Source organism: Nipponia nippon, unplaced genomic scaffold (genome assembly GCF_047370975.1).
Source record: "Nipponia nippon isolate SJK-2023a ecotype South Korea unplaced genomic scaffold, ASM4737097v1 scaffold_3, whole genome shotgun sequence".
NCBI lineage: Eukaryota > Metazoa > Chordata > Aves > Pelecaniformes > Threskiornithidae > Nipponia > Nipponia nippon.
In genome coordinates, this window is record NW_028262347.1 from 58,792,711 (window position 1) to 59,077,838 (window position 285,128).

Below are 285,128 nucleotides of genomic sequence, written 5' to 3' on the forward strand. Positions count from 1 at the left end.
GTCTGTAACTAACAACTGTGCAAACAAACTCTCTTCTTCACTTTTACTTCCAGTCTCTCGAGTCACTGGAAAGTGAGGTTAGTGGAGGAGGTGATGGATGTCTAGAAGTCTGTTTTATCAATGGATTGTCAAAATTGCCTTTCACTCATCTTCCAGCTTGTCCCCAGAATATCTACTTTTTGCTACATTTCTGCTAGAAATTGAATAAGGAACTTGTGGCTGTCTTCATCTTCTGGTCCGTGGCCCCTCAAACTGCCCCAGGTGCTCAGGTATGCTGGTGCTACAGCCATGGCATAAAAAGCTAGAGCATGACTCCAGCACCCGATAATCATAACCTTGTCCCTTTCGTCCTGCGTTGGCAGAGTTTTAAACCTCGGTGAGAAAGTCTGAGTTAAGAGTTGCAGTGGGGGCTGGGTCAGACCCTGGGTGGAAGTGATGGGGAAGGAGCTGCTGGCGTTCGCCATGAGGGGTACGGTGCAGCCGGCAAGTGCTGCTGCCAAGGCCAGTGCTGGCAAACAAGGGAGCAGGGAGGGTGCAGCTTACGGTAAACACAGGGGAGCAGGCCTGTCTACCGCTCCCAAAGGGAGGGGTTTCTGTCTAAGCAAACGTTGAGAGGGGAAAATGTCTTCTCATTAAGAAACTTAAATGTAAGTAAAGGGTGGGGGGAAGGTGGGGAGACGTGCAGAAGGAGGAGGCATGAAGATTCACCATGTGCTTCTGCACGTGTGGGTGCAGTCACGTTAAGGGGTCGGCGTGAGCATGAACAACTTTTGATGTTACGTTACACCAGCTGCAGGTTTTACAAGCGCAAATAGGGATTGATGTGTAAAGGGACGGAAGCGTGCGCCTGGCGCGTGGAATGCGGGCGCTGCTGTGCTGGTGTCTCGTGTATACGTTGTTAAAATCAGGACAGGAGTTACTCTCGCCTGGGAGTTTACAGGTTCAGATACTTTGGTCTTTTTCCAAGGTGTTCTGCGGAAGCATGTAGGATACCTTTGTGAACAGCCTGCCCTTTAAATTACATTGAAATTGCTTTCCCATCATCGGATCATCTTGAACTAATGGCAGCTGGCCAGGCACTGCCGCGATACAGAGCAGAACTGCCCTAACACCTGCGTGCTGACGGCATGCTGACCCTTTTAAGCTCAGGCTGCTTTTTGCGCCCTTTGCGTTGGTGCCTGTGAGCCGGTGTACTGCTTGGATGCTGCTCTGTCCTGTGTGAGATGGAAAGAGATTTGTGTCTTCTTTTTTTTCCGCTGGCATGGTACTTTCCTTCAACGTTTTACCTTTTTGTGCATCCCCATGAAAGAGCAGAAATTAGCCTCCCACAACATTTTCCACTTTGCAGAGTGCACCCTTGAGCTAGCAAGTTCTCGTGGCTCCAGATTAGTTGCTCTGTGGATCTCCAGAGCTGCTAACTGCCCCGCACGGGTTTTCCTGAGGTTTTGGGGGTGGTCTGTGTATGTGAGTGGTTACAAATGCTGTAATAAGCAAGAGTGGAAAAAGAGATCGAACTGAGACCTGATCTGCAGGCCCTGAGAAAGAGTTGTTCCTGGGAGTCGGTGGTGGAGCTCTGTTTGTTGCCTGCGTGATCCAACCTCGGGGCTGATCCCAGCAGGCGCTGGACGGGTCTGAGTGAGAGGGGGCCACGCGGACATAGTTTCAGAAGATGCAAGGGATGCTGGTAAAGTTGATTTCAAACGTTCCGGTCCCTGTTGTGCTGGCACAAAGGATCTGTAAACCAGATCATTAAATATAATAAACCTGGCTAAAAAAAAAAAAAAATAAATTGTAGCAATACAGGCTACAGCGGGGCCTTTGCAGGCTGTTGTTAAGTGGGACTGAGAGGCAGAGCACAGCTTCAGGGAGATGGAGGTAAATCACTGAACCTGCAGCCTGCATGGAGAGCACTCGGAGAGCAACTGAGCGCTCGGCTTGTTCCTGCTGCAGCTGCCCCCAGGGCAGAGCGAAGACAGCGGCCATTAGAGCCAGTTCCAGCTGGGTTCCCAGGCTGCAGCAGCAGTGACCTGCCAGGTTGAGGATTGAGCCCTCTTCCATTTCCTCCCCAAACTGCCTCCAGTACTGCTTTAATGTAAATGGAGAACTACTTTGTCAAAGTCCAGGGTGCAGATTAAATGGCTGCGGGGCTGGGATGCCTTAGTGACAGGCATGGTGGAAAACTGCAGCCTTCCCTGCCTGGAGGGGGATGGCAGCGAGGGAGGCCTCAGAACAGCGGTTTGAGTGATATGAAACTAAAATGCAGGCTGCTGCGGCCCAACTAGAGCTCAGGGAGCAACAGGCGCCAGGGGCATTTAAAGCATTAATTGTTGGCTTGTGCTATCCAGGAGCATCTATCCGTGCGGATGCACAGCCTGGCTCGTGGCCCTTGGAGAGGGGGGGAAGCCCTGGAGCTGGTGTGGGTCCCCCATCCTGGCTGGGCACGGGGCCGGGCTCCCTGTCCTGGAAGCCCAGCCCAGTCTTGAGAGCTGCTCAGCCTCTTCTGGAGGTGCCTTGTCCCAACCCTGCTGGCAAGATCCCAGCTGTGTTGCCTTCCCTGAAGAGCCCAGATCCAAACTTTGCCAGGGGCACGTCCTTTTAAACTTTGTCTCCAAGCATAGGTGGAGACAATATTCCCAGTTCCAGGGCAGATAGCTAATACTACTAGATAACTGTTTGCTCTCTCCCTGGACCTATTTCTTTCTTTCTTCTGATGCCAGCAGTGGGAGCAAAAGCAGAAGGAAAAGGAGGAAAAAAAAAACACTAAAAAACAAAAAAACCCTCCAGTCCTAAATTTGTGACTCTCCTGTCCTTGCTACCATTTTGAGCCAGCGTGGCTGAGCAAAACAAACAGCGGAGCAGCAGCGCAGCCAGAGGAAAACAAAAAAGGTGAAACGTCTCGAGCGACGATGGTCTGGCATGTGAGAGGAGAGGTGCTGGAGTCCCTTCTCAAGTCAGCTCCCTGCGGTGGGGCAGCCTCCCTCACCGAGGCTGGGGAGGGCTGGCCTACGGTGCCTTCAATTCACGTAAAACGTGTAGAGAAGGACATTTAAAAGTCGATTAGGTAAAAGTACGGTCACTCTTTGGACTGGGCGATGACTTGGTTGTGCATGAGGAGCATTTAAGGCAGGCTGCCTTCTCCGCTCACCTCCGGCAGCTGTGGGACGCGGTGCTGCCGGGGTGCACGCGTGCCCCGTGGGAGAGGTCTGCCCCGGGGGTTTCGCTATTGCTCGGCTCCCCAGCCCCATGGAAGAACAAGGGAGGAAACAGAGAACTGATGACGATGGAGTGGCTGGCCCTCGCAATGCCGTGTTATTCATAATGTGGTTGTGTGCTGCTAATTAATCTGGAATTATACTGTGAATGGCTTCATTTACTACAGTCTTAATTGACTTTTGATGGAAATTGTGTGGAACCTCATGGAAGAGGGAGTTAGGGTAGGGCATATCACTCAGGATAAATGCGATGCTTCCTTAGGCTCCTTTTTAGGAGAGGAGCCACCACTCAAATCCCTGACCTCGTGGAAGGCCAGGCTGAAGTGGGGCTCTGTGGCCCGAAAAAGTCTCACTGGGGACAAAGTACTAGTGGAGGGGACTGGTGGTGGGCAGCTGAGAGATTTGCCTAGAAGCAGCAAGATGCTGAACCGTACAGCCAAGAGCTGCGCTGACCAGCCGGGCCCATCAGGCAGCCTGCAGCAGCTTTGTGGGTGAAGTGATGACTTGATGGAGAGGAAAAAAAATACCAGCCCTTGGAGCTGTGATCAAAGAAATTTGCTTCCTGCTCTTCACTCCCGCTGTATCCAGGGAAACATCTCCCTGTGTTGCCTTATAAAGAAACAGCATCGCACCAGAGCCGAGCTCACCTTTCACTTTTCCTCCTCCAAACTCCTGGCACTGAGTGCTCCTGGAGCAGCAGCAAGGGAAGCATCCTTCCTCCTGGCCTGGGCACGAGGGCACAGAGACAGCCCAGGCTCTTCCCTCCCAGACCCCTTTTCCCAATTCTGGGCTGTCCCTGGGGCTTGAGAGGACCCTGGCAAAATCTCCCAGCCCTGCAGGCTGCTGGATAGATGCAGCTTCCCCAGGCTGCCCCGTGGCAAGCAGGCGTGTATCGAAAGCTGCTTGTTTCATTTCCTTCTCAACACTTCCCCACTGGGGGCTGAGAGGGGCATGGGGGCTGCGTGCACTGTGCCTGTGCTGCCAAATTCTTCCTGGGTTGGAGCCAGCTCTTTCAGACCCCGTTTCTGCCTCCCAAAGCCTCCCCTGCAGCCGGTGCAGGTGCAAGGAGCTCACCTCTGGGGGAGAGACCGGCTCCCGTCTCACGCAAGTGCTAATGTTGTCGCTAGAAACTGCAGCAGGCTTTGAAGCAGAGGTATTGGCACAGCCAAAAAAAGTTTTAACGAGGTAACACACAGCCCAATTTGCTGTGCAGGCTTTTGATCCTTTCTGCTGTCAATGTAATTGCGTGCCATGCAGCTCGCAGCTCGCCGGCTCATCGTTTTTGGAAGCATGAGGCACCCAGCTGTCTCGCCCTGATGTGTCCTTGTGAGTAAGGCACGGATAAAGCTCTTGATCAACTTTTGCTTGAAGCCCAGCTCACCGTTTTCCTCTCACTTGGGAAGTTTCTTGGAGGTGACTTCAAGGACGTGGCTTATGCTCCAGCGAGGATCTGCAGTTAAGAAACTGTGGTGGGACCCCACACGAGGAAAGGTGCCGTGTTTGTGCTGTCCATGTTTACTGAGGCCCTTGCTGTGAAGGCGAAGGGAGTTTATCTGCACCACAACCCCTCTCCTTTGCTAAGGGAAGTGCTCACCTCTCTGCTGCAGCCGGGGAGTTTGGTCCAAAGGAGAGCGAGCCAGTGCCGCCGGCAAGCCTCTTCTGTTGGAGGGTAACGTACAGCATCGCTACAGCCTAGGAGGAAATCTACACCAAAAGCAAAACCTCACCTACCCCAGAGGTCGTTTGCCTGCACTGCTTCCCCAGGCAGAAGGTGAGAAAACCAGAGCTGTTTGAATAGAAAAGCTGGTGGAGCAGCTGGGGACAAGTGCCTGAATTTGCAGGGCTGGCTGGCGCAGGGCACGCGTCCCCGCTGCCACCATCGGAAGCCTCAGGACACAGACGGGACTGGCGCAGGCGCTCCAGTGGCCGAGGACGCGGCACCACGTGCAGCGTGGCCTGCAGGGCTGGTGCTTCCCTCACAGGGCGTAGCACAGCCCCAGCGTAACTTTGGGGGACACTGAGGACAAGCAAAGCCTGGCACCGTGTCCCTGTGAAGAGACCTGACTCATTTGCTTTGGGCAGCAGATGAATGAGGATTAGGGAGAAAATCATGGAGAGAGACAGGATTGCAGCTTCTCTGTGGCTCCTCTCTCATAACCCACGAGCGGAGAGGCGTGTGATGGAGAGAGGAGGTGGGTACCCGCTGCACGGACATGGGGCACAGCACAGGCGGAGCTGCATCCAGGATTATCGTGCAGGATTGTCTGGAAATAGCCTCCCTCCAAAGCCAGATTTCAAGGTCTTGGTCCCCTGGGTGGACAGAGCAGCTGTTCCCTGCTCTGCTCTCCGGGCTCTGGCAGAGCAGTCCCCCAAAATCTTCCCTCAGCATCCCCCTAGCACCTCTATGAGCTGTGCTACGGGACGCCTGCTCTCCGTAGGGCTGCACTGCCTATGGCTCGCCCAGCAGGAGAGGCTGCCTCATGACACCGCCATGGACTATTAAAAGCTGCAAGATGATTAAAATAAACTGTCACGGGACATTCATACCAAACAAAAAGCATGAGCTGGACTCCTTCATCTCCTAGGAAAGATCATCTATATTTGTAGGCAAGGGAGAGGCCCTGAAGTCGGGAGGTGGTCGGGAGGCTCCCCAGACCCACTTCTCCATCGGCAAGCAGTGTGTGGGCAGCAGCACTCCTGCGGGCAGCTGACTCCTGCTTCCCCCGTCGAACAAAGCCTTTCCTGACGGCTGGGGTGAAGGAAGGAAACACCCCGCAGCAGGCACCGCGGCGGGAAGAGCCAGGGCTGTAAAGGCTGGTGCTTTCCTCCCACCTGTGGCAGAGCTGTGGCTGCGCTGTGGCAGGTGAGAGGTGCCCGAGGAGGAGCCCGGGGGCACCTCTCTGCCGCAGTCCGGTTTGCTGGGGCGCAGGGCTGAGCCCTGCGCTGGTGTCTCCGGGGTAGGTGCATTTCAGAGGCGGGAAACCCTCCTGCCCGGCTCTTGCAGGGTCAGGCACGTACGCCGCAAAGGGTGCGACATGACTTTGGCCGTGCTTCCCAGTATTCCCTGCAGCAGGCAAAGCATGGGGCTGAGGTCTGCCGTATGGCCGGGTGCCTGGCCGGGTCCCTTCCAGCACCAGCAGCCTCACAGGCTCTGCTTGTGCCCGGCTCGTGCAAGCTGAGCTTTGAACAGCCCCGTCCCACCAAGGCAGGGGGCACGCCCTGTGAATCCTAGCGGGCTGGTAGGACTTTCACCCACCCCGGGGCCAAGCAGAAGAGCCCACAGCTCGCTTCTGCGCTCGATTTCCTCCAGCACAGGTTAGAGACTCTCTGACGTCCCTCCAGCTGGTCCCAGCAACCCTCCTGCCTGCCCAACGGGGCCCCTGCCTCTATGCGGGCGGGTAACTCCCCTACCGTTACTAAAAACGAGGCACTTTTAGGTGCTTGTTTAGGTTGGGGGTGAAGGCTTGATTGCAACCACCCAAGTACTTTCACTGGGGATGATCACAGCCACCCCGTTCCCAGGTCTACCAGCCCTGCGTTGCTCCTCGCATGGCTGAAACTGGGGACCCATCTGCGCGCGGAGCAGGGCGAACCCGCCATGTTTAAGTTGCCAGGTGAGAGAGAACCAAGCAGCAGCAATGGGTTGCACAGACAGCAAAATTTTTGTTTCGACATAATTTGCTCCCTTTACCTCCTTAGGTTTTGGGTGCTGCCTTTTCTTCTCCCTGATTGCAACCTGCACAGCCCTTCTTGCTAACCCGGGTAGCTGCTGTGCCAGGGTACTAACTGCTCTCATGTGGTTTGGATGCTACTGCTTTCTGGTTTTTCTGAGCAGTGAATAGATAAAATATTTACTGTCTTTTCGCTTCTCTTTTTCTTTTTTCTTTTTTGTTTCCTTTTTTTCTCCTCTCCTCTCCTTTCTGAACTGCTCAGCAAATACTTTGATGCCAGAGCCAGCCATAGCACAACATTTCACAGAAAATAAGAAGTGCTCATGGCAATTCCTGCTCTGCAATTTGAACTTCTGTCCTCTTTAAAAAAAAAAAAAAAAGATACAAACATTGATGGGAGAAAGACCAGTAGTGGAAATATAAAGCCTGCCTTTAGCGAATGCTCACACCCGTGTCTGCAGCTGGGCATAGGCTTATGCAGAAGCCGTGAGGTAAAATTTGGGGATGTGTGGATCTAGTAGGGTCCTACTGCTAAATTACAGCCTAAGAGGATGACGTGGAAATTGTGGATGGAGAATACCGGCTGTGACTGATGGACTGTGGCGCGTTTGAAAATTAAGTATCTCGGAAAACTAATGAAGAATGGTTTCAGCTGAAGAAATTTCTCACGGGTCGAAAACTGGAGGAAGGGGATGAATTATCAACGATACAGCAGGTGAAAAGGGGTTGCCTTATTTATTTCCAAAGCACAGTGAGACGTGATGTGTACTTACCTGTGTTGATTATGAGCCCCGCTGAGCTTGATTATAATCTGCTCTCCCGGGCGGGCGTGCTGCGCTCGGCGGCACGGAGGAAGTGCAAAAGGAATTTGTCTGCGCCAGGATGAAATGCGATTACCGCTGCACGCTGCAGCAGGGGCTTGTTTCTGAGGGTCGGGGATCCCGCACCTCTCAGCCAGCCTGTGAGTGCTGAAGCACACGGGGAAAGGTTGTTGCAGCTGGTAAATTTTTTTTTGGCCTGTTTCTGACTGGTTTGGTGCCGTGACACCTAAGCTGGCATTTCCTCACAGCACAGAGGTGATAGCGTGAGGTGATCTTCAAAACCAAGCAACAGCTTGATAATAGCTTCATATTAAAGGGGGAGCTTTGCTGTAAACTAATTCTAAAGCAGCCGCCCTGCAGAAGTAGAGGACCTGAAAACTGCTTTAACAGTAATTTTAGTGGAGCTCGAGCAATTTATGAAAGGGATTACCTGCCGTGATGTCTGTGCTAGCAGGGCTCTGGGCTCAGCGCCACAGGATGGCCACGGGCAGCACGAGCAGGGATTTTGGGTACGCTGCAGAGACCTCGGTGGGTGCTGGGGAAGAAGAGGGCTGAGGGGAGGAAGGGCAGCAACTCCTCGGCTTGTAGGCTCATGCTCACGGTAGCTCTGGAGCCTTCAACGAGGTTTTGGCAGCGGAGGGGTGAGTTCGTGCCTGTTCGTGATCTGAACCCCTGGCTCTCATTTCTCCTCGTCTCCCTTCCCCTACTAATGGCTCCCCAGGGAAAGTTCCTGCTGCAGAAAAGGGGAGGAAAAGAAAAATCACAAAAGCAGAGGGCTGAGGGATGCACGGGGGGGAAGCAGCCTCCAAGGGGCCTGCCCGCTGGAGCAGACGCAGGGATGTTGGTGAGGGAGCTGCAGTGGGGGTGGACACCCCGCCCCCGCCACGCATCCAGGCTTGGGTGTCCATCGGTCCAGGCCAGCGGGGAGCTGCACAGGAGGGTGCAAGTCGAGAACGTGCCCCCAAATCCCCAGCGACCTTCTAACAGCAGGAGCCCAGGGGCTCGCTTGGGACCCAGTGCCCAGCACTGTGCATGGTGGTGGGGGGCCAGAGCATCCCCCTCCAGGCAGGATGGGCAGCCGGAGGAGACGGAGACCCTGGGAGGGATCCACCGGTGAGGGGCGAGCAGCTTGTGTGCACGCAGCAGCCCCTTGCAAGGAGTAGAAAAGAGCAGTGCTGAGGCTTTCTTAACGCTTTATGTGTATGCGTGTGCATGTGGGTGTTCGTGTGTGCGTACATGTACATATAAGCTTCCATATGGGTGTATACAGACGCATGTATGTAAGTTTGCATTAAGCAGAGTGTGGATGTTATCCAGGGTGAAGTCCGTTACATGGATATTGTAATTAACCTCTAAATACATACTGCAAACTGAGGAAACTCAGTGCTGAGGTCAAATACAAAATGTATTTGGTAAGTCTATTAGGGTAAGAGATGTACAGCTGAGGCACCCAAACAGGCTGATGGCTGGAGAACGGGAATCAAGGGGAGAAAAAGATAGTGTGTCTTTAAAAATCAGTGTAAGCGAGTCCAGGAGCTAAAACTGAAGTGACTCCACCAGAATGACATGGTTATAGCCTGGTACCGCAATGACATTTGTTTAGGTGCCCTACCTGTGCATTCCCACTGCTGAAGAATACGCTCAGATTGCCTCCAGCTTTCCCCTTTACCCTAAATTGCCTGAATTTATAGCACATACTTGGGAGACTGTGGCAATTTCCCCATTCCATATTTAACCCATGTTACCCAAACCACCTTAACTCCACCTGAGTGCAACTTGTGTGAAGATAAGTGGTATTACTGAAGTCTGAGGCGAGCCTCGCGAGGGAGTGGGGCCAGCACGGCAGTGGGAATCCTGAGTCACACAGCTGATTTCTGGGTCAGCCAGACCCTACAGCACAGGGCTGGCGTCCCCGGCCAGCTCCAGTGTCACCCAGGCAGGGATTCCACCACGGTTTTATCATCAGCTTCGTGGGGCTGTGGATATCCCCTTCTGAATTTTGCATGGGCTGGTAACGTTTTATTTTGGTTTGAATTTGTAGCCCTGCTCGCCTTCCAAATGGCTGTTGAGCGGGCAGGAATAGGAGAAGGGGCTGGAAAACATGACTAAATATGGCTGTGTTTCTGATTGCTACAGACTGTGGGATTAGCGGCCCCTTCTTGCCAGCAGCCACAGCTGAAGTTCCCAAGGTTTGAGGAGCACCAAGAAGAGCTGCAGTCCAGCTCTCCCCCCCCCCCCTTTTTTTTTTTGTCTTTTTTGTTTTCCACAGAGAAATCTGCAACCTATTGTCTGGGCTAGCAAACTTGGCACCCTCCAGCCGCCTATAAAATTGCATTAGGCGTTTTTATTTCCTGTAGTGGATTATGTGTTGTCTGGATTTTAGACGATTCCAGGAGAGAGGGTTAGCCTGTTTTTTCAGTGGGGGCTATAAATTGCATTTGAAATAATTTCATTTTCTTGGAGATAAGAGAGCACTGGCAACTGGCAGGGCAGACGGACATGTTCCGAGACAGATGTAGGCAGCTTCCCCTGCCTGCAACTTGCACAGCTGCTCTGGCCGTGCACGCAAGGCACAGCCCGGATTCAGCCCAGCACCAGAGCACTCGCCTTGTCCAGAAGCGTGTCAATAACCTCATTGATTGCAATGATATTTCTCATGCTTAAAGTTAAGCAAGTGCTTAAATGTCACGCTGAATCACAAGAAAAGGATTTCTTCGCGCTCTCGCAGAGTCGGTTCTCTTGACCTAGCTGGCTCTGTGTTTGTGCACGCATCGGGTTTTTATGCGAACTCTTAGTATTTATGCAGATGTAGCACGTACGGGAGATTTTCTTTACAAACCGGGGTTCGCCTAACTTTGAAAATATCCTCTTGGCTCATATGTACAGTATTTATTGTGCTTTATCGCCGTTTTCTAATATGGATCTGAAGCCAAAGAGGCAGTAACTATTTCTAGAGTGGAGAAATCACATAAAAAAAAAAAAAAGAAGTATGTTTTCAAATCTTATTTGAAATGTGTGCTGTATCAGCAACAAAGAGCATCGTGAAAGGGTAAAATCAGATTGCAAGTGCTTATTGGTACAATGTTATCATAAATTCACATAGCGCTTTTCTGTGCAAAGGAAAACTAGTAATCTTTTGCAGCAAACATACAATCTAAGGGCACGACTTTGTGATCATATTTGTGTGAGTAAGTAAGATGTGTCTCATAGTCCCTCTGATACAAACGCTGGACTACTGAATAGCCAGCAGGTGGAGTCATCTATAATGTATGTGTTGTGATCTGGAAAGTTGAATAAGTACGGCTGGACACGTGGAAATTTCAGTTGAAAGTTGAGACCAAGGAAAATATGAGGAATGGAACTGGAAAACTCTGCGAGGACGGAGCACACGAAGAGCTAAAACTTTAGCAGCAGAAGAGGAGGGGCCTGCAAAATGTTTGGAATAGCGAAAAGCTGGAGCAATCCTGGAAACACTCCTGTGGCTTGGATCCCGAGGCGTAATTCATGCTGTTGTAATTTGCACAGATGGCGGCCGTCTCAAGGGAAGGCTCAAACAGCTGGAAAACATCAGGGTGTGGGCCTGCTTCAGCCGCACACCCTTTCTTTATCCCTGCACCAGTCGCAGAAGTGAAAGGTAATACAGGGATCGCTGTAGAAGACATCTGCGAGCTATTCTCTGCCCTGGGAGATGGCTCCTCTTGCAACTTGAGTCCTGTTAAGGACCAACTTAGTTTGGCATTTTGTGTATAACAATGCACTTTCAGATGCTTTTCAATAAACCGATTAGGGAGAAAGAATCAGCCTTGACTCCAGAGATCAGCCATGTAGTAAATTGAGTTGTAGCTAAGGGGCCCTAATAAAAAGGGTGCTTCACCGAAAACGAACAGGAGTTACGTGATAATACCCGTTCTGTTCTCGTGATGTGCCCAGCCACCACAGCGGGTGTTTTGCTTTGTCCTTCGCTCCGTCTGCCTGTTACACCGGGAATGAATGCTGCCTCCGGCAGGGCATTTGCCCTTCTCAAGCTGCGCAGCCTCCAGCCTATTTGGAAACGAGCAGTTGCAAATAATGATTTGTACCGTCTGTTTGTCCGTGTGCCCATGTAGGCTGAATAATAATGTCATGGCCACTCGGCTGCTATAAACTCGCGTCTGGGAGAGGAGAGGTTGGCACAGCCCTGAGGTACTTCAGAGACACGGCCAGGGATGCATTTATGCAGGGGCTGCGGCGTCAGTGAGGCTACTGGAGAACTGCATCAACAGCCGTCACTGCTGGCCCGTTGACGTAGACTCCAGCCTCCAACAACCTCTGGTTCACTCCTGACAGGCAGCTGAGGGGAATAAATGCCAGGTATTTCCCTGCTTCTTGATCCCTGGCACCCAGAGGGTGGAGGAGAGCCAATGATTTTTTTTTTTTTTTTCTTGTCCACGTCCCCATGCGCTCCCTGTGGTACCTCTGTGGCTCACGCTATTTATCTTTAGATGGTCAGCCACGCTGTCTCAACAGGAAAGCAAAAGACCTTTCGTTTCCCAGACAGGGTCTTCACATAGTTTCCTATTATTACACATTTTGGGGATACGGTGGGTGGCCCCTTCATATTAGAAGTGCTGAAGGACCTACTTTATTCCAACCCTTCCGGGCATAAGCAGTGCAGGCAGATGGCATTTTTATGCTAACCGCATATATGCAGATAACTGCATCTGCACTGCAGGCGTTGTACTGCTTTAGCAGCATCGGTATACCTGAAACGGCGCAACTTTTGTGCACGACGATACCCTACAGAACCACAGACCAAGCAGCAATTAGCAACGATAAATGCGCTGCAGCTGCGTTTAGAAGCCAGCAGGAAAAGGAGTCAGGAAAGTTTTGCTCTGAGCTCTCCGGTTGATTCCCAGCTGTTGACATTGCTGCTTTGCCGGAGCGCCGAGATGCTTGGTGGCGTTTGCTGAAGCCAGGTGTCCTCATCGCAAGAGGTGGCACTGGGAAAAGATCGGGTGCATTGTGGGTGTTGACCCACTGACTGACAGCTGCCAGCACCCTTGCGTCAGAATGACATATCAATACTGGCCTCCTGCCACTGCCTGGGGACTGGCATCCTTCCGGCAGACAGTTTAAGTCAGGTGACAAGGTCTTTGGATTTTGTTGACTTAGGTTACGTATTTTTGGCTGTGTGCTAATCGGTGACAAGGAAAGGCAGCTTCAATAAAGTTTTGTAGCAAAGAGCTGGCCTGAGATAAGCAAGGAGAAACATTTACCCACACTCGTTGCTATGGAAAGCGCCATCACCGCTTCCTGCGAAACCAGGACCAAAGTGCAGGCTGAAACTTTACCTAGGCGGCACTTTATTACCTGCGGGAGTACTGCTGTCAGGAGGAAGAGCGTTTGGCTCCAGAAGCTTGGCTGGCAGGATAGAAACAGCAGGAACGAGCAGGGTTGGGCAGGTCACTAAACTTCCTCCGACCCGCTTAGCAGAGAGACCAAATCCACCGGGAAGGAAAGGGGCAAAGGCGTGGGAGGCTGTGAGGGCAAGAGGGAGCTGCTCAGCAGGATGAGACATCACGTGTAGATGATGGAAGCAGCAAGAAACCATTCTCAGTTGTGGCGAGGAGAGATTTGCTTTGAACTGTCTCCTAATGATTTCTATGCCTTTGGGTCAAAGACTAACAGCCAAGTTTGTGCCTCACTTCATGCCTGTGCTGTAGAACCTGCCTGAGTCATTGCCTGTGTGCTGGGACCCAGCTCTTTGTACTTCCATAGATGTTTCACACCCGGCGCCCTGGTGCCACCTGATCTCCAGCCCAGTGGGAGCACCAGCACATGTTCCTTCAAGGAATTCCTTCAGAGGGTGTCTTTCTAGGGGGGAACCCCCCTCAACTTCACTCTAAAATGATATGAATCTGTTCAGAAAGATACATGCTTCACACCAGCTTCTGAGAGCTCTCTGGAAGGACAACATTGCTTGTAGTTGCCTCTTGCTGAACTGTCGAAGACAAAGCACTGGTGAGCGCTCTGCAAACTTGTCCATAAAACCACGGCACGTAGGAGCCTTTGGTGAGAGTGCTGTACAGCAGTGGAAGGGTTAACAGAGGAGTCAGCTGTCTGTTTAGTATGTCTCAGATGTCACATAGAAATACCTAAAAGGCAGCTGGGTTGTGTGAAAGGAAATCAACGGATTAAGGTTGTAGTCCCAGCTCAAAAGCTTTTTTGTGACTTCAGGAATGCCTCATATCCCATCTGTTAAATGGAGATAATACCTGTCCCACAAGCATACTGCGAAGATTAATTCATTAATCTTTTTTAAGAGGAAACGGAAAGAGCTAGAGAAATAATAATATGAAATATCATGGCAGTAATGACAGAAAGCAAACGATAGCACAGAGCATGGCAGCAGCAACGGCATGTCAGTTTGGTAGGGAGGGCGCCGTACCCTGCCGCAGCTCTTTTCACCCGCAGCATAGATGAAGGTGCTCTGTGCTCTGTGGTGGTCCTGGCTGCTCCGCTGGCAGGCTGCAGACCATGGCCAGCTGAAAACACCTCACCAAGGGACCTGCCTACGGCACTGCCAGCTTTCCTGGGCGCCGCTCTGCGGCGCAGACCATGTGAATGCAGGAGGCGCGGGGGAACTGGCAGCAGCTTTGGCACCTGCACGGCAGGAGGTGGTGCAAATGGGGCTAGGGGAAGACGAAGAGAAAAATGGAGGCTGGGCACTGTAGAGCAACTCCTTCTTTCGATATTCCCTCCAAGGGAGTATCAGACAGACGCCTACACCATAGTGCGAGGAACGCTCCCGAGTGCACACACAGATTTGTCTCCAAACTGTTTACTCCTAACTTGTCTTCAGGTTGAAGCCTTCCGCAGCACCTCACGGGCAATATCTTAACCTGTACCCTTCATCTAGAACCCCTCCTTAAAATTAGGAGGAAGACAAATACAGAAATGCTGCTTTTCTCTGAATGAGTAGCATCCCAGTCACGAGAATCTCACCTTCTTTTCAAGCCAGGAGCGGACTGAACACGTTCCTTCAATGTTGTTTGACAGCGTGGCTCATTTTATCAAACCCAGTCAAGATGAGTAAGAAAGACGCGTGTTTACCCCTGGTGGGCGAGCAGACAAAAGCTGCGTGTAATTGTCCTCTGGGTGCCTGCCACTCCATGGGGATTTGTAATCATTTTGAAAAAAGAGATTTTTCCCTGTCACTGGAGGAGAGAAGCTGGCACCTCAGCACAAAAACATACCACTTAAAATAGCTTTTGATGTGGCCTTGAAAACTATTTTTGGATCAGGAAAAATGTGGTGTAAGGGAAGACTGGAGTCATGTATTGTAACTGTCACTCAAAACCAAAGGCTCTGTCATTTCATAAAGATCAGCAGATGTGTAAAGACACGCCAAGATAACCTAACTGGTCCACAGGCTTCGTTACACATGCTGATACTCCAGAAGTCAAGAAGGGCTTCCCACAATGTGCATTGACTCGCAGTGACCACCTCCCTTCCCGGTTTTCTCCTCTTCCTCCAAAGCATTGGCAGGCAGAGGAAGAGCACCATTCCCATCCCATCATAAAGCCAACCGCAGATCTGTATCATGATCTGCAGATGAGTTCTCTATCAAGTTGCCACGGCTTCCAGGCTACTTTCAGGACACTACAGCCTGCCTGTGCGTTCCTCATTCTAGAGGAGACATTGTCCTTGGTGCTGCCAGGCAGCAGCTGCGTAAGAAAATCAACTTCACATTTCTGTTGAGGATCCCACATTTGTTTCTCAAGATCAAAAATGTGGCGACATACAAAAAGGCTGATGAACAGGCTTCAGGTTTTTGAAGACTGGTGTCTCCATCTGGCTGGAAGTTATCTGCAGCAGAACGAATGAGGAGTTATGTATAAAAATGCAGGAGAAACCCACGGAGGCTACTAGGAGCGGGAAAGCAGATCGGCCCCTTTAGCAAGAAACTAGATGCAGACCGGGGCTGTGAGAGGAGCCCTGGGGTGAGCTGCCCGGGACAGCATGGAGGAAGCCTCGAAATGGCCAGAAGAGACCCGTGCCGCGAGTGACGGGAGGATGCGCCGAGCGGGGGTACCGAGCATCAGGTACCGAGTCGGGGAGCGCACCCCCAGGAGCTGGATGTTCCTGCAGCAGGGGATCAAAGCCAGGAGCCCTCACCCCGGGCTCGCCTCAGCTCGGTACCGCTCCCTGCAGCCAGGGCCGCGGCACCTCGCCGCGACAGGCCGCCCGCGCGAGCGGGGACAGGCCCGCGGCCGTGCCCGGGGCGGGGGCGGGCGGGACCGGGCTCTGCCCGAGCGGCGGGCGCTCCGCAGCCCTGCGCCCAGCCCGGCGGCCCCGGCCCCGCCGCGGCGGGAGGTCCCGCGCCCACCGCGGTCCGCGAAAGAGATGCACCGGCCCAAACCACGGAGCCTTTGGCCCAGCCCCGTCGCAAAAAGCCGCCGCCAGGAGCAGGCAGGGACTAGGCCGCCTTCCCGCCTTCCCCCTGCGGCCACCTCCCCCCGCCGCCGCTCGCAGAGCCGCGCACTCGGCTCAGCCCAGGCCGCGGGGGACGAGGCGGCCCCGGCGCGGGGCCGGGCGGACGCCACCCGAGGCGGGCCCCGGCTGCGGCGGCAGGGCCGAGCCGGCGGGCGGCCATTTCCCGCCGCCCCGTGCGGCTCAGCGGTGGCGGCGGCAGCGGCGGCGGCGGGCGGCCTCTGGCCCGCGGCGGCACCGCCCCGCCCCGCCCCACCCCTCGCCCCTCCCCCCCCCCCCCCGCCGCCGCCGAAGGTTGCCGAGCGGGGGTCGCGAGGCTCCGGCGGCCCGGGTGGCGCTTCCGGAGATTGCCGAGAGGCTTCGGCCCCTCCTCAGCCGCCGCCGAGCCCGCGGCCGAGGCGCCCCGGCGGGTCGGAGCCCGCTGCGCCGCTGCTCTGGTCGCGGCGCGGGGCTCGCCCTCCTCCTCCTCCTCCTCCTCCTCCTCCTCCTCCTCCGGCAGCGCCGGGCGTCGCGGTGACAGAGCGGGGCGATCGCGGCGGGGGGCGGCCGGGGCTCCGGCGGCGCGGATGGCGGAGGGCGGCCAGCCCCCGCAGCAGCAGCAGCAGCCACAGCCGCAGCTCCTGGCCGCCGGCGGTGGCGGGGGGGCCGCCGCCCGCGGCGTGAAGCGGGAGCCGGAGCTGGAGCAGCCCATGCCCGGTGGGGACGGCGCCGAGGGCGGCCACAGCAAGCGGCTGCGGACGGAGGCGGAGGCCGACGGCGGCGGCATGCAGGTAGCGGGCAGGGCCGGGCCGGGCGGGCCCTCGCCGGCTCTCCCGCACCGGGGCTCGGCGGGAGGGGGGCGGCCGGGCCGCGTTTTATTTCGGCTTGCGGGATTCAGCGCGCTGCTTGCGGGCGCGGGGCCCTTTCCCCCGCCGGCGCGGCCGGGAGCAGCGGGGGGGAGCGGGTCTCCTGCCCGGGGCTCCCCGGCCCGCGGCGGGCGGCTGCCGGGGCGCAGCCCAGCACGTGGGGCGGCGGCGGCGGCCCTCGGGGAGCCGCCGCTGGGTGCGGGGCCCCGGGCAGCGCCGTCCGCCGCCCGCCGGGGCCGCCTGGGAGGCCGCGGGTGGCGGGGCTGGGCGCGGGGCGCTGGCAGCGCTTTGGGGGCCGGCGGCGGCTCCCCCGCGCCGCCTGGGGCCTCGTAACCCAGCGGGGCCACCCCCGGTGCTGCCTGGGAAGGGGGAAAGGGGCCGTGGGGCGGGCGTCTTCCAGCTCGGCAGAGGGGCTGCCAGCAGGATCTTGCCTTCGTGCCGTCTTCTGCCAGCGCCTTTCGATCGTCCTCAAAACACTGCTCTTCCAGGTGCGTTCGCTTTTGTGTCCGTGGGGCGATGCTGCCAAGGTGTTTCTGCTTTCCTTTGTCTGGGTGTTGTACAGGGCTGTTTTATTATGGCAGTTGCACTGGCCTTTTTTGCTTCCGTTTCTCGCGATGAGCATATCGGAGCTCTTCAGAAGCAGCGCGATTTATTCATCTGATCGTGTTTCTGTTCTTACCTTTGCTTGGGTTGGTGAGCGCTGTTGATAGTTTCCAAGGGGAGCATCCTGTCCTCTCCAGCGCGCTTCTCGTCTGGATGCCAAATGATGGCCAACAATCTTCCCTTTTCATTTCCCAGGCTGTCCCCAGTTTGCGTGCTCAAGATTTATTTTTTTTTTAAATAGCTTGCATCAGGAGGGTTTTGTTTGTGGTTCTGTTTGATGTTCGGCCTTTTGTGGTGGTCTCTCCACCTCACAACGTCACTTTTCTCCCAGTGTGATGGTGTGGGCTGAACATAGGCTGGAGCTTCACACCCGAGTGCTGCTGCTCGTGCTCCCGCAAGGGCTAGCGAAAACCGCGCCGTGCTCTTTTATTCCTTGAAGTAGTATCTTCTCCCACGCGTAGGTGTCAAGTATGACTCAGACAGTGTGTATAATGGCAAGGAGAAAGACGCTCAGCATTGAAGGAGTGCTCGTGCGTTGTGTCTTGCTAGGAATCATGAATGAGTGTGTGAACGTGGTGACATGAAGTTCTTCCAGCTCCTCGGAGTCGAACTGAGGCACAGGTCCTGCGTAGGTACGGGAGATGCACCAGTTTACCTGCAGTTAGTGGTTAAACTCGTTGGTGTTGATGTCAACCAGTGGTAAATCAACTGCAAGGGACTTGAACTGGTTTAACAAAAGAGTCTTAAAGTTTTATTGTTTTTATTGCAAACAGGTACGATTTCTGTATACATAAAAGGCTCTCTATATTTACATCTCTATATTTACACCGAGGAAAGCATTTTGTTATATGTTCATTGAATAGTACAAGATATTAAGATTGCACCATTCAACCATGGGGCTACGACAGCGCGCACGCACAGCAGCGTGTAGTACTGGTGGTAACGGTAGTAGGGATTAATTGTGGATCTTAGCGGAAAGTTGGGTTTTGTTTCCATATCAAACGCTGGCAAACAGCGGAGAAATTAGGTGGAGAAGTGCAACTAGCAGAGTCCAATTTTAAAGTGTGTTTATAGTCAGTACAACTGTTCTTCAGACTGGGACCCCTGTATTGCAGTTACTTGGTATTCTTAGCATAATTTTAATCTTTCCATATGTATATATATGATAAAGATTTTTCAATCTTTCCAGTATAAAAGATGAAAATAAACATATATATGTATGTGTATATATATGTGCACACAGATACCATTATGTCCAGAAGTTTCCCTTGACTTTTTTTACTGTTAAAGAGTGTGGTTTGTTTATTTGGAGAATCTTCTCATGGTTGTAAGCAAGAAATATCAAATTTGAAGCTAAACTTACAAACAATATCAGAGCTAGCAAAAATGTGCTCTTTAATGTTTAGGAAATCCGATATATTTCTACCTAAAAGTCAAAACACAAGACTGCCTTTCATGAGGATTTCTGTTCAGATAGTGTATTCTTTTGAAGTACCTTATTTTAGAATAACGGGTTCTTTTTATTGAATTCTAATGTTTAAGTGTACGTAATGCTTACAAGAGGAATAAAGAGCCTATTCTTTGATTTTTTTTTTTAATTTTTTTTTCTTTTTTTTCCCCCCCTCTCATATGTGCTAGAGGCTTTCTGGAAGCTGGAAATAACACCAGCAACTGTTGTACCTTGTTTTTCCTGTAAATCCTGTCAATTTTCTGCTTCCTGTTCCAGAGCCACAGGCTTTTGCTGTGTAAACTTGGTGACCTCATGTCTCTGGGCTGATAGCGAGGAATCCCAGGGTGCCACACTTGCCACGGTTTCTTCTTTGCATAACCCCTACCTACTGATGGTTCAGGATATGAACACGGCTTGTAATGCTGAAATAAATCATTTAGCTATTAGAAATTACTAATGCAACTGTAAAACTAATAGCTTTTTTTGGGGGTCTGTTAACATGAAATATAAAAACTAGCCTGTAGGAAGATAAGATAGTAGCTAGTTATTAAGAACTTGGGGCAAAGTGTGCCTTAAAGCTTAAAGCAGCCCTTAAATTTACTGGGCTTCTTGTTTTCTGCTGTCTCAGGCCAGCATGCTCAGACAGCTTATGCAGTTAGGGTTTCATTATCTAATCCATCTCCGATCAAGCCGGATAAATGGTGTTTGGCCAGTGCTGATCTTGTTAGGAGACTGGTATAAAGCTGCTTGAGTTGGGATTGGGACAAATCGGATCATGGCTGCTATCTGCTTCTGGGATATATTTCAGTTAATCATGGCATGGGAGGAAAAAGTCCAGCACAAACTGCTGCTTTTAGCTCTCTCTGGTCCATAAGTGGCAAAAATCAAACGCCACCAGCCAGGAATGTCTCCTGGAAGTATTTGGATATGTTTGTAAGCTTTGGAAGTGAAGAGCCCTGAAGGTACTGCTGCTTTTTAACTGTATAAATACTAGTTAGGAACTAGCTTGCTGTCTGTTTGCTGGCTTGGATGAGTTGAATCATTTGGATCCACTTGCTGAGCCGGGTAAAAATAGTCCCTAACAGAGGGGAGGGGAAAAAAAAAAAAAAAAAAAAGGAAAGTTATATTGGCTTAAGTCACTTGTGAAACTGCACTGAAATGCAGTTGTTGATGCAGCTGTATTTGCTGCTTGTCAGAAGAGGTTGACTGCTGCACAGATGGAAGAGAAAGTACCCTTGCAATAATCTCTCTCCTCCTCCGTTCCTCGCATGACGAAAGACGAGAAATGTTGTGACTAGCTGGGAAGTGTCCCTTCTTTCTCTTCGGAGCTGCAGACAAGGGTGTAATGCCAGGGTGCTGTGTTGTCTTTCCCGTCGAGGTGCTAGAGGTGTACCAGCCAGCTTACGCTGCTGAAGAAAGTTATTAAAATACCTTCTGGTTGCTTTGCATGGGGCTAAATGAGTTAATCAACTCCTCATTTGGTCCCCAAGATGAATTTTGGTTTAGCTTTTTTTATGGGGTCTAGGCTGGTTAGTGAATTAAAATTATACCTAGGGGTAATATGTGGTTGGAATTAGATGCAAGGTGTGAACAGAGCTGATCCTTGTTCCACTTTGACAAATGCCTTGTGTGCTCAGCATCCCTGTGTCTTTGGGGGAATTACTCTTCTGCAGCCATGAGCACGGCCCGCTACTCAGGGAAGACAGTTAATGCAGCTGTGGTCTATGCTTTGTCCGGTCCACCTAAGCTTCTGGTGGCAGCGGTGAGTGGTGACTTTGTGTTGTCATTCAGGCATGTTTGCATAGAGTTCATAAAGATGATTAGTGGTGTTGAGATCAGTCCCCTGTGACTAAATAATGACGTAATAGGTGATACGTCTTCGCTCCGCAAGAAAGTCTGCGGTTTCTCTTCCTGCCGCGAGCCAGAAGATGGTCTGTAATACCCTCTACCAGCTTGACTCCTTCCAGCACGAAGACTGGAAACCTTGAACAGCAGCGTGCTGCAGAAAGGAGAGCGCGGGGATGTTGCTGGTGATTCATGACAACTAGTGTCCGTGTTCAAACTATGGCCCGTTCGTGGTGCTCCAGAGGAGGGCAAGAAATCATTCTGCTGATAATTCCCAAAGACAGGTTTGGGTTTTACAAGTAAGAGGGCTGACTGGGACTGCGACTGAGCAGGGGCCAGTGAATAACAGCTTTTGTGCTGTGGGAGACCCTGTGGAAATCTGTATTTTTAAATCTTACAGAAGAGAACATCTAGTTCCAGTAAATCGTGGAAAAGCTGTGTAATCAGGTTAGCTTTTTTCCTCCCTCTTATTATTCATGGCATGGCTGTCTTCATAAAGAGATGCAGAGCAATACAGGGGATACAAGATATTCTAGAGAAGAAGTGAAGTTCCAATTTTTAGAAGCTGACCCCTGCCTTGGATCCCAGATGAGGTTTTCTGGGATGCTGTTTGGACAGACTATTGCTGATGTGATGAGACATAATGAATCACCTTTAAGTTTGTTGTTATTTCTCTGTTTGCTTTTGTCCTTTGGTTTTTTAAAATATTTGAGTGTTATGAGTTAGACCTGACACAGTCTGGGAAGACTTAGAAAATCTCCAGTTCAAAGAAAACGTTTGGCAAACAGACTGAAAGTTGGGATTTTAGAGATGTTGAGAGCACTTTAATGTTGGCTCTTTTCTTGCCATATTCAGGAAAATGGAAAGCCCAAGTGAAGTATTCTGGATGCTTTAGTACCCCTCCAGGCTCTGTCGGTATTTCTCTTTGGATTTCAGAGGTTTGTGTTTAAAGGTGATGGCTGAGGTTCTGAGGCTGGAAGCCGAACAGAGGTCTGGCTCTGCTGGAGATGGTTTCCTTCTGTGTATGTGTACTAGCTGTAGACATACGCTTTTTATTTTTCCTTTTCAGAATTCCCATTTAGAAACACGAGCGTGCTGGCATTTTGCAGAAAGCCTGGGTTCTCCCTTGCGTTTTGAAAAGGTTGCCCACCTAGCTGAGTTTGGAGCAGCGTGCCTCTCTCCCAGGCACGTCCTGTGAAATACCCTCTGTCGGCTTTTCCTCCCAATGACCTAGCAAGCAGGGCTCCCACCTTGCCCTTCTGCATCGGGGGTCCATGCCTCTGTTTTCAAAACTGTCTCAAAGAAGTGCTGATCACTGAAGCAGCAGCAGCTGTGTTGCTGTGCTGGCTTTGTGCTTTATTGTGGCTGCACCGAGGGCTTTCAGCGACTCTGCTACAGCGGGGCTGGTGGCAGCAGGAATACCAGAATGCAGGAGATGTAAAGGAGGCAGCAGTAAAATAAAAAAAATAAAAAAAAAAAACCAAAACAAACCAACTGCTTCATTTGCACTAGTGGTAGGGAAGCCAAACTGAAGTCGAGGTGGATCTGAACGGGATTCTGTGTGTGGTCCTCAGCCCCCTGGAGACTGCTGCTGAAGGACGTACCCCTGTTAGCTTGGAAAAATAAAGCCTATTGCTAGCAGCCTTTGGTTTGCTGCACAGGAGCCTCTGCCCCTTTGGAAAATGTTAGGGGTCGCATGGATTGAAGATGTTTTAAAACTATCACTACGCTGCTGTCTTTTCTCGTGGTGTGGGGCAAACCTTAGTTTTCATACGAAGCGTAAGAGGAGGGCAGGTGTTTTGGTTGGCTGGAAACCTCTATTTAATTTGCACATTTCTGATACTGCTTGACCTTCTGTGTGTGTGTGCTTTTGAAATGTGGTGGCTGAGGGATCAGAGGAACATCCAGAAGCGAAGTGAGAGAAGCAATTAGAGGTAACAAGTTCCAGTTCATTGAAGCATTCTGTTGATCTGCATTTTACAGTGGTATTGAGTGGACACTGGAGTGTAGCTGTCATGAGATAATCCCGATGTTTAGGGATTAGAGCCGCTTGACTGCATTTTGGGCCTTAACTCCCTTTGCTCTCCAGTAAATTTAATTTTGCCATCAATCTTTTCTAAATTGAGGAAAGTGCTAGTTTGAAAGGTGTGTATGTATTTTCCCCAGCACGCTTCCCCTTCCCTCCGCTTCACTTTCCTGAGCGCACCTCTTTTTTTCCAGGTGGAATTAGAGATGTTGTAGGAGCCAAGCCCAACGATGGCAGGGGCTGTACGAAACAGCCCTCACCCAGGCCTGGACCACGCCACCGTCCTGACCCGCGGTGCTCCGTGTCGGGGCTCTGCTGGGCTGTCCTGCTGAGCCGTGCCAGGGCACCTCTCCCGCAGGAAAGCTTTGCTGTCTGCTGGCCTTTGCTGAGAAGGGCCCGTCGTAGGTTGAGGTTTCCAACCTGCGTTCTCGGTTCTGGAGTATTTCCAGGGTGTTTGGGAAGAGACTTGTGAACTGTTCCTGTCTCTCTCTCTCTTTTGGCTTGTCAGGTGTACGTATGGCATCTATCGAAACCGTCCCTAGCAGCTCTCTTGCTGGACTGAAGGAAATGGGACACTAACTCCTTAGCAGTGATATGATATATTTAAGTAGCCGCAAAGTAGCAAAGGTTGTATACAAAAGCCCCCTTGTTTAATGAGGCGGAACAGCTGAACTTGAGCTGGATCCAGCATCTCTTTGGGCAGAGCAGGAAACTTCGGCAATTTCTGCCAGCTCAGTTGGTGCGACATTGGTGTTCAGTCAGCTGTACCATTGCCACCTCCTAACCTTTGGAGCGTGGGCAGAGTGTTCTTGTGATTCATACTGATTAGAAACCAGGTTATGGGATCTTTTACTTGCATCTCTTGGGTAGGACACTGGGATTTGGTCGGGCATGTTTTTGAAGTGGCTCTGCGTTCCCCGGGCTGTTGCTTATGTTTGCCTTCGTCTAGGAGAGTTTATTGTGAGAGAAGATCGGATGCTTGCTTCAAAGACTGTGGGCTAGAAGCAATTGTTGCCTTTTCTGTACGCCTTTCTTGGGTTTTATCTGCTCATAATTGCCTCAGCAATAATGCAACTATTAGCGTAGAGATAGGGAAGAGCCTGCACCATTTAAGGGGGGGGAAAAAAAAAAACCCAACATGTCAGCACTTTTTACCCTCTGGCTGTACGCAGCTAAATTTCCTTTAATAGAGAGGCTGAAGAAGCAACCTTATGTGGCATTTCTGTGTGTTGCAAATATCAAAATATTCTCTCCAGAGGCCTTTGAGGCCCTGGCGTCTGGATCCAGCTCAGGTTTCTTCAAGGGAGTGGAGCATGCTCTTTTAACTGAGGCTTTCTGCACAGCTTTTCCCCTGCGATTTCTGTAGGAGATTCCTGCAGACACTTGGGGTGGTCGTCACCGTTGGGGGTGATGCCCAGGAAGAAAATCCCACCAAGGCGTCACTTAAAAGCCTTGATTTTAGTGCTGCGTGGGCTGAGGAGAGGCTGTAGCTGGAATCCTAGGCCTATAATTTGCTGCTTGCGGTTGCCATTCCCTTACCCGGAGGGGGCTGGGAAAGTTGCCTTTCCTCCAGCCTGCTTGCCCTCGTGGGCGGGCGAGGCGGGGGAAGGCTGGGCTCTGCCCTGCCGCAGGGCTGGGCACCTTCTCCCCTGGGCCCCGGCTCTGCAGGCAGCGTAGCCAGGCGTGGCTCTTGGAGCAGCCGCTGCGAGACGGTGCTTCTGAGCCATCTCTGCCCGGCTTTTTGGTTTTTATTCTGTTCTGTGGCTTTGCTTCCTTTTTGTGGGAAGAAGAAATGAGGGGAAGTGTGCGCATTAAAGGGCTTCTCCGTTACCCTTCGTACTCTGCTGTCCTGGAGAAAAGGTCCATCAGAGGCCTCTTCCCTGTCCTTGTTTCATGTTAAAAGCCCTGTGTAGCCTTGGAGCAAAGCTGGACCAGGATGGAGTATGTTTGGTAGGTGCTTCTCCTTGCCTGTAGGCACTAGCTCTTCTTGAAGCTCAACTTTGGAGAGACCTAGGGTGGTTCCTGGAATTAAAGACCACTCTCTCGAAGTGATGCTGCTTCTGTTTCCACTCGTGGGACCAGCCACACAACCTGGGGAGATCCAAAATGTTTATTCAGGGAAGGAAACGAAACCTAGGCTGTGGTGTTGCCACAGCAGATTGAACCGTGGGGCATACTGAAGGAGGTGGAAGCTGGCAGCGTGGTGTGGGCAGATGTCCTGGGGCTGGTGGGATGTACGAGAGCGGGAAGCAGGAGTTTGCGTGATGTCGGCCTCAGGAATGATCCAGATTATGGAGGAAACTGAGGCAGTAAAGTGTACCTATGACTTCTGGTTTGACAAGATCTGATTGTCCCTTGGGCAGTATGCAGGAGAAGTCAGTTGGCTTCTGACGTTCCTGCCTGTCCTGTTTGTGTTGACCAGGAGTGGAAGTTGAAATGTGTGAAAACGCAGAATGCCTTCAATGCTCCAGTTTTAGGAAAAGGTGTGTTATGCTACGGCGGTGCTGTGGGAGCTGGTGTTTGTCCTGGGTGGTCTGAAGCTGCTGGGTGCCGTCTCCTCAGTGCACAGGGGTGAGGAGACAGAGAACGTGCCAGAGTGAGAACCAGTGCTGCAGCGGGCTGTGACTGGGGGAGGTTTAATCCATGGTACATCCAGCATGGCAGGGGCCGGAGCTCATACCCGGCAAGTACCCAGCAGGAGGATGTGACAAGAAGGCACCGTGTGAGGTCTTAATTATGTGGTTGTACATTTGATGTTTTTAGAGATGACTTCATCTCCGTAAGTGCATCAAATGGATAACGCTCACTGAGGCGCTATTAAATCTAGCGGGAGTTTTGTTATCAGTTAAACTGGGCGTGAGGTCAGGCTTTGGACTGAGAACTATTCAATATTTCATTTCTTCCTTTTCATCTCATGTGTGACCCCAAACTGAATTTACTGCAGGTAGTCTAAACCTTGCACTGCATACAGAACTATTAATTTTTAATGGTCTCTTCTACAGTACTCACCACTGTAGTGTGGGTGCTTCACAGATATTAATGATCTTATTTTTGCAGTTTTCCTGAGAGGCAGAAAAGGTATATTACCTCTTATTATAGAAATGGGGAATTGAGGTACTGGTAATAAGACCAGTTTTGCAAAAATCCCATTGACGCTTGCAACCTGATTTATTTTTTATTGTAGCTGGTGGGGTTTTGGTAATGTTTAAATCCTTGCTCTACAGCTCTCTACAACTTCCACTGTACATATGAATACCTACCACTTCCACAGGCTGATCCGTAAGTGTGTCATGTTGGGCAAATGTAAAGTGATGTTGTCTTCATCTAAAAAAAACAGCAGAAAAGCTTGAATTAAGTAACTTGGTCACCATCGTAGCAAAACTTTACTTGGAAGATGAGGTTTGAAATCTAACTTTTTAAGTAGAAGGGATATTGCTCATCTTCAACTACAAACCCACATACCTTTTGGTTTCTGCAGCTGTTCTTCCTGCTCAGAACGCAGCGCTTCCTAGGCTTGAATGAAGCGTGAGTCAGGAAAAAGTAGCACATAAACCTCATTTGTTGTAACATTGCTGCACATGAGGAAACAGAATGGAAGTTGCATGGGTAGCTGTAACTGATGTTTTTTAATCCACAGCCCTTGACTTTTGCAATTGAAAAGCTATTTTAGGAGAGAATGTAGCTACCTTGCCTTTTGAGTTAAAAGCATGTTTTGGTCTGTTAGCAAGCAGAAAGCTGCTGTGTGGACAGGAAAGGCAGGAACCGGCTCCCGACCCGCTCCCTGTGTTGGCTGCGTGGGGGACCAGCAGCTCTCCCCCTTCCTGGGGACACAGGTCTTAGCGTGGGCACTCGTGGGGTTAGTGGGGAGGAGAGGGAGGCAAGCTAAGATACACTTTGCTGGGGAGGCTTTGTGACACCTTTGGGCTGCAAAACAATCCTTGGGATTCAAGTGTCTTGGCTGAGAAGTACTTGGGTGATCCGGGACTTGGTATCTCCTTCCTTTTGGTTGTTGAATAACGTGTCCCTGATGCATACCATCACTGCCTGCTTTTTATTGCTTCTCCATGGATGTTCGGTTCTGGTCTCTTCTTCTTAGCTGAGCACAGCACTGAGAAAAGAGGGGACCAGAAACATGCTGTATGGCTGGGCCTCTGTCATCTGCAGAGAGCCCTGGAGAACAAGACTAGGATTTTGGACTGGGTGCCCTGTCTTGTTGCCAGGATTGTCAGACTATGACACTGGAAGTAGTATAAAGCTGTAGGGGAGGAAAATAACACTCCATCCCACTGTGTTTTCCCAAGAGGAGATAAAGACCAACCTGTCAATGCCGCCTTTGTGCCTTGGCGTGTGTTCTAGGGACTCTTGTTGCCTTGAAGCGAGGGGAGGAGATGAGGCTGGAGGCCTCTTCAGTGCTCACATGAATCTACTGGAGACCTGGCATCTGCTGGATCTAGCAGCTTTTTCTCAATATGACCTTTATACCTAAGCACTTCTTGGAAACTTATGACTTGCTGGGCTAGTTAGATTTCCCTAAGAGTGGTGGTCTGCATGCCAAGTGCCTCATGTTGTGAGAGCTGGGCTGAGAGGTCACAGTCACAAACAGCGGAGGCAAGGCCATCGTTTGCCAGGGTGGGATGGTGGTAGCAGCATTTGTGCACAATGCTGTCTGTGTGATGGTTGCACGTCAACCATGGGCTGGAGAAAGCTTTAGAGAAGAGGAGAAGGGGAAGAAAAAAGGAAATGGACCAACTGTGGACTTTGATTTTCAAATAAAGAGGGTTGCAGTGGGACTTAACTCTTTTTAGTGTTTCCATCTGTCTGTCCCTTCTTCCAGTGTCCACTTCTGACCTGTGAGTTAGTCTTGTCTAAGAACTGGACTGTTGCGGTGGACTTGGATGCGGTGAATGAGGCTGAGACTGGCATTTGAGTATATGTTGTCTGACCAATTATCTATGTGTCTATATATATGTCTGTGTGTGGCTATGCCAGGAAATTGAAATGATGCTTGTAATTAGGTCTGGTTTTTTTGTGTGTGCCTCTGCTCACTGATTGCATCCTTCCAGAAAAGACTTGCTGCATTTCACCATCTTGCCCGATCTCTTCTGTCTTCTTTCAACAGGAACATCATAGTCAGTGCCAAATACTGCAGATTCAGAAAAATAACTTTTCTCTGTTGATAAATCACAAATTAGCACGACTAAGAATTCTTGATGCTTCATGTTCTGTCCTGAAACCTCTCTATCTATGGGGCTGAGAACATACCTGAGCGGATCTCTTTCAGCCAGACTGTGACCGATGTATAGGTTTTCCTGGGGATGGGTGTTTCCCATGGGAAAGGTGTTGACTAGAATGGATGGAGGTGCTGTCATACTTTCTTTGTGTGTCTCTTCCTCCTATTATTCAATGCTTAAAGGGGTGAGTAAGGATTCCTCCTCGGCTGGTCAATGAGTTGGTGTTTTCATCTTGAGGGGTACCAGGTATTCATGACTGCTTTGCATGCCAGGAGGAGCATGGGTTGGATTCACAGCTTGGACCACGACTGCTTTAAGGACTAGGAATTTTTTGATGAGTGATTACACTTAACTCTGGGCTGTTAGTTGATGGATGTAGATGGAGCATGTCCATGTTGCTTGGGAAGGTTTCCTTAAATAGGCATGACCTTTCCAGTGAAAACAGGAAGATCGTTTTTGCGTTGTGTTGTTTTTTTTTCTTTTCTTTTTTTTTTTTTTTTTTTTGAGCTTGGCACTTGTTTCATTTTCGGAACTGAGGATCACTGCAGGCATTTACCATAGAAGTAGCTTACAGTCTTGGTAGCTTTGTGGGGCAGGGTTTGGCAGCTCTGTTGGAGTTTGATAGGGAGATTGGCTTGCTTTGCAGTGCAGCATTTGATATAGCATTTGTTCATCCTTTCTGTATTTGTTCCATCCTTTTGTACCAGCCACTGTTTTTCACCTTTGATGATCTGGTTCTCCTTCTATATCATGCCAGCATCTGAAAATCTGAGGCGTCTCTATGTATAGGAAAAAGACTAGCCAGTCTGTATATTTTAACATGTAGATGGGGAATGGATGGTGCTTCACTAGGTCTGGTTCATTCTATGATAAAAACGTTCCTGTTTCTGTCAGGTTTTAGTATTTGTTGGTGTGAGGGTTGCAGGCAAACTGGGGAGAGTGGTCCTGTCCCCTCAGAACGAGGAACCCTCTGGCTACAATGTGAACGTGGTGACAGTCTGCCTGAAGTAGTGCCTGTCCCTGACCATCCTTGGGAGGTGTAGCAGGAGATGGGTGGTTTTGACTCCTGTGTGCACTGAAATTTTCCAAGGTGCCTGGTCTCAGCTATTTTGCCACTGTTGCTGACAAGGCATTAGCAAGCTCCTCTACGAACTCTGTAGTCTGTGTTTGCCTCTAAATAAGCATAAAATCTCCATGCCTGGGCTCCCATATCTATTGTAAAGTATTATGTGGGGTTGCTTCTCTTGGACTTGATGCTTGATAAAGAGATGATGCAAATACTCTGGAAAAGGTGTAGTACAGTGGACAAACTGACCAGCCTTGATGGCACAGCAGCATCAAGTGTTTTGTTTGGCTTGTGTGGCTTACTTGATCCTCAGGGTTAGTCTGAAATACAATTTATATGTCCATTCTCCTGAGCAGTTTCTTATTCTAGGTCAGCAATTTCTTGATGCCTGAATTCTTGGGAGTTTTCAGTTAAGGTTCACAGGTTTGTAGATCTGTCTGGTTGGTTCTGGGATTAGCAATTTTTACTTTAGTTTCCAGAATAGGATTTTAAAGACAATCCCTAAATCTCTGGGCCCTTTGGGCAGGAGTAAACATGTGGCATTGTTCCCCTTCCAAGGGTGAATTCCTACAATTGTAAGGCTTTCTCTGCCGCTGACTTCTTGGGCAGGATTTTGATGATGAATACAGTCACACTAAGTAGTGGAGAACTTCTTAATAGGTCATTTCTCAACTTTAATTCCTAGGTGAATATTTTTCTGTCTTGTATGGATTTTCCTGGGGTGTGAAAGCTGTTGGATGGTTAGCTTCACTTTCTGGACAATCTGCTTATCTACTGATGGTTACTGCCTATGCTTGTCATGGAGGCAACTATCTCCATGAAGTTGCTAGTAAAAATTGCAATGAATTTTGTATGGGCTGTGTTCGAACAAATGCACTGTGGAAATATGATTGCAGTGGGAAGGGAGGGCAGAGGATGGTACCACTCATCTCCCGAAGGCGGCTCTGTTCCAGCAGAGCTAGGGAAGGTGGTGCTGCCTTCCCTGGTGACTCGAGGGAGACTTGCACCTCTGGCTACTGTTAAATTAGCCCTGGGTTGGAGTTGCTGGAGGTGCGTCTTGTCAGATGCTAATTCAGCATGTTATAGGTGAAGCTAATTGGCAGGGTAGAAAAAAAACGATGTGCCTGTAGGAGACTTTCTTCTTACCTGGAAGAGCTTAAGCAGGAAAAATGTAAAATGTCTGGTAGGAAAATTTCCTCTTCCTTGCATGGTTAGCAGCGATAACCAAAAGTGAATTATACAATGCTGTGTTCAGAGCCCTCTGATAGTATTGTCCTGGCTTCTGCTTCTGTTTACAGATTTCCCATGTAGCTGAATTAAATTAACAAGACTGGTCAATTCATTGCTGCTGTATTTAACCCCCTGGGCAGCAATGAATCTGGCAAGGATGGAGCATCATTTTCACATGCTGCTTGGAAAGGATATACAGCAAAATGAAGTAGTGTTATTGCTTGGTGGAGAGGTTCGTAGTCACAGCTCAGATGTCAGACGAAGGGAATAGAGAAGGTTCCCAGAAGTCCTTTTCCACCACAACTTCCAGTGTGGCTCAGCCACTCGAGTGAGTTAGGTAGCATGAGCTTTTGTGTCGTGCATGGGCTAGCCAGAGACTAATGTATCCACAGAGTTTGTTCAAGGCAGATAGCATTACAGGAATCAAAACAGATCACTTGGTTCCTGTTCATAGACTTAATCCTTTGTTTTTAGCAGTTAAATATCCCTGTATTCTTTAGCCTAGCCTCCATTATCATGGATTTGAACCCTTCTTAAATCCTAACGCATGTAATTGCATAGCATTCATGTTCGGAAGAAAAGCGTGGTGCAAGGTAATACACAGAGGAATGAAACAACTCCACCAGGTCACCTGTGGAGGAGTAGAAATCTCAGAGCACTGAGTTCAGTGGGCCATCCTTCCTCCTCTAGTTCGAACTGGGTGGGCTCCTCGCTTAATTGCTGCCCACTCCGTCTAAGGATGGTCCTTGGAGGGTGTTGGGAACGCATGGTGAGCTGCACACTGCTACCATCTTGTGCTCCATCAGCTTGCTGTGTTAACAGTAGGTACACTCTGCAGCATTTTAACTACAGCATCTTTCCCTAGCACCAAAATTCACTTAAAATTAAATACGTACATGGATCTGCATCCTGTTGTTAGAGATGTTTCGTATGTTCTTTAGGCTTGTGCAAAATAAGTGGTATGGTGGAAAAGGTTGTACAGATTTCCCTTCTCTTTTTTTTTTTTTTTAATGCCCTCTCCCATGAGTCTGCATAGCTTGTGAGACTGGGATGATACCATGTGCTTAGTCTTGCAGCTGATCTGGAAATCTGGGCTTCCCCATGCCATGCTTGCTTTTCTTGTCTGTTTTCTTCAAGTTTTTTATGTGGAGTTTACAGATATTGGTGCAGTTGCATAGCAGAAAGTGTCCCTTTGTAGCAGTTGATGAGTGGATGAGAAACAGCTGATTAAGCCAAACCTTCAAAAGGCTTTTGAAAAAAGAAATAGTAGTATTAAATTTATGCTTTGCAAATATTGTATCGGTACTACTGGGTTAAGCAGTGTTAGGCCACCTGTTGTGGGTTGGTCTGATTGAGAACACCCCTTGGCTCTGGGCTGCCGAGGGCTTGTGTCTGTGGGGTACCTACAGTAGGCACAGCCACTGTGTAGTGACTCCCTGTGTTGAGATGCATGGTGTGAAACCTTACCTCCAGGCTAAGCTGATCTGATGGTAAACAGCTGCTGAAGGAAGTGATCCTTTCCCTCTGCTCTCCATTTGGCTCCGAGTTTCTTTTTCGTTATCTCATAGAAAATGAGTGATGCCAGAGAGGATTTTATCACTAAATCCAGCTGACTCCACTGTGGTGGATGTCAGTCTGTCTGCTAGGTCGTGTTTAGAAAGGGGATGGCTTGTGAACCCACTGTTTGGGGAAGAGTGCAGGACCATGCCTTTTGGATCCCGCCAGGTGTTTGAGTAGTTTATCCGTAATGCACGACTTTGATTTCGGTGTGCTCCAACTGCATCTTCCACGGTAGTTCAAAGTGATCTGCAGATTAGCCTGAGGTACCACAGGCCTGACCTCTGTGCCATGGTGCTGGGAGCAAGGGACACGGGGCACCAGCAGCTGCCTGGGGCGTCGGGGTGTCCTGGGGGGCTGTGGCGTGCTGGAAGGGTGCAGGTGCCAGGAATGCCACCTGCCTGTGGGTGCCGTTGGGAGGAGGAGAGATGCTTGTAGTAGCTGAGACCATGACAGGTAGCCCCAGATGTTGAGGGGCTAAAGTAAAGCAGTAAGTCAGCAGGATTTTTCTGCGTATGTGCACAGCAACAATGGCAAAACTTTTCTCCTTAATGCTGTTTGGGTTTTTTTTGTTTTGTTTTTTTTTTTTTTTAACCCAGCAACTGCATGTTGACTTTCTGGAGCCTGGGAGACTCAGGGAATGACCTGAGAGGAGAGACTGGTAGTGTTGTAGAAAGAAAAGCTGTTGAAGAAGCTGGGTTGCCTCTGCTGTCCCTTTGAGAGGGAAGGTAGTGTTGAGTGCTTGCTGTGCCCGCCTCTCCGGTGCCGAGAGCAGCAGCATGTAGGTTGACGTGGCATGCTGTACCCACAGCGCAGCTGCACGTTGCTTCTGTCACCTGGGCAGCATCTGTAGCTCTCGCAAGGAGAGCCCTTTGCATGTTTAGTACCACCACGCTTCCGTCGACCTCTCTTATACCCGCGCTGCTTTAGGAGCAAGCGGGTTGTCCTCTCCTCCTGCAGAGGAGGGGGATAAATGTTTGTTCATCTGTGGTTTCTCCAATTAACCACGTTTTCAACTCTGCCTTTGTAGCTGATGGCAGGCTCTCCTTCCCCTCGGCGCGCGTCCGCAATGCATTCATGTGCCGGCACGCGCGCGCTGCCCTTGAAAACAGACCAAACTTACTAAAATCATTGCTAGTTGCCATGGCAGCTGTTGTTGCTGTGGGCTAATAGGGAAGGCAATTACTGCTGCGTGCTGGGGAGCGTATGGGGAGGGTGTGGGCAGGGGGGGACAGGCGACTGCGTGCTGAGGAGCTGTGTGACTGATAGATCCGCTGTCATAGCCAGCAAGCAGCAGAGGAGAGAAAGGCCAGAGATGCCCCGTAATGAGGTTTGGCCAAATATGCCATATTTCCACCTCCTGGGCAGGCTCACTGAGAGATTCCCACCCTTCCTTTGATTGTCAAGGGGAGTCTCGGGGTTGAGATTCACGTTTGCAGCTGGGCGCAGCGCAGTGCTGCTCGGTGACTCTCAGCTGGCCCAGAAACTGAAATGGGGAGCTGGAAAACTTTATACACGTTGAAGAAACTCATCTGGCCCCTTTCCAGCTGTTTCCTATCTGTAAATATTCCTCCTTGACTCTTACTTTGCCATTTCCTGTAAGGTTGAAGGTCATGATATAAAATAAGTCCAATTTTCTTGGAGTGAGGAGGATCAGTTATGAAAACTGAGGTCCGTTATGTTTCAGGATGCTTCACTGGTTCTTTTGTGCTGCTGTGCCAGTAGAAGGCCAAAATGTTTTGGTTATGGACCTGTGTGTAGGCCCCTGTGTATCTGCAGGTGTCGTGTGGTCATATGGCAGATGCTGGGTTTTCACGCTTTTTGTAGTGAATTTAAAGCTAAAGGGAAATTGCATCCTTCATCTTTTTTCACTGAATTTGGGCAGCCTGTGCCCAAGCAGTGCCAGCACTGTTTGTGCCCAATGCAAACATGAGAAGAACGGGGAACATTTTATAGTGAGGAGCTTGTAGGAAATCAATAAATTCCTTAAAGATTTGAGTTGGAGAAGTGGGTGAGAGCTGTAAGTCTGCAGCTTCTGTAAAAACTCAGGGATACCAAAAGCTGCTTTGGCAGTGTTTGACAGAGCCCTGCACCCCCAAATTGCAACCCTCTGTGCCCTCCAATTCGTGCTGCTTTCCTTTTCCCTTGCGCTAGGAAATGGCCTGAGACCTCGCTGCACAGGAGCTCTTCCTGGAGGCCCTCCCTGGCCAGCACCAGGCACGTCACATAAGTTTCTTCTGGCTTCTGGAGTCGATCATGGTGTCAGTGAAGCTAAAGCGATGGTTGCGGTCCCCTTCGATGGGGAGACAGTCCCAGGGGGCGCGGGGGAGGCGGAGGCTTGTGGTCCAGACAAAGGGAGAAGAACGAAACGATCCTCTTGGAGAGGCGAAATCGGGACCTCGTCTGAATTTCTCTCCCCGTTTTGATTGATCTCCCTGCAGCTGTTTCCAACTGCCCTCCAGATCGTGCCCTGTTGGGATAGCAGTGGTGACTCACTCTGCTGGGATGGTTTCCGCAGCATGCGAGAGCCCAGCTTCCCAGGGAGCCGTGGCACCAGGAAGGGGAAGGTTTCTGGTGCGTTTGATCCCTCTGTAAAGATTATGCTGTGTCTGTTTAATTAGAGACTGCTGCTTTCTTTACCGGTGTACTAAATATAAATGGAAGAGCTGGTCTAACATACTCGAGGTTGCAAATGTCAGGAGTCAATAGCTTTATTTTCCTCTCACCAAATCTGATTTGTTTTTAAATACTGCCACTAAATCTAATGATGCAGTAATTCCCGTTTGGTAAAAGGAATGAGAGATCTAGACTGAGAGGGACTTCATACTCTTCTCCTCTCTCTTGTCCCACCTCTGTTTACAAAGGAAGAGCTACTGGTTTGCAGGTGTTTGTAGAGTATGATCTGAAGTGTCAAAAGGCTTGATCTAAATATGCCATGTACTAAGTTTGTATTCAGCTAAAATACAGTTGTTAACGTTTTCTCTCTGCACGGTTTTTGGTGCAGATTTGTACATTCCAAACATTACCTTTGTGACAGTCAGCAAAGTGCCAAAAAAAAAATTAAAAAATAGAAAAAATGCAGTGAAGATAAAGAAGCTGGAGCCCAGGCTCGTGAGGATTTACTTGGGGCTTCGTGTTTGGTTTGGGATTCTTTGTCTGCTGAACTACAGTCTTAAGTCCTTGCGCGCCCCAGGGAGATCTGTAATGGGACAGACATCTGTGCTTAAGATGCCTTGCCCTGTCCGTCTGCCTGTGCAGGAAAAGGAGAAGGTAGCAAATGAGGTGTTTTTTTTAATTTTTTTTTTTTTTTCTCCTTCCCCCCCGGGGCTCCTACTGAGCACAGTGGACCTCATCTGCCTCCATCTGCTTAGCCTTGTACGGTGCCATCGCACATGCAGTTTGCTCGAGCGTGTCCGTGAGCCGTAGCGCGATGCCCGGGAAGTACGGCTCGCTGGGACAGTGCTGGCGTTGCTGTGGTGTGAAGTGCTCAGCCCCGAATCAGTCAATTGGAAAGTCCATGAGAACAGAAACTATGGGGAGAGCTCCTCATGGTGAAGACTGACTAAGCGCTGTTACCAGCCGCCCGGTATGCGGTGAGGCTCTGCGTCTTGCCGTCGGCTGCCGTAACTGCTGTTTGTTCATGCCCTGGCTGATTCGGCGTGTTTTTGTTCCGGCCGGTGGGATAACGTGGGGTACCTGGTCTCGGGGCAAAGCTGGCTGCTGGGCTGGGGGAGGAGGGAGCGCTCTCATTACGTGCTGGAGGCATTTTTGCCGTGTTGCAGCATGTGCTGGGGGAGGCATGCCTTAAAAGTGGGAGCACCAAGAGCATCGAGTTGATCTGCCAGGTTTCTTCTGGCCTCGAGACTCAAGGTCTGGCAGAAGAGTTTCAGCATTAGATGTGTTTTTGTGGAAAGGGAGGGAAAGAAATCCAGAGATACTTTCTGCCCTTCTCGAGGTTTCCCCCTTCCTAGTGGTGGCAAGAAGAAATTGTGTTTCTGGAGCGTGTTGAGTTGTAATCAGTGTCTGTTCTCAGCCTGGGTGGAGGAGACAAGAGACTCTCCCTGGTGTTTCTGTGTGCTCCCGGTCATCAGTAGATGTTACTGACCGGCACAGGGAATTTTTTCCAAAAGCTGTTTCCTCTGCTGCATGATGCAATGTTGAGTCAGTAACCCTGTCACTTTGAAGGTTAACATTTTTCATATCCCCAACACTTTTTTATTGTCTTCCCTTATCCCTCTTTTCCCCCCCACCCCAGCTTTTCCTATTTTTGATAGACTAACCTAACGCTAGCCTTTCCTAGGGCAGAGCGCTGGCTGCGAGAGGAGATTAGCCTTCGTCCTCTTCTACTTTAAGCTTTGGGAGCTGGGCTGATGGAGAGCACATGACCCTCCCGGTGGCTTTCCCTTCCCGGCGGGACACAGGGAGCTGTGTGCGAGGGGAACAAGCGGTGCTGTGTAGCGCGTCGGCGCTCCGCTCCCGCTGGTGGCGAGGGCAGGCAGGGCTTGCCGGCTCCTGCCAGCGTGGCGCGGTTCGGCGAGCCGGTAGCTTTCGTGGGCAGCATGGGGCTCGCCCACCCGCATGGGGCTTGTGCCCCAGCTTCCCGTTTTGACCCCGAACGTAAGCGCGCGGGGTGGCTGAAGGCGATGCAAGCTGGCTTCGTCTTTCCTCAACACTGTGTAAGCGAGCGGGGTGCCTGAATTATTCACTCCTCCTGGGCCTGCTGTTCCTATTGAATTTCCCGTGTCGGGGCACCCTGCCAGCACCGGGTGATGAATTCATTGCTGCGCCTGCCCTGGGGCCTCCCCGCGCCGTGTGTGCGTTTGGGGGAGCGGGGCCGGGGAGGGGGGAGGCCGCGCGGGGCAGGCTCGCCCTGGCATTTTGTAGCCGCGGGTCGGTGGGACTGGGTTGCCCCACGTCTTTCCATCCGTGGCATAGGTGGGCGCTGGCCCTTTCGCTGCTCGAAGGGTTGTTGGCAGGTTTGCGTGTGTTTATATCTGTCTCTGCCTTGCCGCCGTGCTGAAGTCTGCCCAGGCTCCCGGGTACTAATCTTTTTCCTCCATCTCTCTGTATGCGGTATCTGGTATCCTATCATCTGTATTTCGTCTTCGTGGTGTGGATTTCTCTGCAAACCACGTCCTTATTTTTTACACACAATTTTCAGGGGTGGTTGTGCTAAAAAGCAATCACATTTCACATTTTCTGAGCGGGAATGTTTCCTTTATTGTCCTAATGGAAACCATTTCCCATTTGCCTCTGATGCTAGTCTTACTAATCTGAATAATTTTGCTGTTAAATGTTTAAAAGATCTCTACTGTTCACATTATCACAACTCATAAAAGCTACTGAAGGCACGTTTTATACTTTTGGAGAAGATTATCACTTCTCTTTGCAAGAACTTCTGGATGTGTGTTTGGTACCATCTTCGTTGTGTTGATTCCAGCTCTGCTTTATTCCTCTATATTTTCTTTTTTAAGCAATTACAGCAGGTGGCTGGTCCCTGGGGAAGGTGCCTTTGACCAGAGTGCTCTCTGGTCCTAGGTGATGAGGTCGGATGGAGTTTCAGGTCCTCCTCCTGGCTGCACAGAGCAGTGTTTTTTCACCTCTAATTGGATCATGTAAATCAGCCCTTTCTTTGTCTTGTCCTCTTTGTCCAGAATCTCCTTCTGGTGATTTTGATGAATAAATCAGCATTGACATTAGATTGAACTTTTATTTAGTTGTTATTTATGTTGATATTTAAAAACTAGTGTATCTGACAAGCAAAGTAGGGGTAATAATCAGAATTGTGACCAATAATTTCCCTCAAAAACTGATTTCTGTAGTAGAGGTGATATGTAAATGATTGAGTACAAAGTGGCAGGGGCTGGCTTTTTTTTTTTTTTTTTTTTTTTTTTTTTAAATCCTGTGCTGTTGCAGCCCTCTGGGATTTTAGTGTTTGATGAAGTGCTTTGGGGTCCCTAGGGTCTGACAGATGCTGGAGAAAATAGAGCTCCCTTCCAGAGAGAAACCCAGTCCTTTCACACCAGACCAAATGCTGTATACTGGAGGGGTGCACCTTTCTGCCTGCCAGCGGGAAGCTTTTCCTGACGAACGCTAGCCCCTCAGCCAAAGTCTTTCAGAGTTGCTGCTCATCTCCCTGGCCTCAGTTTGCAGTGTGTGGCTGTGATGGGCAACCCGGGGGGAAGGACGTGCTGTCCTCCTTATCCCCCCGTTGACTCTTATGCCTGGAGCAGTGGAGTATGCCGTGACCTCTGAAGCGACGGCTGCGATATCACTAGCTGTGGCTTCTCTGCAGCAAGCAGCAGAGGGGACTTGAAGTGATTTAATGGAGAGAGAAGCAAACCAAACCCCAGGAGAGCCTAGATCATTGCATGTGAACATTGACTGGTTACTGAATCAAAAATGCTAGAAGGAGGGGAACAGAGGGTAAAGTCATCTGTTTTGTCTTTCATACAGGCAGGAATGGAGAGAGGTGTAGTATTCCCTGTCAACAGAGGAGAGGGAAATGTCTGAAACAAGCTTCCTCCTATTGCTTTTAAAGTTGGATGACCAGAAGGGAAACAACAGGTTGCGAAGGTGTGAAGCCTGCGGTGGTGTTTGTGCAGCAACTGGGAGAAGGTCTGGGGCTGCGCTTCCCCTGCACACAGGGCTTGCAAATGTGTTTTTGCTGTGGGCAAAAGCATTCAGCCCCTCCAGAAGTAAATACAAAAGCTGTTGGACTGGGACTCATGAATGGTGAGGCCTACGTGTAGTCAGTTGAGAAGCTAAGCCTTATTGTAGTACATGGCTTCTAGGGTGCAGGAGAGAGCTAGAATTGCCATCGCCAGAGTTTGGTGCTGTATGCTTTTGTATTATCTTTGAGTAGTAGAGATCTTAAGTTTTGGAGCTTTTCATTTATACCCATTTTGACTTTAGTAATGGCAGCAGGAGAAAGGGAAAACTTCTTCTTCTTCCTTCCCTTTTTTTTTTTTTTTCCTCCCCCCAGGAGATTTTTGACTGAGCAGATTTCCAGCTCCTTCCCTCATACTCCTGATCCGATTGAAGAGCAGTGGGGGAGAGGAGCAATCTCATTCAATCTGTGATGTGCATGTGTTCAACCCTTCTGTCCTGAATCTCCGCAGCGCCTTTCTGTGTGGCTGGTAACAGCTTTCCCATGCAGCAGCAGCATCTGTGTGAAATTCCAGCATCTTTAATTTTTTTTTTTTTCTTTTTCTGCTGCTGCTTTAAAGCTGCAAGTAATCCTCCAGGCACCAGTGCTATCTTTCAATAGACTCTGACTGATGCAATGCTGTCTTCACATGGGATGGGATTTGGGAGGTTTGGTGTTTCACTCAGGAGGATTACAAGCTTCGTTTTGACACAAACATACACTGCAGGTGGTAGTGTTGGTGCCTCAGTACTTGATTTTTGGCACTAGGAAGATGCACTGTAAATCCAGCAACTTTTCTAGGCCTTTCTTCCTTTCTGTGACAATTCTAGTGATGCAAAATCCCCGCTGGTGTTTGTCATTGCCTACAAAGTTTAAGGATCTGTTACGCTTCAGTTTTGGTCAGGTTCCTATATAGATATGTGTAATGTGCACAAGAGTATATTTTATATGCACACACATTATCTTCTGCAGTCATGTGACTGATATCATGAGATGATGTTTGTGCTTTCCTACCCTCTTTAGGAAAAGCATTATATGGTCCTTCAAGATTGTTTTGGGAAGATTTCTGTTCACTTTTTTAATGTAAATGAAAGGTTTCGCTACATGTTTTTGTTAGAGGATTTGAAGTGAGCATGTGCCTACTAGTCCGAGAAAGTTACAAAGTTTGCAGTGCTCCTTGGCTTCAAGAGTAGCGTGTTTTGCAGTATGATCTGTGTAAATGTTCACCCTGAGATCTGCTTAGCTGTTTGTATGGAGAACTGCAGTGTTTCAAGACATGAAATCATCAGCTTCAGTTTCTGTGTGATTTGGAGTTTTCTAAAAGCTGACATCTTGTGTTGTCACTGTATCACCATGCTGTAGTCCAACTGAGAGGTAATGAAAGCGTTAATTGCTGAAGCCAGGTCATATTCCAAGCTGAGGTAGAGTCTCTCAGCTCTTGGATGTGTGCGGCTCTTGGACATGTGCAGATCTTGTTATTGGAGGCTGTAGCCTCAGGCAGAGAAGCAGGAACATTTCTAAAATATGGGTAGCTCTGGTGACTGAGGATGCGTACTATTAGGATGCTTAATAGTGAAGTCTTCTGTGTGCCTCATCCTACCATCAACATTGTCCCTAGAATCGGTGTCAGCCAATACTTCTGCAGCTGGTCTCGTCAAATCCTTGGCATCTCTTTGTGACCGTGGTGTATGGGCCTGTAGCGAAGAGTGGTGCTTTTTGTCTGAAAGTCATGGAGGTCACAAATCCAAAGCACTGAAAACAGAAGGGGTCTGTGTGTGTTTTTGCAAATCCAGTGGGGAAAAAAATATTGAGCATCTGTTTTATGGGTCCTCCCCAATTACTGTCTTGAAAACTAATAACCAACTGTGGATAGATTTAATTGATAAAAATGCCTTTTCCCTCCTGGATTCTCACAACTCTGTAAATAACTAACAGAACAAGCATTGATGGATTGGTTTAGGATACCCATGGCTACTATCTATAGAGCATCCCTTTGCACATGAAAACTCACTTAAGCACCTCCACTCTTTGGTAGAGCAGCAGCAGACTGGAGTTGCTCCCTGCTTCTGAGGGATGAAGAAAGGAGAAAAGTATGAGCAAACATCACGCGTATCTGGTTAGGCCATACAGTGTTGGAGACATTTTGGCATGAGAAAGGGAAGCCATGAAATGTGATCAGAAATAAGACTTTCTTCTGCTGCCTCAGATGACTGCTTGATGTTTCTTAGGATCAGTTCTTCAAGGGAGTAAAAGTTCTGAATCTTAAAGCAGTGTTAAAGGCTCTGAAATGCATGGAGGTCAAGGATTGGTAGCTTCTAAGAACGAGGCTTGTCAGCAAAGCTCACGTTGTTGCAGTTTCACCATTGGCTTAAGCTGATCTAAGACTATACTTCCATTGAAAGAGGAGCCCTGCCTTCTCCCTGACTCCAACCACGTGGTCCTACACCCTCCCTTGTACAGGTGTTAGGGATTACGTGGCCTGCAGTGACCACCTTTGTTCATGAAACTAATCCTCCTTTTTGAGGGTTTAGTTTCCAGGAGGATCAGCAAGCTGATCTGACTTGCCGTGTTCTTCTGTGATCCCTACTGTGCATGCAAGAGATGAGATAGGGGTGCACGCTTGGGAGCAGGAGGGGAAAAAACAGGGCGATTCCCTTTGTTGGTAGTGTGATTTTTGAGGTTGGCTTAACCTGACTGTAAAAACCATGCTCTTAGAAGGTGTTTCGTATCACTGTGTAGCTCAAGGGAGTTGAGTTTTAATCTCTCTATACTTGGGCCAAGCAGTTGTTACCAAGTGTGCAGAAGGAAGGAGCAAGTAGAACTGAATTTATAGGGCTGCCACTGTCTAGAGCTTTGAATAAAAATGTTGGCTATATTTACACAGAAACCTTGAGAAATAAAACAAAAAAGGCAGTGGTGCTTTGGCACAGTTTGAAGCTTTGACTGGCCCTCTCGTCTGCTGTTTGCCACGGTGCCTTCGGTCTGCTCCAGTTCAGAAGTTTGCTATGCTGCCAGTTTCTCTGTACCTAATTTAAGCTGTTTGTGTGTTCAGTGGGAGGGTGGCTCCCTTTTTTGTTTCCTTCATCTGAATGTGCCGCATAGGAAGATACACGATGCTGTAATTTCAGGAGCCGAGTGTTTTTAGATCTCTTCTATTCTGTGTTTCATCTGTAGGCTCAGGGAGGGAAATGTAACTTCTTAATGCAAAGAAGTCTCCAGGGATTGCACACAGAAGAGGTTCTTAGACTAAATTGTGAAGGAAACAAGTTTTATGTGAACAATCCCTTCCCACACGCGCACACTTAGAAACCAAGTGGTAATTTCGATCGCATTTAGAAGTTGGTAGAATTGTAATGCTGTCACCTTCCTAAAAACTTCCTGAAAAACGGTGATGAGTCACGGGGGGAGAGATGCAGATGAGTGCCCCACGGAGGGCAAGGCGGTCAGGACTCGTGGATTACACGCTCCATATGGAGCAGGCGGATGGATTGGTCTGGCCGTGGCGTGGGCTCCCTTGTGCCTGGCGGGACCGCGGCGGGGGACGTGGTGAGGCGGGCTGTGGTTATAGCTGCGGGAGGCTGGGACGGGAAGCAGCCAGGGGGCAGAGGGTACAAATCTGCGAGGAACTAGTTTTGGTTAGTTCCACTGGCTTGTTTATTACATTGTCTTGCAGGCTGGGAAGGGAGGGGGCTTTGATGCTTTTGTGTGGTGCTGGCAGGAATGTGCAATCCGGGGGTTTTGAGACCTCCTGGGGAGGTGTGTGGGTCTTCTTCCAGTGGCTTCAGACTATCCGTAAAGAGAATAGGGTGGAACTGAGGCTCTGTAAGGAGGTTGTCTGCTGTTTCTGAGGACTTCCTGGGCTTTAACTAAGCCTAAAGCTGGTAAAATGAGAGAAATGCGCTGCAGGCTTGTGGGATGCTGCAGGCAAGAGCTCTGTCTCCTGCCTGTTCGGCAGACCCAGGTCTTGCAGCCTCCTATGTGCACGGGGTGCAGCAGCCTGGTGTTTTAATGCTGCGGTCACCGCAAAGATCTCTGGCACATCTCTTGGCCTTTCACAGGCCCGATTTGTTCCTATGACCTCTTGCTGTTTAATTGCAATCTTATTTTTCTGGTTGACGGCCGTATTTAAACATGGGATATACAACAGTGTAAGAATACCCAATGCCTGAGACTGCTGGCAGTCTCTCACTTCATTTTTCCATTAATACATAAAGTTCTTGGCCCTTGCGGGTGGAATACAGGCAGCAGCAGCAGCAGCTTTTCCCTTATAAGCAGGGCTCGCACTCCCATCTGGGCCAAACTGAAGAATTCAGACTACTTACAGATACCTTGCTGGCTAATTTTGTTCTCCACAGTAACACGATCTTTCTTAGAAACGCCTTTAGAGTGGCTTGCCTTGCTTCCCTGTGCAACGAAATGGAAACAGTAACTTACTATAAATGCCTCGTTTTGTCCCCATAGCCAGCCTGAGTGGTGTTTTGTTTTGAATCTTCCTCTCTTTGCAGAGCACTCTCATGACTTTTTTGGATGCAGCCTTCCAAATGAAGGGCAGGTCTTTCTTCCTTTCTCTTAAAATTTCGAAACAAAGCACGTACTGAAACTCCTCTCAAAACTATTCCAGAGAGGAGGTGTTCCTCCTTTGGGAGGGCAGGAGATTCTTTGATTAGTGCTCCCTTCCTCCCTGTTTTAACCCCTTTCTAGCTGTGACCGTTGCCTGCATGGGGATGCTTCATTCCTCCAGCGTAAGTTATTTGGCTAGATTGGGGCATCAGCTACAGCCTGCCATAGTGGATAGTTTGTCTAGGGTGGGTATTTCTGGTAGCTTAGGCAAGATTTCTCTCTTTTCATATACTCAGTAGAGATGTGTGACCACGGCTGCCATGCTGGCGTCTCGGGGCAATCATGTTTAGCAATAGTTAGCTTCGCAGGAGCAGTGAGGAGGTTTGTGTAACAGAAGTGGGTTCCAAGGAGTCCTTGGTTAATGGTTGAGAAAACCTGTTATTTTAAGACTTTTTATTTTTATGAATTGCACTCTGGTTATAGAGGGCCTTGGCACGTGGCCACATCCCATCCAGACTGTCTGTGGCTCATAAAGAGATGGCACTCGGTTACAGGGTGGACGTAAGAAGAAAAGCAAAGGTGTGTTTTCTGTAGTGGAATGGCATTGTGTTATAGCAAGAATCGGTCATGTTACTTTTTATATGTAATTGCTTAACTGGGATGTCGAAAGGTTAGCTTTGATTTTGTTTTGATATGTTTCTACATTTTTGTAGGCAAGTGTGTAACACTTGGGTGTCTAATTAGAAGAAAAACCCTGAAAAATACTGATGTGTGGGGGAGAGGTGAATAAAGGTAAAGGCAAGGAGGGAAGGGTAAAAGCCCTGCAGGCTTTACTTCCTTGTGGAGATAGCAACTCTTGCAAGGGGAGTACTTCTCTAATAAACTGTTATGTGGTGATTTATTCTGGTAAAATTCAACAGTCGTGACCTCTCCTTTTCCCCTTTAAAATACAAGTGAACGGCATTTTGGAGACAGACACCCTCTTTGTCTCCAGAACATGTGCTGAGGCACTAACGGGCTGTCCCAGGCCTCATCGGAAGGAGCCCTTTTGGGGGTTGGAAATGTCTGGATCAGTCTCTGTCACCCTTCTGATTCTTGGTACCCCAGAGGCAGCAGGGGAGCATCACCATGATGATGCGCTTTGCATTGTGGTCTTTCCGTCCTCTTAAGAACAGAACTAAATCTCTGGCGTGTGTCTGGAATATTCGTCTCCGCTGGAGTGGATTCTCTTGCATCCGTGTGCTGATTTTTGGAACAGGAATGAGAGCTTCCAAGGGGCCAAAATTCAGAGTGAGCCTCAATGTGCACGTCTCCCATTTGGGGATATTCTAGCTGCAGTTGGACTCGCTGTCCGTGTTTTCCCCATGTTGGTCTTACTAGGTGCGAATAGTGCCCTGGACGCTCTTTCACCAGCCCCGCTTCTGAAGCAGCGTGCTGCCCAGGAGGTGGAGGGTTTGGTCTTTCCCTGTCCCTTGTGATGCCACTTTGGGATGCCCCTCGTGAGCGGAGGGGCTGCTGTGCTGTGCAAGCTGCCCTTGCAGCACTCGGCGGGGTTCGTTCCCTTGTATAGATGCCCTTTCGTTCCCCGCAGTTGCAGGGAGAGGAGCTTTCCAGGAGGGGGATGAAGAGGCCAGGCTTACTGGTCTTAAGAGTGGATTTATTTTTTTTATTTTGGGAGGGAAGGCTTGGGAGTTGTTTCTCTCTAACTGTTTCCAGATGGTGCTGCTGGAACACAAAGATTTCTAGTGTGTTTGGGATGGCGGCGGCCGAGACCCCCAGCCCCCCCGGCGCTTCCTGTGCAGCTCCACAATCCTGCGGGCTTAATCAGAACCAGCCCTGGCTGCTGAGGCGCCCCTGAAGCCTGCCTTTTCTTCACCGTGTGCCCCAAGCCCTGAGTTTCCTCCCTCCTCTGGGCTTTTTAACCCCTTGCCCTTACAGCTCTGGCGCTTCAGCCTGCCCGCTTCGCTTCTCTCCGTTCTCTGGGGCCAGCAGGCTGACTGTCGGCGCTTGCAGTGCCCTGGAGATGAAACTGCATTTGGCCAGACTGCTCAAAGAAATTATGTCTTTGGGGAAAGGGAAGCTGGTTTGTAACGCAAACCTGGGAAAATAATTTCTGTAACTAACTATCTAGGGCGGCTTATGCAATCAGGCCAGCGTGTCCAGGGCACAGAGAATTTCTCTTGCACCTATTTGCCTGCAGCACCTGATATACAGCACGATTTTGTCTGAATCATGTGCTGTTGTGCCTTTATCTCTTTTTCGTGCCAATTTCCCTAAAAGCAAGGCAGGTTTAATTTTATATCACAGCCTCTTCACACCCAACCAACAAATTAGTTTCAGCCTTCTTTTCTGCAGGTAATATAACAACTATAATTTCATTCTGGAAAGTAGGAGTACTCCTCTTTCCTTTTAGCCTTTGAGTAATAGCCTCTATGTATCTGCAAAATCAGCCAAGAAGCTTGTGATCAACTGACTTCCCTTCTGGATTTAACGTTTATAATCTCCCTCGTCCTGTTCTTTCCCATATTGTCCATCCTGTTTTTTGAGAAAGCAGAAGCAATGAAGCTGTCTACTAATGCAAAACTCTGTAGTCCTCTTCACCTTGTGAAAGCTTGTAGCCATCGTGTTTGAGCAAGCTGGATTTTCATGCCGTGAACATGTTGCCCTGTAATGAGTGGCTTAGTATGAATTACGTGTGAAAAGCTTCCTCAGCCCCATGTAACAATTATGGCATCCAGAGGTGCCCCTAGTGCTGGATTTTAAAGTCTCCTTATGAACCCTGTCCTGTTCCTGTTGAGTAAGAGTGGAAGTGAAGATGAGCTGCCATTTTAAAATGCTTCTGCCTACTAAAAGCGGAAGAAAATCAATATTCTGTGCTATTGACTTATGTGCATGCAGAGTGTCCTTGTATTTGCTGGATCATAGACGTCACACTGTGCACAGCATTCCCAGGGGCTTTAACTCGCACTGGATCTATTGTTGCCAACGTAGGTCATGGACCAGCAGAGGCAGGCTGTATTTCCTTTATGCCTGGAGCAGTATGAGGATGCTGCCATATGTAGTCCAAAAAAAGTGTATGTTTTGCACATTTAAATTACACTAAATTAAAGAAATCTCATCGAGAAGCTGAAAACACCCCTTGGCTGATCTGGAAGATGAAAAACCCAGTTGGTGGGAAGCTGCTTCTGACCTCCAGAAAGCTACTTCCATTATTTAAAAAAAAAAAAAAAAAAAATCAGGGAAGAATCTGTGTTGTTATAAAGAATCTCTGTAAAATACTTAAATTTTAGCTCTTCCATTTTCGCTGCAGAAGTGCTTTCTGTGTATGAAAGCCCCCCTTTTCTCTGCAAAATTAGACATGTGTATTGTAACTTCATATGGACTCTGTCAGCTTAAAACCTGGAGCGTGCATTTGTAAACTTGTTGCATACTGAATTTTTCAATAGACCTGACAGTTTAGATACCATGTTTCTATGTGGTTTGGTCAGACGTATATTTGTCTGTGTTCTGTTCTGCAGCTTCTGCTATACCAACCAGTTATTGTTCCTGTAGTGTATATATAGGGTTTCTCAGAACAGAAGTGCCAGAAGGTTGGAGTTAAGAAAATATGTACTTCAAATACAGAAAATTAGACCGAGATGTTTGGATGGCTTCACCGGGTCTCTGTTTGACAGGGACTCAGCCTCCCCCAGAGTCATCCTGTTCTGTCTTGCTGGCCACCTCCTGGGCTTGCCTAGCTAATTGCTCCAAACTATTCAAACTCCGGTCGGGGCAGAAGGCTATTTTTATTAATCTGACATCACCTTCCTTTCTTGTCTTCACTGTGTCACTGGGCTTCCCGCCCGGGGAGCCGCTGGCGGGCCTGCAGGCCCCACGGCAGGTCACGGGCTGCCAGGGCTTGTGGGGTACCGTGCCCCCCCTACAGAGGCGGGTGTCCGGCTTTGGAGAGCCGTGGGCTGGCAAAGCCCTGGGGCCGGTGCGGGCACCCAGGACGGGGAGCCCCATGTGCTGGGGGGCCAGAGCGGGTGAGAGGCTGGAGGCGGGGAGCCCTGGTGGCCACCCCCACCCAGGGGATCTGGAGCCCTGTGAGGCGGTGGGGGCCCGGCGCAGGAGCTCTTCATCCCACGTATCCAACGTTGTGCCGGCTCCTGCTGAAAACATGGTATTTTTAGGAGAAGGGGAAACCTTGGCGGGGGGGGGGCAGGCCGGAGGCTGCGACAACGGGGCCAGAATTCCAGGAAGGAAGAGGGGCCGGATGGGCCTCCATCCCAGCCTCCGCCAGGCCCTGGCCTCCAGGCCGCGGAGCGGGGAGCCTGCGGGCACTTCCCTGCTCCCGCGGGGGCAGCTGCCAGCATTAGGTGCCCCGTGGCCAGGGCATCGTGCTGGTGACGGCACCTCTGGTTTTCCGCCCCTCAAAAAGTGGCCTCAATAATTCGGGCAAGCGTGGGAAGCCGGGGCCCTGCCAGCTGGCGTGCATCTTCCCCACCATCAAGGAAAGGGGCGTGCAACGTACTTGGTGTGGTGCCTTTTATCAAAATCTTGGGCTTTTAGTCCCCAAATACACTTTAAAAAAAAAAAAAAAAAGATGGATAAGGAGTAAAATGTAAGTCCTGTTACTTGCATCCCTGTGAGCACAGGTTGTTGATGTCAGGACACTTAACAAGGAAGCAAATAAATGGAAGTCCTTTGCTAGATGACGTCTGCGCATCTGGAAACGGGCCAAAGCCGAGAAGCAAGTTTAATTGAAAGTGAAGACAGCTGAAGGGAAGCGTCCCACACTGTAGATTCAGTTATTGGAACTGCAGAGTGATCAGTGAGAGCTATATATCAAATTAGAGTAAGTATCGAGGGAGAAGGGTGACATTAAGATCCATTTAAAAACTACTTTAGTTCAGTTTTTCATTAATAATTGGTAGTTCAGCCTTAGATGCTGCTTTTCTCATTAATTTTATCCATAGACGATTTGGGGTGCGGAGATGGCACACACAATCGAGAAGGCAGACTGAACACATCAGATACACTTGGACAAAGAAACATAATTTCTTTTTGTTTATATGCAGTACTTTACACAAGTATGATCTAATGAAGAATTACCTGTTTTCTTGGTAGCTGATAATAAGGTCAAGGCATTTACAGTTTTACCAGTGCTCTGCCACAGTTAAAGTACTAAAATGCCTTTTTCAAGACCCCCCTCCTTCCTCCAAGCATAGGATTTCTGCCTTTCGTGCTATGCAAGAAGTAAAGCAAAAAAGGTGGTGAAACCACTGGGCTGTGGCAAACAGTGCTGGGATTTCTGTCTGGCTTGCGAACTTTACTTTTTGGCAACCATCACTTTCAGATTAATAGCTAAGTTTCCAGTGTTTTCGGCCTTTTTTTTTTTTTTTTTTAAATAAATGTATTCTCTCTGTTCTAGAAAAGTGGTTTCTGTTTGTCTAGCACAAGCCTCTGATAAATGTGTAACTCGTGCTATCTCACCACTTCAAAATCCCATTTTGCTTTCAGGAGGAAGAAGTAATTTCTTGTCACCTTTCTTTCATTGCTCTCTGCAGTCCAAGGGTTTCTGGCTTTCTGGAGCTCGGGCTCTCCCTCGCCACTTCTGTCCAGTCCACCAGGCTGCTGTGCTGCTGGTAACTCTCGGGGGCAGCTGCGGCAGAGGCAGATGAGCTGTTCTTGTGCCGGCTTTGCTGCTGTTGCTCAGAAGCCGGGCAGCAGTGGTGAAACTCGGAAGAATTGCATTAACTTCACTCCCCTTTTCCCAGCATCGTTAGGAAAGCGGGCAGGCTGCAGACCCAGGGAAGAGAGATTGCTTGGTCGTGTTTCTGAGATTGTCTTTGCAACCGAAAGGACTCAGCACTTTAAACTGATGCTTGGATTCAGCAGAAATTGATTCTCTGGCTGGTGAAGTATGGATGGATTCACTAAGCTAACAGTTCCTACCAGCGGAGTTTTAATCTGCAGGCTTCAGGTTTAGATCAGCTGTCAAGAAACGATTGCTAATCAGGCCTCACTGATTGTTGCATCTGGCAAAATGGCGAGTCTGTGATGTAAAATTAATTTGTTCTGGGGTCAAGTTAGGTCAAAGAGAATTATTGCCTCTTTAAGCTAAAATTTAGTTTTATTTTTAAGAAAAGGGTGAGGGGACTTTCAGACCTTCCATTATGTGTTACAGCTGTGACCTTTTCTGCAGAAGACTGACTCTACTCCAGTCCACTGTGGCCTTTCATAAGTTAATAGCACCTGCAGAGCCGATCACTTCTTGCTGGTGTCCGGTGCATGGACAACTCCTCGTGTTAAAATTTATCAAGTTGAGAGGTGTCAAAAACCCAATGACCCCAAAGCCTGGCTGTTCTGCTACTGCGGGAGAATCTTCTTTGCTCTTGAGTTGTCTGCAAATGGCTGTACTGTGTTCACCTTGTGACCCAAGGCGGTACCTGTGACTTGCAGTTTGTGGCAGACCTTACTGTTGTAAATGTTAGTGGAAAAGAACTTGTTTATATGTTTATATATGTTTGTGTTTAATTTCCCAGCAAGGCTGGGAAATTAAAGAAGGGGGAAAATTTGAAGTAAAGAAAGGGGGGTAACGGCTTAGTGGATTTGACTGAGTTGTGACTTTCATCTTGTTGAATCTATTTGGCTGGCACAGAGACTACTACTGGGCTACAACCACAATGTTCACATGTCCTACAGAAGCGTGGAAGCCCATGTGTGAGATTGTCGGTACGGTTTGAATAAAATCACAATATGTGTTGCAGAAAGCTGATGTACTGCATTAGCTGCTAGTTTTTTTCTTTCCGCTCTAAAGCGAATCGCAAGTACCTGAGAAATACCTTTCGGTGGCAAGCAAAGTAATGAAACATCCCAGTGGCAGTTTGATTTGATTTTGCAGGCTAGCGCTGCCTAACTCAATTTCTTTACGAATGTCTGGTTGCATGTTGGTATTGAAAGAGAAATGTAATTGGCAGGAGGGAGCCACGAGAGAGATGAAGTTATCTGGGGGTTCGTTCTCCCACCAGGCTGTTGCCAGAAGGCAGGGTCCCTCCGTGTTTGTGGGCAGGGTATTTATCCATGTTAAACCTTCCCTCTCTCTCTTTCCACTTCCATTTTGTGAGATTAGTTTTGTGCCTGTGCAGGCAGAGGAGATTGAGCTGTATCCCTGGCCCCTGCTGCCTTGGATCGCCTGCTAACTGCTTTTCTGTATGGACGTTGCTGGACTGTCCTGTTCCAGTCGCAGGAGTTTAACGCGTTCACTTCTTGCTCTGTTTAGCTTTCAACAAAAGCAAACTCCATATGGAATAATCATGCAGCAGGCCCCGAATTCACCATTAGTGACCTGTAAAATTGGCAACGCTGGAGATTATTGGCAGGAGATGGTTTCCCTAGGCGCTTCCTGCCTTCTCTTGGAGAGTTAAGTTCAATTAGAGCAATGATACGCACAGCGGGGATTTTGCAAAGAGTTCGGTACTTGGTGGCAGCGTCGCTGTATGAAAGGCAGAGATATCCTTGGCCTTTTTGTGACCTTAATGCTCCAGCTGCTACCCTCTTTCTAACCTCTGCTTTGTCTAAACTCTCGCTTTACCGATGTAACCTTCTTTCACCTTTTACCTTCTGGTGCAACCATATCCCTCAAACATTTCTAGTCTGTGATTTGTGGGGTTTGTCTTCCAAAAAACAAAGTGGAGATTGACGGCTGTGGGATTTTTTCCCCTCCACTTAATTTTTCTTGTTTCTTTCTGACGTCTTACGTACAGTGGACTGCCCGCAGATCTCTGTAATCAGCTTTCTCTTCCTTTTCACATTCTCCTGATTTGCTTCTACTTATGAAACCGTTCTGTTTCTAGAGGTGGTTTCTGGGCATCCAGGTCCTTTGACTTCAGGAAAGCCCACAAAGTTTGTTTTTCTCTCTTTTTCTGCCACAGCCTCGTGGTGACAGTCCCTTTTGTTAGTCCCTGATATGAAGAGCATCATCCTCAGGATAGCAATTTCTTTTTCCTTTCTTCATTATAACTTTCCGCTTGTGTTCAGTGCCTGTATCTTTAGTATCCGCAATGGTAACTTTTCCGTTCGTTCCTTATTCTCTATGTGGAAATATTCCTGTTTTCCAAGGTGTTGAGAGAGACTGGCTCACAAGCGTGTTTGAGGTACTGACCTTGCAGGTGTGCGTACAGGTACTGCTAAAAGCATACCTGGAATGGTCTTTCAAGAGGAGACCGTATCTCCTGATACAAGGTGGACATTTACTGCACTTATCTAAGTTGGTACACTGTAGTGTGTGGGAGAAACAGCAATCAAAGCACTTTCTTATAATATGTACTTACGTTGGAGGAGAAGAGTACTAGCTGTGCGTTTTCGTCGTGATGTTGCTTGGGTCTTAATTTTAAGTTCACAGTTAAAACCCAAAGGGTCGGTGAGACCACGGTACTGTAGCTGTCAGTCTCCACTTGCTTCTTCCAACTTCTGTGTCTTTCCTTCTGTTTCTGTATTATTTGTGGAGTTTTTGTGCTTTACCTGCTTGCTGGCTATTAGTATTTGAGAAGAATGTACTCACAGGGTGGTCAGCCTAATTAATTACTGTTAATCCCTAAAATTGGCTGCCAGAAGTTTTGTTGTCCTTGAAGCTCTCATACTGTGCGTGTTCCCATAGCTTTAGCATGAGAGCCTGAGGAGAGGCTGGATGTTTCCTGGCAAGTTTCCGTGGAGAATCCCCTGGGCAGGTTTGAGGTAAAGAGGAAGAGAGGGAGGACGAATATGAACTTAAAATAGCATTGCTAGTCCCTGTATTGAATTATTAGCACCTTGCTTTTTTAGCAGAAGTTGTGTTAAAGTGTTCTTGTGTAAACTGAAATTGTGCCAGTGGCCACACACCCTGTGTAGGGCAGAAGACCTCTCTCTGGTAGGAGTGGGCCTGTTTAACCCAAATATCCCAGCACAAAACCCACAACATCTCAACAAAAACTCTTCCTGACAGCGATCGTACATCTCAGTCAGCTTCATGCCCAGAATATCTTTGCTTTTGACAATTTGGGATTGTTTTGCTGTGTTTTGGCAGGGTCTTCCCCTTGGGCCTCTCTCTCCCCGCCGTTACCCAAGAGCTGCTGGAGAAAGCGCAGGGCTGGCTTAGGAGTTCCTCCTCGCAAGTCATAACAAGAGATAGGAGCAGACTTAAAAACTGATTGTGGAGGGCGGCTGCCTCCTTTCCTCCTCCTAGCATTCTGCTGGGAGCTGCTTGTAAATGCGCAGGGGTACGAGGGTGGAATTGATAAAGGCTTTGTCTAGTTTAGTTTATCCTCCACCCAGAGAGAAAAATGCAGGCATGGGGTGCATGTGAGTGCCCTCTCCCCATTTCAAATAGGAGGTGTTGGAGGGAGAGTAACAGAAAATGAATTAAGAAACAGAAATAAACATTTAGGAAGTATTGTGAAGTATATTATCTTAATCCCCGCTGCCCTGCTAAAATAGAGACAAGTCTGGGAATTTAATGGAGAAATTCCAGAAGTGTTGGAGGTTCATATATTCCTGCAGAGCAGGGTGATGGGACTGCCAATAACACAAAACATGCAGGCTCAGAATGCCTTCTGGGGTGAAGGAAGAAAGTCTATAGGATTGATTTCCCGTTGGGAGTGTGTGAGGTATTGCTCAAGCTTACAGGGTGTTTGAAGTTACGCTGACTGCTTTTTAAGTTCATGTTAAACTATTAGTATAGTTTTGAAAAGGAGAAAATTGGCACTTTTATGGCTAATGTTTAGGGAAACATTTCTTCAAGACTGGGCAAGGTGGGCAGAAGCTTCTGTAATTTTATGTTCTGTTTTGTTCGGTTTTCATGATGGTAAATAAAGTTTGCATATAAAAATTCTTTGGAAAATTACAAAAATTATACACAACTGAAATTAGAGGGTACGGTAGGATTAGTTTATGCTTATTTTATAGCTTTGATTTCTTTCTGCACAATTTGGCATATGCAGTTGAAAATTAATTTTAGGTGTATTGTCTTACATAGAAAATAGGAAGTTAGCAGAATACTTTAATCTTAGCTCATTCTTACCCCATTTCATGCAGGTTCTTGGTTTTGGCTGAGTTAAGACAGACATATAATTCTTTAGTTTCTACTCCTTGTAACCACTACATTCACTCTTTGTTTTCTTGTCTTGCAGAACGAGCCTCTGACTTCAGGTTATCATGGATACCCAGCAAGAGACAATCAAGTAAGAGTCTGATTGCAGTAAATGTGTGCGCGCACGTCTCTGTACACTTATGGGTGTTTTGTCCGACAGCTTCCTGGCTGTCTTGTTATGGAGTGGAAATTGTTTTGTTCTGTTGTGGAATGCTTGTGGTAAATTGAATGTTTTTTGTGGCCTCCAGCAGTATGTGGCAACGTGCCTGGCAAGGGGTTAAACATGATCCACATTGCCAATGGCTCAGGAAATTCTTTATTCTTAAAAACGTTGTAACTCAAAATCCCTGTCCTAAGCTCCTACTATATCTCCTCAGCGTTAATGAATGTAGCTGTTCAGTGCCAGTGCATGCTTGGCCCTGTTTTATACTTATTGCTGTAATTCTAGCATCTGGGGAGCAAAAAAACACTGAGTTTTTGTGGGAGTCTGCTTTGCTGGTAGAGTAGGGAATGACATGTCCCACTGGGTTGTTTCTAGTATCTGTGAACTTGTCTTACCTTCCTCTCAAATCCTGCAGGACCCCTGCCCCTTGTTCTTATTCAGGATGTTCTTCTACAGCAGTAAAAATTATGCTGTTCAGTGCATTGCATCTGTAAGCATTCTTTTGCCTCTTAGCAGAAGACAGAGAAATCCCAGTTGATGAATTTGCGCAACGGAAGGAGGAGATGCTTTGGAACAAATGAAATTTAATGGGTTGTAAGATACAACCGTCACACATTAAATCTCCCTTCTTGGAATGAAGCTTTTTTTGGTGTTCTGCAGTGCTACTGCAAAGCAGAGTATGAACCAATGTAACAGGAAATTATTATGCACGGAAAATCAATAATGCAGCACATTTCAGTAATTAGCAAATAACAAAACCAAAATCAAATTCTTTAATACTCTCAGGTACTGCTATATAAAGAAAGTGATTTTCATCATATCTTGATGAGGCCTGGGTGTATGCAGCAACAGCTTAACGGGAGATGTGTTTATGAAGGAAGTGCAGCATAGTGCAGCCTCAGCAATTGAAGAGCTCAATTCTTTGGTGCTTGTAATGTGTGTATGAATTGCCATATAGGAGGAAATTATTCAGAATGTCTACTGGGATATATTAAACTGTTAACCAGCACAAATAAATATTACGCGCTGGGATGCTGTGGGAGTTGTGTTCCTACTCTATCCAGCCTAAGTAAGGTATGCTAGATTGAGAGGCAGAACCAGTCCCAGATCCTTAAAGCGCATCGTATCTGCTTTCGGCTTTTCCATTCTGGTGGCACTCTATGCACCCTATTTTACACTGTACCCATTTAAGGGTGTTTTTGGGTCGTCTTGGTGTTGAGTTTTGGTGACTACCAGTATGTCCCGCTTCACAGGTTTCCTCTTTCTCACCCCTTAATAACTCTTCTGATTTGAAAGTCCAGAACTGCTGTTGCTGGCAGGTCACCAGATCAGCGGAGATGGGCACGGGAAGCTGTACAGCAGCCAGGGTGTGAAATGAGAATTACAGCCTGGGCAGCCCTGGAGGGCTCTCTGTGGGTGAGCACAGGAAATAATGTATATTAGCCAGCGTGCATATATATTTCAGATGGCAAGTAGGTTTATGGAAATTTCTTAGTGGACAAACAGCTTCAGTTTAACTCAGGTGTGTTCATTTTAGCAGGTACTTTTAAAAATCTTTTTTGGCTGTGTTGTTTTTTTTTTTTTTTTTTTTCCTGTTCTCGGTAACATCTTGATCTGTGGTAAGTGTTTGTCCTTCTGTTTTGCTTTTTGCCGTGAAGCAGCTTAAAGTCAGGTCTGGTTTTTGCTAATGAGGTTTCAAGGCTTTTAGCTAATCTTATTGGGAGCTTCTAACATGATAGCAGCAGAGAAAGAAGTCCTCTGTTACCACAGACTGAGGCTGGTGTGGGAGAGACAGCAATGGCTGACCCATCACCTGCCTTTCTGCACTGGGGAAGGAGGAAGGAAGTGGTGTGGGAATATGTGTAGCAATCCTGACCCTGTAACAAAGTAATTATGAGATTCAGGAGCAATTGTGTCAGATTTCCTCAGATTAGGAGCTGGATCTGAGCTGGTGAGTGGAAGTCTCTCTATCTTGCTCTTCCCATTGCAGTTCTTTATTGTAAATGCTTGTACCGTGCTTTTTACCACAATGTTTTCCTTAGCAGAAGTAGCAAAGCAGAGCTTTATTTTCAGGGCATCTCAGCGTGTGACCACAGTAGTCCTGCTAGAAATTCTGTGGATATAACTTGCCTTTTCGTTCACCTTACGTAGCATCCTACTCTTTGACTTGTTTGTATGTCCTTTTCGCTCCTTCAAGCTCTAAATGTCATTAATTGCTGGCTGCAAACCTTTCACTGTGCTGTTTTTACACCCTCTAGTGGTTAAATCATACCCAGATGTTCCAGATTACTGTAGATTATTTTCTTCCTGCTGGTCGAAATACGTGATTGGTTTGAGTCCTCGCTTTGGCCATTTGAGAATGCTTAGGTCTACAGTATGAAGTTTATTTTGTATCCTTCCCCAAATATTTAAGCATTCTGTCATCATCATGCATAGGCAGCAACACTGAGGCAAATGAGATGGGTTCACGTCAAGGCTGTGTTCCTCTTAATTCTGGTGTTGTGTGATTGCTTTATGATAACCCAGAGCTTTGGGTTGTTGTGCAGCCCCCCTGTTCCTCACCTGCCCTGCCAGAGAGTTGGCTTACTGGACTTTTTGTGGTGATAGGGCTGGGGGAGCATGTATGCTAAATCATTACGGTGTTAAGTTTGCCTAAAAAGAGAAGGCTTTCTGTTGCTGAAGTGTTGCACTACTGGCGGTACATTACAGCTGTGTAAGCAGCTGCAGAGCTCTCTGGGACTGTTCTCAAACTGAAGGTTTGCCCTGTGGATGTCTAATGCACATATGGGAATGGCAGGGTGTCCCTCCTTTTCCCCAGAGCTATGCTGATGACAAGAACGAAGCCCTCAGTAAAGGGAAGATATGGGAAGCGTTAGTGTAACATTGTTAACCGAGATGAGAACCAAGTCTTTTGGTGAGGAGCTTATTCTCTGGGGACTATTCAGTTCTTTTTTCCTCTGTTGGGCCTGCCAACAAAATAGTGTTTCTTTTTTTGTAACATGAGTGCCTGCCTGAATGCAGTGAACCAAGACTTCCTTGCTTCATTTCCCAAGCTGTGACAAACAGCTCTGCGGTACTACGAGTTGGTCTCAACATCGAAAATGACTGGTACAGCTATACTGATAGAACTTTTACATATAGACAAACTCATCAAGAATAAATACTCTGCTTTCAGAAGGCTATTCCATGCTGGCTGTGCCAGCTTGTTTTATATATAGCCAAGGCCTACGTCATATTGCTCTAGTGCTTTTCATGTTGTAATGTATTAGACACGATATCTGAGATTTGATTGAGTGCTGAATACTGGCACTTCTGAGGCAGAATTTGGCAGCTGCACAGAATAATTTTTGTTCCCCAACAGGAAGCAAAATGAGCAAGAACACCTTGTTTAGCTGCCACTGAAGGGAAGAGAGGAGGAGAGAGTTTATGGAAGCGGGAGGTAATTGAACACACCAGAACTGGGTCAGGATGTTAGAGCTATTACACCTCTTCTGTTATGGAAAGTGATCCTCAGCTATCACAACGGGTTAGGATGTTGGTCTGAAGCCTCTTTTAAAAGCTTGTACTTCCCTGAGTACAACTCTTAAATCAAACTGGGCCGTTGGCTCGGTACTAATGCGGTGGAAACGTTGTTACCTATCACAAGTGACACTGCCTTCAACAGCTTAATTTTGGTGGCTGGTTTTCCATCGGAGCACTCACCAGGCCTGACCTGTTGTTCTGGTGTATGTAGATGAGACCGCAGCCCAAGGTAGCGTGGGTGCCCATGGCAACTGCTAGGAACAGCTTTATCACTATCTCCTCGGTCTGAGCTCAAGCGTAAGGTGAAATGCTGTTAAATCCTCTCCAATTGTCACCCTGTTCCCCTGGGTCTTTACTCAGTTGCTGCTTTGGAGTATCTGTTGGGGCATCGTAGGCAGCAGGCGGCTGCGTGCCTTCCCCTCCCCGGGACTGCAAGCTGGTCTGGGTGAATGATGGTGGTGGCAGTCTGTGAGAACAGGAAGCCTCCCCTGTGCTTTTTCCCCCCCTGTTTGTTTTCTTTGCCCAGTCCCTCCTGATGTGGGGAGCTCGGCAAGGAAGCCCTTCATCCTGAGATGTGAAGGGTGGGCGTGAGCTCCCACGGGGAGGCAGGACAGCAGGTCACCGGGCTTCCTGTTGGAGCTGGCTGAACAGGGGCACCGCTGCTCCCGTTGGTGGTGGCTGCTCCCGTTGGTGGTCCCTCTGCAGCGAGCAGCGGGGATCTCGGCAGAGAGTTCAGAGGAGGAAACCTCTGTCCTCTTGTCTGTGTGGTCTGAGGCTCCTTCACCTATCTTCCTCTTCTCCGTCACGTGGATGAAGCATGAATTTGGGGATATTGCCACAACTTGATGAGCAGCGGTTCAGTATGGATTAGAATATCCACAAAAAATATATTGGTTTAGTATTAACAGACTGAGATCCTCTCATCATAAAACAAACAAAAAATGACCTTCTGGAGGAAAATGGTTTGGCCACTTATTTGCTTTTACCATGAAAGCACCAGCCACAGTCTCTCCAGTGCCCTACTTTGTGGGTCTTGGAACAAAGACTTGCTGTCTCAAGAGTTTAAATCTGTAAGTAGTGTTCCTGAAAAGCATTTTATTTTTTAATTTGTTTTCCTGCTTGTAACTGACCATGAAAATACACCCTCTAGTGTGTATGCTAACTGGCTCGGTAACCAGTGAGATTGTGGCAGTAGAAGCGTTAAGTTATTCAGGAGCTAGAAAGGAGGGTTGTTTGTGGGTTTTTGGTTTGTTTGTTGCTTACGCTTTTGGTTTAAGTAGAGTGTATTTAATACAAATGCTTAACCTGAGGGACAGGGGGAGGTTCTAGAAAGGCCTTAAATAAAGTTTTAACACCTCACTCCTTGAGTGAATAGCCAGGACAAAGATCAGGAAGCACCCGAGGACCTCTGTGTAAAAGGGAGAAGGCTGGGCTTGGTGTTCCTGGTGCTTCTGAGGAGTGCCTCTTTGCTTGAAAGCAAACAAGCCAAAATTTGGGATAGGACCAAGCTAATAAGGGGAAACTGCTCTAAACATCTTCCTTATGTTTAAAATGAGGTGAATTAGGGTTCAGACTGCCAAATCTACTGCTTCCTGGCTTCCACAGCCTCTCTTCAGGCAAGCAGTGAAATATCTCTGCTCTGTAATAGATGGGACCGAAGGGATGTTGTTACTGACCGAACTGCAACATCCCATTGAAAATAACGAGCTTCACTTTAGAGAATGTGGTCTGGCCAAAAATGTCCAACACATTTAGGAGACGGGAAGCATCTGTGAGGCAGCTGGACGCAGAGGGGTTCAAGGGTGCGCAGTGGGATAACTGCTGGGGGGGGGTCACCATTTAGCACCTAAGCTGTAAAGGATGTGGGATGGTTAAGGTGTGCTATGGAAAGGCATTTAACAGTGCAGGAGGGGAGGAGTTCCTGAGCCACTCTTTACTGGAGTGCATCCAACTCTTTATAACTCTCAGCACATTCAGAAAGTAAAACAGTGTTGATAGAGTGGAGAGAGTTAGGTTAAAAGCCATGTAAATCATGATACCTGAGAAGGAAAGAAGAGAGCAGAGTATTTAGCTAAAAACTGAAGGAGGAGTTGGTTACAGACTGAAATTCAAGCACATCCACAATCATGGATGAGTTGAAAGTGGAAAGATGACATCCATGGAGACTAATCTAGTAATACTTCTTCCCCAGATCCAGAACCATCTTGGTAAGATGGTTAGTTGGTCACTTGAAGCGCTAAGAAGTGGTTCCTTATTTTCTCAAGCCCCAACTACATCCCTAAGAAACTGCAGGAAAGATTCAAGAATTGGGATTAGAAAAAATTGTAACACAGACACCACTAAATAACTGAGCTTGTTATAAACCTGCTCTCTGAAATCCCACTCTGAACCAAGTTGCTGTGCTTGTGTTGGCCACGTTCCCCCAAATCTCCCCTTTCCTTTCTGTTTAGCTGATTTCCTACCATCAAAACCCTTAAATAATACAGGAAGCGTGGTGCCTTGCAAACAGATCACTCTGGCTGTATATTTATTTCCCTTTTCCCTCGTGTCTGCTGCCTTTGTAGCCTCTCTGAATACAAGGCAGGGAATCCTTTCCTTACAGAGCCTTGAATACCTTTCATAAACACCTCCGGCGAGCTCCATACCAACGCGCGCCTCGCTGTTACTCAGTAACGAGAGAAAAAATAGCCACGTGGAGAAAAGTGGTATAAGAAGAAGTAGTTAAGGCGTGCATCTAATTCAGATACGTGGGGGGACGTCCTGACAATAATCTCCTTCAGTCCTATAAAGAGCTTCTCAAGGGAAGCCACGATTACCTTGCTGATGAACAGCCTGGCCGAAGCTCTGGGGCTGCAAGGCGTTGGCAGGAAACGGGCTGGATGATGTAATGCAAATTCCTGTCGTATTTGAGTCCTCTGATTTGAGCAATTTCTCATCTCTGCTTGGGGTTAAAGAGAGGAGATGTGAGTCATCCTTCTTGGGAGAGGACCAGGAGACCGCTTTTTCTCCTGCAATGTGCTTTTCGACCGTTGAAGTGTTACCCGATGTCTGCAAGACTCTTGGAGACTCCCAAGGCCCTCAGTTATTTTGGCAAGAGGGACGGCATCTTGTTTAGGTTTCCCCTTCTGAAATGCTAGGAGTGCTAGAGAGTGTGGCATGTCTGTTAGAAGTAGTCTGTAAAATGATCGGTTGGAAGACCAAAACCAAACGGCGTAGAGAAAACAGCCTGTTGATGGATATTATATCCTACTGAGGACGTGAAAGCGGCTATTCTGGGTCAGACAGAAGGTCTCTGCCTTCCAGTGTTCTGGCTTTGACAGTGTCTAATAGCAAGTACTTAAAGCAGAGGGAGCAGCGCCAAGATTCGGTGATACTTCCCCTCCTCCGTACTCTTGAAGCAGTCCCGTGGCTTTGGGATTTCCTGGCCGTGGATTTTTTTTTTTTTTTTTTTTTTTTTTTAAGTCACTTGTGATAGATTTTTCTTTATTGAATTTGTCTAAATGGTTTTTGAGCCTGTCTAAATCTTTGGCATCCGCAACATCCTGTGGCAACCAGTCTCCCGCTCTAGGTATGTTTCACGGGAAAAAAGCTGTTCTGTGCACAGCTAACTTGAAACCGAAGCGGTTTTAAAGCGCCCAGGTGAGGGGGGCTTGGGGGCCTCAGCCTGCACTCTCATTGCACGGGTGAGGGTTTTCTTCTTAACTGGAAGAAGGAACCCAAACTCAAACCAAAGAAACAGAAGAAAATTTAAGGAGCGGGTTTTTTTCCTGAAGGATTGCGGTACCTTTGCGAAAGCTATTTCTAGATACCCGCAAACGCAGGTGCCTGCGGCGGGCGGGCCGGGCTTTCGCAACGCGCCGCCGCAGCAGCGCGGCCGGGGCTCAGCTGTTGGCTTCTGGCCTTCGCGCCCTGCCCTGCCGCAGCCGGGAGGGGCAGGGGGTGCGGGGTAAGCGTGGCTGCTGGCCGAGCCCGGCCGGGGCCGGGGCCGCTCTGGCGGCGGGCTGCCAGGAGAGGGCAGCCGGCGCACGGCCAGCGCTCGCCGCCCCGCCCCGCCGGCGCTGGGGCCCGGCCCGGGGCGCGGTGCGGGGCGGCCGCTTCCCCCCGCCCCGCGGCCTGCCCCTCGGCTCGTCCCCCGGCGTCAGCCTCTGGCCGCCGCCGTAGGGCGGGGAGGGCCAGAGCCCTGCGGAGGGGGGGGGGGGGGGGGGGCGGGGGCTCGGCCTCCTGCGCCCCGCAAGCACTTGGGGGTGACTTCAGTTTCCATCCTCGAGAAGGGACGTTTTGCTCTGAGGGCCGGGGAGAGGAGGTGTCGCTGCCTGGGCCCAGCGCGGGGAGCATCCAGGGAGGGCCGAGAGGGGCCCTGCCGCCCCTCCACGGGGCCTGCTGAGGGACTGGGTTCTTCAAAGAGGCACGGAGGAAAAGGTTTTCATAATCCAAGTCTTTGCTCTGTTCCAAAACGCCTCAGGGGTGAGCAGAGGGGAGATACGGGAGGGGCGTTTGATGGGGGACTGCTGGTAATAGAGAGCTGCTTTTGGAGGGGACCCTGAGCAGCCAGTCTTCAGCGCTTCCCCGGCTTGAGCAGGCTCCTGGCCCGAGCTCGTTTCATCAGAAGGCACGCGTGCTGCGCAGCACTGCTGCTGCTTAGAGGGCAGTGCAAGATGGACGCAGGCTTACGGTGAGGGTTCAGGGGTGTCCTCCTTCAGGCCCGTAGAGGCTGTGCTTGAGCAATCAGTTGTCTCCAGTGTGTATTCTGCACATCATGAAATCTCATAGATTTCAAGTGAATGAAGGAAGTGTGTGTGTGTGTATGTGTGAATAAATATTATTCTTCCATCCTAATTTTTTTTTTTTTTTTTGTTTCCCTAAAGGAGGCTAGGGATCCCAAGAAATACAGCTGGTCCATGTAGTAACAGAACCTGGAAAGATGCTGAAAAAGATCAGATGCTCATGGTCAGGTCCTTTTACTAAAGGAAATTAAGGCAGCAACAGACATACGTTGCTAATTTTTAAGGACCAATCATGTCAGATCAATTTAATTTTCTCCTCTGACACGGCAGCAGGCCTGGCAGATGGAGAAAGCTGCTGGCTTTGGACCTAGTCCCACATGACCTTTATATAAACTAGGCAAATGAAAGGTGAAATTAAGAAGGGGCTGAGCACCTCATTGGAAAACCGTATTTGGAGTAATTATGTCATGCTTTTCTCTGCGCGTGTGATCTGAAGTCTTAACATGGTCTGCCCTGGCTGCTCTGCTCTTCTGTGCTCTTCATCAAACATCAGGGTAACGAAAGAGTGACTGAATATATGTATGTGGAGGGGCTGGCAGCCTTCGGAAGGTAGGATTAGGTGTCAGACAGATCACAGTAAATTGCAGAAATGGCCTGAAATCCCACAATGTGAAATTAAACAAAACCAAGCTGTATTAACAAAAGGAACTGTATAAGCAATGTAAAATGGAGAATAGCTGGCTAAGCAGTAATATCGAAGGAAAGATCTGGGGTAATAGGAGATAACAAACTGAGTATGTGGTGCTGGTTTTTGTGATCTTGAAAACCTGGAATGTATTTCCAAGTGTGTCAAGTAATTGCAGAAGGTAGTTATTCTTCAGAGCTCCGCACAGTGAGCGGAGCACTGTACCTAGTTTTAGGCACTTCAGGAAAGATACAGACAGAATCTTGAAGAAGGCTAGGGAAGAACAAGAAAATGAGTCTCAGAGAGCCTGACATATGAGGAAAATATTGAGCTTGTTCCTTTTTTAAAAAAACAAAGAGTAGGGAAGTATGGAGGGTGGGAATTTATTATTTACTATGTCCATTGAAGGCAGCTTAATTTGCATCAAGGAAGGCTTAAATTGGATACTATGGGGTAAAACAACATTTCTGATTCAATGTAGCGAAGCACTGGAACAGTAATTTAGGGGACCGGAGTTCCTGTTTCTGGGAGTCTGTAATAACAAGTTAGGCAATTCCTGATGGATGTTTGTCTAAACATGCTCTGTGCTGCCTCTGAGCACGGAGGACCTCTTGTCTCCCCTGCCCTGTACTTGTGTTATTCTCTGACAGTCAAAAGCCAGTTGTTACCATCTACATAATTCCACAACTGTATGACTGCTGTTGTCTTGGGCCTTTCTCTCTTTTTTTTTTTTTTTTTTGGTGTGTGCCTAAATTGTAAGATAGGAGGCTCCTCTGCTACTGTATGATCTTAAAAGTGCCAGAGATCCTTTCTTTGTGACAGCTGGCTCATGGCTCTGTTTCTTCCTGAGCTTGCTGGTTACTCAGAGGGTGCGGGGTGTTCAGCATCTCTGAGTCAGTCCTTCCCTTTGTCTCACAGTAATAGCGTGTATCATGTATGAACCTTGGAGTGCTTGATATCTTGATTTCCCTTTAAGCTCTCTGGCCAGAATTCCATTTCAAGCATGCTTAGAGGAGAGATTTTTTTTTTTTTTTTTAAATTAACATAAACAAACACCTCCTTGCTACCCTATCTATCTGCAACTCCCCTTGCATGAAGAAAGGACTGAGAATTCAGCAGGAGCATTTCCTCAGTCTGGGCAGGGAGCGTGCTTCTGCCTGCTTGCTGTTGGGATCTGCTGTGGGAGGGCAGCCTGCGCGCGTTACGCCGAGTACAGTAACTGCTTCACCGCCCCGCTCGTGCTGGCCGCTTCAGCAGGACCCTGAGTAAATGAATGGGATCGCTTTCTGTTCTGCTGACTTCTCCTGCATGGTGAGTGAGCAGCTCTGCATTGGCTGGGGAAGGATGCTGCGTGCAAGCACACTACCTCAGTGAGCTACGCAGAGATTGGGGATATTCCCGAGAATAGCTGGTGGATAGAAGATGGTTTCATTCTTCTCAATATTAAGGGAGAGGTATTTCCAGCAGTAGCATAATGTTGCTCGGAGCAGGCATTTGCCAGATGGTTTCAGCTCCCCCGAGGCTTTGGGATGTGAAAGGGAAAGGGCCAGGAACACACTTTTGATTCATTCCATTAGTAGATTAATTGGCACTGTCCTGGCTTAATAAGTCTCTTAGATTTCCCAGTGGAAATGGCACATGTAATTCTGCCCAGGTCACGCTCTGCACACCTGTGTTGAAGCTTTCACAGCAAGAAGCTATGCTGCTGCAGACAACATCTGCAAAACAAGACTTTGGGGGGGGGGGCAGGCTTTTTTGGTGGGGGGAGAGATGAGAGAAAATCTTTTTAATAAGTACTGTTAAATAATACTGCTAGTGGAGCGAGGTGGCTTGTAAGAACATGCTTAAATTCTTCCGCTATTTTGGTGGGGGGTGTATTTAAAAATCTTACAGTGGTAATTTGATGTTATGAAGCATTTTTTTTCCTCCATTCTGTATTAATTGCTGGCTAGATTGTGTTTTCCAGGAAGTCTGTGATTAGAGGACAAGGATGCTCTTCCTGATAAAGGTCAGAGGCTGCTGTCTCAAGAGGCTGGCGATAAAATGAAGAGAACTGTCTCACCGATTTTAGCTGAAAACCTGAGCAGATGCTGTGCTGCTGTTTACTTGGGGGGCTGTCCCCCATGACCTGTCTCTTCCTGCCCCTCGTTCCTGGGGCCAGCCAATTGTTGGGGAGTGAATTTAGTTGCTGGAGAAGGTTTGTAGCTCTTGGTAGCTTTAGCAGGAATCTGCGTTTTTAACTCTTTTGGTGCCTGTGGATCGCGATGAGCTGCGCTTTGATGTCATGGCAGCGCTGAGCTGTGCTTGCTGCCAGCCTAATAAAGGTTTACTGGTAGGATTGTATCTGATGAGATGTGCTGAAATTCCTGCACAGTTGGATTTTAATGAGGAGAGGCTTCAGGTGCTGCCAGCAAGCACATCCTCCTTGCCTTTTCTGATCAATTGTTCCCCTAATACACCTGGAGAGCATGGGCTACCCTTTCTTACAGGTCAAGGGGACCGCAGTGGCTAACACTGGCAACAGTTTGATCGTCATCTCTATTTCTGGGGCACCTGTCACCCTGGCTCCTTGCCATGGTCTCCCTAAGCTAAAACAGTGCTCCTCAATTCCAAGTGCTTGGAGAACATCTTGTTTTCCAACCATTTATGGCAGCCAGCTCCAATCCTTTGCAGGGTCTGCAGGAAGACTGACAGGGTCCAAAGGAGTAAATGTCATGAGACTCTGGAGCTTTGTGTTGAAAGCTGAGATAGAGATATTTTACATCCCGCGGTATATGTAGCCGGATTTAGGCTCTTTGGTATTTCCAGTAGAATGGCATTTCAGAACTGGGAGCTGAACTCTGACAGCAGCGTTGTCCCCAGTTGCTGCCAGCTTCACCCCGGACAGAGAACTGCTGTATTTCTTGAGCAGCTGCTGCTATGGAGCGGAGCACGGGAAGAGTGGTAGTCTCTGAAATAATTTGAAATATACTGGCGCAATAGACAGATAGAGCCAGCCCTCTGAATTTCACTCAAGAATTAATCTAATCACTGTGTAATATGTTCTTACTGGTCTATCCTACCTAAAGGGCAAACTTAACTACATTAGGCACAATTTGGAGCATTTGATTTCCTTCAGACTTAGCATTAGGATACAGCTGACTATCCATGTACATATTTTGAGTTTTCTGGGCATCTCTAATCCAGTTTGTAGTGACATTAGCATTAGATAACTATAGCAAGGCCTTTATCTGAAAGGAAACATGCATTCTTCAGGTCGCACAAGGATGAAAAAAGATTGTTCTGGTCACTGTTGCTTTCTGGGAATTTCGGAACGGGAAGGAATTTTATATATTGTGGTTGCTGTTTGCTTTGATAACAAAGTGAGTAGCTCCTCTAGCGGGTACAGTAGTTGTCAGACAGTATGGCTACACCTCAAAGCTTAAATTTGGATTAAGATAAGATGAGAATATATTGCATAGGACCTAGGGCACAAAAGCTGCGCGTGTTGACTGGCCATAGTTGCTTCATACCATTCACCTCATCTAAACCGAATGTGAGGGAGCTGCTACTCATTTGTCTGTCTTAGAAAGGGATCATAAGAGTAAGGCAGTTGCAATCAATCTCTAATGGAAGAGTCTAATTTTGCCAGGATTTGATCAGAAAAGGCATCACAATGGAATTTACAGTACTGTAATTTTTTTTTTTTTTTTTTGTCATGGCAGGGTGTGGGGGAAAGAAGGAAAGGTGCAACAGCTTTAATACGAGCTCAGCTGAAGGTGTTTGAGGGTCACAGTGTGTTTGTACCTCACAGACTGCAGTGATGCTGAAGACCAGATCTATAGCTGGTCTTCTGCTATGAGAGCCAAAATCCCCCTGATTCAAGTACGTCAGTTGACACAAGTGCCAAGAAATACATCTGAATTTGTTGGAACATCCCATGTTACAAACTCTGTGTGTTTCCAGTACTCATTGCATGCGAGATCTGCAGAATGGCAAAATGCCCTATTAAAAGATATAGGTAGGTATCTATCCGCGTGCCTTCTTGGAAGTCCCCTATTAAATGTATACACTAAAAAGACTTTGAAGAATGGGCTATCTTTTGCTTAAAAAGCAGGAAACAAGTAGTGCAGTTAGTCTTTACATGCACACCCTTTTCTAAATTGTCTTATGCTCATAATTCCCTGAGGAACTAGTCAGATGGAGGGAGCTGTTTGCTGCAGCCATGAGAATAATCCAGCTGTAGATGGTGGTGGCGCAGGTATGGTTAAGGACTGCTTTGCTCAGAATGAGTTCAGAAGCAGAATTGCTTTTCTGACAACTGACCTTTGCTGATCATTGTGAATTGAAGCTGGGGATATTGTATTTTATAACTACATTTTTCCAGTAGCATTTCTGTCCTCTAGAAATCTTCCTCTATATTTTATATCTATTTATGCCTCTTGTCTTATGCTTTATTAATGCCTTTTACATTTGAACAGACTGCTGTTCCTTTATGTGGTTTGACAACTGCCAATACTCCTGTTGAATTATTTTGCTTTTAGTTCTGTTAATGGCGATTTTGCCGGGATTTTCTTAGTACCATTACGTAATGGAAGTATCTGCAGTCCCCTGACACATGTGTTTGGTCTCTTTCCACCCACCCTTACTTACCACAGGTTGATGCTGTGTTCCACCAAAGTCTTTTAGCAATTTAGTTTTGTTGTTTCTCAGGAGATGTCATTCAGTGTTTATCGGTGTTACCTCTTCATTAGCTGGAGTCATTCCTTCCTTCTTTGCTGATTATATACTTGTGCCATTTCTCATACTGAAGCTGTATTTCAGGCATTCAGCTAACAAAACCATGACAGATTTAAAATATTTTGTCTTCATTAGGTACATAAGGCTTCTAGGTAATGTCATGGATTATTTTGCCTCTCAGAGGGTCAAATGAAAGAATGTTACTTGAATAAAAGAAGAAATAAAGCAGCTGTGACAATAAGGATTAAAAAAATGTGCACAAGGTAGTATCTGTTAAGCTGATTTCTTCCCTCTCGTAGGTGTATTTGCAGTCTCCTTCTGGGGTTTATTAGTCTTTGAGTCTTTCTAAGTTGGAGAGAATGCATTTTATCCTCTTAAAAACGGATGTTAAAACCCGGTCTTCAAACCAAGTGGTACAGGATAGAATTTTATTCCTGTCTCTAGCAGCTTTACTATCCCAGGATTTGTAAACTGCTTTCTATGCTGTAGTAAATTAGATCCCAGCAGTACAGGGCCTATGTAGATAAATATAGTAGCCATTATACCTTGATATAGTTGTATAGCCTGGGAAATTACTACTGTTATTGAAAAGGAATTTGCTCAGGGCAAGAGGGTATCCATTACTTCCTGAATAACTCGCTAACATTGTTAACCTTCCTTTGGACAAGCAAGCCAGAAGGAGTCCCTTTCTGCTGGATGGTATTGTTCTCCGTCTGTATTCCCCTTTATCAGCAGCAGGCCTAAGCCAAAGTTTCAGCACATTAATAAATCCCTGTGTGGTCCAGGGAAGAGAGCTACGCCCTGTCTTCTCCTTTCCCCGCTGTTGCAATACTCTTCTCTTCATATCCTTTCTTCATCTGCTGGTTTGTTGCCATGCTGATGAATCGCTGATGCGGTACAGCCACTTGATGTGGTAAGCATAGAGACAAAAAATGGTGTAATGATGCTGTAGCTCCATTGATGAGGTGTTTGAAGCAGTTTCTCTCTTTCCACCTGAAGTCTCACACCTTGAATAGGATAACGTTTGGGTGCCATCAGTTCATCCTTTGGTACAGCTTCTCTTGTGGACTATAGAGAGATGAGTTGTTGAGGTAGGAGCTGAGTTGCATTTTTTTTATTTATGGCTTCCTTTTCAAAATCCGCAACCAAATAAATATCCTGTTTAGCACTGACAAGTAAGTCTAGGGCATAGAGAATCTTTCTGCCCTTTATCCGTTCAATTAGATATTGTACTCCTGATCTGACACTAAGATAGACTTTTGATGGAGTTTGATGCTCTGTAATACTTTCTGCTACTTCATGGAAAAATTGAAGGGAGATCAAACTTTGTTTTCTGGACATCACTAGTGAAGATATTAAGGCAGCTATTAGTTAACTAAACTTTAAAATAATAAAGATTTAAATACCAGCGTTAGAGCCTATTCTGATCCCCTCTTACAAGTATCTAAATATATTTGCTATATGCCAATTCAGTATGGACTTCAGACTAGATCCAGGTGTGACAGGATGGAGAAGATAACAGCTTGAAAACCAAGCCTGGGGTGGCAACACAGCTGCAGAGATGCTTTTTCTTCTGCAGACCTTAAGGTTGCTAGCTTCTCCTCAGAACGTGTTGGAGGATTGCAAACTTCACTCCTGTTCCTCCATAGAAAGGCTGATGGCTGTAATTCATGGAAGTTCCCACTTGGCTGCCCGAACTCATGTTTGCTATATCCTGGGAGTAGTTGTATCACCATTTAGTTTCTGCAGATGAATGCCCAAACCAGTATACCACAGCTGTGAGAATTCCTTATATCTAAATGTTTTCATGCTCTGAAACGTTTAACTTTGAATTCTCTGGCTTCACAGTTTAGTTTTGTTGATGTGGGTGTTCTTGGTTTTAATTTAAAAGCGTATTTTTGTCTGGGAACACGTTTTCAGCAATGTACCTTTTCTAGTTACTGAGCTTATTGTGGTTCTCTTGAAGGATTGACAGTGCCTTCCAGAATAGGGCTCTTGAGCGTACTTGTGAGGAGAGGAAAATCCCAAACAAAGTCTAAAAAGCTTTTCTTGGTGTACCAATTTCCCTTTTTTTTTTTTTTTTTTTTTGGCTATGTACTTGAACGATAAGCCTATGAATTGAGACCGTCTGAAGTTTATTTAAAGACTTAATTACTATGTGAAGTAAGTAGCAGGACAGTCCCTGAAAATTCTTGGTTTTGTTTGCATGTCAAGGTGTTTTATTGTTTCAGGCTTTCTGCTTTTCGTGGAAGATAAACTAGCCCTTGATAGTTTGCTTTTAAATAAGTCATCTGTTTTCGGAAGCGTCTTGCTGCGTAGCTGAACCATACCTGCAAGAGAGAGAATAGGGAATCCAGTTTTCCCGTAATGAAATGGGTTGCTCTATAACAAAATGGCTTTTTTTTCCTTGTAATATGCCAATGTTTGGCTTATTTGCTTGGCAAAACATCTAAAAGGGATTGTGGTATTTTTTCTGGGTGATTTATTGTATTCATTTCGTATTCTTCTTGCTTCCTTTCACAAACAGAATAATGCAGAAAGAGGCTTCCTGGAGTCCTTTTGGATGTTGAGAGGAAATCTACCTTGTGGTTTAGAAATTCTGATAATCAGAGATAATGCCAGGATCCTGAGTGGAGGGAGTCTTCACAAATGAGCAGTACTCTGCCACCAGGGTAGTCTCCAGCGGCACCCAAAGGAGTAAACCAACCTCAAAGAAGATCCTCTTATCTCCATAGGAACTGCATGTGTGCCCAGGGCTGCCTCTCCCCAGATAGCTCTCAGCCCCATCTCTAATCTTTAAAAAAACCAAAACAACAAACAAAACAAAAACCAACCATCCAACCAAAAACCCAAGACGTGGCATACCCAAACCCCACAACTAGCGGGAGTCTGATTCCCCTGTTCTCTTGCTAGGACATTCTGCCGGAGTCAGATAAGCTGTGGAAAGCAGCCACGGAGCGCTGCAGAGCACATCTGCCTTCCCATCTCCAGCCAGACCTTTTGTAGATGGCCCTTGAAGTGTTTATCGTGGTGGGACAATGATCGAGTCTTCATCCTCAGTCAGAATCCAGCTTCTGCATAAAATGTGAAAGCTCGGTCTGGCTCTTGGCTGTGAGGGCAACTGTTTTCCTTTGGTTTGAAATGAAATTTCCCTCTTCAACCTGCCCCAACCTCAGGTACCTCCCCTCCCACTTTTCAGCCAAGGAAAACTGCACAGTGAAGAGCAGCGCATAGAATCAATAGCACTTAAACCGTAAAAGAATTTCATCTTATTTTAGAGTTCAGGCTGTTTTTAAAAACTATTTTATGGTTTTGTTTTACAGGAGAGGTTGCCAGGAAGCCTTATTAAACATCAGGAGTAGATATTTTTACGATCAGTATTTTTCATTCATGTATCCGAACAGTCTCCCAGATGCCTTCAGGTGCACGATTTAATTTGCGCTCCCCTACTTGAGGCCTTCCACCTGCATCTTTGTTCTGCAAACCTCCCGTTATCAGACCCCACTTCATTTTTCGCTTTGCTCAGCATTGGGATGTTATTTTAGCTCTCATTAGTGGAAGAGTTCCAACCTGGATGCTTTAGGAAAATTCAGATGATGCAAAAATTGGTATTGGTGGCTTCACTGGTAGCACTGCTTTCCTGATGCAGTCTTCTGGTGTTGACAGAGGTATAATCTTTTGGCCAAGCTTAGCTAACAGCAGCAGGGCTTTAATAATATGGGCTCCAACAAACACCTGCATTTGGGGACGTCATTGCATCACAGTTGTACTTTTGGCCTTACAGCAGGTTTAACATTAGTACTGTAGTTAGGGCTTATTAGAGCCGCAAATGCGGGTCATGCAGTTTGATACAGACTGCAGGCCTTTCCGAGTGTCCACACCTGAATATGTTCACAGCTGTAGTTTGGTTAAAACCCACTTGTTATCTGGTTACATCCCGTCTGTTTGTAAGCTCGAGCTAGATAAGAGGACGACAGTGCTGTTTGTTGGGTAGCTGTTGGAACATCTTCCTTAGTTACTGCTGGAATGGAAAGCATTTCGTTATCACAGACTGCAACAGCTGACTTTTCTCCAAATATAGAACAGAAAGACGCACTGAATGCTTTGGCTCTTTCTTCAGCATTGAGGATGTTTCTACCTTTTCCCCATAGTAGCAGGTCAATGCGATTGCTGGGGTTGCTATTCTTAAGAAGCTTCGAAAAACTCATTATCGTCCTCCAGCTCTGGCTATGGATTTTGCCTCCTGTCATTAGGACTCCCTTGTATTTTTTTTTTCTTTCCCCTTCCTAATTTCTATTTCCTTCTCTCAGCTTTTTATTTTTTCACTTCCTAGAATATATACAAGTGTTCAAGTGTGGGGATGTGACAGAGAAGCCCAATAAGCAGTCTGTCTGTCCACAAAAAATATGCCAATGTACCTCTGGTCCTACTCAAGTGCTGAGTATGTACGTGGAAACACTGGTTTGGTCTCTATTCTCCTTCCATATATCCAAACGTGATTGTCACAATCATTTTTACCTAAGTTACTGCTAATTTCTCTTCTTACGATTGATTGCTCTTTTCTGTCAAGATGGAATCTAATATGGAATTGCTCATTTTCAATGTAACACTTCTTGAACTAAGAAATTGTTTTCTGTAATTTAGAGATTTCGAGGGTGTTCTTTGGCATTAGCCCCCCGACGCCTCCTGCAAGTGTCACTTTGTTTGAAATTCCTGGTGATCAGATGGGTTTTTTCCTCCCTTATGAAGAGGTGCTTAGCTAGCCACTCATCCTGCGTGCTATCTAATGTGATTTCAGTAGCGTGTAGCAGACGCACCAGCTCGTACCCTGTCTTGAGCTTTATCTGCTAGAATGTTAATCCACGAGCATTTGAAATCATATGCCTCTGAGACACAATCAGCTAGAAACAGATAACGTCAGTTTGAAACTGTGCCATACCTACTCCCTGTTTGCCCACTCAGATCTTTCCTAAATAGGTTAGAACTTCTTGTAAATTATTTTTTAAGCATTTGGTTTATTTGAAACTTATATACCACCAGTATATTGGGGTTTAGTTTAGGTACATAACTGAGCAGCCACAATTCTTCGTATATGTAATTAAGGCTTTTGACACTGGTACAGAAGCAGGTAGTTTTTTTGTTTTGTTTTACCATTGCCTCTAATTTCCCAAGTACCTTGATATAATATTAAATAGGTGGTTACTTGCTCCCTTTTTTCTCTTTCCCCTTTTGTTACTTGCTAACACCTTCCTTACCTCTCTAACAAGCATTAATATCTTTGCAGACTGCTTTCTTCCCCTTTCACTTTGATTTACGCAACAGCTTCCCATCAGAGAAGAGGGACCAATGTTTCACTAGGCTACAGCTCTCTGAACATTTTTCTCTTAGCCTGGTATATATTAATTTCAAAATCTTTTTCTTTCTGCTTTTAATCCTTTTTGAGACAGGAAAGATCCCTAAGAGATCATGTGTATTTCCACACACTGCAGCCTTCCAAGTTCCCTGACATATATCCTGTAAAGCGCTGTTGTTAGGATTAAGACAAAGCATTTGCAGGGGATTCTAGCCTGTCTTAGTCATGTCTGTCTTTGTTTTTCTGGAATTAGACTCATTAGCATACTGTTGTCCTCTTGCTACTTACAGAATATTTTGTGTTTTCTTAGGGTAAATTTTCCAGAAAAAATAACATCTTCTATTGATATCTTTTACATAGCAGCTAATGTAGTGGAAGAATCTATATAATCTGAATAAAAGCTTAACGAAGGCCTAGCAGCTGATCTTGTTCTTTTTCTCCCCACATAATTATATCAGCCAAGGAAATCTTTTTCTTGCTTATAATCTGAGACTAACATGGTTACCTCGCTGCCACCAGTGCTGTCTGCAGCTGTGGATAGTCTTGGGCGTACACTTCATATTCTTAGTGTTGGTTTGAACCTCTGGGCAGCAGCAGCTCTATTGAATCGGGGCGGCGGTGCCTCTAGAGGCATCCCGCAGCCTGGTTTCCTGACCGGCCTGGTACTCCTCTTGCTGCTTGAGAAGACTGAGCATTGAGAAACTTGCTCTTGCAATTAATCCGAAAGTGCTCCGGGATGAGGGTATTTCATCACCAGAAGTCATCTGCTCTCAGTAATCTTCCCATATACCTTCCATGGAGAGGTGGTAGCCTAGTAGCAACAGTGGCAGATGAATTTCAAGCCAGTATTTGGATCATTCGAGGAGAGTTCATAGGTCTTGTTTTGCTTTGGAGGTTGATGTGACCTGTCCAGCTGTGGAGTTCCTGGGATGAGTTGTTATGAGTCCCAGTTGTTGAAGTTAAAGAACAGCCTTATTCTGAAAGTTTTTCTTTTCTCTCCCATGGAAGAGTAGCCTAAAGGATGTGAGTGCCTGGGGAGGAAGGGAGAGAATTTTTATTTGTTTGTTTGTTTGTTTTATTTGGAGCTTGTTGGTCACTCTTCAACTTAGTTTTAAGCACTCGTCTTCTTCAAATCTTTTATGGAAATCCATATGAAATAGGATTTATTTGGGTTTGCTCACCTAGTCCACATGTCTTCTCACTTTGTTCTCTGCATACAAGGAATCTCAGCTTTCATTAAAATGGTAGTAAGATCATTTTTGGATCAGGATTCTGGATCAGAAGGAAATCTTGAAAATGCCATCAAGCTTATTCGGTGCAGAAGTGTCTGCCTGAATCTGCAGGCTGGCTGAACTAGTAGCTACCACTGGTGCGACCCTGCTGCTGAAATGTTAACTGAAGTGTCTAACCGTGATGCAAATGTCAGCATTGCCACTGTTTCGCTCCTCTCAGAGCATTTGAGAACAGGTTTATGGATCACATGCTTTGCTCTTTGGAGACTGTGGTGCACAGGCTTTAGTGCAGTAAGTGATTTTTAGGAACATTGCTTTTCACCCTCTCAACCTGACCTCTCATGCCAAAAGGTGAGAGCAGATGGGAGTCCCAAGAGATGCTGCAGTTGAACAACCCTGTGACATCTGAGCTTCCCGAATCGGGGCTCCTGCTCCTTACCCTGACCAGCAGGGCTTGGGTTTTCCTGGCTGGAAAGCCAAGCGGCTTCCTGCCTGTCTCTAATGAGCGTGTCCCCGTGGTTGCTATATCCTGGTCATGGTGATAAGCCTTTTCTCTAGTTTTTTTATGCAGGACCAGAACAACAGTCATGCATTTCCTTATTGCCCGTTGGCATCCCATGTGTTTGTGCCTGTACCTGGGACGAGCCTGGCCTGGGGTGCATTTGGGGCTTGCTGAAGGTGAGGGGAGCTTGGGGAGCACGGAGCATGCCTGGGATGTCCGCGCCCGCTGGGACGGGAGGCACATCAGTTTGTTGCCCCACGTAGATAGGGCTTGACTTGTGGGTGGAGCGCGGCAGGCCGCATGGCTGCTTGCTTTGCTCCAAGCCCCCTGGATTGCGTGTAAGTAATCTGTAAGTAAAGGGAGTAGAGGTGATATGTGAAAGAGCACCATTTCTATATCTTTAGCTGAGATAAAAATATTTCTTCAAAACTCATTTCCAAGGAGACCAGTGCCTCAATGAAAACATGATTTTCTTTTTTTCTTCCCCCCCCCCGTTTGAGAAGAGGCCAATTTTAACTTAGCATTTGGAGCCCAGTGAGGGAAGTCGATTCTTCATTTTGAGGTGGGAAGGGAAGGGGGCCGAGAAACCCGTTTTCCTAGTTTGGAAGAGCGGTTTAACTGATTAATGAGATGAGAGGTGACACTTGTGCTGTGGCATCAGGCCTGGGGGATGGGACGAGGATTTGCTGGTGCGGGGAAGGGCTTGCTGGAGCTTGTCGAGGTAGCTGGGGCAAGAGTGTCTGCTCAGTGCGCCTTTGCTGGGGCTGCCGCCCCACCAGCAGAGCTCTGCAAACCTGAAATTGGAGAGCGGGCTGGGAGCGCAGGGCTGCGAGAGGGCGCTTGTCCCAGTCAGACTTGGGGGGAAGCTGCCTCCGGGCAAGTGGGAACCTGATACGCTCGGAGGAACCAGAGCCAGCTGCTGCTTTCCCTTTAGCAATATGCAAGTCTGTAAAATACTCATGCAGAGCCACCTGCGAAAACAGATTAACCCCTTTATCTGTGAGTCGCTTCTCTTCCCCAGCTCGCGCCGACGGTGGTTGTTTCTCCTGCGGGAGCTCCAGGGTGGCTGGCACACCACAGATTTTCTCCGTAGCTTCAGGATTCCTGTAGTTGTGCTCCTCAGTGCCTGTCAGTGGTTAACGATTAAATACAGCTACTGAATTGTGACGGAGTTTTGGGTGTTGACTAATGGGGTGGATGAAGACGTGCAGAACCTGCCTATGGCACCGTGCACGGCTCCTGCATCTGCAGATGATTCCTGGAGAAGCAATTAGCGGGGTGGGGGGGAATGGGTGCTCATCCACAGTGACCTTGGAGGACAACGCTCTGCCTCATTCATGTCTAAAGATCCCTCTTCTAAAGTAAGCACGCTCCGGCGCTGGGAGCCGGACTGCATTTATTACTAACCCCACCCATCCCTGCCTCTTGCAAGAATCTTGTGAGGCCGAGATTGTGTTTTTAGAAGCAGAATGACAGAGAGAAATTCCCTGGAGGCGAATGCAGAGTGTGTGCTGTGCACGCCAGTACAGACACACGGGGCTGGGAACTCCCAGGGAGAGATTAAGTGCGAGAGAAGAGCGCAGAGCAGCCAGAGCTGGAGGAGGGGGGTGGAGGAGGCGAGACGCTTTCTAAGCCTCAAACCGAGCCGTTTGGATTTTTTTTTTCTTTAAAAAACAAAACAAAACAAACCCTCAACCAACCTCGGTCTCGACAATCTTAACTGAAGTGCCTCTTGCGTTGCCGGATCATCTCACTGCTGGGTTTGAAGGACCCAGGCTAATATGATGTACCTCTGGGTGAGTAGAGAAGCGTGTGTGAGGGCTTGCACACTTTGCACATATAAGGAATGGAAAGCTGAAGGACTCTGCACTAATGTGAGTGGCCTTCGCTGTTGGGTTTAGAGCTCTCTGCAGCCTCTACACACAGTGGGCTGTAGTTTGCCCTTGTAAAAAAGAATATTTAGAGCGAGTACTGTTAACTGGGTATCGAGCAGGCTTTTCCTGCGGTTATAAGTTCCTCTGGAGAGAACAGTTTTGGGCAGGTGCCTTGGAGACAAAATTTTTGGTATAATGCTGCTCACTGTCTGCCATCTGTGAGACCTGTATATATATATTTTTTTTTTCGTGCGTAAGACTGTTCCCATGTGCCTCTGCTTTATGGGATTTTGGTGTTACTGAGAGACATCCCAGGCAGTAGAAGAGTGCTGCTGAAAGGGATCTGTAGTCACTGAAGGTTAGGAGAGGAGCAAGAAGCAAAGAGCTAGTTTTGGAGTTTGGGGCTTTGGGGTAGGGGGAGAAGCTGTTTCAATAAAAGTTGGATGCAAGGTTGTTTTTCCAGAAGTGACACTGTTACTTGAGTTTCTGGTGGAGTATGGAAAATAATTTCAGGAAAAACATATGTAAAGTGTTACATAGATCCAGCAAGCAAAGTAAAAGCATATATAAAAGCATATATATTTTCAGCCTTTGAGCAAGGACTGGAATTTCCTCTGGAGCACTCAGCTGTTAGGCTGCTCAGTTAGTCATCTACGTGTAGTTTTGTCTGCTCCTGGGCACCCTTGAGATCAGCAGTTTGCCCTTGGGTTCCTTACCTAGATACGTGAGGTGAAGAGTAATCAGTTCCCAACTTTTTGTTTGTTAGTGGTTTTGTGTGGTGGTTTGGGTTTTTTTTGGTTTTTTTTAAAATCTGTTTGTAACTCTGAAGGTGGGGGTTCTCACTGCTGCTGCTTTTAGAGTCCGGCTCCCCATCACTCCCAGGAACAAACACTGGTTTATTTTAGCAACAAAGCGAGCCTTGGAACCCGGGCAGAAGGACCTGACTTCCCTCCTTTGCACATACACACACTATCTTTGTTGCAAGGTAACTTGATTCTGCGCTGGAGTATGCACACTTGCCTGGTTTCGTCCAGCAGGCCCTGCTGGCAGGCACGTCCACCTCCTCCGCTCTTCGCCCCCGCCGCAGCCTGGCGTGCGGGACCCCAAACTGGGGTGCCGGTTTTTAGCGAGAAAGGCTGGGCAGGCCCCGTGGCTCAGCTGAGATTTGTGCTTCATTTGGTGGGTGGCGTCAGAGGAGAACTAACTCAGCCATGCCTCTGATGATTTTAGATAAGCAGTGAACAATGGAGATGTTCCTTGCCCGGCTGCAACGTGGAGGACACCAGCGAGTGGGGGAGCCGAGGAGAGTTGCCCTGCCATCTCACCCCCTGCCGCTGGCGAGGGGTGCCTGAGCACCATAGTATAGAGCGGAGCTGTGAGCCTGCGCAAAGACCGGCTTCGGCCCAAAATGCGAAGCGCTGTCCTGGATTCTGAAGAGAGGGTTGAGTTTTGGGATGCGTGCCAGCGGACGAAGACCGGTACCCCTCCGTGGGCTGCTGCTTCTGCCTGCGCCCTAAACTTTGGGCGGCACTGTTGCTGCACTTGCGTTGCAGTTAAACTTCAGAGGAGTGGGGAAAATAAGTGTTAAATGCTTGAATAGCTGAAGGGGTTTTAAGGGCATCATCTGGGCATCGTGCCACGATAATTAAAAAAAATTAGTGGATTTGTGCTATCTGGATATGATCTTTCCCTTCTCAGTACAGGTTACCCTGTTACTTTCAGGGAATCTTCCCCTCCTTGGTCCTTTCAGGAACCTTTTCTTCCGTGCCCATTTGTGTTTCTGCTTTAAGCTCTTTTTATCCTGACGGGCTACATAACCTTTAGCGGTGAGAACAAGGAACCCCGAGTGACAGATCTGGTTTGGCGTGGGGTTTGCTGTGCCTCGGCTGTGCCGGTTTCTTTCTTCCCTGCTCACAGGTTCCCCCCAGCCCGTACCCTCCTTGTTCCCCATCCTGTGTTGTTTTCTGTTCTGTGCCTCTTGTCCTTGGAACGTCAGGACTTCAGGAGATGCATGGAGATTTTGTACTGAGTCATTCCTTAATTCAGTGCATGAAGCTACATTAATGCAATGTTAAATTTGAGGTTTTAAATATGCAAGTCCTGAAATCCAGAATTAAGGTTCCCACAGCAACCATAATGTTTCCCCCCCCACCCCAGGGGTGTACGTTACAGAATTATCTTCCTTGAAGAGATTGTGCAATATCGAATGCTGTCACATTTGACAAATAATAAAATAAAAAGGAGAACGCGCCTTCCTCTGCAACTGTAGTACGGTGTGGATACTGAACCCAGAAGTGCAGGCTACCTGCAACATCACAGTCCCTGATTATAATGCTGTCTCTGAAATGAAGTGGCGGTGTAGCCTTGGTTGAGACTGACATTCCTGCTTGCTGAACTGTATTCCCTCAGGTGAAACTCGTTGCAGGATACTCTTAAATGAGGGCCCTGTAGACTGCAGGGGATTGTGGGCTGTGGAGAGCTGGAGAGTGGGAAACTTAAAATATCTGTCGTGGTGACCTAATGCTTGGCATTGTGAGGGAAGTGAAGGCGGCAGACTAGCTGTGCCATTAAATATCAAGAGAGACTATTTATCTTAACACTTTTATTGTGTAGGATGCAGTTGTATAAAATCTTTCTAAAGCAGAGATGGTATGATAGTCTTTCTGATGTTGCAAATCCTTTGAGTGCATACATCTGATCGTCAGTGTTGCAACTCAAGGTGGGTACTTTGCCTTATGTATAGGAGGTACATATAGGAGTTCTGTTTTTGCAGACGAGTATTTTGTTCGTAGGGGACCATCTAAATCTACCTCTGTCTCTTCTCTCACTCATCCCCGTTCGCCTGCAGCTGTCTAGGCTCCTGAATTGCTCAAGAGGGCTCCTAGTCATCAGTTCTCTGGATGGGACATGGGGTAATTTGGGCTATGAAGGTGAGAGGGTCTTTGTTCGGAGGGAGGTGTGTACTGACTGCACAGGGGCAGGTGTTCTGCTGGCAACAGCCGGGAGCAGAGTGGTTTGAGTGTGGGAAAAGTGTTCAACCCTTTTCTGGATAAGAAAGCCCTATTTTTTTCATTTATGAGCAGATGAATCTTTGTGTACTGTGAGTCATAAGATATAATCTAGAGTAATTTCATTCCAAGTATTTTCTAAAGAGCATGATGTGTTCTGAGAGTTGCATGTATGAATGTTGCCTTGTTGGAGGTCTGTTGTTACAAGAAAGGTTGAAAGGAAAGGGCAGCAGCCCTAGCAAGCAATTTATCAACCGTCCTTCTCCTGTGCTCAAAGACAGCTGAAACTATCAAAGGCAGGAGGGACCAAGGTAGGGGAGGTCCATGCTGTTGCTAGGCTTCTGGTAGGAAAGCACTGGATTCATCACTCTGATCTCAGATTATAGTGGGTATAGATAATTTCCTCATTTCTCGCAGCCATGTACAGAGTACATGCTGAGTGTTTGTGAGAGGGCTGGCTGCCTATTGCAACTAGAAATGATTTCTTTCTCTAGAGCCCTGTGAAAGTGAAGATCTTACCTAGACCTACTAATTATCTACCACACAAGCAAGAATAGTGCTAGTAAGCTTGCCAAGCTCATTTTGAAATATTTTTTGTTGTTTTTCTTCCTGACCTGCCGTTCACTTGCTTTTTTGTCATTTTTGAAAGCCTCTCTCTGCATTCAGTGGAATAATTTTTCCCTCTAGGCTCCGAGCTCATCAGCTTTACCACCAAGGGACTGGAAACCCAACTCTGCTGCCAAACTTGGGTCTTAGGAACGTGCTCTTCCTCACACCGTGTCTTTCTATTATTTGGGTTTTTTTTGGTTGGTTTTTTTTTTTTCATGAGAGGTAGCTACCACAAGTGAAAAGTATGGTCATTACAGCGTGGTTTTCAAAGCATGCGTTTGATAGCAGCAAAGCAAGTGGCTGTCCAGGGAAAACGGCCTCCCTCCTCTGTTCTGGTGCCAAGCCTGAGGCAGCTATTGCTGGGGAAGTCTGGCTGTGCCTGTAGGTCTGTGCCTGGAACCTGTTTGGTAGGAATGGCAAATAAACACGTCAGCCATCAACTGAAGCTCTGACAGGACGGAGAGCGCGCAGTTGCTGTGTGCGAAAGGTGCGCACACGCTGTGGTCAGCGCTGAGAGAGGTTAAGATGTGGTAGCCTCTGGGAGACTGCGGCTGTGAGGGTGCAGGAAGGTTTTCCTGAATGCGTGTTAGAGGTCAGGTCTGGGTGAATTTTTGTGAATATTGTAAAAGGCACTTTGTGTTAATATAAACACCGATTTTGAATTCTTGCTCTGGAGCAGGAACGCCCTGGAAAATCATGAAATGGAGCTCATGCAAAGAATCCCGGAGCTAGTAGCCTGTCAGCTGATTGCCTAGCCTGCAAGACCCTGTGGTGCCATACTGTGGCATGCATATGTAGCAGCTTGAATCCAGAAGTAATATAGTTATGTTTGTCCAGCACTGCAACTGAGATAATGAGTTCTGCTGCTCGATAAGGTTTATTAGCTTTGGTGCAGCACCTCGTGAACATGGCTATACTGCTTCCATACCCCAGCTGCTCCGTGCACAGCTGGTTTGGGGATGTCTGCATTGTGTTCCCCTGGGGGTTAGTGTGACAAAGCAACTTGCATCTATGTGCGTCTAGGGTTTTATACAGACTTTGGAGATTTGGGAAATAGAGAAAGAAGATTCTATAATCTAGAAAGAGATTATATAATGTGACCGCCTGTGTTATTAGAGGACTAGAGTTGATAATGCAGGTGATCTTTTCCAGTTCTGTGTTCTTGCAAGCCTGTAATCCTGGAAGGCGTCAAGGTCACTACTGAGACAAGAAAGTCCAGTGCAGTTCAAAAAGAGAAGGCATTTCAAATTGAGAAGCTGGCTTCAGGGAAGGGAGATGCGGGATCAGGATAATCTATTCTGTAGGCTACATTTGATTAATATAAAAACAGGTAAAATCAGTGCCCAGCACATTGCCATCACGTTCAGGAATTTCCTTCCCTGATGAGTCTAAACAAAAGAATTAGAAGGATGTAGGCTGGCTGGGTCGGTATGAATTTCTCCAGCAGCTCTTCTGCCTGTCTGCTCTATTCCCACCTGTCCAAACAGCGATGAGCACAGGGGACTCTGTTTGCTGTAAGCCTGCCCAAGTCTTGGGAGACTGACAGGGACCAGGTCCTGTTTAAGTTAGTTTTTCACCAAACAGCCTGTTTATCTTGGAAGGGAGAGGATAAACCGTAAGAGAATAAGAAGAGAATAAATGTCAGCCTTCCTGGTTTCCAGCTGAAAGCTTGAGGAGAAGTACAGATAATAGCGATTTGAGACTGAACATCTGTGTTTCCTGCACTTCCCATGGTGCTTATTTGCAAATCTTAATTCCAGCAGCGCCAGAACTTTACCCTTGTCCTAATCCCCAAGGGTACGGCTGATGGTATAGGAAAGGTCTTTGAGTAGATTTGAATTTGGATGGCTTTTTTTGCCATAGCACTAAGCAGTCACGAGGGTATCAACCGTGTACGTGTGCATGCTTAACCAAAAGTATGACTGGATGGCTTGTGCGATCAGCTGGAAGAGATCCCTTCGTCCTTCAGTGAGGGCTACTGGGTACAGCAGGAGTTTGAGTCAGGTTGTGGGGTCAGACAAAATGTTTTCTTTAGGGAGTTGTCGGTTTGGAGGAGGATCTGTGATCTGTATCCGCAGTACTGCGGCTCTGGATGGTACTCTGTACCAAGGGTGATATGATGCATCCTGCGGCCGTGCATCAGAGAGGCAGGCTGTGCTGATGGACCAGTGCAGATAGTTTCGCGCTGGAAGTGAAAACGGGCTTGCAGAAAATTAAGAAATCAATCGAGGATGTGCTTTGTGCCCTGCAGTGCTAAATTCTTTTGCTGAAAGTGTTAAAAGATTCCTCAAAGCTGTGAAGAAGCTTAAACAAGTAATTAAGTTTCCCTCGTCTGTCCCTTAAATTTAGGTTTCATTGTTCTCAGAGTCCTACGTCTCATGACTAATATACTGCCTGCACAATGCTCTGGCTGATTTTTTACCAGATGGTTCTTGGGTCTGTAGCTGAATCCAGGGCAAAGGCAGTTAGTCTTTCTCTTGCCTCAAATGAAACATGCTGTCCCCCACACAACGCTCTAATTGAATCTTGGATATTAAGACAACGATGAAGTGAAAATATTTTGACTAGATGACAATTTTTTTTAGATATTCTTAGGGATTATTATTCATCATGCTTTAAGGAGCTGGCATAGGATGATACCGGAACACTCCTCTGTACTTTTTTTATAACTTTTAAGTCATCTAGTGTTGAAACAAAGTTTAAATGCAGAAAAGTGCTGAAATTCAAATATGTATCCGTGGCTAGAAAATAGAAAACGTGCGGTGCGGTCTGCCTGTTGCTATTTTTTAATGTCTCATTTCTGTCGTAACGACCTCCTTTTTCATCCCGCCCTCAGTCACTATGGTTAGTGTCTGCTTGCGTCCATGACTTACCTTTTGGATGGAGAACCCTTCTGAGTAAAGACAAAGCGTCCCTCGGGAAGGTGGCAAAGCCTATTTGGCAGCATGAGTGGGATACGTAGCCCCATCAGGACCATCTCAGTAACGCTGCAGAGCGGCTTTGCTCACAGGCCTGTTGGATCTAGCAGTAGTTTCAGCTATTTCCCCCCCACCCCAATTTATTACACTGAGATTTTGGCTGCTGCTCGAGTGAGGAGGAGCAGTGAATGCTGATTACTTTTTTTGGTCCAACCAGCTGAAAAGTAGAAGCACATAGAGCGTAGGTGAGGCTATTGATCTTTTCAGAAATGGGCGGTATCTGCATTTTAAAATTTTAGTGTTGGGGAAATTTTTCTTCTGCAGCAAAAACTTTGCTGGAGTGTATATAGTGTATGTGTAACTGCTGTTTTTAAACACCTTTAGGACTCAGAAGTGCTGTAGAAATACGAGATGCTTTAATACTTTTTCCTTGCATGGGGAGCATTGCTCTCCAATGCAGCTGTTTAGCTGTTGCGAACAGGTGTGTGATAAACACCCCTTCCCTCTTCCGCCGAGCAGGGTGGTGATGGATGCCCTCTCATTTAAATATGCATGTTTTTCTCTCCTACAAGAATAAAAATTTTAAAAATAGTATACATATCTAGAAAGAACCGAGTGCCTTGTCCTGTTTCCCTCTTTCCCTCCCCCCCCACTACCAACTCAAATTACCAGCAAGCTTTGGAAACTTGGGCAGGGGAATAGAGGTGCAGCTGGCCTGCATGTGTTGCACCAGCTGTAATGCAAATGATACATGCTGAAAGAGGCTTTTCTCACTTTTGTAATTCTTGGATATTGTTGTGCATGGGGACGTGCGACAATTTGTTTTAAATGTGTTTGCTGATATGTTCCGCAGAGTATACTGCGTCCTTTGTTCCTCGCCGGCAAGAGACAATATCAAAATCCAATTGCCTGTCGGCAGCATGTCTGACTGCAGCTGGGACTGTCCTCCTGGCTTTCCCATCCATCAATCCTGAGGTGATCCCATCACACTGGATAACAGTTAATTTAGAGCTGGCCGGAACACGGACTTTGGTAAATCCTCAACTTTCTTGGATGTTTGGACAATTTGTTATAAACCACTTTTTTTTTTTTTTTTTTTTTTTTTGTCCTTTGTTTCTGAAAGCAGTAGTACCTGCTGCTCTTCTGCTGTGAGAGGGCTGAAGGGGGAAGTGCCTGGCCGACCTGCACACCGGTTGTCTCTAGGTACCAGTCAACTTTTCCGACGCTTATCCGAAGCAGTAAAAGCACGGGCGCTGGGCGTTCAGTTGTGTAAAAACAAAAGCTGATGTTGATTTAATCCCATTACGTTGCGTTGATCTCTCAACCACTGGACTCTTAGTAGGATTCCAGCTTTAATCCTGTAAGGATCAATCTGGCCCGTTGCTTTTCTGTCCTGATCCTAAATCCCCCTTTAATCTTGTTAATTATACCAGGCCTTTTTTGGTTTCGTTTTTTTTTCCCTTGTGGACCAGCAAAATCGCATTAAATCTTCACGTTGCCATCTCTGACCTGGCGTTTTTACCCTTTGTTCATCCTGTTGAGGATCAAGGTGCTCCTGAAGGCTGGTTTTACCATTACAGTGGTGCCACATCAGCCTTTGGTGGTCTGGTGCCTGCTGCTTCAGATTCCCGTGGAGTCAGCTAGTCACGCTATTGTGCTGAATCCCGCCTGGTCCTGTTCAGGATTTTTTTTTTTTTAATCTATTTGTTGTTTGATGTTGCGCTGTCTGAAGGGGATGGGAAATCGTGGAACATGAGAGCCACTTTAAGAAATAAATTTGAATAAAAAAGATTTTTGGAGCAGAATTCCAATGACTGGCATTGAAGGTTTTGGGGGAGAAGACAGTTTTAGGGAATATGGAGCGCTCCTAGGGTGCTGAGGCAAAGACTGAAAAGGAAGGGGGGGTCCCAGGAGAAGGCTTGGACAGTCCCGTGGTCCACAGATGTATTCTGAAGGTCACGGAGAAATTCAGCTGCTTGAATCAGCCTGTTTTATGTTTACGTGTGTTCAGTGGCTTAAGGAGAGGAATAATGCGCATTCAGACTTGAGGCTCTTTATCTTCACGTTGCACTGTCTGCAGGCCTCCAAACCCAGTGCTGCCTTTTCTGTGTAATGCACAAGGCCAATTTCTCAGTGTGACAATCTGCTCCTGGCACTTGCAATAATAGAAACTCACTGTGCTTAATGTATTCATCTCTGGTATTTCCTACACTGTAAAGAAGAAAACTAACCCAAAATTGCACCTACATTTGCTGTAACTCGATCAAGAGCTGACAGATCATTTCTGGAACATGTCTGTGCTGGGATCCTGACCACTCTGCCAAATTTTATGCCTTTATCTTGCAGTGCTGCTCCTTCCCTCTTCCCTGTTCATGCTGCTCTGCCTCACCCAGCAGAAGGCTTCTGCTTTTCCAGCCTTTCAGCCAGATCCCAACTTCCTACTGTCTTGCCAGAGCACTGTGGGTCTGATTTCCCTCCTCGCCAGAATGCAGGCTGTAGGGACAGGTCTGCCATAGAAGTAGCCAAGCTGATTCCCTTTTAAACCAGATAGAGGGGAGACTGGGTTTGAATCACAGAGGATGAGCTCTCTTGATGCGTTTATTCTAATTAAAGCAGCCCTGGTGCTCAGTTTTTGGAAAACATTTAGGGCCATGACAAGAGGCGGCAGTTGCTTTTAAGCAAATGTGGGGATTTTCCCAGCAGTTCTAGGGTTAAGGAAATTGCAGAGGGGGGACATGGTGACTGTGTTCCCTATTTTTGTGTGTTGCCAGTAGCGAGAAGGGGGAAACTTTGATTTCTAATCCGCTTTGGAGAAGGCTCCGTATCAGGGCTGCACAGAAACATCCAGTCAAGCAGCTCCTTTATCATAAAGGGGATTTTAATTAAAACTGTTCTCGCATCATGAGCGGAATGAGCGTCAGTGCCAGCCAGCCCTGTACTGGGCATTTATCTCCTTCAAACCACATTACCAGTAATTGCTGCATTAAATCAAAGTCGAGGGAGATTACAGGTCTGAATTGGGCAGGCGGCCGGTGCCAGCGTGGGGAGCTCCGTGCTGCCGAGCCGCTGATATGGGAACCCCCTCCGCCCCCCAACCGGGGGTGAAGAGTCGGAGGGCTGCTGGATCCCAAAAAGCCCTTCTTATTACGGGATGGGAATTTTTGTCATAACCTAGGAGGAGTGGCAGGCTGTATGCTTGGAGCATTGTAAGCTGCTTGTGTTTTTCTATTAACTTCCTTTTAAAACAAACAAACCCAATAACAAAACAAACCCTGTGGCATTGCCATCCCACTCCTGTCTCCTGTTTGGATCCACCACAGACATTCCCTTTCGTTCATCCTCCACTGCTTATTCCAGCCCTGAAACTCGAGAATAAATTGCTGCTTCTCTTGATACGTCCCTTTCTCTCTACCCTCCTCGTCACAGCTCTGCTCTGGAGCTGCTAACTTGGTCCCTCTCTGCCCTGACATGGGAGGGCTTCTCCCCTTCTTCACCTCTCCCCCCACTGAGGAATTGTATCTTGCTTAACCTGTGGTTCCTTTGGCAACTATGGCTCATTAGTTCATTTAATTATTTTTCTAGGTTTTTAAGCATTCTGTTGTCTCTAGCTCTAGAGCAGCTGTTTCCCTTCTTCTTGTCCCTATACTTTGACCTTGGTGGCTCCAAAAACCATCGGATCATCCTAGTGTTGCTCTTGCATCCACTCTCCAGACCTCTGGCGGGGTGAGGCTGAGGAATGGCCGTGCCCATGTGAGGTTTTAGGCATGTGGACTGCCTGAGGTAATTAGATCTCTGTGGGCAATCACTGAACTAGCAAAAGGTGGCAGCTGGATTTCTAGGGGCTGTTATTAGATCTGTCCCATAATTGTAAAGAAGATAAGTCAGGAACAGAAAGTGCAGAAAGCATGGGGTTTTTTTTGATGTGGCCGTCATTTTCTTTGTTTTAATCTTCATGGCGGTTATGTATTTTCCTGTTCTATTGCAGACAATCTGGGGCAGTTGGGTGACAGTGACGGTTTTTCTTCATTTTGCCTAGAGATGCCTTTGGCAATCTGCCATTCTGAAGTTTGCTTCCTGCAGGGTTTGCGCATCTACCACGTTCCTCTGCTGCAGAAAAGGGTCTCATTCCCAGCACCGTACTGAGGACCTGGTAATGTAGTTGAAAGAGGATGCTGCAGCTCGACCTGCCTGCTAAAGCAGTTCAGTTGCAGTCTGTCGAGCCGTATTAGATTTTCAAGATTCATAGAAGTTTCTCAGAAGCTGTCTAATTCAGAGCAGTTGCAGGAGGTGTGCCTGCTGTGCCCCTTCAGAGCTTGAAGTTGCAGCTTTTGCTTCATTACAATGTGAGCTTGAGATGCAGCTTAAGTATTGCCCTACTTTAACTCTGGCCTACGCATGAATCTCTAGTATGAGATAAGTGCTTCTTTTAAATTCATGTTAAGAGACCCATAAAGCCATAGAGGCTGAAGTTTGAGTGCTGCCGATATCCAAGCTGATAATGCAGAGGGGTTGCAGTTAATTTTTGCGTTGGTAGTCCTCTTACCATGAAGTGAGAGTAGCCCCACTGCAGAGCAGCTGGAGAGGTGTGCGTAGAACATGAGCTAACTCTCTGGTGGAGATTTCTTGACAGTGACAGAAAACAGAGATAAAGGTTTTCATGGGAGCCAGGAAACCGTCTTTATGGCTTCCTGGTTTGGGGACAGAGGATGCAGATATTGGCAAATTGGGGTGAATGAACATGTGCGAATTTTTTTGTAGCGGTCACAGAAAGCTGCTGAACAGAACAGGTATCGTGATTGTGCAGATGGTGCAACTGGAGAAAGCCCTCGGTGGTTGTTGTCCAGGGATTTCAGCTGCTGTGGCTTGTTCTGGAACTTGCTGGGAGTTGAAGCTAGCCCGCAGGAAAGGCTTTTGGACTGAGCCGTGTCAGGCTTTACTCTGTCCTCTTGGCTCTCGGGGAGAAGTGTGGGTAACAGTTAGCTGATGTGCCCGTAGCAGACCTCTGCACCCACATCTTGGGATTTTGTGAGAAGAAAAAGATTTCCAGAATTCTGATCACTCCTGCTTCCTCAGGAATAGATAGGTTTCAAAAAAACCCAACCAAACAAAATCTAGGTGTTTGCTGCCTTTTACTATTTTTGTCTTAGTCTGAGGCAGAAAGCAGTGTGAAGACTACTTCTTGCCTAAGAGCTGGCATAGCCTCAACATACCTCTTCTGTTCTCCACCACAGCCTTCTACTTCTCCACTAAAACCACCGGAGGAGGGATGCAGCAATAACTAGCACCTCTGCCCCAACAAGAGTAGTCCCTGGGGTCACTCCCTACATTAAAGCATGACTTGCTGCTGTCACCATTTGTTTAGCGTGTCTGACTTTCCTCTTTCAGGGTAAACTGCGTCGTTCTTGCCAAACCTCAGCTTTACGTGCTATTTCTGGATCCTTTCTGTGCACTCAGCAAATGCACCGAACTCTTAACTACAGCACTTCTGGTATTTTGCTCTTGAATCTGTTTCGAGCTGCCTGAGTTTGGGATTTTTTTTTTTTTATTTTTTTTAATGGGAATGGGGAAAAAGCAGGATTCATCATCTGAAGCTTAGCAGTTGAGCAAGATTTTGAACTGCGGCCTACACAAATTAATGGACAGATGTAATTCTTCTATCATGAAATTGTCTTTGCAGATTTATGCTGAAGGTGTCATTCTGTATACTGCCACGCTGGAACTGTTTCCAAATGATTTCCTGAGATTTATTCAGTGACCTGCTGTTGCAGCAGCTAAAGGTCCTGCCTGCATATTCTCCAATTCCTCAGTTCCTGCCAGTAATGCAGTCTCAGACCCAGCTATCTCACGCACACTGTGCTGCCTGTTTATTTCTCTTTTACTTCCATTCAATTAAGAGTTTAGTTTAATATTTTTGACATGTTTTGTCTCTTGCTTGCACAGTTACAGCGTGTGGGCAGCTGCTCTGCTATTCTGGTTGAACCAAGTTGGGCAGGGAATGCCTTTGCTCCTGCGTCAAAAGAACAAAATGCTGCCTGAAAAAAACCTTTCCCCCAAATTCTGCTTTTGTTTGTGTAGCTGGGAAGCCATGCCGCTGTAAGGTAGGGATACATTTAAGTCGATACTAGTGTAATTTATTGTGTGGACACTCTTTAACTTGGAACAAGTACCTATTTCTATTTTAGTTTGTCATGTGGAAGCAATTTGATAAGCCGGGAGGAGAGATGGGGAGAAAAGTCCATACCAAAACCATCTCCGTTAGGGAGCAAGCACTCAGCTAGATGAGTAAGAGGCTACATACTGCAATGCTGTGCGATAGTTCATCACGTGCTCCCTTCACCCCAGGCAAAGGCGAGGTAAAACGAAAGTGGTTTATCCCACGAGTATTTGCAAAGGACCGGGAACGCGCGTGGCGTCGCCGACGGCCCCGCGGCTGCCAGGCGGCGACTCGCTGGTGGGGCTGAGATAACGGCATAACTATACTTACACTGTGGGGGAAATCGCCTGTGCAGTCCAGCCCTGGTTTGTGATTCATTCAATTAAAAATACTTGGTGAGAGTATCTCTGATACTACCATCTGGTGACTTTTAATAATATTTATTCTTAGGAAGATAGTTCTTTAATTAAGGAATTAACCTTAATTTTTGTAGGCTTAGCATAGATCTGGAGAAATGCTCAGGCTTAAGCTTATGTATTTCGTAGAAGTGTCAAGTCTTTCTTTTTTGGATCTCCCCGTTGTCCCCTTAAGGATCAGCTAATTGAGCTGCTGCTGCTTGTTAAGTGAAAAACCAAGTGGGAGTATGAGAGACAAAACGGGCAACGCTTTTCTCTGACTGAGGTTCTGGAGCTAGCCGATAGATCCAGCAGCCTCTGCAGCCAAGGAAAACTGCCTCCACTCTATTCGTTTTCTTTCCCCTCTCTCCACTGCCCTCAAAGGAATATAGAAAGGCAGCGTGGCTGTCATGTAGTATCTAAACTACCAAGAGGAAACTCCTTCTCTTCTTTGATGTTGAAATTCTGCATCTGGACACCTTTTTGTTTTTCATGTAACAGGCAAAAAGCATTTTGATGGACATGTAACATTACCAAGATCAGTGCATATACAAGTGGTCCCAAAAGAAAGCTGTGCTACGATCACCTTCTTTGCCAAATGGCTTAGCCCAAAAGTACACTTATTTTCTTCCTGAAGCAGTGCCAAGCACTTAGAGTTCTCCTTGAAAGGAGGCCCAGGCCCAACACACAGATTTTTTTTTTTTTTTTTTTTCCTTCTTCTCCTCTGAAAGATATGTGTATACTTTCTTTTACCCCTTTATACTGTGCCTCTGGTAATAACTAAGGCGATGGAGCCTGTCTGGTTTTAGAAGCTCCTTTTGGACTTGTTACATGTTATACTCAGGTGTGCTGGAGTTTTCTCAAGATAGTATAATTAAAACCTCTTTTGTAATGCGTGTAAAGCGATGGGTTGGGGTAGAAATGAAAGTTGAAGTTGTGTCTTCTATGTATGCTGCTGGTATATCCAGACTGCTGCCAGCTTTATTTTGCAACTTAATCACTAATATATTTTTGTGAGTTCTGTTAAAGCTGCCTTCCTGGGAGCCAGCTCGTTAGCTAGTGTCGTGCATAAGACCTCGGTTCTGGGAGCACAGTCATTTGACAGAGGATTTTTCAAACTTCAAATGAGCGTTCATTGCGGCCTTATATTTTTTCCTTTGTAATAATTTCAGAGACAGACTTTGAGCAATCTGAGTTTTGCCTGAATTGACTCTGGGTCCTTGTCTGGCAGCTGAAGTTGTGTGGGCAGGATCTGTACTTCCAACTTCAGGAAGACTCTGCCTACACAGATGTAACTTCAGGATCAAGAGTCTTTAGTCTCCTGCCGTTTCACCAAGAGTCTTTGTCTCTCTTGACAGCCATGACTCTGTAGATCAGGTACTCGGAGAGCTTGGTTTCTGGTTGATGAAGATCCAGGCTTGTGATTTCAAGAGTCCTGTTTCGGTCTGTAGGTTTCTGCAGTTTGCTAATGCTACTGTTCTACTGGATAGCTGTAAGAAAGCTCAACAAAACAAAAAAAAGCCAGTTGTCCAGTAAACAAGGGTCTTGCAATATGCTGCTTTAGCAGACCGATGTGGTATCCTTGCTCTGCCTCCATTTTCCACGTCCTTCCCTAAAGCAGAGTTTGTTGAGACTTTGAAAATAAGTGGTACTTAAGAAATAATTATTTTTAATTCTGACCTGTCCTTTTATGCTGTGTATTTGTAATTGTGTTTTAAAACTGTGCTAGCTTTCCAGTCTAGACAAGCCATTAATATTTAATAGCTTTGCGTAGATGATGCAGTGAAGAGCTGAGGTAACAGGATGCAGGTATCTTACGTCCATAGTTCAGCGTGTGCACGGTGCCTGGCTGTAAAGCCACTTTAGATCAGTTTCGGGACTACAGAGCTTGGTTGGGGAGTGTTTAGAGCAGTACAGGCAGACGCAAACAACTCCATCACTCGTAAGTAAGTTGCCTTGCAAATGGAGAATGTGTCGCAGAAGATTGAAAAGGGAGATCTCCAGTGCTTGGAGGGGAAAGGACATGACCAGGAGCTATTTCAGAGCTTCCATTTTATTAAATATTGTCTTTGGTATTTTTATTTCTTAAATTTTCTTGAAATTGTGAATTTTATCCACGAAAACTGGAATGTGTAATGACTGAGGTTCCATTGTCTACCTTGGCAGAAGCAGTGAGTGTAATGGGGCCGTCTTCTCTGCTACATGTAACCTGGTATTTGCTCCTTTCTCTAGCTTTGGGCTTCTTAGGCCTTTTGCCAGAGGGATTTTAGTTTCCTTGGATTCAAAGTGTATTTTTGGTAATTTCATTTGTGCTAATGTGTTTTAGGAACATTTATCCTAATGAACACGAGGAATCAGTAGCACTAACTAATCAGACCGGGTTCAGGCAAGCAGTGGTTCCTGTGGCTTTACCGGCGAATTCAAATTCTTTCCTGTGATGTCCTTATTAAGCTAATCCAACACGCTCTCGTTTGCTTCTGCTGCCACTCCACATCCCCCAGAACTGCTGGTTCCATTTCTGCTTATTGCATCTCGTTCCTGATCTTCAGCATTTGCATGCTTAACGTGTTTTACTCGCAAAGAACGTGCTGGCTTGGTACTGAGTTATTCGCTCTCCTGCATAGCTGATCCACCACCAGACCTTCTTGCTCTTAAGATGAATGTATGTAAAACTGCCAGGTTTCTGAAATGCAAGGAAAAACAATTTATGCAGTCACCTATTTGTCATCATCTTTGCTTCTGCTTGCCATTTCGGAATATTGAGCTTTCCTGTGCATGCTCTGCCTACATTTATGTCCTCCTCACTTGAATCTCTAATGATTTCAGGGTCAAAATAACAACTAGACCATATGTAATTTTTCTAGTCGTTGGTTATATTAAAACTGGGAAGAAAAAAAATCATTCAGCTTTTTGAAAAAATGTTATACCTATTCAAACCAAACAAGCAATACAGCCTGGGAAATGTAGCCGTATACAGCAATGATGATTTTCCAGTATAACTTCTCACCGGGACTGAGCGAAAGCCACCTTCGTGCTCAGGACATGGGACTTGCTTTGGTGCAAAATGAGAATCTCTTGGAGCTCTAAAGATGTAATCTTGGTACTGCGTGCTGTTTGTCTAACACCGGTACGAGCTGGCTGAGCCGCTTGATCTATTTAGCTGCTATGGAAATCAGCACATATCCAGCCAGAAAATGCATCCTTGCTTGCTGGCATGTTTCCTACATTTACATCAGTCTTTAAAAAGCAGAGACATATTGTGAGCTGCTCATCAGATCCCTGATGACCCAGTTTAGCAGATGTAGTGATTGGCTAATTGTTAAAGATGCCATTTTTGGTGGGTGAGAGGAAGAGCATCAGCCAGGCTTCTAGCGATGAAGAGTTAGAATCAGCGGAGGTAAGAGCTCTTTAGTGGGAGTAACTAGATAAGGCTTGGATTAATTTGTCTGGAGAACAGAGAATTATACTAAAGATTTTATAAATTCAGTTTATAAAATGAAACTGTTGGTGTAATTTCCTTAGTAAAGATCAATGTGGTGTAACGACTGTGCAGCATGGAAATATCTCAGACTCCATGCTGTATTGTTGTGTCCCCACAGTACCACAGTTTTTAGCGATTAAAAAAAAAAAAAGGTACATGGAAAATGTCTGGAACTACCATGGATGAACTTCAAGCGTAGGGAGACTGTGGCTAGCTTATGTTCTTATAGCTGTACTTGTAGTTTTGACTTCGCATGCTTGCTGTAAGCAGTCTGTAGAAAGCAGGCAAAGCAAAGCCCAGGGCTGCGGTCTTGCATTTTCCAAAAATGCTCCTCAGTCTGCAGACATCAAAGAAAGCAGTGCATATGAAGCAAAATACTGGGTTTTGAGAACGTTGGGAAAAACTTGTGTAATCTCCATGCCTTGCTTAGTATACAAAAAGAGGACAATTAGGTAAATGCTGCTACAGTAGCATGTAAAACAGTATCTCTAGGCAAAGCGATGAGTGGGTAGGAGATGGAAAACAATAGAATTCAATGCTGTGAAAAGAATAATAAGATTCAGCAGGAACTAGATGGGTGATACTCTTAGTTGAGGGAGCTGGGAGCTGTGTGATCGGTAAATGCACAAACATATCAGGTTGTTTTTTCAGGCTTCTGGCATTAGAAATAACAAGTAGAGGAACCAGAGCTACTGGTGCAGAACATGAAACTGGATATTATAGGGATAATATCAATCTGCAAGAATAGTAATCATGGCTTTAACATGCATTCAAGATTGTGTGTGGTTCAGATAGGGTAGATGTAAAAAGTGATAGGCTGTATTGTATGCAGTGGACTGTAAAGAAGAAAGAAGACTAATACTGATAACGCAGGATCTGTTTCTGGTCAAAATTGCTGTGGGGAAGAATGGTAAAAGAGGTCCCGGAGGGAGTACTGTGAGTCTGCTGTAATCCCTCATAGGACTGGATCTGGATACAAACTCGAGACTCTTGAAATGATGATATTCCCAGTGCCATTAGAGAGATAAATATTAGTATGAGAAATCTTAATTTCTCAGATATAGGTTGGAGAACAAATGCTGCTAATAATAATAGGATCAAAAGATTTCATCACTGTAGCATCATCACCTGTTGTTGAGACAGTGAGTAAATTATTGGTGCTCTGACTATTACAGGAAAACAAGCTGTTTAGAAGCCTCCATGTCCCCACCTTTGGGTGAGGTGATCATGATACAAGCTTTGATACATGAAGCAAAATATTTAATGAAGTCAGTGAACTGGATTGAAAACTCAGACTGGAATGTAGAGGTGTGCGGTTTGGGTTTTTGTTTGTTTGTTTGTTTTGTTAGAGGTACTTTGGACACAAATTCTTGATGATACAAGTAAAGGGGAAAAAGCTTGTAAGAAGAAATTTCAGCCTAACTAGAGGCATAATCACCTTATAAAGGCTATTAGGTGCAAAAAGTGAATTTACAAGGGATGGAAAAAGGACTTATCAGCAGAGACTGCTGTGCCTTTAAAGTCAGGAACTGTAGGGATAAAGTGAGCACTACCAACCTTGCAAATGTTACTAAGAAAATGGGTGACAATTTCTCAAAATACAATTAGAGAGAAGAAAGGAAGATGTGAGGCCCCACTTAGTGTTGAGGATAGTGTAGTTAGTGAGGTTACTTTTGTTGTGATCACAAAATCGAACAAATCTTTTGTTGTTGTTGGAGGTAGAGTTGATCATGGGAGCAAAGGCAGGATGGGTAATGGGCATGAACCTACTGTAGAAGCCACCACGTTGGACATCTGAAAGATCCTAGTACATGCAGGCTGGGCTGGGGAGCGGGCTTGCCTCGGGAACAGTGATACCTGTTCCTGAAAATGAAAGAACTGGTTCATGTAGTTGCAGATCTGATACAAGTTTTTGATCTACCAAATCAGGAGTGCTATCAGATATTTGGAGAACAGGAAGAGTAATAACCCTATTGATGGTGGGGGATGATCTGAGTAAATACAGACCTGTTGGTCCAGCGTCAGCTGTATGCAAAATCTGAGACAAAAATAGTAATTAAAGGCTTGGACACAAATGAAAAATGAGATAAAAGGCAACACAAATCCATCAGAATAGGATTGTGCCATATCAGCCCATCTGTCTTTAAGACAGTAAATTTTCTTAACTTGATATGCATTTTTCTAACGGGATGGTGTGTCTTACTGTAGATGGGTCCTACAGCATCTGGTGATGTGCTGCAGAGGAAAGTACTAATGAGGCTAGCGAAGATGCAGTTTAGTGCTGGAATTGTGAAACGGATTAGGAGCTAACCATGTTGCTCTGGGTAATGTCTTTAAACAAAAAAAAAAAGATGAGCACAGGCTAGATCAGGTGCAAGAAAGGGCTTCTAGAGATTGGGGAATAGCAAGCCTGTCATGTGAGAAAAGACTGGAACAGCTGCTTGTTTAGATGGGTAGAGAGGGGATACATCAAGGAGGTTAATTGTAAGGGAAGGAGAAAATACGGTTAAGCCAGAGGACGGTACTGGCACGTGAACAAAAAACAAACAGAAATTGCTCAGGAATAACGTTAAGCTGGAGACGAACGCAGATCCCAGCTGCTGGGGAGTGATGTTCTAGAGCAGCCTTCTGGCTGGGGTAGCGTAGCTGCAAAACCCAGTTCTACGATGTAGCTTGATAAATTTTATGAAAAGAGTAGATGATGTTGTATGATAGCAATTGATCTCATTCTGTGTGTCAGGAGGCCTTTTCCAGTATTAATATTTATGTAATTTTAGAATTATTCATATGTGTAAGCATTTGCAGGCACAAGGCTGTGATTTTATAACAGTTACCTAACTTGTGTTACTGGAAATGCATGTGCATAGCAGGTTATATGGTAACGTAGTTGGGACTTTATCTCAAAATAAAATTATGGAGTGCAGCGCCATCTTATATTTGGCTAATACTTGTTGTAAGTCAATGTGCAGTGGTAAACCAGCCATTATGGCCAGCCTTGCAGAAAATTCAGTAGTTTATTACTGGTCAATAAAGTCCTGCTGTATCCACCTTGGCACATACAAGTTTAAAACTAGTTTTTGTCATTTAGTTTTCTGTGGGACACAGGAGGCGTGATGCGTTGTTACCAAAGTGTCACCCAAGTATCTTAATGCTGGTTAAGGCAGAGCACTTAACTCTGCATCAAAAACTTTAAAGCACGGCAGTTCTATCTGGGTCTGTAGTTAAAACAACAGGGGAACTTAGGTGATGCTCCCTGCTCCCCCTCCTTGTTTTGTTTTGCCCGTTTGATGGTTATTTATAGATAGTAAGATATCTGCATTAGGATTTGGAAATGTTTTATTCCCCTGAGGCCTGGTTGGAAATGACAAGAATTGAATTGTGAAATAAATATAAGAGTTTTAACTTAGTTGGGGATTTGGTTTTAAAACCTGGGGCAGCAATATGGAGTAGCAAAAACAGGCTGTGGAAAAGACTTGGGTTTTTATAAATTAATGCCTTTTCATAAAAAGATGTTATTGGAGATACTAAATTGCCTGAGTGCATAGTAACGAGCTATGCAAAAGAATGAAGGGCAGGCACCTATTGAACGTGTAGTTACAGAAAGGAGAAGGGAAAAAAAATAGCATTGGCTGTTCAGAGGAAACCAGATGCAATCTGTGCCCCAAAGCGGGGCTTGCAGGGGGAGTGCCGAGAGGTGGCCAGGCAGCCCTCTGAAGGTGAGGAGGAGGAGGAGGCATGATGTGAGCTCCAGAAAGCTGGTCTGGGTCTGGGGCAAAATAAACTGGTCAAAGGCAGAACGAGATGGAAGTTCATTGTGGGAGCCTCATCCTTTTTCCCCAGTGAAGAGATCTAGAAGCATAGCTGCTTTCCCATTTATGGGCAATTAATTTCTGTCTCTGTGCAAATCTTCACACAGAAACAATGGCTATAGAAACTTTTATTTTATTTTATTTTTTTTTAGATGTAGAAAATGTCATGCTTTATACTCCCCAAATTGGCCACGCTCCTTTTGTAAGGAAGAAGCGGCCCCGTTGCCCTACGAAAGCTGATGAGAGTGGGCGGCAGCTGCCGTAACCACTCACCCAGCTTGTAGCTGTCCTTTTCCAAGGCGTTGCAGAAAGAAAGGGCAGTGGGAGCAGAGGACGAGCCAAGAGCTGTCCTGCTGGGCTGGGTGGGCCAGAGGGCTGCGAATCAGGCACCCCTTACCTAAATTACAAACTGCGGTGCATGCAGGTTGTGCTAGATAATGATCCACATATTTAACCTCTTGGAAAAAAACAAACAAACAAACAAACAAACCTTAAGTTTAACTCTTTCTGAGGGGGAGGAAATCATCAGTAATGATGGAAAGGCAGCTACCCCAGAGCTAGGCTGAGGTAGCTGTTTAGTGGTGCACAGCAGCACTACAGAAAAGTTACAGATTAGAAATGCAAAAAAACCCACTGTATGCATTTAAAATGGGAGGGGGAGGAATTTGGATAGCCCTTCTTGGGTTTGATCACTGTAACATGCTTATTTTTGAAACCTCAGAGGGAGGGGTTTTATCACTGCTCTCCTTTGGAGGACAGTGGGAATCGTTTGTGGGTTTGGGCTGTTAACTCTTTGGGAGCCCGGCTTTGGGCTGGCGTCAACCTGGTGCAGTTTGGCGTGGCGACGGGTGAAACCTCATGCGATTTGCTCGGGGAGGTCGGGCCCCTCCGGAGCCCCCCGGCCACGGTCTGTCTTCTCAGAACCAGCAGCGGGCTCCCGGGTGTCCGGTAACGCGTCCGGCATGCAGGGCCGGCAGGGTGAGCCTGCCGGCCTCCGTCCGGGCACCTCCCCATCTGTCCCCGTCGGTCAGGGAGTGGATTCCTCCCTGGGAACGGGGAGCACAGGCTTCCTAAAACAGGCACGACAACTGGCCCTGCCCAGCCGTGCTCCCTTCTCCCCACTGCTCGCCATCCCCTGTGGCAGAGTTAGTCCCCCCCGCCCCCAGTTTGACTGGAACAGCTGAGGGGGGCAACCCGCCTGCCCAAGGCTGGGGTGGTGGGGACCATCCCTGGGCCCGGCTCCCCCCGCCAGCCCCAGTTCCAGCAGCTGTCCCTGCCCGCCTCGAGTGCGGAGGGAGGGAGAGGCGTTAAACGATACGGGCGCATACTCCCTCGTGAAAGAGATCCCTTCAGCGCGAGATATCAGCATGGCTTCTCCCCTCTCCCTCCCTTCCCGACACCAAAGGGTTTTACTATGCTAATCCCAACACCTGTCCCTGCCGAGGACAGCAAGAAGGGTATGGGGGTGGGGGAGGAACAGTCCCATATGTTTTTCCCTGTCCTGGATTGGGAGTGTTCCCTCTGACGCACCTAGAGCCCAGAACATATGCTCTTTTCAGATCCTAAATGCTGTTTGCTTCCTCCCATCCCCGGTGGCGGTGGCTGCGAAGATCCCGTGTCCCCCTCTTCCCGGCAGTCGCTCTGTTTCTGCCCGGGAGTCGCAGGACGCTCCTCAGTTGAGGCTTGCAGGGCTGTTTTCAGTAGGGGATTTCTAATTTTAGGAACCTCTGCTGCCTATGGTTGTGCGCTGCCTTGCTGGATCCCAGAAGAGAGGGGCTGAGCCGAGCCGAGCCAGGCAGCTCCTTTTTATTTTCAGCTGAGCTAGTGTCAACCTGAGTGGCCCCAGAGGCCCGAGCCAAGCACTGCGCAGGGCTGCCAGAGTCCTTCCCACAAGGCTGAAAGAAGGAGACTCGGGTTTGAAGCTTCCAGTCCTGTGTCCATTTGGCCTTTAGCTGGAGGATCTTTGGCTATGTATGGTGTGTATTGTATGGATTACCAATACCCAGTCGTCCAGGTAAGCAAGAGGACAGTGGCGACTTTATAGAGTGTTGGTGTTTGCTCTATATGTTCTTTGGGCAAAACTGGAGCTTATGTGCTGGTTTTGTAGAAGGACACTGCTTCCATGCTGGGCTCCTTGGCTTGGTGCGTCCCAGGCCTTGGCAGCCCAGAGGCTCTGCAGAGGGCTTTGAGGCTCCTGCATGCGAGCGGTACCATTTGACACTTTAACTCCAAGGTCTGTGTTGTTTGAGACTTGTGTGTTTTGGTTTGCATTTTTGGCTTTTTGCTTAATTTTCTTTTTTTTTTTTTTTTTGTAGGGGGGTTGAGCTGACAGCAATGCTGTGCTCTGCAAACTAGTCTGTTGTTGCATGCCTTACTGCATTGTCCCCGTGCATGTGACTTGTACGTGTGACTGCAGTCCGTCCCACAAGGATGGCGATCCACCGGGACCGTCTCCTCGCCTATTTTCCTCCTCCCTCCTCTGAAACCACCCACAAAACCTCGGACAAAGTCTCGGTCGTCACCGTTTTGCTTTTGGAGGTCCAGCGAGGATGTGTAGGGTGATAGGAATGGGTGGGTTTGAGAGCAGCGCTCAGGGCAGGGCGAAGCCTGTATTGCAGCCTCTGCTGGGGGAGGGGGCTATATTTGGAGCACACGTGAGATTTGCTGGCCCGGTGTGTGGAGTCTTGGAGAAGCCAGAGGCCGTGGGTCAGGCTCAAATACTTTCAGAGCCAAGTGAAAGATGATGTTCTCTGCACAGTCCTTGGCTATTCAGTGTCAGCATTCCTTGTCCTCACAGGCACCAAATTTATCCAGAAAACGTGAAATGTAGACTGGCAGTTGAAGATTATCTACCCCAAGATACTTCAGATAGCCACTAAAGAGTATTTTGTTAGGTTACCTTGTACCGCGGTTTTTATTACGCACATGAATAGAATCCACCAGCAGAAGCGTGTCTTTTGGTTGTTAAGATTTGTTCCTGATAAATTGGTTCTTTGCACTTCAAACTTTTTTTTTCCTTCCCTCTGGCATTGATCCAGCTGGCAGGTTTGCTCTATCTAAACTTGAGCCAGCACAGAAATGCAGGTAATGGGATGTTAAAATCCAAGGCTGTGCTTTCTTTCCACCTTAGCAGCAAAGGGGAATTATGGGCATAGCAAGAGAAGACAAACCCTGAACCTTGCTGAAAGCACCGTACTTGTGGCTTTCTCCTCTCTCTCCATTTCTACTAGTCCTGTGAGTGTTAAACTAACCCAGGCGTTTGTCAGTGTACGTGTAGACCACTTAGACAAACTAGAGGTCAGTTCTTCATCTGTGCTCTCACCAGTATAATTTCAGTGGCCTTGACCCGTCGCCTGCTGCTTAAACGTCCTTCTCCAGCTTATTTTCCATTAGGATTTGAATGATGGGAGCCAACCAAAAACCATCACGTACATCTGGGTGAACAAAGAAGAGAACATAAAAGCAGTGCAGACGTGCTCAGGTGGGAGCAATGAGCTTTGCCTGGCGTGGTAAGGATGATGAGCTGTGCCCTGGCACTGCAGAGGCAGACTAGTTAAATTTGCCCATAGTTATTTCAGAATGTTACTTCTACAGCACGGTAATGAAGTTGCAACGCATATGTGCCTGTGATGCAGGAGGAAATAATGAGAACTCATACGTATTGGTATCTAGAGCGTTCTGAGTATGTTGCTTTTTGAATAAATGCAGTAAGTAGGGAGGGATGATCTCATGGCTCTGAGCTGTGTGTTCCTCAGGCTTCCAGCCTTCAGCGCTACTCGTGCTTCTCTGTTGTTTTCAGCAGCATGATCTGCAGTTTGAGACTTTGATTCTCCTCAGTAGAGGGTGGCAAACAGTGATGGTAAATTGGGCAGTGCTTCCATGACTTGCATGTAGGAGAAGCTAGGTGGACGCCCACCAAACTTATTTCACTTGGCTATGAGACATCTGAACCCCCAGCCCTCAGTGAGGGAAGGCGAGTTGCACAGATTCGCCAATTAATTTTCTTAGTCTTGTTCATTATCAGGTGTTGCTTTGTGGGCTCCAGTAGAGCCCAAGACAAGAAAGACCTCAGGTGTTATCAAGTCTGATCATGTTTTCCATGGTATTGTTGAAGCTTTTGAGACTGCGTATCAGATGTTCATTTCAGATGTTTTCACGGCTATCAGAGCTCCTGCAGACCTGCATTTCTTGTTGCCCGAGCACATTCATTGGAAATTGGGGCTTTTCTTTCGCTAAACAGGAGCAAAGGTGGATATATTCCAAGCAGGGGGGAGGAGATGCTTTCTGGCCTACAATGGAGATGAAAGAGGGAGACCAGCAGTAGATCACACTGAAGGGAATTCCCACTCTGCTGGCACATGAGCAAAGCAGTTGTACCAACTGGCTGGTGGGAGGCAGTGCAAGTGAGGGTTCAGCGTGCGGTTGGGCACCTCTTTTTTCCTTAGAGGATTCTTTTTGATGGCAAATATTTATAGAGGTTCCCAAGGCAAAGGCCAAAATGGATTAGAAATGATGCTATCGTGGTGAACAGCAGTGGGATGATGGTAGCATGATGTTTCTTTGTCCTGAAGAGACATCTTGCCCGAGATCTGGGACAAGAAGTTGCCACTCTGTGACACAGAGGAGACTGGGTGCATGCAGCAGTTAAGTGGAGAGAATAAAGAGATTATCCTGAGTGATTTGCAGAGGTCTGGTGAATGAGTTGCTGAAACCTGGTGCTTTGTCATGGCAAAGGTATAAAGAGGTCACTGTGTTTTCGGGTGCTTTGAAATGGAATTTACACTTGACCCAGCATCACGCTCCAGAATCTCAGGTTTGTAGTAGGGGAGAATGAAAAAAATCCAATACTTTCCCTGGTTTTACAATATGGCCTGTAAACCTGTAGTATCGTAAGATACAAGTTAGCGGAGAGGATGAAGTAATTGAGAAAAACGTGGACGGTGACTGGGAGCCCTGTGGGCCACAGCCGTGGCGGCTGGCCCTTTCCCAGAGGACCCCACACCACGGTTGAGTGTTGGGTTGCGCGGGGCGGCTGGCCCATGGCTCTCTGCCTCCGTGCTCTGGTGGGATGCAAGGGCTTGCCGGTGTCTTGACCTCAGGCTTTTCACGCCGGAGGAGCGAACAGGGCTGGGATGCGCGCTCCTGCTGGCCTTCTACTGCATTAGGAGAGAAAGAGGAAGGGAGGGAGGGAGCCAGAGGTCAGTTTGCAGCGGTGAAATTGGGAAACTGAAGAGCGGCGTGGGTCAGCACGGGCTGCCTGGAGAGCAGTGCTGTAGCAGAAGCCCATGACGAAAAACCACTAGGTGTTGGGTGGCTTTTTTTTTTTGTTGTTGTTGTTGAGTGTAAATTATAACTGGGCATATTTGATGCAAAGGAGAACACAAGGGGCTGCAAGGTGTTACTGCATCATAATTTGGCTTTTCTGCTGCAAAAGCCTGGGGAGTCTCTTGAGGACCAGGTGTCACGAAGAGAGACATCAGAGGGGCAACTTGCCTGAGCTGGTTTGACCTGTGTCACGAGCACTGGAGCATCGGTACAGCCCTCTTGTCTAACCGAGGGATTGGCAGGCCCGTGCTCAGCCCTGTCCGTGGGTTTCTGTGGGTGCAACGCTGGGAAAAATCAATTGGTGCGTCTCGGATCCCGTCTGCCAAGTGGGGTAGCAGTGTATCGGTCTGTTTGAGGGGGTTGCTGGGAGAACAAACGCTGCCAACCGCGGAGTGCTCAGGTGTTAAGGGCCAGATGCTTACTGAAGATAAACGGGAGGGGAAGAAAGCAAGCTGGGCAGGAGTCCAGCCATCTCCGGTTTTTATGATGAAAGAAACGCAGATCCTGGCCCGGATACTGCTTCCGGTTCGTCCGACACGCCGCGCAACCCACGCGTTCTCCCCTTTGTGGCAGGCGGGAGGTCTGTGCAAAACTGACAGCCGCCTCCCGAGCATCCTCCTGCGGGCAGATGCCCGCTCCCTCCCCGTGAGGTCCAGGCGGGGGAAGCCATTCTCCGCCGGGGATGGTAGGTGCGGAGGAGCGGGGGCAGGCCCCGGGGTCCTGCCGGGCCGGCAGCCGCGCTGCGCGGGGCGACCTGCGCTTTTGTTCCCAGCTGGCGTTTGGGCCTCCCTCCGCCGAGCCCCTTGGTGGCCGGGGGGGCGGTGGGGGATCCCGGCGGGCGAGCGCCTCGCCTCGCCGGGGCGGCGGCGGCGGCAGCGGGCCGCGGGGGGTGGCCGAGCCGAGCCGAGCCGAGCCGTGCCGTGCCGTGCCGCGGCGGGCGGGGCGCGGCGGGGGCGGTCCCGGCTCGCATTAATTACCTTCGGCATGCGGGGCGGCGCTTCCCGCAGCCATCTGGCTGAGGCGGGGGGGCGGGGGGAGCGGCGGCCGGGGAGGGGGGAGGGAGGGGGAAGAAAGGGAGGAACACGGGAGAAGAAAGGGAGGAAAAAGGGCTCGGGGGGCACCGCGCCGGCGAGGCAGCGCAGCGCAGGCACCCGCCGCCCGCCTCCACGGGGCTGCTGCCTTTTTTTTAATTCTATTTTTTCCTCCTTTTTTTTTTTTTTTTTTTCCCCCCTCCCTCCCACCCCCCACCCCCCCCCCGCGGCCGGGCTCCCCCATTTTGGTTTATGGAGAAAAAGAAAATGGTAACTCAGGTAAGGCTGGCGGGCGGGCCAGGCTGCCGGTGCCGCGCCGCGGCGGCCGCCCGCCCGGCTTTGTCTGGGCGGGGAGCGGGGGGCCCGGCGCCGTGCGGAGCGGCCGGCAGCGGGGCTGCCCCGCCGCCGCCTCCCGGCGGGGCGGCCGCGGCTCCGCGCCGCCCCCGCCCGGCGCTGGGGCGGGAGGGAGGGAGGGAGCCCCGCCGCGCCGGGCACCCGGGCTGGGCGCTTTGGGGAAGGGGTTCCTACAGCCCCCCTGCCCGGCGCAGCCTCGCAGTGCCCTCTAGGGAGGAGAGGTGCGTGTGGGGCACGGGTGCCTCTGCTCCCGAGTTAGCCTAAACCCGCCTTTGAACGACCGATCCCGGCCGAGGACGAAGGTAAACGCCTTCCCGGCCGCTTCTCCAGCCGGCTGCCACGGCCACCGTGAGGGCTGGGAAGACCCCGGAGGTGGCCGTAGGCGTGGGGCTGCCCGTGGCTCCCCGGGGGGAGCGGCTGACGTTTGCCGGGAGCGCACCCAGCTGCCAGGGCCGTCGCGTTTCCCCCGCCTCGGAGGGGGGTTTTATCGGACGGTGCTTGCCTTTTAAGGCTGCTACATGTTTTTGGATTTTTACCTTTTTTTTTTTATTTATTATTTTTTTTGCATGGTATCTGCAAGTCGCCACGGGGGGGGGGGGGCAAGGGGAGGAGGAGAGCGGCATCGGGAGCTGGAATCCTTTGGAGTTAGGCATTATATAATGCCCCGCAGTGCCTTGCGGAGCTGGAAACCTTCGGGGGATATTCCCAAAGCGGGTGGAGGGATGGACTCTCGGAGGGAACTTTTCTTCAAATCTGGGTTTCACAAGTGCTGGGTTTTCGTGGAGCTTTGCAGGCTTTTGACTAGAGACATACTGTTGTCTCGGCTTTCCTTAACCCTGGCTGAATCCCCGTTCGTTAGCTGCTACCGAGAGCCTGGGTGTCCCACTGCGAGGGGCAGCGCTTTCGTGGGTCCCTGGCTCAGAATGAATCTGCTGCAAGCAGTGACACTTGCTTTGACCCTTTCCATCTCTCATCTTGCGTTGATTGTCAGTGGCTGCAAAATAGGTCTCTGTCCACTCTTAAGGTATCTTCCCAGTCTCCCAAGCCCCACCTTCTGCTTCTGCTATTTAGTCCCTTCCATTACCGATTCCCTTTTATCTGGACCAAGGCTTTCTGTTTTGAGACGGAAGAGCTCTGCAGAAATCTCCTGAGGCTTTCTGTACCTATATTTAGTTCAGCGAATGATGCTGAAAAGCTGTGTCTCTGCAGTCAGGGTCCTTTTGTGTATTGCTGCACGCTCAGAGCGTGCCCGGTTAGATGGAGGTCTGTGCCCCTAAGCTGCAGATTGGCATGTGCACATTTCAGAGCGTTGTTCTGCGCAGCCTTGTATTGCGGTGTGCTCTCAGCCACAACCGTTAGGCACGTAGCCTGTGTCTGTGCGGTGCAGGAAGGTGCCGGGGTCACCAGTACCCAAGCGCGTGTAGTTTGTGCGTGCCTAGGACCCAGCGCCCTGAAGCACGAGCAGGTTGGTTTGGAGTTGCGCGGAGCGGGAAAGGATGGAATTCTGCTGGAGCACTGGCTGAAACAGGGGAGGGTATAAACTCCTTTAAAGGTTTGGGATATCCTAATGGACTTCAGGGAAAACTGTCTTCCACAGAAATTGTTAATTTACTGACATGGAAAAGGAGGCGTCAAGACAGTGCATTATTAGTATTGGTTGACCTTGAATTATGACTGTGCTAAGAGCATGTACTGTCTAGGATAGGTTTTCAGGATTTGCACTGCATATTTACATGCTGATGCTGAACAAGATGCATATTAAAATAACCAGTAGGGGAGGATAGCTCGGACTGTGTCTCAGCTGGGGTCTCTGAATGAACGACGGATAGCCCTTTTATGCAGAGTTGAGGAAGATAGGGAAGGCGAGTTCAGCTGTAGCATAGTGCTGCTTCTTGCAGGGGGAGCATTTGGGTTGCTAGGCTGGTCCTTAGCAGTACTTTGCTGCAGGTTTGGCCGAGTGTGGGGCTGAAGGAGCGTGGCACATCCAGGATAATAGCCTCAGCTGCGTTATTCTCATTCTGCAGTGCTGTTTGAAGCAGTGGAGTGGCCTTACTCACAACCTGTGAACATATTTCACTTATGAAAAGTAAATGTTGGTATGTTAAGCTGGTAATTGCTACTGAATGAATTCAGCATTGCTACAGTCTCTTGCTCTGTTTGGTTCAGTCTCCAGACAGCATTGCCTGCCTGGTCTGCATTCGGTTGTGTTTTAGGGAGCAAGGTCACCCATCTTCCTTGGAAATCTGGGAGTCAGCTTCTGTATAGGCATGAGGGGCTGGTAAAACAAGAAACGAGACTGTGTGGGGTGGGAAGACTAGAAATAGTGATGGGAAGAAATGGGAGATACTGGAAGGTAGAAATGTGCTTGAAAAAGAGGAAACCAAAATTGCTAATGAGAGCAAGAGCTCAGATTCATTAACAGAAAGTACCCTAGTCTTATCCCCCTTAATCCAAAATCAGTGAAAATGAGTGTTAAACCAGGCCCAGTACATCATGTGCTAATTGCAGATAAAAGGGAGAGTGTTGGGTGGATGGGAATTATATGCTAAAAGGCTTTTTCTCTGTGTGGTGCATGGTGAGGTTGCTGGCTTGCGTGGAGCACAAAGCCCTCCCTTTCTTGGACAGCCCAGTGCCTTGCTGGCGTTTTCCTCCGAATCTGTTTCCCATCAGGGCTGGGAGAGGGGGAAGGTGTCGAGCATCTCGGAGAGTGGGAAGGGAGCTGCTGCCTCCTTAAGGAGTCCTGCCAGCCCATGTGGCAGCCGGCAGTGGCGGAGCGAGAGCATGTGTGTGTGCGTGTATGTATGTATGTATGCCTTTGTAATGAATCACCCCGCCATTGTCTGCTCCCCTCCCTGCTGCCGGCGACGGAGCCTTTCACCTGGGTTGCTGCCTGCCGGCGGGCCTTCTTCCAAGATGGGAAGAGGAGGAGGAGGAAGGGTTGCTCACAGTAATTAAAGCCAGACCGGGGACAGCTGCTATTTTCCGACTGCAGCACCCCGTTTTCCCTCTTTCTGTCTTGAGTTCCCGGCTCTTGATGTGGGTGTAGGCAGGAACATCTGAAGGGTCCCCTTTTGTGCAGCCGTAGGATCACCAGTCTCCATTTTGTGGCACCATTTGAAGCGTCTTTGCTGCCCTGCCTGCCAGCATGCCCCCTCTTGTCCCCCCCAGCACCCCTTCGGAGGCTCCAGCCAGCGCCGTTTATCTTGGCACGTGTGCGACTTGCTACGCTCTGCCCATGGCTCAGGGAGGTGATGGCGTTTGTGGCTTTGAGACTAATTTATGTACTTGTTAAAATGAAACAGCAAGCAGCCTCATTTTTTCCAGAGGTTTTCTTCCCTTTCCCTTCCCCCTTCCATAACCCTTTCCCTCCCAGATCCCGTGTGTAGCTGTGAGACAACCTTGTGCAACCAAAAGTTGCTCGCTTAGTCAGTGTTTTTTTTTTTTAATTAAAAAAAAAAAAACAAATGCAGAGCTCCTTAAATGGAGATCTTATTTAAATCAGAGCAGCGGCTGACTCGTTAAAGGCCTCTCTGTCTCCTTTTCGTTCCTCTGCCTCGTTCCCTTTCCCTATCTTTCTCTACCTCCCGTTACAGTAACGGTGTGATAAGACGGATCTTTGTCTCTGCTTCATGTTTGAATCATGCAGGGGTTGTGTGTTTGGAGGGGGGGAAGACAGGAGACGGGGAGCCCTGTCACGACAGCCACCTTGTGCTAGCTAAAAATGTACAATGCATCCCATTATAGGAGACCGTCCTCCTTTGTTTGAACTGTCTGCAAGGGAGACCGAGTCCCAGAACAGCCTACTGCTCCCGTCCCTGTACATCTGCTTTAGGATCTGTTCCCCTCCAGGCGAGCTGGGTGCTGCAGGGTTCCCCTGCCCCCCTAAAAGAAATAATTTAAAAAAAAAAAAAAAAAAAAAAAGCAGCAGCTTTTTCTGTGCATAGTGGAAGGCTCCTGTTTTTCTCTCCGACTTCTCTCAGGAGCTACCACTAATTCCCCTGTCCCCTTTCCTTGCTTTGAGGATTGTATCTCCCTTTCCTTTCAGGCCAAGTGTCCTTGCTGTTTGCTCCTTGGTTTGGTGTTACTCTTGCAAACTTGCATGAGCTGTCTGAAGGGGATCGCTCTCTTCTCTGTCCACGGCCTTGTGCTCTTCCCCTTTCTTTGCCGTTCGAAAAGCAGCGCTTGTTTATGCGGTACCTGACTGTGCCTATACGTGTCCCCTAGTTTTTGCTTCTGTTCTACTGTTTGTCGTAGGACTTAGTTTTAGCGCTTGCAGACACCATGTCAGCAGCAGAGGTTTGTGTGAGAGGAATCCTGGCCAGTCACTTTCCCAGGAGAGTCTCCCCTGGGAATTGAAAGATGGATCCGCGGCTCACCTTCCCTGATGTAAAGACATGGTTGCTTGAGGTGGGCCCGTGCGTTGTGTCTGTAACTCTTGTGATACTTGGAGATTTAACTGCTGGTTGAGAAAGGCTTATTCTTAAGGGCTTAAAAATCAACGGGGCCTGTTAGAACCCTGTGAGTGGTTTTTAAAGACCTTTTCTCTTTACCACCTTTCCTGAGCACTTTCAGGTGCGTTGGAGTAGAAGTGAACTGCTGTAGGCACTTGCAGAGCAGCCTTGGGATGGCAGAAGCTGCATTCAACGTTGCCTAGACAGGATGGCAATGTAACAGGGAACTTGATACAGCAGTGCCATTTCCTTAACTCGCTGTCCTAGAAATAACCTCGCTGCTCCCTAATGCATTTCTTCTGCAGGTGACTAGGTAACTAATCCCCAGGTACCTGGGAATTGAGAAATGAGGATGCCTAAGTTTGCCACAGTACACGCTGTGATATTCAGATGACAAGGCTGTATAAATTTAACATACTGTTTTATTGTTATTTTAGGAACTATTAATTTGTGAAGTGTCTGGATTAGTGAAAAGGTTGTAGTGAGCTACCAAAAAGTACTGAAAGCTGAAGGTTGAGAAGGAGAGAAGCCCTTAAAACCAGCAACATCTTTCCCTGCAGGTTATTAATTCATGATGGCTCCATTGCACTTAATTAGTATTGACCAGCCTTCTACTATAAAATTCTAACACCAGTGTGAAAGGTGGCTGCAATGGGGGGGGCTGATGTTTTTTAGACCTGGATTCAGGTCTTATTAACTGCTTCAGGTAAAATGCTCGATGTTCCTGTTTTAAATATATTTTCAGCAGGTGATGTGTGCAGTTAGCTGCCGCTTTGCAATGAGTTCCTTAACCTGTTTGTCTCCCAGCTGCAAAGTCACAGAATTCACTAACAGGCGTCCCTTGGAGGTCTAAGTACCGTGGAGGAGGTGGTTAATTTGCCTCAGTCTGCTCTCAAACATTATTTAAAAGGATGTAGTCAGGTATTCTTCCTATCTGACATGTTCCCTGGAATCAGAGTAGAGAAATGTTAACTTTCCTACCAAAAGTATTTTGGCTTGCTCCTGTAGAGTTATTTATGATGCTGTGCTGCGCAGGATGGTTGTTTTGCTGGGCTGCTGGAGGTTATGCTATGAGCAGTGAGGGCTGGAGATGTATAGGCTGGTTTTGTAGGGTTCGCAGAAGCTAGAGCAATTAATGCTCAACTGAAAGCTTTTTGAAAAAATAGAGTGCGCTTTGCATATATAAAAGAAAATAGGACAAATGCTGGGCTTGTTCAACAGTGTGCTTTGTGTAAAATATCTGGTGGGTTTTTTTTTTTTTCTTTGCAAAACTGTCCATTGAGTAATATTATTCACAAACTGAATTGAGAGTTATCAAGATGGTAATGGGAAGGCACTTCAGTTCCGGGGCATTTCCATATTTTAAGTTGGGAAAGAAACCTTCATTTGTTCTTTTTATTTCTGTGTCTATTTATGATAGTCTTTAATCACATGATTGCATGCTATTTTTTTCCACAAGAAAGGAAAGAAAAACCAGACAACCCGCCACCCGTCCCCATCAACTCCAGTATATGTGGCACCATGATGACCTCTGCAAGTATCAGTAGCAGGGTTGGCTGTCCCAGATGCATCCCACAGACCTCTGCCACTTACACTGAATGTGTAATTAGCTGTCATTTTCTGTGCAGGCCAGCTTGATCTGTGTTTGCCAGTTGGTTTTGTGTATTTGCTGACAGCAGAGGAGTGGTGACTTTTCGCAATACTAGGCTCTGGTTTAGGCTTTGGGAGTGTACACTAGTAATAGGCACATTTTCTCCTTTCTTCCATCCCTGCATGACCTCTCCTGTCTCACCTCTGCCACCCGTCATGGATGGATGAATGGGTCTTCTTCCTCTCACTCTCTCATGATCCCTGGTCAGTAGCTTGTCCCATACAAGTCCATGTCCATGCTGTCCCTGTCTCTATTCTTCTCCAGTTACTTGTCATCCTGTTTTGGCACACTGTTTCTTTACCTTGATCATTTCAGTTCTTTCTCAGCTGATATTTAGGCCTGCTTATTCTTTCTCTGCTTCTCCTCTTCCTCCTCCTCCCTGTCCTCACTACAGTCTCCTTGTCATATGCTTTTTTAACTTCTCCACCCACTCTTTGTATTCCTCACTTAGTTTGCCTTTTCTGCTCCTACTGCAGTCAAGCTTGTCTGGTCTATCCCTTTTTCCCCATCACTAAGTCTTTCCTGTTGGCACTCAGGCTTCTTGTCCCAATTTATTTTCCTTTTCTACACTTCCAGGTCTGTTTCTTGGGTTTTTTAGGTTTGAGGCTACTCCCTGTTACTTGATCCCTACAAAGGGGATAGTGCAAAGTACAGGAGATGGGTCATCTCCCTGCTGTCATTGATCTACAGACCTGGATCTGATATGGCCGGTATCTCCTGTGAAGCTGTGGATGAGCCCCGAACGAGAGCATGAAATCACAAAAAGCGGGGTGCAGGTGGCACTGCCAGCCACCCTCAGGAGCATCTCTATTTCCTGTTAGAATAAACTATGTCTAAACCATTCCTGATGGGGAGTAACCTGCCTTAAAAACATTTGCAATGCCACTGCCAGCCTTGACAATCCAAGTCCTTTCCTTTCTCAGCATCGCTAAGTCTGTCCTAATATTTAACGTAAAGCTTGTTGCCACCATTTGTTCTTTCCATGATAAATACAAAGAACGGATTCATTCTTTCCTTTTCAGCAGGCTTGGCATGCTGGAATTTTTTTTTTCTTGTTTTAACCTTTTTGGACCGTCTTATATGGCTTTACTAGCAGATTTAGTTGATGAAATGTAAGACAAGCACTGTAGTTTTCCATAGTTTTGTTATAATGTCGGTCAGATTTTGGTGGTTTTTTTCATATGGTTGCTAAATATAGATCCCTGAAATGCAATTTTTTCTGTTAAATATGAAGTCCTTGTAGGCTTTTCAGAGTGTGTGGGGTGGGTTTTTTTTTCCCCCTTAATCATAAACAAGACAAAATATTCCCCCTACTTCTTTGTCGGGTTGGATTGATATGGCTGAAGTAAGAAAAAAAATTACCAACCCTGAAAATCAAATGCCGATAACATGAAAAAAATTCAATTTGAATGGTTTCTCAGAATTATAAACAACTGAAAACAGGGTCTTTCAATGGGAAGTATCAGCCAGCCTGGCTCTACCAGCCCTGCCTGTAATGGAGACTTTCACCCTGAGTAGCCTCTCAGTACTTAACTGGGATTGCACTCCGAGTCGCCTCTAATCTGAGGGTGCAGGGAGACACCAGAAATGTCTGAGTAATTGTAAAGGTAATCTTCTAGCCGCTTCTGAAGTCTGCCCTCGGGCTGGGAGTCTTGAGTACGGTTAAAACCCTCTGAACTGTCCTCCCGGTTATCCTACTTAAAATTCATAGTCTCTGCAGTTGTGGTCCTGTGGAGTTTAGGATTTCTGTATGCTTTATAAGTCCCGGTCCTGCCAAGCTATCTGACTTGGAGGGCATATTTGACTTTCAGATAATTGCTTTTGATTAACCAAGATTTAGATAATCAGAGTTTGACCTGTGCAGTGCAGACCATCATTCACCTATTGGGTCTCACTGAGGCTCCTTATCTGAAGCCTACGCTCTCCCTCCAGCCTAATAGCAAAACCTGCTTTAAATTACTTAAAAAGACCGATTTAAAAATGCCTTGGAAGAGGAGTTCGGATTTCTTGGGTAGTACTAGTCCTCCTTTGTCTCGCCCTCCACAAAGAGTAAAACCCTTAATTTGATTCGTTGCTCTTTGAAGCTTTTCTTATTTTTTGCTATTGCAGCATATGAAAGGAGGCTATCAAAACTGAACAATTATGCAAAGTACTTAGGAATATTAGAGAGCAGGAATAAGAAAGGCTTTTGTTTTCCAGCGTGTGTCCCTTCCTGCTGTGTAAAATGTGGTTGAGATAAATAGGGCAGCAGGGGAAAGGATTTCAGAGTTTCAACAGGCAGCGTTCTAGATCTGTGTTATCTTACAAAGGATCCTTCCCGCCTGACTCCGGAGGTAGGGGAGGAAGAGCATGGTAATTTGGTGAAATTAGTGAATTAGTCAATTTGTTGACTGTTGGTTGGACTATAAGGTATTGTGGTACGTTAGCTTTGCTTAGTGTTCAAATATTTATTACGCATTAGTTTGCTTTCACTTTTCCCCTTGCTTTTCTTTGTGTGTGTGATGAAGCTGTTCAATGTTGTTACATTTGCTTTGCAAAACCATTCGCTGGTCTGCCTCCACGCTATTGCAGGATGGAGCTCTCTTCTGTCTCGAAGCAGTGGGAAGGGGAGGAAAAGTACTTTTAGGAGTTCCTCTTACATAAGTATGGGTGGGGGGGTGAGGGTGTTGAGGTTTTTTTGGGGGTCACTTTGACTCCATCACACGGTCTAATCTGTGGTAAAGAGAGCGTAGTGTGGTGAGAAACAGGAATGAGGAAGGTGATGACTGGAGACTGTGGTGAGAACTTGGGACAGTTCCCTGCTCCAGGTGTCCTTCACAGGGACATGGGTGAATGAACATACGCTAAGTGTGACTGATGAAGAGGTGTAGTCAAGGAGGGACTGACCCTCTTGGTGGCAGAAAGAATTTAGGTCATCCAAAGCCAGTTGCAAACCTTTATCCTGAGAGAAATTTTCCAAGGGACCCCAGATCTTCAAAGTCCCTTTTGGTGAAAATGCTGCAGGGGGTGTAAGAATGAATTTATCTGGTAACATGGTCTTCAGAAAGGTGGAAAAAAATACTGCCAAGATCTTGATGCTCTGTCAGAAAGCAAGACTTCTAAATGCCTTGTCTTACTCGAGATAAATCTAAATGAATTGGGTTAAATCAGATTAAAGATCCCTGAGCCATGTTTTCCATTAAGTCTGAAACTGTAGCTTTGCACAGCCTGATGGAAAATTTGGCCGTAGACAACATGAAGGTCCTCCTGAAACAAGCCCCACTGCGAGGAGGTAAGAGAGGCAGTGACGTTACTGTCCTTTTCAGCTCAAGTGTGATTTCTCGGGACTTTTTGTTGTTGTTGTTAGTGATACTCTTAATTGGTTTTGACAATGAGCTGCAGGAGTTACTGCAAGTGTGGCACGAAGTCGGGAGAAAGCTGCACCAGAGGCTGCAGACTTGAGCTTCTCCGTTCAGACGCATGCCTGCCCTGCCTCCTGCCTGGGCTCCCAGCCTCCCTGCCTGATGGGTGGCCGGGGTCCTGCCTGGCAGCTCAGCCACGTGGCCAAGAATGCGTCTCCCAGCCAGACCTCTGCTGAAAGCAGAAGTATCCAGAAAGCCAAAGTGGCTTTTTTTAGTGGGTGGGTAGGAAACTCTGAGCTATGTTATGTGTAACCCAGAGAAGAAGAATAGCTAGAGCTGAGTAATAGGAATTTCTTAGTGTTTTGGAGGAGCGTAAAGGAAGATAAATTTCATTCTTCTAGGGGGTTTATAGAGGGCTGTAGTGGCTTTGAAAAGTGTAGTAGGCCTCTAGGTTAGCTCTAGGAGAAAAGAAGCTGGTGACAGGAAAGAACCACATTTGATTGGCACAATTTGAATGCAGAGCTGTGATGAGCCTCCTGGCTACTATTCTGGCAATCCTAGCAGAAGAGTGCTAGCGTGGGACCAGGCCTCCTGCAGCCAATCCAGCTGTGAAGTGGTTTGGGAATTGCCCTCAGCTGTGTCCCTTGCACCTTTCTGCTGGGAGTTACCGTGCCTGTGTGAGCTGCTCCTCTGTGCCTGTGTGAGGTCAGGTGTGTTAGTCCTGCTGTTGCTGAAGTGCATGGAGATGAGCCTGTTAATTAGGTGTGATGTTGGTAGTACCCAGCAGAAGCAGAGCACAAAGCTAGAGGTGGTTCCTCAATCCATTCCCTCTGCGACCAACAAAGATCGACCACAGGTATAGAATGCAGGTGGTCCTTGTACCCTGTGGTGCCAAATTCTGGGATTCTGGAAAGGCTTTACGTCTTGGACATGCCAGGGGAAGCTATAAGAGCAATAGATTGAGTTGTCATAATTTTCATCCTAAATTATTTAAAGGAAGCTTTTCACATCTATCGGTCTTCCTGTGAATCTTCTAGTGCATTTTGAAGGCCTAAGAAAGCAAAAAGGGACTTCAGGTAACAATAAATACATTGGCTGCCGTGGGCTACTACTCATGCTGTCATTGGCTGCTTTTGAACATTAACTCTTCCTAAAAAATTAATAGGACACAAACAATGCTTAGTTTGTGATGAGCTTTACCAGACTGGATGCATGAAGTTGGAAACGATCACCCAGAGCAGAAGAACAGGTTACAGAGCACTGATTTGGTCTTGTGTTCGGCGCCTGGCTAGTCCTGTAAGTTCTCAGCGTTGCCTACCTTTTGCTTCCAGCAGAACAGGGCAGCTCAGATCCCTCCAAACAAGATGAAGTTAAAACCAAGTGCTGAGGGTTTGTGCTGAAGAGCATTTCTCAGGTTTGACAGTGATGAAGTGTGTCTGTGGGCTGTGCTGGCCCATCTGGGGGCTGACTGCAAGGAGCCCATCCAGCAAGCTGGGTCTCCGGCTTCCCAAGCCGAGAGTGTGTTGGGTCGCAGAGGGACATCTGTTTCGAAGGAGCATGTTTGTAGGATGGCACAACTGTCCGTCTGTCTGTTCCATGCAGTGGCTTCAGACTGATGAGAAACTATTCCGGTTCCTTACATCCTCGTTGCTTCGGATCAAAACTTTTACATCTTCAAAGGAACAATTCACTTCTGCTTTCTTCTTGTTTTCAGTTAATTTTGCTCCTTCTAAAGCAGTGAGGATATTATCATCTTGGCTGCTTATACACTTAAGCTGCAGGATCTCCTTCTTCGCTGTCCTCAGATGGTGCTACGCGTTTCACATGTCTCATCTCTTAAAGGAGGCAGTTGCGCCTTTGAAAATTAGAAGAACTGGCAGAGTGCTGAAATCTTGTGGTGTTTTAGGTCAGCTGTCAGTGATAGTAACCTGATCTATGGCAAATCTTTTCCTTCCTTCTCCTCAGGGTGCCTGCTCTGCCCTTTGCATGCCAGTGGGGCTGATATGATCCAAATTAACTTTTTCATCTGTTTGCATTTATTTTCTGAGTCATGAGAGGTCCTCAGGAGCCACGGGATTAAATGTTGTTTTCCTTCCTAACACTTTTTGTATTATAGCAGACATTATCTTTTCATTCTTGCCTGGGATCAGATGCCGGTTTTTTCCATGTTAACGTGCTGCTGGGTATGTGGCCCATCACGGGAATAACACGGAGCTGCACAGTCAGCAGAGAAGCACTCATTATTTTGATGTCTGCTGCAAAATGGTGGCTCCTGCTCTAAATTACTTGGTGAGGTAATTGCTCATCTTCCAGGATATTTTGCTTCCTCTGTGTATGAGGTCTATTAATAGGATAGCAAAGTACAAGGTGGTTTTTGGGCCGGGCTGGGTCTGACTTCGGACTGGATCCTTTAGTTTTAGTGATATATGAACAACAGTTGGGGTGGTGGTTAGGAGCAGAGATGTAAAATCCCAGGACTCACCGCTGGCAAAGCAGCGGGGTTGTTGTCGCTCTCTGAACTACACTGCTGTGATTGCTATTTTATATTTTTAATATAAACAGCATCTTTTTGGTGGTGCGGCTGATGGCCAGCCTTGAAAGAGGGCTGCTGCTGCTCTTCCAGGAGCCTTCCGTCAGAAGGGACAGAGGGCGGCAGAAGGCATTTGATCCACCTATTCAGTAGGCAGCTGCCCTTCCTTGAAACACTATCTGGAGAGAGGTTTTGCTGTTTGACAGCTCAATACTTCACTTTGGAGCCAATTCGTGCCATATAGCAGGGAGATGAGAGAGAATTTCATTAATAGGAAACCGGCCATCCTGAGCAGGCCTTGCAGCACTCGGATGCTGCCTTGATCTCTTCCCTTGACCATGAGGACCATGGATGAAATAGCAGGAGCTCTGGCTTGCAGTAAGAAGCTCACTTGTGATGTGCTGCGGGGCCCTTTCTGTACATAGGAAAGACCCGTCTGTCTAAAAGGTCTAAAAGCGGCGGAAATGGGACTGCAGAGGAATTTAGCAGTTTAATCCAAGATTGTGCATCTGCAGACCTTGCTGAGTTGTTGCATACCCTTGCATGCACCCTGCTGTGCCCAAGCTGTGACAGGGCTGAACCGTTTGGTGCCCAGCTCGTACCTTAAACTGGGCCAGGATCGAGGTACGAGCAGTGTCTTCTCCTTGCGCAGCCCGAGAGGCATCTTTGAGAGCATGTGACACATTGAGATTGCGGTTTAGTTACCATCATCTTTTAAAACATGGGTACCAGGAAAGGCAGAGATGCCTCTCTTTTAATATAATATTAATTACAGCCTTTACCTGGAAAGGAGATGCCCTGGACAGGCTAGCTTGTGCCTGTCACTTAGGATAACCCTTTGGCTTCTGGCTGCTCTTTGTGAGGGTGTCTTTTTGACTTCCCTTCACTCAGAGTAGGCTTAACTGTTTTCTGAAGGCTTCTCCATATGTTGCGTGACCAGCAAATATCTTACGTCTTTTGAATCTAGTGAGAGATGCAGTGGAAGCTGGTATGAAAGTCCCTTTTTGAGCATGGCCATGGGTTTTATGGCCCTATGTATTTGATCCTGAACAAGTGTCTTACGTGATTTTGATTTCCTTCAGAATTTACTGCAAAATTTTAGTCACTCCCTGAAATTGTCTTTTTTTGTTTCAAAAAAAAAAAAAAAGTTCTTTATAGGTGAGAGCATAGCTAAGGTCCTAGTTAAAAACCCAAGCTTGTAGCACTATGAAAGTCAAAATAGCCCTCAGTACATGAACAAACAACATGCAGATGACAGCTGAGTAAATGAATGTGTTTTCTGTTATGTCCTAAACCTGTTTTCTAGCTGATTTGATTCGTGCCAGTGATGGCCAAGTTGTGTACATCTGTTAGCATCCCACAGAGAGCCCAGCAGAGCTGCTAGCAACCAAGAAAAGCCCGAGTAAGTGCACTGCCGAAGTTAAGGAAGGGAGTTGTGGGGAAGAGACAGACTTTCATGCTTTCTCATCGAGCTTTTGGGTTTGGTGGTCTTGCTTTTCTGCTCTTCCAAGGTGCGATATTAAAAGGTTTAAGACCCAAATTATTTTCTCCCTGAGTGCGAGTGCTACACCCCAAAGCCAGAGGGCCCAGAAGAGGTGAAAGCAAAGCATGTGGTAGCTGTGTTCTGCACCGCTCTGGAAAGCAGAGCACCTTTTTACTTTTTCACAGTGTTTTTGCTTGTTTGGAAAGTAACCAGAGCTGTGCTCATGAATATTTGAGGGTCTCAGGTGCCTCTTGGGGGCTGGAGGGCTGAGGGAGGGCAGGCGGTGCGGGAGCCAGAGGGGCAGAACATGGAGCAGCCCCGGCCCTGCGTGGCTGTCTCGTCTCTCTTATTCTAGTAGACTTCTCATCAGGATGAATGTGCTCTGAAATATTTATTGCCCTGTTTAAATATTCATCGCTGCAAAGGCAGCGCAGCCTGATGGCAGCAGCAGAGCCTCAAGGGACAGGGGCTGCAGCAGTCCCTGGCATTTCCTTTCAGTAATATGATAAAAATATATTTAAAAAAAAAATAATCGGGCATTCCCCCACTGCAAGATTGACAGGAGCAGTCAGGCGTACATCTCGGTGTTTCCTCTTCGTGCCAGAGACTTGTGTTTGCTCTCAGGCTCATGTGCTGGGGTGCTGCTCTTGGTTGCCAGATGCTAATGCTTTTTTTCCAGGCCTGTGTCCTGGAGTGAGTGGCTTTGTTTAGCCTGACACTGTGTGCGTGAAAGGGGATGTACAGAAGGGGAGACTGGCTGAAAGGGTTTTAAGTTTTGCGTAGTCTGTTCTCTTTTCTTTCTGTAGGTGTGAGCAGACAAACAGAGCAAAGAGGGGAAAAAAAGGACCTTTAATGGACTTGGCTGTGCAGGGTGGAGGTCTGCTGGGAATTATGGAAGGGTAAATTTCATGGGAACTCATGCAGTAATGTATTAGTGGAGCTGCAGATGCTGACAGGCGTGGCACTGAAATGAGATGCTCTAATATCAGTTTAGCTTTTAAGGTTTATCGATTTAGCTTCAGTAAAATAGAGCAGTTTAAAAGTGGGACTACCCCACATATTACAGCAATATGTAATAGTTTAATGTGAGTATTCGGTATATTGCTGTTGTTAAACCCATGCATGTTTTATGTGACCAAGGCGTTGATGCGATGGTGACAAGGGAGAGCAGCATGCCTCCAGAGATGCTGCTGGGCACGGGGGCTGCAGGAGCTGCATTAGGGACACTCAGCCCGGGAGGAGCCATTGGAAAGGTGGTCAAATGCGCTGCTGACCTCGAGCTTCACCTTTGAGCCATGCAGGTGGCCTGTGTAGTGGAGAAGTCTGTGCTGGTTTGTGGTTGCAGTAGGAATTTGGTAAACATGAGTTAGCTGGAAGGCCTGGGGGAAAGAGGCTTTAAAAGGATTTTATAACAAAGGGGAAATCTTTCCTGAGATACTTGACAAATTCACTGTGTACAAACCACCTTTATACTGGCTTACATGGGGACACTCTAAAAGCTAAGCATAAGCGAAGCAGGTAGTGGCAGTAACATATGCTAAATGTCCATGTAACCTTTTGTTCTGGGATGAAGTGGCTTTCAGGTACGCTTTCAAGTTGCACTTAATGTAGCATAACTATGGGCTGCTGTGAGAAGAATAGTCCCCCTCGTCTCTCTGCCCTGGCCATATGTTCAGCCTCCTCACCGGCCTGGGCATCATGCTTAGGCAGATATAAAGCGAGACAGTTCAGTTTATGACCAAACAGACAACTATTGTTTGGATTAATTTTCTGGCTATGGCCGTGGCGTGACTGGATCTCACAACAGCTGGGGAGGGAAGCAGAGCCAGTGCTTTTGAGGCCACTTGGTAGTTTATCATATTAGCTGGTACATGAAACTGCACCTATACTTCTCAATAGCTTGTTCCTCTCCATAAGGTGAAGTAATTTTGCTTATAAATGTGTCTGCTGCTTAGTTTAATCTGCTTTAATTTATGTGCATTGACTTCCACCAGCTCTTCTTAGCTTTCCAGAATATTGTCCTATAGATCTGGCTTTAGATCGTCTCTTCCGGCTGTGTGTGCATTGTAGGCCATTATGTCTCACTGAGGTAACCTCTCTTTTGAATGACATAATGTTTTCAGCACAAAGGCATGAAGAGATGGAAAAGACTGAGTCCTTCTCACCAGCTGACTTAATGACTGTCATTTATAAATCAGTAAACAAAATAAAAAGGTGTCTTACCAGAGCTGAATTTATCAGACTCAGCCTCTGGCTACTGGTTTTCTTGATGCCTTTGTTCATTAGATTAAATATTATTAGTGCCGACTTTTTTTTTTTTTTTCCTCACCATTAATATACTTTCAGAAAATACTCAGTTGCCACTTAGGTTTGGTTTTTTGTTTTTTTTTTTTGTTTTTTTTTTTTAATTATAAGCAAAATAGATTGGGCTTTTCAAGTTTTTCAGTGTACAGCCATGTGGCTTTTTCCAATCTTGTGGTCATTTTTGTGGCTCTTTCGTGTTCCCTTTTGAGTTTTTTAATTCCCTTCTCAAAATTCGTATGTGAAAGCATGTATCTTATTTTTCATCTGGCTGAGGCCACGTACCAAAATAGCAGTGCTTCCCATGCCCTACTTGTTGGTAATACATCCGAGCAACTGTAGTCACTCTTTGTACCAGGCTGCTGCACTGGTGAGTTGCTTCTCCACGACCCTCTGCTCCTTTCCAGAACCTCTGCTTTCCAGGACACATAGCGGAGGCCTCCTTGAAAATGGAAAACTCCTCTTGGAACAAATGAGTAGCAGGAGATAGGAGAATGCATTGCTGGAACGGAAAGTAACTGTGGGAAGAAATCTGCGTTTTTAAACCGTCAAATTTCTGTTCTCGAGCGTGTGCCAAGCCAGTCACAGATTTCCCATGCCTCACACCCGGAGAGCAGCTTGATATAATATTGTTGCTGTGTTACTGAGTCCTGGCACTCGAGTCACAGATGAGTCCCATTTGCCTCGGCTGGGGCTGTGCGCATCTCATCCCCTCTCTTCTGCACTGAATTCTGACTGTACCCATGATAGGCCAGTGGCACTGAAAATATGACAGGGCTGAGACGTTTAGCTGCTTGCATTAAAAAAAAAGAGCCCCAAGAGGAGCTCTGGTTTTGTGTTTTAAGTATGCTGTCTACGTCTCGTCCCCCACCTTTGCTCCATAGTCACGTCTGAACGCGCGGCTCCTCGCTATGGTTTCTGCCAGCTCTGCAGTTCTTTCCAAGGCATTCAGCGCTCTCCAATTGATTCCAGATGTGCTCTCCCCTTCCCGGCACTTTCTCCCTCCCTCCTCCTCCTCCTCCTGCGCTGCCAAGCAGAGGTAGGGCTGCTTTTCCCTGTGAGGTGCTGGAATTAGTGCAGGAAGGCAGGAGGACTCTCCTGCTGGCCACTGAAATTGGGGGAATTGAAGGGGCCTGTGTAAGTGCTGTATAAGTGAAGCTACCTGACAGGGCTTTGAGATTTGTCCATCCTCCAGGAGCCGAGTCAGCTCCGAGCAGCACCTCCACACAGCTCGGTACCGCCTTCAGCTCATTCCCCTCACAGCAGAGGAGAGGGGGACAAGGAAGCCTCATGCCAAAAGTGATCTTCAAAATCCTTCCTAGAAGAGTGCTGGATATAGAGAGAGATCTGGAAGAGTCTATTACAGATAGCTGCTCACATAGTAAGGGCTTTGAAAATTTCCTGTGACTAAAGTAGATACAAATCTTTCTAAGGGGCTGAATGAGCTTCATGAGGATTTAAACATTCAGGAAGGTCGTTTGAATTCTTGAGGTTGCAGGAATAACTTTCCATGCTCACTGAGATTTGGTGATGTGCTTGTAGATACAGGGTGGTAGTCCATTTGCAGAGCAGGGACGTGGGGTGAAAAATTGCTTTCTCAGTCCAGCTCAGGTACCTGATTGGGGTTGGAGAAGCAGATACCGTTTTTTTCAAAATACGTCGTCACCTGGAGAGCTACCATCTTCCTTGAAACAAAGCCGTCTGAATTGAGCAATCTGATTGTAGAATTAGCTGAGATGACAGTAGCTGTGACACTGCCCCGACAGTCTGGTCAAGAGTTACCACAGGACCAGGTGGTATTTTCTTCCCTGTTACATTTCTATGTTCTGCTGCCCTTCTTTTACTGAGCAGCACCAGGAACCACTGGTTAGCAGGCAGGAGTAAGGCAGAAAACCAACACAGGCAGGTCCTCTCTGCCATCGTGGAGTCATGTACATGAGTGCCCAGGTCCCCTGATGCAACTGTGGGCCACTCCTGAAAGAGCACTTACCACACTCCTTCCCCACCACCGGCCTCCAGTTCCTGCTGCCTCCCTGCGTGAGGATCCGCAATCATGCAACTCTGAGTGTGATCGGTTTGCTAATCTGCTGAAAAGCTAATCGCGGTTAGCTTGGATTAAACATATGTGACACATCTGCAGCACACTGTTTCTTAGCTATGATTCATTTGAATTCTGGTCCAAAAGAAGAAACTTAACCCTCTTCGCCCAACGGTAAAGTAATCTCACTCGTATCGGAGATGCTTCTGCCACTCTGGGTGCCTGCTGGATTGATGTATGGCTAGATTCATAATATTTTGAGACTATTTTCATATTGATTTGTTGAAAGCAAGTCATCTTATGGAAGTCTTTTTTCCCAAGAATGTTTGACTATGAATGTGAAGTGGAAAATATTCACTTGGAATATTGCAGAGGTGGGAAGAACACAGCCGGGGTAGGTGCTAAAGGACCGATCTGGAACAAAAAATTGAGCCTGAGCCTTTCTCTTAGTTGCTGGCTTTGCTGCTGAGGACGTATCCATCCTGGTGACTTTTTCCTTTGTTCCACACCCCCACCCCCTTCTCCCCAATAATTCTTGGAGGTAGTTTCATTCCTAATATGGAATGGAAACAGATGTTGAGACCTCGATGTCGTCTCTTGAAGCACAATTCTTTCTAATCAACCCCAGAGAGCGTGAATTGATTGAAAGCGTTTGGTGGGACGCCTTTGTGCCAGTAACATTAACTATTTTTTTTTGGAAGGGGGAATAATGTAGATTTCAGGAGCAGAAAATCAGTGCTTTTTTAAAATCTGAAAGGTTGTTTCAGGCTGGTAGGTAGATAAGGCTCTAGGCCTTATTAATGTTGCGTAACTCTCAAGCTTTGGCTATATCCAACAGGAAGCCTCTTTGCAGGTTGCCCAGGGGCTTCTTAATTAAGCGCATACGTGTTCAGCACCAAGAGCCTGCGTTTGTGCATTGGGATACAGCAAAAGTTGACCATTACTTATCCCCATGCTGTCATTATTTCCAGTAAGTGCTTCCTGTGTGTAAGAGTAAGATAAGACTATAATTTTCTTTCATCTTTTCCTACAAAAGAGGGGCTTGAACTTCTTCCCCGTAAAGTTCTTAAATGCATTAAAAAAAAAAAAAAAGGCCAGCTGTTTTATTTTACAGAACAGTTTTTGGTGGCCTGGAATGATGGAGTATATATTGGAAGATAACTTGTTCTTCCCTTGCTTTACATATCTAGGAGAAGGAAGAGCAAGATTAGATAATCTAGTGCAAGCTTGCACCAGGAAGTTGAAGAAAACATGCCTTTAAATGGTTAGCTAGGTGCAAGCTTGAGTGCAGGCATCTTTTTTTTTTTTTTTCTTTTTTTTTCTTCTTCTTCCTTCTTCCTTCCCTGGTGGAAGATTAGTTTATTTAGGCTTAAGTTAACCCAATGCAAAAAGTGTTTCCTAAAATTAGTACATCTGATTTAAATTTAAAAAAAGAATGCATACATATAAGCTTTCCTCTGTTTTAAAAAAACTAGCATAAAACTCTGCCAAACTTTTGCAAAACTACCTATAGAGCACTGCTTTTGGGAGGATTCAGGAGGAATTGCTCTTGCGCCCATGGTAGTAGAGTCAAAATCCAGCATCCTTTTCTTTTACCCCAATATGTTATAGATCAAATGAAGATCAAGCTCCAGACGTGCAGATGAAATACGAACCCCCTTAGTACTGTGCTCCTCTTCAAGGTGCTTTTATGATCAACCTACATCAAGAAAAAGTCTTGATTTTATCAGTCTGGGTTGCCAGACAGACAGACATGCCAGTCTTGCTCTCTGGAGTAACAGAAACGCCTTTGTAGTGTGGACTGTGGGTGTCAGGTTAGGGTCACGTACCCCTCTGAATCCAGGAACGGGTTTGTACAAAGATGAAGAATACAAGATGGTTATATCCTTTGTATATCCTTTTTACCTCCAAACTTCCTTTCCGTAGGCATTTTATGTACTCTTCCCATTCAGAAACTAATCCGTAATGAAATGGCCATGATGAAGAAAGCGTTATTACTGTGTTTTGGGGTAAAGAGCTTCTATGATGTTTGTGGGCATCTGCAGGGTTTGCATGGCCATGTCACTGTTTTGGTGTGACTGGGGAGCTGGAAAGCCATGGCTTCATCATCCTATACATCACTTTGGCTTGTGTTTGAGTATCTTCGTGACCCGAAAGAGTAAAAGCACAATTTTTTAAAATCAAGGCATAGGTTCCATGTGCCGTGAGAGCTACCAGTGTAAGTTTGGGTTTATGGCTGGTGTAACGCCCCAGCCCATGATTTTCTGGAAGGGATAATGCTCGAGCTCCTGGTGGGTCTTGGAGCATCCCTCACGCTGCTTTGTATCCATTCCATTTGCGAAGAAATTGCTTGCTGATATGTTTGTTATCAGCAGGCAAATTGTGGGATTGCCCGGGGAGAGGGTTAACGCGTGCCGGAGACTGCAGCTCCCCAGCAGCTTGAGCTCATCCAAGTGCTGGTGCCCATGGCTCTTCCCTCCCCAGCTTCTCCACCCCCTCTCCTTTCTGGCTCCAGTTCTCCTCCAACTCCTTGCCAAGCCGTTTCAGCACTCTTAACTGGGAACAAAACTAACCTGACAATAAAAAGCAAGTTGTTTTTTCTTTTTTTTTCCCCTGGGATATGTGGTGAAACGGCTCAGCGGAGGGCGGACGGAGCGCCATGGCTGGCAGGGGAGAGAAGCCAGGAATGCACAGCTGGAGGTGGACGCCTGGAGCCCCTCTGGAGTGCGAGTCCCACCAGGGCTCCCGGGAGGGGAGGCTGTGTCGGGAGGGGCTGGGAAGGTGAGCCTGCTACAGCAACCTTAATTGGTGTTCAGCTGTGAGAAGGGGCGGAAAAAAAACCCCAGCCCATGTTCTTTATTATTATTATTCTCTTGCTTCTGCAGCAGCAGGATTGTGTGGTAGGCCCTTCCTCTCTTGTCTGCATGCAGCTGAGGAGCAGTGCTTGGCCTCTTCTGCGGGAGCCGTGTGTCACGTTTGCCTCCCCAACAGGAGCCTGTGACCTGGGTCGGAGGAGGGACGGCGCGGTCCCCGCATCCCCCTCGCTCACAAGGATCCCTTTCATGGGAGCGCTGAGGGCGGGCAGCAGCTCCAGGTTGAACGGTCGCGCCAGGCTCTTCAGATCCAAGCTACAAACATTTTTGCTGTTTACGAAAGGGATTAGGTTAGCGCAGAGAGCAAACCGTCGTAGCCTGGAACACACTGGTCTTCACAAACAGGTTAATTGCCTTCCGTTAGCTGCGAGTCAGTTGCTTCAAGGTTTCATAAAATGAGTGCAGCAAAGGCATATCTATTAGAAACCCCATGCTGCTAATAGGCATATAGTCACATCTATCCCAATGATTTGGGGGTTACCAGAGTTGAAAGGCATATTTAAGAGATTATTTGATGTTTACATGCTGTAGCATTTCTCTGAACCTTTTTCTGATGCTTACGACTTGCAGTAAGGTTATGGACAGCACAGACCATTTACCTCATGGCAGTTTGCATGGAAATGTCTATACAGAAATTGTACCAGTTTAGCTTTACTAGGATTATAATTTTTATTTGGTTGGTTACGCTTTAATAGCTATGCATATTATGGCATACCAATACAGAAGGGATCTGGAGCTGCACTGCTATAAGGCATCTTTCATATCCCTATAATTACACCCGTTTCTCTAATGAACAAAACCAGCCCTTCATGAAATAGACTGATCTTTGACAGTTTTATGGAAGTAGGAGGCCTTTGTGTGCATTTCTGGTGTTTGCTCGTGGCGCTCCAGTGCCGTGATCTTGGATCACCACCTGCTGTCTGCTGAAAGAATTCATCCTATGTCGCGTTTGCTGAACCGCGTTGCTCCTCGTTGAGATGTCATCCCCAGCTCCCATCCTCCTGCAAGGTACCACTATGTGCCGTTACATACCATTCCTCCACTTAGCTTGGAGCTACAAAGTTAGTTAATTAAAGCTGCATAAACTCTTAGAAATGTGTCCCCATTAGGGATTTTTCACTGGTTTAGCTAACTTGTTTTTTAAACAAAACGTGAGATGGGTTTGTATTGAGCTGTTCAGGCAAAACCCTGACCTAAGGAAGGAGGTTGGCACCTGCAAGGACATGGCTGGACCTTTGTAGGGCTGAGAATAGGGGCCTGAAAGGGGAGCCTAGAGAGGTATCCTGTATTTCTCTTGTGCCCTGAGGGCTTGGGTGCTGATGAATCAGATGTCAACATTTTGCAAGAGGGTAGCTGCTTTGAATTCCTACCTGATGTGGATGAGTGATTTCTGAGGGAGCAGAGCAGCAGAATGACTAGAAAACATAGGAATTGCTGGTTTGCTTTGAACTATAGGTTACTGTATATTGTATTGAAGTTTTCTCCCTTTTTTTAAGGAGTATGTGTTAATTACACTGAGTTCCAGTTGCACTGAACAACCTTTCCCAGTTTGGTGAGCATGGGATGACCGCTGGCGTGGGCCAGTGCACGGCAGCACAAATGGCACGGCAGAGGGAATCGGTTAACCTGGAACTGCTGAAACTATTCCTGCAGCCGAATGTCCCTCAAGCTCCCCTTCTGGAGACTGCCGGCCACCCTGCATTGTGGCTGAGAGAAGTGTCTGTCTGCTCCTGAACATTAGTTAAGATTTATTTCGTGCCATCACGCAAGCTGAAGATGGCAATAATTTCTGTGGGGAGCTGCAGCCGGACTTTCCTCGTCCTGCAATGGCATCCTTGCTTGTATTTGGGGATGGTGACTGCTCTTGGACATATCCATCTCTCTCTGTTGTTGCATTTGAGTCAATGTTTAAGAGAATTTCATGAGCTAAAACAGGCAGGACTGGCAGTGCAATGAGGTATGTTATCAAGATTGGATAGACAACATACTTCCAGTTGAGTCTGTCCTCCTACATATGTACCTTCACCAGGAAGTTTAGAGGTTTCCCCATGTTCTTTGTACCTCCTGAGAAGTGGGAAAAGCAGTGCCTCTGACTGCAGGATTTTCCCTGGTGGGTTAGAAGTAGGGAAAGGAGTTCAGGTTCTGTGTTTGGCGATAAATGGGATTTTTTTTTTTTTTTTTTTTTGCACTGTGTTAGTTCTTGAAAATATGAAGTGTTGTGCAAATGTTGAAATTTGGTAGAATAACAGAAGAGGTAGAATCTCCTCTGGGTTTGGAGGATATCAGTATGCCATGAAACCTGCAGAGGTCTCATCGGGAGTCCTTTTCTGTAGACATTAGTGAAAACAGAAGAAAAGTAATTCTAAAGCATCAAAGGAAATTAAAATTACAAAAAAATATTCAGACAGGAACCGTATACGTAATCATATCAAGAGAAAAGTAATTTGAGATACAGATACTCCGTGGGCTGATGAAACCTGGACAAGCATAATGGTGATAGATCTACAGATAACCTGAGACATTAAATTAAGGATACATTTGTAATAAAAGATAGGATTTTTGCATGTTAGGGTGATTGGGGGAGGGGGGAAAGGGCAAGTGACAATGGTATTAAAAACATTTCATTCTGCACCAGAAATCCCTTATTTGAAAATCTTAGGAAGGTCAGAGCGAAGTAATAAATAAAGCTACCAGGATATTTTGGCTTGCGGGGTGTGATTAAGCTCAAAATAAATATGTATTATCAAAACACCACAAGCAACAGAAGAGAGAAAGCATTTTTTGTCCTTCAGATATTTGTAGATAATTGAAGAAGGGAGCGAAAATATTTAAAAGGTTGAAATGTGTTTAAACTGGAAGGAACAGTATTAACTGAGGGGTAAAAACTTTGAAAATAAGATTATATAAGGTTCATGGGCTGGCATTTTAAGTAGTCTAAGAGTGAGATTAAACAAAATGCTGGAGTATGTCCTTTGGGGAGCAGCCCTGCACTGTTGAGAGGACGGCAGAATAGGTTTTGTTTATGGCTAATTAGCATTCTCTTCCTCCTATCCAGGGTACTGCTGGCTTGTAAATCTAGGTGGTTCTAAGAAAATTGGAAATAGTTTCTGCTACTGTGTCTTTCTTGGGGTTACCCTACCAGTTTTCAAAATTCTAAAAAAAAAAAAAAAAATCAGTTTCATATTTAGCTCCTATTTTAAACACAAGAAGCGGGCAGACAACGTGGGCTGTATGGAAGCACGCAGACAATTGGATATAATGAAATATTGTAAGCAAAAGAGCTTGAAAAGGAGGCAGTATGCAGACGGAGTGGAGCTGTCATGACAGGGGATAAATACTCCGAGTAGGTGAGCAACAGGGTTGCTGATACCTGGTTGGCAGTGGGATAACCATCATTCAGCCTCTCCTCCCTCCCGGTTGTAAAACTCGCCCTGCAGATCTTGATGATGGTTTAGGTTGAGTCAGAAGCTCCCTCCTTTGAAGCTGAGAACGGCGGAGGAGTGAGCAGAAGTGGAGGAGCTGCTCTCCTTTGGGGGGGGGGAAACCTGGTTCTGCTTTCAGAAAACGTGCTTGGTGCGTGAAAAACCTCCGCAGAGCTGCTGGCGTGCGACGCAGGGCTGCAGTGGCTCGGGGGAGCGCGTGCAAGGAACCGAGTGCTGGCCGCGGCTGGCACGCTTGCCTGAATTTTTCTTTCTCAGATAAGGCTGCGGAGTTTTGTGTTTCTGCAGGCAGCAAGGCTTTGCAGCGGCTGGACTTCAGTTAATGAAACCGTCCGTTGTTCGGCACGGGCCACGGCTGCAGCTCAGCTCCGCTAAGTGGTATTGAATGCCCTTCCCTCTCCTTCTCCCCAGCTGCGGGAGCGCGTGGCCACGTGGCCCCCAGGGGAGGCAGACCAGATAGACTAATGTCAGAGCAAATTTGGGATTCAGCCAGTGTCTGAATGACCCGGTGCTGGCTGGAGGTGCGCCGCATTTATCGTTGTATCCTTCGCCCGGAAGGGAAAGCTGCAGGTAGGCTGATAAAGGGACTGAAAGGTTTGTCTGGCTTCACTGGAGGTCCATCAGCCCCTGTACGCTCTCTGCTGAATGGCTGCTTGGTAATTCCCACTCCGCCTTTCCTATCTGCGGGATAAGGTCTGCTTCTCTCTTACTCCATTGATTTAAGCATGCTGGTGTCAGAATAGGCTCGAGCACCTCCGGGGCTTTGTGGGGGAGGACCCAGGGCTGGAACAGCAGCCAAAATTTAAAATCAGAATTAGTCTGTTGACACGCACATAAATCAAACAGCCCTCCTCTCATAAATCTTTTCCGTGGATTTTTTTCTGCTGTGGTGGTGGAAGCAGTAGGAACGGTGCAGCAGCCTGTGCTTCCCAGGGTTGGGTTTCAATGTCAGGGCTGTTCTCCTTCGCCGCAGGTGGCTGAATGCAGCTCCCTGCTTCCCCCCCAGTGACATCCCTGCAGCGGCTGCAGGGCTGCATGCTTTCATGTTTGCTTTGGGTGGTTTTTCAGGCATGGTGGGGTAGGTTTTTTACTGTCTTTTGGGGGTATATTTTGCACAGTCAGCTGTCTATTTCTGAGTCATATGGTTGGTGTCAGCTACATCTAAGGCAGTGCTAAAAGCTGCTAAAAAGTCCACTGCACTAGTGTAGAGGTCTCTGTGAGATACCCTAAGCTGAGAGAGGAGTGGGTAATTAATGCCTTGTGTGATGGTAGTGATGCTGAGGACTGGGGAGAGAGTGAGTGTGCTCCAGGCTTGTGTTCTCAACTCAGGTCCCACAGCTCTTCGGAGTCTTCTGCACTGTCGGCACAAAGCAAGTGGGGTATTGCAGCGACTGGTACCTGAGCACCCACGCTCTGTACTCAGTGCTGCCAGAGCAAAGGAGGGGGCTGCTGCACAGATCTGTTTTAAAATGAGAACTTCGTTTCTCTCGCTGTAACGCAACAGAGAAGAGTGTGCTCTGAACCACCCAATATGCTTGCTTGTGAGCAGAGCCACAAGGGTCAGGCTGGAGGAGATGGACCCAGATATAGTACTTCTAGGCATATTAACCCTGTTCTTCTGTCTGTTTCCTTCTCCGTTCTAATGTTTCAGTGCCTCTTCCCCCTTCCCAAATAATGCCTTACTGTGCGTAAAGCCTTGTGTGAGATTACAGGGGTATGCAATTTGCAAGCCCCATAATTTGTTCTCCATATGCCACCCAGTTGTGAGAAAGTTGCCCAAAAAAGACTAAGAAAACACTGTCATGGCTCAGAGGAGCAAGGCATGTTCTTTTTGATAGAGAAGATAATAGAAGACTGCAATATTCTGGTGGTGGTGGGTGGGATATGCACATGAGCACATGTGCGTATATCACTTCTCGGGCTGATGTTTTGATCCATCTTCTGTAGTATAAAGCTGTTTTCTCCTTTTCCCTTTCTTTAGGGTAACCAGGAGCCAGCAGCAACTCCTGATGCAATGGTGCAGCCATTCACCACAATCCCATTTCCGCCACCCCCACAGAACGGGATTCCCACAGAGTATGGGGTGCCACACACTCAGGACTATGCAGGCCAGACCAGCGAGCACAATCTGACGCTCTACGGAAGCACGCAGCCGCATGGAGAGCAGAGCACGAACACGGCCAGCACGCAGAACGGATCTCTTGCAGTAAGTGCAGAAGGGTGAAGAGCCAGGAGAGCAGCACAGTGCTTTGGGAAAAAGCAGCCATTGATTAGATTGCTGGCTGTTTCTTAAGGATGCGGCAAATCAGCTGTAGACTTGAAAAGGAGAGAATTACATAAACAGAACGTAGCTTCTGACCTTCCATTACTAGGTTCCTGTCTTTCCCCTTGTGCATGTTTGCCTTGTAAATAGGTGTCTGCAAAGGGCAGTAGTACTTGGGATCACGGTGTTTCTACCATGGTGGCGTTGTCTGAAGACAGTCCTTTACAAAAGTGTAAATTACTTTGTGTTAATTGGCAAACAGTTCCAACGAATGTGATGGAGGCAGATTCTGCAAGGTTGACAGTACGAAGGATTAGGGTGACCACGTGCATTGTAGGTGTAATCCCAGGGTCTTTTTGTTTTCAGGAAGCTAGCAGAGTACAAAATAACTTTTCTTTGACTTTCTGAAGATGGCAGGGAGCTTGAGGGAGCAAAGATAGGAGAGGACCTCTCAGCTACTGAGCCAAACAAAGATTTTCACCTTCTTATATTTTTTTTTTTTTGCTTTCTTCTTCCCATAGCCTGGAACTGGCAATGGGCAACATGCTGGCAGATTATCCCAGGAAAAGCTTTATCCACCCCTTAAGCCACTTGTTAAGACTTAACTTCCTAATAAAGAGCCTTATGGTGAGAGCCTTCGGTGCTCAGGGGCGGATTTAATCTGTTAATACTTTCAGTTTTACTTGTAGTTGGGTGTTTGGCTTGTAGGGATTATTTTTCCCCCTCTCAGTAAGTACTGAGTGAATTCAGTGCCAATGATTGGAAGAACTGATAGTGCCAGCTCGGGCGTGCATGGTTCCCGGCGTGTGCCTCTGCTCCTTCTGTCCTGGGCAGTGGCTGCACAGTTGACACCGCTGGTTATGACTTTGTTGAGGTATTTTTTGGAGTTCATCCTGGGAGCACCACAACTTCAGCATCTTGAAGAAGAAAAAGAGTACAAACCCTGTAAAGCACATTGAAAGCACGCAAAAGGAACTTCAGGTGCCTTACTCAGCAAACACAAATGTAAATGAGAAGAGATCGGGCTGGAAATAAAACTTAGAGTTGGTGCAGTGTGCAGAAATGCAAGTCATCATTTTAGTACCAGATTGTCCGATGTCGTTCCAACCCATAAGCTCTGGGTTGCCCGTCTCCAGCAAACAGTTATCTCGAGCACTGCCAGTTGGATGGGAAAGCTGGAAACGGGGAATAAAACAGGGCAGTGGCTTTCCCCATGTATTTTTGCTGTTCCCATCCTTGCCCAGAGCTTAAGAGTGTTTCTTTTTAATGGAAATGATGTGAGCCTTGACCTTGGATGTAAGCTCTTGCCAACCCTGCTGCTCCGCTTCCATATTAGGAGCCATCTCTGTGGTGCTGCAGGGCCGAGCTCTGTGTTTCATCAACTAATGCCGGCTCCGAGGAGCCCACAGTGCACGGGGAGGCTGGCTAGCCTGCGAGGAGAGACTGGGAGCCCGTCTGTGCGGGAGGGAGCGTTGCTGGGAAACTGCTGGGAGGCAGTGGTGTTGCTGGGAGGCTGTGGAGGGAGCCAGACTGGCAGGGGTTATCTGAGAAGCAGGCTGAATAACACGTAACGCTTGTACTGGCTGTTGGAAACAGGTGGGCACGTCTGGTCTGACCATTTGACGTGGTTAAAGATGTGCGAGCTGAGTGTGCAGAGTCGAGCTTACAGACCGTAGCTAGCTGGGAAAGGGTAGGGGTGCAGACGAGCGCGTTGCTGCTGCTGCTATGGCTGGGACTGATCAAACCCAGAGGATCCCAGATGGTGGCACAAGAAGAAATCCAGGGGGAGGGGGAAGGCGCCTCAGCCAAGGGCCTTTCACATGCCAGACTTTCACATGCACGGGGTCCTGGATCTTCTGAGTCCCTTTATCTTTCTGTCTAGGACTCCTTCTGTATGAAGTTATTTTGATCCTGTGGGCTGCCTTGGGATGTAATTGCTTGTAACTTTTCTCCTTCTCAGTACGCTGATTAATGATGTAGGAACTAGGGGAAGGAAGAAGGCTCAGTAGTTACTCAAGCTAAAGCATGCTATTAAAATACAGCAGAATGGGTTGGTTATTTCACCTTGAACATCTACAGCTGATGTCAAGCATCTTGTCCATGACACATGCTGGTTATTACTTATTTGACATACATGTTCAGTCCACGTGGACTAGACTGCTGTGCTTTAAGGCATCTTTCCCTTTCACCATTTTGTTGTCTTGCTCAAACAACGGTGCTACCTTTAACAGAGCAAAAAGTCATCGCGGGTGATGTATGATCCCTCCCTCCCATTATTGCGACTGACAAGCGCAGCTGCTGTCATGTGTGTGAAGGTGATACCCCAGACGGAACAGCCGCTGGATTTTTTAGCTGCTGACTTGAAGCCTGTGCTCCCATGGGATGATTCAGAAATTCCTTCAGCCAGACAGATAAGGTCTCTCCTTGCTTTTAAGAACAAGGCCTGTGCTTAGTCCAGTTGGCAGGACAGAGCGAGATAGCAAAAGTTGTGCTCAGACAGCGGGGCTTTCCTGCTTTTCAGGCTGGTAGCCTTCAGGATAATTGCAAAAGTAACAGAGAATATGGAGTGGCTTAAAGGTCCCTCATGGAAAGGAGAGTTTCATCTGGTTGGTAAGATGTTAGGCAGCAATGTAATGGGCCCTAACATGCTGGGTGGGACCACCTTTTCATAGAAACATGGCAGATTCTGGCAGGCAAGTCACATTGAATGATTTGAGATTAGCGGTGGTGTCTGAGTTAATAGAGTGGTCTGGAAGCCTGAGGTCAAACATTGGCAGTGAACTTAAGTAAAATAAACTTTGAGAGTCAAAGTCCGTGCCTTCCTACGCAGTCTAAAAGCCCTGAGCAAAGGGGAATGACTGGTCGGTGTCATCAGCTAGGGATGAGTGTGGTTCTGGAGGTCTGAGTATAGTGGAAAGCATTCAAAGCTCTCGAAGCAGGGGCATGGAAAAGAAATTGGCACAATAGATGGTGTAATACAGCTTAATATTTTGGAATCTTTCTTCATTGTAGGATCAAGCCTCATCTGTGGGGCTTTGTTTCTTGCCTGGCATGTGAGTCTCCCGGTCTCCATCTCCAAGCATCTGTCCTTTCTCTTGATACTGTCCCAAAGCACAGCTGAAAGACCTGGATTAAAAATAGACTGAGGTACCAGACCATATTTGGCCTACTCGGTCTGCCTGTTGCAGCCTGTCTCTTAAACCGTTGACACTCTCCATTTAATTTCTTACGGTGCTGGGTTGCCTGGTTTCTTCCCTCTTCCCCCTTATTGGTTTACATTAGCATGCTTATCCCTAATGGAGACACCCAGCACAGATAGCTGTGAGTGGAGATGCTAATTAGGCTGCAGTACCTCTGGCAGCTGAGCTGATCTAAAGATTCACTGCTGTCAGAAAGGAGAGATCTGGCTCCAAGCGCAAACTCCCACTCCTATTTACTGGCTCTGGCATTTGTTATGTGAGCCACTTTAATTCACTGACCTGGCAGAAAGCTGTCCGATTCTTTTGCTGGGTTAATGAATTAGAGCAGCTCTTGGAGGGATCCAGCAAATGCTGTTGTTGCAAGGTAAGCGTATGGAGTGCATGGCCAGAAGCCGAGAGCAATTGTCAGCTCTCTGCATCTCCTGGTACTCTACCTGCGGAGGGAAGATTAATCATCCACTGAACTAAAAAAGCTTGCTTGATAGTAAATGCAATGCACTTAATACTGCGAGCTGATTATTCAACTCGTTTCTCTTGTTAATGTCAGAGGGAAGAATTTGTATGTCTGTATAAATTATGGAATGCAGCTGGAGGTGTAGAAGTAGAGGAATAAGTTTATGTAAATTACTTCGCATGGAAATGGCAGGTGCTGTCGCCTTGGTGTTATGTTGTCATGAACCAATATAAAGCATTATTTAATTACTGAGCATCGTGTCTCCTGGCTTCTTGATGTGCCATACTGAAACATACTTAACTCATCTGCTATACCATAAAGGGATATTGACTTGCTGATTTCTTCAAGGAGACACGTCTGTGGTGGGAGACCCCTATGTATCGTGTTTGGAAGCAAGACAGGGAAGCTGCTCGGTCATCTGGCTGTGCCCCATATATCTAGCAAGGGTTTGGAAAGAAGGGAGCCAATGGCACCAAGGGTTCCTCAGCTGACTTTTGTAACACATGGATGATGTTATAATGATGACTTTCCCTTGGGTATTTCTTGCCTAGTCTGAGATTGCAGAATTTTCCTCTGTAATTATTTTTCATCACTTTAGTAATTAAAGCAATTGCTCATGTGAGGTATTTCAGGTGAAGAATATGTTTAATGAATATCCTCACTTATCTTTTGATACTGCTGAGCAGGTAGACATGAGGAAGAACTAGCTTCAGATAAGTAGCTAGCTGCTGATTGTTTGGCCACCTCAGCTTGGAAATTGCTGTCTTGAGGTAGCAAACTCTGACATTTAACATCAGGAATTTGCTTTGAGTATGAGGCAGATTATTTTATTATTTTCAGTATGAAGCAGATTATTGTCAGCACTTGTAGACTTGTGTCTAGTGAGGCAGATTTAAAAATGATTTCTAAAGAGAAATAGGAAATAAATCAGCAAATATCATTATATTAGTGTATACAGCTGTGGTACTTCTGCATATCTCTCAAAGGTTATAGCAGATCTAGAAGTAGTACAGGGAAGGATAATAGTGATGATGAGAGGGATATAGCAGGTTCTTTATAAGAAGAAATGAAATCTTCACTTACGAAAAGAGCTGACAGGAATGAAGGCATATGACAAGTACATAGAATATTGAATGGTATGGGAAATAAAATAGGGAACTTGCCCATTTTCACATACTAGGATGCACGCAGGAAATAATGGGGTGCCACGTATGAAGAAAAAAAACCAGGTTTTTGTTTCATGTTTTTTCTATATAATGAAGAATTTAGCTTGGAACTCTTGTCCATAGGATGTTTTGGAAGTTGAGATATCAGCTGGCTCAGTTTGCTGGAGGCTGTCCTGGAGAGCAGTCACTGAATGTTTGCCCTGTCCTTAGGTTCTTCCACAGATGCCACAGATTTGGCCGCTGTCAGAAAGAAGATAGTGGGGTGGATGGATCTTAGTCTGTCGCTGTGTGGCTGTTGTGCCACTGTCGATGGAGCAGTCCAGGGGTGACCACCATCTTGGGAATTCTTGTTGCCTCCTTCGCCTGGTCAGGGCATCCCTGTTTTGTGAGGAATGGGCTGGAACTGCTCACAAAGGGTTTGACATTGTGACCAGCAGAGCAAGCCTTTCAGGGGGCTTCATTTCACCACTTTATTGAAAGGGAAAAAAAGGGGTGGGGGGGGGGCACCAAAGAATACTATTAAAAATACTGCTCAGAAAAACAAAATAATTTTAAACATCCTTAATGGAAAATGTTACCTGACACATCAGAGATGTCTTCGTTGTACAGGATAGGTAGCGAAGCTTCCTATGTGCTTTCCTACGTTAGGCTTGTGTTCTGACTTCAGGTGGGGTATATCTTTATTTAATGAGAAAAATGAGCAAAATGACTCAGTATGTCTGAAAACAGGTAACTAGCATTCAGAAAAAATATGCCCTGAATTAATCTGACTATATTGAAAACAGTTAAAAGCCTAGCAGCAGTTACTTGGTACATCCTTAGCAATTTTTTTTGTCCAGTTTTTGGCATACAAAGTACTTGGGCACATTGTTAATTATGCCTGTGGTGTAGTCCAATTTTTTTTTTTAATGTAACACTGCTAGCATCCCTGAAAAATCAAGTACATGGTTATAATTCTAAAACTGTATTTATTGCTGCTGAAAGGTGATTATTATCCCTGAAGTCTTCTGTCTCCTAAGCAAGTGTCATTTAAGCAGCAGAAGTTCCCATGCCCTTTGCTCTTGGATACGTAGGACCTCAGTCCTACTCTGGTAGCGTGTGGTGGTGCAGAGAGGGGTTTTGCGTCTAATGCCTAATTCTTCACTTGTTTTTCCACCAAACCTGCTCAGTGGATATCTGTTCATTGGTGGGTGACTGGTTGTTTTGACGTGGCTTCTTCACTAGAAGTTGCAGAGATCTTCCCACGTTGTCTGCACTCTACTTTGTGGTGGGAAGATTGCCTTCTGCCAGTCATAGCTTTCAGTCCTTGTCTCCATACAGTTCCTCAAGCTCTTGATCCAAACAAGGTCTTTTTTTTTTTTTTTTTTTTTTTTTTTGGATCCGAGACTGGTCTAGAAGCAGTGAGCACAGTCTGTCTCCCAGAGTTTGTAAGCCACCCAAGTCCCCTTTTAAATAGTTATTAGTTGCAGTTTGTATTTTGTAAATATTTTCTTTGCAGGGATTTATGGCTCTTAACCTCCTCATTGATTCACAACATTTTGGACCGCCTGCTTCCTGGGGGAGAGGATGGGGGGTTGTTTTTTGCTTTTCTATAACTTGGACCTGAAGCGATTCCAGTTCTAGAAGCAAGTGGGAGATGGAAACAGAATGTGCTGGGTATTAATAGTCTCTGTGCTGGCCTGTCACACTGGTATTTGTCTGGCTCATCAGGGAGGTAGCCCTCTATCTGGCCATGCAGATGGAGATCTGCTCGGAGCTCAGGTGGCGCTGGAGCCCCTGCCTCCCTCCCACCATGGAGAAATCCTCGGCAATTGCTTGTTCACCAGCTGCTTTACGACAGAAGAGTCTAGTCGAGAGGTGGGAAGATGATTGTAGAGCTGCCCTCAAACCTTTTAGAACACCCTCGTGTTGCCAGGTGCCCTTCTTCCCTTTTACATGCATATGTGCACCTGTATACATCCATGCTTCTCTTGGCAGCTGCCTCTTCTTGCTTAGGGTTTCCTTACTGCTGGCAGGTTTAAGGGAGGAGCTGGCACGGGGGCACAGGCAGCAAGCAGTTAAAAGTGAAGCACGTATTGTGCGTGTCCTGAGCTCTGATGCATTTCTCGGTGACCTTGAGCAGAGCTCAAAGCTTGTATCACACATGACATTATCACCTGCACGTGTTACACAGACTATGCTGAGGAGGTAAGGTGGATCCAGTACTGTTTCTAAACGCAGGGTCCTTGCTGCAGCATGTCTCTGTGTTGGCTGATGACAGGCGTTGAGACCTAGGGAACATGTATTAGCTCCCTTCCGAGCTGAATCTCTGTAACGAAGGGAGAGGGCAGGTTCTTTGCTGTGAAGTGTTGACATGAGGCCAGAAGGAAGGAGCTGAAACTCGGTGTGGGGAAGGAGTGAGGGTGGGGAGTGGGCACTCGGTGAAATGCGGGCTTTTATCATCTGACTTGGTCAGGGTAGCGCTGTTGCCAGTCTCCATTATGTGCTGCCTGAGAACAGGCTCCAGGCCCTTCCTTTCATCTCCTTCCTAATGAATTAAGACAAGGAATAACTATAAAAGGGGAAGGGGAAAAAAAAAAAAAAGGCAAGATCTGAGGAGACTATTTCTTTCATTTATGTTGTAGCTGAATGTGTGGCAGTAAACAAATGTATTGAGCTAATGTTACAGTGGCTGAAAGTTCAAATCTTACCTTAGGGCCATGGACGATAGAAATGAGGGAGCTACAGCATCCAGAGAGAGAAGGTATTTAATGTTAAACTACTGCTGAAAAATCAGGATATGTGAAAGCCTGAAAAGCATTTGGGGACTCTTAGTGTAGTCAAAAAGGTTAGAGTGGACTGCGATCCCCTGTTCCTTCTATTGTTTCTGCTCTTTGAAGCCTTTGTCTTACTGTACACATCTCACATGCTGCAAAATGACTCCTATGTGGCAGCAGCACTCTGCCATATGCAGGAACAGCTGTGAGTGTTTTTGAGCAGGCCACTGTACATGATACATCGCACCCTTGGTAAGAAAGGACTTCTGCCCTCTGCCTGTGAACAAATGGATGGGAGAGGAGTGCAGATGACCTCCCAGCCTCCTCCTCTGTGGAAGCGGCAGATCCAGTCCTGCGCACCCTGTATTTGAATTTAAAACATTTTTGTCATCACCAGTCAGAATCTGTGCCTTTCCTCATTCACACTGCAGAAGATGCACTAGTGTGTATGTTTGAGGATGCACCTGTGTGCATGGGTATTCGCCCACTTGCCAATTCCATGCAAAGCCATAGAAAACATGGGATTTGGCAAATTGCACTAGCAGGGCTCCAAAATGGATTGCAGAGATCCCTTTTAGCAGGAGTGTTGATGGTTTTGGGGAGTTATTTTGGAGCACTTGCTTGCAGGTGTTGTATATGGTGGTGATGGATAGGCTACTCCTATGTTTTGTCCTTCTTGGACAGATTTGCCCTGAGGAGCAAAGGACTCTGATGGAGTCATAAAAATAAAACCACCAAATAGCATGGTGTGATTTAATAGCAAGCCAGCTGCGTCGAGGGTGCACTCTCTTTATGTTTGGAGATGCATTTTGTCATAGGGGTGAGGGTAGGAGAAGAGGGGGAACTTGGAGAGGGAGAGGCAGCTTTTTAGATACGATCAAATGGAAGTTTCTGAGGTTGTTCTCGAAAATTGGATGTTTGGGGGATGGATGAGTCTTAGCCAAATAAAATGCTTCATCCTGCTAGGCTTGTCCTGAGACTTGCACGGCTCTGGGAAGTAGAAATACTCACAGGGCGGTATCTTCATTCTTCCTGTCACAGCTTAATTTATATTAACCAGATCAAACATGTTTTGTGCTGCCTGCGCAGCCCTACTAAAATAAAATGGAAAGCTGCCACTGCTTTGCTCAGCGCAACAAGACCCCAGTGCTTTCTGCTTCCTTGCTCTTGTCAGTGCTTTATAACCAATATACAAGTTCAGGGTCATGTCTGTAAGAGACGTTTCTGGCCAGAAGAAGCTCTCTTAATGTTGCCAGTTTAGTTTATCTGTGGAGAGATGTTTCTTTCCAAATACTCGTGAAGCGTTGTATATTGAATGACGTGCAAAGCAGTCTAGCAAGTCCAGTCAGTGGTTGGGGAGTCAGTGTGGGCAATTCCCCTGAGATTTCTTTCCTCTTTGATACATAAATTATGTATTTAAAATGTGGGGGGGAGGCTCCAAAACAGCACACCCCCCCCTTAAATCTTTATTTCTAAGGCCTGTGTGTGTTCTTGAAGGTGCCTAAAAAAGGCTGACTCTAGCAATTACACGGTCCTTGCCTTCTCTTAGAACTTCTTTTCACTTGATGGGTTAAGGTAGAAGTCAGGTTGGCATCTAAAGAAACGAAATGACGCTTAAAAGTACATCACACAGGTGGTCAAAGCATGATTCCTAGGAGGCTGAGGCAAGCAGTAGGAGACAGAGTGAGTGGGTGGCTGCTCTTTGAATACCTTGGCCTGTCAATGCATGCTCTTGGAAAGGGACAGAGCAATAAAACTGACCAAATTGTAGTTTACTTTGTTCTGTAGCTCTGAGTTTTTGAGGTCATTTTTCTGACTAAAGTGCGAAAAATACCATTTTCTCATCAAACCATTTTGCAAAGGGGCCTTTGCCTTTATATGGAGTGCTGTGCTCAAATTTTACCACTTCTTAGTCTAAGCTTAACACAAGTGGCTGAGATTCTTCTTCCTTTCTTCTCCCCTGCCAGTCATCTCTCTGGGGGCGTTAGGTCTCTCCTCTGGCACACTGGTCTCCCTTGTTCCTCTGCCGCCTTGCTGTACTTTTTCTGTGCACAGGTACCCCTGGCCCACCCCTTGACCTGGCTTTGCTGTACCAGTCAGTGCTTGGGAATGCTGGAACAAATTCCCTTGTTTTAGCTATGGAACTGGTAGCAGAAAGTAGTACTTTGAGTTTTTATAAATCCTGCAGTGGCAATAACTGTTTCCTGTCCCTGGGCTGACTTTTAAATGTATGAGAAAAGTTAATCAAAGACATCCGTAAGCTGTTCATATATGGATTTTACCATTTAATTATAGATCTCCTTTTGGGGTAATGTTTCTCTGAAGGGAGCTTGACAGAGCAGATGCCGTTTTGCCTGGGGATGCATTTCTGGTATTGGCCCAGTGAAGAGCTGCCACTTCAGCTGTGGGATTTTGATGATTGCATGAACATCCTGCCACATGAGATTAGAGTGGCGGTACTACCTCCCAGCTTCAGGATATGAAAGATCCGCCTCTTCATTAGAGCTTTCATATGGTGGCAGCTGAAGTGAGGAAGAACAGGCGAAAAAGAGAGAAGCAATTTAAGAAAACCAAAGGCAAATCTACTAAGCTAAAAGGTGATGTGAGGGGAGGGAGGCTGAGATCTCATTACTGTTTCCTCACGGAAAGGGAGGGGAAGAACAACAGATCAATTGCAAAGCGTTACTGGCTTTATCAAAATAATTGTCAAGTGCTAGATACTGCAATTGCAAGTGTCGTACTAATACCTAAAAAGAGCTAGACAAAGCACGTGAAAGGAATTTGTGTGGTTTCTATTCACGCACATGCTTTTGTCTTTCTGATTTCAGCAGACAGAAGGAGGGGCACAGACAGATGGACAGCAATCACAGACGCAGAGCAGTGAGAATACCGAGAGCAAATCCACTCCAAAACGGCTTCATGTGTCTAACATTCCCTTCCGCTTTCGAGATCCTGACCTTCGGCAGATGTTCGGGGTAAGTTACTAGCGCCTTTTAAGGCATGGCAGGTTCTCCTTCCCCACAGGTGGGACACGTGGTGCTGGTGTATTCATGTGAATGAAAAGCCCTTCCCCCTCAATTTAGTCAGCACACTGTAAAATATTTGCAGGACTGGGACAATTGGTAGCATTTACCTCAGCTGGTAAATACGCATGAAAACTATAACTGTGGTGTTCATATCAAGATGTTCAGTGTAACCTAACAATTGGTTTGTAAAAAAAAAAAAAAACAAAAAAACAAACAAAACCAACCCACAAAAAAAAAAAAACCAAAACCAAACAAGACAAAACTTCACCTTATTTCCCAGTAAAGACTAGGATTAAATATTGACTTAATATATCCCTTGGAAAGCACTGTTTTTCAGTTGCTTAGAAACTTGTTGAAATATTTATGTCTTTCCTCATGATCCACTTCTATGATGAAAAATTGCTGCAAGGAATTGGCCAACTAGCAATCGCATGTGGAAAAGCTAGTGCAAGTCCAACGGTATTTTACATTGTGTATGATACACATTCTTTTTCTTTTGAGCAAATAGTTTGTCTTCCTTAATCTTTGTATGCTATTCATCATTCTCAATTTATAAGCTCTTTGAGGAAGAGTTTGTTCACAGGAGTATAGGTGGTGACTCATTCCATGTGAACACAGAGATAAATGAGCTAGATGCTTCATGACCTAACCTTCAGGTGAAGTTATCTGTATATCATCATCATCATCATGGATATTTGACTTGTTGATGTGATGGTAGCATCCTTGGTTGATGGCGTGTTTCAAGGTCTTCAGAAATATTTCTTATTATTTATAAAGCTAACAGTTGCTGCCTGTTAAGGTGCAGTGCAGAGGACTCAAGTCAGGAAAGACCAAAGTTAAAGTTCCTGTTGCCACCTTAGGCTTTGAGTGTATACCTTGGTCCTAACTGCATAGCCAGTTGCTCCTCCAAATTCTACAGTGTTCTTGTTTCAGTTGTTGCATGTCTTGAGCCATCTGTGTGGGTGTGTATGCATGCACATACACACACACTCTCACACAGAGAGCAGTGTTACAGTATTGTAAATGTGTCAAATTCATGGACTTCAAGCTTAGGCTGCTATAAATGAGAGAAGAATTGGGCTTATCCGTTCATAGCTTGGGCAGTACAAAGTGAACAAACTGTGTAGAATTGTTAAAAATTTCACGGATGGTCTCCAGCAAGAGTCCCAATTGCTATATATTGTGAGAGATCTTTTCTCCTTGTTCTTGAAGCTTTTTGTGTCCGTAAGGAGCTATTCTGTGGATGAGACCAAACGGAGAGCAGTGGTCAAAATGCAGGAGGGCAAGGCTCCTATTCAGAGAGACTTGACCAGGCTGGAGAAATGGGCTGACAGGAATCTTAAGATACTCAACAAGAGTGAGTTTCAAGCCTTCCATCTGGGAGGGAATAACCCCTGCAGCAATACTGGCTGGGGGCTGGTTGTCTAGAAAGATGCTCTGCAGTGAAACATGTGGGGGTCCCAATGGAAAACAAATTGAACGTAAGCAGCAGCGTGCCCTTGCGGCAAAAGTGGCCGACCACACCCTGGGCTGCGTCAGTGAGTAGCCAGCAGGCCCAGGGATGTGATCCTCCCCCTGTCTTCAGCAGTTGCCGGACTGCATCTGGAATATTGTGTCCAGTTTGGGCTCTCCAGGGCAAGAAGTGCACTTCATATAAGTGGAGCAAGCCCAGTGGGCTCCAGTAAGATGGCTGGGGAGCTGGAGAACACAGCATGTGAGCAGAATCTGAGACCTGTTCAGCTTTAAGAAGAGAAGGCAGAGGGGGGATATTTTCGTTGTCTGCAACTACCTGATCAGAGGATACAGAAAAGATGTAGCCAGATTCTTTTTGGTTGTGTGTAAACGATGAAGTGAGAGACAACAAACACAAGTTGGAACATGGGAAATTTCAATTAGATATCAGGAAAGTTTTGTTGGGTTTTTTGTTTGTTTTTTTTTTTTGTGTGTGTGTGTGTCTTTTTCACTGTGAGGGTGGTTAAATAGAAGAACATGTTGTCCAGAGAGGCTGTGGAACCTCCATCCTTGGAGGTATTTGACTTGACTGGACACAGCCTGGCCAACCAGATCTCATTAGACCTGCTTTGAGCAGGGGCTACACTAAATGACCTCTGGAGGTAGGTCCCAGCCAAAATTACGGGTCTATAATTCTTTTGCAAGATGCCTGGGTTTGCTTCCGTGCTGTTCATTAGATTGTCACGCTCTTGACATCTGTGGGAATGTTGTCAGGGTGAAACTCATCTCCTGGCAATCTGTGATTGCTGAATCTTCTCAGTCTCCTGCTCTGCTTTTGTGTTTTTTAGCTTGCTTTTTGCTGTTGCAGGGCTGTGCGGTAGGCAGTTCCGTCCGGTTTGGAGAAACCGGTTGCTGAAATCACAGCCAGTTCTTGGACCACCTGCTACAATCTGTATTTAGCACGTCCTGCTCTGTGCTACTGCTGCTCTCCTCTCCTGGGAGCTGCATTGCTTACATAAACTGTTCCACGTTGCTGCTGCCCCTTCCCTTCAGACCAGTGCTTGACTTGAGGACTGGCCCCTTTCACGCTCGTTCACCTTCATGCTGTTCCTCCCTGTGCTCCTGGTGTGGGGGATGTGGATGAAATAGAAATGACAAGAACATCCCTGTCCTGGTGACTCTTACCTCTGCTTTGCAGGTGAGGACACGCAGGCAATGTGAATGAACCTGCTGTCCTGAGAAGTGACTTGTAAAAAATGCAGCCTAACTGCTTTCATTAAGGTTTCCCATCATTTTTTTTGGCCCAAATGGTGCCCAAATGGTTGTACATAGAAGGGGTGGGGAAATAACACTATATGAGTTGGTTTCTATTGTTCCCCGAGTTGTTTGTTGTTGGCTTATTTTTTCTCTAAACATCATCTTGAGTTCCAGTGCAGTGATGTGATTTTAACTGGGGTAAGTGGTATATTCCATGTAATACCTTTTGTTAGTTTACCTGGCCCTTTTTCTCTCACTGTTGCTTCTCTCGGCATGCTCAGAGCCTCAAGCAGGAGAGCATTTCTCTCTGAATCCTCCTCGCTCCTATTTCTTTTTCAGGATCAGGATGCTTTCCCTTGGGTGACTCACTGAAACCTACCCTTTCTTCTACAGGGGACTCATGGTTGTCTGAGTCTTCAGCTGTGGCTTGTAACCCCCATCTTCTCCCTCTCCCTTCCGTGTGTCAGGTCACATCTCCTCAACGTCATATCCGAGAGACTCAAAATCCTTGCCTGGAGTGATTTTCCCAAGCTACTGTACAAAGAGAGGAATTGGTTAGACAGCAAAGCAGTGGATGAAGAAATAAATGTGATGGTAGGGAGGGAGTAAAGGAAGTCCCCTGAGGATGGAACAGCATGCGAGAGGTCAGCCTGGTCCTGGGGCGCAGAACATTAGCTAATGCTTTCGTCCAGACTTGAGTAGAGGTGGACTTCAGACGTGTTGTCCCATGTGTGATTAAATGGAAATTACATAACACTTTCTAAACCTTCACCATTCGTGAGAGCTGCAGACATAAGGATTTCCTGACAAATTCAAGTTATTTGGGTTTCAAACCATGTCTCACCTATTACATGTTTCTAACAGGTCCCTGAGATATCCTCAGGAATGGAACAAACATTGCCTTATGTATATGCTTCTCATAGGGAGGCAAATAAAATAGTCTGCTTAAAACAGGTAATATTTACTTGACATTTCATGATGCCAATAAAAAGACTTCCAGAAAGCTTCTAGAAGGAATAGGTCATTTTTAATGCACACAGTACTGCACCCACTGTGGAATAAATCAATAGTTGACCTTGTTCTAGCAGATAAAGAAGAGTTAATAGCTGACCTGAAATCCCACGGTTGCCTAGGTACCAGTGATTGTTATTTGTCTGTATTTACTTTGTGCAAACAGAATATGGCATCAGGCAGTAATGTAAGGAGCTTTAGAAGAGTCTGTTTCTTTGAGTTTAAACAATTGGCAGGATAACTGCCCAGGAAGGTACCTTTAAAAGGGAGGTGTTAATGAAAGATATAAAGTATTCAACAAAATCATACTGATGGCCAAAAAGGCATGATTCCCCAGTCACTGAAACTGTGTTAGTGAAACACAAAGCATTCTGCACATTAGGCAGGGAGGATAAAGAGGAGGAGGAAGTAAATGGCAGCGAATATAATTGCAAACTTAAGCAAAGAAGCAGGTGAGAAAGGCAGTGTGCTAATCACGGAGATATCGGTGATGTAGGTTCAGAGAAGGTGGCAATTTTTTACATGCAAAGAGAAAAGATCTAGGTGTAGGTCCAATATAAAATTAGGAAATAGTTGTGTGTTTCGGGGTGGGGGAGGACCCACCAGAAAACAAAACAAAACAAACAGAAAAAAACATCAAAAAAACCAGCTTGCTGTTTTTATGATGTGACAGGAGGTATTTGTGCCATATCTGGTTTTGTATATAATTTATAACAAAGGAGCATGAGACAGTGCTCGCTAATATTTAAAAAACAGCAGATCTAGATAAGGTATGTCCAAAGATAATAGCCAAAGCAAGAAGTTCTTTTATTCATTAATGTTAATTTTTAGCCAATTCTTGTAAGCTGGGGGAGTTGCAGAAGGCTGGAATGCTGCCCACCAGGATTCACTATTGAAAAAATTCAAAGGGATGACCCAAAGAGCTGTGAACTGATTATCCATATGTTGATCCAAGATAAAAGTAACTTTGGAATGTTTTAAAAAACATTAGAATCTGAAGAAATGGTTTAATATCTATTCAGTGTGACTTTGTATGAGGTCATACACATCTTTTCAGACAAATATTGTATTGTCTATTTTGACAAGATTGTATAAAGCAATACTGATATAGTTGAACATTGCTCAACCAGTTGAATTCATCCAAGTGACCAATTTTGATTTTTAAGAAAGAACACTTATCTCAAATAAGCATAACACACATAAGAGGGATTAAAAACCTCTTTAATGATAGATAATAAAAAATAGTAGTTACTGGGGAGACATCAGTGATCAAGACTGTTTCTAGTGTCAGTTTCCCCAGGGATCTGTTTCAGTTGCAGTCCTGTTCAGTATCCATATCAACCCGTGGAGACAGTATTATTAAAACCTTGCCAGTAAGGTCTGCGGTTAAAAAAAACTATTTGAGGAGGAGGAGGAAAGAGAAAGATAAGGTTACTGCTAGAGAATGACTTGAAATGCCTGGTTAACTGACAATAAATCCAACAAAAACGTGTTTGATGCAGCTCAGTGCAGAGTACTGAGTATGTGGGAACCGGGCTGTGCTTGAAGGATGGAAAGCTTTCTTTGGAAAACACTGATTTGGGAGAGTACTAGTCATCATTGAAGACAGTTGCTTCAACAATGGAAAGGGGGTTATCACGTTGAAGGAGAGATGTGATCTTGCTCATGTTCAAAGTTGAAAAGACTGACTGCATAATTTTGTTGAGTTCCGAGATCAGTTTAGGACCAAAAAAATAATCTAGGGCTTGGAAGATGAGTGGCTTTTTAACTCTGTGAGGTGTTGGGTATATGATTTACTCAGCTTATTAAAGAAAGGTTGGGAGATGACAAGTCTGTTCTGTACAGGTGCTTATGCATGGATGATACCTACTAATAGGGCTTTTAGGTCTTGTTTACAGCCATAATAAGATTTTACAGTTGGAAGCTGAGATTTAACACAATTAACCTTGAAATAAGAGAAAAATTCTTAGTCATTTAGGCTAATTTAAACAATGGAGCAACTTATCAGGGAATAGAAGAGTTGCCAAACAATTTAGCACTCCTTTCAAAATCTTATTATCCAGTTTCTGAGGGACATTCTTTGGCTAGTGTGTGTAAGGACCCTGACATGAAGGTAGTATTCTTCTACTTAGCTGCTGGTAGGCTGTCCCCTTCCTTACTGGACTATGTATGCAGAAGAAAAGCTCATGTTTCTCTCAACATGTTTCCAGTCCTTTCAGCTTTGTGCTATGATAGTGTCTGTGCTTGCACCTCATGGCTGATAGCTTCAGTCCTTTCCTCTTAGGCTTCAAGAAGCAGTTTTCCTCCCAGTATAAAACTGGCTGGGATACTCTGGTCAGTTCTGGACTTTAGAATCAGATGGACTTCAGAGTCTCCTGGGGAAGAGGGAGGCCGGTTTGGACTGCCTGCAAGAGGAAAATTCATCTGTTCTCAAGCTGAATCATGAACTGCGTCCACAAAAACAAGTGAAGTGGATCGTTTTGGTAGTTCATACAGGTGTCTGTGCACTAAATCCTTCTTATCTGTTGTGAGAGCAACAGCATGAGGAGTCAGAATTGACGTTTCTCAGAATTTACCGTGATGAAATGCTCTTTGCTCAAGAATCTTCAATCATTTTTAAAAAAGGAGATGTGTAAGATAAAAATAAGGACTATATTGATGACGATTGCAGATGAATGTGGGATAGCACAGTACAGGGTGTGAATTCTCTCAGGCTCTGGCTTCAGATGGAGACATTGCCTTTTTTTAAAACATGCTCACTGCATGGCTACTGCTTGTAGGCTGTTAACTGCTTCTGGCGGGGAACATGAGGAACCCAGTTGATAAAGGGGTTCTGTGCATTATCAGCTACAGCAGTGATAATACATAGCTGTTTTATGTAAAGGTGACCATTCTGTCACATTTAATAACTTCAGTTAATGAAGTTATTAATAACGTCATTTATTAAAGGTGACAGAATGGTAGCTACTTTTTTTTTTTTTAACATTGGATTTTAAGGGAGGTAATGCTGTTATCGTTTTCCTTCTCTAAGTAAATTCATATCTCTACTGCGAGGTTCTTTATGGTGTATGTTTGTGGTAGATCACTGCTTTCTGTGACCCAAGCAATACAGCTCTGGGAGCTCAAACATTTTTGGAAGCTCCTGTTGCCTTCAGATCTCAGCCTCTGGGGAAACACTTCGGCGCTTTGCGCTTCCTAAAATATCTTAAGTGGATATAATTTCTCATCTAGCTTTACTCTGGTGTCAAGAGTGCAAAACACCTCCATAAGCCTATAGTTTGAGGCTAAAGCAATAACAAGCTAGACTACAGCTCTTTCTCACCAAGAATTTGGTAGAATTTTAAGTCTGTATTTGCCAGTAAATAAATTTAAATATACAAGTAATTCATGATACACAAGTATTGGCAATGGCAGAAAACTACTCATGAGGCGTTAAGGTAAGTAGGTAAATAATACGATAGACCAAGAAGCTCTGACCTACAGTTGCTGATGCATGGTGATGAGGCCTGAAGTACAGCGACAGGAAAGTTGCTGAAAGGGACTCTGCTTTCTGAGTGGATTGGACATCTGAAGGAGGAATCCTGTCTTCTGGATATCAAGATGTATTTTAGTTTTTTCATCTCTGAATAGTACTGGCCACCGATCACACATAGCAAGTCCTACGTGCCAGTATTGGAGAACAAACATTCTGACACAAGGTGGCCTCTTTGTGATGATTTTTGTTTCCAAGCTCTTCCTACGATGAGAGAGAGGTCCAGCCCTCTCACAGGGCAGGACTTTATTCCTGCTGATGTTGGTTAGAGTTAGAAGAGACGCTGCTGTTATACTGATGTGTTTCACCAGGGTGATTTCTGGAATCACCTTTTGCTAAGGACTTGTGTGCTCAGTGCTGCTTGAGCATCCTGCTTTGTTTGCACAGCTACGCTGGGGACCACAGTACTTCTGCGCCCGGGTGCTTGTGCCGCCGCAGCTGTCAGCAGCTATTGTACTGTCTGTCTTGCTCTGCGAAAGCTATGTGCAGACACCAACAGGACATAGAAACTTCTGTAGTGACCATCTGGTGGAAGACAGCGATGACTGGATCATACATTTAAGATTTGTTTAGGATTTCATACGAGTTACTAGAAGAGTCTGCAGTGAGACTGGGCTGAATGTCATTTAGGAAGAAGTGCTGTGCTGTAGCTGGATTTACTTGTGTAGAAGGCCTGGGTAAAAATACATGGAGTTGTCTTTTATAACCCAGTTTTATATGGATTCAGTCTACATGTCTGAGTCCTCTCAAATTGAGTTTTGAATGTATGCTGCTTTTGTAGGCATGGGTCCAGGTGGATGGATTTTCCATGGCAGCGGTAACAGGTTACAGTGCAGTCACACTTCTGGGGATGGCACAAGGCAGGAACAAGGAGCTGGAAGTATAGACCTGGAAACTGGCCTGGTGTTAAGATCTCTGGAATGGTACCCTGTGGTACTGTTCACCCCCATCTCACTGTTTTGTGTGAAAATCTTTTATTTGTGAGTCAGAGGATAACAAATGACTGAGAAACTATGTCTCATCACTTTGTTTGCTGGGATGGCTGTGGTCTGTAAATCCTGTTAGAAATCTGTGCTCTTTGTGTGGCTTCCTTTTAAAGTCTGGTTTCTTAGAAAACATCTGTGTTTTGTTGGGCAACAGGTCAACCCTAATAAGGGCTTGTTGGTGCTTGTTTACTGTCTGTTCAGTTGGTAAACTATGGTAGTGCTTTGGTTTATAAATCCTTAATGCTTCCATCTTCCTCTCAGCAAAGCATACTGGTGTAGCTGGGCTTAACAGGGTTGGCTGTAGCTGGGTTGGCCCCACTATTTTGAAGAGCTTTAAAATCCAGACCCAGATTTAGGTGAGGAAGTTCATGTACTGATAGCAGCATAGCTCTGGCAGACCCCATGCTGCCATAACTAAGCACTGACTAATACACGCTACGATGGAGCCAGCTGTTCTCAGCTGAAAGTATATCCCATGGAGCCGGGAGCTAGGGTAAGGACGCTCTCTGCAGCATGGGCCTATCCTGCATATGAAATGCTCTTACTCATGCATCTCAAAGCTGAGGACCTGAAATGGTTTCCTGCACAGGAGGTTGGTTTCCTGGCTATTTTGAATTTCGACCATCTTTGAGAATGGACTGTTTGGCCCCTTTGAGGTTTAGATAGTTCTCTGCACTCATCTCTAAGTGAATTTTGTAGGGCCAGTGCAAAGCTGCTTGGGCATAGAGAGTTCTCCTGTAGGGATGTGAGGTTGTTGCATGGTGTCTCGTTACCTTTTTTTGCTCCGTGATTTCTAGAGAATTCGCTTTGTACTCTGTGTTGTTTGCATCCTGAGGGTTAAGTTATTTGTCTGGCACGTTTTGGAGCTGATTTTGAATGCTCTAGACAGGGAGAGGAGGCAGGGCCAGCTGGAACAGAGCATACAGGAGGGGCCCTACCAAACTGTCAGTGCCTTGGAAGGCAAAAGCTCTCTGGTGCCAGATCTCTCAAATTTATTATATGTAATGTAGTTATGGCCTCTGCTGGAAAAATCTGCTGCCTTCATGTCATCTGGGTGGAAAGAAACACACAGCATGCATATACCTTTCCTTGCGCAATGCCCTTGCATCTATGATAAAGGTACATCGTGTTCAAGAAAGAAAATCGGGTTCTGGTAATAGCTGATGTCTGTTAGTATCTTTAAGCCTCTTAAAACTGTTATTATCAACAGCCCCTGTTGCCATTGTAGAGGAGATGATTCTCATTTACCTTCTTTACAGAAAAGTAACTAAAAGCTGGTACAAGGTCACTCCAGGGAATGAAGCACTAAGATAAAACATGATGCTATAGCTCCTATGCCATGGTGTGACTGGAAGTGTGTGTATATCTAGCCATCATATGGCGTGTGCACGAGCGGTTCATGGAGGAGGCTTCTTGCACAACCTGACATGTGAGGGGGGATGCTGGCTTCTTGGTCACATAGTAAGCTTTTTAAGTCATGGTGGGGAGCATTTGAGCTGTGTAGTCCTGCAATGCTTTCTTCAGAGGCTGTGAACACTGCTGAGGATTTTTTTTCCCCGGCTGCTGTGCAGGGTTGTAAGTAGGAGTTCTTGGTAATCATTGAGTGAACAAATCGGGTCTGTGGGCACAGTGATTCATGTCTTCAAGGTTAGAGATTAGAGGGTTAGTCCTCATGGATGACCTAAGCATGGGTCTTGTTTTATTTGGCCAGACCGTCTGTCTGCTGGAAAATACAAACATGCCTGTATACATGATTTTAAAAAATTACTATGGGGGCATTTGGTGTTGACCCTTGTATTTAGATGGCCTAGTATTTTCCATACAAAAATTGTGACCCTTCACTAAGGAGCTCTTAAAATTTCCATTGTTTGCAGTAGGCTGTTGACATTTGGTAGGGCAAGCACCATCAGAGAACAAAGTGCCTTTTTACGTTCCGCTAAATTATATTCAGCTTTGAAGGAGATATAAACTGTTAAAATGAACTAGTTCTTTTTTCCTGCTTTCATTCTTCAGGAAAATTCTGGCATGCTACCAAAAAAAAAAGTGCCTCCAGTGCTGGACCTGCTGTGACTGTTGCAGCAGCGAGGACGAGAGCCGTGGTGTTAGTAGCTGTCAGAGCAGCTGTGGCAACGGCTGCAGCAGAGTCTTGAAGAACCCGGTGTACGTCCTCCTGCCTCACAGCCATGCTGCTTTCTTCCAGGGAATTTCATGGAGCAGGAAACCCCTCCCCAGCAAACCTCAGTTCAGCAGTTAGCCCCTGTTGTCTCTGCTGCTTCTCTCCTAAACAGGTCCTTCCCTCCTGCCCCTTCAAACACCCACAGCTCCTAGGTAGAAAAGAGGTTGGAGCAGTTTGCATGGATGGATGTAGCCCATTGCAGTAGATGTCAAGCCTGTGCTCGCTGCAACTGCAGGATTTGGTGATCTTAATTCTGTCATCTAGGAAACGATGTACCTCCATCATCTACAGGGCAGGGAGGCAGCTCTGCCACCTCTCACGGAGCTAGGTCAGATCACTTGCATCCAGCGTTACTGCCAGCTTTTTGTCAGCCACAAGAAATTAAACATACAAGACAGGATTTCCTGTTGGTGTGGAAACCCTGCGCGGTGAGCTCAGCCGAACGGGGCTGGCAGGCAGCGCTGGCAGTAATACCCGAGGATCCAGGCCCAGCTGGGTGTGGAGAAAGGGGAAGATGGCACGGCATAATTGTGCACCAGAAGCTGCACAGTTTGTTCTCTTTCAAGATGATTCTAATGAGGTAGAAAATGGTGATTTTTGATGGCTTTGAAGATTCTGAAAATAATTTTGGCATTTGCATTTATCGAGAGCTGGGCTGTTTCAGCGTGTGTGGCAAGGCTAGGCAGCTGAGCTGATCTGTCAGGGACAGATCCTGCTCTTGGGCAGGGTGTGCTGCTTTCCACTCCCTTTTGCTTTTCAGAGCCCTAATGCTCACCTGATCCTTTGAGCCACTTCAGATGAGTAAGTTGTCAAAAACCTTGTATTTATTCCTTTTGTTCAGCTACTTTTTCGCAGGATTCATGAGCTGTATCAGTTTATCTACAGGTGAGAATGAAAACTGGGGCCAGCTTTAGGAAGCTGGTGAGACCAGACAAGGAAGGACAAGGGAGCAGGGACAGCCTTCAGCAGCCGCGAGCTGTTAAATTGGTTCAGCCCCTGTCGTGTAACAACACTCAAATAGTTTACCAAGAAAGCAATCATGACTGATTTTTTTCATGGCACTGCCCAAGCCATATGCAACAAAGACAACAAAAAGCAATCAATGGCTAATCTCCTTTATAGACAAGCCCACACCAAGCATGGGATAGAAATAGAAAATGTATTTTAGCTGTGATTGGCACAGCAGTAATCAAAAGAGGATCCAGCGTGGATCAAGCCTAAGCTGTTGAGATGTTGAGGTTTCAAGGAAGATGCATGTTTACATTAGCATTATTTAAACTTCGTGTAACGTGGGATATTGTGAATTCAATTGTTCTTGGGATGAATAGAAGATCAAGTATTGTCTTTAAACAATAGAACAGTAAAAACAACATCTGTGAACCAACATTTGTAAAAGAATACAACTATCTCCTTTTTAAGAATGGAGAATGGAAGCAGACAGAAACTATAGCTAAAATTGTTGGAAGCATTTTGTTTGCATAAAGACAGTTGTGGAATACTTGTTCAAGGGACTTAATAGCTTTTTATTGCTTTACATATTCAGAGCTTCTCCTCAGTCATCATGGCTCACTGTTGTAAATGTTCCATGTTTGCAAATCTGGCCACAAGTCTTTCAAGCAGGGCACCCACAAAATGAGCATTATACCTGTTTGACTCTGAATGGAAATGTTAATTTAAAAAAAATGACAAATATTATATTAAGAGCACCATGGCAAAGTGCAGAGTGTCCCAGTGCCCGGAGGCTGTGTTCATCTTCTCTCCTAACTGTGAAACCATCCTTTCTTTTCTTGTTGACCTTTCCTTCATTTGCTACCACCTTTAAATCTTCTGCAAGCAGTGAGATCAAAACCATGTTGATGGAAGCTTTTGTATATAACGGGGTAGGAAAAATGCTTAGATATAACATTTGTCGAGTGCAATATGCATCTCTAGAATGAAGTCTGCTCTGTATATACGCTCCTGAAGATGAGATCTTAAACCTGTCTTTCTGGAGAGCAGACCTCTAGTTTGGCAATACGACTCTGATGCTTCTAGAGGACAGAGCATCGTGGGGCTCTGTTGCAGTAGTGATGCTTTTACCTATAGGTTACTGGTTTGAATCTGGCCAGTTCAATAAAAATGTTTTAATATGTTCTAAGGTGAAGGATGTGATCCATATTTGGTTCCACAGAGTGTGGTAAATCTCCTTTCTAGCTTGTAGCTGTCATTGCCCATTTTTGCTCTGTGCTAAGTAGGGAGCTCTTTGGAACCAGTTGTTGAAACAGTGCAGAGTAGTGGGGCCCTGCTCTCCTTGGGGTCTCCAGGCTGAGGCAGAGGTCAGAATTGCATCATACGTGATAAACTTGCATGAGTTATTGACAGCCACCTGTATGTCACGGGTTGAAGTTGAATGATATTTTTCTGAAAAACAAACTGTTGGGGGTTGGCCATTTTCATGGTTTCTGAGTCTGCCATCAATTCTTTTGAAGGCTTGGAGTTTTGGAAAATAAAGGGAGGGGGAGAGGAAAGGAGATTTAGGGCTTGGAATACCTGAGGTTGGGAGTCTTCTGTGACTATCCCCTCCAGAGAAACAAAATCACTGTTAAGTTTCTCTTTGTGATAGCCACTTCAGGAGGAAGATGAAATGCTGAATTACGTTTGAGAAATATTGTTAGATGTCTGAGATGAAATCATATAACCATATCTTAAATGAAATAGTAGAATGAGGGAAGAAAGAATTGTTTAGACTAAAAGGGGGAAAAGAAAAGCTACCTCAAATCCCTAAAACTCTTCTGGAGATTGTTTTTCTTCCTTTAGACTTTTGTGAGAAAACCTGGGGTCTGTGACCAAGAGGATCTGCATGTCCTAACCTGAGAGAACTGGGTCACGTCACTGGGATTTTATGCCTTTGCCTGTATGCTAGAAATGGAAATATTCTCATCTCCCTTCTTGCACTAAGCCAGCCCCCAAAAGGTAGGAAAAATGGATTGCCAAAAATAAATCTTTTTTTTTTTTTCCCTTGTCTCTCTGCAGCAATTCGGCAAAATCCTTGATGTAGAGATAATCTTTAATGAGCGTGGCTCCAAGGTAAGTCCTGTTTCTGTACCCGCTTCTCTTGTTTTGATTGCAGAGTAAAAGGCAGTTCATTGCCTAGAGAATATACTCTGTAGAGATCAGCAGGAATTAGTGTGATGGGGGAAGGGAAAAGCTATTTTGGGGGCTATCTCCTGTTCCCTTTGACTCCAGACTCTGAGCATGGTCATTTCTGGGCAGCATGTACAAATGCTCCTAGACACTCCTATCTGGGATCAGGTTCCCCAGCCTTTTGAACGAACAGGGAGTAAGTCACTTGAGCCTTCGTACCAACCCATTCCCATTGCACTAGCAATGGGTGCCCTGTGGGGAAGGCAGAATAAGGTAAAACAGCTTTGTGTGATGGGAGACTGTGCGAACGAAGCCTAACCCACCCACCCCCCAACCACATTTTCGTTGCATTAAAATACTTCTGTAGAAAAGCTGTCATATCTCATATGTGAAAGGATTTTATTTACTCTATTTTGCAGACTTACTCGGCACTTCCGAGATGCCAACCTTTCACGTTTGAGATATTTGATGCTTAATATAAGCATCCTTATTCCCCTTGCCCTGCCCCATGTGGACCTCTCCCCACTGAATTTGCATTCGCACACCTATTTTCATCTTACAGATATATTAAGAGGGAGGTTTTGTTGAGGGTTAATGGTAATTTATTTCTCTGGAGATGAGATTTCAAATGTTGCTCAGGTCAGCTGCAGAGAGATTCAGTGATCTTTGTCCTAATTGGCAATTGGTTCTCATCACGTAACCAGTATCACCACAATGACAAATTGATGTGATTCTCTCTCTGCCCAGGAGGTTCAGCACTGGAATAGCAGGGAGTTTTGCAGGTCAGGAGCGAGGTGCATTGCCAAAGCTCTATGGGGGAAGCTTGCACAGTGCATGTCTATACTCTGCTTGACTTAATCAATGCTAAGATTCCCATTTTCAATTAAAACAGAATTTCCCTCCTCCCCCCACACACGTGTGCGCACATGTGTGCATGCACACAAGAGACTTTGAAGTTGCAATTCAGCTAAGCAGTTTGGGTTTAGAGTCTATGCCTTTCGCTTGCATTTGAGGTTCACAGTCTTAAGGTGGCCTCTTTGCTTCAACATATATTCCGGGGTATGTTCATGTTCAGAGCCCTCTGCAAATTTCCACCCACGTTGCCCAAGATGCATTCTGAAATTCTTCAGTCTCTGTATTAGCTGGAAACCAGAAAGTGGTTGATCTGTGTACAAAAGAAATGAGTGTTAGCCCTTTCCCCATCCTTCGTTTGTGCTTAATACCATGTTTTTGGTTTTGGGTGTTTTTTTTTTTTTAAATAAGACAGTCTGAACAAGTAAATGTCTATATGGCTTAGAGCGTTTTACTTCCCTTTGTGAATAAAAATCTATACGCTTTACCAAAACAATCAGCTATGCTGAGTTTGTAAATAGTTATTCTGCTCTCTGCTGTTCTTCTGATATTTATAGGCCAGAGCTATCTGTGAATTAGTCTTGATTTTAGTCATTTCTATTTGGCTTTGGGAATAGCCTCTGGCCTCTATCAAATCCCTACTTGTTTGGATGTAATTGCAAAAGAAAGAACAAAAATAACTGGCCTGGCGAAGTGGTGAGCTCTATCCTTCATCCCCCACTGGCTGTGCTTTCCAGAACAGTGTTTTCCTCTCCACACATGAACTTTACTCTCTCTCTCATCCACACAGCCCTGTATTAAACGCCCACGGCTGCCCTTTCCCTTCTAGGCAACACTAACGTTGGAGGCTTTCTGTGGAGACTTGATTTAGGACTATGAAAAGTACCTTCTTGTGCACTTGTTAAAGCCCAAGGCTTCTGGTTTTCAGTTAAAACAAAAATTATTGCTGAAGAGTTCCTTGATGAATTTTATCCTGAACCCTTAATAAATATACGAAAAAAGAAAGCAATGCAAAAAGATGTTCTTCCAGTCCTTGACCGTGCAGTTTTCTACTGCTTTTTTGTCATCTTACTGCAAAAAGCAGTTGCAAAACTGAGAGCCTGTATGAGGGATGGTGCAGAATCTGAACAGAATGAGAGAACACCCAGAGAGTAATTTTGTGCTATCTTTGCATCCTTCTCTACCCGAAATAATTCCTGTTTTAAAAAGAATGCAAGATTATTCCTGCTTAGCATGAAAATGGGAGGCCCCAGTGTTTGAGTGGGGTGTAGCTGCACGAAGCACCTGGTATTCACATAATAATGGAAAAACAACAGTCTGGTGATCTGATGGTGAAGCAAAGGAAATGGATCTTTCTGGAGGCCACTCACTCACTCTTGGGTTCTTCCTCCACCTTAGGAAAAAAAAAATCTGAATGCATTTTCCTGCCCTGTGGTTTCCATTCTAATCTAATGATATGAAACCTCTCTCTCTTCTTCTCCTCTTCCTCTCTCTTGGGAATCCGAAAGCAGATGCTCCTGCTGCCTGCCTTGTGCTGTGTTCTCAATGCTCCCTTCCCTTCCCCTGGGTTCCTAAGGGTTGTAGAGTTTTGTGTATATGTTTTGTAAATACTTAAAAGGTACAGTGGTAAATCCTGAACTGCCCTGGGTTTGCCCCCACCCAGTGTACAACGGGGTTGAGCAGCACTTTGTCCCTGCCGAGCTGTGGCAGGAGATCTCTGCTGGGATCGCTCGAGTGCTGGTTGGTAGGAGGGACGGGAGGAAGCGTGTGGGTTGCATTCTTCCTTTCGAATCCACCTGAGATGACCAGGCAGTTTTCTTTGGCAGCCTGGGGGAACTATAGCAAGCTGGCTGCACCTTCAGGATCTCTGTGTATTTAGGAAGTTTGGTGACCAAAGAGAGAGCAGCGTCTGTCCGTCACAGCCACCTCGCACCTCAGGTCCTTGCTTTGGCTTAGGAAATGTTACTTGTTGACTTTCTGTATCACAGCAGAGTAGGAGGTAGTTAATAATTAGTTTTGCTGATTCTCCTCTCAAAGCAATGTGAATTCTTGTTTCCTAACTCGATTTCTGCCCAGATTCAATCTGTTTAGTAGAATTATATCAGCCCTGGTAGACTTCACACTGATATTGCTTTGCCATGTATGAGAAACAAGATACACACTTTAAAACATCCCTTGAATTTCATTTTGTTTTATTCTTGTTTAATAGAATTACATCAGTCTTCCCTTGACGTATTCGGTTTTTTTGCTTGCTTCCAGGAAATTAGCTGTTCGTTTCATTTGTCCTGTTTACCATTACATTTCTAGTTCTGACCCATATAAGTGCCTTTAAATAGCATTCTGCTCATGCTTGCAGTTTACCATGCACTTCACTGAACCGTGAATAAAACACCTCCAGAGGCAGTCGAGAGAGAGAGGATTCCTGCTCCTTTTGTTAGTGGAGATGCATCCTCCAGATGCATATTTTGGCACTGTTGCGCTGAACCGAACAAGTGGACATATTTGCAGAAATAATGCAGTCTGCCTGCGTAACGAGTACCCTGTGGCATTCGTAAAGCTGCAGGGGAAGGGAATCCAAGCTCTTTGCTCATCAGCTGCATACCGTGTGGCATTCCAAGATGTGCCCTTGATGACATTCGGAGACCAAGAGTGCGTAAGCACACAGCAAAATCTTGGCTGAAGAAGGGAGCATTTTTTTAGATTTGTAAATGGTAAGAGTTCATATTAGTGCAGATTGCAAGCTCGTGGTTTCAGGATCGTGTAAGTTTATGACCCTCACTGCCTTCCACTTGGGAGACCCAGACCTCCAAGTTCTTGTATAGGACTGAAGTGTCTAGAAGCGCTTCATATTTAATTAAAAAATCAATAGTATAGTAGCTTACACCTTGTCTTCACAAAGAAATTGCATCTGTTGGTGAGTGGAGTTCTGTAAGTAAACCTGTGCTAACTAAAAAGCTGTGTGGAAACACTTAGGATTTTTTTTTATGTTTGCAGTTAACTGTAGGTTAAGATAAGAATATGAATTTAGGTTTTGGTAACTGTGCCTAGAAGACTGTACGTTTGCACGTGTATTTATTTCTTCTTTGAATGGATTAGGTGCTTTCAATTGAGCCACTCTTGTTCTGGACTTAGTTTCCACTCACTGAAATAGGTACAACCCCTTGTTACATAAAAGAAATTAGAGGTCTTGTTTTCATTTTAATTCTATTTTTATAATTTTTGTTCAGATGTCATCAGTTGAGCCAGAAATACAAATAGCGTTATTAACACAAAGAGGCTTAATAACAAATTAAGTACCAGCGACCAGCGTTACTTTCTCAGGTCACCAAATCCCTTTATAATGCCAGTGGCATGAAGGAGACGTGACCTGTGTTCTTTTATCCTGGTTCAGTGAAGTACGCTGTTACGCCTTCAACTCTGCAATACTAAACTGATGAGTTAAATTAGTCCATACACTGAACTGGTTTATTTAAGGCTGAAGTTGATGGCTTGATAGCATAAGCTGATTTACTGCTCCTGTGGGAGTGCCTTCCCAGTAGTGCTCGTTTCACTGTGTAGGGAGTTGAATCCAGGGTGCTAAATTAGCAAAAAACTGATGCAGCAGGGAGAGAGAGAGAGAGAGAGAGAAACGAGCTCGTCCTCTGCCAGTTTAGCTAGTTGAACTCACAGACCGCACAGTACGATCCAAGATCGATCAAGGGGAGGAGGAGGAGGAGCGCACAACCGGGGACAACGCGGGGCCGTGAAGCCCCTGACCTGGGTTGGCTGGAGCTGCTCTGAAGCCCCAAGCTCTCGCTGAGCAGCAGTGCTGGCCAGGCTCCCGCCGCTCGCTCCTGGCCTCTGCCCCCTCCTTGGTTTTGCAGGAGGGATTGGCAGTGGAGCAACACAACAAGCTGGACTGGGGAACTGATCCAGCTTAAAAATAGTCCTGCAGGTTTTTTTGAAGATACATTTATGGTTTTTTTAGCCAGATTAATTCCTGCATCTGGTTCACCAGATTGTACAGGTACATGGACAGGTGCTTTATGCGTATGTGCCTTAATGCACTCAAAGTTGCAGCCCAGGGGCAGCGAGGAGCTGGAAGAGCTGCTGAAACGGTGGCAGCTTGGTTTATGCCAATTCCCTCGCCAATTTAAAGTGTGCGTTTTTGTGTGTAACTTCAATAATCTTTCTGAATTTTGTGCTGTGTTTCTGTCGGTGCATTCAGTCCTGCTCATCTCAGGTGGATTATAGCTGAAACCCTCCTACTCTCTTCAAATGCCTTGGAAACAGGTAGCATAAGCTGCTGTCTCCTTGGCCATTTTTTCAGGCTCCTAAAAGTTTGTTTATTATGGAAATAAGGAATGGAATGAAAAAAAAACAAAAACAAAAATAAACCAACCAAACAAAAAACCTTGGTTAAAAACGAGCACAGCAGCGGATGATGGCAAGGCCAGTCGCTGGCTGCATGCTCCAGTGGTACAAGGCAGAGACGCTGCTGCTGAGGTGACTGGTCTAAACTCCATGACAAATGAAGGGTTAACAATGCATGGATTTCAAGGGGCTCTGTTTAGTTTCCTTTGGTTTTATTTTCCTTTTTTTTTTTACTTTATTTTATTTTTTGTTGTTGTTTTTGTTTAATTTCTGTGTTCTGGCCACACCCAGGAGAACCGTCTGCTTTTGATTTCTCCCTTTACGGTTACATGGTAAATTTTCTTTCTCATTCTTCAGAGATGGAAACGTTCAAATACTATATATATATACGTTTATTATTTTTTTTTCACTGCTCATCATGCTGCTTGTTATTTATTGCAGAGTCTGAGGCCAGACTAAAAGGGTGGCAGTTACTCGGTCTCTTCAGGCCCTTTGAATAAACCTTTGGGTAAAAAGGGGTTAGTCTGGCGCTGCAAATTACTCACCAGTCCTAAAAATGTTTACTGGGGTTATTTAGCGTTCACTGGATACACTGAGGCGTAAACTTACTTTCTGCTTGGGAGAAGTTCCTGGCAGTTGCTGATGGAGAGGAATTGTTGAAAATTTCAGCCTTGTTATGATAACAGCCTTATTAAACCCAAGCTATATGTATAATCTAAATTTTAGAAACCTTAAGTCTTTTTTTTTTTTTTTACCCAGGATTGTACCTTCCCTTCTTCTGGCTCCATACCTACTACTGTGGAGCAAACCAGTACCTGCTATAAAGCTAAACTAGTAAATATTGGTCATCTGCCACCTCTTTTTTTTTTTTCTTTTTTTTTTTTTTTTTCTCCAAGAGCAATACAACCTTGGGAGGGAAAACTGAGAACTGTTTGTTGTATATGTATTTAGGTACAAATTAATCCCTATTCTTTACAGGTCATCTGTGAGAAGGAATTAAAATTATACGTATGTGCTTTTTTTTCTCTCCCACATCAAAAATATGTATATATAATTGCTAGTTTTTAAACTTAGAAATAACAGAAATGTCAACCATGGCTCACCTATTTTTCCTGATGAAAATTTGAATGTCTAAGAGATGCATTAAGAAGACAAACCAAGGGGGCACAAATACCGACTCTGCCATAGTCAACAACGTAAAGCATTAATTCAGCATTGACATTAAATGGTTCTCAACAGAGAGTCACGCAAGCTAAGGACTGATCTGTCAATAAAACAAAAATTGTGGTTAATTAGTTATGTTGTTCAGAATCAGATTAATTCTGTTTTAATTCACATTGTTAATTATTTTCGTATAGTCTGCATGTGGATTGTACCCTATCTTGAGTTAACTTATTAAAAATAGTGAAAATTCCTAATCAGTTTAAAGATGTTTAATGATAATGTGGTTTTTAAAATCCCGTACAGACTTCACTAATTGCAAACAAATGTGAATTAAAATCATTTTAGTTTGGTTCTAGCTTGCACATACTGATGTCTAAAAAATTACCTTCCCTCTGCTCTCCAGCTTTCAGTTCACATCATCACCGAAGACATAAATTTCATTCGGTCTCCACAGGCTTGTCTAGAACAAACAGGAATTTTAATGTAAAAAGAGAAAAGGGAAATAGAGATTCCTGTTGCAGTCTTTACCTCCCCTCCTCCCCCAACCTTTTAAAGGTGCTTTTTCCCCATTATATAGAACCAGAGGGAAAGGTATTGCTCTGTTTCTCAGTCCTGCCTTTCTCTGTAGGGGTTCTTTGAAGCAGACGTGATACCCTGTCCCTTCATAATCAGCTTTGGTATTACACTCCCCACACCCCCCCGGTTCCCTGCAATGTATTTGAGAGTTATATGCAGTTGGGCTGTTTTATTAGCCCTGATCTCTTGTAGCTGCAATTTTAATTCATTTAAACAGAAAACTTTTATGCTGTTCTGGAAAAGGCATGTTTTTTATTTATATAGCTTTTTATTTATAGCTGGAGAAATGAAATTATCTGAAGCTTTAGATTATTGGGTTGGAGCCCAAAGGAGAACTCTCGTTGATCTTAACATTGCAGTACTTGGCTAAGTTCTTTTATTATTGCTGTTTGGGGCGGGGGGGGGGGGGGGGGGGGGAACCAACCCTGCATTTTACAGATGTGTAACAGTTTTGTGCTGGAAACCTAGCTGTGGATGATAAAGGCCAGCATGTGCAAGCAGCTTGGGCTTTTTAAGATTAGTATTGTAAAGACCTTTAGAAAGCACTTGAAGAATGATGGCTTGCTTGTGTCTTGTTGCTAACAGTGCTTAGAAATCAAGATGCCTTGGGGGGGGGGCGGGGGGTGTCAAGTCCATACATATCAACCCCAAGCTGCACGGAGGGGGCCATGAGGCTAGCATGCCATTTTCCTGACAAGGCATAGCTGTAGATCACTCACATCACCTTGCTCTACAGTTAATATCAGGAGTTTCCATTGCATCAAATGTAAGCTTTGTTTTTCCTGCTCCTGAGGATATCAGAGCCAGCAGAGATTACTTTCTGTACGTGAAACCAGTATTTGCTTTATACCAAGCCACAGGAGCCATTTACTCCTGTTCTTAAGACACCCTAAAAGCAGAATACAACAAAGTTTTTTGTTTGGTCCCGCTCTCTGTAATGGCATGAAGAATATCTCATCACAGTTATCTGTAGTAAGATACCGTTTGTTACTAGTTAAAATCCTAATTCACTTAGTCACGTTGGCTCTGTTTTAATGTCAGCACACTCATCTCTGTGGAAGGACGCATGATCTCGTACCCTGCCCTGTTAGGCAACTGCATGAGTTGGCAGCAGCATGAGCATGTAGGACGGGCACGTTGCATGTGCCTTCGTGGATGCAGTAAACCTAAATTCATCTAACTAAAGGGACATGTTAGTAGTCCTCAAGCCTTTGTGGTTGCTCAAAGCAGGGCATGTCAATTTTTCTCAAACTTCATGGTCTAACTAGGCAGAGATTTGTTACTATCCACGGTGCAGAGGTTGCCATCTCAGAACAAAGCCAAGTAAGGTGGGTAGCAGGGTGGGAGGGAGGTAGCAGTAGGTCATCAGCGTCAGACAAAACCTGCCTTTACCGATGAATCGGTATTTAGGTGTTTAGATTTACACTCAAGTCCAACACGGTACTGATAGAGAGGAAAACTTTGAAGCTAGAGCATGTGATACTCTCAATCTTCATGTTAAGTAATGCTTATTTGATGGTGCCGCCTAGAAGCCCTGCGTACTTTCAGGGCCCCATGCATTATTAGGGGAGTTACAGGCATAGGAGTAGACATCAGCGGTGCCCCGAAGAGCTTACAAGGGATGCTTTACAATCAGCCCTTCCTCTCAGCAGTTTTCTAAGGTAGGTAATTGTTATTGTCTCCATTTTACAGGTGGGAAAAGCAAGGTTCAGTGTTTGATATGCCCAAAGCTTCGCAGAATTCCTGGTGCCAGGCGTGAACTCAGATCGCTGCTTGCTCTCGTAGCAGTTTCTCAAGAGAACGAAGTGCTGCTCAGTGTCGATGTCCTGTACTGTGTCCGGGGTGGGCGGGGGGTCCTGCAAAGCATGCCTGTTAATTAGCAGAGGGGAGAGAAGCCCGGCTTGGGCTTGACCAGCTTGCCTATGTCGGAGCAGGGTTTAGTGTCTTTAAACAAACAAACAAAACAAACAAAAAAATTGTCTCGAGTAACTTTGTACTTCTTTTTTGGTCTGGCCTCAATTGCTTTTATGTTTTCTTTTTTTTAATTACTCTTATTATTCTTATTATGATTACAGTTCCTTTATTTTATCGAATTTAATTTCTTTCATTTATGAAACATGCATGAACCAACAATGTGACTCTAGGAGGTTATTGCTGAGTTGTGCTGATGTCAATTTCATACTGTGATATTTTTTCTCTATTTACCTAGAGATCAGTATTTCAAAATATAACGATGTGCATGTTTTCCCCCCTTCTCCCGCTGCATGCAGGGATTCGGGTTCGTAACTTTCGAGAATAGTGCTGATGCAGACAGGGCCAGGGAGAAATTACACGGCACCGTGGTAGAGGGCCGTAAAATCGAGGTGCATGTCTTCAGTAATTCAATTTCTTCTTTATATTTATTCTTTTGATTTCTTTTTGTGTCTTGCCTCACTTATTTCACATTTGGATCCCAGTCTCGTGTGTGCGTGTGTGTTTGTGTCTGTGTCCTTCACCTCCCTGCACTGAAATGTATAAAAGTTTACACCCCTTATGGAGTATTTTTATTGTTGTTTTGGGTATTTTTTGTTTTCTTTCTTCTTTTATTAAGTTTTTTTCCCACCCACTCCAAATTTTTGCCCTTCTGCTGTCTTGATTTTTCCTTTGCTTCAGTTTGCGAGGCTCCGATTTCCTGTTACCAGGCCTGAACAAAACTAACTGAAAGAGTACTGTCCGACTTCTAACTCTGTGTCCAAAAAAGAAAGCAGGGGGCCAGCCAGTATCCTCTCTTTCCTCCGAGGCCAGTTCTCCTCCACGCAAGTGTGAGATGATGCCCATGGTGGGAGGGGAGGGGAGATACGGGGCAGAAGCCCCGAGTGGGCTGTGCTATACACACCGCTGGTTTCTTGACCTGCCCGCGGTCAAGAATCTGCTCGGTGAAAGCTAATCCTTAAAGTTTCTAGCTCTCACCGCAGGGGAGTTGAAGGGTTAATGTTGGCTGGCCAACATGGCCATATATCGGGCATGCCTGGTGTTGACCAGTTTGGTGTTCCACTGTGCTGAAGGCTAACTGGCGTCTTCCCTCTCTCCCTCTTTCTTTAAAAAAAAAAAAAAAAAAAAAAAAAAGTACAAATATTAAAACAAAAAAAGCCGCCGTTTTTGAGTAAGATGTCTGCATATTTTGCTTTTTTTTTGTTTTGTTTTTTTATTTCCCTTTTCAATGGTTTAGCGTTTAGGGCCCTTCACTTGACTCACTCTTTCCATGGTAACTATACACAATGCTGGCGATGGTACGAGTTGGCGGTAAGTGAAACAAAAGCGCTAGAGAAGAAGCTTTTTTTTTTTTTTCAATTTTTCTTAAAATTACAAAAAACCAAAATTTAATAAGAAAGAAAAAATCCATCTGCCATCTCACATTAACACTACGAAATGTGATTTGACTTGTTGTCCCCACCCACCTCCTTCCCCCTTCTCCCCCTTTTATTTTCAATGCTGTTGAGTAATGCCGCCTGGATTTTGGATGTACATATCGTTTTGTAGCAGTCTGAGCTGTTTGATTACTGACTTCATGGTGATTTCCCCTTGCACATCTTACTCAGAGTTACTGAACTCCAGTTTGGCTGGTTTTTATTAATGCACCCATTTCCTCTTCTCTCTCTCCTGCCCCTTCTTTCTGCTGCTCTCTTTCTGAGACCTGTTTGTAGCTGTTACTGTTTGTTTTCTCTCTTTTTCTTTCTCTCTCTCTCCCCCTCCCCAGTTTATTTCTTTACTCAGTTAAATGCAGCTGTTGGTCTCTTTGCTGACTGGTGGTTTCTGATCGGTTCTGGCAATTTTTCCTTTAAGTGCTTGTGTTGCACTTTGCTGTAGCAGCTGATTTCAGGCACTTGCTCCATCTTAATGATTGTCTGTGAGACCCTATCTCCTCCCTCCTCCCCTCCCCACCCCCTGAATCAACTGTGGTTTGTTTTTTTTTTTTTCCTTTCTTTTATCTGTGTGTGTTTAACTGCATGCTCTCAGTCTCATCATTGTTGTTTTCCATTCTTTCTTTTTAAATGTGTAATGTTTCTATTGTTTTGGGGCTGAACGAGAGTAAATGTAGCTCCAGACTCCCCACCCTGAGTACGCTCACCATCCATAAGTCTCAAGGGCCCGAGGCAGCTTTTATTTTTATATCAATTTTTTTTTCTTCTTCACCCTGGCCTCAATTCCCATTTGGCATGGGTTTTGATAAATTATCCATGTTGTATAAAGACTTCACCCTCCTTGCAAGAACTTTGAGGCTGTCTGACACGGGGCTGCAGTAACTTGGCTTCCAAACTGGTCCATCTTTTCATTATCAGCACCATCTCTGTGGTAACACCCCACTTGCTTGAGCAATCAAACTGCTTGGAACTATGCAGAGCTCTGTAAAGAGGGTGGAGGGCACAATAAAACCAAAAAAAGACCTAGGTCTACTGCTATGTATTTCTTCTTTTTGCTCCATGACACTTGTGACAAGGAAAAAATAATCTGGAAAAAGATTTGGAAATGATGGGGAGGACATCGGTGAACGTAGACTGTCCAAACGCTTGGGTGGCGTTCCAGAAATCTCCTCAAGCCTTGGGAGTTCAAATCTAATGCTGATGGACTCCAGGCTATCTTTTTCTATCTAAAAAGTATGCCTGCCAGCGACCTGCTGGGCCCCAATCCCAACAGTGAGCTTGAGAAACAAATGAGCTTGTGCATCACCTGGTTCAGTTCCCCTGCCCTGGGCTGCAGAAGTTATTGCTGCCTCTCAGCCAGAACCTGGGCAAAACCTCCAAAGTTTTGCCCTTTCGATCAATGAGCTGAAAATAAGCACGTGCCAAGGGGTGGCAGGGCGGCGGAGAATCTGCACTTTACTCTCGTTGGCCTTTTGTTTAATGCATAATTTTAAAGTGCCACGTTTAGCTGTAACTTCTATAATTAAATGGCAACTGTTAAAAGTAATTTAAAGATTGCATTCTTGTAAAATTAGTTGTTTAATTTTTTTTTTTTTGCTCAGAGAAGTATAGTGTGTGTGTGTGTGGTATCTGAGAGTTTTCCATCGTTTTCCCTAATGTCCTATGCTTCCTTCCCTCTCCTCCCCCTCCCCTTTCTTACTTTTAGGTTAACAATGCCACAGCGCGAGTGATGACCAATAAGAAGATGGTCACACCTTACGCAAATGGTAAGAGAGACTGTACTAATGATGAGCTGAAAGGTTTGAAGGAAGACAAAAGCTTCCTGGTGAGGGAGAAGTCATGGCCTCTCCTCAGGACCAAAACAAAAAACAAAAAAAACAAAAACAAAAACCCCAAAAGAAACCAACAAAAACTGCACAAACCCTAATTTATAGTGTTATTCTTCAGAATAATTCCTAAGCGTTTCTGGAGGAATACCATGTTAGAGGTGGAGAAGTGGGGACAGAGGAGTAGTGACATGCCCAATGTGGCCAAGCTAGGAAAAGAAGCGAAGGACCAATAGGTTTCCTGCCACTACTGCAAGCTGATGCTGTACAGTGGGACGTGCAGTACTCCTGAGTCTCATTGCCATCACGTAGATACCTAAATAGGAATGCAGAAGCATAACTTAGGATACAGAATTGGATATATCTCAGTTCAGGTTCTAACTGTAAAAGTACAGCTGTCCGCAAGCAGCCGGAAAAACAGAGGCATTGCACTGCTTGTTTGCTCACTTCTTGTTACGGACTGTGCCTGTGCTCAGTCATTTTCCAGTGAACCTGAATAGAGAAAGACCAAGTTGTTTGGGTAATGAAGAATCCTGTTTCATCAGGATATCTTGGTTCTTCTGTCTGTGGAGTAATTTTATTGCATAGGCATATATAGCATAAAAAGTCATTCTCCTGACAGAACTGAATGCTGCTTTGATACAGATTTTGAATCTGAGTCTTTGTCCTGAAACAGGCAGAAAAATTCTTTTTGGTCTGAAAATGTTCCCAAACAGCTTCAACAAGGCAGGAAGCTGTACATAGGTAGTTGCTAGTGTGAGAATCTGTTTTGATTACAACGTAAGACTCAGAAGATACGAATTTTATTTGTGGCTCTGCTACTAACTTGTTGTGTGGCTCTTGGCAAATAAATCTTTTTTTGGTTACAGAACTGGGGAAGCAGGGTCAGGCAGAAAGGCTGGAATTCCGGGTCTCTGTGTCTGAAAGGAACCAGGAGATTTTGTAGTAAAAGGCAACACGGCCATATTGTGCTGTCCTGAAAAAAAGGGCAGAAAAATGCGTATGACTGTTTGGTAACAAAACTTGGCTTACTTGTGAAACCCTAATAACGGGCAGGAATATTTTGCTTTCACAGCCAGCAATTTAAAGCCAGCTTTAAAGCTACGCAAAGGTATTTAGTATTGGGCCAGGCTTAAGGCATACAGATGAGTGGCCGTACGACTGTTACTAAATTTGAGGGTTGATCCCAGTCCTCTCATTGCCACCACTCACGTGTGTATTTTGCTGTCAAGGTGGGCAGCGCAGCAGCAGCGTGCCCGGTCTTGCGGAGGGAGCGTGCATCACATCTCTCGTTGATACTCTGCCAGCAGATGAAGGGGTGGTGTTGATGGGCTGCAGTTCACAAAGTTGTTCATATGGTTTCTAGGCTGGTTTGAGGTGTTAAAGCGCAGTAAGCGCATCAGGACTTCAAGACAGAGGAAGGGTATGGATTTATTTAAATAAAAATACCTGTGTGATTGTTAGCTGAACAGCTGAGATCTTTCCTGAAAGGAATGCTTTGTGGAAGCCATCCCAGATCATGATGTTAGCTTTATGCCCCTTTCTTCTCTCCTCACATAGAAAGGTGGGGGGCGGGGAAGACAAATACTATTCTAGATCTGGCTGGGAAATGTGTTTCTCCTCAAACCCTGCAATGACTTCTTTAAGCGCTATTCTCTTGTAGGTTTTAAGTTGATGATTTGCAGTTATTGCCAATTATGCAGATGATATTAAAATCAGTTCTCTGGGAAGGCTTTCACCTGAAAAGCAGCATAAAGAAGACAGGAAATACTAAAATAACACAGAGAGGAGAAAATGTGAGCTGAATAGACTGATTTGCTTTTCTGCACCGTAGTCGTGTAATTCAGTTAGTGAGGAAATTCAGACACTGTTGCTTTTTAGCAGATCTCTAGCAAATAAGAGAGAAGGGTGTTTTGAGAATCAAAGGCTATACATTGACTTGCCCAGGATGACGGTCTGGGCCGGTGGCTTTAGAGAGTTTCTGGATCCTCAGCGTTCCCAGTGAAAGCAGGGAGGAGGTGGAGGAGCTGGCAGCAAGGTTCACGCAGGGAACGCAGGGTCGCACGGTGCTCGTGGCGAATATGCATATAAGGTAGTTGGCATTCCCTCAGCGGCACCTCTGCTGTGCTGCGGATCAGCTGATGTTTTGCTGTTCCCTCCGATACAGTGACCTGTACCTAGAACTTGACATTAGAAAAAGGCAGTTGGCCTCCATCTACACCAAGGGGGATTGAGGCAAAGCAGAAATTGGAAAGAGCTGTGCATGTGAAGCTGGGGTGCACGCAAGAGACCGTTCCCCCTACCCACGCTGCCCGCTCCTTCTCTTGGTGTAGATTTTGGCATTCACTGCAGTCTTTGTTGTTTCAGGTTGGAAGTTGAGTCCTGTGGTTGGAGCGGTGTACGGCCCTGAGTTATATGCAGGTAGAGCTTAAGTAGACACTTCCACTTCTGCCATTTAACTGCAGTGGTGTTTGTTTGTGTTCTCAATCTGCTGTTTCTTTATAACCTTTTTACGTTTTTTGTTTTCTTTTTTTTCTTTTTTTTTTTCTTTTTTTTTTATTCTTTTGAAAATTAAATTAGCGTCCAGCTTTCAAGCAGATGTCTCGCTGGGCAATGACGCCGCAGTGCCCCTGTCAGGAAGGGGGGGTATTAACACTTACATTCCTTTAATCAGTAAGTAGCCCCCGTTGGCCCCTGTATTGTTACTGTGCTTGAGTTTATAATGACCTGTTACCCTTCTTCTCTCCAGTCTGTATAATATATACTTGAAAGGATGGGTCTCGCTGGGAAAGAGTTTACCTTGAGCCAAAGTATACTGTGCAGTGGCTGTAACTTGTTCATCTGCAGTGTGTTTCTGTACTGGTGAATGGGTCTTTCTGAGCGATGAGGAGGCTGCAGAACAAGGGGAGGGTGTGTGTGAGGAATAGGCCATTCCCTTGCCCCCCTCCCCCTTTTGAAATCAAAGAAACCAAACAGACAAATCCCTAAAGTACATATTATACAAGCTGCTAAAGCGCGAGTCTGCAGGGCCCCCAGTGGCATGCACCTGGACGCACGTTGGGTTGGGTTTGCGCCCTGGGACTCCTTCCCTCTCGGTATCTGTTTATTACGTGTTTGCAGATGCCTCTGAGGTTTTATATCATTTCATCACGAGCCAGTTTACTCCAGTGTAAAGCGTAATAAAGCAGGCCCCACTATACATGGAGCCAGTTATTGGTCACGCTTGTTAAATGAAGGTGGGCTCTCAGTAAACTGGCACTCTGTGGGAAATATCTGCTGCTGTTATATGGGCTATCTTGTCTTTCAGGCTTTAAAATGAACATACAGAGGATTGGGTGGCAAAGAGTGGGAGGGGAAAGGAGGGAAGAGACTGATGTAAGTTGGTTGATTTTAAGGGCCTCTTGACAAATTATTTTAAAGAGCCTCTGCAGTTTTGGAAGAGCCGCCTGCTATATTGATAGTAACTCTCTGCGCTTCTCGGACTCTAACCAGACTGCATGGCGGTGTAAAAGGCGGTGGGGGGGAGGTTTGTACCCTGTTTGTGGTGGGTGAGGCATGCCAAAGCATTAACCTCTTGCATGCCAAACCTCTCTGCAACCCCTCTTCCCCCAAAGGCCATGGTGTAGCAGGAAGTATGTATCGGATGCTTGCTGGGTTATAAGCATGCCCCTCTGCAGGATTGATGCAAAATGTCCCACCGCTGTGGAGCTATTGTGTAACTTTGTTTGAAGCAGACAGTTGTTCTCTGGGCAGCAGCTCGGATCCTTTTCACCCTCCACCTTGTCTGTCTTTACAGTTCCAGGCTTCCCCTATCCAACTGCAGCCACCACAGCAGCCGCATTTCGGGGAGCCCATCTGAGGGGCCGAGGAAGGACAGTGTATGGGGCAGTCCGGGCAGTACCTCCCACAGCCATCCCTGCCTACCCAGGGTAAGCACTGGTCACAAGAGCAGAGTGCTCTGCACAACCGTGTCAAATAGCTGATTCGTTAACCAAAAAATAACTAAAATTGTCTGGATGGTGAGAGTCAGGATACTGCTAGTGCCAGAGCATTCTGCACACTATGGCATCCAGTGGGGGCACATCTAAATTTTTCTGCATTAAGTTCTTGACTGAAACAATTTTCAGTACTTGCAACAGCTTAAAGCGCTGATGGATTCCTTCTTACAGTTTCTCAATTTGTCTACATGGTATTCGTCATCCATTGACCCAGTATGTTATAGCGCTGCTGAGAAGGACGCAAAGAGAGAAGGTCTAAAATTTCCAAAAAGGTTCTGCTCTTTGCACTCCATTTGTGTTTTCATATCCAGGAATGAGGAATATTATCCATTACCTTCATGCCTCACCATCTGGCAGTAGGACACAGAAGAGCCAGTTACCCACAATGGATTTGCTTTCTTTGTTGGAGACGGTTTAAAAAGGTTTAAAACAAAGATTAATCAAGTCCATTAATTTAAAATTGGGAGCGTTTGGGATATAGGGAGAAGGAAAGTGCAGCGTTCTTCTAACTGTTGTATGAAGCAATGGTGAACGCGTGGCCTTAGCATTCTTTGCCCTCTTGACGTTTCTCTAGTAATGCAGTGGAATAGATGCTGTTACAAAGGAGTATTCTGCTGTTTAAAAATATAGGGAACTAGGTTCGTATGTGACTTTTGGTTTGGGTTTGTTTTTGTTTCAGTGTGATGGAATTACAGATAAATCAGCAAATCCCTTGCAAACTGTCTTTTTATGTTCTGATTTTGAGGATGCTTTATGCATATTGCCTGTCTCGGGAATTTTACTTGCCGTATTTTCCAGGCAACGTTCTCAGAAAGAATAGGAGTAGGAATGAATCCTCCAACACAGAGAAGTGTACTGACCCTTTTTTCCTTTAGACTAGCCCCAAAAGGGAAGAAAATAAATTATAAATCTTTTGATAAAAAGGGATGTGGAAGCCGCACACATCAGTGCAAGGAGCTGGCTTGATACACGCTGGATAAACTTGCAGTACCTTCTGTAGCAGATTCAGTGGTGAGAGCTACTCTGGCCCATTCTTTTTAGAGCTCAGTCTGATATTTAAAGTGAAGCTTAAGGAAGCAAGCTGCAGTGGTCATGTATCTGTCTAGCTTTGCTCTCCGGCAAGTCTGGCAATATTTGTATTTAATTCACCAGAAGACTTTAAATGAAACCTCTTGTCTGAACACGTTGGCCTTCTGAACAGCGTTTCTTCTGGGTTTTCAGATCCACCTCTTTTTGCCACCACTCCTAGTTCTTGTTCAATATCCTCTAACCATAGCCTCTGACCTGCAACTTGTCTGTTGCTTTAAAAATGACCCAGTCCAGTTTTATTAGGAAATGCTCCACAGTGAAACAGAGAAGCAAAGCTGACCTAAGTGCTGCCGTCTAGCAGAATATGAAATACTTGCACTGGGGAGCGGGGATGTGTTCTTCCTCCCTGGGAGTAACAGCTGGAGCATTCCTAGCAAGAGGCGGTCACGAGTGGCACACTGGGAGGACTCTAGGCTTGTCTTTGATGTAAATCCAGCCTGAGTCCTGTATAAAAGGTTTATTTCCATTTGGAATATGGGCTGGGCTCCAATGATTATCCCTTCCAAATACTGTCTCATGACTGTGTTTACTTACGTTACGTTGAGTTTGTCCCTGCTGACTGATTTCATGTCTTCATGGGCAGCGTACTATCCAGTAAACATTTGCAGGGCAGCAGTAAACAGAGCAGGTTCACAAATGGCCCAGAACTGTCCCTAGTCCCAAGCACTGGGATGTAATTAACTAATTCTGGTGTTTATTGTCATCATAGTCTGAATCTCTACAAGATACTCTGTAGAGGGAATTTGATTCCTCGTGCAATAATACAAAATGTGCTGTTCAGTTCCATGTTGTAGTAACCTGTAGGAGAGCTACCGCTCCATGTGGGCACGGTTGACCTCCATGGAGTCAGGGACAGGCACACATTCCTGACACCTTACCCTGCATCAGTTGCTTTGTTTCTGGCCAGTGGAAAGATGACACTGTAAGATCAGTCAGCAACATACGAGTGATCAAGACAGTGAGTACTTTGCAGAAGACAGACAGTAAAGTAAGCTGCAGGTTAACTCAAACCTGGTAGAAGGAATTGGTTTTCACAAACCTCAGTGGTGTTTAAGTTTTAAGTTACAAAACCTAATGGTATCACTGCATTTGAGAGCTTAGCAGAATTCAAAAATACAGAATGTAGATTAATAAAAGCTCATTGGAATTGCCATACTGGATCAGACCTGAGGGCCATTCAGGTTAGAGTAAGTTTTGACAGTGTCTAGTGCTAGATACTCCAGAGGAAGGTGCAAGAAATCATATCGTTCTTAATAGTTTTAACATTTATTTCAAGAGCTAAAACTAAGATTTACTAATGCGTATGTGGAATGTACATACTTATATATGGACATGGGAAGGCTATTCATACCTTAGAAAGCAATTGCTCAGACCATTGGAGAGGGTGTTAGATGGTCACCTGAGCCTGACCTCAGAGTACAAATGCAACCTTCAATTTATAACCGAGGCAGTATTCAATAGAAGTAAGGAGACATTATAACCTCTGATATATAGCGTGAGTAAAACCTGTACTGGAATATTGCCCTGATTTGTAGCGGCCATGCTTTCTAAACAAGAATGCTGACAAATTATGCTTCAGACCAAAAGCTGTAATGAGTAAGTCAGTCTGAAAAAAAAACTTGCCTACTGTAAAACTCTCAAAACTAAATAAGCTTGATCAATTTTATTTCTCAGACTATAGGTTAGGCATTAACTTGTCCATGGTCATTAAGTACCTATATGAAGAGTAGGCTTGCCATAGTAGAGAATAATTTAGTCTAGGAGCGTAAATATATAGAGGATTCACTGACTTGAAGCCAAAAGTAGAAAAAAGTCAGGCTAGATATAAGGCAGTAGGGAGCTTTGGGGGTTTGGAGTGGTTTTTTGGTTCCTTTTACAACAAAGTCAACTGTTGGTACACCTGAATGATATGATGGTTGCTTTACAAAACCAGCATATTTATTTTTCTCATGGATGTGTTTTAGGTCAGATAGTGGGCTTTTTGCAGATGCCACTGAGATTTGATGGGCTGCTGAGCTGCTTTATGCTTCTGGTCAGTCTACATAACCTGAATGGTCTCTGTGGTTCTCAAATGAAGGAATTCTCTCAGTTTTTGCTAGCATTAAGAATCACAAATATGGATATTCTAGCATATAAATAAACCTTGCTAAATTTCAGCCCTGGCAGTTGGTGTCAGTTAAGTCCTAACTGAAGGAGAGATGGAGGGCGTACGTGTGCTTTGTTGTTTGGACTCAGGAAGTCTTACTCTTACCTGTTATTAGTGTTCCTTGCAGTTTTCTCTGGAGAGCTGATGCTAGCATCTCATGCTGACAGGATTCTAAGTTACAGGAATAGTGGCCTGATCCAATGTGGTAATGCTTATATTCATCCAACTGATTGTGTTCGGAATAACTGTTAAAACTGCTAACCTGTTCATAAACCAACAGTCACTTCCTCTGTCATGCGTTTGCCTTTCCTGCAGGAGCAGGTGGAGTATCACTGCTAAAACACTCCTGGTCCTAGATAGAGAACCCAGCAATGTAAGTCACTGCCCCAGGAGCCAAATTCTTTGTTATGTGGTTGTAAAAATTCAGCTTCAACAAAAATGATCTTATGGCCTGCTTCTCCCTGCTGAAGTGGCTCCCCTCTTCCTCTAACAAGGGTCTCTATCTTCATATCTGCTCCCAGTGCTCTTGGAGACCGTAGTAACTCTGTCCATTGGGAATGGAGTGTACTTTTCCTGGGGAAGACAGCAAGACTAAATTATTCAAGCAGTAGCTAACACTGCAACAGATTTATTTTTTTAAATTTTATTTTATTTTTTAGTAATAGCATGCAGAATTTTGGCAAGATCTGCTGGGCTTTTTTTGTGTGTGCGTGCCTTACAATGGGTGGGTGTCTGAGGGTGGCAGGCTCTTGGCAGCATTTCATATTCCATCTGATGAGTAAAAAATGATAATCAAAAGAAAAGCTAGTGTTCCATACCTTCCTTTTCCTTAATGCTACTGGTAAGTCATGCACATCAGATCCATGAATATCACAGATGGCGGGGCTAATGCTTTTTAAAGCCTTGAGCGAGTTTGTGCGGAGCTATTCAGAGGACAAAGCAGGAGGAAATTCCTCGTTAGGAAGCACACGCTGAACTCAAACGGGTGGGGGGCGTCCCCTCTCTTCCTTCCTCATCCTTCCCTGACCCCTGCCCCCAGAGCGAGCTGCACAGTCTTACGCTAGTGAATGCTCTGGTAAGAGTGGCTCTTTGGGAACCCCAAGCTCTGGTTTAACAGTTTTCCTGCCTGAAGTTCTGAGAGAAAGAAAGCTATGGCTTAAAGCAGAAAAAGCACCATCCCATGGAAACCCTTCCAGTTGCTCCTCTCTGCTACGGAATAGGTCGTTACTACCAGGGACTCCCACTGCACCTTTCAATTCTCGGACCTTGGACCAGTCACCTAACCTTTTTAGCTCATTATCTCTGCTTGTGAAAGCAATGCATTGTGGGTATTTTTGGTTTTTTCTTTTTAATTACATTTCTCTGTGTTTACTTTGATCAGAATTGATTGACTTGTTTTCCTGAGGTGTTGCATTGGTTCTTTAAGATGCTGAATAATAATACTTTGCATGCTTGTGTGATCAGCCAAATCTTATCGCATGTCTAATGTGCAGGGTAAAAGCAGGTGATGTATGGATGTCAGAAACAAAGTCATGCAGCCCTGTGAAGCTCGAAATACGTAATCATACACAACTCTCTGAAACGTGCTTCTGACATAGGTGACTCCAGCCCCTGCGGGATGCCTTCTGAGGGGCTCCTCGATTTCACAAGCCCACTTCATGAAGCCAATGTTTCCATGTGTTTAGGGGGTAACTAAAATCATTCCAGGAGAATAACCAGAGCGGAGGTTTCTAAACCCTCATTTCTCTTCTTCAGGACATCAGATCTTTTTGAGTCTATTTTTATTGTACAAGATGGTGGTTCCCCTCCCTCTCTCCTTTGCATACTGTCTCCCCCTCTGCCCGCCCCTTCCCCCTTTGCATGCCATGGAAAATGACTTGGAGCTGTCTAGCGTTCGTGCGCACACACATTCTCTCGCTGATATGCTCCTGCCAAAAGCCCAGGTTGTGGATTCATACATCACCTGCCTGTGTAAAACGCATGTGCATGCTGCCGTCCTCAATAACCGGAATGTGTTTTCTGTTCTTTTGTTTTTTGTTTTTTGTTTTTTTTTTGTTTTTGTGTGGATTTTCTGCAGTGTGGTTTACCAGGACGGATTTTACGGTGCTGACCTCTATGTAAGTACACACACCGGAGCCTTCTCGTCCCCAACCCCTGACAAGCCAGCCTTTTTTCTTTTTTTTTCTTTTGGTTTGTTTGTTTGGTTTGGTTTGTTTTTTTAAAGTATCATTTACTTTAATTTTCTTCTTCCTTGTGGATATATATATTTATATATTTAGGAATGCAAGCATGCTTCTCTGTCACTGCGCTTGCCCCTGGGTGCAAGACCTAAGCCTTTGGGTTTCCTGATCATTGCCAGGGTCAGTTTACTGGGTGTCCTGTCCCCCACATGCACACTGCTACTAATCAACCTGAGAGATGATTAGCAAATTAAAATTTCTCTCAACACTTCTCTCGTTTACATGATTTGGATATAAAAATAACAGGACTGGTTTAGCCTCAGATCTTCCCTTTCCTTCTCCCCCTCCGCCCTCCCCTTTCTCTCCCCTCTTGGGGCCCTTTCAGGTTTGATTTGTGCAGCCCACACTAAACTGAGCGAGAGCTGTATGTTTAAAAATGTTCATGTGCCACTGGGATGTGGAGATTATTCCTTTGGGGAAGACACTGGGACTGATTAAAAATGGGGACCGAGATGCTAGAGTGAAAACTGACATCTCATTTTGCTGGTAGAAATGGTACCTAAATAGGCTAGATTCTCTCACCTCTTTGGGGAATTGTAAAGTACAAATATGTGGAGATGTTCGGTTAGAAGAGTCAGCAGCCTCCTCCTGTCTGGGAATTAGCTCTGATACCACGGGAGACTTTGTCCTGTCGTTGTCTTTGTCCTACCCAGCCAGTCCGTATTGCAAATCTCCAGGGCATCTGTGTATACGTAGGTGGGTTGTGGATGGACAGATTCTGACTGGCCTGTGAGAAAAGCAGTTTCCTCTCCGATGGAGAGCTGTTGCAGGGCAGCTATGGTAGGAATACGCCTTTCAAAGCCAAAACATTCAGGTCCACTACTGCCATTGTAACTTGTGGCCTGCCTAGCTCTAGCAGAGTTCTCTTTCATGGTATTGTAGGTAATAGCTCTTTGGAGCTGGGGAAGTTGTGCATTGGGTAGTGGCACGGTTGTCGGCATGGATTTCACATCCCCGCTCCTTTGAAGGTGCTACTCCTGACATTTATAAAGAGGACCCTGGGGTTAGACTCAAGATGATGGACGGAATTACCTTTTGGATTTTGTTGGCTTATATGGAGGGTCAAGTCTTGTAAAGGTGCTTTTCCTAACACAGTTACAGCAGTTGGAAGACATGCTCTCTGAGCATAGAGATACTGGGTGTATTTCTTCATTCTTACATACACTGTCATGTGCGCAGTCCTTTAAAAATTGATCTGCCTAGTCAAGTGTTCCTTTATAAAACTGTGTCAAGGACTACAGAGGGTTCTGGGTGTTCCTGCCTCACTCCTAAAGCACCAGCTTTACAGACCACTGACTTTGCTGCAGCAAGTAAGCAAGCAAATGAGCAATGCTTAGTTCCTCTTCCCTCAGAGTATGGCATATAAGAGGCTGTCATGTTGAAAGGGAAGACTGGCCAGGGTTATTCCCTATTTCTTTTGAGAATGCTCCTTCAGAGCTTCCATTGCAGGTGGGGAGGAGAGGCTTATTTAACATGTTTTAAGGACAGAGAACGTCAGTAATGAAGAATCCCCGTAACCACTTGGTGCTGCAGTGCAGTGCATCATGTAATGCCAAACCAAGCCCCCCCAAGCCAGGTTAGAACCGTTAGGTGGACTTCTGACGACTTTGCTCTTGGCGGCTCTGGTCTCCCTGTCAGAAAGCAGGATAATTAGAAGAGGGGACTCATCAAGGTAGATGGTGGTGATTTTTCCGATGTTATTGCTGCCCAGAGCCCTCCGATGGTGCTCAGGGAAAAGTTACTGTAATCCGAACATGAAGTTACCCTTCCAAATAATTTGCTTGGCACAGGTGGAATGGTTACAGTGTCCCTATGCCCCACTGATTTGTCGTGCTTTTCACTGCAGTGCTTACGTCCCTCTGGTTGCTGTGAAAGGCTTGTCCAGATTGTGGAACGGATGGCAGAGGGTGCTTCATTTAGGAATGGGGGGAAAGTTAAATTGAGGTTCTCTTGGGTCTTCTGCGTCCGTAGGGTTGTGTCAAGGAAGGGTGGAAAGGAGCTGAGCTGGCAGGGAGTGGTTAGTGGTAGGCAAGATGAAGGGGAAGTGTCCCAAGTTTGGGCTGCTTTTTCTGCATACATGTTATGCACCAATTTCTCATCTTCCTCCTCCTCCTCTTCCTCACTCCTTTTTTCTTTCCTGGGGCAACCATCCTGCTAGCCATTTCTTCTGTGAAGAAGGCATTCCATCTCCTGTTGGATGCATCTCACTCTGGCAAGACACCTGAATTCATAAAACAACCTGCCCCAGGATGCAGAGGGCTTCATTTCGGATCATAAGAAAGGTTATCTTTCTTCTACAGTGGGGTCAATCTGGGCGGCGGGGGGGAAACCCAAACAAACCCACCCATGCGAAGACCGCTCCTGCCTGTGAAAAGCGTGCTTGCATCCACTGGAAAGAAAAGGCTGGTGAGCCCCGCCGCGGGCTGTTTGTATGATTGTTTCTTTCCACAGCTGTGTTTTTTTGAACTGCTCTTCCTGTGTTCTGTTATAGAATAGTCTTACAGGAACCAATCATTAGCGCTAAAATACCTCAGGTAGGAGTGCCAGTGTGACCTGCCAACCGATCAGATTGTGGATTGCAGTGGAAAAAACTGAATTATACTAACCATTCCAGCACCACATTAGAGATGGGAACAGAGGCTTTTTTAGGGCAGCGCAGACTCACGTGTGATCCAAGCCCCCGCTATGGCAGGGTGGCATGTGTCCAGATTTCACACCGAGTGGCATTTCATTCAAAAAAAAATAATAATATAAATTCAGTGGAAGGGTTAACGAGGTCATGCTTGTCCCATTACCATGTAGAAGCACCTGCTGCAATGGACACCGTTGTCCTGTCACCTCTTCTAATTCATTCATGCTCATTCCTGGTGCAGATATGCCACCCTTCTAATACAGAAATACTGGAAATGGTTCTGGCCCTTTCTGCTTCTTAACTTCTGTTATAGGGCAGTTTGGGAGTGGAGAAGGCACATTTGAGATACGACAAATAAGATCCTAAAATTGGGCTCACTGCCTAAACCTGGCAGGTGGTCAAACGTATCTAACTGGTACCATGAGTTACACATTTCTCCAGGGGTATGAGAACGCTTGTGTCTTAGTGGCATAAAGGCTCTTTGGAGTCAAGAGGGCCAGCAACACGCTTTGTGCGCCCATCTAAGGCAGCAAGGGAAAAAGAAAAGGGAGGCTTATACCATAGGATACACTGACATAGTAAGCAGTAGTTTTGGATTTCCTCATGTTCTCGTTGGATTGATCACCTAATATGGACTTGAAGAGTGGAAGAGAAAATGGACTTATTTTGAGCTGAACTGTATAGTCTTAAAGTGCTCATTTATCTACATTAACATGCTCAGTAATTGGAATGCTGCTTTAGTTGGGATTGCAGCTTCCTGTATATGTTGTTTTGCCATGTTTGTGTTATTTCAGAGAATATATGACAATATCGAAAAATCTGTCATCTAATGTTAAAGAAGGAATTTTAAAAAAATATTTTCTTTCTTTGTTGATGAGCCAAGGATGATAACAACACAGAAAAGTAATTTTAAATTTGGGCTTTTGTGAATACCTGAGCAAATACTGTTGTTTGACAGTTGAGATCTATAGGCTCAAGCGCTGCACATTCACAAGGGGAAAGGGGTTTAGCACAGCCCCAGCAACACTGGCAGGATACCCAGAGAAAGAGAACTTGAATTAAGATAAGCAGCATTTAGGGGTATGTTCATCTCTCTCACATGCTCTCCAGACAATCCAAAAGACTGTACCAGAAAGGACCAGTCTTGATTTAGACAGTCCTTTTGGTTGTTACTGCCCAGTAAAAATCCATAAGCCTTTTCCTTAGTTCCCCTATTTCCTTGTCGAGGCAGTGTTTAAACTGTCCCTTTGATAGAAACGTCTCTGACTTAACATCTTCGCAAGAAGCTCAGCCACAATTTTTTTTTTTTTTTTTTTTTTGAGATGAGGCTAAAGATTTTAAAACCTAGATGGGTAAACATGTCCCTGTGGAATCACTTCACTTAAATAGATGAAGTGGGAGTTCGCATGGCTGTCCTGGGTTTCAAGGACTATGCCACTCAATGGTGTCTTCTGTTGCAGTTTGGCTGTGGCACTGGAGGAGTGTGGTGCAGCTCGCAAGGGCTTTTTTTTTTTTTTTTTTATATTCTTATTTCTTTTATTGAGAAACACGATTGTTCATGTTTGTAGAAGATGCTCTACTCTGTTATAGTTTATATTTACTAGAGTACCCAAAGAAGTGAGTGGCATCAGAAATCACTACGGGTGGTAGGACCATGTGGCTGAGGTTACGGATGAGCTTGTGCATACCAGTTAAAGTTGTGTGTGAACAGGAATAGCAGGAGAAAATAACTGGTGCATTGGACAAGCTGAGCAGGGCTTTAGATGCCTTGATGGAGTTATAGGTGGGTCTTGGTTTATGGAGAACAGGAGCATCAGCTGGGTAAGGCAACCTGCACAGTTTCTCCTTCGCTCTGTACTGGTCCCAGAGCTTGGTGAAAGCATTTATGAAATAATGAGTAATAGTCGCAACTTTCCTCCTCTTTCCTTCACCCTGTTTTGGTGTATTTGGACCTGCTGGTCATGCTAAATACATTCCCGTGTCAGAAATCCCCCAGCTGTCCACACTCATTGCTCCTATGACAGGAACGTACCATGGCCATTATAATCCCCATTTTTGGTTTTATTTGAAGTACACACAAGTAGAATTTGCAGACCGCTTTGAACTGAGTGGGTCTGCCCATGCGTGTGTACCTCTATCCTGTGACTTTTTTTTTTAAATTAACAATAGCTTCAATTTTGCATCAGTGCATGGTTAAAAAGCAATACACATGTCAGCTATTTCTTAACTTCATTCCTCCAATGAATTATTTCTCCTGTTTTTTTTGTTTGTTGTGCAGTTGACTGAAGAAATGTTAACATCCCGCTCTAAATCTCTCAGTGGAGTCTCTGTTCCCTTCTCTGATATAACAGATGGGTTATTGCTTGTTATAATTATTAACATTGTGGTGTGGGACAGGGCTAGGGTGGGAGCCATTTCGGGGGGCGAGGGGGGGAGGCTGCGGGAGTCGTTAAGGTTGGAATGTTAACTCCAGTGGTGACTGACTGTTTCCGTAATAGCAGGTTGTTGTGGCTGCACGCTCTAGTACTTGAGGCTGTGTACTTCACTGAGCTTGTGGTAGAGCCTAGGGCGAACTGCTGTCCCAAGAGAATGCTGGGATGGATAGAACTAGCCAATATGAGTCTGAACGTGGTGACTTTGCTGGTTGTTCTAGCTCCAGATGTCAGCATGCTTAGTTTTTAATTTTGATTAATAAATGTTACGCCATTCCCCCTCCCACACCTGATTCCAACCCTTCTTTTCTTTTCTTCTTTTTTTTGTTTTGTTTTGGTTTGGTTTGGTTTCGTTTTCCTTTATGAGAGACACGAGTTAAAAGAGAATTACATGATAACCCTTTTTGGTTTCAAACTGCATCTCGCTGTCATGTTCAGAGTATGTGCCAGGCACATTTGAAATGGCTTCTGATCTGAAATGTGGCTGGCAAGTGTGCAGGGCAGAGTGGGAACCGGCTGCGCGCTGAAGCCAGCTGCCCTGAGGAGGGTTGTGCCAGGTGAAAATGCCTCATGCACCGTGCCCAAGTGACAGACCCCATCAAGAGTTCAGGAAGCTTGTAAACTTAAGGGAATACCACCATGACATTGGTATGAAGTTTTGTCTTAATTTAGTGAGGTCAGTGAAGGTTTGATTTGGATTAAGGCTGCACCTCATTCCTCTCATCTCAGTCATGTTTTGGAGGTGGGAGTAATGGTGATCCAATGATAGCATGCCAAAACCAAGCTAAACCTCCCCAAACCATCAATCCAAGATGCAGGGGTTGAAACAGCTAGATGAGATTAAAAGGGCAAAACTGCAACATGACATCTCTTTCAGGCAACGTGGTGATCTTTCAGAGCTGTAGATTTGTGTTGTTCTTTCTTCTCTTAACTAGAAGATTGAAGAGGCTGTAAGTCCCTCTCTTCCAGAGTAGGAAAGGGTCCCCAGGTGTGTTTCGGATAGCATGTTAGCCTTTGTGGGGCTAACACAGGCCCCACAAAAGCAACGAAAATTAATTTAAAATCATTACTTCTAATTTAAAAGCTGCCTAGCCCAAAACTGAGCACTGCTGAGCAAACACACAGTCCTGTAGTAGAGCTGATCTTGTGCTCTTAGTTATATATATGCAAAAGATCTATAGGGAAGAAGTGGTAGAGGTATGCTGACCTGATTCTGAAGGTGAAGAGCATAAGTCTGCCTTCTGGTCCTTCAAACTCTGAAATGTCAATTGTCAGGGGAAAAAAAAAGCCAGAAGCAATCTGGAATTTTCTGATGTTATTTATGGCTCATTGTGTTGCTAGCAAATCAAAGCCATGGTTCATTTAGCACTGCCACCCCCAAGTTAATAAAAATGTGTTCAGAAGTGTGCAATAAAGAAAGAACTAGCCTGGGCTTCAGAGCCGTCTTTGCTGCCTGCCACGCAGCCTTTGCCCCTGGTCTGAAAGGTGGCTGGCCTCCGTCCTTCGTTACCGCAGGGTGTGCAGAGCTGCCTGTCTGAGCCAGGTCATCTTCTGCCCCCAGAGCTCCTTGTGGGAGCTCCAGGAGGAGACTCGCAGGTCTTCTTCTGGGTCAGGATTCACATTTTGCCAAACCAGCTCTAAGTACGTTTTTAGTAACTACCTCTTATAAGTGTAAGCATTTTAAAGACCTTTACTACAGGTGTGTAGCGTGGGCAGAACAGCAGCAGCAATACAGACTGTTCTGCCATAATTTCCCCTGACCTGTTTCCTTCTTACGTGGAGGGAGGAGAGAACAGTCTGGTTGATATCCATATCAGTTTGCTTGTTGCCAGCCCTGAGACCACCAGGGACTGTTTTCTGAGCATCTTTTCCTGATTGCTTTTTGGCTTCTCAGGCTATTGATACTTCTACACATCTGGACCAAATGAAATTCTAGCCTTTTGGGTTTCCCAGGCTTAAAAAAGAGAGAGAGGGGGGAAAAAAGCAGGAATTTCTCTGAATGGTCCCCTTTCTAAAACACTTCACAGAAAGTGCCTACCTCTGATTTCCCCAGCGTAAGAGGAAGGGAACATAAAAGTTACATTGCATGCAAGATTTCAGCTCTCTTCTGGTTTTCAGTTCGTCTATGCCAAATTTAATTTCCTGCAGGGATATAACCATGCTCAGGCTTGCTTTAGTTTATTCCTTCTGCTAAACGGGGTAATGGAAGAGTCTCCCTGGTTCTTCTGAGGAAAGGAATATACACGAGTTAATGGGCGATGCTTGCGATAGACATGACATGGGAGCTGATGCAGTTTGAAACACTTCCTCTCCTTGTGATGTGTGTGACTTTTTTTTTTATTTTTATTTTTTATGCTCTGCGTGGGTGGACAGGTATCTGTAAAGTCAGTTCTCTTCTCTCCTGCAGGGTGGATACGCAGCCTACAGATATGCACAGCCTGCTACTGCAACAGCAGCCACGGCCGCTGCAGCCGCTGCAGCAGCTTACAGCGATGGGTATGTAAGGGGGAGGTGTCTGTGGGGGCTAGCTTGCTGTGCTCAGGGATTCAAGGAGCATTGATCCATTACAGCACTTCGACTTCCTTTCCTGTTTCTTTGTCTTACTTGCACTCGCACGTGCACACATGCATGCACAACCCAACATGAAAGACTTGAATGCACGGTTTGTCTCTCTGCTGCCGGGCAGTATTGCCCTCCGGTGTATGTGAGCTGGCACAAATCCTGGCCTCTTCCCTGTCCTTGTGATTCTCTGCACAAAGGAGGCAGTGTGGTTACGGCCTCAGAGTCAAAAGACCTGCTTGCCTTGCCAGCTCCTTGCTCTGTGACTCTGGGCAGGTTGTTTAATCACTGGCTGCATTTCTCTCCCCATCCATGAAGTAAAAAATTGCTCAGCTCATACAGTACTCTAGGATGCTTTAACGTGCAGCTCTGTATAGATACAAAGGATTATCATCATCAGAGTGCTTGCCTTAAGATTTATCATCTCCTGTGCAGTGAGGCCGTGTTTTAATCCTAGCGCATGCGAGACCATTAAAGTTTATACTCGCTTCTCATTCTGGAGAATCCCTCGCTGATTTCCATTTAGCAGCTGTTACTGTGCCAATAGCGCTAGCGCCAGCAGTCACTCTCCTCCCAAATTGCATCACGCGAGGTAAGGGATGCACTAGCTGTCATTTCAAAGGTGCTGACCTCTTTCCTACTGGTCGAACTCATGGCTTCTGCCACATTCCTCCTTGCAGGCTGTTCTCTTGCCCATCTCATGTGATGCATGGCAGCATGCCCATAGGATCTCTTTGAAGAAGGGCTGCCTGCATGCATGTGTGTAAATGTATGCATACATGTGTGTAGAAGGGCATGACACTTCTTCCATTGCCTGTGATCAGACAGCTGTTTCTCTGCCCCTCCAAAGTGACTCTTTTTTTTTTTTTTTTTTTTAATATCTTTTCTCCCTCTCTTCAGTTATGGCAGGGTGTACACAGCAGATCCTTACCATGCCCTTGCCCCTGCCGCTAGCTACGGAGTTGGCGCTGTGGTAAGTGGGATTTTCTTTCTGGTGCTGTTTCTTATTTCCAGCATGGGGAACAGCTGTTCACTGGGTATCAGGTAATGAAACTTCACCTAGAAATATTTTTTTGTTGAGGAGGTCCTTAGCTGCAGTCCTGGGTTCCCAGCTGTTCTGCATTCGTATGTTGGTGTGCGTGCACTAGGAAAGGAGTCAGATTGTAGGAGACAAGTTATCACTTGGTCTTCCACATCACGTAGTACAAAGGAGGTGGTAGAAGAATGTCCAGAATTGTCAGGAGCTAGAACATGGTTGGCGAATCAGTAGAACTGTATCAAGGTGATATATAGAGCAAAAATCAGCAATAGTTAGAGGTGCAAGACACCCTTTCTTGCCATTTTCATTAACTTTAAAGGCCTTGCATGTGGAGAAATCAGTTCTAGGAAGCAAGGGAATAAGTTGTTCTCGTGACATCTTGCACCAAAGCTGCTCCACTTGGTTCCCTCTTCCACTAGTGGAAGGATGCAGTGTCCTGCCTGCCAGCAGTAGTTATGCAAGCAGGAGTGAGGTATGCTGGCATCAGAGGGGAGTGGAGCAGCTTGCTGAAAACACATGCTTGCCCATCTGCTTCTAGCCAGCGCAGTATCTGTGTTGTTGCAAAGGCTGGAACACAAATGTGTTCAGAGAAAAAGACACCTAAATATAGATATCTGCAGTGTAGCACCTCCGTTTGAGCCTCAGCTCATCGTGTGGATTCTCTCTAGGGTCAATGAAGGAAAGGCAGGTACTTCTAGGATACCAGGTCATCATGTCTATTTTAGACCTTTACCTTAAGGTGAGGTGAAGAGCATCCTAGAAGTCTTGGTCTCTAGTCTGTAAAGACAGCCTAGACAACTGGCTCAGAGATTAGGACTCATGAGTCCCATCCCTAGGACTGAACTCCCTTTGACCGAGACTTGCCAAACTTCACCTCCAGCTGGTTGGTCATGAGCATGTCCTCCTGAGCCATGTCTTTGGTTTTGCAGGCAAGGTTCTCCTCTCTTGCTTCTTAGAGGTGCTAATGGTGGCGGGTCAGTGCCAGGACATGTCCGTTAGTCCTTCCGAGAGCATTCGGGTGCTGTCCTGAGAATTTCTTCACAGTTCACCTCCTAACAACCTCTTCTTCTCTTGTTTAATTTCTACAGGCGAGTTTATACCGAGGTGGCTACAGCCGATTTGCCCCCTACTGAAGTGACGTGAGCCCCCTGCAAGTGGGACAGCCCCCCCAGTTCATGAGGCCTGGCTATTGCAATATTTACTAGTAGAGGAACTCTATAGCAAGATGAGGAGGAAAAACAAAAAACAAAAGAGAAAATACTTTTTTATACCTCACTATGTTCTTTGAATATGTATTTTTTTTTCCTTTAAATTTCTGCCTTTAATTCTTTTGTTCCAAAGATTGTGCATTTTTTTGTTTTTTGTTTTTGTTTTTGGGTTTTTTTTAACTGTGGTAAAAATAATGCATTTCCGTGTCTGTATGTTGGTGCATAGCTTATCCTACCAATCACGGAAAAAGCGATTAGCGATAAGGAAAGCTGTTAGAAACCAATATCGTGGAATTAATCAGGAACGCGCAGACAGAGTTACTTCCCTGGGTCTGGTGCTTGGTGCCTGTGAGACAGGAGGACGTGAGGGAGAAGTCTTCACCTGCCGTGTTTCTGTTCCGCAGAAGGAAGCACTCTTTGGCTGTGGCTGGGACCTTAATGCTGGTGGGAAATAGTCATTTACATTCGAAAATGGGGGAAATGCAGAGACTTTCCTCGTTTTTATCACCACCTGACACGCACAGGTTTGGGACAGTTTCAGCAGTGTCAGTATTTTAGACTTGGCAAGAGAAGATTTCCTCAACCCGCCCAAAGACTTTGGCTGTTATCTGCTGTATAGGGGACAAGACTTTGAAAGGAATTTTTGATGAGGATGATCTTTCCCCACCCCACACAACTTACTCTAGCTGATTGTTGTCCATTGCTGATGGCTGTAATTATCTTACTTTTCCTTCCTCCTTTTCAAGATCTTTCTCCCTTGCTGTCCCTTTCCTCCCCTTCTTTCCTCGAGGAGTGGCAGATGCAATGCAGCATCACACAGAGTACCTCTCTTACAGACAGCAGGCGGTTAAACTTGCAGAGGTGAAGCGCACGCAGCCTTGCAGAGGAAGAAAGCTAGCAGAAGAACCATGCATCAGTGCCGTGCTCGGGTGCTCCGAGGTCCAGTGTGCAAGGTCTCTCCTGTTCATCCTGAGCTGCTTAGGCACTTCTGCAAGTAATCTGTTTCGAATAACATGAGTGAGGAAAAACAAGTCATGTATAAGCTGCTTGAGGCAAGGGGCAAACATGGGTTTGTGTGGGGGAAGAGGGTCTTTTATATCTAAACGTGATCCTGAAATAGTTTTGTTTTGGTCAGGAGTTTAAGGGGACGCAGAAGCAGTTTGTGCAAGCTCTGAATTCATAGGAACTTCCCACCACAACCTATTTCAGGCCATTACATAGTTGCATTGGAGCCCCTGGGTCTTTTTTGCCCAGCCTCTCATAGAAAGTTGTGCACCTGGTCTGCTGAGTCCATATATAGACACTACATATTAGAAGATTTGGAGGCAGAGAAACTATTTAGGGGAGGGCTCCACGACTCTCAAGACCATCCCCCTTCTGCTGTCACATGCAGTGATTTCACTGTGTTTCAAAGTCAGCATTTTTAGATGATGGCCTGAGCTGTGCTGTGATAGGGAGTTGCTGCTCTCCAGACCTCCCTGCTCAGCTGCTGGCTCCTAGAGTGCTCCCAGTAACCCCAGTGATCAGAGGCAGGGTCTCTAACCACGTGTTAGAGAAAGGCAGAAGCATGTTTTTATTAGGCTGCCTCGACTCCCTCAGTTGCTACTGGGGTGAGCTCACCACCCCTAGAAGGGCTGCTTGGAGTGTGGGTTTGTTGGTGGAGCCCCTCCAGCTCCTGTCGTACACCTGCTTCTCTATCCACCGCTGATATCAGAATAGGAAACCTCCTGCGTTTAACACTAAGCAATGTCAACAAGCGAGCTCCCAGGGAGGTGTCCTGGCCCAGCCACGCACAACCACGCATTTTTTTTGCTCTTCCCCAGTGATACACGTAGCCTCTCTGTGCGCAGCAGAGAGGAGGCACCTCAAATGGGAAGAATGGGGAAGCCATTAATTAAGCTAGAGACCCTGAAGCTATTGATTCTCTGGAGGAATAGCTAGATAAAGGGGACACCAAACTGCCAGCCTGTTGGCCACCTTTTATTTTTTTTCTGGTTTTATTGTTGGTTTTTAACTTTTTTTTTTTTCCAAGCCAAAGTTTGGTTTGTTGCTGTTATGACAATTTTTTTGTTGTTTATATATAAATATTTTAGTTAGCTTGAAAATGGGGAGGGGGGAACATGGTGTTGGGGCTTTCACAAAATCTAGGAAATGAGGGGGACTTGGGGCATTTGGGGGCTTTTACTGTCTGAGTTGGGGTAGAGGAGGGAGGATTTGTGGTAGAAATAGTCATGTTCAAGGGGAGCCATCTCCACCGCAGGGCAGCCAGGGGACTTCTGGAGCTGAGATGCAGCAAAAGCCTCTGGACTTGTTCTACCCATCTGTGGGGTGGAGGGGCAGAGTGAGGCCGTCCCTTCCCTTGCCCGCAGGCAGTTCCTCATGCAGCAGGTCTGCAGGCTGCGAGTGTGAGGAGCGCAGCGTGCAGAGCCCGGCAGGGGCAGCTGCTTGCCCCTCTGCCCCTTTCCTACATTTCAGTTCAGCTGGTTCTGACTGCAGCTCCTGAAAAGCTGGGTTCTCCCTCCCCGAGTGCCCTCCCCTGCCCTGGCAGTGCTGCCTGCAATCCCCCCCTGCCACTTGGCCTCTCTGGGAGTAGGGAGGCCAGCCCCATTTCTGCCTCTGAGCAGAGTCTATGCATGGCAGCTTCAGCCCGCCCGAGTATATTAGGAGCATGAGGGGTTTAGTGCGGAAGCGTCCAGCCTTTGTGGGGCTGTGGTCCCCTGCTGTGTGATCTCCGAGTAATACCTGCTCTAGACCATCCAGCCTGATTCTTCCCGTATCCCAGCCTGGCCTGCTCTGGTCACTCCCTGCCAGGCTCCTCTGGTGCATTAACCAGCCGGTGTGTCCTCGGCTCCATAGTTAATGCTGCAAGATCCCCACTGAGGCAGCTTGCCAATAGCCTGGCTTCCTGCACTCTGCAGGGAGCTGCAGAGGGGGTGCTGGGACGCTTGCACAGCTGGGGGCCGGAGGTAGCTCGCTGGTTCCAGGTCTCCGGAGCACCAGACCTCCCAAAAACTTGCATGCCAGCTGGAATTTTGCAGCGAGGCTTCTTGAGTGAGTGTTGTGCTGTGGCAGGAGAGCTCTTCAGCATTTCACTCGGATGTGTTCTGAACTGGCTTGAGATGCATGCAGAGTAGCCAAGCCGTGGCTATATCCATCTTCTGAAGAAGTAAGGACAAAGCCTATATCTCCCTATGCAAAATGAATTACACTTAATGAATTAAACTGGGCCCTGGCTTATTTGAGTGATGGCAGCTAGTGCTTTTCCCCGAGGTGGGTCTGCAGTCACAGGTCCCTTGCAAAGCAGGGCTTGGCTTTCTGAGGGAAACCTCACAGGTAGCCTGGCAAATAGCTTGCTGTTTGTCACCTTCTAGTCTGGTGGCATCTGGGATTCCTCTTGATGTAGAGGAAAAGATGTTTCTTTAAGTGTTGCTGTTTGTACTGTCTTGCAATAGGTCTGGCCAGCACATGATATTATACTGATAAAATTTGGGAGTTGATTTATTTAATGTGCTGGTCTGTCTTTCCTTGTGGGTACAGTTGTGCTGGTACAAAGATGACTTCTACTGCTATAGCATATTCTTTACTGCTAATAAGTTGTGTTGATGCCCAGCACGTTAACAAACTGTTGTCACTGTCCCCATGGTAGGGAGGTTGCACTGGGTTAGCTCTTCTAAGAAAAGCCATGACAGGACCTGGAGGCAACGAGGAGCTCAGTATGAGCCTGCTATAGCCAGCTTTTCCCAGGTTAAGCAGTTATGCGGATCCTGTGTCATAAGTTCCAATAGACAAAGCCATGTTTTAAAATAGCTGTGGCTTGGCTGCTTCAGTGCCCGAGAGAGAGCAGACTTGCCCAGCGAGAAAGAGCGCTAGCTCAGGGGTCGGAGACCTGTGTTTTGGGCAGGGCTCTTTCAGTGATCCTCAAGGGTCATCGTGGAGCAGTCGTGTCACTACTCTAGACTTGGCTTCCCTCTCCCTAAAGTGAAGTGAAAGTTTATCCTCTGTTCTCGCCCGTTTTGAGATCTGTGGATGTGAAGCGCACAGCAAGTGCTAGTTGCGAAACGGTTAATGAAACCATTTCCTTGCCCGAAAAGAGACGCTGGCTGCTGCTGACTGCTGGGGTTTCAGTACCAGCACCCAGAGCTTGCGTAGCAGGGAATACAAAGCAGAGCCTCCCAGTTCCTACCCGTGTTTTTCTCCGACCCATCCCTATCTGTATCTTCCCATCCCGGCTCCGAAGAAGGAGGCAAGTGGAGAACAGGTTTGGGGAGCACTTAGGAATTCAACAAAGGGAAAGCCAAACAGCAGCTCTGGGGAGCGCTTTTGCTGAGTCTAGCTCCAAAGGGAAAGCACGCGGGCAGCGTGGCAGATGGCCTGCGGCCTGTGGCCCTCCAGCCTGGCAGGGTCGGGGGAATGCTGTCCTTGGTGCAGAGGGGTGATTTTTAAAGTGTGTTACCTGTTTGCACTGTTTTAAAATAGGAGGGGGGGGGAACCCAACCTAGTGAACAAGATGAACATCCAATGTAAACTTCTTTGTGTTTTTATTTTGTCATGCTCTTGGAAAATGTCAAACATTTTGTAGTATACACCAGTGAGACTTGATTCTTTGTTGCATAAAACACTATTTTTGGTGATGTTAATGTCTGAAAAGCCCCTTCCCCCACCTTACTGATTGCACTCTCTGCCCTCCAACCCCAGTAAACTTCTTTTCTACAATGAAAACTCCAGTCAACAAGGCAAGCAGGAGTCTGATAGCCAGAGCATGAAATGGGGCCCTTTTCAAGTAGGCTCTGGGGTTTCTCCCCGGTACGCTTTGCTCTAGCCAGGAATTGGCAGGATAGCCGCCGTCCCTCTGCAGCATATGCATCGATGGCAGCCTAAATGGGACTTGGGGTGCCCCAGTCCTGTCTCTGTTGCCACTGCTAGCCCTGGAAGGCAACTTCTTGCCAGTGGTTGAAAGCACTGCCAGTGGTTGTCCTCTCTGGGTAGTGAGCGGGCTGCAGCCGGTCCAGGCTTGTGCAGGAGACGAGCTTCCCATGCTGCCTCTCGACTCGTGGTAGAGCAAGAACTCATCAGCCAAAAATCTTGTGTGATTTCGCCAGGAGATTGCTGGTGTCTAAAGCCGTCCGCCCAAATATTCATTTGGCTGGTAGTCAGCAAAATGCTGGTTAATCTTAGGAATGGTTTTTCTTTTTTCTTCCTTTTTTTTCCCCCTGAAGTGGGTCAATAAATCTCTTGCCAGATTCCCAGTTCTCTGCTGGTGGAGGGGCTTGTTGCTTCCCCGAGGAGTGAATTCCTTACAGAAATCAGGCCTCCCACATTAGCAGTCTCAGTTTTGGACATGTTTTTCTATTTTTTCTGTTCATAGTATTTTGTGTGCGCGCGCATGTTGTAGTTTTGGCAGCTGGATTTGGCTGCATTATCAAGTGACGAAATAATCCTCTTTTACCCCAGGGGATATGATTTGGTTTTGGTTTTTTCTTTTTATTTTATTTTTTTTTTAAATATGGTAAATCCTGCTTGTAAATAGCTGGAGCTAAAACCTGGGGCTGATAGCAAATGAGAACCAGGGCTGTAGAGCGATATGGAGCTGGTGGAGTATTTTACTGACCTCACAGGCTGATCTACTTGAGACTTGGAGATTTTCAGTGCAAGGCTGAGATGCCGCAGCACCTCCAATGGCAGCGACGGACTTGCCCCTTCACGCAGTCTCCCCAGCACCTCCCATTGCCAGGTACCACCGGGGAACAGGATGTGTCCCGAGTGGGATGCGTTCCCTTCCCCTGGATCATTTCCTAGGACGCCCGAGCCGCTTGCCCAGGGTCCCATTTCCCTGCTGACTCTGGAGAAGCAGTATCTGCATCCCAGGGCTTTGTGACAGCCTCTTAACTTCCCGCCCTCCCTCGTTAAGTATCATATTGTATAGTAGCTTTCAGACCATACAGTATTCATTGGGTTATTCCTATTATTATCAAGTAGCTGGAATTGTGAAGGTCGGAGTAGTTAGATCTTTAGCTTTTATTCCTTTTTTTTGTATTACTATCCATGTGTATAAATTATTGATCATGTTGCTGGCTTTTATAAACTCTAAGCAAGGGGGGAAACCCTTCCTAACCCTTTGCAAATGGTAATGAAGCACTGTTTTTAAATAAAAGAGAGAAACACCAGTCTGCTGGTTCCCGTGTGTTGTCTGTTTTTCAGTGCATCCGGATGAATTTCGTTGGTGCATCTCCCTGGCAGGTAAAATGCAAAGAAGGGAAGTTGGTTTGAAGAATGAGCTTGGGAGATAGGATCTTCTTAACAGTGATAAAGGGCAAAGCCTTGGCAAATCACGCTGGCAAAATCCCAGCCCTGTCTGTTCGTGTACCAAGCTCTCTGTAACCCCGTGCCTTTCCCTGCCATCCTTTCCCGTTGGTGCTTATTAGCAGAAAAAGGCCATTTGTTTGGTGTTTGATACGGAGCCTTTTTTTTTTTTTTTCCCTTCCTGCTCTCCAAGCCTAATCTGTGTTTGAGCCTGTTAGTGTGGAAGGAGAGAGACAACCATTTCAAATTACGATATCAGCATTTTCTTTAATGCCTGTGTAGCCAGCCTCCCGCTGTCTGTGTTAGCACAGGTTTAATAGTTAACACACACAACTGGAAGCCGGTGTTCCTGTGCTCGGCATAAATTTCCTCTGGGAGTTTGGACATGCCTTTTAATCACTGCTCCTGTTGTCCTGCCTGTAAAAGGAGTACCACTGCAGACAAGCAGAAATTCGTTCATATTCTACCAAGTGCTTAGAGATCCTCAAGTGAAAGATGTCATGCAAATATATATCCATATAATCAGATGCCTTTTCTGCTGAAATGATCCTAAAAATAACAAATAATAAATCCCTGCGGCCAATTTGCAAGTAATTATGGAAGCTGATAACTGAGCAAAATGATACAGCGAAATATGCCTAGTGCAGTTGAGGCCAGCGCAGGATTTTCCTATTGCTTTTGGAAATGCAAAGTACCAGAAGCAAAAGGGATGGGGTGAGGTGTGCCCCCGGATGGCAGGGTTGTCGCTAATGATGCGGGAAGGCGCGTGAGCTCCTTAAGCATTCTTCCCCAGTGTTTACCAAGGAGCTGCAATGTGTTCCTGTCAGATGATCCTCCTTTCATTCTAACAATAACTTGAGAGGATGTTCAACAGTAACTCGCTAAAATTAGATGCCTGCAAATCAGGGCTGAATAATTGTTGTGGAAGAGCTTGTTGAAGGACTCTGGATGGGTGAGACTGGGAGAGGTCTTGAAACAAAGCTCTGCTGCTCTGGGAGAAAGGTAGTGCAGTCATGCTTCAGAAGTGAAGCAAAGGTGCTCTAGGTCTTCCAGCCTACCTTCATTTCAAGGCACAGCCATAAAATGGCTGATCCTGGAACTTGCTAATAAGTCATTAAAAGTAGTGTAATACCACTGCATAGCTCAACAGGGGTTTATCAAAAGCTCGTCAAAGGAGGCTGATACAGGTTCTTTGAATGGACTGCAAGTTGGCTAAGGAAACGAATGCTGCTGATTTAATACATTCCCCTTCTATAAGTTGTAAATAATAAATAATTGGCAAATCACGTGAGTCAGTTACAGCTGATTGCAAGCCACTGCGCATTTCAGTGTGTGCAGGTAGCGCCCACGGAGAGCGAGGGTACCACCGTCACGTCAGGAAGGAGCTTGGAAGAGGGTTTGGTAACAACCTGGATGCGGGCTCTGGGCCACGGGGCTCGGTGCCAGCCTGAGGTCCACCAACGCGGTCGCTGAGCCTGAATCCCTGTGCTGCACGGCTGCGTTTGGCAGTTTGGTCAATAAATGGTAACGTTTGCTGGAAAGTGTTGTTTGGATTGTGTTGAAATAATTTATGAGTTCAAACTGAATTTGCAGAAGAACTCAAGGGTGAGGCTAGTGTGACTGCTACGGCTGTGTCTTAGTCTGGCACTGACAAGCTGCATCGGGAATTTGAGCCAGAAAGCCCAAGAAGCAGTCCTGGTCCCTGTGCCAGTGGCGGGGCTGACCTGTTCTTGGGGTTTTGCTGCTGGCCTGCTATTGAATATACTGGCTCAGGGATGGTAGCCTGAGCATCCATCTGATAGGAGAGCTTAGCAGCTGATGTGGGTGGGAGCGTTATTTGCATGCTTCCTTTCTGTCTCTATACAAAAATAGAATAATTTGGTGTTGGGAGAGACGTGTGGAGGTCATCTAGTCCCATAACTTGCTCAAAGGTCAGTCAAGTTCATGTAACTGTAGCATCTTCAGCAGGAGCTTGGAGGTGAAAGGCGTTCTGGAGTGCCAACAACTTGGTCACGTCCTGGGAGGCGAGAGGTGACCCGTGGCCTCCTGTGCTTGCCCGCAGCCCTGTTTCCTTCCCTGCACAGGCCGGGGTCGGTGGTCACTTGCGGCTGTTTCACTGGGGTGTGGAGAAGAAAAACCGAAACGCGCTTAACTTTGATTCAGACAAGATGTATTTTTTGTGGCTGCTCTGTTTGCCTGAAGCGTGCTCGTTTCTGGGATAGCACGTCCGGCGCTGGCTCCTGCGGCTCCAGCTGAGCTGGGAGCGGTTCAGTGAAGAGCTGCCAGTGGGGTTTGAGGGCTGGAGCTGTGGAGGGGGAGAGAGGGGAAACAGGGAAACGACTGCAAGATCTCATCTGTTTATTCGTCAAGAAGAAGGACAATTAATTGCTTTCTAGAAGCACCTTGTAAGGAACAAAGATCTGACTTTTCTAGGGCTTTCCTGCCTGGTAGCATTGTAACATGCCCCAGCGCTTGGGAGGTGAAGCCCGGCAACTCCAGCCTTATCTGTGGGTTAAGGGACTTGCTGCAAATAGTTATTTCTGAAGCATTTCTAAATATCAAATCCTAATCCAGGAGCTTCGAGTGACTTGGGACTGGCCAGCCCTATTGCTAACCTCATTGGGGATGAACCATCTGCTGTTCTGGGTGCTCTCTGTTCACCCTGGGCTCGCACCGACCCGTCAGCGACAGCCCAAACCTGTAACCCTTGGGTGCTGCTCCTCATCCCTCTGCTGGCTGATGGACACAGCCCCACAAACCAAGTCCTCATCCACGGGGCCAGCCCGAGTGCGCTGTGACCAGCATGCCCTCATCTCTCCTCCTGCAGCAGAGGTGAAGGCTCCTGGCCTGTGTTAGCCCTATGACCAGAGAAGCAAGGAGGGTACTGAAGTCAAAAACAGAGGGTTTTTGTCTCTGGGAAGAGGCAGGCTACTTCTGCAGGTCTCCGAAGACAGAGGAGGAACTGTTTGGTTCCTGAGGTGCCGTGGCCACCAGCCCATGAGCAGACTCTAGGAGTCAGCCTTCTCGCTTGGAGAAGCCTCCCCGCGTTTGGCTCCTTTCCCGCTGCAGCGCGCCGATGCCGGGAGCCCCTGCGCCTGCTGGGGAGGGGATGTGCAGAGCCGGCACCGGGAGCAGCTGTCCCAGTTTGCGGAAACTTTCTTGCCTTTTTAAGGACATGCTGAGTGCCGTGCTCTAACTTTAGCACAAAGGTATGGATGGGTATAAATATATCTGCTCTCGGTGCCTGTCTTGTTCTTCCACGTGTAAACACTGAGCTCTGTCCCAGCTCCTTTTGATGATAAATTCCTCATCTTTTGAATCACAAATCACCTTTTTGTGTGTCAGGAGGAAGCGTCAAAGCCGAAAGTCACTTTGCTTTTTATAGCACCAGTGCTCTCCAGCTGAACTCCGCTCAGAAATCACCGATTTCACAGAGCTCTGCAACAACAGCAGATCTGGCATGTTTACAGTTTTATTGAAATAGCCTTTGCGCTCATCTGGAGCCCTCCTGCCGCAGAGCGCTGCAGTCCTCTCTTATTTTTGCAAGGATGTCACCCGTCCTCCCCAGCGGGAGGCTGGGAAACCTCGCTTTGTGTTCAAAATACCGGGGCTTTTCTTTTTTGGTCAGTGCACCCCAGTTCTGCCGCCTCTGCTCTAAGAGAAGCTGTTCTCCAGAAATAGCTCCTGCTTTTGGCCGAGCACAGCTCGCATGGGCGAGACGCCGCTGGCTGTCCCCGTGCTTTCGCTGAGCACAGAAGCAGGTTTCCCCCAGCAAAGGGCGGCTGCAGACGCCGGTGCCCTGAGCATGGGAGGCTGGGGAGGGCTTTCTGCTCCCCCCGGCGTGAACATGGACAGGCATGGGGATGAGCTGCCTGCTCCGCTGTCCCACTCAGCTGCAGGGCTTGGGGGGTGAGAAAGGAAAAGGGAAAAGCAGTGCCATCCTGTGCAAAAAGCTTTGCGCCAGTGGTAGGAAGCTCCACGCCTGCATCATGGGGGGGATGAACAAAAAATTGGGGGGAAAATGAAAAATTTGGTGTTGGGGAAAAGCTGGTGGCTGCTGAGCTTGCACGCTTGCCTTGGGGGATGAGGGCTGAGCTGGCTGCAGGGCTGTGACACTGGGATAACACTCTTGTTTCTCCTCCGCAGACCAGGGATGGGGTTCATGGTGCGGGAGCAGCTCTGACCCATCATCGCTTGCCATTAATGCTACAGCACGACTGGCGCCAAGCCGACAGCCAGTGTGGCCAGAGGTCCGGAGAGAGGAGTCTAACACCCTCCTCAGGGTCAAACTGGGTGAGACTCAGCCTTGAAGCAATGGAGATGACAGCTAGTGGTGAAGCCGACTCATCCCTGGTTAAGATCCAGGTCCTGCTGCGGTTGAGAAAGTTGTTAGCTCCGGGGGAGGTGGAAGGCTGGGCAGAGCCCGACTCAGCAATTCGGGTCACTGGGTGGCTGTGAAAACTTCTTCAGCCCTGGGCTCTCAAAAAGCTTCTCAAAAAGCTTTGACTTGAAAGGAGCAAACCACAGGTCTGAGTGAAACATGTCATTCCCACAGGCTTGTTAGTGGCATTAAATACCTCTTGCAATACAGAGTCAGGACCTGTCAACACCAGCACGAGTAAGTACCAGGGGCCTTTCTGCTGAGGAGCATGAATGCCGGTGAGTCGCTGGTCCCTGCCATTATCGGCAAGCTGTAGGGCACGGTGAAACAATTCCTCGCTGTCAGCCAGCATCCTCACACCAAAACTGGGCAAAACCCCCGCATTTAGAGCTAAGGGAGCTTGCTCTTGTTGTGCCCCCGGGGAGCAGCATGAGGGAGGCAGCTGTAAGGCAGCCCTAGCATCGAGGGGGATCATAAATAACCCCACAGATGGGATGCCAGACCTTCTGGTTTTGCTCCAGCTGCACCTGGAGCCTTCAAGCTCTCAAGCGTATTGCATTTTGCTGAGGAATGGTGCCCTCAAAACGAAAAACAAGAGGAGGCTGAGGCCAAATTTCACTCCAAGGGATGTAGGAGTCTGCGCCCGGCTGGAGCTGCTCAGGTCATGGGAGCGGTGACCGTCTGATGGCTCCCAGCAATGGTCCGCGGTGCTCAGGGCCACGCCAGCCCCTGCAGCAGGTGCCTCAGGTGGGACATCCTGGCACCTGCAGAAAACCCACTGTGACTTGCAGGCCAGGTATGACCATGGCAGGGAACCGGGGAGATTTTCTCTCGGCAGTGGTGAATCGCCACTCAGCGAGCACAGAGCTTTGTTCACCATTTGTCATTCTTTGCACAGGCATTTAAATGTTTCTCATTTTGGGGAGAGAAAAAGCATTTGGAGCATTTGAGTTGTGGCTGGGTGTGAGAGGCAAGCTTCCCCCTCTTTCTCCTATTGGAAAAAAGGCAACCAGTGCCCTTCCCCACCAGGTGGGTGACAAACCAACTTGTAGAAAAATAAATGATTGCTCTGGAGCCTTGCCCATCTTTGGTGTGCTCTTGCTGCTGGCAAGTCCCTGGTGGCTGTTTTTCACCCAGCTTCTCCACTAGAAATGAAACACCTTGACACATATGATGGGGTCCTGTGAGAAACACCTTGGCTAAGCATCCGTCTCCCCACCGGTGGATGATGGCACTGGGGACAAGTCCTGAGCGGCCGCGGTGCGGAGCAAAGAGCCTGGTTGTCCCTGCAGGGTAGCAGCACTCAGCCCTGCTTGGAACTGGGCAGATGCAGAATGGGTTTATACTTGGGTCTTCTTGGGAAGACATGAGATACTTGATTCTTCAGTGTCCTTGTGTGACTTTGTGTCCCCTTGAGCCTTTAGTGGGGACCCTCACAGCCAAGAGGCCCCAAAGGTACAGAGAAGGCAGGGTGCCAGCATCCTTACAGGCACCGCCAAGGCTGAGATCCCGGCCAAGGGGCTGGGTGCCCACGGTGTGCCTGGGCTTGCAGAAAGCACATCTTGAAAAACAGCCGGATCCTGATACAGTACCTCCCTAGCGCGAACCCTGGAGATTTTGCTCACCATGTGCATCCACTCCATTCCCTCCCCGCAACTGCAGCTACGTAGCTCTCCTGGGGCCACGTGTTTCTAGATCAGTTACCAGCACCGAGTCTGAGCATCTGTGCCCAAAATACAACGAGAGTTGCCAGGGAGAGAAGAGGCGATGGGTGAATCTCTCTTCTGCACTGCAAATGATCAGGTCCCAAGCTTTGAGCTCTGCTACGCTGCCCCGACTCCTTGACTCTTTGGTAGGTGGCTGCTTGGGGAGTGCTGCAGAGTGGGAGTTACCCTTTCCAAACCCTTCACTTCTGCCCTCCGGCAGCCAAGCAATCCCCACAGGACAAAGTCCTAACATGCCCAGAGCCAACCTGCATGCCCAGCAACGTTTCTAGCCCTGATTTCACCCCAGGCTTTGGGGAAAACAGGAATGCTTTTAGAGTGCTCTTTCATAGTCTAAGTCAGAGAAACTGTGTGCCATGAACGTGCCCAAAGGAATGACCCATGGGAACGACCGAGCTTAGTCAGACAGGATGATCCAAGGCAGCAAAAGCAGAAAGGCAGATTTTGAGTGGTGTTTTAATAGCCTGTTCATGTGGATAAAATTAAAAGGAGAATCCAGTAAAACCGGGTCTAGCCTGCCTCCCAGGACACAGACCACCCCTTCTAAACTGGCTCTGCATGCAGGTTGCCTGGCAGTGGCTGCAGGACTCAGCAGCACCCTGAGCACCCAGAGCTGTGTCTTACCCACCAGGAGAGTCATGACCTTGACGTTTCTGGGATTCCCGTACCCAGAACAGTTATTATTCCCCTTAATTTTACTTTTTTTTTTTTTAACACCTCTTTTCTTTCACTAGTGTTTCTGCAAACAGTTTGGCTAGGCCCCAGAGCCTGGAGTTATCAGCCTTCATCTCCAAAAACCATGGTAAGACACCCAGGTCTGTGATATCCCAGGGATCTCCTGGCTCTCTGTGTGCAGGAAGGCCATTTGCAGAGCCAGAGCTGTGCTGCATCACTGAGGATCTGCGGTCATACCGGGACCAGGACTGGCTTCTCCTCCTCTCTGGCCTTGCAAGAGTCACTGACCAGTGAAGAGCAGCACACCCAGGACCCAGTCTCAGACCTGGCCTCCTGGTGGTCTGATTACAGCTGCTTCGTGCAAACAGAACAAGCCCCTGGGTGGGAAATCTGGAGGACCAAAGGGCTGCCAGCATGGTCCTAATGCTAAAAATTAGGTCAAAGGGGTGACCAAAGGATCCAAGGACCGTGTAGCCTGGCGAGAGTGGCGGAGTAGCCTTGGGAAGGCATCCTGGCACTGGGGCCTCCCGGAGGGATCAGGGGGAAGGGGCTCTGTGAAATTTCATCCCAAACCTGAGGCACAGGAGAACAGGGACGGCCCCGTTTGCCTCGGTGACAGCTGACAGGAGGAGGACTGATGGGGTGCAGGCTGTGTCCTCTGGGTGGGGGCACTGCCTCCTCCTGCCCACATGCCTGCTCGGTGCCTCCTGCTCATCACTTCCATCTGAAAAACAGGGCTAGTACCTCACACTTGAAGTTGGCTTCATTAATATTTGTGCTCTAGCGAACATTTCTGCAAGGAGCCATTGATGTTCATGTTTTCATTGCCATCGCTGCGATTTTACATATTTCTGGTATCAAAATCTGTGGGTCGTTAGACGTCAGGATGAGCTCAGGGAGACGCTGTGATGCTCAGTTAATGTCTTTCCCGGGATGTGGGCACAGCAACTCACTGGTACTGTGTGATTTGCTATTCATGTGTTCCCGCGCCAGAGCTACTGCTTTTAGGGTTTCACTTCTGTATCTAACCCCGTAAATGCCCCGCTCGTCTGCCACGTGTGGCGCGTGAGTAGTGAGGTGGGTCTGCAGAGGTCTCTCATACCTCTCATCTGTAGAACGTACCAGGTCATGCCTATAGCTGCGTTGCCCGCGTGGAGCCATACACAGGTCTGGTCATACCCCTTTGCTCCCACAGGGACTCAGCGCAGGCTCTGACCACTCAAAGGTGGTTTTCCCCTGCATGGGTGGTGTGTGGCGCTTGAGCTCCTGTTTCCCAACCCCTTTTACCAACGTTGCGGTCGTGCCTCCATCCTCTTCTGCTGGCAAGCTCAGGGCTGCTTCAGGAGCACCAGGGTTTGAGCCAAAGCTTTTGGAGTGGGTCATCTCCAGGCATGCTGTGTGGGCTTGGAGCTGGAGCTGCTCCTCAGCATCTCTGGGGTGTGAATGCTTGGACATGAATTCCTCAGTGTTTAAGGGTGAAAAGGTTCCTCTTCCCACACTACCTGGCTCTCACCTGTCATTTGGATGTCACAATAATTTCGATGTGGCAAAGGCAGCAAGAGTCATTTTGGGTGTCTCCCAGCATGCCAAGATTTGGAGGTCAGGTCACATGCATAAGGGGACAGGGGGACGTGCATAAACCCTTAGGTTTTCAGGAAAGGCTGGGACCCAGTTTGGGGTCCCAAAACTGGAGCAACTGGGCAAGCCCTGCCATGGGAACACGTGTCCGTGTGTGTGTGTGTGTTGCTGCAATGGTGTTTGCATGGGTTTATCATGGCAGCCCTCCACAGAGGTGGGCGATGCTATTCCACTGCCGCCGGGTTTGGCTGCCATGCAAATCACCGATGGCATTTTACAGGAGACATTTGTCTCAGCGGCGATGTTTGTGCTTAGGGTCATGTCTATTTTTGCTACTACGCCATGTATTTTTAAATCGGGTTTGAACGGCATACAATGCCTGCAGCGCAGCTCCTTTCAGATTATTTGTCATGTCAGAAAATGGTTTTGAATGTCTGTCTGCTCATTTCAAGCTAAATATTTATTCTGTAATTAGATTGTTTTGTTTCAAATGCTTTTTTTTTTTTAAAAATGTATGAATGAGAAGTCAGTATTAGGCTGCCTAAGTGTGATGGGAATATGCGGCTAGAAAGCAAAATGCTTCTGCAAAGCTGGTGTGGGTGAAAGCTGGCCTTCACAAAATATCCCTCTGTTTCATTTTTCCCCTGGGTTCATTGCTGTGAAAATCTGCTCTATTGGTTTCTAAGCCAGGACGTGGTGGGGATATTGTAGCTGTGTGTGTGGAGGGGAGGGAAAGGTCTTCAGCCCAACCTCTCCCCACCCGGCTGGGCTCTTCAGTGCTGGCTCCCCAGCTGGGCTCTCATCCCTGTAGAGCCATCGATGCCCCAGCCCAAAGATGCCATCTGGGTCCCCCCCGATGTGGGTGTGATGCCGCTCCGTGTGCTGTGGCAGTGCTGGAGGCATCTCTGCGGCACAGGTATGAAAAATGATGGAGGTCTGGGGCAAATATGGTTTAATGTTTCCCTGCTGCAAGAGTACTTTAAGTCAGGCCCTTGCAGAGATGAAGGGAGGCTGATCATGCATGCACATGTGGGCAAAGACAGAAAGGAAGGAGCAAGTTTCGTACTTCACTAAGGCACTTGAAAAGCATTTGCTGCTGTTGTAATTTCACTCCTGAGATGGCCAAAACCCTGGCTTGTGGTTCACCTGTGAGTTCATAGAGGGGAAAAAAGAAAGAAAATGTTGATGTCAACTTCACTTAGGCTGAAAATATTTCTTTTAGGTTCCTGGCAAGCCAAAAGCCTCTTGAGATCCTGGCAGTGTGTTGCATCAGGGGGTACAGGCGGTTTCATTTTGCTTTCAGATGAAACTGTTTCATAAGAAATCTTGTTCTCAGCTCCAGTCCCAAGGCAGGTCTTCTTCTAACCCTTAATATACTCCTGAAAGGAAACCTTCAGGTCCTGCATCAAGGCAGGGAGGGAGCCACGAGGCAGCGTCGGGGCTGCCTCCCCGCTGACAGGCGCTGCACAACCTGGGGCTCCGTCGCCCTGCCCGGGCGAGGGCATGGGAACCTGCCCCGGTGAACCTGGGCTCTCGGCAATGCACCCGGGGAGTTGCCGCTGGATTTCAAATGCTGCCCAGTGAAGAACAGTATAACGCAGGCTGGGGGATGTTTGCATGTTAACAAGGGCAGGGAATTATGAAATTCATGGCTGTGTGGATAACAAACTAGAGAGAAATTAAAGGTAGGAAAGGAGGATAAAGACTTAAATTTAAACCTAAAATATTACTTCAAAGGACACAACAGGTAGCTAAGCTTCTAGGGAAAATGGTCTGAAGTTTGGGGATTTGATTTTGGGAGCATCTACAGGTGAGAGCTTCCCCATGGACCTGGAATTAGTGCCAGGGGAACTCTGCCTCAGAGCACAACCTTTCTTTTAATTACTTCTATCTTAATCTGTATGAATTGTGTATTATTAAATGATCCCACTCAACATGCGATAACCTTGTATTAGCAGTAGAGGCTTTTATTTTTCTTATCCTGTATAAATAAGACATATATCCACTGGCTTTTTTGTAAATAACCTTGCTGTCTCACCCCTGCCAAGGGGTGGCCCTTCTCTTTCTCTTCACCTTCTCACCTCTGATGGCTTTTGGTTATGTTATTTCCTGTCAGCACGCCTAAAGCCGAGTTAAAATATGCTGCCTACACTAGTTAGTAGTAGCAGCTAAGCTGCTGCTTACACTGTTGTCTTATTGTATCTGCTCAGGTTACCCTATACAAGCAGGTAATGCTGAACGAGATGCTCTGACCGACTGCAGGAGCTGGGATTAGGTGCTGGTTCTTCACACTGTGCGTTTTTGCACCCGCCGGATGGTGATAAGCTGCTCTAAAAGGCTAGCTGGGTGCATGAGCTCTCCCAGTCCTAGAGTTATAATTTGGAGCAGAGCGATTAAGGCTTTGGCTTACAATAAAGCTGGCATCTCTCTCTCCTCCCTCAGTGTTTTCTATAGATTCGCATTTCCCCGCCTCCCTCTCAATGTGCAGCATCTTTCACAATGGTGTGGATGTCCTGCAAGGCAGGTCCTGTGGGCTTGCTGATAAATCATCTTGCTTTGGACACAGTAGAGCTCTCCTTGCCCTGCTTGCCCAATGCCCCTGGCTGGGCTATGGACCATGATCACTGCTGTGGTGAGCTGTTTGGCCAGCGGTCATACTTAGGAGTTCATATGCTTGCGTGTCAATGCTTCTTTCCAGGGTAGTTTTGCATGCTATGACTGAAATGTTAATACCAGCAGGCACGAAGTGCTTCAGAGGAAGCATCCATGGCTTTGTTTCTCAGGCTGGAAATCCCTCTCCCCAGAGGGAGTCAGCAGCCCCGTTTGGCATCGCCTCTCTGCCAGCAGCTCTCCTGCTCTCCTCCTTTCCGCTGGAGAGCTGATTTTCTCCTATGCGCTTGCAGAAACACCACTGGCTGCTGCCGCCACCATGCCCCAGCCAGCTGGGCACAAGCAAGGCTTCCTCTGGCAGTTGGAGGCTAACGGTGGCCGGAAGGTTGCCAAGGTGCTAGGAGGCATGCTTGGGGTTTTTGTGGTGATCCTGGCGATGCGGTTTGTATGGATCTCCTCTGGATACATTTCTCTAAGTTTTCACGTTAGGAAACTGCCCCAGGAATGCTATGATGAGCTTCATTCCAGTTTCTGCTAAATCACTAGCCAAACTCATCAAAATGTATCTTGAAAGCTTTTGGACTTGGTGGCTTAGGGATGCTGTATATGGAGCTCGTGGGATGATCCCACAGGGAAAATCCCGCTGGTATTCATGCTGCGCCAGCACCAAGGAGCACCTCCAACCACAGAAGCTGCAGAATGGAGAAGGTCTCACCAAAACTCCGATGGGGATAAGCAGGGAAGAAAAGGCACGAGCGAGATCAGCTGAGGCTGGCATGGGGCCCTGATGGTTCGGGGTAGAGGATTCACCCTGGGAAAGGCTGCAGAGTGCAGGGTGTACGGACAGTGGCAAGGCAGAGGCAAGTGGACCTGCAGCTGGCAGGTGCTCACCCTTATCACACATGGTTGACCACTGGTCCATGCCTCCTCCTTGTGTGGATGTGAGGATGGCTGGAAGGAGGTAGGGAAGAGATCAGCTGCTGTCAGAGCAGCTTATGGTGCCCCCAGCCCACACTGACTTGTGGAAACTAAGCTGAGGCTGGACATCTCTCTGGGATGGGATGGGCTGGAGGAAGGTCATTGGTTTGAGGGGCTGGTGCTTCACCTTGTTCTCTGACTCTAATTTACTGAGAGCTCCAGACATTACCAGAGAGATCAAGAGGAAAGGTCAAAAGGTAAGGCAAGGAAAATAGGAGAAAAACAAATGCAGAGGAACTATGAGGGGAAATAGAAAATTACCTGTCCTACTAATTCTACAAGAACTGAGTCCCCAAAACGTCCTAAATGTGGATATTTGACCAGGATAGCATTTGGAAAAAAATCTGAGGGAGAGAAGGTTGCAGGAAATACAGCTCCAGCTGGGGAGGGACAGCTCTGGAAGGGGATCACTTGCTGCTCTGCTTTCCTTTGGGTACAGCTGATGCGCTCTCAATTGTTTATGGACCATATATGAACCTGATAAAAATTCCATCAACCCTAAACCATACAGGTAGCTTCCAGGACACCTGGTTTCCCACATCAGCTTACTGCTGGTTTTCCATTTTTTTTTCCTGGAAAATTATCTGTGGTGCAAGAAACTTTACATTAGTCATCTCATGATGTGGAGGCTTGCTCCCACCCTCTTCAAATGTGGCTGCATACACAGGCCTTGACTCACGAAGAAAAATCTGTCCGTATGCAGGAACTTCTTTTGGCCATTGGGTCTCTTGGCTTCACCTCTCCCGGTCCATCCCATCCTGTGTCATTTCCACATCACCAGTGTCTTCTGGTGCTTCCTCACAGTAAGCTTTGTCCTGCAGAAGCTCAGAGGCCTCCAGGCTCTCTGCACTGGTAGCCATCAACTGTTTTTGGAAAACGGATTGAAAATCCCGTGTCACATTGGAGTCTGTTTTAGGCCTGGGGTGTTGAGGCTGAGCACAGAGCCCAGCAGGAACAACCAGTATTTTGTCTTGTGTGCCCATGGAGGCTAACGGAGCTTCCCAGAGGAGTCGATGTGGGGTGTCGCCTCCGAGTGATGGGTTGGGCGAGAAGAGGGGATGCCTGTGCTGGGGCTGGCGGGGGGGGTGCCCTTCCAGCACGGCACAACGAAAGTGGGAGGAAAGGGGAGCAGAGCAGCAACGAGAGCAGAGAAACTGTCTTAATCACAGTGCCTTTCTCATGGCACCATGTCTAGTGCCTGTACAGTGTGGCCTTTTGGCATACCCCACACAAATAAGATGAAATACCATTTAGCTGGAGAAGGAGGAGGCAGGAAAATAACACGGAAAGGGGAATCACCAGGAGAAGGAAACATTCCTGCTGGGGGAAGTGAAGCAAGGGGAACGGCTCTCTTACAATTGCCAGACAGCAAACTGCTGCTGTTTGCACAAAATCACCATCGAGACTGGCACCAACTCTCCCTCTTGTGGACGTTCCCCTATATTTGTGTAGTGTCTGGTAGCTGCTGGTGCTGCTAGCAGCCTTGAACCTCTCTCTGATGGTTTTATTGTAAGCTGTAATAAGATGGTTGGATGTGATGGTTCATAATAATTCCTGTATTAAATATCGCTGTGAATTAGTCCAAGAGAGCGGGCTGATCTGCAGAGTCAGCATCTGGAGTGCCCTGGCATCGGGCTCACCGCTTAGCAAACGAGGGGCACAGCTCTGTCCGTAAAGTGAAACACCCGAAAGCAGGACCCGTAGTCCTGAAAAGGGAGCAGATATCGAATCAATGACTTCCCATGCTCACCCCTCGCAGGTCAGACTGGCCAGGACTTCACTTCCCTGCTCTCCTCTCACGTTGCTCAGGTCAGTCTTTTTTTTTTTTTTTTTTTCTTTTCTCCAAAAAACTTTTTTTTAAAAAAAGACTTGCCCATGCTTCCACCTAAATTTCCATATGAACTCTCCCCCTGACCCTAAAGACTTCCTTTTAGCCCAGGTTATGCTCAGTTGGTGAGGCTTTTGAAATACTCGTTTTTTTTCCCGCAAAAGGTCTACCTGCTTTTTCTGGTCTACCTGCAGTCCCATTTCTTCTCCTGACTGTTTGATCTGTGGTCCCAGAATTGTCCCTTGCCTGATTTTTTAGGATTTGGACTCTCTCTGACCCAATAAACAGATTGGGAGAGATATAATAAATAAACAGACCCGAGGCCAGGTCTGTCTTGCTGTGGGGGCCAACACACCTCACTCAGCTCTGTGAGCTGTAGGTCTGCAAAAGCAGCAGATAACCACCGGCCTTTGGCTCAGGAGGATTATAAATCCAGTGTAATTTGGCCCTTGCTGTAAACTCATAGATAGACAGAAAATGAATGCTGAAACCCAGAGAAGGACCATAGAAGGAAATAAAAGGACCACGGGGTAAGATATGCAATGTCCAGGCAGACGCTGCCACAGACCAGCTGGATCCGACCAGCTGAGCCACTAGCACGGGAGTGTTTAGTGGAAGGAGGAAAATCAAAAAATAAAAACATGGTGTCTGGGGAACTTGCACTTAAAAAGGCACCAGAGGTGGGAGCCCTGTGCAGTACAGAGAACTTCAACGGTAGTGGAGCTTCATTTTTATTGTTTGTTTGTTTTTTTTTGAATAGGCACGCCTTGAAGCCATTTGTGAATGGTTAGAAAGCTATTAGCAGATTTTTGTCTTTGCGCATTGGTTAATCTGTTGCAGAGTCACCAAGTCAGCAGGTTGTTTTTAACAGTTTGACCTAGTAAGGCTGCAGCCATGTCTGAAATATGTTTTGGGGAGCATGTATAAGAGGATTAAAAGATTATAAACTCATGCAGAATTCTGCCTAAGGCTGTTAAACACAAGCATGCAAATATAACCTTGGGAAGTCCTTTAGCCTCAAGTTACTGTGATGGAGTAGGACTGTTCCTGCTTCTTATACTTTTCCTGGGCATCTGCCTCTGGATGATGTTGGGGGAAGAGGCTAGATGAATTTCTAGCTGTCCATGGAGCTTGTATATGTAAGATGCTTACAGGTGAGCTTTCCAAACGTGCCCAGCCTGGGACATCCGTATATGCAACCCTAGACCCCAAACAGCCGAGAGGGCTAGCCAGGCTGAGCATTTGGCAGGGATGCTGTGTTATACTTGTACCACTGCTGAAGCAATTGCAGAACCAGGATTCTCAGTGTAGGTGAGATCTTCCAGTATTTGTTTTTTTGGGCCAGTATCTTGCAGCCAGTATCAAGCTCCACCACTGTGGCTGTCTTGCCAGCAGGACCCTAAGGTGGACAAGTCAAAAGATCTGACTGCAAGCACAGCAATGAAAATGAGATGAAATTGCAAGAATGACAATAACAGGGAAGAGATGCAGAAGAGAGACCCCATCTCAAATTCAGTGGTAAACGCTCTGCTCCAGCAGCCAGGCCACCAGCACTATGTTCAGGGGGCTCACTGCCACCCGGTGTTGATCTGCTTGAAGGAAACACTTAGTTTTTGCCAAGTATTTTTTGCAGAGGGATCGTTTTCCCATAAGACTGGTGGAGCACAGAAAGCACTACGGGATTAGGGACTGCTTAAATTGGTGCTGCTTCTCAGAAGAGAAAAAGACCTGGTCGTCCCTCTCCTCCCTAAGGGTGTGCTTGGCTTTGGAACGATAATGCAAACTGAGACCGTGAACTTTGAAAAGGGCCAACTGCAGCTGGGAGCAAGAACCTGTTGGAGCTCATTAAAAGGCAAGTGTAAACATCAATACAAATGAGGGGTAGATCTCGGCTTCCCCACGGGCTCTTATCTTACAGAAGCTCTGTGCTTTGTGGATGAGAGGCCATTTTGCAGGCAGAGGGAATAAAAAAGTGTGTCTGTTTCCTTGCCTTTCACCCCACGAAACTCAGGCAAAGGGAAACCCTAATTACGTGTGCTGTGCCACTGGCTAGACAGTGCTGCCTGGGGTTTTGGAGGATGGCTTGATGGGTGTTTCTTTTACAAGCAGTGCCTACATAAGTAGCTCTGCCTCCCCCTTCCCCCCTGCCAGCATGTGCCAGTCCGGCTATGTGACAAACCAGACCACAGAACTGACCTGGCTTTGAAATAAACTCACCAAAAAAGATAAATGGGGTTGCTTTAAACCCAGACTAGTTCCTTGATCCAGTTCATTTCAAGGCCTCATAAAGAGCTGCACAAGCATCATGGTGTGGGGGAAGCTCTGCTGGCATTGCCTCCAAATCTAACTTAACAACATGTACAGCCTCATATTATAGTGCTGGTACCTTGAGGGCTACTTGCCTGCCCACTGGGGCCAGGCAAAGCAATTTGCAGCTGTATCACCCAATTCTACCATGCAGTGACGGGCTCTCCCACCCCTTTTGGGGACCCTGAGAGCCCACAGCTGAGCTGTGCACTGTGCATTGTGGCCTGGTTAATTCCTCTTCCTTGAGGAGCAGCTCAGATGTGAAGAAGTTTTCATTGGTGAGAGACTTTAACCAGCAGCCAGGCACTGCCAGCTCCCTGCAGACTCTGGGCACGTGTGTATGTGAGCCCCAAGGAAGGGTGGGCTGCAGAAAGGGTGCTTGTTTGCACAGTGGCTCAGCTTTATCACCTCTGATGCTGCTCTTAGCCATGCTGCCATTGCTGCTGCCTTTGCAGGTGCGTGAACCTCCGGCAGCACTCAGCCATGCCCCAAGCACACCCTGCACTCTTGCAGGGCAAGGCACCTTGCAAGATGTTCCTGGCATCCATATTCCCAAGGCTCCATGAGGAAGGGGATGAGGACCCTGTCTGGCATAAGGCATGGTGTGGGAACAGCCACCTCCTCCAGCTGCCTGGATTTCAGCCTAACCTGATCATGAAAGCCCAGCCTTGGCCACGCTGCAAGCACCTCAGTTACAGCTTCTTTGCGTAGCTCTGAGCTACAGAGTCCAGGGTGTCTGGCAGACACACAATACTGCATGCATGCTGACTGCTTGCCCATGTGTGTTTTTGTGGCCCTTGCCTTTTCCAGTTGTCACTTGGCAGGCTCTAGCTATAGTATTTTGTTGGTGGTGAGGGATGAGAGAGGAATTCCCCTCTTGCTTTATTATTTCAGTAAGCAGTGCACAAATCCCTGTGTGCCACTATGGTGTTATGATGTTTAATCCACCTGAAGGGGCTGCTGTATGCCACAGTTCCTTCATGTCTTCCCACTGACCCCTAGAGATTTCCAGGGTCTCGCTGGTATAATCCGTGCTCTTACCTCCAAAAAATAATTTCCTCCCTTTGCTCCTGGGATGAGCAAGGCTTTAAAATCTGCCTGTTGTTTTGTAATCATATTCCTCCATCCTTTAACTGCACTCACAGTTTCCCACAGAAATCCTCAGTTGTTTTGTGCTCTCGTTTCCCAGCCCTTCAGAGGAAGTTTGCATCTCCAGAGACAGCTCATGCAGCCTTGGAGACAGCCTCAGCTTCTACAGTGGAGCCTAAAGATTCTGGTCCTGGACTGCCCTGCTGCTTTCCTGCTTGCTCTCTCACTAAATCCAAGTACTGGCCTGCAATGTGTCCTGCTTAGCCCAGATAAAAGTTTTGTCCAGGTGCTGTGCAGTGTCACGTATGCCATGCAATGCCTAGATGATTGCACGGGAGCTGTGGGTCATGCCTGCGTTATCCTGTGCACCTTCTAGAGAAAGAAAATGACTGAGAGTCATACAGTTGCCTGTGTGATAGTCACCAAAGGCTGGATCCTGTGAGCACTGAAGCACAGGTAAAGCTACCTCTGACGTAATGGTGCAGGACCCGACCACTGAAAGAATCCATGCCGAGATACTGGTAAGTACATAGCACAGCTCTGCAAACCCACAGCCCAAATCTTGTCCTGATGCTGAAATCTCCTCCTCCTAATCCTTCTCTTCCTTTTAAGCAAGGGGCTCGGGTCACCTCTCAGCTGCTGAAATCCGTCAGTGTGGGGGAGCCCTGCCTGGGGGCACTGCTAAGAACAGTGTTTAAGAGCGAAGGGAAGAGAGGAGTGAGCCTGGAAGGGATTTGGCTGCTGGCACCACCAGTTAGACTCTGCTTGTCTCCTACAAGCGGCAGAGGCTATGCAATGCGTGCGGCTTCATATGGTGCTCTTATCTGACGGCCTTCTGAGCCTCTGAATACTGAAGTCAATGGCACAGCTGCAGAAAACCCAATGCTCTTGCCTTGCTATGGCTATAAGATCCCGTTACTATTGCCGTTACCTCTCTGGCTAACGCTGCTGGGAGCACGGGGTGTCACCTGTCTGTCTGCACAGACTGAGCTGCAGGCTCCTAAAACAGAGTGCAAACGAAACTCTTAGAAGCAGCCGTGTATCAGCAAAATGCCATAGAAACGTCGGCTGCGTTACGGAGGGCCTCTTCCCTGGCATTACGCAATCGGCAATTATGTAAGTCGGAGTTACGTAATATTCCTGGCTTTTTGGGAGCGCCAGCCTCCCCCCCTGCCACTCCCCTGGCAGGGCAGCGTGTACCACGCTGATGCCACGCCACGCTTTATACAACCCGGGGTCACGGCAGAGCTGGGGCCGCCGCCACTCCCTGCCGCAGGACCCTCAGCTGCTCTCAGCGCTTCTTTTTTTTTTTTTTTTTTTTAAATTGTATTCTGGCGGAAAAGGCTCATTGAAGAGAGAAAAGTATTCGGTCAAAAAAAATGTGTTTGCTGTGTAAGCACACAAGATGGTTTGGGTTGTTTTTTGATGAATATGGACTGGTTTTGGGAGCATCCCTCTCTCCTCCTTGCTGCAAAGTTTATTTCACAAACTTACTTCAAATGAAAATAATGTCTATGATTTCTGCTAGCGCCTCTCTCTTGGGTACACATTTCCCTACTTGCAGCAGGTCTGGCTGCAGAGAAGATGGGGCTAGAAATCAATGGCAATTTGTTACATTAACTGCCAAGGCAATGTGCGGGACTGCTGGGCTTTCTGATGTTCATTTTACAGGCCAGGGCTGAATTTCTCTCTTCACAACAGCGATACTCTAAGAAAAAAAATTGAATGTGGCCAAACAGACTTGGAGCTGGTCCCTCCGTGTGGCTGGTGTGTGATTCCTACCGTGCCTCCCAGCTCTGCCCCGGCAGCTGTGCCCCGTATTAATAACCACAAAACAGCTGGTGTTTCTAAAACCATACCCAAGAGCCAGTCCTTGCTCTTTCACTGGTGCTGCCTGTGGGCTCCAGCAAGTCTTAGAACTTCTTTGTTCCCTCATAAATGGGGAAAACAAGTGGCTTTTCCATTCACGGGATTGCGGCGTGGTCTAAATTCATGAATGCTTGCAGAAAGGTTTGCCATCCGTTGAGGGAGGAGCCATGCAGAGGTGAGATTGCATCCACTGTTTTGGCAGAAGCAGCTCTTCCCCTGCCTGCTGTGCCTGTTAGATGGGGGAGGACCTTTCCTACGCACTTTTTGGTGACATTTTTGGGTAGAAGCCAGCCCCACGCAGCCCCTAGGACAGTCTTCCTCCTCAGCAGTACCCTGAGGCTTGGCTGTGGCTCTGCTGCTGTCCCATGGGACCCTCCTCTGCCCCAATCCCACCACCCTGTCCCTCCCCAGTGGTCAAGGCTGGGGGGAAGGAGAAGCATGGTCCCGGCACCAGCGACCCACTGCAAGGCTGGGGGCAAAGCCACCTGGCCATGCCAGGGCCCTGCACTCTGACATGGGCCCTTTCCGAAGAAAACAGACCGTGTCTATGTCCCGTGCTGAAAACGAGCCCCTTACAAAAGTTCTGCCATCTTCCACCCAGCCGCAGCAAGAGCCCTGTGGTGCCGCCGGCACGGGGACGCCGCAGTCCTGCGTGTCCTGGGGTCACTCTCCTGCCTCCGAAATTTGAGGGCTACGTGTTGGCCACCTCCCTGAGCCTGCAAATCCCGGGTGGGTGCTTGGACGTGGCCTCCAGTCCCCGTGGCTCTGTCGCCCGTGGCCACTAGATGGTAGCAAGCCCTGGCCGACGGAGCCGGGCTGCTGCGGCACCTCCTGCCCGGGCCGGGAGAGCCCCCAGGCGGGTACCCGCGCCCGGCTGGTCGCCGTCCACCCGGGGGGCTGTGCAACAGCGATGCACCCCAAAATGCGGCCAGAAATATTAACGATACGTCGTATGCCCGTTTAGCGAGCGCACCTTATGTGTGGCTGCAGGCGCACAGCCTTTTTAAGGGGGGCAGCCAATACGCTGACTCTCTGCAGTCCTCGTTTATCGAGATGGTTATGCAAGTGATAGATTTTGTCCCAAGGGGGAGAGGAGAGGCCTGTAGATACTAAAATGTTATGTCCTTTTTGCGGCTGCAGGGTTGAGGCAGGGTGTGGTACGCTAGAAAGCTTTTAGTATTTCTGTAGACTATTTATTTAAGCTCTAGGGAGAGAAGCTTATGATTTCATTTCATTACTACTTCACTTGTAAAAAAAAACAATATGGAACCCCATACTCTTTTTAAGCCTTCTGACCATTTAATATGAATGTCCATACCGAGACTGTTGGCTTCACAACCCTGGGGAAAGTTACAGAAAGCAGAGAGTCCACCAACTTCAAATGAAGTTATTATGGCAACTGAGTAGTTTCAGCTTGGGGAATATGACAGAGCTCGGTGCATAAACAGCAGCCTCTCGTGTACCGAGAGCACATTTCTGTCGTGTCTGAAATGCGTGTAAAAGAGTAAGGTCAGTATTCAGGATCCTACCCAAGGCCGAGCACGGGATGGTGCAAATGCTTGTTTACTGCTGTAAGTACTTGGGGAGTGAGGCTGCAGGTATGTGATCTCTGCTGCCTCAGCCCTGCACTGTGGAGAACAACACGAGGAATGAGCTGGAGGCATCCTAGGCTCTCTTCCATCAGTTTAGCTTAGTTTGGGTAATTGGTAGTGGCCTGGTGTTTGCACAGGTAAATCAGAATGAAATCTTGGCCTTGAAGTGTTTAGGATGTGGATTTTTGGATGTGAACTGGTGCATACAGGAGAGAGAAGGGGAGGAGTGTAGGGTCACAGGTTGACTTGGCTGACAGAGGCTTGCAACATGTAACGGACCAAATTCCTTTACCTCTAGGCTTGGACACCAGCTGACACCTCCATTTGGCTTTTGCCACCCTTCTTAGCCAAACTATTTCCCCTAAAGCTGTGTGTTTCTGAGGGGTGTGAGGTTCTGTGCCTCAGTCCTCCTCACTGCCTGACTACCCTTGTACGTGGGCACTTCTCTTCCTTTGCAAGGCTGGAGCAGGGAGACTGTTCCCGCGTTGCAGAGAGTGGATGGGTGCAGAGGCAGCGATGCAGCTCAGCTCCTGCAGCACTGTGGTAGGGACCGTGGGGTTCTCCTGAGCCCCATGGCAGGTGTCTTGAGCCCTGGGCTGACATTTCTCACCTGCCAAGGTCTGCAGTGTGTGCCCCTTCTTTGGAAACATCCAGAGGTAGGTGCATGCTTCTGGAAAGCAGCGTCTAGCTGGGCTTTGTTATCAGGCTGTGCTCTGACTGCAGTCACCTCCTGGAAGGGAATAATCATCCTGTTGGTGTGCCAGGCTGTTATCAGTCCTGATGGGGCTGGAAGAGAAAGGCTGGGAGGTGTCTCAAAGCATACCCACGTTGTTTGTCAGCACGGTGGCTTTTCCTCCCAACACTGATATTTGACTTGACAGAAATAGCCAGAGACCTTAACCCCTGTCTGGGTGTGTGCTGAGTGAAGCCCTGCTGTGTCCTGGGTTCTCTGGCCTGCTGCAAATTACCCTCCTGGCTCAGGTCTACATCTGTTGGCTCTGATATCCAGGCTCAGCCAGCGGCTAATCCTGAGCATTCCCTGGAGAGGCAGGCAGAAGGACCCTGGTGTGCAGGCGCGGAGTAACTGGCTCCTCTATAGCTTTTATCCCCTTCCTCCCTCCTGCAGAGGCTGGGGAGATGCCTGGGCCAATTTGGATATGGTTAGCTCTTGAGGACATGTCTCTTCTAACACTGTGATCTTCTCTATTAGTCAATGGAGGGCATTACCCCAGGGAAAAGGAAAGTGAGCTCAGCATGGGAAAGGAAAGGCCTTTGGAGCAATGGAGCTGATGCTGCCAGCCATCCTGGTCTCTTCCCTTAGCAGGCCAGGGGAGAGGGAGGCGGGGTGGCCTTGCAGATGACAGTGCTCTTCAAGAATCTCCTGCCATACAGCTTGACACTGTCTCTGGGTCCTTGAGAACCCAGGACAGGCTCCTGGCACTGAGTTTCAGCAGTGCCCTTTCTGTCTAGAGTGGGACATGTGCCATTCCAATACGAAAAGCAGAAATGATGCCATCAGTGGCACCCACAATAGCACCTGACCCAAAATAGCTTCCTAGAAAAAAATAGGGAGGCTGATTAGGTTAGACAAGCCTGAATGAGAGCAAGATGTCCAGCTGACGATTGACAGGTGTAGGTCTGTGAGCAGGGGCTATAAATCCCACGGGTGAGCTCTCCAGGCACCCTTTGGGGAAAGGCAAACGGCTGCAGGGAGCGCTCGGGACCTGCCTTCAGTGAACCATGGGGCTCAGTGATCAGGAATGGCAGCAGGTCCTGACTATCTGGGGAAAGGTGGAGTCCGACCTCGCTGGCCATGGGCATGCAGTTTTAATGAGGTAGGCAAGAAGCTTCGGTCCTAAGAGTAAAGCTCAGAGCTTTTGATGAGTCACCAAGGAAGGTGTATATTTAGTATGGGAGCTCGTGTTTGTCCGTGTTTATTCAACAGGCTGTTTTCTTTGTTGTAGGGTGGTGGTTTTTCCATTGCTATGGTTTCTGTGTTAAAAATTACTCACTCTGTAAAGTGGCTGTGCTTCTGTCTCTCCATCTGTCTATGGGTGCAGGAGTGGGCCACTGCTGCTTTCAAAAGATGGTAGGACTTTGTCACTCCCTCTGCCCGGCCTGTTGGCAAAGCTCTGCTTTGGACCCTCATTGCCCAAGCACTGCGGCGAGAAATGCTGGAGTGAATTGTGTGTCCCGGGCCTTCAGATGCTCTGCAGCAAGGATGTGAGGAGGCAGAGAAAGAGAGGACAGGAAACTCACCTCTGTGACAGTTTTCTCAGAATCTCTGATTTCAGTAAAGCTAACTGTGAATTACCTGAGTAATTTCCCTCTCCCCACCTTAGTCTCCCCTGGCAGAGCCCTGCCCATCTTGCTTTTTGGCCAGAAATCTGTGTGATAACACTTGTCCACTTCCTGATGACAAATTTGAGGTCTGGGTGTGAAACGAGGCACATCCTTCCCCCTGCTTCCCTCTTCCATGATTCTGGAATCAGAGTGGGAGCACTTGCGAGGTCTCCATCTCAGAGGACCCCCATCCCCATGCTGTCCTTGTGGTCCTGGCCCCCCCAAGAGGGGAACACCCCAGGCACCAACAGCAAGTCACAGAAAGGCAACCTGGAAGGGACCTCAGGGCTGCAGAGTGGGAAATGACACTGGGTGGGCATTGGATCCTAGGCTGTCCTTAAAGACCAGCAGGATGGAGACTTTGAGGAGACTCTCCAGATCTCACCCTCAGCCTGTGGTCAGTATGATGTGCTGGAAGGGCACAGATGCTGCAGAGAGCAGTGGGGATGTGGCACTTGCTTGGATTTCCTAGCTTAAGCACAGCTAAAGGAAGGAGGCCACACCATCGGGGAAATCCACTGTCCATTCAAAGCTTTTTCAAAGATGAGCCAAAGCAGGGGGCTGTTTTATTTACCTTCTTTATCATGGCCTAGTTCAGCTGCCATTTGAAGTGGAGGGAGGGATGGGGGCAGCCGGGTGGCAATGTGATGTCTCTCCGCTGGTGCAGTCCAGAGCAGGCATGCTAGAGGGGTAGCAGGAACCTGAGCCCTCCCCACCAGTCCATCTCTGTGAGGTGGCTACTTTGGCTCTGGAACTGCCACAAGACAGTAAAAGCAGTTTCCAATGGAAAAAGTAATACTGTTTGTCTTACAGGTATCGTAGGGCATTAGATAAATAGATGACACCCCACTTCCCTGTGACTTTGTGCTCCCCAACCAACCCAGGTCGTTTCTTGTTCCTTCAAGAGGTTTCTGAGGGAGGAGAGAGGCAGGGGAAGCCCAGCAGATCTCTCTTAGTTTAGAAATGTGTCCAAGTGTGCATAGTTAAAGACTTCTTAGGTAGATGTCATATCCTGGGAATATGTTTAGAAAACACTGATTCAACTGGAAGTTATCCAAAAGAAACAAAAAAACACTCAGAAGAATTTTCAAGAGTTTTGGGAGTATATAATCTTTGGCAGACATGATTCAGCCATAGCCAGACACGATGGAGGGAGATTTTTAGAAATCTCCCTCTCATTTTAGGGTGCAAGGTTTTTTCATCTGTCTGGGTGACACAACCTGGGTCATGGAAAGATGCAGGAAAAAAGGAAAGGCTGCTGGTGGTGTGCTCAGCAGCTGGTAGAGCACAGAAATCCTTTGGAGACCTTTGAAATGAAATGCCGGCAAAGACTGGTCATTCATTTACAGAACATTCTGACTGCAGAACAGCTTGTGTTTTCCATGTGCTTGAGGTATTTGTTAGTGTAGTTTAACCTATACTTACATCATACGGTGGAGAGCCTGGCCCTCATGGCAACATACTTAGGAAGAATGTCCAGTTCTAGATGGGGTGCAAGCCCTGGTAGTCCCAGCACCAGCACCCTCCTGAGGGCAGAGCAAGCGTGCAACCACTGTACCATGAGAGGGAGGCTGGTTTCATGGCTGAGGTCCTGGGCTGGAGTGCCAGACACTGCTGCAGGTAACTGGGGTGAGCCACTTCACAGATGTGAGCTGTAGGGCCTTGGCTGTAAAGACAGACATTGCTTTTGCTGGTGCTTCAACTAGTTGGATTATGCCCATCAGAGGGTGTCATACCTGAAAATAAACTTGTGCAAGGGAGCTGATGTCTCTCAACACCTAATTATTAGACTGCTCCTAATAACCAGGAGAGGCAGTATCCCCTTTTCACCGCAACTCTGGGACTCTGGCAGGGAAAAGAGTGAGATCTCCTACCAGTTTGGTTGTCAGTGGTGTCTGCATCCTGTCTCCTAGGAAACGCAGCAGGGACAAAGCAGTGGGGACAACACTAGCCTGTCTTTTAGCCACCCTTCCACCTTCTTGTTTTCATTTCCATTTTGGGACCAGAGTGCCTATGTATAGCACTGCATGGCATGGCACCAGCATGCCTGAAGGCCCTGCGCTCTTGTTACCTACTTGCTCCCAAGGACTCTCTGCGGTGCTGTGGTTCCTGATGGAGGAACCACACTGCTGGTAGCTGGGCTGAGCTGGGGGGCGGGAAAAAAGGGCAGGAACCACATTCTTCCATGTCTGCAGTCATAGGGTGGGGGCACAGTAAGCTCTCCCATACAGCTAATGTTCAAGAACACCTGAGCCCCAGGTGTGAGGGACCCGAGACTGGGGGCTGCTCCCTGTTTTTTGTGTATGAGAAGCCTCTAGAATTCTCCTTTCCTGGTTAATGCAGAGATGGAAAGAGGCTGGAAAGAAGGTCCTGGTGAGAGCCAGGGGTCTACAGGTTGGCTCCTCAGCAATAGTAAGTCAATGAAGAAAGGTCGTTTTGTTTGGTTTTGTTTTTCCTTCAGATGAATGCAAGAACTCACCTCTCAGTACCACAACCAGCTTTGGCTCTTGTCTCTATCTTAATACAGTTGACAGAACCCAGGGGACTGGTGCCAAAGAGTTAGCAGAGCTATATAAAAAAATATGGACACTTGCTCTGTCGCTCTAGTTGGACATGTTTCGGGCAGTGCCTCTGTCACACCCAGAGGGAATGGAAAAAGACAGTGGTGATCATGTTAGGACTTGTGTAAGAGGACGGGATTAAAGTAGATACAATACTCAAAGGAAGGTATGTCAGGAGCTTCTGCTTTCCAAAGACAAGAGGCTTTTTATCATTTGTTAATGATAAAGCAGCCTGTACAAAATAAATAGAACAGAAACTTCTACACACAGAGTGTCATCAGGTTGTGGAACAACCTACCAGGGGAAGGATGAAAAACACTTAAACCAGATTCAGAGTAGGATCAGATGCTTCTCTGGCTTATACACATGCTAAAAGGAGTGATTGTGAATGGTGGTAATTTGGAAAGGACCTAAAGTGTCACAGTTCCCAGGTTAAAGTAGCCTCTACTAGTAAGGACTAGCTAAGAGCTTTCTCTGGGAAGGGAAGCGGGTTATCACACCTTTGCCTGTCCATATACTCTGAAATACCTGGAGCAGCTGGACCTCAGCTCTGGTCTGGGTGACAGCTTTCTCAAGTCTCACAAGTCCCTCTGCTATTGTCTACAGACTCTTCCAGGACCACCCTGAGACCTTGGATCGCTTTGAGAAGTTCAAAGGGCTGAAGACCCCTGATCAGATGAAGGGCTCTGAAGATCTGAAGAAACATGGAGTTACCGTCCTTACTCAACTGGGCAAAATCCTGAAGCAGAAGGGTAATCATGAGTCAGAGTTGAAGCCCCTGGCTCAAAGCCATGCGACCAAGCACAAAATCCCTGTCAAATATCTGGAGGTATGGAAAAGGGCAGGGAATCTTGGTGTCTGATGTGTAGTGAATGTGTGCAAGACAGCTATGTGAGAGTTGCGCTTTTATTTACTGATAGCTAGTCGGACTTTAGTGAGCTCTCCCTCAAGTCCAAGGTCTCTGTGTACAGGCAGGAGGAGGCACAGAAAGGGCTCATGGTATGCGAATATCCAAGTTTAGATTTGCCATTCCAAACACCACATGCAGTCTGAGCAGCCCTTGACAGTAATAAACCAGCCCATGCAGCCTCTGCGTGCCTGGGAGACTACATTACCTAAGAGCTGTCAGTGGCTGGACACGAGGGACATATGGTTTTAGTAAGCCCTGGAGGATCCATGGTAAATCAAGACCCACAAAACTAAGTGTTGTACAAACACAGGGCATGGATTTTCAGCCTTAATGGACGAGGCAGACAAAGAGTCGGAAGGGCTATGGTCTACTCAAGGTCATGAGGCAGATCAGCGTCAGAGCTAGGAATAGAGCCCAGTTCTTCTGCCCAGTCCAGACTCCTTGCAAGCTAGACCTCACTGTCTCTCCAGAGACTGCGGGAAGGGCTACTGAATTAGCTCAGAGATATTTCCAGGCTCTGCAACCTATTTCTTAGTCTGGCTTTTCTGAAAATAAACCTTGACTGTCCCTTCTGTTTTTCTCTCTCTCTTTCCTTCCTCACAGTTCATTTCTGAAGTCATTATCAAGGTCATTGCCGAAAAACACTCTGCAGACTTTGGGGCTGATTCCCAGGCTGCAATGAAGAAGGCCCTGGAGCTGTTCCGAAATGATATGGCCAGCAAGTACAAGGAGTTTGGTTTCCAGGGTTAGCAGATACACACAGAGGGACACCACAATGGAGGCCTGGCCATGCACCTTAGAGTAGCTTCCCCAGCACTGTTTTGGACATCTCACAATTGGCCATCCAAGATGTGTGGGAAAGCTTTGATGAGAGGCCAAGAGTCACTCCAGGCAGTGTAGAGGCACTCAGAGTGATATCCGTGATAAACCATTGTTTCCTGGCTTCATGTATACAAGAGAAATAATCTGCTTTCTTAGGAAAAATAATGTAAGCGGTTATCTGTGAGCTTCTGCCTATCCCTATCCTCTTTTTTTTTTCCCCTCCCCAAAACCCAGTCCCATCCGAGAGGGAAATGGCATGGCCAGAGACGAAGGGATGTGGTGGAACAAGGGGAGTGTTGAGGAGTGTGGTGAATGAGAGAGTGAAGGGATGACTCAAATGGTATGAAAGGGATGTCAGGATGGGAAGCAGAGGCAGTGTCCCATTCCTCCCAGAGGTGAGACTGTTAGCAGGTTACTGTGGACAGCTTCCAGCACAGTATTACCTTGCTTTGTGGGGGTGAATGGAGCCAGTCAGTCTCCAGGATCTGCCAGCTTGGAAACTTGCATTAGTTGCTAAACTCATGTTAGCAAAGCTATAAAGAGCAGTACTCCCTGCGATCTGTAGGTTTCTGGCAGCCACCGCTACGCATCCGAGGTTCTATTGCACTGGGAAGTAAAGTATGTGTTTCTCAGAAAATAAAAATTCCTGCACCAGTGTCATGTGTTTGCTCCTGGCTTTACAGGCACTCCGGTGAGAAGTGGGAGAGACGGAGAAAGTGGAAAGGTGTTTTGCATGCGTATCCAGCTGCACCGCAGCCTGCAGTGCCAGTCCATGACTTAAGCAGCACGTGGAATCTGTCTGAGCCAGGGGACTCGGGGCACTCATATGTCACGAAGGGGTCATGACATGACCTGGTTACTGGACTTCACAACACAAAACGGCAGCCTAGACTCAGTTGGAGTTAAGAGAAATGCTCCCTGACTAAAGGCAACGGCCACTGCTGCGCAGGGCGGGACACGGTGAAGGAAGGCTCTTAGCTTATTTATGGGGAGGTAGCACATGCAAGCGGCCTCGGGTCTCAGCAGCAGCACAGTGTGTTGCTCCCTCCAGGCAATGGAAAGCAGGGCTGCTTAGCCCAGGAGGAAGGCTGCAACGGCAGCATATGTTCTTAAGATCCAAGCTTTGGTCTCTATCATTTTTCAGTTTTGTTGGGTGTTTCTGGGGTGCATACTGCACTGTCTATACAAACATAAATGGGTGTCCTATGAGGGAACTTAAGAGACAGACACAGAGCAGCAAGGTACCTACCTCTGCCCATTTCCCTCTCCCCATCCTGGTACCACAGTGGGGTACAAGTGACCTGATTTTACTGAAGTGGGGGAGAGGCTGAGGGCCACATTGTGCCTAAGGCTGCCCAAGGGTTAGTCAGAAATGGTTGGAGCCTGAAAAGAGCTTTTGAGTGCAAAGCTTTGACCTGACAGCCAGGTTCACAGCGGACTAGCTGACTCTTTGGGAATTGTGCAGTTTCTCTGGCTGGACCTAGTCATAGGGGCAGTTATACCCCACAGTGAGCACTGGGATTCTCATTCCCTCCTCTTTCTCCATCCCCATCATCCAGCTCAGGGCCTCAGCAGTAGGCTACTGCAATCTCTTCTGGCATATGCACTCAAGCTGTCTCCATGCAGAAAGCAAGGTGGATGAACAGCGTGCTGTCTTTCTGTGTGTTTGCACAGGGTCGAGAACATTCATGGCAGGGTCACATCTTGGCACAGCAGCGGGATGCTACAGAGGCAAGCAGCTGGGTCGTGCCTAGGGGAAATGCGTGTAGTCGATATGGCTGCTCTTTTCTGGTATGGAGAAAGTAACGTGCCCTATCTCACAGAGATAGTGTGAGGGCAAGCATGAGAAAGAAAAATGAGGTCCTCGGTATTAGGAGCTACTAGCAGGGTCTGGTTCAAAGCACTCCCTGCTATGCTGTGTCCAATGGAGACAGAGGAGGAACCACCAGCTCCCTTATAAATCAGTCCTGAACCAGTGTGATCTGCTGTGTCTTTGGTCAGGGTAAAGGCCACAAAATTTCAGTCTCTGAAAGATGAAGGAATGAATTCCTTCCCAGAACAGAGCATCTCTGATTTCTTGCTCTTTACAAATCCTCACTTCACCTCTGGGAGCTTGCTTGGGGTTTCAACATTTCAGAGAGGGTCTCAAAAGCATATGCTGTCACCTAGATAAATATACAGCCAGGTGGTCCTTGGCTTAAGCAACTTGCTTCATCTGACTCCAGTCTAGTCTGTCTGGCTTTGCGGGGAGGGTGACCTATTTAATTAAGGTCTAGGATTGCGGGTCCAACACAATTAGATTCCTTGCCAGTGACAACAGGCTCTGCTTTAGGATTAAAAGCTCTGCTATGGCAGCTGCCTCTGTCAGTCTGAGTGGGACTGGAGTCATCTCTACGTATTTTTATGTAGGGCACTGTGGTGGAGGAGGGAGGGTTTGCATGTATATTATGCCTAGCTACTGGTTATTAGGTACCTGGAATAAATGTCGGTCCATTGGGAGCACTGACCCTTCGCTCTGCCTGCCTTACCCCTCTGTGTCAGTGCGCTAGGGACCATCCTTAAACCTGTGCTGGTCAGACGTGGGGCCTGATGTAGGTTTTCTGGTTGTGCCTATGGCCCAGTGAAGATGTGCAAGCTGCAATGAACCAGCAAGTTCAGATAACAGTAACAGTGGAGCTATCTCCAGGAGGCTCAGTGGGCTGGGATGCTTGTGGTGAAATCCATGTGCCTGCACCTTTGCTACTCTGGGTACTGAGTATGCCCTTGGCTGCAGTCCTGACATAGTGTAGTGCTGTATGTAATTCCCACACACTGAGTCTATAAAGCTCCTGCAACAGCCCCTGCTTTAGGGACAAGGCAAGTTTCCTAGAGGAAAGAGGATGGTGGGAAAAGGTTTTTTTAGCAACATGCTATATTGATTCAACATCTGTGTTGGAGTTACCCTTTCCACTATGCTACTAGGACATGTAGCTCTTCTGGTTCACATATGGGACCAAGTCCCTTAGTGGAGATAAACCATATCAGCGTAAGCCCAGAAATTTTCCTGCCTTCTTTCCAGGAATAGCTTTACATCAGGAGGACGGGTCCCAGGGGCTTGTGCCCAGCCCTCCTCCCCGTTACCACCATTTGGTGTCACATACACATTCCTGGTCACACGATGAGATGTGGATTGTGTGGCTGCCAGCCTCCTTGCTCCAGCACGTACACGCTGACTACAGCCAGGTCAGGCTTATGGCTGTCCTATGCTTTCCATGCACTCCTGCAATTTCTTTTATGTTAATAATGCTGTCTCTGGCAGCAAATGGGTTATACATCTGCATCCACCCTTAGGTTGAAAAACATCCTTGCTACTTTGCACTTGACATGCTATTCTTCTCCCACTGCTCTGGTTTCCATTGCACAGCAGAGCACCCCATGGCACCGAGCCCGTGACCTGTCTGCGTTCTCTTGGGCTTCGGTGTCGGACACCAGAGACTCATCAGGATCTCAGATGGAGGGAGCAGGACCTCACTTCCCAGGCGCTGTGCAAAGGAGCCAGTCAGCCCCAGCCAGGCTGCCACAGTACTGCAGGCTGTGCTGCCTGTCCCCCTTGTCTTTACTTCTGCCTGCTGATCCTGCCTGGCTCCAATACACCTGCCAACGTCAAGTGGCATCAAGGAGCAAGTGCAGGGGACTGTACTGTTAATCGTGTGCTCTATCTCTTGGTCATCTCAGTGGGAGAAAGGGATGGAGCTCCAGTGACTAATTATGTTAAATGTTTAGCACATTAGCATGAAGCTTGTGGCATTCTTCACGTTTGCATCTCCCTGCAGGGCTAACGTGAGGAAAGGGCAGGGAAGTTTCCAATTCACGTCATAGTCACTGAACAGGTGCATCAGGTTTCTGGGTATTGAATCACAGACAGTGCCTAAAGGATGTAATGTCTATACGGCACTGTAGTTTCATAAGGAGACTCAAATGCTCACCTATATGACATGTTTTCAGATGAGGATTATTTTTGTCATGATCACTATGTTTTCTGCCATCTGGCCAAAACCTGTCCTATATGTTATGCCACTGAGGAAAAGAAACCAGTGGTGGAGCCAGGTGTTTCTTTGATGTAGACTTGCTTGCCCATAACATTTTTTTGCAGAAGTTGCATGGCATCAGAGCATGTCCTCCACTTTCCTGGACTCACTCCTCTCAGGTTTGCTCAAGGCTGCATCATTGCTTGTTCAGGCTGTGCAGGGCTTAACAATCAGAGAGTGCTGCTTCTCAGACTGAGCACACACGCACATATGGATATCTATACACAAGCACCAGGTTCCCAACACACATCAGCAGCAAAGCTCCTCTGTCTAAATCCCAAATCCAGCACACAGAGTCCTGCATGCATGTGTGCTGGTTCTTCATTTGAGAGGATGATACATATTAGTTCTTACATCGTCCTTAAATGAAGTGTGGCCATGAGACCAAGTTTTGCTGAGGTCTAACCAAGTGAGAAGACAGACTGTGCGAGGACATGGCACCTGGAGAGTACCGGTAAGTAGTGGAGTGTTAAATGACTGGCAGAGTCAAGGAAGCCACCTGAAACTACATTAAATGAGAAAAGAAATCCTAATCAGCCTCTTTTATCCAACAGGCTAATAAATGAGCATTTATGAACATGAAAGAGTCACAACAATGCAGCCTTCCTGACCAGCACATAAATCCCTCCCACCCCTGTGATCATAGGCACAGCAACCCCATCCACAAGTCCTGTGACTTCTATAAAATCCTTATCCAAATGTCAGTAAAGGTGACCTTGTGGCTTTTTAAAGCAGTACTTTATAGTCACTTGGCTGCACTGTACCGAAGTCCTTTCCCACTTTGGCTTTCATCCCTTGTAAGTGTACAAACAGAACAGGCTGCCTCCACCTTACCCCCCAGCCCTTTAGAGGCCACCTGTGGTAAGCTGTGGTAGGGGCAGCTTTGGGGCTCTGTTGGGCAAGACACTCTCTGGCACGGGGCATACCAGTGTGGCTAGTAGCTGGATGGACAAGGCAGTGTGTATTTGGGATGAGGAAGGTATTGGAGTATTGGTCCCTCCCACCATGTCCCAAGAAAAGCACCTCATGCTGAGAGAAACAGCAGTTCAGCTGGCTGAATGGTCACTTGGATTATACCCACGCAAATGCAAAGGCAAGTGCTGCAAGGTCAGTGGGGACAGCCTAGATGTGAGGCTATTCCACTTCATTTAAGGCACTGGCTCAGATACATGTCATGGGGTTGTGGGGCTGGTTTACTGGCTTTGCCCAGAGCTGGTGAGAGAAGGCTGTTGCAGGTATGGCTACCCTGCGATCCAGCAGTAGACACGATCCCAAAACAGTTTTCCAGTCACCTACCTCAGGTATTAGAAATGAGTGCAACACAGATACCCTTGTCTAGGAATTTGTGAATTTACCCAGGTTGTAGGGCTGAGAAAGAGGCTGTAGCTATGCTGTTACTGGTATGCAAGAAGGCTACTTTAAAGCTAATACTGACATGTATATCTTAACTGCAACCTTATGTCTGGAGTAGAGCTTAAAGAAAATTATGCGCGTTTCCTGTTTCCTCTCTGCAAGGAAAGCTTGATATGAATGCAGCTGCTGGGTGCCAGATCTTATTTTAGATTGTCCTTAAAGCAGGTTCAAATGTTCTGGTGACAGAATAGCTTTGGGTGGAAGACCTTCTGGATTATTAGCACTGAATTTTCTGTGTCTCTGTGCTTAACTTGTGGATCTCCTGTTGCTTCCCAGTGTGTATAAGTAACGGTGCTATTAGTCATTGAAGTTTTTCTATGCTCTGTCCTCCCCCAACATGTCTATATGTTTCCTTTTTCAAGTTAAATTCCAGCATCCAAACTCTCACCAAAGGGGTGGAAAATTCCTGGAACTGATACCCTCACTAAGATCTGGGATTGCTCTGCCCAGGGCTTGCATGACAGCAGGCTTGTCCTCTTGGCTCTTGGTGAGCTTTTAGGTTATCTGGAGAGTTAGCTGATATGGTGTCAAAGCGGGTCTGTATTTTTTCACTTGCCTCTCAGATGGATGAATAGTCTGGTGCCCTTTGAGGGGTGTAGTATGTCATGGATTAACTGTGAGTTGGTTCAGGAGAAAGGAGAAAAAAACCAACAGCGCTTTCCCTAAATCAGCCATAGTGTGACCCAGCAGAATCTGTGGGAGAGCCAGCGCTGAGCAAAGGGTTTGTACCAGACATGCTCAGACAAGCTGTACAGAGATGGAGGAAAAGCAGGCAGGGCATGCTATGTGCCACGCTTGCAGTTAACCCCCTCTGAGGGCAGATGGATCTGTGGGTCGGTAAGGAAGAATGAAAAATGAAATGCAGGTCAGAAATGGAGGAACAACCGCCTTTCCCCAAAGGCCATTTACTGCTATCAGTGCCTTCTGAAGAGCAATAGCATCATTTTGACAATTGCTCTGCTGTAACGCGATGGAGGGAGTTTGCTAACATGAGCTGGTAATCTGTATGCGGTTGTATGGGAAGAAAGATGGACTTGGAGTTTTCTCACGGTGTTAGTGCTATGGATGTGATGCTTTCACAAAGTTGGCCCATAAATCATGAGAAAGAAACTTTTTGTGCATTTTGTTTTTGCCTTGATAATAGCACGTATTGCTAACCCAGCTAATCCCCCAGCTGATTTCAGCATGCCACATTTAAGCTACTGTCCCTCTGTCTTTTGCCCTCTACAGCTGAAATGATCCCTCAATGCATAAAGTAATCAATTTTTTTCTTCCCAGTTAAAATCCTCTGTCCCAAAATGGAGTTCTTTGTAACAGTCACAAATTGCTAGCTCATAACAACAAGAATGATTAGAAAATAATCTTTAACATATTTCCTACTATAATTTTTCTAGTTCAGCTATGCTGTAGCTTCCTTGTCTGTTTTAGATCAGAAACTTGTTGACTGTGAGTGTCATCTGGGACAAGCTCTGTTCTGATGTTTAATGGTAATTAAGAACTCTGTTTCATCCAGTTTAAAACTCCCAGTCTATAAAATGCGCTATATCTGAAACAGCAGACTTCTTACAATATGCCTGAGTTATTTCCTATACTTTTTTTACCTTAGACCTTAGTTAGAGATCTATCTATGCTTTTCATCTGCAGTACTGTGCAATTAGCCCCATTTTACAGAGGGTAAACTGGGGCAGAGCCAGGCACCAGAACATCCATCGTTTCATGCTTCAGTCATTCAACTGTCCGCTAGGCCAGGCTGCCGACTGCATGACAGAGGATAATTGCGAGCTTCTTGTGTAGGAAGACAGGTGAAGTTGTGCCATCTGCCAGTAAGAAGTTCTTGCTTTGATGTGGTTGGATTTCAGCAGTTGTCAAAGGACATCCCGTATGTAGATGTTCAGTTGAAACAGTGGTGTGGTGTAAATACCCAGATAGATTACAGATGCTGCATACAAAGCGAAGCAGTGTAAAGACCTTTGGACTGAACTTGGAATTAAGTGCTCTGGAGAGTAATGAACTATGGTATCACTTGGGACACTGCTAATCTTCTCACTGCCAAAGACAAAGGCCCTAGACTGAGATAATAAAGGATGTAAATATATAAAACAGGTTCCTGGCAGAAGTGAGGTCCCTAAATCCAAGTGTATGAACTTCAAATCCTCCTGCATGATACTTTACATGCTTACATTTTCATCTGTAACCCCCTCCTTGATTTCTAACATTCTGCCTCTGCTGTGCCCTGATCTTCTCCCAGCTTAGGTGGGTCTAAGCCAAGCAGTGTTCATCTGCCTAAATTCATTTATAATCCTCAGAAATGACCTTCCTCTGCCTAATCTGGCAGAAACTTTCATACTCTGCCTACATTTGACCTCCAAAAAATGCAGTTCCAGACACTTCCATCCAACAGTGTGGTTAGTGAACAAAGTTCAGGTGCATGCCTGTTATCATGCAGATCACGCAGCTCATACTCCTCTGGTCTTTTAAAAACGAGCTGTGCCTTGCAGTTCCAGAAACCAGGTTTGGGTGATGAATCCCTGCCTGACTTGGGTGCCTAGGCTCTAAAGGAGTAGGCTTTAAAAAAAGAAAAAAAAAAAAAACAGGGCTGGGTTTCATACTGGCTGTACTTAGATAGCTCTCCCCAGTCAACACATGGCTGGCTGAATCCTTTTTGAACAACCAAACCCTCTAGCAATGTGCTGGAGCCCTAGGCAAGTAGCTCAGCCTTCATATTCCACTCCAGCAACCAGGGCTGTCTAAAAGCCTTCATACACCTTTGAGGCTGTTACTATCTTGATGGGACCACTCCTTCCCAAAGGGAGTCTCTTTGAAAAGTAAAATGGAGAGAGGAAGGAGAAAAGTTTTCACTGCCTAGAGTTAACTGACATACTGCAACGCATGAAGGATCTGTTTGGGAACAACAGGCTATGTGAGAGTCTGCTATATTGGTGTTCAGAGAATTTGGGTTTTTTTTCCTGTGCGCTATGCTTGCAACTTCCCCTCCGGCCTCATTGACAGTAACATCTGGATCTACCCACACTCACAATTCTCTATGGAAGAGAGCTAGTGCAACAGGAGAAAGACGGTTTTCTTTCCTCATTGCTCTGTTTTGAGGATAGCTTGCAGCTGTGCCTGACTGGAAAGAATTTACAGATTTCATGTATGATGGTTGAGAAACATTTCCTCTCCTAATGTCATCATGTCCATGTTCATACACATAACTGAGAAGTCTTCAGTACCAATCCTTCTGGCAACATACAGTGGGGAAAGAGATGGAAAGGGAAGCAATGCTTTTTCTTTTCCACCTACGGTCAGGTTGGAGATGGGCAAATCTCCTGTCTTTCAACACTGCATCCACCTCAGCAGTAAGGGAGTTAATATCTGTGAAGAAAAGTGTGTTAGAGCCTCTCAACGTTAGAAATAGACCAAAACAGAATAACTAAGTGCTGCAGAGTACATCATCCTTTCAAGCACTGGTGGTGAGATAAGAGATAATACATACTTGAGACTATATATTGAGAGAGAGAGAGAGAACCTACATTGCTTGTATCTTGAGGGCAGAGAATCTTAGAAATAAATGTAAGGAATAACCTTTCCTTGGGCATTTAATTTCAATCCTGTTGGGAGTGCTTAGCTTACGATTAAGTCTGTGATGAGAGAGCGTGTGTGTGTGTGGGTGTGTGTATATATGTACAGCACAAAGCCTATAGTTAGTACACAGAACTAAATGTTTTGTTCTGGAGCCCCAAACGTACACAGCCTCTCAACACTCATTAATTTCAGTGGGTGTGAGGCATTTCAAAGACCTGGATTCATACAGCAAATTTTTTGCCACAGGCTTGGGACCACTCATTTCATTCCGCTCATGATGCAGTAGAAACTTGGAAACCAGCTCTGTATCTATTCATCAGCTGCAGTATGAGCCCCTTTTATTGGTGCCTTTTGTGGCAATAGCTGTGATCTATTTAAAGTGCTAAGCCTTCAAACTGCAATTCCCTGCAGCAGATGTAGTAGAAGCAGATACCCATGGAAGTGAGTCAAAATGAACTCGTCATGTTGCTGCTTAAAGGCCAGGCTCCATCCCAGTCAGCGACAGTTACCCAACTCCTGCCACATGAAGACGGGCTTTGGTCCCTTCCTTGGTGGTTTGGGACTTGAAGAGAGGCTAGGTTTCCTGGGGAAGTCATGCTGCAATTTATATTCCCTGCTTCGTATTTACTCTCTTTCACTTCTCCCCCCTTAGAGGGTATTCAAGGAGAAGGAGACACTGCTGTTCTCGTGGCCTAGCTCTGCATCCTCAAAGACGTCATGGCTAAATCCATGTGGCATGAACGCCAGCCTCAGTCCTAAGTTAACAACAGCACACTCATTCTCAACTCAGCAAGGGGTCCCTAAATATGAACTTTAAAGCTGCATGGGTGGGTAAGTGTTGCAGGAAACCAGAGGAGCTTGGACAGATTCTTTTATAGAAGAAACTGCTGAGATGTTTTCAGGTTTTTTTCATTACCAACCATTTTATTTAACTCGTATCCTCTTCACTAGACTGATTGGTGTCAGAGCTGGCCAAGTGCAGGGTTTCTCTGCTTGGACAATAGCCTGGTGGTATACCATGGGGGGCTATTAAGAATTCTGGATAGTAAAAGTTTGGCTACGGATTCCTATGTAAACCAAGGCTCATATTCATCAGAGGTTTTCCCTGTTAGGTTGTTCTCATTGGGGTGAGACTGGAGCAAATGGAGCAAAGAGCAAAACTGGTACTAGGTATGCACTCTGTGGAGGCAGAGTGGTGTCCCTGTGGTGTGTCCTGGCCATGTAACGAGTGGTGTCACTCAAGGGTCCATATTGGGACCAATACTATTTAATGTTAATACTATTTAATATTAATGACATAGACAGCGGGATTGAGCTCATCCTCAGCAAGTTTGTGGATGACACCAACCTGAGTGGTGCGGTTGATAGACTATTGGGAAGGCATGACATCCAGAGGGACCTTGAGGGCTTAAAAAGTGGGCCCCTGTGAATCTCATGAAGTTCAACAAGGCCAAGTGCAAGATCCTGTTGAGGCAATCCCCAATACCAGTACAGACTGGGTGATGAATGGATTGAGAGCCATACTGCAGAGAAGGACTTGGGGATACCAGTGGATGAAAAATTGGATATGAGCCAGTAATCATAGAATCATAGAATTGTTAAGGTTGGAAAAGACCCTTAAGATCATTGAGTCCAACCGCTAACCTGTCACTGCCAAGTCCACCACTAAACCATGTCCTCAAGCACCACATCTACCCATCTTTTAAATACCTCCAGGGATGGAGACTCAACCACTTCCCTGTGGAAGTGTCAGCAGGTCAGCAGGTCAGCAGGTCAGCCTGTTCCAATGCCTGACTACCCTTCTGGTGAAGAAGTTTTTCCTAATATCCAACCTAAACTTCCCCTGGCACAGCTTGAGGCCGTTTCCTCTTGTCCTATCGCTAGTTACTAGGGAGAAGAGACCGACTCCCACCTCACTACAGCCTCCTTTCTGGTAGTTGTAGAAAGCAATAAGGTCTCCCCTCAGCCCCCTCTTCTCCAGACTAAACAACCCCAGTTCCCTCAGCCGCTCCTTGTAAGACTTGTGCTCTAGACCCTTCACCAGCTTCATTGCCCTTCTTTGGACACGCTCCAGCACCTCCATGTCCTTCTTGTAGTGAGGGGCCCAAAACTGAACACAGTACTCGAGGTGCGGCCTCACCAGTGCCGAGTAGAGGGGCACTATCACCTCCCTGGTCCTGCTGGCCACACTATTCCTGATACAAGCCAGGATGCCATTGGCCCTCTTGGCCACCTGAGCACACTGCTGGCTCATGTCCGCTTGCAGCCCACAAAGCCAACCGTATGCTGGGCTGCATCAAAAGAAGTGTGGCCCGTAGGTCAAAGGAGGTGATTCTCTCCCTCTGCTCCCATGGGACCCCACCTGGAGTACTGCTTCCAACTCTGGGATCCCCAGTACAAGAAAAACATGGACCTGTTTGTTAGAGTGAGTCCAGAGGAGGGCCACGAAAATGGTCATAGGGCTTCTGTGAAGAAAGGCTGAGAAAGTTAGGGTTGTTTAGCTTGGATAAGAGAAGGCTCTGGTGAGACCTTATTGTGGCCTTTCAGTATATAAAGGGGTCTTATAAGAAAGATGGAGAAAGACTTTTTGCCAGGCCTGTAGTGACAGGACAAGGGGCATTGGCTGTAAACTGAAAGAGGGCAGATTTAGGTTAGCTATAAGGAGGAAATTCTTTGCTATGGGCGTGGTGAGACACTGGAACAGGTTTCCCAGAGAAGTTGTGGATGCTCCATCATTGGAAGTGTTCAAGGCCACGCTGGACGGGTTTTGAGCAACCTGATCTAGTGGAAGATGTCCCTTCCCATGGCAAGGGAGTTGGACTCTTTAAAGGTCCCTTCCAACCCAAACTGTTCTATGATTCTATGTCTGCTCTCCCTACTAGCTTGCCATTCTGCTTTTCCAGTCTGCCCATCTCATCAGTGCCTGAATGAATGAAATAATCTCACCCTCAAACAGGAAACAAGAAATAAAGTGTTTAAGTACCACACACAGTACTATAAAGTACTGTAGCATCATGGCTGCAGTCTTGTTCCTGTAGGCTGCACACTGACATGGCAGTTATAAGAACAAATACAATTTATGCTTGCTCAGAAGTAGTTCCCAAAAAGCACATCCACCTCATGAATGCACTTTTTCATTTCCAAAGGAAAAAAAAAAGTGGCTGAGAATCAAATTCTTAAGCCCCTACTTTATGCATAACAATAGCAGGGTATTTTTGTTCGAAAGAGGTGTGGGCTACAGCAAAGAGAATAACCACTTTTTCCCCAGAGTAGATTCTGTATCTGGGTTTTGCTAGTCCAAAAAGACTTCTGCTGCTTTTTACCAAGCTTTGTGAGGCTAATTCAAGAGACATGAGCTCCTGTCAGTATGACATAACCAGATTAAAGAGCCACCTACACTACTCAGGGACAGTTTTTCCCTTGCAGCCATGTTATTGGTATGTATCATGTCCAGCTAGTTAGTGGTAGAGGGGATCATGTAGTTCACAAACAAATGGTGAACATCATGGGGAACTCAGAGGGGAAGGCTGAGATCACATGATACCAAGTTTTGCTCCACTCCTTGAGTTGCAGACTGTTGTCTCCTAAGAAAATTCCTTTTTATGGAGTAATTAATGCAACCCCCCAGTAGAGCCTAAACTACTTGTCATGATTTCATTTGCTTGTTTGGGTTTTTTTTCCTGAAATAGTCTGAATAATTGGGATTTGGCCTGTGACAGAGACAGGAATGGGAAACATATTTGGCCAGCAGGCTGCAGAGAAAGATTATGAATGACATACCAAATATTAGTCAAGTAGCAGTTTGAGTCACACCTGGTACCACAGCACAGCTGACTCAAGAAGCAATCCTCTGGGGAACCGAGCAAGGAAAAATGGAAAAGAAAAAAGAAAAAAGAAAAAAAAAAAGAAAAAAGAAAAAAGAAAAAAGAAAAAAGAAAAAAGAAAAAAAAAAGAAAAAAGAAAAAAGGAAGAGCTTTAACTAGCAGTGACTAGTTCTAGTTCATCTTTCTTCTCTTTATTTCCTTGGAATTTTGTCACCTGCATTACTGGAGGAGATATTGTTTGACTGAAGTACAAGGGACTTCTTCTTCCCAACCCCCCAGTAAATCCTACAGTTCTTTTCAAACCAAGACAGCTATTAAGCTGGGACTCCTGGTTCAGACTCTTTCTCCCACTCCGATAACTGTTACTGCCCAATGTCCCAGGTATGAGACAGCTGCTCACACAGCAACATCTAGCCAGATGCTGGACATCTGGTTAGACACTGGAATGAGAATTAGGGCAAGGGGAAGGACATTTGCATCTTCAGGTTCAACCTGATCCTTGACCACAGGCATAGCAATGGACTATGTCAGTTCCATATTCAGATGACTGGCTTCGTAATTTCATTATACAGCATTCCATTATACAGCATTTCATTATACAGCATTCCTAGCCTTCCACAAGACATCGTTTGTCTGAACAGGAAAGAAAAAACATCCTTTCTCAATGAAGGGCTTTTGATCTATTTGAGGTATTACCTGTATTATAATTGGTGGCGGGTTGACAGTGTGTTTGGACAAAGCACAAGACACCAAAGATGAATCGTCCCTGTTCCACAGAGACCTAGACAACCTTGCTGAGCCAGCTTGTTCTTGCTAGCGAGGGTTGCACCATGACCATTTTCCAATAAGGTAAAATTAATCTGCTAGTAATGTTACAGGGGCTTCACTCCACATGAATGTGAAAAAAATGAGATGAGCATGACTGTCATTCCTTAAGCTATCTGTCCACTTTCTGCTGGAGGTTCACCTTTGCATTGACATAACTGTTACAGAAGGCCATGTGCAGTTTTGTAGAGCAACTTCTAATGTTCCTCAAGAAAAGCTGCATAGCCTGCCTGAAATGTAAAGTAAGCATAGCCTGCCTGAAATGTTGGCTGCTGCTGTATCTCTTCTAGGTGTAACCTGCTCCAGGAAAGGCCATTCACTTCAACAAAGACAGACCTTGGCTCATTTGCTTCCAAATGCTACGTCCTGTTGCACAAGGTAATGTGTCATTATTTCATTACATGACCTCAAACACTCAACACAGCTTTAAACTGTACAGAAGCAACACCAGTCAGACACAAAATACAGTCAAATGGATCTTCCTGTTCTCCACACAACTCCTTTGAGAGGCCATGAAAGACAACGCACTGTATCTGCAGGAATGACACAAAGGACTTCAAAGAGTGATTCAAGCAGGTAGAAAGTGTCAGGATAAGAGGCAGCTTGGCTTGGTTACAGAGCAGCCAAGGAAAGAAGATGAAGATTGCAACAAAACTGAATTCAGTTGCTGATAAAAAAAAGTATGACACACTGAACATCAGCTCAATTATGAGTTCAACTCACAGTTTATGGAGGGAAAATACTTAGCTGTGCTGTACTGAAGGACAGACAAGATGACCTCAGATGTTACAGAAGATCTCTACTACTTTCTAAAGAGAAAAAAACAAACTTATTTTTCTAGTTTAAGATCAGAAGATCCACTATAGCACTTCTGGTGACTGTCATTTGCGTTAACCCGGAGAGGATAGAGCACTAGATGCAGACAAAGCAGATGTGCAACAGCTCCTAATGTTTTCAAAACATGTGCATGACTACGGGACGTGATAATTTCAAGGTACAGGAAAAGAAATAGAGAGATGTGCCAAGACACGAGGTTCATACCTAGCTATGCCAGAGTGTGTATGCATGTCTGCATATCACTACGCAGAACACAGAGCACAAGAGTTCCTATAAAGGATCTTACCAGGACTTGTCCAGAGCACATTTGCACTGGTGTCATAAAGAATGGAAACAGAAAGTTCCAAGGCTTCTTCTATGGGGAGTTTTGGAGTAAATGTTGCAATTCTCTTCATTCTCTCAGATTTGAAGGAAAAATTTTTATGTGAATTTGTGATGGGGAAAGAGCGGCAACAGAAGGAGAGATATTTTCTCTAGAGGATACCACACCTGATGCTATGCCATATGGCAGTCCATATTACAACGTTGGGCTAGGAGAACTGTAACCTCTCAGAGGAGCTCAAACTCAGACTTGGATCCTTGTTTGATAGGAGGTTGCTTTCTTGTCTAAAGTAGCCTTTTCTTTGGCAGAAATAGCAGCACCACCTGGGAAACCCATAGGCAGGAGGGAATTTGCCTTCCCTAAAGAATTTGAAACAAACTTCTAAGGAGATCAGATGAAAGAAAACTGCATGCAAGAGTTTATTTTCCATAGGTCTTTACCTCTCTCATGTTTATTTCAGAGCACACAAGTAATTCCTTTGCCAAATCTGACTTAATTACATTGTCATCTTTGAAGAAAAGAACTAGAAAAAAAATCCAAAGAAGATAACTGCACTTGTAAGGTACACCAAAGATGCCGGGGCAAACATGAATGTCTTGTGATGGGTGCTGAGTTATACATACGATGTTGTAGCTGATACTGTCACAACAGGCTTCCCTCCACTCAGTGGATATTATGGATTGGATCGCCAAATTTGTAGTCAAGCCAAACAGCATCAAAGCACTTGCTAGGAAGAGAAACTTTCAAATGCAGGTGGTCTTAACCTCTCAGCCTTGACTTATTGCATTGAGTCTAATAACTAAGAAGGTCAAGAACAATTCATTCAGAGATGGAGGTACTAGAACTTTTTTGCAGTTCTGCTGCTGCACATAGGGACTCTGCTTAGAATAAAGCTGGAGAACTCATTTTCACCATCTTCTCTTCCCGAATTTTGGGATCCTCATAGTTTCTCTGAATGTTGGCTGAACACTCTGAGGTGAGCACAGAGGACAATATCTGCCTGATGGCTGCTCGCAGGGACTTTTATTTTGCCTTCCCTCTTGCTTTGACCAGAATTTCCATGCTGGGCCATGGGAACCTTCCTGTAATGCTGCCAAGGCAAGCTGCCCATAGACACAGACCTTATCCCTATCTAATTTCCCAGTAGAGATTTTGCCCGCCTGGCATACATGGCAAAGGAGCAGTTACTCAGGTTTTCAGTTACTGGTACACCACCGGGCTTCACAGTGGTTAAAGCAGCTCTCCTTGAAAAGCATGAGGTTTAACAAACCAACATTTGTTAATTTGAACCATTTTTGTCAGAAAATTCCTTCCTGGTCCACTGGTAAAGCCAGGCCACTGGGAGCTGCACGCTGTGCTTGGCCTCGAGGGGGAGAAACACGGTCCTGGCGAGTGGAGCTGGTGGAGGGGCCGCCTCAACAGCTGCCATGTTTGCACAGTTGCGCTCCCCTGGCTCTGGGTGCACGAAGGATGGGAGGAAGGCACCTCTGTGCCCTGAATTATGTGCGGCCTTGAGGTGCTTTATTTCAGGGAACCACTTTCGGCCCAGCTGCACTGGGGTCACGGCAACTTTTTCTGCTGTCGCTAAAAAGATGAAAAGTCCTTCCCTAGTGTTTTCAGTTCCCCCCACAAATAATCCAGTCCCTCGCTGCAGAAATTCGCATTTTGTTTGCACCCTGGGGGGAAGATGGCCTTACCTGCCTGCCTTGCACCGCGGTGGACGGCCACCGGCTGGGGAGGGGGGACGAGGGCGGACTGTCGCTGGTGGGGAGGCGCCACAAGATGGCGTCCTGGCGCCTCGTGCCCCCCACCGCAGCCGCCCCGTCGAGAAACCACGCTGGCCGCGGGTACCAGGCCCGGCTGTCACTGCAGTTTTTTGTGGCTTTTTTCCCTCTCTTTTTTTTTTTTTTTTAAGCCTTTTCTTTTTTTCCCCCCCCAACTTTTCCCAGAGGCAGTCTGGGGAGCTATGCAGCGGTCTCTGGGTGAGGGAGGAGGGGGCTGTGCAGTGCTGCGGTGCGATCCTGGCTGCCAGCAGTGGCAGGGGTGTGTGAGAGATGCTCTCTGGACAGCCCTCGGCAGGGAAATCGCGCTGCCCCATCCCTCCGCTGCCCACGCATCCCCACCAGCCGCGGGGCGCAGCTGGAGCCCCTCTCCCACACGCCAATCCCTGCGGAGTGGCTCTGGCAAAACGGAAGGCCAGCAAGGATTTTAGGAGGCTGATTGACTTTAGGATAATGGTTTCCCACCAGTTTGCAGACTCCTAAATAATTCTGAGGTTACTGGAAACACGCTTTTCCCTTACCTCTCTCGCAGTAATCGCAAGGTGGCCCCCTGGACAGCCGGGGGAGAGCAGCCACAGTGAGGGTCAGCAGGCCCCCGGTCGTGCGCTGATATCCAGAGAGGCTCAAATCCATATTAAGCGTGGTGAAGGTGAGCTAAATCTCCACTCTCCTCCTTCCCGTCCTCTGGTCCTTGATTGCCCTGTACCAAAGGCTCATGCGTTGGGGAAAGAAGAACAAAGAAACATGAGAGGGTTGAAATCCTGGTGAAACCTGGTGCCAAAACAGCTGGACAACATTAGTCCGACATTGCTCTCTCCAGCTCAGCACTCCCACAAAGGCTTTTCAGGAGCCTTTTCAGTTCCTGCTGGAGGACTGAGAAGGATGGGGACCCTCACATCCATCCGACCCCACCACTCACTGAAGAATGGTAATCCTGAGCCACTGAAGATGGACAAGCCCAGAAGAAAGATGTGGCACACAAACACCCCAAGCAACCAGACCTGCCCAGCATGCACCTGCTCCAAGCAGTTTTGCCTTCCTCTCTCCGTGTGCCCTGTTGTCTTCACTACCTCCAAGGAATGATTATGTGTGAGGGGTGCAGAGATCTCTGCTGGGGAGAAGGATCTGCTTTGTGAACTCTCAGCCTTTTTCCTCATTAGAGGTAATTTATTTGATGCCAGGACTGTTGGATGTACCTTCTCAGGGGTGTAAACTACATCATTGCACTAATCTCTTCTCATCTTAAAACTTTTTGCTTCTCTTTATCATCCTTAACAGCCCTGGAAAGCTCTCAGGGCCTGTTATTGAGATCTTCTGAGTTTCTGCAGCTCCCCTTAAAAACAGATCTTAGATCCATTGAATTACAATGGCATGAAAGGCTTTGGGGCAAAAGATGGAGTGGAAAATGTGATAGCTGTTCTGCTATTAAAAAAAAAGCAAATAGCAGGGACTGTTCTTTCTACATAGGGGGTTTGGTGCATAGAAGTTTACTAACTCGGTTAAAAATAAACCAATTCCAAACTGACTGACATGAAAAGTCAGTTAAAAACAAAAAAGAAAGCATATAAACTGTAGGAAACAAAATTATTTTTGGAAACTTATTTTTTCTTAATTGGACATCTATTTCTGGATGGAGTAATTTTGTGTATGGAATCCAGCCGTATGGGTTTTGTTTGACAGTGAAATGATCAGTTCCTCAAAGTGTGAACGTCACGTGGAGAACCCCATCACTGCCTTAAAAAGGACTCCTGACCTAGCAGGGCTTTGTCAGCAGTTTCAGAGGGCGCAGAATCAAGCTGTGTTATAATCCCTCGTTGTATGTAATCAGATAATGACCTTTTAATGGCTTTGTGGGTTGTAGTTAGAGCCCCAAGGAGCAGGGCTCCTGGATAGACATAAGGCGACCCTGCTCCTGCAGCTGACCTTGGGGCTGGCTGCGGCTCCTGACAGACTTTCCCGCAGGGGTGATGACTAATGCTGGGAAGAGCAGCTACTGCCCCTAGTACTTTGGTTCCCCTCCTCCAAAGATCATGGAGCATCTACCCCAACACTTCAGAGCTCTCTCCCAGCCCTTCATCTCCTTTTACATCCTCTCTCCTTAACTCTTACCTTCCCATGGCAAAATTGAGCTGTCCAGGCTCCTCATCCTGCAGATGTCAAAGCTCATGTGACTTTAATGATACGGCTCTTCTAAAAGCCCCATCCAAAAAGATCACAAGCCTCCCCGATCCCCTTCCTCCACTGTGATCTCACTGCCATCAGTGGAAGGGGTGGGTGCTCAGCCCCAGGGATACCCACTGTCATTTGACTTCCAGGTATCTCTTGGGATGGGTATTTGGGCTTCCCTGTACCCTTTTGCAAGCATTCCTAAGCCTCACAGTGTCTGTCTCAGCAATATTACATAGCCTAGTTTTGCAGAAGGTGGAACTGATACCATACAGTTGAATCTCTGCCCGATTGCAGACAGGACTTTCCCTCCTCTTGCTCCATAAGTCCTGACTCCAAGTGCACAAATAACCACTAAGCAACACAGATATTTCTGTCACATCCCAGTCTGAGGCATAAATTCCTGTTCTTCATCTTCAACCAGATTTAATTTGGGACCCTCCCAGCCTTCCTCCCAACTCCATAACATCCAAATTAACCCTTTCACAGCTCCAATTCCCAGGCATGCTCAAGCTTTGGAGAGATTCCAGTTCAGATCTTTGCAGCTCAGCACCATCTCTAGCTACCGCATGCCACCTCTCCTTAGACCAACTTTTAGCAAAAGCCTTCTGCACCGAGCATCCAAGATGTTGGCTGTTAACATGCAGAGATGAAAACCAGCCTCCCACCTCCCTCCCCCTTCCTTCTCTACCTCTGTATCATACTGCAGAGTCTCTTGGGCTCCTGCCACGTGGAGCTTATCCCATAAAGACAATCTAGCTATCTCTGGCAGATGGATATTGATCACCAGCCTTCACAGGGACCCCCGGCAAGTAGCATAATTTCCTGGTATATTCTCCCACCCCCTGACCCTGAACCAGCTCACTGCCAAGACATCACATAGTGCTCCTAAAATCAATCTACCTTCTCTCTTCCCCTCTAGTAAACTAGACCATTTCTTTTTTACAAGAAACAGAAGCAGCCATGAGTCCTTCAAGGGAAAGTTGTTTTCCTCTCCTCCCCCTTCCACCTACATGGTATGAATCTTAGGCTGTATTTCACAGGTTTGATTTGAAGTAAGTTTCTTACTGCTGGCAGAATCTGCCTCCGCGCCCTCCCTGCTCATTTGGTGAGTGACACTAATCAGTGGTGTGGGAGGTAGGGACAATATCAAGCACCGAGGTGATTGAGAAGGCTCACTCAGAATGTACATGTACCCCAATAGGTATGTGAGGGTGAAATAGAGTGGATCTATCAATCTCTTTGTATCATTGCCCATTGCTGGCTGCAGTTCTTCATTGAAATTAATGGTTCACTGAGTGGAGAGGAATAAACAAGGCAAGTTTTCCCCCTAAAAGCCCTATTTGGTAAGGATTTTAGGGTTTGTTTTTTTTTCCCCTGTTAAATGAGCAAATGCCTCCATATTAATCACAGTATGTAATCGACATGAAAAATCAGTCCCTACTGGGCAGGGAAAGATACTTTGAATTATCTCAGCAGGAGAGCTGGCACTAATTTATTGCTGTTGTGCTCCAAGTACTTCTGATGCAAAAGGTGAATGGAGCTGAAGGTTTGTAACCTGACTTGCAACTGCATTTAGGCTTTTTGCATGGCATCAGCAGGGCAATGTAAATTGGCATGAGACCCTTGAAGCATGGTTAGATTCAGTAACCTAGTCCTGTATGACCTGCCCTCACTCCTCCTTTTCTTTTCTTTTTGAGCAGTCTTCCTTCTGTCCTCCCCACCACATTTTTTTTTGCCACTCCAGAGACCTAGATGTAGAAATGTGCTGCTGTTTCTCTGCAGTACCTTCCAAAAGGGTGAGTTTCATGCATGCTCTATTTATTTCCATGAGTTTGCCAGTGGGCCATTTTGTAAGCAGAGATACTGCTGAAGGATGCAGCCACAGCTCTGTTTATCAAAGAGATGGGAAGGATGATGTTGCTTCACACTATGAGCAGGTTACATCAGAGATATTTCCAAACCCTGTAACCTTTTCTACCCTGCTCCTTGAATGGTACTGTAGGCTACAGTTGTACTAGAAAATTAAATGTAGGATCTTTCTCTGGCACTGAAACCAATTGGAATGGAAAGGTCTGCATTCACTCCATTAAACCTCATTATCCTCCAGAAGTGAGTGGCTGCATGCAAACTCCTTGTGAAGAATTGTTCCTGGCCTGGGCTAAATCACAGACTGCTTGAGGGAATTGTATGGGAGGACCCCCCTTGGTCTGGGCCAAAACTGTGACAGGGGATGTACAAACAATTTAACAGAATGGGTGATTCAGTTCTGGAGTCCGGGAACATGCCCTGACACCATTTAATTTATTAATATAGTCATGACCAAGATGCCTCTTGCCTTTGAGCGTTTGATTTTGTAAACCCTCTAACACAACTGCCACCTCAAAGCCCTTTCTTCTGTATTGGGGTGAGAGGTGACAGTGGACCAGAGGAGAAGGGAAGATGGAGGCAGCATAAGCCCTGCTGGAGGGGGGCAAAAAGCAGCAGCCGGCAGGAGTCTCCCATACATTATCTCCCTCTCTGCAGGGCAGGGGCTCGTGTCACTCCACGAGAGAACAGGAGAACACCAGAGACTGTAATTGTACAAGTGGGAAACTCTCCCAGCTTTCTTGGCGGTTTCTGCTGCTTAGTCTCCCCCTGCCTGAATGTGCATTTGCTGTTTCTGTGAGGAGGCAGAAGCTGGGAAGCTACGCTCCCCAGGCTGGGGGAAAAAGACAAGACTTCCAGCCAAGGATGAGACCTGTATTTCCAACAGATAAGTTGCCACTTTAACCACTGTTCAGCTTCTCAGGTTTTCTGGTCAGATATAAAAGAGCAAGTCTTTGGGTTATTAGTTTCCAGTGTCTTTGGTTAACACTAAAGGTCAACACCTCCAGCTTTTTGGTCTTGCATCAGATTACATGCTAGTATGGGCTCACCCTGGCAACATGTTCTCACAGCTAATTTGGAGGCACAGGCGTTTGTGGTGCCTTGCATGGGCTGGTGCTTTCATGTCAACCCAGCAAGTCATAGGCCATTGGTGCCCAACTACTACTGCTGGCCTGGTGTCAAACCCCAGACCCCAGGAACAGCATTACTTGTCAGTTAAAGAGGATGTCTGACATACTTACCTCCTTAGACTTTTTTTGTTCATCTGAGTTTGCTTCCCAAAGTCTCCTGTTTTCCTCAGAACTACTTCTGCTTGAGTTGAAACTAAAGGCTTTCCTTTCCTTTTCCTTTCCTTTCCTTTTCCTTTCCTTTCCTTTCCTTTCCTTTCCTTTCCTTTCCTTTCCTTTCCTTTCCTTTCCTTTCCTTTCCTTTCCTTTCCTTTCCTTTCCTTTCCTTTCCTTTCCTTTCCTTTCCTTTCCTTTCCTTTCCTTTCCTTTCCTTTCCTTTCCTTTCCTTTCCTTTCCTTTCCTTTCCTTTCCTTTCCTTTCCTTTCCTTTCCTTTCCTTTCCTTTCCTTTCCTTTCCTTTCCTTTCCTTTCCTTTCCTTTCCTTTCCTTTCCTTTCCTTTCCTTTCCTTTCCTTTCCTTTCCTTTCCTTTCCTTTCCTTTCCTTTCCTTTCCTTTCCTTTCCTTTCCTTTCCTTTCCTTTCCTTTCCTTTCCTTTCCTTTCCTTTCCTTTCCTTTCCTTTCCTTTCCTTTCCTTTCCTTTCCTTTCCTTTCCTTTCCTTTCCTTTCCTTTCCTTTCCTTTCCTTTCCTTTCCTTTCCTTTCCTTTCCTTTCCTTTCCTTTCCTTTCCTTTCCTTTCCTTTCCTTTCCTTTCCTTTCCTTTCCTTTCCTTTCCTTTCCTTTCCTTTCCTTTCCTTTCCTTTCCTTTCCTTTCCTTTCCTTTCCTTTCCTTTCCTTTCCTTTCCTTTCCTTTCCTTTCCTTTCCTTTCCTTTCCTTTCCTTTCCTTTCCTTTCCTTTCCTTTCCTTTCCTTTCCTTTTCCTTTCCTTTCCTTTCCTTTCCTTTCCTTTCCTTTCCTTTCCTTTCCTTTCCTTTCCTTTCCTTTCCTTTCCTTTCCTTTCCTTTCCTTTCCTTTCCTTTCCTTTCCTTTCCTTTCCTTTCCTTTCCTTTCCTTTCCTTTCCTTTCCTTTCCTTTCCTTTCCTTTCCTTTCCTTTCCTTTCCTTTCCTTTCCTTTCCTTTCCTTTCCTTTCCTTTCCTTTCCTTTCCTTTCCTTTCCTTTCCTTTCCTTTCCTTTCCTTTCCTTTCCTTTCCTTTCCTTTCCTTTCCTTTCCTTTCCTTTCCTTTCCTTTCCTTTCCTTTCCTTTCCTTTCCTTTCCTTTTTTTCTCTTCTTCTCTTCTCTTCTTCTTCTCTTCTCTTCTCTTCTCTTCTCTTCTCTTCTCTTCTCTTCTTCTTCTTCTTCTTCTTCTTCTTCTTCTTCTTCTTCTTCTTCTTCTTCTTCTTCTTCTTCTCTTCTTCTTCTTCTTCTTCTTCTTCTTCTTCTTCTTCTTCTTCTTCTTCTTCTCTTTCTCTTCTTCTTCTCTTCTCTTCTTCTTCTTCTTCTTCTTCTCTTCTCTTCTCTTCTCTTCTCTTCTCTTCTCTTCTCTTCTCTTCTCTCTTCTCTTCTCTTCTCTTCTCTTCTCTTCTCTTCTCTTCTCTTCTCTTCTCTTCTCTTCTCTTTCTCTTCTCTTCTCTTCTCTTCTTCTCTCCTCTCCTCCTCTCCTCTCCTCTCCTCTCCTCTCCTCTCCTCTCCTCTCCTCTCCTCTCCTCTCCTCTCCTCTCCTCTCCTCTCCTCTCCTCTCCTCTCCTCTCCTCTCCTCTCCTCTCCTCTCCTCTCCTCTCCTCTCCTCTCCTCTCCTCTCCTCTTCTCTCCTCTCCTCTCCTCTCCAAATAGCCAGAGCCCAAGCACAGGAGTGCAGCACTGGAATGCCTCTCCTGGGTCAGGGTGTCCATTTCCTGACTGCAACAGCCTATCATATCACACAAGCTCCTTCATAATGCGTCAAACTTATCTTTAAAAATAGTCAGGCTTCTTTTCTCTGGCCTCTGGAGCAGAGGCAGAAAATGAAACTTTTAAAACTATCCCAAAGAAACATTTCCTGTCCGCAGGACAGACTTCACCCAGTGATGGCTCTGTCTGCTTCATTTTTCCAAGTTCCTGCACACTTTTTTGTGCATTCTCTTCTCTGCCCCTTCCAGGCTCCAGAAAGTAAATTGACTCTAGCTGTTTTGGGGGAACCTGAAGATTGATTCTTTCCAGCTCTTGGCCTGACCTTTTTTGATACACTCAGCTGCTCCCTCTCTGCCCCTCCTGGCAAACAGACAGGCAGTACATCCCACCACAGAGCAGTTTCTGGCCAAATGCCCATATTCATCTGGAATCATGTCAAGGCATGGGCCACTTTGATGTTTCCTGTCGCAGTGGACAACTGTTGGACTAGTCATCATGTGTCACGCCTTTGTGAGGTTGCGGACTCGCTGGCATGGTGTCAAAGACTGGTGTGTCCCTAAAGTTACCCTGCTAGCTTATTAGTATGGTACCAACATACTCTGGTCCCTATGAGGCTACTGACCCCAAGCTCAGCTTGGACTCAGCTGTGCTATTCTGTAAGCACTCCAGGATCAAGCTGTTTGAACGTGGCAGAGTTTATTCAGTGAGCCTTGCATACCTGGCTTTGTGTAGCACTGCAAAGCTTCCACAGTGCTCTCTTTTTGACTTCTCATTTCTGAAGTTAAAGTAATTTTGGCTGGCTGTACACTTATTTCTGGGATGGTCTGTGGCTATGACCCACAACAGACTTGTTGGAGCATGCCATGCATCTCTTGGAGCATACCACAAGTCCCTTTTAGGGTATTCACCCAGGCTCCCTTTCTCTGCAGACCAAAACAGTGTGGGTGACTAGCACATGCCTGATATGGGACACAGACAGGATAAGCACTGCGGCATGGAAATTCAGAAAGACTCCTGTAATCTAAGCTTACTCTTTACAGTACAGTTTCTAATGCTTTGCCTGGCACCAATACTTACTTGGGTGAAGAAGGACAAACCAGGGGAAGACCTTCAGTTCTGGCAGTCATGTGTCACTCTGTATTGTTGTCATGACATAAAATGATGGCTTTGTGAGATGGAAGACAACACGTTGCATAGAAGAGTCACTGTGCCATGTATACAAAAAGCCCTTGTCTCCTCAGCCATCTCCCCAGAAGTGCCAGAAGGGAATAAGCTCTGGAGACTATATCCGTGAAGACCCTGGTAGCAGCCTTGAGCATACGTGCAATGTCATGGGCTAAAAGCCATCAAGCAGGCACCAACGTGGCACTGCAGCACACACCAACATGCAGGTGGTGAAGACAATCAGGACACAAGGGCTGACGTGCAAAATGGGGAATACCTGGCAGTACAGACACAGCTCAACAGAGCCATTTGGTTTCCTTTTGATTCTGGCTAAGCACAAAAAAAAAAAGAAGCTTTCACCTGAAGTTTAGGAGGGCTAGAAATAGGAGGTGCTGTCTTTCCCTGTTTGGACTTTGTGTGAAAAGCTGGAGGGGAACAGAAGAGGACAGGACCATTCTAGAGAAGAATAGTGGCTGACATAAGACTTAGAGATAATGTAGAGATCATTTTGCCACTCACTTGCTAATACTGTTCTTCCTACTGCCTTGAAGTCTTGGAGCACCCCACATGCCTCTAATCAAAAACAAACTGGGTCTTTTATCTGTTCTTGCTTCAGATTCTCCTTTACCCAGTGAGGGAAAAGACAGAGGCAGGGAGTACAGATCCAGCCAAACCCAGGTCGGGGCACAGATGACAGATTATGTTTGGGCCTCCAGCATCTCTTTTGCTTTAATTCCTGGTTGACAAAAAGATACCATGGGGAAAAAATGCAAAACCAACATTTCACTCTGGAATACATTCCTTTTCTCAGTTCTTTTAGGAAACAGCAAGCTTCTCTTTTTTTTTTCTAATGTAAATGAGTGGGAAAGCAGAAGGGCCTCTCAGACAGTTCTTATTTTACTAAGAAAACCTTCACTACTCAAGTACCTCTCATGCAAAATCACTTATCTTTTCAGTTTTCTCTTTCAGTGGAAATTTGGTTCAGAACAATGTTTCTTCCTGATAAATCTCAGTCCTTAAGTGCTCCCTCTTCAGGCAAACAATTTTGATAAAGTTGAGAAAGTGCTTAAGTGAGCCTAAGCTCATCTCATTTTCAAAAGTCAATTCAGAGTCTGTAGTCTCATGGAAAATCAGCAAAACTCAAGCCTCCTTAATTAATGAGGTGCTTTCAGACATTTTCTTCTTTGGCAGAGTTCTTGTCTGACAGGGGAAAATGCATTGGGAGAGATGTGTAAAGTCCCAAGAAGAAGGGATAGAAAACATCCCTAAGGCTCTCCCTTCCACCGGGGGCGTTCACTTCTTATGCATCTGCTCGCTGTCTAGCACAGTAAAGTGTCCTGCTGCTGGGCTGCTCTCCATCAGCTGGGCTCTGTATCATCTGGGAGGGTTTTACTATCCATCTGAGTGAAGACCTTTGTCCAACGATCATGCTGTGGAGGGAGGAAACAAAGTTTTAGGATACTGTGAACTGTTTTGCCAAAGCCTGTGCCAGAGGTATTCCTCTCTGGAAGATCAAGGGCAAAGAACAGCTCTTGCGTGGGCTACAGCAATACAAGGGGGGCACTGAAGAGAATCTTGATCCTCTCCATGCTTTTTCACTGCTTTCAACTTTAAATTCCCTGAGTGGCTAAAAATGTCTTCTGTTCCATCAATTTGTATTTCAGAGGTGGGTAGACACCCTTCTCCTAGCAGTATATGACCCATTTCTTTCCCCTGAGAGCTATGGGTGGTCCCTGCATGGCTCATAGGCAGGAGAGGAGCACACATCCCTTGAGGCATCACCTGGTCATTAAAGGACAGGGCAGTCAGCCAGCCTTGGCCATGACTTGGCAATGCCAGCATGGCTGCCTCACTTCCTTGCCCTGCCCAGATTCAGGTTTCATGATAGCCACATGTAAAGCAGCTCCACTGCCTGTCACAGGACACAGTTTGTAGTTAGGTCTAAACTACCATGAGCCACAGCTGGCTTGGGGCTTGCACAACCACAGGAGCACCAACACAGCGCAAAGATGCTCTGTCTACGTAAGAGATCTCTCCTTGGCAAGACTGCTAGGAACCACTGCAAGGAACCAGTGCAAGAATAATAAAGAACTTACCCATCCCATGAGCATTTTGGAAACAATGCATAACCTTTACATCTGCTTTTTCTGTTTCAGTAAGTCCAGCTGAAGGAAGAGCACTACTGAATTATACCAGGTCTTGGTGCTGCTACTACCACAATGTAGTAGTTAGAAGGTCTCTACAGAACTAATTAGCTCTCAGATGTTAATCAGGAAAGTGATGGATTAATACTGCATACAGCAGCTTCTTCTCACTTTAGGTTACAGATAGGATGCTGGCAGGAAACAGGTAGAGAGCCATCATAGGATAAGACAGATGCTGTGAGGCACAAGGTGGATATGGCAGATGTAGTTAATGACTAAGATTCTGCCCTAGCCTTTGCGTACATTGGGACTTTCTATTTGTTGTGCATTTGTATATTGTCTGGTATAATTGGGTCCTGGTCTGTGGGCAGGGTTCCATAATACAAATAAATACCACCATGACTAATGACAGACCTTGTGTAACTGCCCCAAACTTGACAAAAGTTGCAAGCAGTCTGAGTCAGTGCCGTTGTGTAAGGGGATAATTTCTGCTTCAGCAGTGTTGTGGCCAGCTGGAATTGTTCTCTCTGGTAATTGCCAATCTGGATTTCTCCCGGATGGCAGCATCTCATAAAGAGTATCTGAGAAGAGCTCCGGTCCGCTCTCTAATAAGGCTCCACAAGAGAGCTGTTCATCCCTGTCACCCCTTATCCATTGCCTCAGGCAAGTCTCCTGTCAATTTGCAGAGGAACTTGTTGCTCTGTGTTTATGTGTTTATTTTTCCTTTTTACTTTATTTCTTTTTAGAAACTTGTATTTATTACCTTGGCAATGAGCCATCCAACAAGGAACAAACTGTTTTGTGACAGAAAAGATGAGACATTCTGCGCTGGTCCAGCCAAAAGCAATGCCACTGGTCTTCCCTATGTTGTCCTCTAACTCCCCAGGTTGTGTTTAGCAAGGCTGTGTTTCCCTGAGGCACTCGTTTCTCCAGCAGAGAGGGGGTGAAAGCAGAGGTTATGCTGTGCGTCCATCCAAGGGTCCCTGAGTGAAAACCGTTCTGCAGCACACTACCATTCAGCACACAGATATGTAGTGATTGAAGAGCGGGGGGTAGCCGGTGTGTGATTTTAATCCTGAGGCTCCTGGGACTTGCCAACTCAGTGGATGCTGAGGAGAACAGGACCATAGGTAGTGTAGAAGTCAGGGGTTATGCAAAATGTAATTGCTCTCCTGTGTAGCTGGCACTGCACCAGCTCAGCTCCCGATTGAGGTGATATTTGTTTCTGGTCTGCCTCTTCACCTTTTAACGTGTTTATTCATCATTGTTGTACCCAAGTGCCTCACAATCTAGAAGGTGTTTATCCTCTCTCAGCTCTCCCATGAGAGCTACTGGCCCTCTATCAGGCATAGGAAACCAAGATGCTGATTTATGTAAAGAGTTTGGAAACTGGTGGGGCTGTTCCTTCAGGATGTTAGATCTCTGACCTGAAGAGTAAGACAGAAACCTGTGTTACCTAACACCCAGTTATTTTAGCAGCTTTAACTTGTTTTAACTCTGATGCTCCTGGGAGCTTTGCAAAGATGTTGAGGAGCTAGGTGAGGTCCGTCACAGCACTGGTGTTAGTGGTGTCTGAAACGCAAGATCCAGCTCCAATGCTGGGAGTGTGTCTCTTGTGTTTCTCTGTTGCTTTGGTTCCTAGTCTAACACAGAAAGACCACAAGTCCCAGTTTAATAGAATTGTTCAGTTTTCCAGATAAGGTCTCAGTGTGTGAAGGAATTGTTTCTTGGAGACAGACATTTCTTCCCCTCCCCCCCATTTCATCACCACAACTGTAGAGGTTATTTTCCTTTTTTCCTTTTATTTCTAACTTCAAAATATGGACTCAAGACATATTGCTAAAACCAATCTAAAATATTCAGTGCTCTCATGTGTGACTTGGTGTTCTATACTAACTGCTGAAAGCCAAATGCTTGTGAGAGGACACTCTTGAATAAATACAGTCCATATGAAATCCCTCCTTCAAGAGCCTGGAGGGAAGGAATGGGTTGGCGAGAGGGAGTTTGCTTTCCTCTAGGTTAGAGTGATGTGAGGACATATATTCAAGTTGAATTTCTTTTTTTCATTTATATTCTTTTACTTTGCTACAAGATGTCCTGAAACATGGTGACCTCATCCCTTCTTGTCTTCATGTTTAATCTGAACTAATCTTAGTTATCCATCCCAGCCAAAGCACAGGACACGTTTGCATAAATCATTCATAAAATACTTTTGAACAATAAACAAATGTGCAAGAAACTGTTCATGGACAGTTCACCAAAGGAGCTGTTTGCTGTGAACAGTCCAGGGATCTCTGTGGAAATGGTCTAAAAAGCAGTGTCTGACATAAGAAGTCCTGTCTCTGTTGTTAGTGGTCTGGCTGGAGGGGACCTGTGAACTACCAACCCTCCACTTGGGGGGTCGGGATCATGCAGTGAGGACAGGCAGTCTGAGGAAATTTCTTTGAAGCAGACTTGGGATCAGGCTCCATCACAGAAACAAGTGTGGGGGATCAAAATAACCTACTGGCTCAGGCAGTCTAGCCCACTGCCACAGCAAGTTACCCCTGTTGGCTATGTCGATTTCAATGTTTTTCCCAGTGTTTTCCTAATGGGACTTTCACGGCATCTCTTAGAAAATTTTCCAATAGATTCCACTGCCCTAAAGTCTGCCCTGCTCTTTTGCCTACGGTTTCCTGCTTAATACTCTTGTTCCCACTGAGATATCCCACTGTCCAACTCTAAATAAAGTACTGTCTCAGTTGTCATCTCCACCTTTCAAACACATCCAGAGGTTTTCAGCCAGCCTCTCTCAGACTTTGTTTGCCTACATGGCACAGAATTACCCCTTTCAGATTTTTCTTAAGGCTTACTCAAGTCAATCCCTCTAGGCTCATAAAATGTTTTTTCTTGCTAGTCCTTGGCCTCCTTCCAGACTGTCAATAACTTTCTAGGAACATGATGTGTGGGACACAGGGCGGTTCTGCATGCTATGGATGGCCAGTGATGGTAGGGGCAGGAAAGGTCTTTGGCTGATGTTGTCATGAGAGCAAAAGGAAATGTTTCTCTGGGAAGTCTCAGGCTCTGACCGTACCAGATGGTGGTCTGTAAAGACACAGGGAAGAGAGAAGCTGGGCAAGGTTCATAGCTAGCTCTAACAAAACCTGAGTACAGAAGTTGGGTTTATAGCAGTTTGAGATGTGTATTCCCCATGTCAGGTACTGTGCCAGGACAATGTCCCAGTTTACAATCACATCATGGAAATTACTTTCTTATCTATGGTAGCATATCCGTCCCACAGCTTTACCAGACATATTGAGTAGTCTGTGAGGTGGGTCTGGCTGGTGGTCTTTGTTTCTCCACATAACAGAAACTGAAGGGAGGACAACTTCCCATGAGGACTCAGAGGTGAAAGATCTAGGGCAGAGCCACTGCTAGTCATCTTCCCCCTGCAAATTCTGTGCTCTTTCTGAGTGCAGAGAAAAGGCTGTTGCTATAGAAACCAGTGGGGAAAATGTACATTATATCATGTTTTATATATTTTTCCAAGGACACCCTTTAATCTGAGCCTGCTACCATATATTTTTAAAGAAACAATAATGCTAATAAAACCCCTAAATGTAATAGTGATTTCAAATCAAATCAAATAATCATTACTTACTTCAAAAACACCTCTGCCTGTAATCTTCTCTGGGACAGAGCTAGCAAGGCAGCCCACAATATGGTGCATGACAGGAGGGTAAATCTAAGGCAGCAAAAGGTGTGATGTGAGGTGGGAGGGTGGGTCCTACACAGCAGTAAGTGGTGGTTAACATTTGAGGAAGGACAAAATAGCTAAATAAAATGTTGTCAGATTTGACTTGTGTGTGGAGAAGGATGAAATAAGGGTGAAAGCTACATTTTGTAGCATACACTCTAGCCTACCTTTTCTCTTCTTTACCCACCCAGCCTACTATTGCTATCCTACCTTTGTGAGCCTCCTTCTGAAGCTCTTTTCTCTGCTGTTGCCCTTTTAAAGATTATTCCACCATTTCCTACTTGTCTTTGTGATAATAACAAGCTCTTTGGCCTCCCAGACAATCAGACCTATTGCACCCTGGGGTCTCAAGGAGACAATGCTCTTTGTGAGGCTGCACCATGAAAAGCCTTTCTCTAGCATCAGACTGGCCTGGTGGCAGCAGTCCTCTTGGGGATCCTTCAGAACAGAAGCCTAATTTAGTCCTCTGGATGTCAAAACAGGATTTTTCTCTGCCCTTCCCACCCTCAATTTATTTTTTACTTAATTCACCATGACCACTATTTCCTTCCTGATTTGTACTGACCCTGTGGCTTAATTAGATTTTTGTCATTATTTACAGTAGCTCCTATAATGTGTTGACTTGTAATTTCTTCAGGACAAGGACTTTCCTGCTGTGTAAAGAAATGTACAAAATAAATCTCAGCCCTGTCTTGTTCCAGGGCTGTGATTGATCCTAAGTCAGGTATATGTCCCTGCTCGTTGTCCTGGAAGTAAGTACACAAAAAACATCAGCGAGGCTTTGTATTACTAATGCTAGCTTTTATATGCTGCAATGTAGGACAAGGTAGCTATTGGAATAAAACAATTGTGCTAGGTAAGACCAAGTAAGGGTACACCTGCTTGCAGCATCTTTGCTGGACTGATCCCTTACTCCAGGCTTGCCCTTAGTCCAGTGCATTTTCATGACTTCTTGGGTTACAGTAAGTTCTGTGCAGGTCTCCTGAATCCTGAGGGGGGAAAAAAAGTTATTTCTCTTTCCATTGCTTCCGAGGCCTGGCTGTAGGTCTGCTCTTTGCTCCTTTCAGGGTCTCACTGTTTCTGCACACATGAGTTTCCCATGAAGCCTTTCCCTGCGCTGTCTTACAGCAAGACACGTTCAGCGGTTGGCAGGGCAGAAACAATTCCCCTTTCCTCTTCCTGCCTTACCTTACGTCCCCTGTGCACACAGGTAGCCTTGCTCTCTGTTTTCCAGTCCCAGCCCTTTTCACAGAACATAATGGCTGCTAACTGTGAATAAACAACTGAGACACATACTGTCTGTTTTAGGGGCTGTAAGCACCTCTAGAGCCCAAATAATATACGAATATTAATAGAATGACTGTAATGATGTAATAAAAGCAAAAAAATAAATGTCCTCAGGAGCATGATAATCTAACTTCAAAAGCAGTTACCATCAGTAACCAAATGCAGAGGGAAGACTAGGATTACTTTAATAAGATTACCTGCGTATTGCCATTTGTTTCTGCGGGTGACTGTAATGCTGCTTCACCTTCACTCCCAGCCAGTTTCTCAGATGCTTCTCACCCTGTGCATTGGCTGGCCAAGCTGGACTGTGAAGCTGGGGCTCACTGGTCTTCCCATGGGATCCAGCATATCTCTGTGAACACCTGCTCCTTCATCTTCAGCCTCCCCTACTCTTGTGCCCTTGCTGTGACTGCAACGTTGTTTTTCCATGCCCTGTGACTTCATATCCATGGTGGAAAAGGCAGGAATGGGAGGACATGGAAGGGTGAGGAAAGCTGGTGTCTTTGAGGAGATGGAAGGACAGTAGGGAAAATAATTGTAAAAGGTCAGTGTTGTAAGATAAAGGCAGGGACTTGATGATTATGGAGGCTCTTTAAAAATTCAGCTTTATCCAGCAGGCGAGGGAGAGCGGACACAGACTCAGTAATGCAGCACATGGGCTATAGTGGAAGGAGTTCCTCTCTAGCTTCCTGGAGCCTCTTAATCCAACCAACGGCCAGTGCGCATGCCCTTCTCACTCTGTCTTCAACCCCCCCATGTCCCTGTGGTGCATGAGCCCTAGAGTCTGATCACTGGTACATTCAGTAGTCATCCACTTGGGTGGAGAGTCTGTAGGGAGGTAGGCATGTGCTCAGGGAGACCAAGACTCATACAGCTGAGAGGTACAGATGGTGAGATGGAGAGACTGCTGAGAGCAACAGTGATGTCTCTGCAGAGACCACATTAAATCACACCAGGGGTGAGCACACCAGCTCCATGCGTGAAGGAGAAAGTGGTTATTTTCTCATGTTGAAGGCAGCATGGGGAAGAGTAACTGCTTCTGCTTGTGAGGATATCTGTACATATAAGTCAATGTTCAGATAGACAGATAGATAGATAGATAGAAATATGTAGGTATAGACACAGTTCTGTTCCAAACAGACAAATATGTAGCCCCTGGTGTCTGCAGGACATAAAAGGCTCTTCCAGAACTTACTGGAGATCTCATCAGGGCTCTCAACCCACAACTCACTTGCCTAGATGCACCTGCACAACGAAAAAATGGCACCTTCCTCATTATTCTTGGAGAAAGTAAAAAAGGACCAGGACACAGCTAAAAAATAAACCAGGTTTAATCATAAACCATGTTACATATTTATAGATAGGGAGGGGGGCATGGTCTGAAAGGTGCTGCCCTGGCAACAGGAATAAAAGAACAGTGTATTTTATCAGTCAATATACAGTACCAATGAAGGGTGGAGCTGATAAATGGATATGGGATTTTGAGTCCCAGAGGCTAACTTTTACAGACAACCATCATTCTTGGTTTCCTGTCAAATTATAGCATGAACTAGCTCACAGCTCTGACCAGGACACAGCAAGGCAGATACAGCCAAGAACAGAATTTGAAGGTGAGTGAGGGGCAAGATATCTGAAGGTCGTTCTGAGGTATATATAATGTATATACTCTACTGTTGTGTACAGTCTTGGGGCCATACTTTGCCCACAGTTATGTGTGCACACATCTCATTCCAGTCAGTGAGAGTGGCAAGCTCACATCTGAGAGAATATATTTGTCTTTGAGGGCATACAGGAGCACATTGAACAACAAAGCCAGAAGCAGAACAGGGAGAGAGCTGAAGACAAGGAAGCCTGGACTGAGCTGAGAACAGGAGGAAGTGAATGGACGGTCCCAGATTTATCTGGCCAGCCAGTTCAGCCCTGTTTGGACAGTCAGCGCAAAGCTTCTGTTCTGAAGGACTTCTGCAGTGCAAAGGTTTCCATCAAGGCAACCTTTATCAGACAACAGGGAAAACCATGAACAAAATTACTAGAGGCATGTTAACAGAAGAAACATGATGGAACTGGCCCTACAATTGTTTAGTTCTTAATTTTGAAGGAAAACCCAGTCCTGCCTCTGAAGTGGTCTAAGCCAACATATGAATCTGGTCAGTCTTGGCTGAAATAGGCAGAGGAAGGAACCATTGCTTTGGTGGCCAGCAAGGCAAAGGGTGGCATTTGTACTATGGTATTCAGAGTTGGTGTGGCTGCTTTGAGAAACAATATCACACCAGGCTTGCAAAGCAGTCAGATGTATTGGCTTTTTGCAGAACAATTTCACATTCAATCAATGTACATATTATATAGTTTTACAGATGAAAAACACCTTTCACTGCTAGAAAGCAGACACTGTTTTGATATCAAACACGCTTGCCATCTGATTTTGCTAAGAACCCACACCCAGACAATAAAAAAACCAAATCCCAAATAAAATCTATAATACAAAACAACGTTCATGTTGATGTCAAATGATAACTGTCCCAGCAAACATAAAATCAAGATCTTAATGCAGGTCCCCTCAGAAGCGAGTTAGAGTCACACGTCCATGTATAGAGACCACTCCCCATCTGGGAAACCTCAGTAAGACTGTTGCCCTTTGAAATGCAAGTCCCATTTTTTAAAGGAGTGCTCCACGCATGCATGCACACGTACACACGACACACAGAGATACACACACGCATACACATAACCTCTTTCTTAGCAAGAGCTGCATGCTGGGTAACTGTTAATGCCTTCTGTGCATTTCTGACCTACTTTTTTGTAAGGATGAGGTTGAAATTTCTTTACTTCTCAGGTCTCTATTCTTTAAACAAAAAGGGGAATGAAGAGGAACTACATTACAAAGACAGAATAATGCACTTGTATCTCAGGCATATGATTTTTCCCAGTCATTTACAAGGATGATGTTATTTACATTTGTGACTCAGCAGAATCTGCCGGACGAGTTATCCTTTCTCCATGTTGGGTTTTCTCGATGAACCCCGTGAGCTCATTCTGTGCTTCCACAGACCATTTTTCTTTAAGGCACTGCATGTGGATGATGACTTCAGACAGAAGTGCAAGCCCCCTTCATTGGATCGTACATTTCTCCCTCTCCCTTGACTGACCTTCCCTGAGAACTTTCGATTTGATGTACTTCAGGTCACTGTTGACGCTTGGCCGGCGAGCAAAGGGAGAGATCATGCCATAGGCGTCCATGTCCTTGACTCGGCGCATCCGGAAGGATTTCTGTTGGAAGGTGTCACCATACTGGATGGAGATTTTCCTGTGGAGCGCAGGGCTCATCTCATGAGGTAGCTTGGCCATGCTGAAGAGGACATAGAACATCTCATCCACATTGGTGTTCTTCTTGGCTGAAACTTCAAAGTAAGCACAGTTTTCGTCACTGGAGACAAGGTTCTCACCTTCATCTGAGCGTACCTTGCGGAACATTTCACTGTGGTCATTTTTATTGCCACAGATCACCATGGGGAGGTCAGCTGTTTCCTTGGTCTTGTTCTTCAGGCAGGATTTGACCTCAAGGATCTGTTTCTGGAGCCTCTTGACCTCATCAAAAGACTCTCTGTTGTCCAAGCTGAATACCAGGATGAAAACATCCCCTGCAATTAAAAAAGGATACTGTAAAGGCTTGTTGGTTGCAACTTGTGTCAGAGGAGCTAATTTTCAAAAACCAATAGGTTTATTTGCCGTCTCTTCCCCATATTTTTTGTTTGGTCCTTTTGAATCTGTTCATTAAGTACTTTAGTTCCAATTCTTCTAATTCAACTCTCTACTCTTTTCTGTAGTGCTATGGAAAAGACTTTTGGCTATGATGTTACTTCAGCCATATCTGACTTTGTGTTCCCAGGTTGCACTAGACTTGCAAATTATTGCCCATTTGTACTCTTTTTTTAAACATGTGTCTGTCTCAGCTCTGCTACATTGCTTATCTTTTTTCTTCCTTTTGTTTGTATCTCTGCGTAAAACAGAACCTGTTCTGACACCAGGAAGAATGGAGAGCTAGGAGCCGCTCAGCCTTGACCTTTTGATTATACAATACAAGAAGCAACACCTGAACTGAAGATTTACAGCTATTCAGTCCTGAACGCCTAAGTCAGGAACGAGAGGTTTCCCAATGTGCAGTGCTCTGCTGTCATTTCAAGAGAAACAGACCATGGAAAAAAAGAAATACATAAATGACACAGATCCCCTGGCATTTCCTTTTGACATTTCCTGACTTAGAATTCCTTTTGCAAATATGAAATAACGCAATTCATTGCCTGTTGAATGACATTCGTGTGGAACATGCTAAGAGAGCTTTCAGGGACAAAAGCTCACATCTGCATCCCAGAAACTGGCCCTAGGACCTCACTGAATGTGGACGCTAGCCTGGTCAGATGTGAATGTCATGTTTCACTGGCTAGCTAGGAGGGTAGATAGCAAATCCAGAAAGCAGGTTTGTTGTGAGCTGTGACTGAATATATCTCCACTGTCAGTTTCACAGTTATGTCTTAGCTCACAACAGGAACTGCTTGACAAAAAGAATGCACAAAATGAGCCCACCATTTTCCCTTTTTCCTCTTGAATTCATTTGATTAACCACTGACTAAGGAGAAAGGGTAAAAGTAGAGTTGTCCTTTTACTGGAATATCAGATCAAGGGAATCAGGCTGGAAATTTTAGGAAAAAAAATCTTTGACGTTTTCATGGTTTGAATTCCCTTCCTGTGCATTTTACATTTGTTTTTCACTGCTTGTGTCTTATTTACATGCTTATTTTGTCCCTTGCTGCTCTTTATGCCCACAGGATTTTATTCAGCCATTCATTTGTGACTGCAATAAAAAATATGGAGCAGGAGGGAAAGGTAGGGAAATAAACTAGGGGGAAATCTCAATTTCAGACCTTCACCCAGTGGACTTCTCCTCTGTGGCTAATGCACTCCCTGTAGTGCCTGGAGCATCCCGGCCAGGAAATATCTTTCTAGAGAAGTGCATCTTGCAACTAAATCAAAGCAGTCCTTTCAGCTATCTCTCAAGAAACAGTCATCTCCAGGCTACAGTTTTCAAGCTAATGTCTGTCATTATGATCTTTCACCCACTGTTCCCCATCTGCACACTTCCCCCCACTTCTCACCTGTCAGGATGGAAAGCCTCCTCATAGCGGGGAAGGGGTGATTCCCAGAGGTGTCCAGGATGTCCAGCTGATACATGTCTCCCCGGATGTTGTAGACCTTGCGATGAAAGTCCTCAATGGTGGGAGTGTACTGGTCCTCAAACCGGCCATTGAGAAAGCGTGAGACAATGGAGCTTTTCCCCACCCTGGAGGCTCCCAGCACTACCATACGGTACGAGTTCTTGGCTGGCACATTCAGGGTGCAGTTTCCACCAGACATGGTCTTCATCATTGCTTGATCCTGAAAGAGGAAATGGAAAGACCAGGAACTAGATGGAGGATGGAGTAGGGCAGCTCCTTACCACAAGCTTGTCAAAGAGTGCTCTGGAGTGCGGTCCTCGTTAGTAGATCAATGGTTCATACAGAAATCTTTTCACTGCAGATGCTTAATTTTTTTCAGTCTCCTTTCCAGGGAGTGTTTTGGTTTTTTTTTGAGGGGGGGTCTTTTCTTTTAAAATTATATAAAAATGAAGGAACTTACACTGAAAATAGCATGGTTTTGAATTGTAATTTACTATTTTGTTTAAACATTAAGGGCTAATTTTATCAGCTGTGCTTCAACTTAGACACCAAATTCCTTCCCACCATCTGCGTCACTTAGACATTACCAGATTTTTCAGTAGAGCTTGATTCTCATTTAGATACATAAACACAGAGGTCAGATTTCCCAATATACTGCATCCACTGCAGCTGCCATTAGGACCTAGACCGCTTCGTTTGGTTGCCTAAATAGGAGCTGCGCACAATATTCATTTTGAGATCAACCAGAAGTCAGGCAGAAACAAGAATCATGCTTGATATCAGTGGAAGCTAGACATCTCAGTAACTTTAAATCACTGGTCTCATACAACCTTCATTATTGATGCAGGGGGTTTCAACCACAAAATAGCATTGGCCGATGATAGGTTCTAGGATCTGTGCTGTCAGTGACCTTTTAGAAATCAGATTTTAATCTTACTGTTTGGACTGGTAGTGTGGGAATTCCCTATCAACAAACTATCAGCATTGCAGCAGGATGGCTGGCAATGGATGGAGCTGCAGAAACGTAGATTTCACAGGAGTTTCAGTCATTATACATACACAGCTGTTGTGGGTGTCACAGTCTTTGCGGGTGCTAAGTACAAGCAGGAGAAAAGATGAAGGACAGCCATCTTAAATAGCTATTAGACAAGATTTCCAACCCCTGACAACTAAAATGAGTCTTGAGACCTTGGAGATCGCATTTTGACATAGCATTCAGATGCAGAAAACTTTGATAGGAAAAAAAAAAGTGTTGCTCAGCCATTTTTCATGTACCAGTTCAAATGACTTGTGTGCTGAAAGGAAAAATATAACCCCTGTGTGTGGAAGCTAACCGTTAGAGCAAAGAAGGCACATTTTTGACAGAGTTTATTTTGGTTACTAGGATCTTATTAAAGAATAATCAAGTTCCCACTGTGCCGTTTATTTAACTGAGGTGTCGTTTATTTAATATTACAATGCGAGTACTTTATGTACACTGAAAGATCATTTCTGGGTCCAGACCTGGATTCCTGCCTTTCCCTTGAGTGAATTTTATCTCCCAAGCTTTTATGTAGCTGACACTTATCTCAGTCAAAGGCTTAAAATCTTTTACTTTGTTTAACATGTGCTAAGCACCAAAGCAGCAGTGAAGATACGGTCACTGCTAAATAAAGAAGTCTCTGGAATTCTGATCCAGCATCATTACAAGCGCTGTGCTATAGCCCCAGGCAACAGCAAAACACTACTATTTGTTATTATTGCTATAATTTGCTGCACACCAACAGCACATTCAGCCCTATCTAAGCACAGAAGAAAATGCGATGCTTTCCTCAGAGTAGCTTACACTCTGAATTATATTCAGCGGGCAGGACAGTATAATATTAGAACCAGACAGTAATGTCAGAACATAACTTTGGATGGACACACACTTATAGAGTTACGGTACCGTTGGGAATGCTGTGGCGGGAATGACAGCAAGGAGCACACCTGGTGTTTGAACTGGACTCTCTGTTTTATTTAGAACAGCAGCTATCTTTATCAGTGCAGAAACGCCATATTCAGCCTCTGAAGCAACACTGCCATGTACACTATCTCTGCCCTTTCCCATGTAGCCAGTCCAATACTGTCTTGCATCCACGGGCAAATGGTGACAGAGCTGCTTTGGGATGCTTCCTTTCACCCTCTCAGATTTTGTTTAGCTGGCAGAAAAAAGCAGGGAGATAGATTTTGTGAGAAAAACTACAAACTTCTTTATGGCCCAGGATCAGTATTTAGAAATGAGTCAGCTCTTCAGTCTGGGATGGACCAGTGTAGCTGCTTGAGGGCAAGTGGACTGTGTTGGTTCACACCTGCTGAAGATCAGTTTCATACAACTTGGTGTGGCAGAATCTGGGAGTGAGCACAGTTACTCTTTTTAAGCAAATGCCTTATATCTTCTGTAAAGAATATGCACGCTGGGAGACCTGATCGTGGTCAGCAGCTTTACAAGCCCAAATCCTACAAATTATACTGCTGACTGGCAGGTAACAACTGAGCTGCTGGTGATTAGAGAAACTCCCATCACACAGCAAAGGAGGTGGACTGTGTCACTGTAGCTGCTTGGAGGGTTAATTTTGCACCTTTAGTGCAAGAGGCACTTCTCTCCTCCACTTTGAAATTAATTCCACTGCTGTGGACCTCAGCTAATGCCACTGTACACTGAACAACTTGGAGAAGGAATTGCCACCAGAGCTACCCACAGACAGGGAAGAGTAAGGCACAAGGAAGCTGAGTGACCACCCAAGGTCCAACAAATGAGAAACGTGAACAGACTCTGAGACTCTTACCTGTCCAACTCTTTCTCCTTCCCACCTTTCCTCATCCTTACATCTCTGGTCATTAAATGACACTGCCTCCCACCCCCATCAAAGGCAAAATACACGTGCTCATTTCAGGACACTTTGCCCCAAGGATGTAGACGCACTGAAGGAGAAGGAGTGTGAGGACATGCAGATTTTAATGTATTAAATAGTCACTTTATGCTGTCCTTGTTCCACCTGTCAAGGCATTCAGTCAAGAGGTCTCTTGTGCTTTCCTGCCTGCATTTCATTTCACACAGAGTCAAAAAGATGCTTTTCAGCACTTTGATTCATGGAGTTGCTACTCATCTCATCACCTCTGCTGCAAATCTGACTCAGAGCATGCCATTGAACCAGGAGCTTATATTTGTGTTTTGTGCTCTCTCTTATTACCCCACTCCAGTTTTTCTCCAGTTTAACACAATCTGCCTTCTTTCCTCCTCAGAAAAGGAATGAAACTTCAGCCTTCACACCCAGGGGTCAGGGGGAGCACAGGGACTCATACATTGAAAAAGATTAAAGGCAGAAGAAAGGAAACAGAAAGAGACCACATGTTCATGTACTAAATAAAGCAAAATCAATCAGAAGAGAATGAGGAGACAAACAACCTCCAGCTGGCTTTAATCTACATCTTTTCCTCCCAGTTTATTAAATGCTTAAGCATAGATTAATTCCCAGTGGTACCTTCTGCTTTATGCACCGGCTTGATGCTTGAAACTTTACATTAGTATTTTATATTGGTACAGCACAGGGATTTTAAAATGTCATAGAAATGTGGGCAATGAGTGTTATCTCCACTTAATGAAGGGAAAGGCTCATACACCCAGAAAGAGCTGAAACAGCTGTCCAAAATCAACATTAAACCCCATTTCTTTTGACTCCCTGCATTGTCTTCTACCTGCTAACCACCACTGCTTGTTTCATAGGCAGACATTGGAGTGAATGACAATGCAGCTGTTTTTGCATGCTCTGAAGAGCGCTTGTCTGAATTCCAGTGAGGTGCTGACAAATTTGATCCTGAGTGTCTGCAGAGAGATATCTAAAAGGAAGACGTTCTTCATTCAACCTGCCTAGAGCTTTTACACCTTAGGTTTCCATCCTCCCATCAGGGGGTATGCTCCCTACCAATCCCTATCCATGAACAGACTTGAGCTACCTCTCTTGCATTCCACAGCCTTCAGCTACTGTTTGTGTCTCTGTTTGCCATTCCAATGTAATTCACTGCATCCAGCTAAAAAGGACATAGGCAGACGCAAACTGTACCATGCATAACAGACCTGTCACTTGTTAGTCACTACTAGTATCCCCGTAATTTTCACACACACCACAATCACTCCTGTGGAATGTTTGTTTCCTACTCTCATCCCAAACTCCATGCTGCTTTCTTACCTCCCTTTCCTTGGAGGAGCAGTCCTGGGTCTTGGTGCAGTCTGATGAAGCTGATAATTTTAATCAGACGTGGCTGCTGCTGTAAAAGGCTGTTGTTCTGTGGGTCCCACGTTGCTTGCTCTGGCTCAGTTCTTCACCAGTATTTCCTGGGAACTTTTAGCAAGATTGGGAGGGACCGCAGGGCTTCAGAGGGTGTTCCCCCATGGATGGTAAGTACTAGATCAGGCGACTGACATGGGCTAAAGAAGGGTCTCAGAACCAGTGGTAGCTTTTCCCTGTGGTGAGATGAGCTTTTCTCCTCACAGCCTCAGTTTGAAAGAAGGAGAAGCAGAGTCTCTCCCCCTCCCACTGGCTTTTCTTGCAAGTTGCGCTTCGTAGGCTCTGCTGGGGGGGAAGGGTCTCTGGAGCGACACCTGGTCGTGCAGGGTCGTGGGTGCATCCAGCTGGCCCACCCTGCCTCTACGCTGCCTCAGACCCTGTGGGGAGAAATCAGTGGGGGCATGGAAGTTGTCTGTGGTGAACCTACGCTTCCCCAGGTCTTGCCTGGCACAGCCCCCACCACTAGCTTCTTTTCTTCTGGTCTGAGATTTGCTTTAAAATATTCTCTTTCTAGGACAGAAAGGGCTTTTCTTTACATTTGCCAATTAAGTCTTCTTCCTTCCCTGCCTTTCTCCCTCTCTCTCTCACAAATACTGGCAAATTGCAGATTTTCCTTCTGTAGGACTCACAGATAATTGGCTCAACTCCTCCCTTGAAGTCAGTGTCAGACACAGGGGAAGGAGGGGTGCTGAGGGGGTGGGATTTTGTGCCTATTGAAAAAAATCTTTTCTTTTCTCCTCTAAACAGAAAGTTCATAGGCATTGCAGACTGCACATTCCCCATCTTTCCACCAGAGACCTGTATGTATGCATGTGTGGGGAATGAGTTAGCGTACGTGTACGAGAGACACGGAGACTTCACTTACTTTGCAAGCTGTAAATTCATAAGCTGTTTCTAAAGGCTCTATACTTCCGTGCTGATCTTTTCTGCTAGACAGAAGCCGACTGACTCATTTCCCAAGTAGGGGCTTTCTGTCCATAATTCCTGTAATTCCTCTGCCGTATGGAATACTTTCTCCTGTTCCCTCAATCTTGAAGATGTTATGTTAGGATTGCTGGTTGGGTGGTTTGATTAAAAAATAAGAACAATGTGTAACTGCTGTTCTTTCATTAATATTTAAATAAATGAAAAACTAAACTAGAGCTAGGTGATAAAAATGTAAGAAAAAGGTCAAACAAACTGAAAATGTGGGGGACTAAGGGTCAGAAAAAGAAGAGAAGCAAAGAAAAGTTAGAGTGAATTAAAGGAATTTGTTCAACCGCAAATGAAAAAACATGTTTGCAGTTTATTTTACTGTTTATTGACTCTAATTTTTTCCTCTTTTTGAGCTGAAAAAATAGTTTAGATCTACAAGTCTATTTTAAAAGATGTTAAAAAGATTGATTTTGAAAGATTTGAAATGAAGTATTTCAGCATTTCCCACTTAAAACTCCTAAGCAGAGAGAAAAAAAAAAAAGAGGAAGAAAAACACTTTGAGATTTTAAAGATACTTTGACAATAAGAAAATGGAAGGGAGGCACTATCTCCCAAATCTGAATGTAGTTTCAGGACTCCCACAGTTCTCTCTCTTCTTCTTTGAGCAAATTTACTCTTCGTTGAACACAAAGATTCCTCCAACTACCTTGTCTGTTTCATCTCCAGACCCCCCCAAACAATTCCTGCAGCTTTTGAGAAATTCCTGAGATGCTTTTCTTTTTCTCCTCCTTCTCCTCAGAGCACAAGGAGGTTTCTGCTGTTACCCTCAGAATAATGTTTCCCTCCTTTGCCTGTTCTCCCGGCGCGGTGCAGCACAGCAGCCATCAGCAGCTGTTGAGGAGGGCGCCGTGGCTGTTGCAAGCACATGGTCTGACACGCATGTATGTCTCCCTGTGCGAACAGACTTTGAAAGCCACAACACAGGGTCCTGCTGTAACCATCTGTGAGAGGCAGCAGCTCCCAGTAAAGTCAGGCCTGAGCAGGAGGTGGATTTGGGGCCCCCAGGCTAACACAAAAGCAAACCACCATTGATCGAATTTGGGAAGCAGCAGCTCCTGGCTTCCTCCTAATGCAGACGACTTTAGATTTGGGAAGGAAGAGCACAGATTGGCACAGCACCATTGAAACACCACTGGCTTCTTCCAAGGGGTGGTGAACTGGTAATGGGTCATGTCATGAACTCAGCTCTTTGTAGACCACAACACCAGGACTCCTTTGTCAGCTCCTGAGCCTTTTCTCTTTGGCAAAAAGTAGAGGAGTATTTTTACAGCTCAGAGAAATTTTTGAAATAAGATATGACGCTTTCCATTCCTAAGTCATTGGTTCAGATCAAACCTGGTCCAAAAGCTGCCATCTTTGGTGTCTGGGCAACTATTTGTGTAGCCTAGATCCAAACAGAGCAACCAGCACCCTGGTATCATTGCAAAAATCAGCAAGAAGTCAAGTCCTGTAGTGCTACAGAGAATAAACTCATCTTTCATCCCTATAGCTCACATGTTGAGTGTACGAGTTCTCTGCTAAAAAAGAAAGAAGTGTAGTCATCATGGAGACCATCTCATCAGCCTGGAATCTCAGCCTACTCAAGCTCTTTTGTAAACCAAATGCAAAACTTTTGCCTAGCCGGCTTCACCAAGCCCAAACTCCCACTCAGCTGTCTTCTTCAGCATTTACACTAGCCAGCTGAGTTCCTCAAATTATATAAAAATAAAATAGGAACATAATTGACTAGGCACCTTGGCTTTATTTGATCTCTCAGCAAACGGCTAATAAAATAATAAATTACTTTTGAAGTAAGCCATTGAAAGACAATTGCTAACTATGAGCCTTCAGAGGCTCGCGAGATGCTGCTGTAGCTTTTTGGGTTGTTTCTTTTTTGCTTCATTTTTTCCGGTGTGCTCCCAGTTCAGGAGTTGACAAAAACCTGGGCTTTCATGCCTTCCCTCACGGCTCAGGAGACCAGAGCTCAAAATTCCCTGCTTTTCCCATGATGTCCTGAGGGGCTGTGGTGGAGAAGTCACGTTAATTCTGTATATCTGCCCCCCACCTGAGAAGCAGGGACGGCAGCACCTCTTTGCTTTTAAGGTTATAAAGGGAATAAGTGGATCAGAGAAACAAAGCCACTGCCAAAACAAGAAAAAAATTTCTCAGACTCAGCAGTTTCCTCTGGTTAGTCAGAGACCATCAGCCTTTCTTAGAGGTTACAGATATTTACCAATTTAAAAGTCAAGCTTACAATGAATTACTCTCTAGAGGCATTTTTCCCTCCTACTCCTCCAGTCTCTAAAGAAAGCCTAAATGAGGATTTTATCTGGGTAAAGCTGTCTCAGAGGATGATAGGCTGTGGCTGCAGAGAACCTCCACTGCTACGAAGGGCTGTGCCTGCCTCTCTGGGTGACACTGGCCATGGCTTGTGATGCAGTCCTTGAGTCTTGAGTCTGGGTGTCCAGTGTGAGAGACAAGAGAAACAGAATGCGTGGCAGATGAGTTAAATCAACTGAACAGTATGGTTTATATAGGACTAACTGGAAGCAAATTACCTCATTGGTGCAGCAGCTCATCAGCACATTATAGCTGTCATCTCTGAGGCTGGTGTGTGGATCCTGCCAGCTCATCCATGGGGCTGCCTCATCTGCCAAAGGTGCTGTAGATGGTGCAGCTGCAGCTGGTGGACAAGACAGCTGTGCTTATTTTGGCTCTGCCTAGACCGTGGGTGAGCAGAGAGGGAGGACTTGAGAGGGCAAGTCAAGGGAAGGGGAAGAGAAATGTTGCAGGGAGAGGATGGGTAGAAAGATCATAGAATCATAGAATATCCTGAGTTGGAAGGGACCCACAAGGATCATCGAGTCCAACTCCTGACCCTGCATAAGACAACCCCAAAAATCATACTATATGTCTGAGGGTGTTGTCCAATTGCTTTTTGAATGTCGTCAGGCTTGGTGCCATGACTGCCTTGTGGGGGAGCCTGTTCCAGTGCTCCACCACCCTCTGAGTGAAAAACCTTTTCCTAATGTCCAACCTATACCTGCCCTGGCATATCTTCCTGCTGTTCCCTTGGGTCCTATCATTGGTCACCAGGGAGAAGAGATCAGTGCCTGCCCCTCCTCTTCCCCTTGTGAGGAAGCTGTAGACCACAATGAGGTCTCCCCTCAGTCTCCTCTTCTCCAGGCTGAACAGACCAAGTGACTTCAGTTGCTCCTCATATGGCTTCCCCTCTAAACCCTTCACCATCTTTGTGGCTCTCCTCTGGACACTCTCTAGTGGCTTCCTATCCTTTTTATACTGTGGCACCCAAAACTGCACACAGTACTCAAGATGGGGCCACACCAGCACAGAGTAGAGTGGGACAATCACCTCCCTCGACCGGCTAGCAATACAGTGCTTGATGCACCCCAGGACACGGTTGGCCCTCCTGGCTGCCAGGGCACACTGTTGGCTCATGTTCAGATATACAGAGGAATGGGGAGAGACCAGATGAAAATACTGCTGTCATGTCTTGCGCTAACCACCTGGCTCCAAACAGTGGTGAAGTGACTTGCTCTATGGTGGGACACATGAGCGGGCAACTGCTCCTCAGACCCATCAGAGGAGCTTCCTCTTCACCAAAGAAAGGCGCAGCTCCCAGGCAGCACACACACTGACCACCCTGGCACCAGGGCAGCACACACACTGACCACCCTGGCGCCAGGATCTTCGGCATCATGGGCTCGTGGGGCAGAGGTGTCACTGTCATGAATAATTAATACCTTCTGCAGCTCCAGGTACTGGCTGCAGCTGGAGATGGAGACTGATGTGATGGGCTGATGCAGCAGGACCAATCTGTTTCTCTCCACCTTAAGGCAAATGACAGAAGTGACAATTGCATGCCGTACAGCTCTGGTCAGAATTAGTTCAAGACAAAAGATGTTCCAAGGCTTTTGTCTCCTCTTCAAAAGCAAATGCAACACAGATTAAATATTTAAACCAGCTTTTCTCTCTCTCTTACCATTCATTTTCATTCCCCTCATTATTCAGTAAAGCAGGCTCATTTTTCCACCCCCTCACCTTCCCTCCCTCCCTCCCTCCCACATTAATTCCTCTTGCTTGGTGCCCCTCCCTTCAAGCAATGCTGAAAAGTTAGTATTCAGGCGTCAGTAAACTGCAAGTACCAAGTCATATTCTAAACAGCAAGTAGATGAGCAGCCTCAAGTATTACTGTCCCGGCATTATCTGTACCCCCCGGGCATTTAAACTCAGTGAAGGGCACTCCAGGTGTGTTACAGTGACTGGGAAAATAAGTAATGATCATCAGTTACGAGTGAGAACAGTAATACTTGGGAGAATACAGCTGGAGAAGGCATACATTTGAGAAAATGGTGGTCTGACTTATATTCCCGGTCCTGTCACAGAATCTGTGAGTGTAATTTCTCAGCATTCCAGGGTGTAAAATGCGTTAATAATATTTACTGAGATTCCTGCAAAATGGAAAAGCACTGCTTTACTGTGAAAAATGTCCAGGTCACCTCTTATTTGCTGCATTTGCTGTGAATCATTTTTAATTACATTTTAATGAAATATTTTTGAGAAAAGACTGCATTTTTAGTCTCCCTCCTTTCCTTTTGCCACTGACACAGCATGTCCAGATTTCCTCACCAGACACAGAATCATAGAATCGTTAAGGTTGGAAAAGACCCTTAAGATCATCGAGTCCAACCATTAACCTAGCACTGCCAAGTCCACCACTAAACCATGTCCTCAAGCACCACCTCTACCCTTCTTTTAAATACCTCCAGGGATGGAGACTCAACCACTGCCCTGGGCAGCCTGTTCCAATGCCTGACTACCCTTTTCGGTGAAGAAGTTTTTCCTAATATCCAACCTAAACTTCCCCTGGCGCAGCTTGAGGCTGTTTCTTCTCATCCTATCGCTTGTTACTAGGGAGAAGAGACTGACCCCCACCTTGCTACACCCTCCTTTCTGGTAGTTGTAGAGAGCAATAAGGTCTCCCCTCAGCCCCCTCTTCTCCAGACTAAACAACCCCAGTTCCCTCAGCTGCTCCTCAGAAGACTTGTTCTCTAGACCCTTCACCAACTTTGTTGCCCTTCTTTGGACACGCTCCAGCACCTCCATGTCCTTCTTATAGTGAGGAGCCCAAAACTGAACACAGTACTCGAGGTGCGGCCTCACCAGTGCCGAGTAGAGGGGCACTATCACCTCCCTGGTCCTGCTGGCCACACTATACCTGATACAAGCCAGGATGCCATTGGCCTTCTTGGCCACCTGAGCACACTGCTGGCTCATGTTCAGCTGGCTGTCAACCAACACCCCCAGGTCCTTTTCTGCCAGGCAGCTCTCCAGCCACTCCTCCCCCAGCCTGTAGCGTTGCATGGGGTTGTTGTGACCCAAGTGCAGGACCCGGCACCGAGCCTTGTTGAATCTCATACAGTTGGCCCCGGCCCAGTGATCCAGCCTGTCCAGGTCCCTCTGTAGGGCCTTCCTACCCTCCAGCAGATGAACACTTCCACTCAGCTTGGTGTAATCTACAAACTTACTGAGGGTGCACTCAATCCCCTCATCCAGATCATCAATGAAGATATTGAACAGGACCGGCCCCAACACTGAGCCCTGGGGAACACCACTCGCAACCAGCCGCCAACTGGATTTGACTCCGTTAAGAACCACTCTCTGGGCTCAGCCGTCCAGCCAGTTTTTAACCCAGCGCAGAGTGCACTTATCCAAGCCATGGGCAGCCAGCTTCTCCAGGAGAATGCTATGGGAGACAGTGTCAAAGGCCTTACTAAAGTCCAAGTAGACAACATCCACAGCCTTCCCCTCATGCACTAAGCGGGTCACCTTGTCATAGAAGGAGACCAGGTTAGTGAAGCAGGACCTCCCTTTCATAAACCCATGCTGGCTGACCCTGATCCCCCGGTTGTCCCACACGTGCCGCGTGATGGCACTCAAGATGATCTGCTCCATGACCTTTCCCAGCACCGAGGTCAGGCTGACAGGCCTGTAGTTCCCCGGATCCTCCTTCTGACCCTTCTTGTAGTGGGGCGTGCATGCACCCTTTCATTTTCATTTCACTATTGAATCTTTTAAAAACTTTTCCTATCTTTGAAAAATTACAAAGAAGCAAAATTAAAGCTTAAAAACCCCTATTATTCAAAAAAGCTTCAGGGTAGAACATGGGGAAAAGAGAAACCCAAAGCGTACAATTAATTTCTTTGCCCTCAGTGAATACCAAGGGGGGTTGGTTTATAGTCTCCCGGGCCCTGATGGAGGAAAAGAGACCCCCACCACATCCATCCGTGTAACCTGTAATCCTGCCAGAGCGGAAGGACAAGTCATGCGCTCACCTGACAGTGACTACAGAGTGCTGTGTCAGCCTTTCAGGAAGGAGCGGGTGTAGGTATACATCACGACTTTCAGTCTCTGTTCAGCATCCCATTTCCCTAGCTGCTCCCGAGCCCTGTGTCCAGACAGATAACTGCACACCTGAGAGGGAGCCAACGCACATCTCTCCTGCCTAATGATGCTGATAGGAAGCGGTTCATTCAAAACGATCCCAAAGTTCTCCCCTGGCTGATGCCATCCCAGCGCTTCCAAAAGACAGAGAGGGAAATGATCCCTTTTGAGCCATCTCTATAGCTATCGCCCCACTGCTGTTACTTGGCTCCCCAATCGCCCTTTCTTCTCCCTTTTTACCATCTGTTCTGACTCTTTATTTCTAGTGCTGACGATTGTCTCTGGAAGATTTTTACCTGCAATGGGAATATGAAAAACTAAGGAGAGCAGAGGGGAAGGAGGAGTTGGGAGATGAAGAGGACTGGGGAGGACAGTGCCGTAAGTCTTCACAGAAAAATCTCTGATCAAAAACACAATGACAGCTCATTAGATACAGCTGAAAACAAAGACAAAACAAATGGCATAGGAACAAGAGGAGGTGCATGAAAAATGCATGAAATGGAGACTGACAAGCCAGAGCTCTCTGCAGCACACATGATGCTGCCTGTGACCAGCTATTCTGTTTTGGTCTCCATTAAGAAGTAACAGTTACAAGTCTGGGTCTGGCCACTATATGTGGGATCAGCTGGGTCCATATGAACACTCCCATTCAGAAGCCTTCCTTGCCTTGCAAGCTGTCAAGTGCAAAAAATTGGTTCTCTAAGGATCTGGTTTCTCACATTCATTCATATTCCACCAACACTTTCCATCTACACCTGTGGCTTCAGAAAACAGGGGGAAATTCACGTGTAAAACCTGATGATCTTTACAGGTACGTCTTTTTTTGTAGCACAACTCTGCCATCACGGTTGTCTTTTTTTGCCTGGAAGACAGGCTTCTCCAAATCCACTGCTGCTCCCTGAAGCCATGCAGGTGGACTGCGCAACCTCAAGCTGATTGCTCAAAAGATTCCCTTGGTTGTCTTCCTGGAGCCAGAGCCTGAGCACCGAAGCTGTCTACTACTAAGGGATCTTCTTGGGTTGCCACCCTGAAGCTTCATGGTGGCTCTGGCTATACATCTGCCTGGTTCTGCACAGGTTTTATTTGGCACTCGGTTTCACTGTGGTTACTTACAAGATCAACAGCAACACGGTGATGATCAGTGTGAATTATGGCACTTTGTCCTCATACTGGGTTAATTGTTTCTGTGCTCTCCTCTATCTAAAGGACCATTCCTATGCTAGGACCTGGGCAATTATAGCACTTGTTCTTTTTTCACTGTTCCTTTCATTAAGAAAATAAGGAAGTTTGGGGGATTGAAAAACGCCTCATTCCTTTGATTTGAGAGATATTACATGCCTTTATTTATAATCAAAGGAAGCCAGTGAATGGGATTCATTCCAGAGGGAAGAACAGGTGAGAATGACAGATTGTTCTTTTATATTTCTTTTTGTTCTTGTTCTGTTTCCCCCTCTCAGAGGACTGCAATCATGTACTCAAGATCCAAAGTGAAATCAATTATAATAATAATAATGGTAATACTATGTACTCTTAGTGTAACTTTTTTGCTAATATCTTCACACGTTCTGCAAATATCTAGGAAGATAGGCTCAGGCCCTCCTGTGGAGCAGGAACATAAATATTTTAGCAGTTTACAAATGGAAAAACTGAATGTGCATATGGTTTTTAAGCGATTAGTCCCAGGTGACTCAGGGGGAGCCTCTCCAGACATGAGTTCCCTCTTCCCACACTCCAAACTAACTGGAAACTGAGCAGCCATCACTAATGAGCTGTTGAGCATGAGTTAATCGGCGCTGTTGAGAGACTGTATAGCTTTTGGCCAGTTCAGAGCATGAGCAGAATGAGTTGTATCTGTTTGCAAAGGGCCATGCAAATAATACCCTGTAGGCTGCAGGACTGGAAATAGAGTCCTCATCTCCCAGTCCCAGGCATCAGCTGTATTGCCAGGAGGTGATACAGCACACAGAGATGTGTGTGTAACAAATGCTTGCTGCAGAGTACCAAAACCTTCCAGGGAAGTATAGTTAATGGACATGTCAATAACCTCATCTGCGTCCTTGAAAGGAACCAGAGCACAGAACTGCTTTGGCCCAGTTTTTAGAAGGCAGCGTTGCCTGCTACAATCTCTCCACAAATACACGTCAGGCCCTCAAAATCATGAGACAGACTTAAAAACTGTAAGATTAGAACAAACTAGATTAGAGGAAAGAAGCCCTCAGGGTGCTGCAGGCTCAGGTTTTTCTCTGCAGAAGAAATGACTAGCATCTTATTTTTTAACTAAAAAATCAGAGGTCTCACTAAAGCTTCTGTATTTGCACATATTTACTGACAGGGCCCAAATTTGAATGGGTCCCTTTAGTTAATGTGAAATTGGAGAATCTTCCTGAACCAGCCTGGTTCTTCTGCCTGTAAATCTGTCTGATGATGCGGAATCAGGAAAATTCAGATTTTTCAGTGTCAGCTACAAGCAGTTCTTGTTTGTATGGAGCCAGCAGTGCTGCTGCCTGCCTCCTCAGGGGCAAGATTTCAAGGCGGGGGCGATCCACCCTGAGCCTCTGCCCCGATGCCCTGCCCTGCAGAAGCTGTAGAGCAACACCAGCCTTTCCTTGCCACAAGCCTGTTTCCTCTGCTGAGGCTGCAGGCTGTGCTAGCTTGGCACCCCAGTTTTAGCAATGTAAAAAGCTATCATTCTGACATGAAAGCCTATCAAAGTGGCTTTTACTCTGGTGTAAATGACTAAGCAAGCTGCTGAGTCAAAGGAAATCAAACCTGAGGCGTTTTCTATGTTTGTTCTGGCTGAAGGCTCGGAGGACATACACAGGAGTATAAATTTACCCATTACCTTCTCCATGACTCTGTATGCTCCCAGCCTCCCTCTGTCCAGAGGAGCTTGTTCCTCTTCAGATTATCTCACAACAGTCCAATTAGCAAGAAAACTTTCCATCTTCAGCACCAGATGAGGCTACCAGATTATTAAAGGCTTCCATTGGCTCTGACTTGCATTTTGCTTCGAAGCAGAGGGCAACTGCATCTGTGAAATGAACAGAAGGGACCAATTTAATTACTGGCAAACTAACCTGTCAGGATTCCCACTCCTGACAGTGCCGGAGTGTAGAGAACAGGGTCTGTGGTTTATGTGGCAGGTTGAACAAAGAAAGGGAAGGGGATAACCATAAGAATTTGTTCATTGCTCGAAATCACTGCTAATTAGGATAGGATGCAAAAACTCACAGCTGCTTCATCTGCTAGCCTCTTCCATGCGGTACGAACCTAAACCACCTTGCATTTTTGTTCTCTCTCAAGGATTTGACCCTTTTACCATACAGTATAATTCTATATAGTGCCCTTCTTAAGGGAGGGGGAAGGGGAAGAACATAAGGAGTTCAATGTTTTTCACTTTTGCACTTGAAGACAGTTTATGTAAGCACCCGGAAATAGCGATTCCTCCTTCTCAGTGTCTTTGAAAGGCACTTTACGCTATTTTAATGCTGCAGAAAGGAAATCAGGCACACAGATTCATGCGGCACTTGTGATTCCTTTGATGAGTGACAGCACAGGCTCAGTGCTGACAGTGAGGACTGTAAACCAAATTCAGCAGCAAAGGTAAAGCACTCAGGATAATGAAGCAGAAGTGCTGCAAACCAGTCGCTCTCTTGCAGTCCCTCATCGGTGGCACGAGGGTCACAGGTACACACACCTCCCAGAGTCCTTCAGTCTGCTCCACCGATGGAGCAAAGCCTTTGCTGCCAATGGATCGTTCCGGGGTGGAGTCCCGCTCCTACAGGCCCTCATCGTTGTTCAGACGGGGAGATGGTTGGGAGGAATTAGGGACACAAGTTGGCATAGCAACCTCAGGCTCTGCGCTTTCAGACTTATGCAACCACAAGCAGGTTGGGAAAGTGTGAAAGGGCACTTCCCTCCTCTCGCACACGCAAAGCCTCGTCAACCAACGCTTCGCATCCTTGGTAGTTAAGCAGAAATCAGCGATCTGCCAGAGCTTTCTGCTTCCCGCAAAGTCTCCGTCTTGCCTTGCATTTCCTTCTGGAGGCTTCACAAGCTTTTGGGCAACAGCGGGAGCCTCCAAAGCACCCTTCACCCCATCCATCACCCATCAGAGCATGTCCTGAGAAAGGTTACTGGCTCAGTGTTTTTGCCCACCAGCAGCAGCCAACCAAGGGTGTTTCAGGTGCACAGTGCACCACTAAAAATAGGACTTATGACCCCCTGACAGCTGTGCTGTAGCCCTTGGTGGATCTCAGCACACCCAGCCTTACAAAATCCTGTGCTCCAGGCCTGCACCACAGCAATGCAATCCTGAAGCTCCAAGGACAAGATGAAGAGGGTGCATGACAGCTTTTTGCTCTCATTGCCAATAGGAAGCATGGAGATTTTAGGCACTAAGCATTTTCAGGTGAACAGCTAAGCAGCGCTTCTGTCCTCCCCCTGTAAGCAAAGGGGAAAAGTGAAGAGAAACCAGGAGTTTTGTTTGCAGAATGAATCTTCAAGAGGCTCTTCCAGCATATAGCAGTTCATGGGATTGATTGGAGATCTGCTTTCATCTTGGCTCATTGCAGCCTCAGTTATGAGTTTTTTAGACACCACTAGCAACTGTGTCTGTCTATCTATGTGTTTATCTATCATGCTAGATAAATTTTATTTGAGAATACTGAAAAGGGCAAATAGAGAATGAATCTGATGTCCTTGCTCTATCTGAGCTAATGTAAACTCTTGCCAGCAGGGAGAGCTTTAAAGTGGACAGATAGGCAGCTTGGTTAGAGGTGCAAAAGGGCACTGCACTGAGCCAAGCATATGGCTGCTCAATAACCAGTGCAAATCCTTGTGGTTTTATGGTAAGTCTCTGAACAGCTGATGAGATTCAAGTCCTCCCGGATTTGGATCTTTGTGATGAGAGAAAAAAAAAATCTTAGTTTTATTTTTATTTTAAAGCACAGAAAGCAACATAAAGACAACAAACCAAAGTTTTCATGCATGCAGAGAAAATTTGGTAAGCATCATTTGAATTAACCCTACATATTCAAAGGTTTGGAAGCAAAGGCAGGTTATTCCTATTTTCAGTCAGAAAATAAATATTAATAACTTGCAAGCCAGTCTCATGATTCAGGAAAAGGTGACTCATGCTTCAAAATGCTTGGTGAGGCAGTATTGACATTGCTACAAACACCTTCAGTGTCCCATTAGCACCTAGTCGGAGGTGCTAGGACTTCCTACATAGCCGCCACATAAGCAAAAAGCCTTGGCTGTCCAGATATTAACGTTTTGATATCCTTCAGTGCCTTGGCCTGCCAAACATGCCCTGCTATGTTTCTCAGTGAGCCTGGCCAAGCTTCTTTAAGCATGGATCATCAGAGGGGGTGAGGAGCGTTTGGCTGGGCAAAGCTTAGCCAGTTCACTACCTGCTCTGTGGCTCAACAGCTTTTTTCTTTACAGAAATCATCTCTAGCCAGGGTGCAGTTTTCCAGCACTCCAAACACTGAACTTCAGGACGTTTATTATATGGGTTGCTGGAGCAAAGTCAACGCATACACATTCTTTTGGGGTACTTCCAGGCATTTCTCATTCTCTGGACAGGAGGGAGCAGGGGAAGGTGACAGAGGGAGTTGGCAATCTCATCTCAGCTATTCTGAAGGTAGACGTACTTGTGGAAAGGGAACAGGTACACAAATTACCTTGAACGTCCTTTAAGAGCTCTTCCAGCCCCCTGCCCCAACTCCTGTCTCACAGCTGTCATATGTGTGGCCCACAGGACTCATGAAAACAGATCTGCAAAGGGAAGGGAGGGATGGTCATACCTTATGCCACCACCTCCAGAGGGGAACGCTGCTAGGGCCTGCCCAGAGCAAGCCCAGACTTGCTGGGCCCACAATTAGGAAGAAGGTTATGGTCTGTTCACTAGCACCTGGGCGAGCTAACCCTTGCATACAAGCCAGCCTGCACTGAAAGGTCTTCAGGCTACCTTTTCAATCAACCCCAGGTTATGACACTAAGATGAAAATTGCAGGTAGCCATAAGAATGAAATGTCAGGTACTGTCACCTCCCTCTGGTTACTGCCAAAGAAAGCTAAGCAGACCTAAGACTGCAGTGTGTCAGTCCCGACTCCACTGAGATCGCACAAAGTCATAAATAGCCAAGAAATATGTTACAGCACAGTTTTTAACTCTTGCTTAAGCTAAAGGTTTTGCATTCCCTAACTGTCCCATATCTGCAGTGCAGAGAGGTCCTGGAATATCGCCTGCATCTGTGTGTGGTGATGGAGATGTCCCTCAGCTTTATTCAAACTGTCAGACCTTGCTACCACACACAGACAGCAACCACCTTCCCCATCAACCCCTGTCTGTCCTGAGAGACACTCTGACACAGCAGGCCAGAGCTATATAGAGGGGGTATTGCCTTTTGAGGCTGTAACAGAGACCAATGCATAATATAGGCCAAGATGATGTTTAGTTTTCTGGCCGGCACACATGGACTACGCAGCCAAGAATGATTTGCTGCCTGCTGTTTCTCTCAAGTGTCTCTACAGCCACGGCTGCTTTGCTTTTCTCCCCATCGTGGCACGAGCAGCAAGCCTAACCCAGCATACAGACACAGTTAGGAAGACAAATCCCAGGTGTTTGAGGGAGTTGTGGGAGACATGGTAAGTGCCTTTCACAGTGCTTCGTTGCCGCTGGAGGAAAGTGCCAGCTCTGAGAAGGAAGTCGACAGGGGACAAATTTAAAAATGTGCCGAGTGGCTCTTGGAGGGGACGCCTTGCTGGGGATGGCAGAGGGACAGCGGAGAGCTGCTCATTGTTCTCCTCCCCGGTGGCTACCCCCCTCAATCTCTCTGCTCACGCAGGGATTTACAAGCACTCCATGCCAGCCATTTTCTTGAATCTGGCCTGATTACCAAAGCTGCCCCCAAATGAGAGGACAGCTAAATTCTTTCACATCACTGCTGCTTTCTGTTGTCTGCCATTGTCAGGGAGAGTAAAAGGTGATCACAGATACTGCACCCAAGCACGATGGAGTTGGAGTGAGTGGCTGTGTGGAACGGCTGGCACTCTTGCCATGAGACCTTTAAGGACCCCTGTAAGACAAGCAGATTCTAATTTGTGGTCAGTGCAGTGGTTGTGCTCTGCAAAACCACCCTTCATGGTCCCGCTTTGGCCAGCAGGATGCAAACGAGCATGCACTTAACAGAGTCCTGTTAGATAGTGCACCCCAAGCGTAGCACCATACCATTGTAGGCTTTGTCTCCAGTGGGATTTGGGAGTGGGGATGGGGAACATTACAAATACTTCCCCTGCTTTGTGCTCTTCTGCCACTTTCCTGCACCCAAAACTTTCCTCTCACTCTCCAGAGCTGACTCTGGGCAGACCCATTCAAAGTTACGCACTGGTCCACTTACTGTAAAGCTCTCCCCTTCTCCCAACACTGATTGTACCAAGTTGGGTACTGCAGACAGCAAGCATCAGAAGGAAAACAACCTTGTTGTTAACAGAAATGGATTTTTCTCTCCACACAGATGGGCAGTGAATATTTTTAAACACAGTCTCAACAAGATGTGCTAATTGTAACCCCACGATCCTTTCTCATAAGCAAGTTAAAGAACAGATGGATATTATTATGAAACTCAGGGGAGATGGATGGCTGCATAGTGAAGTGGACACACTTGGACCTTCTCCAGTTCTCGTAAAGGACCGCAACAAAGCACTTGATTTCTGAAACCCAGGCTGCAGTCACAAGTAACCCTGAGATATGCATGCCAATCCCGTTTGAAAAGCATCAAGCATGGTTGCATCAGCAGCCTAAAGAGAGAAGGGATAGGTAGAGAAGATAGGAAGATCAAATTGTGTAAAATGCTAACTGTTAAGAACAGCAAAAACCACAGATGCTCCCTGGGAGGCAGAAATACAAAGCAACAGTGACTAAAGAGACACATAACTGACCTTGGCTACACAGGCCATGTATGTCAGACAGAAAACTAAACACAAGCGGTTTGGCCTGCATTGGTTTCTGTCACAGCCTTGAAAGGCAATACCTACTATTTACATGACTCTGGCCAGCCATCTTGGAATAATGAGCCCAAGTGCGGTCCTTTACCAGACAGATCCCAGGGAATGATGGAGTGTCCTGTGACTCCTTGCCTGGAGTCCAGCTGAGATCATCCTCTTCTCCCAGAGGGCCACATCTCCCTGTCCTCTCAGTCACACCCTGCCAGAATCCACCACAGAAATCTGCAAAGGGAGAAACCTGCTTTTGACATCTCTGATTTGCCTTATTTAGAGCAGGGCCTGAACCCAAACCTCTGGAAACTGATGTGACCTGACCATCACATCCCTGATGATTCAAGAGTTGAGGATGCCAAGTTCTGCTGGGGCTACTCCTCTTTGAAAAAAATTGGTACTGCTGAAAGCGGGGATGGCCATGACGGTCTCCCATGGACCCTGGAACAATGCCTTTCACTTCTCTCTGGCCTCTTGAGATGCTCATGTTGGTACAATGATGATCTTTGTGATACCTCAGCAAATCAAGGAATTATGCAGCTTTAGGTATGAGATACCCACAAAGCCTTTCCTACAACATAGTAGATAAGCTGATTTGTGAAGTGAATAAAACAAGAGCATCTGCTGCCTCAAATATAGACAGGTTTTTCTGCCCAAATTAAAGGCAGATGAAAGGCTTTTGCCTATTACTATTCCATGAAGGCCTGGGTGCCTGTGAAAAACAGGCAGCAACATTTGGAAAAGGAAATGCAGGGCAGAATGGTCCTGAAGAGAGTCTGGAGAAAGAGGCCTCTGTGCTTTATGCTCTTTAAAACATTTTGGGACCCAAGAAGAAAGAAGCTCTCCCTACCCATTTCATACATGCTGTGTGCATGGAAGCAGGATTTCATACCTCCTTGGTAAACATACAGGACCATGTCAAAAATCCCCAACTGCATTAACAATTTCTTTGCCTGATGAAAACTACCCTTTGGTTGAAAGAGATAGCAGCTGTATATCTATCCCTCTGTAAGTGGTAAGACCTTTGCACATGGGAGATGTCTTAAACAGGGAAATTAATAGAGGAATAACCATAGTCCACAAACACCCCAAGCATGCAGACATCAAGAAAAAGAAAGAACTGTTTGGCATGAGTTGAGGAGCAGAACATTTAGTCTGATGCCACAACAGTCTCTGAGTACTGGGATCTCGCTGACTTTGGACTAATCTCCAGGGGAAGTGGTGAAAGCCGCGTTGCTTTTTGTTGCTTGTATAACTCAACTGACTCAGATGCTGGGAAGTGCCCTGTAGGGAGCAGTCCTCTTCTGGCAAGGAGTTACCATCTCAGATCCTCTTCCATCTCTAGAACTCCGCAAGAACACACCATGACAATGAACACCAGCCTTTCTTACCCCTAAATAACCCAAGCAGCATGCACAGCTCTGCCTTTCATGAACAACGTTGTGACAAGACTCCCAGGAGTCCCCTCTCAGGGCAGGCTGCAGCACATCTCAGCTTTCAGACACAGCACTGCAGGGAACTCTCACAACAAGAAAGCCAGGTCTAGTCTGCAATAGGAAGATGGTTGGGAGGCAGTGCAGATAAATAAATAAATAAGAAATGCACAGCTTAAAATGGGAAGCTGCCCATCTAACTGTTGAAGAATTTTCTTTGCTTCTAAATCTGACCCTGTGCAGCTCCCTCCCTGTCCTGAGGTCTGGAGCTATTCTTGTTGGTGTCACTGGATGAATATTGCAAGAGGCTGAGCAGTGATGTATGATGCTGTCAGACATGGACAAAGGGGAGCATGCCCTTCTCCCATGGAAGGAGGCAGCAGTGGGAAGGTGGGAAGATGTCAATCAACATTTGTCTCCCTTGGTGAGTCCGGACTCACGCTCTTCCAGCAGCAGGAATGCTAATCATCTAGGTGAGCGGGTTGTTCTGCTGCTTGCAGGCTGATTGATAGCAGTAATTAAAACTTCATTTCTTTATGGGGAAACTTGGTATGGTTGCTGCATCTTAGGAGCTCGAGCATTTTGGAGGCAGAGGCTGGAGTGGGCTCTGTCATCTGAGGGATGCTGGAAAGGCCACACTGGCAATGCAGTGAGGACAGACAACACCCATGTAGCGCAGACCCTCCCACCATGCAAACTCGATTAGTTTTTTTGCTGTGTTTTGTATTTTCATGCTGCAGATCAGCTAATTTTCTTGGTCCAATTAGAGTTACAGCTGTTAAAGCCTAGAGCATGACTGGCTGATTGGGTTTTGAAGAATGTGACATTTTGCAGCTAAAAGCTTTATCAAGAGGAAGCAACATTAACCTCTTTTCTTGCTTCCTTTTTTTCCTTTAACATGAGTGATAGATGTTTGCTCTCTTCAGATGGACCCACTGCTCATGCCAGGGTCTGGGCAGCCCACAATAAATGTCTGCCTTCCCACGGCTTTGCAGCCCAGTCTTCCCAGCTCAGCCAGCAAGTGCCCCAGCCTATTACAAGGGAGGGTAGATCCCTCTCATTAAACCATACACCTGATGTGAAACAGTCCCTGTGCAAACACACACATGACAGAAACTCCCCTAAATGCCGGGTCCCAGGTGGGCTGGGGCTTTCATGCACCTTAGTAGGAGGGTGACAGCCCTCTCCTGACTGCTCATCCCACATCCCCAGAGTGCGTATTGCCACGTATGGATATAACCTTCTCTGCTTCTCTCTTCTCAGTGTTACTCACCTCTCCTCGCACTGCACCTACATATGCATCTATCTGCACATTTACAGGAAATTCTCAGCACAGGGAGCAACTTTGGTGGGCCCCAGATGAGTCTGTCAGCAGCAATTCCTTGTGCATTTTTAGCAACGGTAAAACAAACCAGGGACATTCCTGAACGAAAATCTTTGTTAGACAGCAAAAATGCAGAAACAGTTCCCAGAACCCAGCTGGCTCCCCTCTGCTCTCTGAAAAGCAGTGCTATGCTCTGAAATCCTTCTAAGCTCATCAGAAACACCTCCACCTCAGAAGGGATGGAGTTCATTGACAGCTGTGACACCGGCTGGAGTCTCAGCACAATAGACTGGAAGATCACTGGTGAGAAAGGTTTGTTTTGGCAAGTTATGTAGCAGAAGAGCTGCAGAGCCGTCTGCCAGAGCTACAGCAGCTGAAAGAGACCATCCGTGTAGACAGGGATGGCAGAGCTCAGGAACGTGTTTGGACAAATGTCACCTTAATAAACAGGCAGATTTAACTGAAGCCACCAACACTGCCAGAATGGCCCCAAGCCCGTCTCCGACGTGTCTCTGCAAAGGCCACGAGCGCATGGCTGACTGAGCCACAGCCTCTCCAGCTTCTTGAAAGCGAAGTGCCATAGTGCAGAGAAACAGGCATCCTCCTCACAGAGCTAATCCAGGCTGGGCAGGTGACACCTTGTCCTAAGCCTCCCTCCATGTGATCCAGCTGAGAAATAGTATCTTGCATATCGTTTGATTATGGGTCCGCTTCCAAAATGGCAACATCCCTTCGCACTCTGCCACACACTGAAAGGATTCCCTCCTCTCATCCTGCCCAGGTGGATTTTCATTTTGCTGGCAAGCCACACAGGCAGCTATCAATTTACCACTAGGTATGCACCTCCTCATGAACACTGTGTAGGCTCCTGCCTTTTCCACATTTTTTGCCGTAATGACCAACAAGAGGGAACCTCATTACAACCTACTGATAAGTGTCTTTCCTTAGCTGGAAGTGAATCTAGTTTATGACTCTGCTCCTAGTCCTGAGTACATATTTAGAGAGATAGGGGATAAAATTGCCCAGTAAGCTCCTCTGAGCTTTCCCCACTCTTTATTAGGGCCTTGAGACAGAGGCTGCTCCTTACCTTAGCTGGTGTGGGTCACGGTACTCCCTAAGCCAAAGGAAGGGCTAGTGGGTCCCCGCAAACAGTATTTTTCTGTAGATACAGGCTCACAGCAAGAGCTTGACTTTTAGAAGGGAAAGGAAATCAAATCCTTCAAAACGTGTCTGCTTGGAAGATTAAATCATATTAAGTTCAGCCTATTTGTATATTTAGCACAGATATAGATGCAATTCTCATTTCGTTTACACAGCTGCAAATCCCCATCTGAGTTAAGAGGGTAGAGTCAGAGCCTGTTAATCCACTCTGGAAGAGATATTAAATCTTGTAATTCACAGTCTACATTAGACCTTAACTGCAAGAGACTAAGAGGTTGTCTTTCTACTGATAGAGTCAGGATGCAGGACTTACAGACTAATGCAGTTTACTTACAGAAGCCAGTTCTGCCCCTATCTGTACCTGCGAAATATTCCAACACATTGTGGGGAATTAGCTGCTCAGTAGTGAAAGATTACTGTGGCTTCCATCAGCATAACCCATGTCCACAGTCTAAGCCTTGTATGGCAGCCTGGCATCACTGTCAGAGCCTGGCTCATGAACGGTCTGTGCATCGCTATAGTCGGCAGTCCAGAAAAAATACAATTCCCTGTTGTTCAAAAGGGAGGGTTTAAGCACAAAACTTGTGGGAAGAGACATATCATGGATACATGAAACCATCGGAGACACTGGTTGGAGTCAGTTTCAGAGGGTGCCTTTTACACTTGCTCAGGGAGAATTTGGAGGTGATTCAAACGTGCCACTAAGAGCCCATGGGACATGGGGATCAGGCAGTCTTCCCCAGTTTCCATCTCTTCCTTACTGATAAAGCCTGTTAAGCGTAATTTCCTCTCCCTGTATTCATTACTGAAAGACCAGACTATTCTTTCAAGACTTTTTTTACTGAAATATGGCATTTTACTGATGCCATATTTTTTACTCCAGGAACAAAATATGGTATCGCCATATGGTTGCAAAACACATTAGCCAGCCTGAACATGAACATGGATGTAGAATTAAATATTCAAGATACAGTAAAAATATGCTGTATATTTGATAATTCTGGCTTCATTAAAATGTTTTCCACATGCACGAAACATGTTAATATAAATACCTGTGACTTTTACTCCTTCAAATCAAAGCCTGGATCCGGCCTCCAGGATCTTCCTGGGAGCCTTCAGGCTCCAATTTGTTTTTTGACAGATGAAAATAAACACCAGGGACTGACGGATGGAATAGCTCTGTTCAGTGCTGGCGTAGTTCGGAAAGCTGTGCATGCATGTGGGGGGAGATGGGACTTGACATCTCCCAAACACTGTGCAGAGGGTGCTTTAGCTTACTTGGGAGAAGAGTACAGTGGGGAAATGATGGGCTAGTGCAGCACTATGTTACAGTTACCACCTGGATGGTGGAATGATGCTCACTCAGCCAGTCTGCACTGGTGTAAGCACTAATAGCCATCCTGTGCTGGCAACAGACTGAGGCCCTGCTCTAGCAGCACCCAAGGGCAACATCAGAGGCAGGGGGGAAACAGAAAGTTTTTAATACTAAACGACATTTCAAGAGACTCCAAGACCTGAACAGGGGAATAGTCTGCTGCTTTGGCTGTGAAACCTGTGTGTCCTACACCCCAGCTGTAGGACAGGGCTGGTGTGGTTCTGGGTCAGCTCTCTCCACCCCACAGGACAGGACATCGGAGAGCATGTCTATACTGCCAATAACTTAGCTTCCAGCTTTTCTTTTGAGTCCTGGTCATGGGATCATACAAACTGCATGTACGTTAGCTCACTCCTGGCCTCTCTTTTGGAATGGATAAACCAGCTGCTTCTGAGGCAAAAGCTGGGTGTCCTTCTATGAACATTTAGCTCTGCCCTTCAGGCAGCATGGTAGAGTCTGCACCAGACTTGGCTTCCTCAGCCCTGTACAGCCCTCCAGTGTTGTGCCCCCAGGCACTGCATGCTCACACATCCCTTATGCTACTTTCCAAGTCATGCAACATATGCACCCAGCATGAAGCTATAAAAAACACTCTGGTGGGCTGCAACACAGCCCGCATAATTTCAGACTCCAAAGCTCAGGGTTGTAGGGGAAAAGTATACACAAGAGGAGTAATAAATGTCTTTGGTGCACATGGGTGCCCAAGGAGGCTCAAGACCAAGCACTAAGCAATGTAGATGCAGCCGCTTTTATGAGGCTAGCTCTCAGCCAGACAGATAAAACTCACACTGTACTGCATGCCCAGGGGATGGAGAGCTCTCTCTGGAGTAGATAACTTCACAGTGTAGCTGCCTTCTGCCAAGGGTACTTTTCTGTCTCTCTCTCTGGCCCAAAGCGCTGCCTATCTGGTGTGAGCCTTGGGGTGATCCCTGGGCACTCTCCTCAGCAACCACAGCAGTTTTACACACCTTCCAAATCTGTGGGAACTGCTTTCGAGATGATGTCCTCAGCAACTGCTAACGAGTGCTCCCCCAGCATCTAAGACTTGGTGGTGAGACACCATTTAACTTCCATCCAAGACTTACTTGCCAGAGGAAATCGCAGAGATGGGGAATTTCCAAGTCAAACTTCCTCCTTTAGGAGTCTAATAACGCCTATAAAGATACGAAATAGCCTTTGATCAGGATCTCCTAACTGTTACTTATTTCCCTGGAGAATTTGGCTGTTTACAGGTTTGCTCATTCTTCTGTACTCTTACTCCCAACCAACTGGAGGTTGTTATTCTGGGGCTGCATTCAAAAACACCCATATGTGAAGAACATAAGTTGCTTTCAGAATAAAAATAAGTCATGGTTACGTACATGCTTTAAAATGCAATCAGTCCCTATCTGCTTCTTGCAGCAGTATTAGAGCACCTTGTTCTTTTGCAGTACTTACCCAGCAATTCAGTCATCACAGCACCTGAGAAGGATGGGATGTAGCCATAACTCTCTTTTCAGACATTCATTGGCTAGTTTAGTCTACCAGGAAACTAATTGCAAACCCTAATTCTCCCAGTGAATTGCTTAGGCATCTAACTCAGGGCGGGCCAGCTGGGCAGCTATCTCCTCTCCTATAGCGTCTGCTTGTAGCGTCTTCTGCCTCTTTCCCCTTCCCTCTGCCCATGCAAGAGGTGCCAGCTGTACCTGGCTGTACCCTAGCCAGCTGCCTTCACAGCTTGGGGGGGAGCAGGGGAACACAGATGGGATGGGCTGCGGAGGATGCTATTAGCCTGAAAGATCTGGGTTGTTTCCTCTGGGGGATAAGAAAGGTGAAGAACCAGGGTTTAAAAATAACAGTTGTCAAGAGAGATGAACGGCTTTAAATTTTAAAAACTGGCTGAACTGGCTAATCGCCAGGAGTGAGAGTTTACCGAAGCGGTGGATCACTTTGACAGCTGAGATCCCTTTTGCAGCTTAATATACAACATTTTCTCTGCTTTTGTTTCCAGTTTACATCAGTCCAACAGTTAACCCACTCAAAGCTAAGAAGCAGAATAGACATTGTAAAAGGGAAGTTTGTTTTTCTCTTCGAAGTCAGGACTAACAATTAGGCTGAGATCTGCTAGTTCTACAGTCCTCACGAACTCCAAGAGGAAAATCATTTCCGTTAGCATCTTTTCTTTGCAGAACAAACCATATGTTTTAATGTAAAATATTTTGATAATTGACTTCTGTCTTATCCAGTACATGTAATGTTGTTTGACTTAGCTAATAATACCAGCTTAAATGTTAGTTTTCTTGATTCTCAGCTGTTTCCTAATCTTTGGCCAAGATGATCTTTACTTAGATTAAGAATAAAAAAAAAAAAAACAACTATTTAGAGTATTTTGAATGGCAGTTTCAATATACTAACATGTTTAAACATGTGCAGAGGTTATTCGTTTGATTAGCAAAAAGAAATACCTTATTTATTCTTCAGGTTGTAACTAGTTGCAAATCGGACTATCAAGTAGCCAAAAAGAAGCAGCTTCTTTTTTTCCCAGTGAAGCAATTTAAAAGCAAAAATGCAAAGTACCCCCAATGAATAACAATAATAAATTAATCTTTCTTGTTTACTAGCTTTAATCACAGCTAAATGTGGTGATTTTAAAATCACTTTCATTTCACCCATCTGCCCTTGTGAGTGGCGACCTGACATTTCTGAGGGGGGCAATCAAATATGATCCTGTTATTTGGTTGTCCACCTGTTACAAAGCAGGGATAGACGGGTCGCTGTGCCGAAGAGAGATTGAGTTCCCATGTCCTTTGGCTCAGCCAGCTCTAACCTTGTGTGCACCACGCCGTCTTTGTGCTCTGTGGGATTGCGTTCTTGCCAGAGACATTCAGATGTGCTTCATTGCCTGGATCCTGGGGCCTGATTAAAGGAGTGTGCACGATCTTTATGTGAGGTCCTTTCTTGCTACGCCAAGGAGTTAGTTGTCTCTGTAAGAATCAATCAATAACCTCCCATCCAGCCTTGCTCAGTACGCTCTGGTTCAGTACACTATGGACTTGAAATACCTTTCCAAGTACAGCAACCTTATGATGCAGTGCTTAATGTTTCTCGATCATGTAGCCAAATAAGTTAGAAAGATTGATTGTCTTGTCTTTTCATGTTGCTATAGCTCTGGGCTGAGTGATGGGTGATTCCTGGCACTCCTGCGTTAGCTTCACTCTCACAGCCTCTCCTTGCCAACCTCTCTGCCAGCCTCTTGCTGCCTCCTCCAGCTTTTGCCACTGATGGGTCTGCCTGCACAGTCAGTTCACAGGCTCCTAAAAAGGCTTTGGCTACAAGTCCCTGGGTCTGTCCCAGACCTGGAGCTTTTTCAATCTGAGAAAGTTCCTGCTGGGTTGACTTCTGCTGTCCCTGGGGGCTTTGTAACCGTGGCTCCTCATCTCAGATGTGAGCAGTGTTTTTTTCTAACTCCCAGCAAACATGTCTCAGCAGCAGTGCGGATGTGGGGGCCCCATGTCCCCTAGGTAAGAATGTTTCCTTAGAGCTACCTTGCAGGTGGACACAGTGCCCTGGACTGGAGATACACTCTGGGGCACTGTTAAGGGGAATTTGAAGGGGAGTATTTACATCTACTCAAGAACTCTTTACTCCTCCCCTTCTACATACACTGTGGGAGAAAAGTGCTTATATTTTAACTAAGAATCAGGCTCAGTTAAGTCAAACCAATATTTTAGGACATGTGGTGCAAGCATACATCTGGGTGATGCTGTACCAGAGAAATCAGATCTGTGTCAACACAGATGCAGTTTTCTCGGGACGTCCTTCAGTTCAGCCCTGTCCAGGTGACACCAATGTGTGAGGGCAAAGCACCCTGGGCTTTGCCACTCTAGGGAAAGCCAGGAGAAGGCGTGGTATCTGCAAGCTGCCATGGCAAGCAGAGGCAGGGAGCCCTGGGAGGCAGGTATGGGGCAGGGGATGTCAGCACTTTCCAACCTTGCAGGAGCACTGGGAGTGAAACGCCCAGGTGGTTGTGAAGTCTTCAGATGCCTCAGGAAGGGGAGCTGCAGAAATCCCTCAGGAAGATGGATAAGTGCTCTCCCATATTAGTCAGCATCT

General features: G+C 46.6%; 3 protein-coding genes across 18 annotated transcripts; 2 read left to right on the forward strand and 1 right to left on the reverse strand.

Moving 5' to 3' along the window:
- Positions 1-16,470: 16,470 nt before the first annotated feature.
- RBFOX2 (RNA binding fox-1 homolog 2) lies at positions 16,471-187,385 on the forward strand. Of its 16 annotated transcripts, none has more exons than XM_087764329.1 (15): positions 16,471-16,946; positions 53,387-53,437; positions 129,294-129,518; positions 139,980-140,126; positions 153,604-153,657; positions 162,930-163,022; positions 165,766-165,826; positions 168,254-168,307; positions 168,467-168,559; positions 169,683-169,815; positions 177,851-177,893; positions 180,270-180,346; positions 182,831-182,919; positions 183,883-183,955; positions 185,110-187,385. In XM_087764329.1, exons 1-15 carry the CDS (start codon positions 16,743-16,745, stop codon positions 185,162-185,164), a joined length of 1,452 nt encoding a protein of 483 aa, XP_087620455.1. In that variant the 5' UTR covers positions 16,471-16,742; the 3' UTR covers positions 185,165-187,385. The 16 variants fall into 16 exon arrangements, 15 of the variants coding, with proteins under 15 accessions (XP_087620455.1, XP_087620440.1, XP_087620444.1 ...); XM_087764314.1 differs by lacking the exon at positions 177,851-177,893 and adding an exon at positions 175,197-175,236 and having other exon boundaries at positions 185,110-187,384; XR_015706266.1 differs by lacking the exons at positions 180,270-180,346; positions 185,110-187,385 and adding an exon at positions 175,197-175,236 and having other exon boundaries at positions 183,883-183,930.
- Positions 187,386-213,836: 26,451 nt separating this feature from the next.
- MB (myoglobin) lies at positions 213,837-219,452 on the forward strand. The gene is made up of 3 exons (XM_009475152.2): positions 213,837-213,995; positions 217,671-217,893; positions 218,578-219,452. The coding sequence occupies exons 1-3, from the start codon at positions 213,901-213,903 to the stop codon at positions 218,722-218,724; spliced, it is 465 nt and encodes a 154-aa protein (XP_009473427.1). The 5' UTR covers positions 213,837-213,900; the 3' UTR covers positions 218,725-219,452.
- A 32,665-nt stretch (positions 219,453-252,117) lies between these two features.
- On the reverse strand, positions 252,118-260,990 carry RASD2 (RASD family member 2). The gene is made up of 3 exons (XM_009475151.2): positions 260,223-260,990; positions 255,955-256,234; positions 252,118-254,442 (listed from the first exon to the last, which is right to left on the reverse strand). The coding sequence occupies exons 2-3, from the start codon at positions 256,223-256,225 to the stop codon at positions 253,913-253,915; spliced, it is 801 nt and encodes a 266-aa protein (XP_009473426.1). The 5' UTR covers positions 256,226-256,234; positions 260,223-260,990; the 3' UTR covers positions 252,118-253,912.
- Positions 260,991-285,128: the final 24,138 nt, after the last annotated feature.

What these genes read in the sequence shown, in the direction of transcription:
- MB (XM_009475152.2), top strand. Translation starts at nt 213,901, where the DNA reads ATGGGGCTCAGTGATCAGGAATGGCAGCAGGTCCTGACTATCTGGGGA. An exon ending in GGGCATGCAGTTTTAATGAG is followed by an intron (nt 213,996 to 217,670) that starts GTAGGCAAGAAG and finishes TATTGTCTACAG; the next exon opens with ACTCTTCCAGGACCACCCTG. An exon ending in TCCCTGTCAAATATCTGGAG is followed by an intron (nt 217,894 to 218,577) that starts GTATGGAAAAGG and finishes CCTTCCTCACAG; the next exon opens with TTCATTTCTGAAGTCATTAT.
- RASD2 (XM_009475151.2), bottom strand. Translation starts at nt 256,225, where the DNA reads ATGATGAAGACCATGTCTGGTGGAAACTGCACCCTGAATGTGCCAGCC. An exon ending in GAGGCTTTCCATCCTGACAG is followed by an intron (nt 254,443 to 255,954) that starts GTGAGAAGTGGG and finishes TTTTAATTGCAG; the next exon opens with GGGATGTTTTCATCCTGGTA.
- RBFOX2 (XM_087764329.1), top strand. Translation starts at nt 16,743, where the DNA reads ATGGCGGAGGGCGGCCAGCCCCCGCAGCAGCAGCAGCAGCCACAGCCG. An exon ending in TTAATGAGCGTGGCTCCAAG is followed by an intron (nt 153,658 to 162,929) that starts GTAAGTCCTGTT and finishes CGCTGCATGCAG; the next exon opens with GGATTCGGGTTCGTAACTTT. An exon ending in TTCTCTGATATAACAGATGG is followed by an intron (nt 180,347 to 182,830) that starts GTTATTGCTTGT and finishes TCTCTCCTGCAG; the next exon opens with GGTGGATACGCAGCCTACAG.